The sequence below is a fragment of the Lissotriton vulgaris genome, chromosome 4_1, assembly GCF_964263255.1.
Source record: "Lissotriton vulgaris chromosome 4_1, aLisVul1.2, whole genome shotgun sequence".
Taxonomy (NCBI): domain Eukaryota; kingdom Metazoa; phylum Chordata; class Amphibia; order Caudata; family Salamandridae; genus Lissotriton; species Lissotriton vulgaris.
The window spans coordinates 589,435,902-589,724,259 of record NC_141691.1 but is presented as its reverse complement, the minus strand read 5'-3'; positions in this window follow the sequence as shown (position 1 = coordinate 589,724,259).

Here is a 288,358-nt window from a genome sequence, read left to right as displayed (position 1 = left end):
CATGTTAGCGTGGATAAAATACTGGCAATTTACATTAAATTTAGATTCAGTGAACAATTGCCAAGATCTTTTCAGTGATACTTGTCTGGCTCGAGGAGCAGGATACAGATAAGAGGACGAGGAATGGTAATGCTAGATATCTGGCCTAAGGAGTGGGAGCAGCATGCTGGGTTATGGCCTGTCCTGTGAGTGGGCTCTGTTGCCAATTGAGTAAGATCATCTGGAAACGGATACACTGTCGTATCAGTTGTTGAATCCATGTGCAGGTTGAAATTTCCCAAAATGATATAGGTGGGAAAGTTGATTATGTATATCAAAAGAGCCCTCATAATGCCCTCACAATATATTTTGAGAATCGGGTGGAATAGCCAGTATATCTATAGGTTAGTTATACTGATAAGGAAACGGTAGGACATAGCGTGAGGATGAAAGTTAAAGCCTCTGATTTGGTAATATTATTTCAAGTCTTATTCAAGTGTGAAAACTATGGCGAAATTACTCTATTTTTTTCGATTATGGTTAGTGATAGAGCAGACAGTGGAGATGGCTGCTTCTATATCTGGCGTAGATGAGTCTTTTAACCATGCTCCCTTCAGGAAAACAGATCTTGTTTATCGCAAATAGTACGTAATTACATAAAGTAACATGATAGCATCATTTTAGGAATGACAAGCTTAAAGCAAAATTTCCAAAATTATGTGACCTGCACCATTATGTGACTTACATTTTCCCTGGCCTGTATGCCGCTTACTGCAGTTGGGGCAAGGTCAAGTGGAAGGGCAGAACCTTTAGCCAACCACTGCTATGCATAATCAAATGTTGTGTGCAGTGAGTGTTGAATGCTCACACTTGATTGGGCACAGGGCCTAACTGAACCCATTCCACTATGAAGAGTGCTTCATGAGGTGGATAATTGCACTGTATGGTCGCATTGAATCAGAAGGATTACTGCAAAAAACTCAGAGCAGGGGGAAATGTAATCTTTAGCCCAGCGGCAATGCACCTTTATCAGATCAGCTTAACAGGCTTGTCCCGGTGCTCTGGAGCTCTTTTGAGCCAAAATGTTTCTAAGCTCCTGGTTTTCAGGAATGATAGGAAGAGTGCACTTTGACACCTTACAATGGGCCAGGGCCTCATTGACAGCATGTAGGGGTCAACAGAAGGGTCCCGGGTAGCTCCAGTTGGCACTGGTCAGAGGGGCAGTTGCAGGAATGGACTTTTGAAGCATATTTTGTCCCTGTATCTTGAACAGGAGGTAATCTTTATGCTGTATGAAAGAGACATCGTAATCCCTATGGTGGTGTCTGAACAGATACCGCCTTACTATAGGGGATTATATTCTGATCGACGGTTGGACAGGCTCCTTGAGACCATAAGAAGCGTTGGTCTGTCCCTCTGCCTGCTGCTTCTAACCGCTGCTCATCAAAATGCAGCAGACGGACTGCGGCCCCAGATGTCGGCCGGACTGCAACTAATGGCCTGTTGTATGTAATCCGACCAACATCATAATGAGGCCTTACATTTCTATATGTCCTTCTTTAAAACACCTTGCACACTGCTGTGTTCACCTATTAATATTTGATAGATTTGTTTGGATTCTTCAAAAGGGGTTATATGTGAAAGTTGAATCGCAGTATTTAAACTGGGCCTTGTCAAATTTTAAGTATGCGTTAGTAGTCAGAGAAATGTATTTCTTTAATTTTGCCTTACTGTTGTGATATGCAATTGCCAAAACTTACACAATTATGCTTGTTCACGTAATTAGGGATGATTTGGGGAAAAATGCCTACCCAAGAGCACAGGAACAGAGCATGAGTGGCAGCTGGTTGCTGCTGTTTCTATTCTGGTGCGTTTCACACTATTTTATCAGGGCAAAATGCATTCTTGAATGACTTCTGGATGCAAGGGTTCATTTTGTGCTATGAAAATAGTACTTAGTGCAGTTTGTTCCTTAATCTTGCATGATTTTGCTTAAATGTTGGATAATTACACTACATTGAATTACACAAATTATACTCTCTCTTAATTTCAACTACCACATTCAGGCTCCTATGGTAAGTCTGAAGCTATGTTTTATGCCCCATGGCATACATTTCTTTGTCCTGTGTACAAGAGATAGCAGGTCCAGTCTTTCTGAACTTGTTTGAGGTCACAGAAAACAGGTTCAGACCTCTTCTGATTCATCCACAGGTCCAGTAGTGTTCCAAGAAAGGCAATAGGGATGTCACATTTATACCTGGCGCCAGCTTGTGGTGGGTGTGACTCCTGGCCCCACTCTAACCAATAGGGTAAAAGTGCCCATGTGATACCTTACCTACATTTTCAGCATTCCATGTGTACCCTACAGAAAAGATATCCAAAAATGCACCTCTCTGCAGAGCATGTGTGCCCATCCCAGAGGTGTGGACAGAGATTTGAGCAATACTTTCTCTGTGGTCCCTTCAAACCAGTTCTGGGAGAAGCTCCTTCCTCACTGTCATTGGAGCCTAACACACTGGTGTATCCAAGAAAAAGCCTGTGAAGGTGGCATCTGCTATCTGCCTGTGATGCTCCTAGATGTTCATTAAATTCCTGGCCACTGTCCCAGTGGTCTTCTTATCAGAGGAACAGAAACACCACCCCATAGCATTTCACCTCCTGATTGGGAGCAGGTTTCGTTTCACACTTTCTTCATGGTTCCACACTCTGCGGTCTGTAGCTGAAGGCTAATGCAAATTAGCATCCAGAGGCTTTTGGTAGGGAAAACGTAGCTTTCTAAAAATACCTTTTTGTTGCTATTTATTGAAAATGTGGCTTCACCAGTGAATTGTACTTTTAATTAATGATACAAAGATTCCAGGAGTGACACTTCTAGGTGTTTCCTAGTAACAGATAACTGTATTGAATTTAGTAATGCACCCCAATGTTTTTTATGGGACAGACTGCAGTGTTACAGTTGAGATTCCGTTTAGGGCCTTTTCACTGTAAGGACATGTGTAACTTTAAGGCCCCAATTATGATGCCAGTTGGACTCTTGTCCGACCGACATTGTTTCGAAATGGAAACTGCACGACTAGTAGTTGTCGGTTCCATCCAACAAATTAGGATGGGATTGCCCATGAGGCGGTTGTGAACAACCGTTTTCCATTGCAGCTTGACTGTGGATGTGAACCAGGCACCATATGGATGTTTGTGGGCACCACAAGTGCCCCCCAGGCCTGATAGCGGAGGCCGCAGAGGGATGGGGCCCTGCTCGGGCCCCCGAAGTCCATGAACGACAGCCTTTCGATGTCAGTCGGACTGCCATTGAAAGGCTGTATGAAAGAGACATCGTAATCCCTATGGTGGTGTCTGAACAGACACCGCCTTATTATAGGGGATTATATTCTGATCGACGGTTGGACAGGCTCCTTGAGACCATAAGAAGAGTTGGTCTGTCCCTCTGCCTGCTGCTTCTGACCGCTGCTCATCAAAATGCAGCAGACGGACTGCGGCCCCAGATGTCGGCCGGACTGCAACTAATGGCCTGTTGTATGTAATCCGACCAACATCATAATGAGGCCTTAAATTTCTATATGTCCTTCTTTAAAACACCTTGCACACTGCCTTCATTGGTTCACCTATTAATATTTGATAGATTTGTTTGGATTCTTCAAAAGGGGTTATTTGGGCAGGTTGAATCGCAGTATTTAAACTGGGCCTCGTCAAATTTTAAGTATGCGTTAGTAATCAGAGAAATGTATTTCTTTAATTTTGCCTTACTGTTGTGATATGCAATTGCCAAAACTTACACAATTATGCTTGTTCACATAATTAGGGATGATTTGGGGAAAAATGCCTACCCAAGAGCACAGGAACAGAGCATGAGTGGCAGCTGGTTGCTGCTGTTTCTATTCTGGTGCATTTCACACTATTTTATCAGGGCAAAATGCATTCTTGAATGACTTCTGGGTGCAAGGGTTCATTTTGTGCTATGAAAATAGTACTAAGTGCAGTTTGTTCCTTAATCTTGCATGATTTTGCTTAAATGTTGGATAATTACACTACATTGAATTACACAAATTATACTCTCTCTTAATTTCAACTACCACATTCAGGCTCCTATGGTAAGTCTGAAGCTATGTTTTACTTGTAACTGTAGCAGATAGCACAATAAGTGCTGCAGTATATGCACTAGGGACATTTAAGTTACAGACTCTGGGTAAACTTTGCTCCATATACTAGGGAATTATAAGTAAGAAGAAGATGCCAATTGGGTGTATAGCTATTCCATCATGATGTAAGAGGAAGAACAGGCAATCTACCTCTGTTTAGCAGGTGTAAAGTGCACATTGTTCTACTGCCAGCAAAAACCACTATGTAAAAAATATGTTCCCTCTCATACCAACTCATAAGAATTGTGGCATACGAGGAAGCAAACAGGGTCCTATAATTGCTCCAAACATTTGATGATTCATCTGTTTTTTAATAAAAAAATTGTTCTGGAGCAATTCCAATATCATCCTCACTTGATTTATTGATTAGCAGATTTAAATCATAAAAGATATTTCAAAACAACTAATCCCTCCTTATGTTTAATTATAGTGTATAAACTTTTGACACCCAACCAAATGCTATCCAGGGATTATCATATGCCTTCTTTAAATTGTTCTTGGAGTCTTTTATGTAGGAAGGAAGATTACTAACCTTGGATGCTAAAATGATGTTTGTGTACTTGCATACTCTCTCAGTACTCAACCTGGCAATCAATGACTTAATTTGAGATGGCCTTAGTGTATGATGGGGCATAAGGTATAGTTTGTCCACTGAACTAGAAGTGGAGAATTTCAGTGTTTTTTAATCATATTCGAAATGTAGCAGGTGTAATACCTTCTTCAGTTAATGAACCTCACTGCACATGGCATATAGCTATGCATAGCTGGGGTTGAGCACAATGCCTGGCCTCTGCCCCAAAGTTGTGACACACACTTTTCAGGCATCCAACATCGGTCCTTCTGCACTCAACCTTTGGTTGTGTGCAGGAATATTAAATGCAGAGCTTTAACTTTGTGTTTGTTGTTTTTAAAGTTTTTCTTTTGCATTTTTTAGTTTGAATTGTGTGAGCTTTAAAAAGAAATTCAGTGTTCATGCTAAAGTACTTTTTAACCTTGTATTTTAATATTTTTATATAACTTGCTTGTTTCTAAAGTGTTTTGCATAAATCTCTGTGCTCTTTCTTTAAATAGCCTTTCATGGAAAAAAGTCCTTTATTTGTTTCTCCAGAAGCCACAACTTTTAGGCAGTGCTTGCTCAATGTTGCAAAATCCTGCACTTGCTTCCTTCCATTGATACAGTCTTTTCTCTTTCTGCTCCTTGTAGCCTCAACAAATGATATATGGCTGGGATGCATTGCCCGCAGGTGTATCCACAACCAAACTAATCTCATGCAGTTGTGGCCAGCTTCTCCCTAATAGAGCACCTACCGGCATAATGTGCATGCAACTTCTTGTGCATTCATTTATTTTTGGTTAGCTGGCAATGTGAAGAACTGCCACACCACTGATTCTTTATCAGGCGCATGTGACAAGGACTTCAGCTGAGGAATAGGAAAGAAGTACTCCTTCAGTACCTTACGCATGCACAAACACCTGAGTGCATGGCCTTCCAAGCAGCTGAAAGCTGTGAGAGAAGGCAGAAGGAGCAGGGGGTGTTTACGTCTGGCACTACCCTACACCAAACATATACTGGTAGTAGTACGTGAGAGCATATTTCCTTAATCCAAAAAAAGGAACTGCCATTCAAATGAGATTAAGGTGGAATTGTAGTTCCTCCATAAATCCTGAAAATCGGTGTACGGAAATTAACATTTATGTCATCAACCATCTGTACCCAGCATTACAAATTGACTGATGTTTTCGATCTCACTCTCTTAACCTCACAACCTTTTGATTATGTTTAATTTCTTATTTTCTAAATTGAAAATGCACTACTTTTAAGGCAGAGGCCCTCTCCTCTGGCATCGTATTCCTCCACAATCCTATTAGGTGACCTTAACAATTAACTCCTTTAGACAGCCAAGTCTAATTTGTTCCCCTATTAGTTATGTCCTTTCCCCATCACTTCTACCACATGGATTTTTTTTCCTTTCTTGGGATCTGGTGCTTTTAACCCCTTCCCTGCGGAGCTAATCCCCCCGCGGTGCGGGGGGGGGAAAGGGGGAGCGGGCAGCGCCGCAGTGCTGGTGACGAGCTCATCTCATCATGCTGCACAGCGGACATGACGAGTAGAGATCTTCACGACGCCGCCAACTCAATGGAACGCCCAGCACAGGAGGGGGATTATGCCGGCGTGGGCGTTCCGCGGCGGTTATGATGAGCTCAGCTCGTCATAAGCACAGCTCCACTGTGCCTCATGACGAGCTGAGCTCGTCATGAGGTTTGAACGAGTTAAGTGTAGTTCATCTGAATACATCTCTACTAGAACACTTCAATTCCTAAAATACGAACCTTTCATCATAATAAATGTGCATTTGAGGAGAAGAATATATCACACAAATAACCTGCAATACTCTCCAAAGGAAGATAGTGTACATGGAACATGAGAATGCAGAGTGATTTTCAGGGACATGTTAAGAATGTTGGGGTTGATAGAGCGCTTATAGCACTCTAAGTTGCATGGGCGCACTATACTTATGGATTAAACGCACTCACATGTATCTTAATCGTTTGCAGTGTTTCATGATAATGAAATTGCATTTATTCAAGTTATATTAGCATTGACATGTGTGAACATTTAAGTAGCCCTCTGTATGTATTAAAGAAACTTATAATTCCTGTATGTGTAATGTGCAGGATGAAATTATTCTTGTGTAATGTAATTTGTATTTAGTTTAAGTTGACTGAATTTTAGGCCTAACCTGTAGGTTGTTTCTCCTTGGTTGCTCAAGAATTATAATTAAATGAATCTTTTTGTGCTCGAAGACAGTATGTTCTCATCCTACTGCAGGTGCCAGAATTCGACCTCATTATTCTTGGATTTAAGGAGATACTCGGAATGTCTTTGAAGAAGTCTGGAAGGCGAAAAGGGGGGACGCCTTTCGTGTCTGGCCTATCTGGGAACCAAGCCCACCGGAAAAGAATCAATTTAATTAAAGGCTTCTGTGGAATCTTACTGAAGAATGGTGTCAATGAATATGACGTATTGTGGGTTGAGCATTGTATTTTTGTATGATGCGCAGGGACAGATTATGGGAGACTTCTGCTTATTTCGGAGGAGAAGGAACATCTTAGAGCAAGCTCTATAGCTTTTAGCTATCAGACCCATTTGACGTGAGTACTTCTTAGGAAGTCAACACGTGCTGACCCCTTTGGGGATAGGATAATGGGGAAATATGTAGGACTCTCATTTAGAGCAGAGTAGGGAAAGATACTTTTGTTTTTCTCTCAAACGAAAAGATTATTGGACTCAGCTTATATCCTTTGTTGCATTTTGATTTTGGAGTTCATCATAATATGCCTCTTATGCTGAATGAATTATATACGTAGACTCAGCTATGTTTTGATTTTTATGTACCTATATACTCTGATATTGAGGTATGTTTATATTCAACTATTTTGGCCTCATAATAAATCCACAAAATTGGAATTCGGAGTCTGTGGTCCTTTAAAGCATGTCTAATTGAAAGTATATTCTTGAATTGTTTAACTCCCCTCCACACTTTTTAGCAGGCAATGAAATCCATCTACCTCAAACTTAGTTGGGAAGGTAAGGGGCAAATGTAGCATTACCAAATGGTAGCAGAAACAGATGGTTGCCTCTAGAAGTGAGTGGAGAAGAAGGGAAATTAGGAATAGGACTGGAAGAACAATAGAGCTTTGGATATCAAGTAGATGACGACGAAGACTGATGGAAATCAGCAGTTGATGCTGCGGCAGAAGTAGTGGTAGCGTGAGTATGAAATTGTGGTGTGTTAGATTGCAGTGATTAACTAATTGTGTGATGCCTTGAGAAGTTGGGATGCAAGTTGAGTGAGTGTGGTTTTATCGGTTTACTGGTCCGGACACGTGCGGATCTGGAAGTTTGGTCAGCGGACTCAAGAGAAGTTCAAGATCCCGGGATAGTTTTGTATTTGTAATTGCCTGATTAATACCGTGTGTGTCGTGAAGCTCTATTGATGATTCACTTGGGATAGGGAACTTTGTGTGAATGCAGGAGTACGTTGTCGCTGCAAAGAGGGAACAATGACGTCAGTGTGCGCCGTGCTGTGATAGGTCGGTTGGTGTAACGCCGCTCTGATTGGTGGAAGTTCGTCCGAAGTTGAATAGTGAAACTTATGTTGAAAAAAAATTGATTTAACAATGAGATGTTTTAAGGTATTGCGAGATTTGTGTAGAGGCGACACAGGGGTGGTGACTCGGGAAGGAGAAGAAGCTCCGCCAGAGGATATGCCGTCACATTATATGGCAACAAATGTAGGAGTCCACACTATAGTGTAGCTTCAAAATTGCCATATAATTACAGAGAAAGAGGTAGAATTGGCTTTCCCTCCTTATGGGTCATTTTGTATGGAGGTGCTGTACCAGCTGAGGGGAGTGATTGTAGTGTAGTTCCTATATTCCCAATAGGCTCTGAGCATTGGAATAACATACCCTATAGATTTGACGTAGGACTTAGGTCGACCAGGTCTCTATCGAATATATTAGACTTAATTGTGAGTGCCAGCTAGCTCAGAGGTCACTAGAAACTTTCTCAAATAAACAAGAAGGGATTCGTTTCTGACAACCGCATAAACATGACAACTTTGTTTCCCCAAGAATAAAACTGATCTTCAGAGTCATGGAAACAATAGATAGATATTTTATTCAGTCAATCGTACATGCTTCGTTTCACCAGAGGTGCAGAGAAATAGAGAGACAGGCGTTTTCAATAAAAGGGTTTTAATGAACAGTCTTCTTTCTCAAGCAAGTAAAGTGAACTGCTACAATCGTAATACTGGTTTCAAAGTATAATGCGTACAGTAAGAAGAGTATTATGAAATAATACTGTAAAAGCATTGTATGGTTCCTAGACCATAGATAAATACATACATAAATAACAAAGGCTAAAAGTACTCAACTGGTGCTTCTAAAATACGCCTACCCCAATGTACCTAACCTAAGTCTAGTATGAGGGAAGAAGTAAGTGAGGTATAGCATAGGTTTAGTGTTTCTTTGCCGAAAATCTATCCAAGATTTCTCTAAGGGTCTAATCAGCTCCTTACCTTGGTTTTAGAATGAAGGAGGTCTGGTATCTCTGTCTCAGGACTCGATTTCCCAACACCCTGCGAGGGGAGCTTGGAAACACTGGCGCTGGATTCTCAGCGAGAGAAAGGACAGCTTCTCTGTCAGTGCGTCAGCTGGAGGGTCTGCTTCCTTCGGCACTTGCTGTAGCGAGCTGCGTCGGGTGAGTAGATATTTGAGTTGCTCCGAAACACTGTGTGTTTGCTAGGGCAAGTGTAGGCATATTTATACCTTGAAGGTGCCTAGTTTGATGTAAAGTTTGACATAATAACGTCATCAAAGAACCCCAAGGGAATGGTAGTTCTTTGAAAACTCCATGATTTCTAGGACAAATCAATATTTAAGTAAGGATCCCTGACTGCTGAAGCCGAGTTTTCCAAGAAACCGTTGTGGATTTTTGGAACTAGTTGAAGTAGCAATGCCTGTATTTGCACTGGATGGGTTAAGTCTAAATATGGGTATGATTTCTATGCCTATATAAGGGCAATGTGAATTATAGCTATATAAGGACATGAATCGGTAAATTACACTTGGATTCTAAAATGCTACACGACATGATGTCTTCTCTGAAACCTCCGCCCAGACCAACACAATTTGAGGCATTAGATGCATAGATGAGAGCAGCAATAGCGAAGAGAAGAGAAGCTTCACAGGGAAGAATGAAGAAAGCACTGAAGGCATATCAAGATGCCAGGTGGGATGCACAGTTGAAGAGATGGAGAGTAGACACTATAGAGGGAGAACAATTGTATCCATCTTAGTTGCTAGTAGGAGGATCTGGAGGAAAGAGTATGACTGAAGAGGAAAGTGATACAGATAACAGTTTCCTTGATAGATTGTTAGCAGAACGTCCTCCACCTTGTGACTCTAGGTTGGAGACGAAGAGGACGCAGCAAACAGAGGAAACTTTAGGGGTGGGACAAATGGTTCAGAGGATCTGACAGCAGGAGTAAGAGGGAAGATTTCAGTGGGATTGAGAACTGCAGGAGGGGCTGAAGGGACACAATACGCGGACCCTGAGTCAGGAGAAATTGCATGTAACATGCGGTTACCAGAAGCTCTTACGGTTCCAGTTACTATTGGACCTGTGGTTTCGATATATAACCCCAGAGAGAGAACAGGTGGAAGTCAACATCAAACAGCAGAAGGGGAAAAGACTATATCTAGAGGAAGTCTTACAATGGGTGGAATGGGTATGGCTCAGATACCAGTGGAAGCTATCAATACACTGCAAGCTACTGCTGATCCATCAAGAATGGACAGTGGGTCGGAACCAAGAGAAACAGGAGCTCTGGAATGTTGTAGGTCAGACATCAGAATGTGGGTTCCAATGGTGAGGGAGTCAATAATATGCTCAGAGGAGATAGGGATGAGACAAGAAGCACCTAGGGTACTGTTCGAACCACAGAATTTGGGTGAGGGTAACCATTGGTGAAGTTGTGAGACAGAAAGTGGCCAGTTTTGAGAATGGAGGAGAGTGGGGGTCAAAGGAGAACACAACGTTTTGACAGGGAGGTGAAAGAGGTCAGAAGATTTTACTAGTTGCAATGAAGGCCCCATTGTTAGAGAAGCGAACGCTTGGATTAAAGGCACAAATTAGAGAATTGGTGACAGGGATGCGAGCATGGAGGGAATTAGACAAATGGGAAGAGAGGTGGTCTAAAAATAAAAGTGACAAGAAAGTGATAGGAGATACTCCACCTCTGAGTGGAGGGACGGGACAAGTAGGAATTTTTCCTCAGACAGAAGTACACAATGGGGGGTATGTACATGTGCCATGTAGCAAGGGTGATTTGGCAGCATTCACTAATGATTTTTCTCTGTTGAGGGAGAAACCTGCTGAGTGGTATAAACAAAGGAACAGATTTGTCAAGATTTTGAACGTGTTATGGATTGATTTAAATACTTTGTTTGATATAGTGGTCCCAGGTGATTTGTCAATCAATCAGGAGTTTGTTAAAGCTCAACTACTCACCCGTAAGGGTCTCAAGGCGCTAGGGGTGGGGGGGTGCAGGTTCCATTCCATCAAGGAGGGGTTTCTGTCGAAGAGCCAGGTTTTGAGGTTTCTTGCGAAGATGGGGATCGATGTTGTCTGTCTGAGGTGGAGCGGAAGGGCATTCCATGCTTTGGCCGCGTAAAGGAGAAGGAGCGTCCTCCCAATCTGGTCTTTCTGGTGCGGGGGACCTCGGTGTAGGAGAGTTGGGCTGATAGTAGGGTCCTTTGGGGTGCATGGAATTTGAGCCGGCTGTTCAGGTATGCTGGTCCAGTGCCGTGGAGGGCCTTGTGTGCGTGGGTGAGCATCCTAAAGGTGATTCTCGCCTTGAAGGGTGCCAGTGGAGTGTGCGCAGGTGCTTGGAGATGTGGCAGTGTTTTGGCAGGTTGAGGACCAGTCTTGCGGCGGTGTTCTGGATGTTCTGTAGCTTGCGGAGGAGGTTTTTGTTTATTCCGGCGTAGAGTGCGTTGCCGTAGTCGAGTCTGCTGGTGACCAAGGCGTGAGTGACTGTCTTTCGGTGTTCGAGGGGGATCCATTTGAAGGTCTTACGAAGGAGGCGGAGGGTGTGGAAGCAGGAAGATGAGACAGAGTTGATCTGGTGGCCCATTTTGAGCTCGGAGTCCAGGATGATTCCCAGGTTGCGTGCGTGGTCTGTGGGGGTTGGCGGGTTTCCGAGGGCGGTGGCCCACCAGGTGTCGCTCCAGGCGTCGGGGTTTGGGCCCATGATGAGTACTTCTGTTTTGTGTGTGTTTTTATTTGTAGGCAGCTGTTTTTCATCCATTTGGGGACGGCTTCTATGCCTTCTCGAAAGTTGTGTCTGGCGGTGTTGGGCTTGTTGGATAGGGAGAGGATGAGCTGGGTGTCGTCTGCGCATGACACGATGTTGAGTCCGTAGGTTCTGACGATGGGGGCAAGTGGAGCCATGTAGATGTTGAAGAGCGTCGGGCTGAGGGAGGAGCCCTAGGGGACTCCGCAGGTGGAAGGTGTGGGGTCTGAGAGGAAAGGGGGGAGTCTGACCCGTTGCGTCCTGCTGGAGAGGAAGGAGCAGATCCAGTCGAGGGTCTTGTCCTGGATTCCTGCGTCGTAGAGTCTGCGTATTAGAGTGCGGTGGGAGACTGTGTCGAACGCCGCTGATAGGTCTAGGAGGATGAGGGCTACTGTTTCTCCTTTGTCCAGTAGGGTGTGGATGTCGTCTGTTGTGGCGAGGAGGGTGGTTTCCGTACTGTGGTTTTTTCTGAAGCCGGATTGGGAGGAGTCAAGAATGTTGTGTTCTTCAATGAATGTGGCGAGTTGGCTGTTGATGGCTTACTCGATGACTTTCGCTGGGAAAGGGAGCAGGGAAATGGGTCTGTAGTTTATGAGGTCGGTGGGGTCCGCTGAGGGTTTCTTCAGGAGGGGGTTGACCTTGGCGTGTTTCCAGTCGTCGGGGAATGAGGCAGTCGCCAAGGAGCGGTTGATGGTGTGGCAGAGCATGGGTGCGATGGTGTCAGCGGCTCTGTTGAAGATGTGGTGGGGGCAGAGGTCCGTGGGGGCCCCTGAGTGGATTGACTTCATTGTCTTCAGTGTGTCTTTGGTGGTGAGGGCTGTCCAGTCATCAATCGCTGGTTTCCGGGTGTCGGGGGTGGTTGGTGAGGGTTCAGTGTGTTGGTTGTCTTCATCGAAGTTGTTGCGGTATGTAAAGTTGCAATTGATTGGCCCATTGCAGAACCAGCTATGGATCCTGTGAATCATGGTCCTTCACCTGAGGTGATGAAGAAATATGAGCAAGTGATTGCATGGCTACAATCCAAAGTTGCTCCTCAGACTGTTGATTGGCTTAAAATCGATTGTACTTCTCAAGAGTCTAAGGAGTTGGTACATATGAGACACTTTTTTTGGCTTCTAAACAGCATAGTGGATTCGACACTATTGAGCAGAAAGATACAGGACAGTTTGTTTCGAAGTTTGCGTTGGGATTAAAATCTGATTTTAGTTTGATGATACAGCAACACTTGATATGTTGGCAGAATAAGTTGGTGCATGAAATTCTGCGTTATGCATAGTACTGCAGTGATCAGGTGGAGTCAGCACAAAAGAAAATGAAAGACAAGTTGATGTTGGTACAGTTGAGGAATGCCAAAAGGCCTGATCTGATGCAAGGGGTTGGAGGAGCGATGGGTCTGGGAAGAGGAAGTGGCAGGGGAATGGGTCAAAATATGGTAGCTCAACCTGGATAGGGAAGAGGAAGGAGAATGGATATAGGTACAGGAGATGAATGGGTGGTGAATCAAAAGGTCACTGCTTGTCATTATTGTCACAAAATCGGGCATTGGAAGCGTGAGTGTCGATTAAATCAGGCAAATCAAATGCAGAATGAGCGAGAGGGACAGATGTCCGAGGGTTTGAACATCATGACTAGACCTAGGTCCATGTATGGGCGAGGTTATGAGCCACAGATGCAGATACCTCAGCCTCTGAGAATACCAATAAATAATCAGATGTACCAACAGATACCCTATTTTGAAATAAAAGACAGGTTTGACCAAACTCAAGAGAGTCAGAGGGGGGTGCAGGAGGAATGCACTTTGGGCGAGGCCCTGGAAGTTGATCAGAATGTACCGTTTGTAGATGCAAAGGTTAATGGCCATCCTATTAGCTTCTTGTTAGACATTGGGGCTGCTCACTCCACAGTAAGGACAGAAGTGGTTTCAGGACAATCGATTTAATTGGTGGGAGTTACCAATCAGAGAATGACTATCCCATTGACAGGCGAGTTACCAGTGAGAATAGGAACGTTCTGAGACAGACATCAATTTGTTGTGTGCAATTCGAGCCCAGTCTATCTGTTTGGATGAGACCTTTTGTGCAAGCTAAATTGTACCATATCTTGCACTCCGAGGGGTGTGAAGCTGCAAACCTGTAATGACGATACAGATTTTAAAATGGCAAATATGAACTTTTTTGCAGAAATGTTTGTGGTTCTCACGACAGATGAGTTACCACATGATTTGAGGGACTCAGTTTCTCCGATTGTGTGGAACTTCACGGGAGAGGAGATAGGGTTGATTCGAGGGGCTGAACCTGTTAAGGTTCAGGTCAAACCAAATGCTGAATTTTCACATACTCCGCAGTATAAGGGGGGCGCTAGAGGGCGCCGAGCAAGATGGCCGCACGTATGTGAGGCTCTGCCGGGACCGTCCATAATTTGCAATAAAATCCTGCATTTCCCGTTGCCTTCTTCCCCCAACTCGACGGCAAAGCACATCTACGGCCCCGGGGGCACGATTGGTGAATTTTCACTCGCCTGGACGACTGTGCGGAGGAGATATTGGTCTAATCGTCGGCTGGCGGTTGGACGTCCGGAGCTGCGCGGGCTGGTGGCGCTGCCTACACACCGGCTGGAGCTTTCCGGTCCGCTTCTAACTTCCTGCCTCTGCATCTGCTCCTGTGCTGCCTGGAGTCCGGGTGCGGCATCGACAGCGAATTGACGGCCCCCGGGTGCTGGGGACTGGAGAGGTGGAGCCCCTATCCGGCGGGCGGCGGAGAGTGGGGAGTCGACCGACGCGAGGTCGGGGCTGCGGAAGTGGTGCTGGGCCTCGCGGGGTTTTTCCTGCAAGCTGCGCTCGGCTGGGAGGCGAACAGGAGGCGAGAGGGAGGCGAGCTGCAATGACTGTTGGCTGGACGTGCACACGGCATTAACGTACCTTGCAGACTTCACCCACGGCAGCCCTATCGCGCTTGGTACCTTGCTTGTTCATCGACGGCTGCCGGCGCGCAGTTCGAAGGGGCCCGTGACCACGTGGATGGTGGTTCCTACAACCGGAGGGCCGCTATAGCCGCAACATGGGTAGACAGGATCGTACCCAACCCAAGATCAACTTTGAGGCGAAGAAAACGGCGACCTCTTTATCGCAATTGCCACCCGACGCTGGGACCTCGGGGGCCGTTGGCGGGGCCCCGAGCCTGGAAAATACTTTGGTTGCCATGCAGAAAACATTGCAATCCATAGAATGCACCATGGAGGCGGTCAACCACAGACTCGACCATCTGGCCTCGCAGTTCGATCGCCAGAATGAGCGGATGGGAGAGGTGGAGCAGAGGGTGTCGGCGACGGAGGATGGACTGGCCACTATGTCCACCAAGGTATTTAACATGGAGAGGGTGCTGGCGGTCATCCAGGCTAAGAACGAGGACTTGGAAGGGAGGTCCAGGCGCAATAACATCCGCGTCACGGGCCTTCCGGAGACCACAAACGTGGGCCGCATGGAAGACTTTATGGAGAGGATGCTGGTGGACATTTTTGGCGCTGAGAAGTTCTCGAAAGTTTTCATAGTGGAGCGCGCGCACAGATCGCTGGCTAAGCGGCCGGCAACAGGCGCTGCCCCGCGCCCAATTATCGCCCGGCTCCTCAACTACAGAGACCGGGACCTTGTGCTGCGTCTCGCCAGGGAGAAGGGCACCATTGACTACCAAGGCAACCGACTGGAGTTCTTCCCGGACTTTACTATGGCGGTCCAAACCGCGCGCAAGGAATTCGCTCAGGTGAAACAACTGCTGCGGGACGAGAACATTCCATACGCCATGTTGTACCCAGCGCGCCTGCGGATAGGGCCACCCACGGACAACAGAATTTTTGCTACTCCCAAGGCGGCCATGGACTACGCGAAGAAACAAAAGAAACGCAAGAGGGACGCTAATGTGCAACAAGATGCAGAGGAGGACGTCATGGAAGATGTCGAATAGCTGTGTGTAGCCCGAGGAGGTTTGCTGTGCCGATTGGAGGCGTTATGGTGCATAGGTTCCTGAGATCTTAGCGGTTACTGCATTTCTCCCTGTTTTAGATGGGCGGGGGGGCCACCTGTGTTATGTCGACACGTACTGTTGCTGCGATGGTGGACTCGGCCCTTCTAGGTAACTGTTCGAACCCGTTTTTGTCATATTGGTACTGCACTGTGCGGAGGCTTTGCGTGGGACCCTGCAGACCTCTTGCTGAGAGGGACAGTTGCTTGACCGGAACCACTGGGTGGTCATATTTGGCAAGAATGATGATTGCGTTGCTGTTTGGGGGAGGGGGGGGAGGACGGGGATGACGCCTATCACTTGCACGGTCCGCTCTCTCGTCAGGTTTCTGGCGGGAGAAGTGCGCCGCTACGTCCCCGAGTATGGGAGATCCCCACACAGTTTTGAACTCACAGTTGGGTTTGTTGGGGGACGGGGGAGGGGGTCGGCTTTGGCAGGTTGGGGATGCTGAAGTGGGTGGTGGGAGAATGGAAGGGGAGTTTTTGTCTTGGGTTCGATCATGGTATTACATTCAATGTGCTGGGAGGTATGTGTGGAATAGGCCTTGGCGGGGGGTGGGTAAGGCCTGGTATTTTTCCGAGGGGTATGCTGTTTTGATTGCACTGTTGGGTTCTGTACGAGGTGCATGCTCTGCATTTGGAGGGTGGACTGATCTCCTTCAGCTTAGGTTCCTGGGATGGTTAAATGACGGGGGGGGTAAACTCGTTTGTGTTACGTGGAATGTCAGGGGGTTGAATCGCCCGCAAAAATCTCGACAGGTATTGGCCTTTCTTAACAGACATGGCGCGCACGTTGCCTTTTTGCAGGAAACGCACTTGTGGGGTACAGCAGCAGACACTGTGGGTAAGAAATGGGCGGGAGTTCGACTTGCATCCAGTTATTCCTCATATGCACGCGGGGTAATGATTCTGGTTAAAAAATCTGTGCCTTTTCTAGTTCAACATGCAGAAGTGGATGTGGGGGGACGATATATTGTTGTGCATGGTACTTTATGTGGCTCACCGATTACGCTCGTAAATGTGTATGGACCTAATATTGATGACCCAGATTTCTATGTTACGCTCTGGAATAAGGTGCATAGTTTACCTCAGTCGGCTGTGATTTGCGGGGGTGATTACAATGTGGTCCTGGATGGGGAGCTGGACAGGAAGCAGGACAGACCATGTGTGCGAAAGAGGGCGGCTGCTGAGATTGTAGGGGGTATGCATGAATTGGGACTGGTTGACGTGTGGCGTATGAAACACCCCGGGAGGAAAGAGGGTACTTGCTATACTTCGGCCCATGACACTTGGTCGCGTCTAGACTATTGGCTGGTGACTCGAGATGTGAGTGGATGGGTGTTGGATGTTGCGCATCTGCCACGTACACTGTCTGATCATGCGCCGGTCCGCCTGCTATTGCAGATGCCATTGTGCACGCCTGCTCCGTTCACTTGGCGATTGTCGCCGGGTACCCTGACTGATCCAGTGCTCTGTGAAAGGCTCAGGACGATTATCGAGGAGTTTTTTGAAAAAAATGTCGGCTCGGTTGATGACGCATGTACAGTATGGGAGGCCTTCAAGGTGACTACTCGAGGGGCATGTATAGGCCTGCGCTCTGGGGTGCTCACGTCTTTGCGTGACTCCATGTCCCGGTTGGAGAGGGAGTTGAACGGGTTGGAAAGGCGCTTGGAGGAATGTCCTGGGGACGCACTTCTGGCTGATATACGGTCAAAAGTGACTGAATATAATGAATTGGCTGATCAAGAGGTTAAATTCTTGTCTAAGCATACCAGGGCACGCTACTATGGCGAGGGGGGAAGACCGGGCAAGGGGCTTGCGGACCGCATACGACAGCCGTGGGCCAAGCACTGTTCTGTTCAGGAGATTGTGGAGGACGGAGAGGTCGTCACAGACACTCCTGGCATCTTGCAATGCTTTACCAGGTACTATGAAGACATGTACGGATATACTGAGATGGCGTCGGAGGCTGAAATTGCTGACTACTTTGCTGACATAGCTTTAGTGTGGCTCTCGCGGGGGCAGCAGGAATTCTTGATGCATCACGTCACCGAGGGAGAATTGCGGGAGGCGATAGCAGCTCTACCTAACGGGAAGGCTGCCGGCACTGACGGTTTACCGGCTGAATTCTATAAAGAATATGTTGATATTCTGCTCCCGCAATTGGCGATGGTATTGGAGGAATCCGTGGAACGGGGCCGGTTCCCGTCCACAATGAGGGAAGCCTTGTTGGTTGCGTTACCGAAACCTGGGAAACCTCCGGATCGCTGTGAGTCCTATCGCCCCCTTTCGCTCATGAATACTGACGTTAAAATTATAGCTAAGGTACTGGCCACCCGGCTACGGCTGCTGCTCCCGGTAATGGTCTTGCCGGACCAGTCGGGGTTTATACCGCTTCGCTCGACCACACACAATCTCAGGGCCCTTTTCGCTGTGTTGCATCTCCTCAAACCGGACCTGGCTGCAGTAGCGGTGTTGTTAGATGCTGCAAAAGCGTTTGACTCGGTGGCATGGCGATACATGATAGCTATCTTGCATCGTATGGGTGTTCCCTTTTTTTTCACTTCGCTGGTGACTCTTCTATACACTGACCCTATGGCGCGGGTCCGAGTTAATGGCCATGTTTCTGCCGCGTTCCCGGTGAGGAGGGGCACCCGACAGGGCTGCCCCCTCTCCCCTCTACTATTTGCACTTATTATGGAGCCATTGGCTTGCGTCTTGAGGCAGAGGTATGCAGCGGCGGCCCTGAAATTCCCCCTCCGCTCGTTGGCTGTTTCTATGTACGCTGACGATATGGTGCTGTATGTGCGTGAGCCTGCTTTACATCTAGAACCTATCCTACGGGAATTTATTCGGTTTGGGCACCATTCCGGCTTAACTATTAACTGGGATAAATCTATCCTACTGCCCCTCACGGATATAACTGTGCCGTTCCCCCTGGAGTTCCCTCTGGAGTGGGCTGAGGACTCGGTACGGTATCTTGGGATCCAGGTCCACCGGAATAGTCAGGAAGTTATCAGGGCCAACTACGGGGTGGCTGTATCCAAGCTGGAGGACCAAGTGGCCCGATGGGTCAAGCTCCCTCTCACACTAGCGGATCGTGTGTCTTTAATCAAAATGGTTGTGCTACCGAATTTTTTGTATCTTTTCGTTAACATTCCCCTTTGGCTGACTTCTCACTTCTTTGCACAACTGCGCTCACTGCTGATCTCCCTGGTCTGGGCGGGTAAGAAGCCTAGGGTGACGTGGGAGGTGCTAACTAAGCCTTATGCTCTTGGCGGTTATGCTGTACCAGATATGAAACTGTACTACCTCTGTGCACAGGCGCATTTCGCCGCCTATTGGATATCTGCCCCCCCGTACACCCCCCATGTAGCGCTTGAAGCCAGTGCCGTTCTGCCTTTTCCTTTAAGAGCCATGATGGGCAATACCTACTCGGTGTTTGAGAAAGGGGAGGTGGACACAGTCCGCTCTACGGCGGCGGCATGGCATGAACTTGGCAGGAGAGCCGATAGACTGCCGCTCTATGCCCCCGACATGCCGCTGCTGTATCATTCCGATATTTCGGTGACGAGTGAAATTGGTGGCCTACAAGTTCTCCAGGGAGCCGGACTCCACACTATGGGGACTCTCTTCCCGGGGGCTAAATTCCTGCCGCTACGAGCACTGGCGGACCAGTCCACCAATGAGGTCATGGCTACCTTCCTTTATGTTCGGCTCCGTGCGGCCGTGCGCTCCTTATACCCTACATTCCCGGACGAACCCCCAACATTGAGCGCATTGCAGCTGCTCTACACCACGACGGACAGGGTAAAGTTGCTCTCCAGACTGTACAGAGCTGCCCAGGAAGATGAAGGGGGAGGGGCGTCGCTGGCCAAGGCCAGGTGGGACAGGGACTTACCTGAACCTCTGACAGACGAGGAGTGGTCTGAATCTTGCTCCATGACCGGCGGTTATGTGGCCAACAGCAATTTTCGCCTGCTTCATTATAAATTTCTCCATCAGTGGTATTACACTCCCAAACAGTTGGTTCGGTACGGCCTTAGAGATACTGCGACATGTGTTCGGTGCGGAGCGAATGATGCGGACTTTGTGCACTTAGCGTGGGGATGTCCTAAGGTGTATGATTTTTGGCTGGCTGTGACGGACGCCCTCACTAAGATGGCGGCCACGGAGGTGCCGATGGATATACGCCTGTGTTTACTAGGGATTGCCTCGGGAGTGCCGAGTAAGGAGCGGAAACTGATTGTGCTGGCTTTACAACTTGCTAAGCGGAGAGTGGCTGTGGGTTGGGGAGGTAGGAGGGCGCCTGATGTACAGTTGTGGTTGAAAGATATGGCATATTGCAGGGACCAGTTGACATGTTATGCAGAAACGCTACCGGAGAAGTCCCGGCCCCGGGATATTTGGGCCTCGTACTCTGCCTATATGCTTGGATTGGAAGACACCGACAGCTCTGACGATGAGGATGGGGGATGCTTGTTTGTGGACGAAATACCTGAGGGTTAGCCTGTATGCTTGATTGTTTGATGAATGTTGCAATGGGATGTCTGGTTTTGATATGAATGTGCTCCTGGGGGGCGGTTTGGGTTTAGAGTCTTCCCTGTCCTGCACACCGACTGGTGGCATGAGATTCCTCGTGCCTCTGAGATGACACCACCTATCTGCTTATAAGCAGTCACATGCGTACCTTTTGCACTATTTAATACTTCTGCACTACTACTGAGCACTTTACATGATCTGAGACCGGGATAGTTTGTTTGGGGGTGGGGGATTTGTTACTGTTCTTTGAAAATAATGCAAAATAAGACCTACAGGGCTTAAGTGGGGAACGCTTGTGGAGGCTCATCTCTATCTGGACTAAGGACATTTGTTGCTCTCTACAGACTTGACTTGTCCCTACCTGTTATCCTCGATATATGCTTTCAGATCCACACTGTTGTCATATTAGCAGCCGGCCCTATATGGGTTGTAGGCACATTGCTGTGTATGTGAGCGTATTAAAAAAAACTCCGCAGTATAAATTGACTCCAGAAACTGTGGCTGGAATAACACCTGTAAACGAGTCTATGATTGCACAAGGCATTCTCAAGGAGATAAGAGGAAGTCCCTGCAACCCACCTATTAAGGGACTGCAGAAGCCTAGTGGCAAGTACAGAATAGTGCAGGATTTGCGCAGGGTTAATGAAATCTTGATTTCATGTTGTCCTGTGCTACCGAATCCAGCTGTTTTATTATTTCAGATACCATATGAGACAGAATGGTTTACAGTCAATGATTTATGTCAGGCATTTGTTTCCATACCGTTGCATGAATACAGTCAATTTTTGTTTGCATCTAGGATGCAAGACAGTGTGTTAACATGGTGTTGTATCCCTCAAGCGTATAACGAAAGCCCCTCTATCTTTAATCAGATTTTAAAAAAGAGCTTAGTACTGGTTCAGTATATAGACAATCTTTTGGTCGCTTCAGAGACTGAGGATGCTTGCAGGATCAATACTGTAGCTTTGCTAAATCATTTGGCAGAGAATGGACACAAAGTGTCCCCAAACAAACTTTAGTATTTTTAAACTGAAGTTCAGTATCTAGGTCATCGGATCGAAAAGGGAAAACAAAGAGTGACACCAGATCGCATAGAGGCGATTCTGCAAATGGGAAAACACAAAAAGAAGTCTGCATGTTTTTGGGAATGGTTGGCTATTGTCGACAGTGAATCCCCAATTTTTCCTTGCAAGCAAAACCATCATTGAAGTTGACTCGAAAGGACATCAGTGATCCGGTACTATGGGATGAAGCTTGCTTGAGAGCCTTCCACGAGCTGAGAGAGAGCCTATGTCATGCTCCAGCTCTGGGAATGCCAGACTATAACAAAGCGTTTTCGCTTTTCTGCTGTGAATAGGAGGGGTGTGCGTCAGCGGTTCTTGTGCAGACACATGGGGGTGCCTGTAGACGAGTAGCTTACTTTTCAGCTACATTAGATCCGGTAGCTTCTGCGTTGCCCGGATGTCTTAAATCCATTGCGGCAACAGGTGTCAGCATTGAGAGATGTGAGTGCATAGTGATGGGTCATCCACTTACCATTTATGTGCCACATTGAGTAGAGCTGTTAATGACAAGAACCAAGACGCAGCATTTAACAAATATCAGACTTACAAACTATGAGCAAGTTATATTGGCTTCTGAAAATGTCACTTTGAAGCGCTTTACCACCTTGAATCCTGCCACATTGTTGCCACTTCTGCAAGAGGAAGGAGAAGATTGTAAAGAGCATGACTGCCTAGGGGCGTGGCTTGGGCGCCGATGGCGATGGTCGCCTGAGAGCTCGGCTCCGGGACTGAGCCCGTGATTATCCTGTAAATCGGAGGCTGCGGGGAACCCCAACCCCCGCATTCTGTTGATCGGCCCGACGGAGACCCGCCGGGGCCCCTGGCGCAGTCCGAACGAGTGGTGACCCGGCGGAAAATCGAAGTTTGTGGAACTGCGGAGTGCGACCCAACATGGCGCCCGGACTTCATTGTCCCCTTGGCCGGATCCATTAGACTGGAGGAGCATCACTAGCAGCGGCGCGCCCCCTGCTCTTCCGTCTCCCAGTGATGTGAGGATCTGGACATCGGTCTGATCGGACTCTTTCAACGGGGATCGCATTTGGATGGGCAGATGCCCTCACTATAGTGGATCCCGCACGCGGACGCCTAGAGGTCCCGACAGTAGCCCCACTCCCTACACCGCACTTGGCTACTTTTTCCTGGCGACCCACTTCTATGGGTGGCGCAACCCTTTGGCGCCGCAAATCATCCGGTGGAGTTGGTGACCCTCACTCCGGGACTTTATCAGCCGTACGGGCCTGCCCGGCCTGGTGACGATTGTCTCCGCCTCCTCCTCGGTGCCCTCAGACGACGTGGTGGTGGCGCGAGCCGAAGCTGAGAAGGTCCAACAGGCCCTGGAGATGGGGATCTCCGGCACTCGACCTGAGGCCCAGCAACCGGGAGAGTCATAGCCGGCGCCTGCGCTCGGGGGCGCCTGCTCCTGGATCCGCACTGTGTGCTCCCGGCGACATGGGGAAACCTAGGGGAGCCAAGGGGACTACCCCAGCCGCCTCAGATTCGGAGACCCAGGACAAAGAGGAACGTGTGGACCCGGAGAGTTCTGGTGGTGCACCAATGCAGCAGCAATTTGACCGCGTCTTGGAGGCGATTGCGACCACGCGCTCGGCCCTCCAGCAGGACATTGCCCAGGTAGCAACGAGCCTAGGCCTCCTTAGAGCGGATCACGGCAAACTCTCGGACAGGGTCAAGGAAGTGGAGAGCTCAGTGAAAACCTTGGAGCCGGCGCAGCGAACCTTGGCCGCGACTATGAAGGATGCCCTGTCCCGGATTACGGCCCTGGAGCAGAGAGCGGAGGATGCGGAAGGCCGTAACAGGCGGAACAACATTAGTGTGGTGGGCCTGCCGGAAAAGATTGAGGATGGCGACATGGTGGCATACTTGGAAGCCTGGCTCCGAGACACGGTGGCCCCGGAGGGTCTATCCTCCTTCTACACCCTGGAGCGTGCCCATAGAGTCCCAGCGAGGCCACCGCAACAGGGACGTGCCCCGCGACCGGTGGTGGCACGGTTGTTGCACTTTCGAGACAGAGACCTCATCCTTAATGCCGCCAGACATAATGGTCCATTCAAAGTGGCGAACAGCCAGGTGAACATCTTCCCGGATTACACCTATGAAACTCAACGCAGACGGTTTTCCTTCCTGGCGGTCAAGCGCGAGCTCCGGAGCGAGGGCATCCAGTACTCGCTCCTATTTCCTGCGAGGCTCTGCATAATTGTCGATGACAAGACTCAATTCTTTGATACCCCGGAGGATGTCTGTAACTGGCTTGAACTCTATAGAGCAGGGAAAGATGGCTTCGGCTCCTCATCTCAGCAGGCGGCGGAGCCGGAGCAGAGACGGCGGTCCAAAAGGATTCGGAGTCACCGCGGCCGCTCAGGCGGACCCTCAACTGCGGAGACATCGACGGAGCGGAAGGGAGTGCTGGAGGTGTTATCTGCGCTGTCTGGCTCACGGGACGATGCCATTGAAGAGGAAGCGGACCCTGGTGACGAGGGGGTACCAACGGACTCCGAGGAATCGGTGACTGATAGCGTCCATACGCCGGTGATCACACCGAAATTGGTGGAGGACCTTCTGGATGGACAGGGTTAACGGGGTGAGCTACTTCCTTTTGGGTGGGGGCCCGGCACGGGGGTGGCGGGTGCCGACAGTTGATGCTGACTCCCGGGGAAGGGGGGTCGGGTGCCTTGTTTTGCCCCGAGGGTTTTTGGCACTGTTTCGGGCTTGCCTCAGTCCTGGTGGCCTGAGCATCGAGGGCCCACTGCCACCGCCCGGCCCGCACCTGGCCCTTAAGGCCTTCCTACGGTGGCGACCGCAGGATTAGTAGGGGACAGTGGGTTTTTGGAGGGTATGGTTTGGATGGGAACTAGATGGTGCTATTTGGGTCCTGTTCTGGGGAGGGTGGATGGGGGTTTGGTTCATACTTGGGTTGTTAAGTTTTGGTTGGGGAAAATGGCCGCCATCAGTGCTGGGTTGATTGATGTCTTTTCTTTGTTGGGACCCAGATGGGGAGACTTTGCGAGAACGATATGGGACAATGGCTGATGTTGCTAATCTGAAATGTATTACTTGGAACGTGCGGGGGCTTCATACCATGTCTAGGCGTCACAAAGTCCATGCTTATTTAGTGCGTAGGGGGGTACAAATGGCGCTGCTACAGGAGACCCATCTGAACAAGGCGGAAGGGGCGGCGCTACAGCGTAGATGGAGGGGGCAGGTCTTTTGCACTTCGTACTCCGCGTATGCCAGAGGGGCGCTGATTTGGGTTAGAGCTGGGAATCCCTTCCAGGTCACGAAAACAGTGATAGATCCAGAGGGGCGATATGTGGCCATTTCGGGCACTTTGGGAGGGAGGGACCTAAACGTTTGCTGCGTGTACGCTCCCAATATAGACCAGACTGCCTTCCTTTCCAGGTTATCGGGCTCGTTGGCCCACTTCTTCTCCGGGCCCCTCCTGCTCGGTGGAGATTTCAACTCAGTAGTAGATGTGGACACTGACCGCTCGCATCCACCCCTCCCTTATTCTCCGGTTCGCCGCATGGCTAAGGGTCGTAGGGACTGGCAGACTCACTGGGGTCTAACGGATATCTGGAGGGCGCAACACCCCACAACTAGGGACTATTCCTACTTCTCGAGCCTCTATGAGTTGCACGTTAGACTGGACGGATTTCTTGGCTCGCCTGAACTGGTTTCGGCAGCGGTCCGATCTGAATATTTGACCAGGACCATATCAGATCATAACCCCCTCCTGCTGGACCTTCGTTTGTTTCCCGGGGTGCCTGCGGTGCCCACCTGGAAGTTACGGCCCGAGATCCTTGAGGACAGTGTTTTCAGAGCGGACCTAGGCGATAAGATCTCGGAGTACTTTGCGTCCAACGGAGGCACCGCGAGCTCGAGAGCGCTAGAGTGGGACGCTTTTAAGGTGGTGGTGAGGGGATACTGTATTTCTAAAAAGGTCGGCATGAGGCGAATTATCCTCGCCGACCTAGATACAGCGGACCGGAAGCTCCGCGAGTTGGAATTCCGCCGCCCCGGGCGCCCTGAATTCCAGGGACGCACAGCAGAGGCGAAGGAGGCGGTAGCGGCGGAGGTCGAACGGCTGCGCTGTTTCGACTACAAGGCCTATACGGTTCGGTCCCTAGCAGAGGGGGATAGGTCGAGCGCGTTGCTGGCATGGCTAGCCAACCCTACGCGCCAGTCCTCATTGACGACGTCCATGCGCATGGCAGACGAGACTGTAGTAGAGATTCTGAGCTGCTACCTGCAATACTACGAACGTTTGTACCGCAGTCGCTCTGTCCGAGACCCTGACCTGCTTGATAATTATCTACGGCCTCTGGAGCTCCGAACAGTGGAGCAGGACGTGGCGAAAGCCCTGGGGTCCGACATAGAACTGGGAGAGATCCGTAGCGCCATTAAAAAGATGGCGAGGAATAAGACCCCGGGCCTGGACGGCCTTCCTGTGGAGTTCTATGCAGCTTATGCTGATCTCCTAGCCCCTAGGTTATTAATAGTATACAGAGAGGCTAAGAGGCTTGGGCGACTCCCAGGCTCGATGTGCGAGGCCTTGGTGGTTCCCCTCCTCAAGCCCGGAAGGGACTCATCCGATCCGGGGTCTTACCGTCCCTTATCAATGTTGACGGTTGACTATAAAATACTGAGCAGCATCTTGGCTTCGAGGCTGCTGGGGCACATGAGCTCCCTGGTACATGAGGACCAAGCTGGATTTATCCCCAGGCGTAACACGACCATGAACATTCGCAGGTTGTTCCGCTTGCTAGGAGAACCGCTCGTGGACGCCCCGTGCCCGGTTGTCTTATCGGTAGACTTAGAGAAGGCTTTTGACAGCCTGGAATGGGACTACCTTTGCACTGTGCTACGGAGGTTCGGCCTCGGTGAGGGTTTCATCAGGTGGACCACGGTCCTGTATGCCTCTGCATCGGCCAGGGTTCGGGCGGGACCGCTAATTTCCTCACAATATCCGGTGGAGAGGGGCACGAGGCAGGGATGTTCGTTATCCCCGCTTCTCTTTGCGCTGGCGGTGGAGCCACTCGCGCTGCATCTCCGGTCGGGAGCCCATTATACTGGCCTGTGGACTCCTTCGGGCCCGCACTACATTTCGCTGTATGCAGACGACCTGCTGCTCTTCCTCGAGGACCCGTTCGCTGCCTTGCATGGAGCTGCGACGGCGCTCACGGAGTTTGGGGAGGTCTCGGGCCTCCGGGTAAATTGGACTAAGACCTGTCTTTTCCCGGTTCGCAAGGGCACCCCTAGCCCTGCTCTCAGTAGGGAGATTAGATGGGAACCCGACTGCTTTAAGTACCTGGGGGTGTACGTCTATCATGAACCATCTGACCTCCTGGATGGGAACATTGCCCGCGGCACTCGAGCACTTCGGGGCAGTATGGACTTCTGGGCCACGCTACCGCTCTCGGTGGCAGGGCGGATCGCTTTGCTCAAAATGGTGGCGCTTCCCCGGTTGCTGTATTATTTCCGGACGCTACCGATCTGGGTCCCACCGGCCACGTTTCGCCTATTACGGTCGATGATAGTCGGATTCCTCTGGGGCTCGGGCCGCCGACGGGTGGCCCTCAAGACCCTGATGAGGCCGAAGGCTGAGGGTGGGCTCGCGGTGCCGGACTTTGAAAAGTATTATTTAGCGGCGCAGCTCCAGACCTTCACCCAGGAGATCGCCCGGGAATTCCGGGGCCCAGAAGACAGAAGGGGTACGGGTATGGCCAGGCATGTTCTCTCCTTCATAGCGCTGCGACAACGTTTGGCCTTACAGGACTTGTCGCTTGAGGAGCGGACCGTTCGCCTGTGTTGGAACCGAGCTCACGCCCGGGGCCACCTGAGGATACCGTATGCGACCGAAATACCTTTGGGGATGCTGACGGCTTTGCCCCATGGCGGCGATTGGTCACGGTTGGCGAGCTGGGAGGACGCAGGCTTACAGCTGATAGGTGACCTCTACGAGGACGGGGCGCTCTTGCCCTTTCAGGAGCTCATTGATCGCTTTGAGATTTCTCGCGGCGACTTTCTGTTGCACTCGGCCCTTGTCCGAGCGATCCAGGCACACTGGAAACGCGGGCAGGAGGAACCCCCTTTATCTCCGGTGTGCCAATACGTGATGATGTCTGCGGGAACGGTGAAGGCGGTCACTTGCCTCTACGGCAGACTGATCAATGAGGGGCTGGCTCCCCTCACTACTCTGAGAGCCCGTTGGGAGGAGGATATTGGCAAGGAGATCCCGGAGACGACCTGGTCCCAACTGGTGCGGCGCGCCTGGAAGGGCACACGCCACGCCCGCTTTCAATTGGTCCACTACTACGTGCTCCATAGAGCATATCTGACCCCGGTGAAAATCAGGCGATATTTTGCTACGAGTTCGGCGGACTGCCCCAGATGCCCGGCCCAGGAGGCGGACCTTCTCCACATGTTGTGGGCCTGCCCGGGATTGTCCTCCTATTGGGTAGAAGTGGGGAAGACCCTGGAGGAGGTGACGGGAAGATCCTTATCGTTTGACGCGGCGGTGGGACTCCTGCACTGGTTCCCTCATACCCCCAAGAACAAAATATCTAGCAAGTTCATCGATTTGGGGCTGCTCCTTGCTAAACGAGAGGTGACCAGGAACTGGAAGGCACGAGCTGGTCCGACAGGAGGCCGGTGGCACAGCGAACTTTTGAAGTGGGCAGCGGGGGAGAGCACACTGAGATACCAGCTAGCTTGGAGGCAGCGTAATGAGAAGGCACAGGAGGCAGCGCTAGAGTGGGAGACGTTAGTGCAGGCCCTTAGGGATTATTGCGCCCCCAGCGACTCTGAAAGTGAGGAAGCGGCTCGCCCCAGGTCCCGATAGACGATTGCACTTTTCAGTTCTGTTGCTTTCCCCATGGGTCCTTTCGCAGATCCTGCTGCGGTTGTTACCGTGCACTGATGGCGGGGTTGGGTAGGGTTTACTTTGGTTCATAGCGTTTTGAGGGTGGGGTTTTCTTTCTGGGTTTTGTAGGCTTGTTTGGAAAAGCAGATGACGGACAGTGGATCATCCGGACCAGCTTCGCCTTCCTGCTGAGCCCCCATTGAATTTCGCCGCCCGACCCCAGGGTTGTGGGCTGAATGGCTGTGTACGAGAACTACTGCTGGGGGACGGAGGGTTGTGTTTCATTGATTTTGCTTGTTCTATAATGCTGGTCGATTATGTAACGATTTACTGATTCCTGCAATAAAAATATATTTAAAAAAAAAAAAAAGAGCATGACTGCCTAAATATTACTGAGCTATCTACCAAACCCAGACCTGAAATTGTTGATGAACCACTGCCTGAATCTGATTTGGACCATTTTGTTGATGGTTCATGCTTAACCCCTTCGATGCTCATGACGGAACGGTTCCGTCATGAGCATCGGTCGCGCTGTGCTCACGACGGAACCGTTCCGTCATGACCACACCCATTAACATTGACCCTCAGCACAGGAGGGGAAGATCTCAAGCAGTGATGATGTTAAGAGACAATCAAGGGTGTTTGAGAGCAGCTTTTGCTGTGTGCACCATCTTGGGGGTGGTGGAAGCTGCCTGTTTGAGAAGAGTATACTCTTCCCAGGTGGCCAAGATAATTGCTCTAATATGTGCCTGTACCATCTCGAATGGAGTCCAAGTGACTATCTTTATGGACAGCCAATATGGGTTTGGAGTGGTTCATGATTTTGGGCAGTTATGGTCACTGAGGGGATTTTTGACGTTCTCAGGATAACCGATCCGAAATGGAAAGTATGTGTGCCAATTGTTGGAAGCTTTGCAGAAAACTAAGGAGGTTGCAATAGTAAAATGTGCAGCCCATGGGGGGAGGACTTTGTTACAAAAGGAAATCACTACACTGATGAAGTAGCTCGTTTTAGTGCTATACATGCTTGTGTTTTCAATGGAGAATATGTAGGAGATAGCACAGAAGTGACAGAGCTCAGCACAATGTTAGCTGTAGCCGATACTTGGGATGAGGCAAAGTGGCTGCAGGATGAGGTCTCAGAGGAGGAAGCGGCTTCATAGGTTAGAACAGGCTGTGAAAAGAGAGAAGATGGCATTTGGGTGTCAACAGATGAAAGGGCAGTGTTACCTAACTGTTTACTGAGCCCAATGGCAAGGCAGATTCACTGAGCAGTTCATCTTGGGAGAGATGCCATAGTAAGAGTGTTTAGGGAAATGTGGTTTAACCCACGATTTTGTGTGTGTGCTGAAGCAGTGTGTCAAAGGTGTGTTACGTAATAAACAATATTCCCATTAAAACATTTAAATAACAATTTCATTATGTTTTAATAAAACCAATAAAATTCATATGTTTATCGTTCCTGCGAGTCTTTGTTTCCTACTTCGAACAGCCCCTACACAAAAGTTTGCAATATAAAAAATATTCATTGGGTTTTCCAGTAATTGTAAACAGAGTAATGCTGGTTTAACCTGCAGAAAACATTTATCTCTTAACAATGGTAATATATATTTTTTCCTAATTTCAGTATAGAAGGTGCAAAAAAATGTAAAATGCACAGTATCCTGGATTGAATGACCATCACAGTTACAAAGAGCTGCATCCTCCGATTTACACCACCCCGTAACATCACTCAAAATAAAATGAATCTGATTAAATCGAAATCTGGTTAATAACCAATGATGATATGGTTTCGCTACAATTTTCAGGTAGGGTTGCATAGTTAAACATGTGATTGACTTGGAGGATCGGCACATAGATCTAATTCAGCTCCCACCTTCCTACTTAGATTGACATGGAAATGCTCAGGCATAACTTTGGTCCATTTTAACCTTCTTCCTTGGTCTTTTTCTTTTACATCAATATTAATTACTACATTTTTGGCCATATTAAAAAGAGAAAGACCCTTATCCAGTTCTACTACAACTGGATTATGATCACTAAAAATCGAGCTTACCGCGTTATAAAAATTAACATAACCTAAAAGTACCGGAGACATAAATACATAATCAAATATTGTCTTGCTATCCCTTGCCTTATATGTTGCAACTCGGTCTCTGGTATCAAAGAAACCAGGTTCATAAAGATCTATATTTAAGATAAGATCTTCCAGTGCGTCCCCCTTAAGGCTATGTCCAAAATGTGGGGGAGACATGTGGGCGGGACCATAAATTTCATCAATATGACAATTGGATTTACATAAATGTATATTAAAATCACCCATCAGGATGATATATACATAAGTGGTTTTCCTTTCCTTATATAGATTTAAAAATTGCGACATATTATAAAGGTGCTCATTTGTAAACTCACTTTCCTTAGAGTTATAAAAATTGATCAACAGGGTTTTGGGGTTATTCACTGTAGAAAATTCAACTATTAAAAAATTGGGGGTTGAAGATTCTAACATTTTAACTGAGCCTATAATTTTTACTGAGAAAAGGAGCATAAGGCCTCCTCTATCTCTACCTTCCAAAGAGCTACGGGCTGGGACAGAAAAAGATGTTTAGCCATCAACCCAGAAATTACATTTCCTATCCCAGGTCTCTTGCAGTGAGATAATATCGTATTCTTTTATAGATTCTAATCAGATTTTATCATCCTTTTTTGTACGCAGTCCTGCAATATTCCAGCTCAGTATCCTAACATTCTCTTTCCTACCCTCATTAATTAGGTGTGTTTTTTGTACTTCATTCAAAGGGAAACTAGGAGAGTAATCCAGTCAATCAATCCCACCCAATTTGGACAAAGGTGTAAATCGGTTCGACAATACTGGTGTCTCCCTTTCCTCATTTGTTTTTCTACTATTTGCCTTTGGTACTGACCCCCCTTTCGGAATAACCCAACCATACTGATGCTCTCAATCAAATAAACCAGGAAAGCCTTGGGTGGATCGAGATGAACCTCCACCCCTCTGTGACGAGGGGGTTCTCACAACTATACTATGAGATCGAGTAGAAGGGTAAAAAAAAACAACGGGATAGCCCTGATTTCTCTTTCCTCATTACTTACATTTGAAGCATCCCAGAACGGGCGAGTCGCCTCATCAGGTTTGTTAAAATTAATTATAACACAGTCCCTTTCCAAGGATTTATGTGAATAACCTAGCCAACCCACCCGTCTGGCCATAATTATGTTAGGGGAAATCTCCTTATCACCAGAACAGTTTGCATCGCACCATTCCTTTGTAACTTTTAGCAGGGTTTCTGTGGATTCTACCTCTCCCACTAGCAGAGGAGGGACATTCACCAGTATCGCCCCCCAAGGGGGCTGCCTCAGGGGGAGATGAATTATGGGTTGAGATAATAATTTTCTACCTGTCCGATGTTCCCTCAGGTTCTTAGGCCCCTTCAGGGCAGTAGCCGGTTTTAAATGCAGGCTATTTTTTCCTTTACCCTGCTGCAGTTCCCTTTCCCTGCTACATTTCTGGGATTTTTTTGGATCAGTGGGTAACAGTACTAAATTCAATTCTATTGGGGAAACTGGTGACAGGTTATCGGGTCCTTCCCTAGATAAGATGACATTTAGAATACTATGCTTCCCCGAGTTTAAGGCATTTTTTAAACCCGAAACATGTTCCGGGGATGTCAGGATAAAATTCAGTCGCTCAATTTTTCTAGTAATCCTGCCACACACTCATTCAGAGTATCAATAATGTATTTTGCGATAGTAGTCAGAGCAGTCTCTAATCGCTCAGTAAATATATCTTCCACCATATCCCGTACAGTTTCCTCCATTCGTTTTTATTGTTATCGGGCCCTTATTTTCCAAAGTATCCTTTGTGGGCTTATCCTTGTTATACGACCTTTGGCAGCTTTCTTCGAATTTTTCAGTTGCCTGCTTGTAACTGGAGTCTGATTTGGGGCTTTTTTTGGCTGTTCTAGATCATCCCCAATGATATTGCTGGAATTTAATGTTAGGGGATCCGGAATTGACTTAATTATGATCAAAGGCTCCAGAGGGACTTGACTGGTTAAGGTCATGTTACTGGGGGAAATCTTTGTCAATTGTGCATTATTTGTGTCCAGCCCTAATTCTCGTTCTGCATTTGAAATTTCTGTACTCAACACTCCTACAGCAGACGTAAAGTATGAAATTATGCTGGTTGATTTTCTAGGAACCTTCGCCTTTATACCCCCTCTACCGATGGTAGCCTGTAATTTCCGCTTACCCATGATGTAGTAAGGTTGAAAGGGGGGTAGCCCAGCCCGGCCTCCTCTGGCCCCGGACGGCCACAGACGGCCCGCTCTTTGCCTGGGCTTACCCCGGCACGGACCTGCGCGCGATCCAGAGACGCAGGGGCTGTGCTCCTTTTTGTGCGCCTCCTGGCGCGAGAAATGCGGGTTGCTGCGGTTTCCGCGGCTGGGACGTCTAGGAAGTGTAGTTCCGGTGTGGTTTTGGTGCCCCTGAGCTCCCCTCTTCTCTGCGGCCACTGTTGGATGTAGGCTGCGGGAGGGAGACAGGAAGGGGCTGCAGCGGTCAAAGAATGCGGCAGGTAAGGCTCCAAGTATGCCCCCAAAAGCAAAAGTCCCCCGCTCCACCGGGGCTGTGCTCCTTTTTGTGCGCCTCCTGGCGCAAGAAATGCGGGTTGCTGTGGTTTCCGCATCTGGGGCGTCTGGGAAGTGTAGTTCCGGTGTGGTTTCGGTGCCCCTGAGCCCCCCTCCTCTCTGCGGCCGCTGTTGATGTAGGCTGCGGCGGCGGGAGGGAGACAGGAAGAGGCTGCGGCGGTCAAAGAATGCGACAGATAAGGCTCTAAGTATGCCCCCAAAAGAAAAAGTCAATGAATGTAGGAAATAGAACCGTGGTTGAGATGAGTCACATTGGAAGATCAGGAGGTCCTTTCAATAGGATACAGTTGGACTTTATTGGAGATGCGGAGGTGCAATAGTTTTTTTTTAGTTTTTTTTTATAACTCTTTTTATTAAACAGTTCTGACATAAATCACATCACATAATTACAAGCAAGTGACTTCACCGTTCCATGGTATCGTCAACAACATCAAAGTACAGGTCCCATTTACCATATTGACAAAATCAGGGGGTATCGAGAGTCTCTGTAGTAGTCTGTCAAGGGGGCGGGACACGGATATCTCCCCTGTAGTGATTCCAAGCTCCCCACACCTTATTCCACGTCCCCAGGCACCCTCTGGCCACATAAACAGTTCAAGTCCTCTTTCCACCATCTCAGTTGAGGCGGCTGGCCTCCTCCCCACAGCTGTGCTAAGTTTCTTTTTGCTATCATGTATGCTAGGGTTGCCCACTGCGTAGTGTACATGTTGAGATCTGTAGGGTCCCAAACATTTAGTATACACCTTCGAGCCTAAGGCTGAATGTCTACACTTAGGACTTCTCGCAGTGTGCGATGTATGTCTTGCCAGTATGATTGTATGTGTGGGCAATTTCACAGGATGTGAATGAACATCCCTATGTCTCCACTCCCTCTTCTACACTCTCTACTCTCTACTTTCCCCGTCCATACCAAGCAGGGCCCTGTGATGTAGATCCTGTGTAATATTTTGAGTTGCACTAATCTCAATCTGGCCTGGATGGCAAAATCCCGTGGGGAGGAAACCGTTCCCTGCCAGTCCTCGTCATCGAGTTCCAAGCCGCCACTGACCCATTTCTCCTTAAGAGCTTGTTGTTAATCTATTTTCTATAAATAAGAAAAATAGTATTTTCTGGGAGGTGTCCGACTAGCAATCTATCCTCCAGAGGGGAGGCTTCTGGTAGTAAAGTGTTTTTGGGCTCCTGGGTGAGTAACGCTTGCTGCATTTTGAGCTACTGATAGTGCCCGGTGTCCACCAAGCTGTATTGCGGTTTTAGTGAGCTGAAAGGGAGAACCGTCCCCTCACCCTAGACATCTTTTATCTGTGAAATTTCGATGAGGTCCCATTTGTCAAAGCCCTTGCATTTACAAAGGCTCCCCAGCCTCTCGGAATTCCATAATGGGGTAGCCAAAGTAAGTCTATTGTTCCAGTTTAGGTGTTTATTGGCCGAATGCCATACATGGATCGAATGTGCCGTAGGTCCCGTGAAAGGAAATCTACGGGGTTTGGCGTGCAGTGCTCTGTTGTAGTCTCCCCCCGGGAACAGCCACCTATCCTATCCATAGCGTACCCAGGATCATCTGGGCAGCCATAAATTCTATGGTTGATGGCTGCTTGCTGGGATACCCAGTAATACTTCTGTATATCGGGAAGACTAATGCCCCCATCGTACCAAATGAGAGTTAGATTGGACAGTGCAATTTGGGGCCTGCCATCCCAAAGGAGCTCTCTTTGAAGTATTTCCACTTCTTTAGAATAAGACGCTGGGACTGGGTCCATTGCATTGCTGGAGCGCATACAAAAATCGAGGCAGGGCTATCAATTTGAGAAGGACAGCCCTGCCTAACAAGGAGAGGGGGAGGGATTTCCAACGTTTGACATCATTTTTCAACTTCCGTATGGGAGATTCTGGCAAAAACAAAGCTTCGAGCTCAGCGTCACGAGGATGCCGAGGTATTGGAAGCCATCAGTCGCTATCTGAATTGGGCAGTTCTGCAGTTTGGTGGGCGGATCACCTCGAAGGACGTAGAGTACAGACTTGGACCTGTTTGTGGTGAATCTGGAATATCTCCCAAATATTGCAAGGATATCGAGGAGACTGATCAGTGAGGTCCTGGGGGAGGTCATATAAAGAATAATGTAATCGGCGTACAATGATATCTTGTCTACCCAGTCTGAGGTCCTCCGCATTCTGCAGATTACTCTGTCTTGCCTGATCCAAGCTGCCAGGGGTTCCAGCGCCAACGCAAAGAGAAGCGGTGACAAGGGGCAACCCTGGCATGTGCCCCAGCTCAGCTGAAAATCTGGGGATGTGTGGTTGTTCACCACTGCTCGGACCATAGGGCCGAAATATAGGAGACAGATCCAGCTTAGAAATTCTGGGCTAAACCCTAGCTTGTTTAACCCAGCGAATAAGTAGGGCCACTCGACCATGTCAAACGCCATGGTGAGGTCCAGTGATACCAACACAGCAGGTTCCAGTATGGTTGATACTCTGCCGAGAACCCCATGCAGACGGCGCAAATTGAGGGCAGTGTTATGGTGGGGCATAAATCCCGATTGGACAGGGTGAACCAAGGTGGTGATAACTTTAATCAGGCGAGTAGCAAGCAACTTAGTGATGACTTTAGCCTCCGCATTTAATAACAATATTGGCCTGTAGGATGCACAGTTGGTTCTGGGTTTACCCTCTTTGTGTATGACTACTATGTTGGCGACTTGCTGATCATATGGTAGTACTCCTTTGTCTCTACTCTCCACCCACATAGAGCGGATATATGGGGCGATTTTGTCCAGCCTTAGCTTATATAATTCAATGGGGAAGACGTTGGGAGCCCTGAGTGTACTCCCCATATTGCCAGCGCCACTTCATCGTCTGTTATCAGGGATTCAAGATATGCCCTATGTTCGTCTGAGAGTGAGGGTAGCCTAATGTCCCGAAGCAGTTCACAATTCTCCTCCTCCGAGATTCCACCGGCGGTGCTATACACCGTACGGCAGTACTCTGCAAATGTATCTTCTATTGCCTGCGGGTCTGTTATGGGGCTGGAGTCATCTCCCAGTAGCTCAGGTACCAGGCGAGCCGCTTACTCCCTTCTGTCCAACCATGCTATCAGCCTTCCTGCCTTATCCCCCTGCTCGTAAATTCTGTTCTGGACCTCTCTGCCCTGTGCCCGAGCTCTGTCTTCTGCTATGCTTTTAAACTCATCCTGTTTCAACTTCAGGAGGTGAAGGTTTTCGGGGTTCACTGCTTGGGTTAAAACCTCTTCTGCCTTCAACACTTCATCTTCTGCCTGTATGAGTTCTGCCTGCCTCTCCTTCTTCTTTCCGGGTATTAGGGAGATAACTTCTCCCCTGATGGTGGTTTTTTAAGCTTCCCAGCGAGTTTGTGCGGAAGCAACCGAACCCTCATTTTCCTGGAAGTAATTGTCCGTGACACTGGCAATATTCTTCCGGATGGCCGGGTCTTTCAGGTACCATGAGTTAATGTCGGCCACCCTCCCAACGTTCAATTGACTTACTCCTACCTTCATCCAGATTGGGGAGTGGTCTAAAATGTCCCATCCCAGGTGACGAACCTCTCGTATATTGTGTGCCTGCGCCGCGTGGACCAAGATATGGTCAATACGCGTCAGGCTACGGTGAGCTCCCGATACATGGGTGAATTGGACTCTTTCAGGATTGTGCGTCCTCCAACCGTCCACCAGCCCCATGGACTTAAGAAAGTCCAGCAGCCACTTCTGAGCTGGTCTAATGTCTCTTGGCGGATGTCGGTCCAGTGCACTGGACATCACCGCATAAAAGTCTCCCCCCAATATTAGCAGGCCCATAGGGAATCATAGAAGAATTGTACCCAAATCCTTGAACATGTCTGTCTGAAGACCAGGTGGAACGTATGTTCAAACATATGTGGCCGTCCTCCATTCCCACAGTCCCGAGACCCCGATGTATCTACCCCGTGTGTCTGACCAAGTGTCCCTCACTATGAAGGGGAATGTATTCTTAACCAATATGCCTACTCCTCGCGACCCCAAAGTGAAACCTGCGCGTGCCACCAACTTATACCCTCCCTTGTGTAAGGCCATACATTTGTTTCTGATCAAATGCGCTTCCTGCAGAAGGATTACATCTGGGCCCTGTCTCCTAATAAACTGACTAACCATAACACATTTGATCTTGTCCCCCAGGCCATTAACATTCCGACTGAGGACTTTAGCCCCTGATTCTCGTTGTGTACTCATTTGCGATATCTCTTGGTAGTCTCTCATGCAATGTAGCTCTCATTGGTGATATCGAAAGAACAAGTTCCAAGAACAATTCAAAGTTAAGGAATAGTAACTTCCTCTGAACCGATAACTCCCACTCCCTCAAAAAACCCCTCCCTGCACCCTTGCCCTCTTGGCTCCAAACTGCCCATTCTACAACTTGCATAGTGCCTGTCACCCAAACTGGTACTAAATGAAAAAAAAAATTGGGAACAATCGTCTCCCCTGGTCCCCCCCAAGTATGTAGACTGTGCCTTGCTATTTTAGATAGTTTGCTGGAACGGTCCACAATGCGCGGACAATCAAGAATCTTCTCTCCCCCCCACACCACCACCCACGCCCCAAAAGCCACACAAACAGTCTATGAGTCCATCGATCGATTGAATCCAGCACATCCCGACGCCACTCCGCCCGTCCCCCATCCCCAGTGGAACCATCTCACCATTGTATCATATTTGCCAAGGGTCAACAATTCTCCAGCCAGTCTGCCGCCACCTCAGGATTGTCGAAAAACCAGGCCTTTCCCTCCGCTTACACACAAAGCCTGAATGGGAACAGCATGGCATACTTCTATCCCTTGTCTCTTAACGTCTTCTTGATCCCATTGAAGAAACGTCTTTGTCGCTGCACCATCTGGGTTAAGTCAGGGAAAAAGGAGATGTCCGAGTTTTCATATTTCACTGGCGGCCCCGTTCGGCATGTTGAAGTATCACATCTCAGTCTCAAAAGTTAAGGACTCTCGCTAGAATTGGTCAGGGGGGCGCTCCCGGTTTTGGCAGCCCTCCAGTAACTCTATGAGCCCTTTCAATAACGAAGAACTTTTTGATACCCCTAGGCTGTAGGCGATTTAAAATCAAGTCTGTGGCTTGCCCCTCTGATCGTTCCGGAACTCCCAAAATTTGCACATTGTTATGCCTTAGTCTCCCTTCATAATTGTCCAATTTGGATTCTGCGACTTTGTGAAATTTCTGTAGGTCTTCAACTTCCATCTGGAGCTGAGAGGCGTCCTCCAACCAAGCTTTTCGTGGTGAGCTCCATCTGCTTGACCCATTCATTATTTTTGTTCATGTCTGCTCGTAGCAGATTGACCTCTACTGTGATGGAGTCCATTTTGTGTTCCAGGGAGGTCTTGATGTCAACTATGGCCGCCATAACGTCTTTAAGTTTGGGCTCGGGAACAGCCCCACTCGCCTCACTTCTGCCACGGTTCTTGAGGGAGGAATCAGACGCATTCGCCTTGGGGAGTGCGTATTTGTCCAATTTGGTCTGTTGCCCTGGTTTGCTGCCTCTGGCCACCATTGTAGCTTGAGTGGTCGATGAGAGGGTCTCTCCCCGCGCAATAGCCCCCGTCTGGCGGGTAGAGCCATCCAACTGGTGGGAGCGCCTCCCCCGCGTCCAACATCCACTAATGAGAAGCTCCGCTGCATATCTGGTGCGCACCACTGATCACGACAAATACTCCAAGCATTGGTAACCACAAGGTAGCTCACAACTGCCGCGGATCAAGCATGATGTCTGCAGCGCTAGGACGCCTGAGGGTAGCTACCACGCTATATATAAAAAGTCTTTTCATTTTATTTCATTTACAGGCAGACCGCCCCAGGCCCCCTTCTGCAGCAGAGTCTGCGTCCCCAAAGTACTGTTATGCAGTACTAGATCCTCCCCACCTCTGTGGGGATGTTGTGGTATGAGGAAATGCCTGAGGGAGCACCTGTGTGTAACCCACCAGCACCCCCACTTTACTTTCACCAATGTGCCAGGACCAATGGGGGCAGCGCTGCGTAATCTCCTGTCGAGGCCTCTTTATGGATGTCTTCCCCTATATTGATATCTTCCCACCGTTGAGATTACTCACAGATCTCTGCCGAGCGCTCATATGGCACCACAACCACTGCCACACGGTGCCCGTTCTCGTGGAAGTACTGCCCTTGGCACCATCTGTCCGGGCTTCCGGATCTGCACCGGCTCCTGCCAAGTAGCTCCACTCGGGCGCTGACCAGACTGGAGCAATCAGTGAGGGGGGAACCCCAAACAAGGAGAGGGAAGAGGCACCCGCCAGGGGGCCCCAGGTGACACGTGCCCCAGGAGGTATCAGGTCGGCAGCTCCATCCGCTGCATTATGCGCTCAGGGCAGCTCCCTCTCCTCGCCGCCCGCCTCCCGTCACTATATTCACAAGCTAGGGTTTGGCCCCCTTTCAAGTGGCGCCGCCTCAGGGGAATGTCGGCAGTCACAGGAGATGAACCACCAGCCTGGCTACTTGGTCTACACGGCTCGCCCCAGTGCCACTTCCAGCGGGGCTCCCCCTCTACGGCCTCAACTGACACGCAAGGTCCCGGTCTCTGGACCTGAAGTAGGCTGCTCCTCAGGAGTGTTGGCGTCCCCTTCCCCGTGCGCCGCCAGGGGGTCCAATGCTGTGGTAATCTGTGTGCCGATCCCTCCGGTCAGCGGGACAATCGCAAGGGTCGGATTATGTACCGGATTTTTAGGGAGAGGAGAATAGGGTCAGAGGAGCTCCGCTATGCCGCTGCCATTTCCTTTTGTGGCTCAGCCACGCCCCCGAGGTGCAATAGGTTGAGATATTTGTTGGTGGTGGTATGTATCTTTTCACATTGGGTTGAGACATATCCAACTAGACGATGTGACAGTCTTACCGTGGCAAAACTGCTATTAAGGGAACTGTTTCCCCAGTTCGGATTTCCGACCTTAGTGAAAACAGATATCATGAAGTTGTTGTGTTCAGCTATAAAAATTGATCAGAAATTGAACTGTAGCTATAGACCCGAGGCATCTGGTCTTGTGGAGCAGATAAATGGCACGATCAAGACGAGGGTATCAAAGGTTTCTTCGTCAACTTCTTTGAACTGGCCAGATGCACTACCATTGGTATTGATGAATCTGCGCAGTACTCCTGATAGGAAGACAGGGCTCTTTCCCCATGAGATATTGATGGGAAGAGCTATGCGATTGCCGAGAGTGCCAGCTACAACATTGACATTGATTTTTTTGTCTTTGTATGTTTTTGAGCAGCCAAGCACAGCTAACACCCTTAACAACTGAAATTAGCTTCGTTATATAAGTGGGACTTACACCATGAACTTTGAAGATAATAGGGAGTAACTACTAGATGATCTTTTTAGCAAATACGATGGCAGTAATGCCCACGCACCAATGCCCAAAGTAAAGAAAGATGGCTTAAAGGACAAATTCATAAGATTGGAAAAACTAAAAAAACAAGAACTCACCAAATGGTGGGATGGCGCAACTTTAAAGAAATATCTAGAGAATAGGCGCATCCCCAGAGGTCTTCGAATTTTGATATTTCCGAAGTTTGAGGACCTTGAGCCAGAGTTATTGGGAGAATGGGAAGACGGTTTATATATCCGAAACACATACTAATTCGAAACTCTGAGTGCAAAGTAAAAAAGATTAGAGAAGAGATCCTAATCTTAGAGAAAGAAATACTTGATATGAACTTACCAGATGCCACACAAAAAAATTATGTGATTCTTAAAAAAGAGTTGGGTACATATCAACTTTATCTAAAGGGCAAAAAACAACTAAAAATAGACAGGGACCAGAGAGATTATGAACGTGGTCGTGTTTTCACCTTTGCACGCAAGTACAATGACATAACAACTAAAAACACGGAAGCCCAACCTGTACAGAAGAAAGCCGCTAGTATGTCATCTAGTAGCACATCTTTTTGCTCTGTGTCCTCTATAGACAGCAATCCAAAACAAGTACAGCCAGCCCTAGCTTAAATCAAGGGTCTGATTTTTTAAGGGAAGTTCAAAGGTATCGCCTTGGAAACAAAAGGAAAAATACAGGAGATGAACTAGACGGGGTGGCAAAAAACACCAGGTCCGTCACAAAGGCCAAGTTAGGAAACAAGCAATAGAATTTGACTCTGAGATTGTGCACCACAATGTGGACAGTGATGTGGAAGTTGTAGAGACAAATACAGTAAATGTTGTTAATTTGTCATCAAAAGAATTTGATATTGAGCAGTTGAAAATTTTGAGTAAAGGTGTAAATTATTGTTTAACTGGTACTCAATCTCTGGAAAATGTACATGTTGACCTCTTTCGTTTTGTACGAAAACTGAAATTAAAACAATTTTTTGCCGATCATCCAAATGTTTGTGCTCCTAATGTGAATATTTCATGTGCGTCTGAATTCAAAATATCAGAAATTGCAACTTCACATATCATTGCGACTCTAGAGGAAGACAATACATGTGATTTATTTGAACATGCTAGAAATCGTAACATTATTGAAGACACTAGTATCAACAGTGGTAAAAAAAAATCTTCCAAATTTATGCCACCTGTTCAGAACAAGTCAGCGATAGACAAATTCTCTATGTTAGTCACACAGGAACTCTATAAATTAGAGGATAAGCATAACATCAATTCTAAATGTTTCCACCAGCAGAATGTAACAAAAAAAGAAAGAGCTTTTCTTCAGTCGTTACGTGATGACACCGATCTTGTCATCCGTGAGGCTGACAAAGGTGGTAATATTGTGATCATGAACTTCACAGATTACATGATGGAAATTGATAGACAACTGAAAAATGATGAATGTTATACTAAGTTGCAATCAAATCCCACTAAGATAATTGAGAGACACATCAATGGGAGATTGACAGAATGGCACGAATCTGGTCTTCTATCAGATTCAGAGTATAAATATCTCCTTGCTGACAACTCAAGACACCCTTGTATCTACCTATTGCCTAAGATTCATAAGGGGGGTGTATTTCCCCCGGGCCGACCAATAATATCTGGTAATGGTGGCCCCACTGAACACCTTGCAGAATATGTAGATACCTTTCTACAACCAATTGTCTATAATCTTCCATCCTACTTGAAAGATAGTAGAGACTTACTCTGTAAATTGGAGGATGTTATCTGGGAAGATGACTTATTTACGTTCGTTACAATGGACGTTGAAAGTCTGTATACGTGTATTGGTTTAGAGGATGGCCTAAGAGCATTAAAACACTTTCTTTTCAAACGCAATGCGTGTCACTTAGAACACACGCATATGCTATTGAGCATGGCAGAGATGATTCTCACCCAGAATGCTTTTCTGCACGGTGAGGACTGGTATGTACAGAGACAGGGCACGGCGATGGGTTCCAGGTTTGCTCCATCATATGCAAACCTCTTCATGGGGATGTATGAGGTGGAGCATGCCTGGGGCCCAGGAGCCAGGGACTGGATGGAGAACATTATGTTCTATACAAAATACATCGATGATATCTTTCTAATATGGAAGGGTACCTTGGAAGAATTAAATGCCTATTTCCACTATCTGAACAACAATAGAAGGAATGTCAAGTTGACGATGAACAGCTCAAGTCGAGAGATTATGTATTTGGATTTGAAGCTGTACATCAATAATCAAAAAATCCATAGTGATCTTTTCAAAAAGCCAACTGCATGTAACAGTGTTCTACATGCCTCTAGCTGTCATCCTAAATCTACACTCACTGCAATACCATATGGCGAAATGGTTAGAACTCGCCGTAATTGCAGTGAGGAACATAATTTTGAGTTAAACATCGACAAACTCAGAAACGATTTCAAGGACAGAGGATATGATGAGGTGTGTTTAAATAGGGCAGAAAATAAGATCAGGAAACGTAAAAGAAAAGATACCTTAGAACACCAAAATAAAAAATCTACTAGAGATAAAAACCATCAAGAGCAGTGTGCTTTCATTACTGAATATGGAATCTACAGTAATCACATCTACAACATTCTAAGAAAGAATTGGCACTTACTTAGATCTGAAACTCTCTCATCTGATCTAGTATTGTCTAAACCCAAGGTTGTGTATCGAAAGGGATGTACCATAAAAAATCTATTATGTCCTAGTTATGTTACTAAACCTAAATCTAAGTCAGCTACCTGGTTCCCCGAAAAGCCATGTGGTTTTTATACCTGTGGGACATGCTCAGTCTGTCAATTTGGTCAGAACAAAAAGAAAACCTTTAAGTACAATGGTCCAAAGGAATACCACGTAAAAACGTTCATCAACTGCAATACCACATACACGGTATACGTTATTCTGTGTGCATGCAACAAAATTTATGTGGGCAGTAGTACCAGATGTCTTAAAATACGGATACAGGAACATCTAAGAAATATCAGACATAGTGACACGTCTAACCCAATAGTACAACATATATTGGAGACTCATCCGGAAAATCAGAATATCACCTTTCATGCGATTGACCATATAAAGAACAATGCGAGGGGTGGTGATAGGACTGTACATCTGAGGAAGATGGAATCTTTATGGATTTGTAAACTCAGATGTGTGATCTCTGGCCTAAATATTAATAATGAATTTCATCATTTTCTTTAGAGATCAAAGGCCTTCCTGTCACTACCAAAACAGTTTGAGACTATGTTCATTTATGTCTATATCCTGTTTGCTCAATAACTTGATTCCCTGCAATTAATCCTGAATCATAGCAATAGCATAAAACTAACACGGGTAATTACCCATTTATCTGAGCAGACTTGCCTCTGTCCCTTATCCTTTACTTCCTTCCTCCCCTTGTTCTCTTTTCTATTAATTACCATCATAACGAAAAAATTGACCAATACGGGAGTGTGCAAGCTAACATTTGTCTGACTGACTATCAATAAATTGGAGCGTTTGAGCTATTTACCGTCATAGGAATGTCAACATTCAAAATTTTAATCTAATATTTTGAATAGAGAGACGTATTTATTTCCTTGCTATACTACATCGCAGTTTTGATTGATTGCCCATACCAAAGGACGGAGAGTTTAAGATGAACAATCTGCTATATACAATAAAGTAAATAACCCTTGGTATGACTACCTGCTCCAAGATGCCGTGACCTAAATAATAACTATCCGGCTTTTTCAAACTAAACTCATGATAGGAACTATTGATCCAAATACTTCATATTAACCAGCGATACCAGCAGCTCGTTGTTCTCTTTGATATATACATTTGGAGAGATGTATTGCCATCATAATGATTTTAGAAAATACGTTGGCCCAAACTAACATATGTCGGGAATAAACATGAATCTTGGAGTGTTTACCTGTACCAAGATGGCGGGATCAGAACAAGATTTTCGACGCTTTTCTACATATTATTTTACAATGGATATGACTAAATTTAAGACCTCATATCACTTTGTTATACTAGTAGCATGTCGCTCCTTCAGCGAGATATAATTAGATATATGTTATACACATGTGTTTAATTTAGAACGAACGTGGTATAAATTAACATTTTACAATATGGGTCTTCGAAATATCAAAATAATTAGATTCAATTATAAATTTAATATACTGCCTTGATTTTAAAAGTGATAGCGTTTATCCGATTAACGCTGTGAGTCTTAAACAAGCGCATATTATACTAAATCACGACATTCCAAGATGGCGCTTTCTCCTGCATATAAGCTTTAAGAAATTGCTCACTAATCCAAAGAGCTCGCCAATTTGCGCCAATTATTGATTGATTAATGAGGATTAATTCCAATTAATCGCAGTATATAAGGAGCAGGGTTGAGCCTCCTCTGTATCGTGGTGATTCCTGTTGGAGCAGAGACGATCGAGGACCCTCCGTACGGACCCGAACTACCATATCCGGGTGAGTTAGATTTGAAAAAAAACGCCCACTTTTTGTAAATGCAATAAGGGAAACTTTCTCGGATTACAAACTGATGTTATTATATCGATGCTGTTAGAAGTACATATTAATGTGGTTTGAGGACACAGCTCTGCTAATTCTTATACGAACGAGAATTCCCCGGTTCCTAAACTTGATGCCAACGCTGTGTGAGTTAAAATAACAGAACTCTGCACCAACAATATTGACTTTGGCATTTAACAATTGCTTCTATGCTTTTAAGCTGTACTGTTTAAATAATTGCCATTTGCTTCCTAGTTTGTAACCTAAATAATAAAACTTTGCATCGAAATCGTCGACTTAAGCTCTGAATAATAATTTTTTGTCAACTCGAGTGCAACATAGCCATTCTACCTAGCTTAAAGCGCTCTGCTCAACCATACATTCGCACTCTCTTAGAAAAGAACCAATGGTTTAATAATTGATATCCTTGTATTAATGGACTGTTATTGATCCAAAATATTTGGCCATATATACAAACTCCTTTTTTCACTTTGCTAAAATAGGGTTCGGGTCTATGTAAATATAGGTTTAACTATTTTTAAGAATGCTGAATATGACTGTTAGGGAATCATATATATGAGAACTATAAACTAATATGATCATGTCTTGGATAACAATCTATAATAAACATTATTTACTTTAGGTCATTACCTTGTTAATATCGAACTTTCAACTATCAAATATGATGCCTTAACTACATGAAGAAAAGATCTAAAGTGAAACTCAATGTAAGTAGTAGATGATTCAGCATGGTAAACTAATACAGCTATAATATAATAGATTTTACAAAATATTCTTGTAACTGCTCCTTTCAGAACCACCAATTGTGAATAAACAAAGGGTCACCAATTGTGAATAAACAAAGGGTCACCAAATAGAATACTCCTTTCTCTCTAATATATGTAAGTATAAAAAATCTTAATACTAATGTTGGATGCCCCCGTAGTGCAATTGCACTGATTACCCCTTTTCTTTAATATTTTCAGTATCACCAGTAAGAACTCACAAGACACTGTCAATCAGAACGTATAGGAAATTGTCAACCAGAGTAGACTATATTCACTGTTTAAGGTATGTCCATTTACTGTATGTGCTGGTATTTTCAGTTATGTAACACTAGAAAGCCGTTCCTCCCTTTCATTCTCTCTTTCGTTCCTCTAGTGGAAAACGTACTGTATAAAGAATGATATTATGTAGTGACAGGAGATTTGTCTTACAAATTGTATAAAAGTCTATGTAGATGTTTTTATCTTGTTTAATACTGTCTTGTACAAAATTGTAAATAGTTCCCTTTTTTATATGTACTTTTGTAGCCCTGAAGAAGTCCCTGGATGGGATGAAACGCGTTGGCGGTTCCAAAAGTGATGCTGTCAAAAGCTTTTAAAGATTGAATAATAAAGAATAATTGAAATTGAAAACATCGACTTGTTCGTGAAACCAAATCTTCTTTGACTCATTCGCTGTAAAAATCTATGTCTAAAGTGTGCTGGGCTATTATGTGCCAGCTACAACATTGATAAACATCACAGATGATTTGGTTTTGGATTATTTTAGGGTACTGGCTGAGGTGGTTAATTCTGTGTCCCACCAGGTCGACGCTGTGACTGCACCTACTCGAGAGACCTGCTGCATGACCTTAACCCTGGTGACTGGGTGCTTGTCCAAAAGCACGTGAGGGAGAACTGCCTTGATGCTCGCTGGCGAGGACCATACCAGGTGATTTTTGTCACAAATACAGCTGTGAAGTGCGGAGGTTTGCCAAACTGGATCCACATTTTGCATACCCACCGAGTTCTGGAACCTGTGGAGGAAACGACTCCCCTTGTCCCGAAAAGTGCAAATGAAAATGCAACAGTAAGGGAAGGAACAGGTCAGGTTGTAAGAACTCTTGGTGAGGCTGGTCAATCAACAGAGCAATGAAGAAGAGATTAAGCGGCTCCAGAGTTAACCCTTTCGATGCTCATGACGAGCTCAGCTCGTCATGAGGCACAGTTGAGCTGTGCTTATGACGAGCTGAGCTCGTCATGTAACACGGTATTTATCAAATCTCAGTGCACAGCGGGAAAAGCCGCGTCAGCCATGAGGTTAAGTTCAGATTCTGAGATAGATGAGATTGCAGAAGTGAACTTTGAACCAGATCAGAGTGAACAGCCTAGTGAAGAAGGATCAGATCGAGAGGAAGAGAGGAGAGCAGGTGCTGAAGCAGTGTCATGGCCAGCAAGAAAAGAGAGGCTAAATATAAGGCTTGCATCTGAGAAGATTCTCGCTCCTATTCCGGAAACATCTGAATCAGATCAAAGTGAAACCGAAGAGTGACCGGATGATCTAAGACGATCCAGAAGAGAGAGAGTACCGTCTCAAAAATACGCATCTCCTGAGTGGACGTACCTGGTTGCAGATGCAGAGACCGGGGAGATCCGGGAGGTTGGGGACCGGTACAGTGAGTCACAGAGAGAAGACCCTGACAATTGATATTCAGTTGCTGGTCCCTGGAGTTGATGCTTTCGGAATTCTGACTATGACAGTCCCCGATCCACCCAGGCCGAGTGGTTTGCGTTTTTTGATCCTTAACCAGGTTGCTTTCCCACCGCACAGGAAATGGGGGAGATTTGTTCAGAAATTCTGCAGCTTGTTCTTACCATGCTTGGATATAATAGTATTAATGATGATGCTTGAAATGCAAAAGAAGAACTTATTAGCCTTTAGAAAGAAGATCACCTAGGCTCAAGTGGCAAAGATTTAAATGTAGGGACTTTCAATAGAAGAAGAACTGAGGGCTAGGGCTGACTACATCTCTACTATAGGTAAATACTATTGAACTGAATACTGCAATAATTGAATGGGAAAAGGAAAATAAAAGGACATTGTAAATCAGCATACACTTTGGAATCAGCACCCATCAACAAAGTTGTTGTTGTTAAATACAAGTAATGTCCTCTAAGACAATAGGAAACATCCGTATCAAATGAACAGGACCGAGCTGGATAAACGTGTATTTTCAATCCTTTATTTTTTGTAGACAAATGATCCAAATCACAATGAATTTTTTCTTTTTCTCTTTTCTAGCCAACGCGTTTCGTCTCTTTTGCTGAGACTTCTTCAGGGCTCAAAACACCTGTCTTTACACTAAGTGGTATGGGCTGGAGAATTCTTGGTATTCACGAGAAACTTGTAGAATCTGTCATGTCCTATGGGTATTCAGGAATGACTCGAGACCGGCATGGTGACCTCCTCAACAAAACAGCGTGGATTCGAAGTAGTGAACGCGTTGGCTAGAAAAGAGAAAAAGAAAAAATTCATTGTGATTTGGATCATTTGTCTACAAAAAATAAAGGATTGAAAATACACGTTTATCCAGCTCAGTCCTGTTCATTTGATACGGATGTTTCCTATTGTCTTAGAGGACATTACTTGTATTTAACAACAACAACTTTGTTGATGGGTGCTGATTCCAAAGTGTATGCTGTTTTGTTTAGGACTTCTGTCCTTGAGAGGAACATATAGGGTTGTGTTCCTAGGTCTCTCAAGCACCATCATATTACTCAGAGTCACGGACTACGACAGGTGCAGGTACTTTGCTACAACCCTTCCTCTGTTAGCTTGACATTGTAAATCACAGGACAAGGCAAAGAAAAGAAGAAAAAGAGACTTTGTTGAATTTGTTGTGTACCTCAAAAACCAATAGTGGTTCAAAATGGAGCCTGGAAATTCAGGTTGCAGTAGTGCATAACCGATACCCTTATAGTTGTGTTGCTCATTGTCATAACTGTGGTGATTGTTACATCTTTGGTTGGGTCTCACGATGCTGAAAAGAATGGGGAACAGGTGACACTTACCCCACCTGTCTCAGATTTAGGAGAGGGTGCATCCGAAAAAGAGAGAGGCATTATCAGGGAAACTAGTCGGATGTTGCATATAGATTTTTCAAAGGGTGACTTCACGTTGAATTTATATGCTCGTTTGTTGTATGCGTATGTTAATACAATGGTAGCGAAAGACTGCTATGTGTGCATGCAACTGCCAGCATCAGTAGAAGAAGGCATTCAATACCACCATTTACCTTTGACGTATGGTAGTGTGTTGTTGAGCATGTTCTATAGTAAGGCACATTTTTAGTACTACTTCTCTAATTATGATGTGGTACTCTCAGAAGTACCAGTTCTAAAGTACATGAATAAATATGATGACTATAAGGAGGTAGAAAAGATGTCAATGTACTTTGTGCCTACTATTACTTTAGATACATCTTATGCCCTTAGACACAATTTGACATGCATGTTATCTGACATTGAAAAGAAGTTTCTAGATCAGATAGAAGATCGGCAAAAGCAGACCATATTTAGACCAGATCCGAAGCATAACATTATTCCATGGACCCAAGAAGAATTAGATCATAAGGCAAAGGGAAGTTCTGGTCCAATATCTTTAGATTTCCAGCAAAAAGGGAAACTGTGTATTATGCAGCCGTCAACATATTATGACAAGATATTTGTGGTTGAGAGTGATTGTGAACACATTTTCTTTACTGAGGACTCAATAAAGAAGGCACTGTTGGATAAATTACCATAGTGCCAAATGTGTATTTTGTGTGTGGAAAAATTGCTTATGTGAAATTGCCTAAGAATTGGTTTGGTACGTGTTATTTGGCTGTGGTATTCCCTAAAATCTTCCATGTAGATGATTTATGGCCTTTGGAAGGAAAAAGATCTCACAGAGGAAAAGGTGGTGCAAATGCAGGAGAAATTGTTAGGGATGTGTTTGGCGCTATGATACCTAGCCTGGGTGTGGTTTTGAATAATGTGAAAATTAGAAAGTTGTCAACGCTGGTGGATAAGCTCTCTGTGAATACTGCTCCAATCGTATTACTTGTTGACGGGGAGATGGTTTTGATAAGAGCTATGGTACTTCAAAATAGTCTTGCATTAGATGTGCTATTGGCAAAAACCGGTCAGGTCTGTAAATTATTGAAAATTCAATAGTGCAGTACTTATATTCCTGACAGTAGTTGGGATATAAAGAAGTACATTAGTAACATTACGGAGATTCATCAAGATTTACGTGATCTGGCTGCTGATGGACTTTGGGAGGAAATTGGTAAGGGATTTGGAAAGGTTGGGAGCTGGTTTGGTAGTCTGGGACAAGGAATAATGGGATACATCTTGAGACCTATCATAAAAGCTGCCATTTATATAATTGTACTAATGGGAGCCATCAAGGCTTACAAGTGGCAAAAGGCCCGACATAATGAAAATTCTTTGAAAAAGCGAGAGCAGCCGATGGACCGACTGTAGGACAGTCATTATCTGCACCTACAAGGAGAGAACTGTGAGAGGGTAAAGTATTGGGGTTATGACACTAGTCATAAGAGGGGAAACTGATAGAGCGCTTATAACACTCAAAATTGTATGGGTGCACTATACTCATGGTTTAAACGCACTCATGTATTTTTATCGTTTGCAGTGTTTCTTGGTTCTTAAGATGCATTTATTTGAGTATTAATAGCATTGAAATGTAGTGTTCACATTTAAGTAGGCCTCTGTATGTATTAAGAAAACTTATAATTCCTGTATGTGTTATGTGCAGGATGAAATTTTAATCGTGTAATGTAATTTGTATTTAGTTTAAGTTGACTGAATTGGAGGCCCAAACTGTAGGTTGTTTTGAGTTGTATTTCTCCTTGATTGCTCAAGAATTATAATTAAATGAATCCTTTTTGTGCTCTACGACAGTATGTTCTCATCCTACTGCAGTTGCCGGAATTCGACCCCGTTATTCTTGGATTTAAGGAGATACTCGGAATGTCTTTGAAGAAGTCTGGAAGTTGGAAAGGGAGGACGCCTTTTGTGCCTGGCCTATCTGGGAACCAAGGCCACTGGAAAAGAATCATTTAATTAAAGGCTTCTGTTGAATCTTATGAAGGATGGTGTCAATGAATATGGCGTATTGTGGGTTGAACATTGTCTTTTTGTATGATGTGCAGGGACAGATTAGGGGAGACTTTTGCCTTTTTCGGAGGAGAAGGAGCATCTTAGAGCAAGCTATATAGCTTTAGGCTAGCAGACCCATTTGATTTGAGTACTTCCTAGGAAGTCAACACGTGCTGACATCTTTGGGGATAAGATAATGGGGAAATTGGTAGGACTCATTTACAGCAGAGTAGGGAAAGATACTTTCGTTTTTCTCTCAAATGAAAAGAGAATTGGACTCAGCTTCTATCCTTTGTTGTATTTTGATTTTTGGAGTTCATCATATTATGCCTCTTATGCTGAATGAATTATATACGTAGATTCGGCTCTGTACTGATTTTTATGTACATATATACTCTGATATTGAGGTATGTTTATATTGAATTATTTTTGGCCCTATAATAAATCCACAAAACTGGAATTCGAAGTCTGTGGTCCTTTAAAGCATGTCTAATTGAAAGTATAATCTTGAATTGTTTTACTCCCCTTCACACTTTTTAGCAGGCAATGAAAGACCATCTGTTTCAAACTTAGAGGGGAAGGTATGGAGCAAATTTAGTGTCACCAGAAGCCCTGGGCCAATCATATTTTGCTTTCCCCTGATCAGAATAGTTCTAATTTATGATCCAATTTCAACTTTTTCATACCCTCGTTGACCAGGTCACTGGCACAGTAGAGGCACTCCTGTCCAAATTCTAAATGTATTTCCTTTGAATATTCAGGGGCAGAGATTTGTCTTTTAAATATTGTTGTATAGTAGCGGCTCACGAATATTATTGGACAAAACTCTGCGATCCACTGCCATTTTTAAAATGTGAGGTCCTGTTTTTATCTAAAAGCAACTTTTTTGTATATATGTGCCATGCTACTGAGGACCATAAACTCAACATTTTGCTACAAAATGTCGGTCACAAACTCCCATACGGTACCTATATTCAAAAATAAATTAAATGAAAATGGAACTTAAAACAATCTGTGTTTAAAAATACATTAAGGTCATCGGGCAGGACTGTGTGGATAATAGAGGCAGATCTATCAGGGGCCCTCCTGAAAGCTGAGGCCCTGGGCCAGAGCCCTCTTTGCCCACGCCTTAAAAGGTATCTTCTTTTTATTCTGTGCATCTAATGCTTGGCAAATCATGTGAGCCAGTGAAAACCAAAATGAACCTTTCGCTGTGTGAATGCTCAAAAAAATATACAGAGCGAGTATGGTACTGTATCGTTTGAAACTTTCAAGATTTAGAATTATTTTCCTGTTTTTTATTGACTCATGTCACATTTTACTTCATTTTGTGGGTGCATTATCCTGAGCTCAATAGTCCGTGTGATGCCTCTATTTTCAATTCCAATTTCAGTTTCTATTTTGGAAACAGGTACTATTCTTTCAGTGATTGACGATGATTATATGTAGCTCGCGTAGGCATGTGGAGTTCAAACGATTTGAGGAATCTGAAGAAATTCCTTCAGTTCTCCCACACTTCGCTAGAGTTTCAACTAATGAAGCACATCATACAACTGTGCTTTTTCTGTAAAAATGTCGGATTAGTCACTGACAAACAAAACTATTTTCACATTACACTGTCTTGAAACCAAAGTGAAGAACAATGATGCAAATGGCTGTATGTTAGTTAGAATCTAACAAAGAACGCTCAAAAGGTGATGTGTGGAATGCTTGCAATTTGTCTAGCCATCGACAGTCACTCAGCGTTGCATCCAAATAACTATTTTGCTTCTCCACATGACATTTAATTTTGGACCCAGCCATATGCAAATCAGTCACTTCCCTGCCCCAATAGGAACAGTGCAGACCTAACCACTAGGCCAAGTCCTCCATGAGCCAGAACACAAGTGATCTAAGAATGCCTTTGCCCTGATTAAGGCTCATCAGTCAGGTATAGCTTGTTTCCAGTGACTGAGTGGGGACCGACACGCGTCTGGGCATACCATTGTCACTCTGGATGTACAATAGACACACAAAAGATGATGGGAGGAATGCTTGCAAATTGTCTAACCACTGCCAAATGCATGGGGTAGCACCCCAATCCATGGGTAATTTGCTCATGTATAACGGAATTCTAGAGTCTTTAAGTTGTGCTGGACAACAATATTCACGTTACCATGGATGGTGAAAGAACTTTCATTATCATTTCTAAAGTGAGCCATGGGTTTTGTACTGTTAGCAAAGTGATAAGGAGATCAATATTTTTCATGATTTTAGGGTGATTAGCATATTACTTTTGGTTTGATTTATTATCTCTGAATTTGATATTGTTTCACTTCTTGCCTCTCTTCTGCAAATGAGTAGTGTGCTTCTATGTTACATGTGCAGAACAGTTGCAAATGTACTATTGGTAACAGATGCGCACCACATTTACCTGACAATATATATGTGAAGCAGTGTCAGGTCATGGACTTTATACACACCTATTTACCTTCAGCTACTTCAAAGGTATCTGATTCCAGTATATTCACCACTTCTACTGCCATACAGTGAATTTAGAAACATGGAGATATTTTTATATTTAGTATGTTGGAAAAATATAGCTCTCATCGTGGTGGAATTTAGATTCAGAGGTTTAGAGAGTATTTGAGGAGAGGATGCAGGGTTTGGGTTTGATTGTGTTTGAGATCGGCCTTAGCATTTTGTGAACAACGACAGAGGCAAGTATTTGCATTGTCTATGTTTTGCACATTTGATTGTGCGGTACATACACATAAAAGAATTCGAGATTGGCTGAATAATGGTAATTCGCAGAGTTCGTGGGCAATTCAGGAATTCTTTTAAAGCTTGAGAGCTCTAATGGAAACTACAAAAAGTTAAGGGCGTCCCCAAAGATACCTACTTTGAGGATTTGTGACCTCCTTTGAACTGACTGTATATGCTCCACAGTCTGTTTAAAGAATAAGCTTCAATGACTTTGTGGAGCAGCACAAAGTGTTGAGCTTTGACTGTTCTAACTCGCAGGGAGCATATGAACATTCACATCTGCAATGCCAAGTGATCGAGGTCGATCTCACTAAGACATTCCCAGCTCAAGTGAGAGAGCTGATGAAGAAAGAACCAAACTGTGACTTGTAAAACAACATAAAAGTACAATTATTAAACTGAACCTAATGCACACACTTTGTTTTCCCTGAAGTCACATAGAAGATAATCTAAATATGTTCACAGCATGGCATAACCCGACTCACCTGAACCTAGAACCCATAGTGGGGTAGGCAGTGCTTTAAGTGGTATGAATAAACTGGGGCTCTCTCATGGGGGCGTCGCCAACCTTAATAAGGGCGTGGCTTAAAATCTATTCCTAGCATAGTGTGCTATTTTCGGTGCTCCTGTCCATTTATCCAGATATATAACACAAGTAACATTACACCTACAACAAGCCAGGACTATTGGCGGTGTCAATGGCTGTAAACTGCATAAGATAAATCATCAACAACGATGACTTTGTTGTATATAATATTGAAAATGCTTCCGATCTTGTGCTCAAGGTTGTGGCTAAGGCTAGAGCTGGCGACTTTCGAGCTGAGAAAGCAGGGTCGAGCCTGAAGTCAGCTCTACTTTCTTTCATTCAGAACATGGAAATGTCCTAGTATAATGCAACTGTTGCTTATGTGAAGCTTTCAAAGTCTGTGCTATATAAAACTGAAAAATGTGTCTCTTTGAAGTTATATCAAAAGCAGTGATGGCTGGTGTCGTATCTTCCTTGTAATAACGACAGACTACTTCTTTACTCATCTACGAGCTTTATTCAACAGGTGCTCTCAGGTCCCCGTCCCTACTCTAACTGACTTGCCCATCCCCTGGATCCTCCTCTTCCCCCAGCACACTAACTCCGCCCACCCAACTACTAGACCGCTCACAATCCCACAGCTGGTACTATTACAATGTTCAGTTATATTTTTTTTCACCACGAGGGTAAAAAAGGAGAGCTCGATAGGTCCTATCTCGGCACCTGCTTTTAAGAACTGCAGGACCCAGCCCACTTAAAGCCCTAGGGACAGGAGGTGAACGTATGTGATGTATGTGACAAGCAAATGCTGGTACACAGAAATCTGACATGGTTGCTAAAAAAGTAAGACATCACTTGAATGAAGACCAGCCGGCAAGCAGAAGGCAGCAATGTTTCCACGAGCTAGATAAACTGAATTTTGTACTGGGTCTTTCTGTCATTGACCATACTTGAAAAATTCCACCACGCTCTTCATTTGGTTTTGTTCACAGGCTGATGATGTAGGCATTTTAAACCATTACAATCCAACAGGTGTCTTCTATGCATAGCTGAATCTGAATGGCTCTATTTGTCTTCACTTCTCACATATCCTTCTGGCTAAATACCAACCCTCCTGTTATACTCAGTATAATCAAAGTGACTTGTAGTGTTTGTTTTTTCTATTGAGATACTTGGCTTTTGAAGGTTTATGGTGGCACCTAAATGTGAGGCAATGCCATATGTGTCTTAGACTCCTTGATAAAGAAGATATATCATGCAGCCCATAAGCCTTCTGCTACTACGTAAATATTCTTTAGAGGCAACCAGAATTAGAATCGCGCGAGAAAGACCCATTATGTGGTTATGCATGGCCAGATGAGAAATTAGGGAAAATAATTCAAAAAGCCAGAATTATGATGCTTTAAGTGTGATCTCCGTGCTGGATATCTTGGCCTTAAATGTGCACATCTCTGTCACCATTTAGGTTTCCAGCTACAGATCCAGTTTGCCTTCTATTGTAGCCAATACTGATGGGGATGTCACAAAATATAAGTACTTTATCAAGAGCAAAACGGTGGTGCTGAGGCAAAGAAGTTGCAAATAAATGACTAGGAACCTCACCTTGTACCTACACACAGAATACTGCCAGTAAATACACCACTACCACACTCCCAGCACAGCATGTATAACTAGTCTGTACAACTGTATCCAGTTCTCACATGTATGATCAATTCCATGTGAATTTTGATTCACGGATGGAGGCTTAACACAAACAATGCAACCCTATTTCCAAGTCAACTCTCCGAAGTTTAGCTGAAATTCATTGCCCAAATCTCAAATGATCTTCTGAAAAACGTAGCCAGATCTAGTGGCTCTGTGGGTGTTTGCATCCACTGTAGAAATGTGTTTGATGCCCTGCTCACTGGTTTGATTCCCATTGAGCATGTACATCCTTGCTTTCTGAGCTTCTTAACAGTAAACGTCTCGTTTTCAGCGCCAAGATGCGCAGGGACTGAAAGGAAGGAAACATGAAAATGCACTTTACACATGCACATGTTATGCTAATGTGTCACTATATTTATTTTACTCTAGGATCAACATTTTCTTTATAAAAGGTTAATGTTGCACTAAATGCAAGCTGTGAAATAAATTACAAAAACCTAAATAAGTCAGCCACCACCTACAAATGATGGAATGCTCTTTAGTTTTAATCAGGCTGGTGCGTCCAGCTCCGTGCTGATGGCTAAACCTCAGCTTAGTTCAGGTTATTAGATGGCTGCAGGGCCGAACTGGCCTTAGCAGGCACTGGGCATTTCCCCGGTGGGCCACCAAGATGGGGACTGGTTTTGGGGCCCTGGGGAGGTGTTTTTGTTACCTACTGGGGACCAGCAATATCGGCCACTGCAACAAAATCGGCCAAAACCGGCCATAGCAAACAGCTCAGCCACACCCCCCTCCTCCCAACTAAGGGGGCGGGCTAAGCAGTTTGCCAGGGCTGGTTTCAGTTCCCAGTCCGGCCCTGGATGGCTGCCATTTAACTATAAGGTTCCTTGCAAACAAAACATTGCAATTTTTTCTTTTGAGGACTAAATGCTGGTGGATTTCATTCTACAAGATGACTTCATTGAAAATAGAGTCAAAATGGATAGATTATTTGAAAAGGTGAACCTTTAAAATGATGTGTTTTTTCAAACCTACCAGAAATATTCATCACTCCAGGTCCCTCCTGTCCTCGACCCATTCATTACAAAGTGGAGATAGTCATCTTAAGACAGAAAAAAGAAAAGAGAAATGCTGGGACCCTAACCCCAGCCCCTCCCGCTGGGAGTACATGAGCAGAACTTACCCAGCATTCAGCCTGTTCTTTTTTTCTGTCTGTCGAAAGAATTGGGATGAGGTGCTGGTGCTGCTCCTGCTGGGCTTGAGTGGCTTTCTTCATTGAAATTCCCCATCCGGCTGCCTGGCTGTGCGGTCAGGGTGTCTGATGGTCTGCCTCCCGGCCTGCTGGGTTTGCTGGGTTTACTGGGAGGCTTGGTTTTCCTGGCCGGCTCTTGCATGCCGGTCGGCCCTTTGCAGCTGGTACGCCTGCCTCCGGCTCCTTCCGGGTTACTGGGCTTGTCTTCTTGTGGCCTGGCCGGGTAAAAGAAGATCTGTGTTGCCTGGTTCCCCTGCCTTTCTGCTTACTCCTGCCCTGGCGTGGATGTGGCTGGGTGCCTTGGGATGGCTGATAGTGCAGGGAGGGCCTTGTTCCTGTCTCCTTGACCCGCGTAGCAGTTTCTGTTTCCTTCCTTTCAGTCCCTGCGCTCCTTTTGCTTGCTGAGGACACGGACCAATGGTTTCCTATGTTGATCCCTGCAGTGCGCAGTGGGTTCTCACTGAAGTCCTTGCCACACGTCCTCGCTGCTGCCATGCTTGGAGGCGTGAAGTGCTGTTTTTCCCCTTTTTGTTTGCAGATTTGCTCCAGATGGCAGCTGTTCTGTCTGTCACGCCCCTCTGGCGCTTTTGGCATTGGTGCGGGCTGTGCTCCTGCTCTTCAATGGAGGAGTAACTGTGGCCTAGTGTTTGCAGTTGCAGACTCTTACTCCACAGGTTGTGTTCACATCCTGCAGTTTCTGAAGTGCCGTAATAGGCAATGGCTCTTTCTTTACAATACAGAATGAATCTGGTTGTGCAGCATGACTGGGGGTCTACCTTAGATTGTCTGTTGTGTGCCTTGGTGCTCCGGGCCCCCTCGCAACCTGGCCGGTGGCTGTGGGTTGCTGCCTCTGGGATGCCTGATTGTTCCTCCTGCCTGGGCATGGTTGCTGGTGGTGTGCTTTGGGCTGGCTTGAGAGGGTCCTTGCTCGTTTCACCTGGCCCCGACCCTGGGTGGTGTCGCTTTGCGTTGGTCTGTTTTTTTCCTCTTTGCTTCACTGGTGTTGTGGTTCCTTTTCCTTTCCTGGCTCCTCCTTGGATGGGGTCCTCCTGGGATGGCCAGGTGCAGTAGCGGTTGGCATCTTCTTTCTTGCCCTTGGTTCTGGTGATTTGGGTTCCTGGCTCATCCTCCGGTGTGTTCTGGTTCCTCACCTTGTGCTTCCCTTGCCACTCCTGTGCCACACTTGGGGTGGTCCATTGTCCCTCTAGTGTTTTCTTTTGGCTCTCTTCCCCCTGGCTTCAGTCTTCCTCCTGGGGTGTGTCTGCCCTCTGCTTGTTCTGGCCCAGTGGTTCCCTGGCTGGGTGCCTGCCTAGGTTTGCGGGGGCTGTGGGGTTGTGCCTCTTCCACCTGTTGAACAATGCTCTTGCCTATCGCTTTTGGTGTCCATGTTGGCTGTCTCAGGGGCTGTTGCTCTGTTCTTGGGATCTCTGGCCCCTCTTGACTGGTTTTGGGCAGTGTCCTTGCTGCCTTGTCCACCCCCATTTCTTGCCTCATTTCTGGGTGTTGTGCTGGGCTAGGTCTGGTCCTTCCCTGTTTGCATGTCTGCCTGGGGTTGCCACGGGCCGTGGTGTTTGTTCCTGCTGCGGTGGGGTCTCTGGGTGCCTTTTTCTTCATTGGGCCCTCCCTGCCTCTGGCTGGGTTTGCCTAATGGGCCCTTGGCTGCTCTGCTCTCTGCCCTTTTTGGTGGGTGAGACTGTTTGGTGACCTGCTTGTGCCGGCCTGGGTGGTCGGGTGCTTTCAGCCTCTGCTGCTGGCTGTTCTCGTCTGCCCCCAACTCTCCTCTGCTCTGTTGGGTTTGGACTTTTGGCCCGGTCCTGTGGTCTCTGGCTGTGTGGTCTCCGCCTGTGAGTGGTTGTTCCCTCAGCTGTCTTTTCTTGGTCCTGCAGGGGGGATGGTCTTTACCCTGGTAACCTTGGCTCCCCCTTTCCAGCTGTGCCAGTCTTCGACATGGTTGGCCGCTCTTGTATTCCCTGCGTACCCCTCCCCTTTTTTGGGCCTGCTCTTATTGGCGGTGTCTGTCATTCTGTGCCCCCTCCCTCTGTCTGGGGGCGGTCACGGGGTGTTTGTCTTGTCCCTAGGCGTGCCTGCCTGCCTGGTTGCCGGATTGCTTGGGCTTGTTTCTGTGGTTTGGGGGGTTGGGGACTTGTGCCTCTGGCTCCTCTGGCCCTCCCTGGCCTTTGCTTTTTCCGCTGCCATGCTGGAGCCTTCCCTGTTTCAGACCTTCAACAGTTGTTGGCTGGGCAGCCGGGTCTTTCTGGTCAGGCAGGTTGCTTGACTTTGGCCCTGGCTTCCCATCTGCTTGGCGCTCTGTTGTCTTGGTTCTCCCTAAGGGGTTTTCCTCCTGCTCCTGCACTCCCTTGGTGGGTGCTGGGCTGGCGAGTTTGTGGGTTTTAGCGATCTGCTTGGCTTCTGCCCTGGCTTCTGTTGCCTCTCTGGCTTGGCTGGTTTTGTGGGTTTGTTTCACTCCCCTCGGGGGTTCGTGGGTTTCGAGGTTGTGGCCGTTGGCCCTATCCTGCCCCTTCTTGGCCTTTGCGGGTTCTGGGATATTGGTCCTCGGTCTTTGGTGGCTTGTCTGTTGTTTGGTCGGCTGTCTGCCTGTTCACTTTGGGGGCGTCTCTGGCTGGCTTGTTCTTCTGCCCTGGTCTTTGTGGCCTTGGGGGTTGGCCTTGCCTGCCCATGCTGCTCTGGTGTTTTATGTCAGACCCTGGTTTGGTTGGGGCCTTGATCCGTGTGTGGCATTTGGCCTCCGGAGGTACTGGTCTCCGTCTCTTCTTCTGTCCTTTTCGGTTTAGTTGGGGTTGGGGTCTGGCGGTATGGTCCTCCTGGTGAGTCTTTCATTCTTTTGGAGGCTGATTTTATGTTGGGGGCTCTGCCCGGCTCCCTTTGGCTCTGTGGGCCTTGTGGAGCGGCGTTCCAGGGGTGGTGTTCCTGTTTCCCCGGATTTCTTGTGTGTGCCTTGGCAATGCTGGCTCTTGGCCTGTTCCTAGGCTCTCGCTGTGTCTCCCCCTCCTGTGCTGGGTGCTTGGTGGTTGTTGTGTGGCGGCTCTGGTGGTTGGTGCTGGCCATTCTTTCCTGGGGCCTAGTCCTCATCTGTGGGGTTTTGGAGGCTTTGTCCTCTGGGCTCTCTGGGGGCCGGGTCATTCTGGTTGGGGGGCTGGTGTCTGGTGGCTGCTTCCCTCCTTCCTAATTTGGTCTGGGTGGGCCTACCCTTGGGTGGTCCTTTGGGTTTGTGTCTTTGCCCTGTTGCTTGGCCCTGGCCTCCTACCTTTTTGCTTTCTCTGGTGTGGCGGTCTGGTGCTTTTGGGTTTGTCCTCTGGGTGGCCTTTTCGACCTTCGTGCCCGGTTGCGTCGGGGGCTGTGGGGCCTTCCTTTCTTCCCCTCGTCTTTTCGGGGTGGCTTGTGTGTCAGTTTGTCTGTCGGGCTTTCTTTCTGTTCTTGGTGGGACATGCTCTGTGTCCATGCCGCCACCTGGCCTGTGTACCTACCTGGTGGTGCTGGGTTTGTCGGCCTTTCGTCTGATAGGCACCCTTGGTCATGTCCTGTGGTCCAATGCGTTCCTGGGTGTTGGTTACTTTGGCACCTGTTTCCCTTCTGCGGTTTTGCCTTTGTCTCTTTGGGGTGCCTCCTTTTCGGCTTCCTTTTTGTCCTGGTCACCTTTTTGGCATGCTCCCCTCCACTTGGCGGGTTGGGGTTTTCGTTTGGTTGGCCTAGGTGCTCTCTTTCCCATTTCTCTGATTGTCTACCTCCTTGCTGTCGCTGTTGTCTTTTTCTTGGCTCCGGTTTTTGGTCCATGGCTGTGTCCCTGCTGGCCTGTTCTGGCTTGTTGGCCGGTTGGGCCGCTGGTGGTCTTCTTCTTTGTAGGGATTCCTTACTTTCTGTTTGTTGTGGGCGGCCTCTGTTGATTTTTTTTTTAGAATGTTCACCCCCTTACTTCTTCTCTCAGGGGGGATTCTGAAGTGTGCTGGATATCCTCTTTGGGTTGTCCACTTCCTTATGTGGTGTGCTTGTGGGTTTTGGAAGGACTGGTTTCTGCTTTGTTATTCTCCACTTTGTGATGAACAGGACGCAGACAAGAGGGACCTGGGGGTAATGCTATATTACTTACCTGTAATCTTCATTACTCAGGGCCCTGTTGTCCTCCTCCCATTCACTATGCCCCTCGCTCCCTCCCAGACAGCTGGCCTTCCTCTTGGGGGCTAGGTAGTGCAGGCAGAATAATGGGTAAGTACTGCTTATGTACTCCCAGTGGGAGGGGCTGGGGTTAGGGTCCCAGCATTCCTCTTTTCTTTTTTTCTGTCAGGAGATGATTATATCCAGTTTGTGATGGATTGAACGAGGACAACAGGACACGGAGTAATGAAGATTACCAGTAAGCAATAGAGCATTCGTTATTAGCACCAAGCCCTGGCGACCTAATTTCAGAAAAAGCAAGATAATATAATGAAGACAGTTAGTTAATTTAAAATTATTTTGTACTATTTACTGTTTTACTATTGTATAACATTGTGGATATTTATAATGGGAAACACAAACAGAACCACCCTTCACCAAATATGGTCAAAGCTCAAAATATTAACATCGTTTTTGAAAATCTAGAAAATAATTGAGGAGAACATAACTGTATAAAATATTTGTTTCCTCCAAATTGATCCATTCTTACACTGGCATAGAATTTTGCCTCTTTACATGTATGTTGCTGCCTTGCTTTTCAAGCAGAGGGTTTGAAGGAAATTGCTGCATGGGGATTTTGCTTTGGCTCTTAGGACCACACGTACAACCACTTTTTGCGGTCGCAAACGAGAAATTGGCACAATAGGGGTTGCGACTTGCTATTAGGAAGGCACGTGCCAAGGGTGCCCATTCCTAATAGCGAGTCCCAGTGGTATGTTCCATTGTTTTGCGACTGCAAATGCGGTTGCAAAACACTCACAGTTCACTACCTACTTTAGGTAGGTTGTAAGCTACTCGCAAATAGGAAGGAGTTCCCAGAGGACGCCATCCCCTTTGTGACTGTCATTCAAAATATTTTTTAAGAGTAGGCAGCGGTCCCACAGACCTCTGCTTACTCCTAAAAAATGTAACAGTAACATTCAATTTTTCCTCTTTTCAAATGCATCCCATTTTCCTTTAAGGAAAACGGACTGCATCTTTTTAAAAAAAACTGCTTCATTTAAAAAGCAAAAAACACAGTTGATAGACAGAATGCAGAACAATGTCTTACATTCACCCCAGTACTGGGTGTGAGTGTTTGATTGACTCAGATGCTCCGTCCATCACCACCCCCTTTTGTACCGATTTTGGCCGCCATAAGTGTGGCAGGGTATGCTTAGACGTGAGTCCCTTGCTCACTTTGCCACGGGATTCAAGCAAGCCGGGCTGAAGACGGCTGGAATGCCAGAAACCGGTCCTCAGCAGCTTGTTTCCGGTCCAGGGAAGACATGGCTTGGCAGTTCGGGCTGGACTCTTCCCATGAGGCACAGGGTCAGACTGATTTGCATATAGCCATGTCTGAACTAGGGTGGCAGAGTGGGCTAAAGAACGGTGATGAATTAAACCCAGATCTTTTGACTGGGTGTGAGTGTTTGATGGACTATCACTGGGAGTGCTCGCAGTTCTTAATGGGGTCACAATTTGCACCTGCCTTATGACTATTAACAAAGCAGGCAATTTGCGCCCCCATTAGGAATTGCAAACAGTCTCTGAAACACTGTGGTACATTCCCATTTGCGAGTTTCAAATTGCAAGTCACAAAACAACGCAGTTTGTGACTCGCAAATTGGTAGGCATGTTTGGTTAGGAAATCCAACCATCGAGGTGTCTTTTCAGTGCTTTACAGTGCACGATTACATGCAACAAAGGTTACATTAGCAGTAAAAAACAGATATACCGTCTTAGTAGTTTAAACTGAAAAAGTAGGAGGGTGGTCACTAAGAGCATGGCTGTTAGGCAATCCAGACTTGGCGCATTTTTTATGCAAAATAGATCAGTAGGTGGTGTGATATATTTCTTCTAAGATATACTATATGGATACTATACTATCCTTGGCAATACTACAGGTTCTAACCATTTCTTGGTGTGCATTAACAGCTTTATTTTGAAAGATGAGTAATATCCTGAAGGTGGTTTCCCTAAATTTTAATGGTCTAAATAATTTAAAAAAAATTATGAGCAATAGAAGCCTGAATCACAAATGAGAACCCTTTTATTGTATTGGTCCAAGAAACACATATCCCAGAACGAAAATTGTTGGAATTTTCAATGTTTAAATCCTGTGCAGGATTCAGGGTTTTTACCTCCACCCAGGCAGCACATCAGGGCATTGCAGGTTTTTTGGCCAAGAGGCTTGATGTCAAAGTGGTTAATTATGCTGATGACAAATGTGGTCGATGGTGTTGGCTGAGCTGTCAGATTTGGTCCACGAGGTTAACAGTAGTTAGCTTATATGCCCCAGACGAAGACAACGCTATGCCCTATGAAGAGCTCTTTCAATCATTATTACAAATCCCAGGTGAACTGGTGATTGGAGGTGATTTTAATTTCCTTCAGAATCCAAAGAGTGACTCTTCCGTAAATCTTAAGTGGCAGCTAAAACCTAAAATACTGAAGGTCTTACTAAAATATAAAAAAACACACCAGCTGATCAATCCATGGAGGGAGGCTTTCCCTACAAACTTTGCACTGACATGTCTCTCTGGACGATTTCATGGTTCCTCCTTCATGGATTTCTTTTTTATTTCAAAGGCTGTGGCCATCAAAAAATCTACGGATTTTACATAACCGCTTCTCTGACCATGCAATGGGGGTCTTAGAAGCTGTAGTGGGGAGAACCATGAAACACCAGAGGGGCTGTCTTTTTTTATATACAATAATTCCAGGAGTAGGAGTGAGTTCTGACATATAAAGCGGCGATAAAGGAATTCTTGACAATAAATCATGGATCTGCTTCTCCAAGTATAGTATGGAACACCCTAAAAGCGTTTATTAGAGGATTGGTGATAAGCAAGGATGCGGACAATACCAAAAAGGCCAAGCTACATAAGCAAATCTTAGAAAGAAATGTTCAATGTTGCTATGAACATATTTAAAGCAATTCATCAAAGCCCAATAAAAGGGAACTCAATAGGCCTAAACAGGCCTTACCTCAGGCATATTGTACAAAGTGCCGGGGTTTAAAGGCAAAAAGTTTATGAAGAGAGTAATTTTGCTGGGAGGTTTTTAGCTTTTCAGGCATGTGAACAAGCTGCCAATAATAAGATAGATGCATTAAAATGTATTCGCTTTTTTATTGAGCCCCTGGCAATAGCAATTAGGGAGAATAGTTATATCTGTGCGCCGTTGTCACAAATGGGGAAGATAAGGTTATATGCAGATGATATTATGCTAATTCTTGATACTAGTAAACACACACAAGCAAAGGCTTTTGAGATCTTTGTGCACTATGAGAAATTGGGACCCTATAAAATTAATGGGGAGACAACTGAAATAATATTATGCGGGTGCAACTCTGATATATTACACCGAGATATAGCCTTGTGTGTTCACTCGCAGCCAAAAAGATATTTGGGTATTCGATATTCATCACAGATTGAAGATGTATTTGATCTTAACTTTTCCCCGTTGCTTTTAAAAATATGAGGTAAATTAGCACATTAAAATTCTCTTCCTCTGGCAATCCTGGGGAAAGATTCCCTGATAAAAATGTCGGTCCTCTCGATGTTTAATTTTCTAATCTCTGCTATTCCATGTGTTTTAACCACTGCCTTTTTTAGTAAGGTTGAGTCTATGTTTACCTCATTTTTGAGGCAACAAAAACAGCCAGGATAGTACTGCACACTTTGCATGAAGGGATGCAAAATGGTGGGTTGGCCCTTCCCAATCATAGGGATTATCATTTTGCCTATTTTGCATTGTATATGTCCAGATTTAATGCAAAGCTCTGCAATGTTATTTTTCATAACTACTTTATGCTGCAAATTCTCAAAGAATATAATTTAAGTGTAGTGTTAAAAATTGCAAAGTCACCAAAAAAAGTATGTTATAAGAGTCTGAAGATTTCATTAAAAAAAGAAGGGATCTTTACAGGAGATATACCATTCACAATTTTAATGCACTAGCATCCTTTTCAAAATTAATCGCGGAAACTGGCGGTAATCTGGCACCCGATATACTAAAAAAATGGCCAAAAGCAGGGATTCATGAAACTAGCGGATTTTATATCTGTGGAGAGATGGTTCAACATGTTAGGGATGGACACTACATCATATCCCAGAAAAGTTTGCTCCTTTGCATCATGGTACATGCAGTCCACAGTTTTCGCCCCCCTCACTGTTGACTGTACTGTTAACACTACAGTCTACACAGGGGAGTATTGCGTTCCCCTTAGTTTTGACTGTAACATTGCACTCCTCTTGGTGTTGACCGTAATGTTGACCACACTGTTTACACTAAGGGGAGTGCAAATTGTGTACTGCATGTACCATGATGCAAAGGAGCAAACATTTATGTGATATGATGTAGTGTCCAGCCACATGCTTTTCGCTGCCCAAACAGATTTTCTTGACCTCCTATACCATTCATCACACTTTCCTAATGTTCCTTTTTGTAAAAATTTCATTCAGGCCCATTGATTACACTTCATTCGGCCCAAGCCGGAGAGTACGTCCCAAGCCAGGGAATAAAGCCCGGGTGCAGAGAGTGCGGCCAAGGCCAGAAATCCCGGCCTGACTGCATACGTAAAGATACAACTCATTAATGACCTCTGCGAACACCAAAAGATGTAAAGTTAGACTTTTGTCTCAAACTGCCTTTGTTAATTGGGTCCAATGTGTTTTACTGGTAAATTTATTTCTGGTGCTTGAATATCCTGAATTGATGTATTTGTATTTGAGTTACAAATTCTTAGATCTCAATAAAACATTTTTTTTAAACTAACGTTTTGGAAAAAGGTAGAAATCTGTGAGCTACTCTAAGCCACATGACACATTTAAGTGTACAAGTGGCTTTCTGAAAGCTCTTCAAGTAGATTAGCCCATGTGACCTATCATTTAAAAAAGTTAATGTATCCTTACATTACATTTGGTCATTTAAGATTACCATGAACATTAGGGAACATCTCATGAAAAGCATGACATTTCAGGAAATTTGCTAACTCAAAATAATCTGTTATAACAGCTTTTTTTTATTTCTTTACAATCAAATTAAATGACATACTTTTAGATTGTTTCAACTATTTTGCTGGAAAGCTTATTGACTTTTGTAGGTTGACTTTGACACAAGGCGTATTTGGACAAAAACCTAATTTTCATAAGGAGCAATTACAATAATATTTCCCAATGTTGATGGTGGAGTTGTATCATACACTTATTGGTAACACTAAAAGAAATATATTTTGAGTAGAAGGAAGTAAATAATAAAAATAGACAGCTGACAAGGATGCATTCAAATATTCCACAGCCCCTCTGGTATTTTCTGACATACCAATGCCACTCTATAATTCAGGAAACCATAAAAAAGCAAGATGTGGGATTATAAAAACAGCATACAAATTAGTCAATGCCATGTTACAAATAAAAGATATGTTCTATTCTATCCACTGCAGATTTGTCTAGTGGCATTACATTCTCAATCAGGCATACTTTCCGGTCAGTAGTGGCAAAGCAGGTATTTCAACCCCACCTTTATAGTGTTCTCTTATCTGACGACAGTTGTGGTTGTGGCTTATTACTTTTCATTACAGTTCACACTCAGCTTGTTTTGTTTCTTCACTTTTGCTGTTTTCTCCCTTGTTCAGTTCCTTTCGGTCCTTTAGTTTCCTTACACTATGGACCTGATTCAGGAAAGGTCTCTGCACTTGTGGTGGAGGCCCCACAGTTGTAGGGGAGTCTCCTCACTCGAACCAGCAGAATCTTCACAAATGGAATTTACATTGCGGGGATTCCGCCCCGAGTGCGGAGACTCCCCCATGACTGCAGGGCCTCCGACTCGATTGCTGAGGCCCTTTGTGAAACAGGACATTTGCGTTTGATTCCTGCCTCATTAGATTCTGCAGTCAGAGCATTCCATCTGTGAGCTCTGTGTATGGTCTGTGGAAAATGGATGGTTGGTTACAGCATCCCTTCTGCTTGCACTGGTTGGAGACCTTGATGTTCCTAAAGCGGCCCTAAGAATACTGAGCCTCTGAAATCAAAACCGGGTTTCACAAACACCAGTCTGCTGGAGTGTATCACTCACTCCCTCCTTTTCCTCTTAGCCTGGGTCTTTGCCTGCATTGCATTGTTTTCCCAGTACAAGAGGTTAAGTCGACGTCTAGACAGAAACACAACATCCACATTCTTGAAACAATGTGTTCATCACACTTAGTTTACAACATGTTTAACTATAAATTCTTTCATAAAAAACAATGATTTTGAAACTAAATCTTTGGCGGACTTATAAAAATTATTTACCTCTAAATCCTTTGCAAATTAAAACGTGTAAAACATATCAAAGAATATCTAAGAGATATAGACGAGACAACCATATCGAATCATGTCAAAAATGAAGAATATTTCATTTTAAATAAAACAAGGAAAACTGGTACAGCCAAACAAAATGAAAATAAAAAATAAAGCAGTACAAAAATAATTTCAACAAACAAAACAGAACCTGAACTATAAATCAAAAGTAGGAAAAATGGCAAATAAAAGAGGGGAGTGAATTTAAAAATAGAGACACACACGTTATTTTCCTTGAAAACAGCAACGAGTTGTCCAGCTGCTCCATTTATTTCATTTTTCAATTCATCTAGCAATTAATGCAACTAGACCCTAACACCATTACAATTATTTTAGGGTGCGTCATTAGAATTGGCAGACTTGGTGTTTTTCATCATCAAAACCTGCTTATAGAGTTTTGTGTGGCAGACATCTTAAAAATTGTCTACTGCCTCTTTTGTTTATGGTACGCTTGTAACTGCATAAGACACACCTGCAGAGGGACATGAGCCAGGGGCGGCTCCTGTGTTTGAGTGGAGGAGCATCACTCAACAAAGAAAAGTCCTATGCCAGAGGTGAAAAATAAAATGGTAATAAAGTTATTTATTACCATTTTTAGGTCTCGCGCCTGCGATGCATATGGCGAAGCCATATGCCATCGCGCAGGCGCGATACTATTGCTGGCGGGTCTGCTTCCCAGGAGACAGGAGATGTCACACGCACGCTCTGGAAAGCGATCGGCGCCGGCCGCGCGCGCGCGTTTCCCAATCTCCTGTCTCTCTGGAAAGCACACAAGCAAGCCCAGCAAGCTCCGCCAAGGTAACTTTGAAATAATCTTTATTTCTTGTTTTCTATTCTAACTGGTCAGCATGTTCTTTCACAACCGTATCCTTCTCTGCATATTTCTGTCCGTGGGGCTACAGAATGCCAAACATCGGAGGTTTATAGCCTTTCCTAGTTTCTCTTAACTTCTTCCCACACACTTCAGCCTTTCGTCCTGCCTAAGCCGCTCACACTTTTACCCTGCCTCCCCCTCCGCCCATCACAACATTCTTGTCTCCCCCTTTCACCACTGTCAGCCATGCCCTACGGCTCCACCCGGGCTCCCTCTACTCAACCACACATCCTTCGACCATTGGACCGTTCCACTCCTCCCCCCACCCCTTAACACTTTCCAAACGCTCATTCCTCCCCAAGTAGTCACTCCTCCGCTTTTCATCCCTCAATTTGTGCACTCACCCATCAGCCCTCCGCTCCCTCCTGCAGTCCCCCATCCACTTATCGCTCTCACCTCTGCACCCACCTCTCTCACTTTTCTTAACTGCTTCTCCTAATCATCTCGCCTCCTCTCTCTCCATTCTACCCGTCAATCACCCGACCAGGACTCTCGCCGGTCTATCCGTCAGTCCCTCACCTATCCACCGATCCCTCACCCATCTACCCTTACCCTTCCCTTACGGTGTCTATTACTACCCCAAACATCTCTTCCCCACCCGCTTGTTTCTTTCTCAACTCATCCACCTCTACCTCCGCACTGTCCCAATCTGAACTCCTCGCCCACAGTTCTTTATTTCTCTCACTCATCCGTCCGGTTCCTTTCCCTCTCCTGGTACCTCACACTATTGTTACTTTCTTAACTCTGCGCACTGTACCCCATCCCCAGCCTCTGCACCCCGCTCCTATATGTCACATCCACCTCACTATTGTCTTTCTCTCATCTTTGCACCCTCTTCTCATCACTCACCCTCCACCCATCGCTCACTTTCACCCTCTCCCGTTTCTCATCACCTCCAACCTCTTCTCACCCCTCCGCCCTGTTCCCACCTCACACCCTCCACTTTGTTTCGATCACTCACCCCTGCCCCCCTCCCCCTGTTCCTATCTCTCACCCACCATGACTATGCTTGTTTTTCTTTCTGCTGCATGGTGGTGGGCACGCCCAAGGGGTTACGTTAGAAAAGACCATGCCCTTCCAGAACCCTCACCATTGGAGCTGTCTTATAAGTAACAGAGACAAGGTTTCACGTTTTATCTGTAATGTCTCCTTAGAAAAAAAAACACATCTGTAGTGGACCAGAGGCGTGATACGCCCACTGCGGAGATCTTTGTGGTCACGCCTCCAGACTCAAAACCTTTAAAACATGTGTGGGGGACTTTCAGCCACAGGTTCCAACGCAGGTAAAACATCTGAGCCGGTAGCCCCATCTACAGTGTGCAAGTAGCATGTTACAATGCGAGTCACTGCTCAAAGTTTCATCTTACCTCAGTTGATAAAATAAGCACTACTGCGTTGATTGGTAGAACCGGTGGCTATACACTATTTACGAAGGTTAGGTAGGAAACTGCAAAATCGGCGGCAGTGGCTCGCGCAGAATCAGTTTTTTAGGTGTATCTATATTACTTTGATATATTATGTTGAGTCAAAAAATCGAAAATAAACACTTTTTCCTATAAATGCATTTCTCTACCTACCAGCAAGCAAGCAGTTGTTTTCCAGTCTCTGTCACCGTGTTCATATAGGACAGTCGTAACCTATGCAAAACCATTGATTTTATTTTTGTTTAAATGTAAATCATTCCATGTCAAGCCGTGTGCTTCCAGCCTGCAGGCGGCTGCACCGCTCTGCGACCAGACGTTTGAAGCCCATGTTTTGGGCCAAGCAGGACCCCGTCACATTTAAACACAGCCACGTGTATTGGAAATAGATAAAACAACAGAATGCGTCTTGTGACCCTAGAACTGGATGTACAGACGATTCAAGGGCTTCCAAGGGGTTTATAATCCTGCAGTGCCGGTCTAAAGCTGGCTGCTATGAAGTGCAAATGCGTCATTCATGCTGAAGTAACCAGGGCCTTCCACACATTGGACACTGCGCTGCCTCACACACACTGCGCTGCCTCACACACACACACTGCGCTGCCTCACACACACACACTGCGCTGCCTCACACACACACACTGCGCTGCCTCACACACACTGCGCTGCCTCACACACACTGCACTGCCTCACACACACTGCGCTGCCTCACACACACACACACACTGCGCTGCCTCACACACACACTGCGCTGCCTCACACACACACACTGCGCTGACTCACACACACTGCGCTGCCTCACACACACACACTGCGCTGCCTCACACACACACACACTGCGCTGCCTCACATACACACTGCGCTGCCTCACATACACACTGCCCTCTCTCACACACACTGCGCTGCCTCACACACACTGCGCTGCCTCACACACACCCTGCGCTGCCTCACACACACCCTGCGCTGCTTCACACACACACTGCGCTGCCTCACATACACACTGCGCTGCCTCACACACACACTGCACTGCCTCACACACACACTGTGCTGCCTCACACACACTGTGCTGCCTCACACACACTGCGCTGCCTCACACACATACTGCGCTGCCCTCCCTCACACACACTGCGCTGCCCTCCCTCACACACACCGCGCTGCCTCTCACACACCGCGCTGCCTCTCATACACACACACTGCGCTGCCTCACACACACACACACGGCGCTGCCTCACACACACACACACACTGCGCTGCCTCACACACACTGCGCTGCCTCACACACATACACACTGCGCTGCCTCACACACACACACTGCACTGCCTCACACACACACACTGCACTGCCTCACACACACACACACTGCGCTGCCTCACACACACACACTGCCTCGCACACACACACTGCGCTGCCTCACACACACACACTGCGCTGCCTCACACACACACTGCGCTGCCTCACACACAGTCACACTGTGCTGCCTCACAAACACAGTATGGAGCCACACACTGCTGTGTGTCACTCACACTGTCCTATCACACACACTGCGCTGTTACACACACACTGCCCTGTAGCACACATTCTGCACTGCCTCGCACACACACTGCGCTGCATCACGCACACACTGCCCTGCTACACATTGCACTGCCTCACACACACTGCGCTGCCTCACACACACTGCGCTGCCTCACACACACTGCGCTGTCTCAACACACTGCGCTGCCTCAACACACTGCGCTGCCTCAACACACTGCGCTGCCTCACACACACTGCGCTGCCTCACACACACTGCGCTGCCTCACACACACTGGGCTGCCTCACACACACTGTGCTGCCTCACACACACTGCGCTGCCTCACGCACACACACACTGCGCAGCCTCACACACACTGCACTACCTCACACACTGCGCTGCCTCACACACACTGCACTGCCTCACACACACACTGCGCTGCCACACACACACACACACTGCGCTGCCTCACACACACACACACACACACACATTGCACTTCCTCAAACACACACACGCTGCCTCACACATACACACTGCGCTGCCTCACACACACGCTGCCTCACACACAAACACTGCCTCACACACACACAATGCGCTGCCTCACACACACACACTGCACTGCCTCACACACACACACACTGCGCTGCCTCACACACACACACACACACACACTGCGTTGCCTCACACACTGCGCTGCCACATAATTACCCAGCTCTCAATGCAACATACACTCCAAATACCACTCAGTGCCACATAATTATATGCTACATAATTACACTGCACTCAATGCAACATACACTCCAAACAATACGACTCAGTGCCACAAAATTACATATTACATATTTACACTGCACTCCATGCAACATACACTCCAAATACTACTGAGTGCCACATAATTACACACCACATAATTACACTGCACTCAATGCAACATTCACTCCAAATCCCACTCAGTGCCACATAAGTACACTCTACTGAATGCAACACACACTCCACACAATACCACTCAGTGCCACATAATAAGCTACATAATTACACTGCACTCAATGCAACATACACTCCAAATACCACTCAGTGCCACATAATTACTCTACTGAATACAACATACACTCCCCATATTACCACTCAGTGCCACGTAATTACACCCCATATAATTACTCTTCTCAATGCAACGTAAATACACTTCACATAATACCACTCAGTGCCGTATAATTACACACCTCATACTTACACTACTCAATGCAACATAAATACACTCTATCTATCTATCGCACTTACTCTATCTATCGCCATCACTCTATCTATCTATCGCCTTCACTCTATCTATCACTTCGCCACAGCATCACTCAGCACCACCACAGCATCACTCATGGGAAATACAACATCACTAGGCGCTACCACAGCATCAATGAACGCCACAGCATCACTCGTTGCCACCACAATATCACTCAGCGCCACCACAGCATCAATCTGTGCATCCATTCAATAACTGGTTCAAATATGTTCTCTCAATGTTTCAAGCTTTATTACAAATTTCATAAAAAGATGTTAATATTTCACTTCTGTTCTTGGATTTTCGTCAAAATAAAATACAATTAACATAATCTTCACAATTTTATTTTACAAAAGTTTAAGCTATTGCTATTATAAATTACAATAACTTTTATTTAAGTATTAATTATTAAAAAATGTAAAAGCCATTGTTATTTGAAATATCAATACATCTAAGTCACGTAAATACAACACATATTGCATTACAAATGCTATAGGTGTCACATTTGCAAACGTTAGAACTATTGGCATTGTAAATGACAAAGCTATTAAGTTTGCTATTTTCAAAACCAACACATAAATAAAAAATGTGTCATTTACAATACCAATAGCTCAAACTTTCCTAATGCGAGACCTATTGCATTGCAAATGCTTGTATTTTTCAGCAACTGACCTGTCCCAAACTGAGTGTCAGGACGGGGCAGGGACATTCCTGCTGAGTGGGAGCAGGGAGCTTTTTTTCCCCGAGTTTAAAATGTGCATATCTGTTTGGCTGGCCGTCTTGCGACGACCAGCCAGGAATGCTTATTATAAACCTCTCACAGCTGGGTTAGAGAAAGCAAAGGCCTCCAGTGCTCTGATAGAGGCTGCTCCCACCAATCCTAGTACAGCTCTCAAACGTCATGACTCTCATGCAGCATGAGAGCAGTGCCAGGATTGGCTTGGGAGTCAGACCCTGCCTGCTGCCTGCCTCGAGTAGAGAAGGATCAAGGAGGAGAAAAGGAACGTTTTGTTTTTGATATTTTATGTGCCCGCCCCACCAACCTCTGTAGATGTCAGCCACCCTGGACATGACTAATGTTCCTGATAACTTTCATGTGAGAAGAGAAAAGCTATGCTTTTACAGGAGCCTGCCGAAAAGCCTGATGGGAGAAACAAATTACATTAGTGCTCTTTGTCTCTGCTCATGGTCTACAGATGCCCCCCTCACATTTTCTTAATCGTGTATGCAATCTTGCACTCCAGCATCATATACTTCTTGAATTCTCATAGCTTTTTTCCATCCTCTTTGCTAAAGACATGTTGGAAATGCTCAAACCTTTTGCTACTTTCTCCCTTGTTTTTCCTGACCTGTGGTTGTTGGCAATAGGACTCTGGGCACTTGACCACTGCTGATGAGTGCTAAAGTGCATATGCTCTCTAGGTAAATTGGTATTGTGATTGGTTATCCATGATTGGATTATTTGTTTTACCAGTAGGTCCCTAGTAAAGTGCACTTCATGTGTCAGGGCTGGTCATTCAAATGCTACTAATGAGCTTCCAGTACTTGTTGTGCCACCCACGTGAGTAGCGGTGAAAAGAGGTCTCAGGCCGTGAGAGTGTAGATAGAGAGATCCAACTGGGTTCAGGACGGCATAGAACAGGTATAGTCCCCTGCTGTTCGGGCCAGTGTCCGTGTTCTATTGCCCCAAGCAGGGAAGCACATCAATGATTCGACTGGTCTACCCTAGCCTTAGGCTGGAAGGGGGTTGCGTTGGAAATGGCCCTTTTTGCAGGGTTAACCCCAACCCATTTGCTTCTTCCTCCCTTGTTTTTCCTGACCTGTGGTTGTTGGCAATAGGACTCTGGGCACTTTACCACTGCTGATCAGTGCTAAAGTACATATGCTCTCTGTGAAAATTGTTATTGTGATTTGTTATCCATGATTGGCTTATGCGTTTTACCAGTAAGTCCCTAGTAAATTGCACTGCATGTGCCAGGGCTTGTCATTCAAATGTTGCTAGTATACTTGCTGCACTGGTTGTGCCACCCACATGAGTAGCGGTGAAAAGTGGTCTCATGTCTGCCACCGTAGTGCCTGTGCGCAGTTTGCTAACTGCCATGTCGACCTGGCCAGTGCACCCACTTGCCAGGCCTTACCCTTCCCTTTTCTTACTCCCAGAACACCCCTATGGTAGACCCAAGGTGCCCCCCTGGGCAGGGTGCTGTGTATGTAAAAGGTAGGACATGTAGTGGTGTGTGTAACATGTCCTGAGAGTGAAATTCTACCAATTTCATTTTTCACTATTGAAAGGCTATCTTGCCTATAGGACAGAATGGGAAACGTTGTGTAACATGTTTACCTGCATATCTTCCCATAGAAGCAAGATAGAAAATTGAAATCTGGCACCCCTACACTCAGAATTTAATAACACATCTTTTAGGGAGGATGTTTTTTAAATCCTGTTTGAAAATAGCTCTTTTAGAAAGTGGCTATTTTCTTGTTCAACCTTTCTGTGTGCCTCTGCCTGTTTGTGGATTGACTGTCTGGTTTGAGAGTGACAGGGGCTGGGGTGGCTCCAGGAGTCTGGGTGAGTCAGCACTAGGCTGAATAGACCTATCTGCATTTGGAGTGGTGGGAGGAGTAGCACCTGGGCCTGAATAGGGCTGTGCCTGCCTTCCACAATGCTGGCGCCATCTCCTGTGGAGAGTCTGATGACCCTGTCCCACACTAACAAAGGAAGAAGTTGTGCACTGGCAGAGTGCACCCAGAACTGGGTTGGACAGGGTCCAGGACCCCTCGCACTTAGAGAACAAATACATTTGGGTGTAAATATGAGAGCTGAAACCCCTGAAAGTTAGACTACTTTTGGAATCAAGGAGGAACCTTTGCTGAGGAGAAAAGCTGAAAAGCTGAAGAAGTACTGCCCTTGCTGTGTGTCTGGGTTTGGCCTGCAGTTGCTACTTCTGCCATGGGGAGAAGTACTTTGCTGTATGCTGTGTTCCCTGCTTGAAGAAAGGACTGTGCTTTGTGCTTTGTCCTGAAAGGAAAGTGTCCAAGGGCCTGAGAAGAGTTGGCCTCCTGTTGTGGAAACACAAGGATATAAAAGTTTCCGAGACTACTTCGTGATCAAGAGGAATCCCTGCCAAAGAAGATCAGCTGAAGAGACTGAGGAGAAGTACAGCCCTTGCTGTGTGTCTGGGGTTGGCCTGGAGTTTGCTGTTTTTACTGAGGAGAGAATTAAAGGACTTTGCTGTTTGCTGTGTCCCTTGCTTGAAGAAGGACTTTGCTGTGTGTTGTGACACTCTGAAGAAAAGTCTCCAAGGGCCTGAGAAGAACTGGCCTCCTGTTTCTGAAGTCCCAGGCACATAAGGACTTCACCCCAGCTTCCCTGAACTTCCTTGCTGGGAGTTCCAGTCTGCCAGGAGGGCTTGTAACTGCGCATGAGGCCTGTTTGCTGAATGGAGCTGGAAGCGCTATGCAACTAGAAAAACGTGACACCACCGCAGCAGCCGCTGTGGCATCATCGAGGAAGCGTGTTGTCGCTGCCGCTGTTCGCCATCTCATCACCGGAGAAACTTGTCACCGCACAGAGGGTGCCGTTGCATCACCGGGCGAGCAGTTCGCAGGGTCGTCGCATCACGGAGGAAGGGCGCTGCTGCTGATCACGTCTCATCACCGGAGAAGCATGTCGCAATCACTGATTGAGTCATCGCATCACTGGGTAAGCGTGTCGCAGGGCATGTAGCGGCTCAGAAAACCACTGAGTTCGCCGCTCGGCCGTCTTGTTTGCATGCAACGCCTCCATGTTGTCGCATCGCAGTCAAGACGGCATATTCTCGCATTACACCAGATCATCGCAACACATCGAGGCGTCATCTTGTTGCATCGACACCATAGCGCAGGAAGAATCGACGCATCGCCTTCTCTGCGACCCTATTGTTTGTTTCGCGTTACGCATCCTAGGTACTGTGAGACTAAAGTGTCCCATTTATCATCTACACGTTTATTTTTGCAACAACCTTTCTAAAGACACTCTACTGAGATTTTGTATGTTGGATTTTTGTTGTTTTGGTCTTGTTTCGTTTAGATAAAGATACTTTATTTTTCTAAACTGGTTTGGTGTCCATTTGTAGTATTTTCACTGTGTCACTATAAGTGTTGCTACAAATACTTTACACATTGCCTTGGGGATACGCCTGTCTGCTCAGGACAAGCTACCTAGGGGGTGATCAGGGGTTCTCTTAAGTGTGTATCCCCCTCACCCTGAGTAGAAGCAAAGGTCCCTATTTGGACAAGGGTACCTAACTCTGCCAACTAGAGACCCCCATTTCTAGCAAGACAAATATCCTAATTTTCTTACCACCTCCTCACATTAAAGAGCCTCATTATTATTACCCTTGGTGGGGGCTAATGCTCTGTGGTAAGCCCATGCATGCGTTCTTCAACATTGAGGCTGCTCAGAGCCTGGCACTGCTGAAGGCTACTACTGAGCAGTGAGAGCAAGAGGCTTGATCAATTGATTGGTTATCAGCTGGCAGTGCCTATTTGTGAGTTGCAGCGTTCAAGCAGTTTGTCAAGCATTACGAAGGATCCTTTCTGAAAAGTTATAAGAAAAGCATATTTTTGTGACTGTGCAAAGATTCTATAGTGCTCTTGAACTGGGACAACACTTTTAATGGAGCCTAAAGAAGAAGAATAATATAAAATGAAAGTGCCTGTTTCACATGGTATAAAAAACGGAAAACTAAAAGGAATGAATTGAGCATATTTTTTACCACTCCATTTTTAAGTTCCAAGAACTGTTGTTGAGAATGATTCAAATTTCTTTTGACCATGTGCAGGCAAATAATGGATACAAAGAAATAGCCACTTTATTCAAAACGGAAAGTATTTCCTTTATGTTAACTTACCTGCACACGTGAAAATATTTGGTCTTTGGAGAAGATGAGGCTCTTTAAGGTTAACTGAGTGAACAGCGGAAACGCTTCTTGTAGCAAGCACGATCTCCAAATAAATGAAAGATGCTGTTTCTGAATCACCCTTTCTCTTTACTGGGGAGAAAATTGCAATGAAGTTTTAAAAAGGGTGCAGTGGTATCGCCCTACAGCTTGCACCACCGGCGGTCTGAATGCACACCAGCAAACCACAAACCCAGGAATATACATTTGAATATTTATAAGGTTTTATATAGCACAAACTTAATCCCGAAGGATATCATAGCGCTTACAATTTGAGGGTAACAGATCAGTACATGAGTCAAATAGGAATATACATAGGCAATGAATCAAATAGTGCACACATAAAAGACCAAATATAAACCTGGGGTAGGAGTAGAATAGCCTAGTCGCTGAAACATAATGACAAAGTGGAGCAAATACAATAATACAATACAAGATTGACAACCATTTGTATAGTATGACCGATGAGCTTAGAGCTGACAATTGCTCCTCTTGTTAAGGTAAGAACTTGTTCATGAGGAATCTTTTTGCTTCCAGTTTGAAAGCAACCTTGGAAGAGATTCTACGATTTCCGATGGAAGAGCGTTCCAAATTTTTGGTGCAGAGCCCGAGAAGGCTCGTTGACATGTTCTCTTTTTGTGGAAGATCTGGGGGTTCAAGAGGAGGGAATTAGCACTCCTCGATGGCCTACCCCCTCTGGATAGTTCTAACTTTTGTGCCAGGTAGTTGGGAGTTTTGAAGTGGAGAGCTTTGTGCGATAAGCAAGAAATCTTTAGTTGAATTCTAGCTTCGTAGGGCAGCCAATTTAGAGATTATAGGACGGGGAAGATGTGGGCATTTTGCTTGAAGCCCGTAATCAGTCTGGCCGCAGCGTTCAATGATGCCTTTAGAGGGGCCAAAGTGTATTTGGAGAGGCCACATAGCGTGGCAGTGCCATAGAAAAGCCTCAGTAAAACAAGTGCTTGGACCATCTGCTTGAAATCTGCTTGAGGTAGGAAAGGTTTGAGATTCCTGAGTGATCTCAGAAAGTGGCTAGCTCCCTTGCATACATTGCTAATATGGGTCTTCATATTCAGATGTTTGCCCAGGGTGATTCCTAGAGATTTAGCTGAGCCAATATTGTGGGGTGAGCAGTTGAAGGCTGTGAGTTGGTTCATCAGAGGTCAATATTAGGAGTGTGTTTCGGGGGAGAAAGGAGGAGGAATTCTGTTTTGAAGGTGTTTAGTAGGAGGTGTTTCTCAGTTAGCCAATTTTGAGTAGTCAGTAGGGTGGAGTTGAGTGAAGTGATGTTATCCGTGGAAGAGATTTTCAGGTAGAGTTGGGTGTCGTCTGCATACATATGGTAGCGAATGCCCATGGATTTTAGTACATTAGCTAATGGTTCCAGGAACAAATTGAAGAGAATGGGAGATAAGAAGGACCATTGGGGAACCCCCATGGTGACTCGGGATGGCTGGGAGAGAGAGTGGTTCGCCTTAACTCTTTGGGACCTGTGCTGGAGGAAGGACGAGAACCATTGCAGCACCTGACCAGAGAGGCCCATCGTTTGCTCCAGAATAGCTAGGAGGTTGTCGTGATTGACAGTGTCAAAAGCAGAGGAAAGGTCAAGTAGGATAAGGAGGCAGGTTTCATTTTGATCAAGCATTGTTAGGATGTCATCCACCACGCGAGTGAGAGCTGATTCAGTGCTGTGCCCACTACGAAAGCCAGATTGGTGTTGGTCCAGGAGATTGAAATTTTCGATGTAGCACATAGTTGTGACAGGAAGCATTTTTACAGGAGTTTCGCTAGTGTGGGGATGCTGGTGATGGGCGGAAGTTGTTAAGATCTGTACTGTCTGCTGGGGATTTTTTTTAAATATTTGTATTACCTGGGCCTCTTTTAGGCATTCTGGAATCGTACCCTTGGACAGAAATGCATTGACGATCTTTGTCCAAATGGGGGAGTTTGAATCCTTAATTGCTTTGAAGATGGTGGGTTGTAAAGGGTCACTGAAGTGATTAGATGGGTTGATACTCCAAAGAAACTTTTTGATATCATTTTCATTTAGGGTGGTAAAGGTGTCCCAGGAAGCGGTGTGCTTGATACCCCAGCTACATGTAGCAGCCTCATCTGGTAAGGCCAGGGGGTGCCAGACCATTGGATATTAATAGAGCCCTCCTGGTTTCTAGATCAATGGTATTAAGTATAGTTTTCTCAGTAAAAAAGTCCACCAGGTCATTACATAAGGGAGGGCTGACGTCCAAAGCTGATCGGTTAGGGGCTACCACAGATTGTTTAACAAGTTCAAACAGTTTCTTGGGTCGATTAGCCGCTTGGTTAAGTTGGGATCTGAAATATTCCTCCTTGGCTGTCTTGATTTGTTTGTTATAGGAGCTTCTAGCTGGTCTAAGGGCTTTTAGATGGTCCTCTGATGGAGTGGATCTCCAGGAACGTTCGATGGCCCTTAGATTGCGACGTTCCGAGTTTAGTTTGCTATTGAACCAGTGTTTTGATATTTTTGAGGTTGCATTTTTTTGTTGGAGTGCAGCCATATCGTCCATGATGCTAGAAATAGAAGAGGTATAGAAGTCTGTGAGTGCATGGACTTCGGATAAGTCCACTTGAGGAGAGAGGGCACGTTTACAGCGGGTTGCTAGGTCAACGGTATAGATTTCTCCGAGGTCTTTTGTTTAGTTGTTTGAGCCTTACTCTGAGATACCTCCAAGTTGATATGGAAGGAAATGATGTGATGGTCTGACTAATCGCAGGGTATGATGGAGTCCAATGTGATGGTGTGTCCTTTGGAGATGATGAGGTCAAGAGTTTCCCCTTTACTGTGGGTAGGCTGGTCACAATGTTTTTTTTCTTTTTTTAAAACATTTTTATTTGCATTTTAGTGTAACTCCACGATACAATCATGTCATCTTCAGTGCACATTTCCTATTCTCCCATCCACCACCCCCTCCCCACAATTCTCTAACTGGTTCCATGTCCTTGCTATCCGGCGTCCAGTGCGCCAAAATACTGTAGTCTCTCCTGGTCGGCCTGTGGCATTTCCTTAGTTGGTTTAGACACCTTTCTGTTTCCCCTCTAAGTATAAGGCCTTCAGAGTCCCGCATCCAACCCATGATAAGTTCTCCATTTACCCCAGACTTTACGGAACTTCTTCGGGCATCCCCTCGCCTTGTAAGGGACCCTTTCTGCAGCCATGTACAGGTCCATCCCTCTCCTCCATTCCTCTAATTCTGGTGATTCAGTCTCATCCCAGTGTTTAGCTATATCTCGTTTGGCCACTACCAATGCTAGGGTCAAAAAGGTCAGGAGGGGATGCGCCAGATCTATGTCATTTGTCATCCCTAGAAGGGCTAATTTAGGTCTGGGGCAATAGGGGTCTCCAGCACCTCACTCAATTCCGTAAGTATAGTAACCCAATATGCCTGGATAATAGTACATGTCCATATGGTGTGCTAGAAGTCGCCTCCCATTGCCCTGCACCTAAGCCATCTAGTGTCTTCCATTTGTCCCATTTTATGAAGCCTCACTCTGTTGTGATATGTTCTGTGTAGCACATTAAAGTGGATGAGTCGCAGCCTAGACTTAATGGCAACTTCCCTGGGGTGCATTAGTACATGTCCCAATCAATGTCCTCCATATCTCCCACCTCGCTCTCCTATGTTCTCCTTAGTTTCTCCATGTCTCCTAGCATATTATTTGTCAGTGTTCTATATGTGAGGGACACCATTTTTCCTGCACTTGTTCCTGTAACAGTCTACCCTCTAGAGGTGCGTACTCCGTCTAGTGATATTTTTTCCGCTCACCAGGCGTGTCGCAACTGGGCGTATTTGAAGAACTGCGTGTGATGCAGTCCGAACTCGGACCGCAGTGCTTTGAATGACTTCAAGTCTCCTCCTGCCACTATGTCGCCCAAGGTGGAGATCCCGATATCGTCCCATTTCCGAAAGCCTTTTACCTTATTCAATTCCGTGAGCCACACACAGTGCCAGATCGGCGTCTGGCGGGTGGGTTTCTTCCCCCAGCCCGTGCGGCTCATCGCCTTTTTCCACAGCTGTAGGGTGGTACACGTAGCGGGGAGAAGCTGTCTTTGTCGAGCTCCCCCATACAGGTAATACAACAAGGGACAGGCTGATAGCTTATGTCTCTCAAGGGGATAGGTGGGGTGATCTGCTGGCGCATGCATCCTCTCGTTGATCGGGGCAATATGTTCCTCCCAATATTATGCTTCCAAATTCGGGAGCGATATCCCTCCGCTATACTGATGACGTTGAAGCGTTCGGAGTGCCACTCTGGATTGTTTACCTAACCACAGGAAGGACCTAAGTTCCGCATGTATCCTCCTGAATACTTTGGACGGGATAGGGTAGTACTCATTCTGTAAAGCATATAAGAATATGGGGAGTGTAACCATCTTAAATATGGCCGCCCGGCCCAGTATGGTGAGAGGGAGCTGCCTCCATCTGGACCCGTCTTCTACAAAATTCGATATTATTTGTTCTACGATCCGTTGGTAGAACTGAGTGCGATCTAGGGTGAAATATACTCCAAGGTATTTAAACCCCTCTTCTGTTGTCAACAACCTTCCCGGAAGGTCCGGCAAGTTTCCCTGACCCTTAGGATCATAGAGGACCGACTTGTGCCAGTTTACCTGGTACCCCGCATATCTACCATACCGCTCCAGTTTCAGAAATATTTCTGGAATTGTGGATTCCGGTTGAGTAACGTATAAGAAGATATCATCCGCATAGAGCGATATTATTTCATCTGCCGAATCTAGCTCACTCCGCGTGAATCCTCTAATGGTTTCATTCTGGCGCACCCTAGCAGCCAGCACCTCTATCATGAGCGCGAACAGGAGGGGGGACAACAGGCAGCCCTGTCTGGTCCCCCTTTGGACCGGGAATTCCCTTGAAATAGCCCCGTTCACTCTCACTTTAGCTCTAGGTTCTGTATAGAGGAATTGAACCCACTTCCGAAATATGGGGCCGAAGCCGAACTTTTGTAGGATGCCCTCCAGGAATGGCCAATGGACCGCGTCAAAAGCTTTCTCCGCGTCAAGGGAGAGGAACCAGTGTGGATCTTCCCTTTCCCTTACTTCCTACAGCCAATTGTGGGTACATCAGAGATTTAGCCTAGTAGCCCTGTTTGGGAGGAACCCTGTTTGATCGAGATGTACTAGGTCCGATACCACCCAGCGAAGGCGCATAGCCAGGATAGTTGCCAGTAGTTTCGCCTCTATATTCAAGAGGGAAATAGGGTGGTACGACGTGCAATCGTCATGAGGCTTACCTTCCTTGTGGATCGGGACTATTATTGCCAGCCTCAGATCTGGGGGGAGCCTCCCCTCCTCCATCGCCCCTTCGAAAAGGCCCTTTAGATGACGTGTCAAGAGGTCCGCCATACGTTTAAAGAACTCGGCTGGGAACCCGTTAGGGCCCGGGGATTTACCCGGCCTTAGCCTGGCCAAGGCCTCAGTGATTTCCTCAAGAGTTATGTCAGCCTCTAGGCTTTGCTGGGCCTCAGCTGATAGTGTCGGTAATTCAACTGATTCCATGTACTGTAGTGCCTCATCACAATTCCCTAAATCCCTAGCTTGGTAGAAGCTTTCATAATGGTCTGCAAACGTCTCAGCGATAATAGAATCCGACCGTATCGGTATATCCTTAGTGTCTCTGATTTGCTCCACCCATCTCGCTGCGCGCTCTTTTTTACTGAGCCACGCCAGCAGTTTGCCTGACTTATCTCCTACATCATATAGGCGATGCAACGTGGCGAGCGCCTGGGTTTTGGCCTCGCCCGTGACCAACTCTCGGTACTGTCTCTGCGTGTCCGTCAGTCGCCTGAGAATCCCTGTTTCTTTCGAGACCAGGAATTCGCTCTCCAGATCCAGAATGCTCGTCTCTAGTGCCACTGTGTCAGCCTGGATCTTCCTCCGCTCCGCCGCTAATCTATTCTGTGCCCTGTCTCGCATGACCGTTTTAAGAGCCTCCCAGAATATAACTTTGGATTGGACCGTCTCTTCCTTGTCCGCCACATAAACCTTCACGTCTGCCCTCATGCCTTTCAATATGCTCACATTTTGTAGGTCCCATGCCGTCATGCGCCATGAGCCTCCACTCCTATCTCTCCCCAATCCCACTCTAGCTAAGAGTGATGAGTGATCCGAGATCCCTCTTGCCTTATATTCCGCTGTGTCGTCTATTGCCAGGTTTTGCCTAGACATAAATATGTAATCTAGCCTCAAGAGCACTTTATGCGATCCCTAGAAGAAGGAGTAGGTCCTCTGGTCCGAGTGTAACCATCTCCATACATCAGTGAGTCCCATGTTTGTAATCATTCGGTATGGGGGTCCGGGTCTGGTCTCTGGTCGTCAGTCCCGTCCGATCCATCCCCGGGTCCATCACATCGTTAAAGTCCCCACCAAGGATTTTTATAGTGTCAGCCGTGTCTAGGAGTATGCCTACTACCTTCTTAAACGTGTTGGCCTGCAGTTTCGGGGGAGCGTATACCGAGATTATCGTGTACTCATGTCTATTCCAAGTTCCCTTCACCCCCACGTACTTCCCCTGTGTATCTATCCATGTTTGGGCTATGTGGAACGGTGTAGTCTTCTTCAGAAGTATGGCCACTCCTCTCAAACCCGTGGTGTAACCTGCATGTGCTAGAACCTTGTAGTGTCCCCTAGCTAGGAATGCACAGTTCGTCCCTTTGAGGTGTTTTTCCTGCAATAGTGTTATGTCAGGGCCTATCCGTTTAATGTATGAGTTCACCAGCCCTCTCTTCACTTTACTGCCTAGCCCGTTCACGTTCCATGTTAGAACACTGAATCCCCTTTGGTCTATGGGGTTTCTCCCGTTGTCACCTGGGAATCTGGTGTGTGTGCGGCGTAATGCAGTTAGACTCTTGTGAGGAGGTGCCGTCCGAAAGACTTGAGTGTGCTAGTAGTGTGACATGATCATTCCCCTCCCTTCCCGTACCCCCACCTCCCCTCCCCCCAACTCCCCAACTACCCCCACCCCCAAGTACCTAGGACCCCATCAATATGAAACTTTGAACATCCCCAACTGTCCCCCGCTACCCCCTCCCTACCTTCCTCCCCCCTCAGTCCCACCATCCACCTCCCTCCTTGATAGGACATATTGGCGGGAAAAGGTCTGTCGCCCTCCCTGGTGTCTCTCTCCTCTTCTGACCTACCCCAACTTGGCACCCTACCAAACTCGGAAGGATACTTTCTTACAGTGTCCACAGTTCTATGAGGTAGTTCGTAATCAGAAAAGGAAAGATACAATAATGATAACCAAATAGTACTTAAAGAAAATTAACAATTGAGAGGCGTGGGAGCCACTTGTGTGCAGTCCGCCGGTCCAGCCGATATCTCGTCCATCCAGCATGCTTCCTGTTCAAGTATTGCGTTCCTTGTCCTCGCCCTGCACTGGGGCATTGCCTGTAGGCGGGTCCTTTTCCATCTCGTTGATAGCAACCACTATCGGATGAAGTGACTGATCTTCCTCCTCGTCACTCGCTGTTGTAGCCCCACCCGTGTCATCCTCTTCCTCAGGACAATCCTTGGCGGCTAGGGCGCGAAATCTAGATCCCGCTTGGCTGTCCCGACCCGGGGAGGCGGCGTCCCGGTGTCTTCTAGGAGACTTATTCTGCGAAGGGTACGGCGTTGTTTGAGTCTTCCTCGTCCCCCCGAGTCTGCGCCAGCGCTGTGGTTTCACCAGCTCCAAGAGATTGCCCATGGAGGGGCCCTCCACCCCCCTGTTCAGCTCGCTCCCTCCATCTCTCCGTGTTGGTGGGCTTTCTTCTAGCCATTGCCATGCGTCATCCGGATGAGTGATGAAGTGGTGCACTCTTCTACACCCTCCGATGTCTCGATCAGTCCAGCCCGCTGCTCCGGACTAGTCTGTGATGGGCGCCGCCATTTTGGATCCGGGATCGGGCCGGCGCGCTGAGGGTATCCTGGCGTGTTTCTTCCTCCGATCGGCGCCCCGGTGTCACCAAGGGCCACCTCTGGGGTCCCTGGATTGCCTGCTTTCTTGTGCGAGGCTTGAATGTTCGCTGGATGGGGTAAGGATAGTCAGATTAAATACGGCTTAGCGGAGCTCCGGCAAAGTGCGGCTCACTCGGCCATGTTGCTGGCCACGCCCCCAGGCTGGTCACAATGTTGACCCAAATCGGGATCCTTCAAGAAGGAATTGAGGCATGTTACGGCTTGGTCACTAGGGTTTGACCAATGAAGGTTAAAGTCCCCAAGGTAGATGTGGGACTGCACTGAATCCGCTTTGTCAGTGATGATTTCCATTATTAGTTCAATGAATAAGAGGTTGTTGCCCCAAGGGTGATAGAATGTATATAGTTTGCAAACCAGCTGATTGTTACTGGAGATGTTGAGGCAAAGGTATTCCCAGGATAATAGCGAAGAGGACTCTGAGAGAGAGACCGCACGCGTACTTCGATGTATACGGGCTAGGCCACCTCCCAGCTTCTTAACTGTCCAGGCGAATGATGTCATGAGTTGGGGGTACCAGGAGGTCTAAAATATATTTATGCATACATATTTACATACAACAAGCTGTCTGTATTTGAACCATAAAAACAAAGGCACAAAAAACTTAAGAGACTCAATAAGTCACAGCCCAAGAAAGCAGCACAAATATAGTTGCAATTTCTAACTACAGAAATACACAAAATGAGTGCTCAAATATTTGCCAGGAATCAAAGGATTCCAGCAGTTATTGCACCCACAGTAATGCCAGCAAATTCTTATTGGGTAGGGCTGGAGTGCATGGTGAGTGAATTCACGTTTTTTCTGATTAATTTCATTATCATACACAATTATAATAACACATTTGAGTACTCTGTCATATTACCATAAAAAACATGATATAGCTCAAGCTACCTGACACAAACCTATCAGCAATTCTAGTAACCATTCACAACAGAATACAACTTTTTAAAAAGTACAAAACTAAGAAGAAAAATATTCCAGTAGACTTGTCGGTCACCATTGACATGGTAAACCATTCCATCTTAGTTAAGTGAATTGAAGAGGTTTAGCTTTAGGGGACTGCCAAATCTTATTTGCCTTGCTCCATTTAAGAGGAAACCAGTCCCTTATACTTCCTCCTTTTCGTTCCATATCAATGCCTATCAACTGTGGTGTCTCTCAGGGTTCCTCTCTCTTGCATTTTAATTAAGATTTCTCGCTTCCCTCTTGCCATCAAAAACAGCTATGATTTCATACTTACCTCTTATGCTGATAATACTCAGCTGAGGTTTAGACTCTCCAAACCATTTAAGAAGGCATCACAAGCTACATTATTTTCTTGAGACTCCACAGGACTTAAACTGAGGCAAAGGTGTTAGTCCATAAATCTCCTTTCTCTTGAGCAATTTGGCCCTCATCTGTTCTAAATGCTCCTTACCAGTGGAGGGAATCTAAAGTTTTGGATTCTGGGCGGACAAGTATCTCAATATATTGTCACAGATCAGTACAATATTGTACGCCTCTTGCCATCAAATGATATTTCTGAAGAAAATATTTTGTTTATTCCTTTACACCTAAAATCACCTGTAGTCAATACTTCCATACTCTCTAAACTGGATTATGTGAATGCCTGTGGATGGGCTTGGTTCCCAGACCTTGCGCATCTGCAGATTGCAAATCATTCCAAATATGGTTACATGCCTTGTCTACAATCTCTGAAAACTTGATAGGATCTCTGAAGCTCGGTGTCCATTCGATTTGCTTCCACTATCAAAATATATTCACTTCAATGTGTTGTGCCTCTGTAACATGGTGCCCTAGAAGCCAGACCCTATCTATTTCCAAAATATATTGCCCAAACACCTTGCTCCCTCACATCCCTCTCATTGCTTGCCTGGCTGCCTCTTGCTTCTCTACAGTGAAGTTGAGAGTTTGAGCCTTCTCAATAGTTGGCACTTCCCTCTAGACTGCTCTACCTCTTCATCTCAGTCAGATAGAAAACAATCTTTTTTTGGAAGAGCTCCTGAAACTTATTTCCTATGTTGAGTTCCTGAAGTTGGTTGTTGGTTTTTGCTCCATGGTGCTTGCCAGCGCACTTAGTTTTCCGGTCTGTTCCATTTCTATTGTAAAAACATTACCTCCCAGGTTGCATTACGGAACATAGTGTTTCCTCGTCATAACCCAGACTGTTATGGCTGTTGTTCAAGAGAAACTTTGAGAAAATGTTTATTTTTTTTGGGGGGGGGAGTGTTCACCTCTATGCCCGCCTGCTATATCTAAAGGCCTAGGGACAGAACAGATCAGTTTTCACATCAAAGATGCAAGGATTCTGCTATTTACGCATACAAACATGGCCCTTCTTATCGAACGCAAAAACAGTCTAGATCCTGCCATTGGTGTAATGAATGGACCACGGATACTAGTTGTTAGTAGCAAGCCAGACATTCACCTGTTCCCACACTGAACCCTAAATTGCTTATTCTGCTTACTTCCGTAATGCAACCCTGCTGTAGAGGAGAGTTCACGTCTAACCACGTTTTACAGATGGTATGCCTTGCTCTCAGTATTTGATACAATATTAAATGGCTCTCTCTTCAAGGCAGGCTTTTGTACTCATTCAGTTGTGTACCAAACAATATTAAAGGTGGGCTTACCTTAAAATCTTGTCTCTGAACCTCCTAAATTACCATACTTTAATCCTCCCCAAAGTGCTTCAGAGTATGTCACTGTGTGAACATACACACATCATTTGAATCTGGGCAGCACACTTTTTGAACACTGCTCCTCTCGCTCCTGCCATTTTTTAGATGTTATGCGGAGTCCAGTATGTCCGTTGATAAGCAGAAAAACAATGCCTCTTAAGTGCGGCAGGATTTACGACTACATATAAAAATTTAGAAGATATTTGCCAGACCTGTTCCAACTGCCGGTCAGGCACGTTTTCTTCCCAAACTGAGAGGGAAAGTGGTCTTGTTGAGTCTTCAGCCTCAAAAGAAAATCGCACCACACGGAATCCTCTTTGTTAACCGAACCAACACGGAGACTTCTTTTCCCAAATACGAAGATCTAGAGTATTGTTATCTTGTTCTGTCATTCTACTCTAGGAGAGGAATTGGATGAACTTGAACCTGGAAAGCCTGAAGCTGGTCTATAAATAAAAATAATGCCATGATCTCAAACCCTCCTTCCCCTGAAAGTCCCCCTAGGCTGTTAGCCCAGCTTCTTTAAGTGGTCACTCAGGTGACTTCAAGCATTCAGGGGCACCTAGGGAGTCCAAATGGGAACAAAATTGCTGCAGTATGAAATCACCAATCTAGACCTTGTGCAATACCATACATAAGTTTATTATAATAATTTGAAGAACCAAATTTGTATAAAAAAACACTCCCTCAAATATGGATTTTTAACATTGTCTGCCTCAATTGCCCCCGGCAAGACTGATCAGGAGAACCTAAGAGCATTCTGAATGATTGAGACTGCATGGCCCAACAATACAATTGAATGCCTGGCAATTGTAGGCCACCCCTCTTCAATTCCGCCTTTAAGTTTTGCATGTCATTCGAGCACCTTTCAAGGACGAGATACAACTTTGGATCAAATAGCATGCTTGGCTCTCAAACTCGAGAGCTAAGCAGTTGAAAAGAAAGGTGAGGTTAGGAAGTACACACATTTTGAACATTTTAAATTGTCCATAAATTGATAGTGGATGGTTCTGCCACTTCTCTAGTAGTTTTTTTATTTCTCATGAAATCCTGTCTAGGATATCCTTGGGGATCATGAGAAAATATGTCTTGAATGTATTTGGATGCATTCTTCTAAATGGTTTATTAAAAATTGACTATATATTTGGAAAGTTTAATTTAAATACAAAGTTCATTGTCATGTTAAAGCACTGTCTTCAAAAAACAGTTGCTGCAGTAAACCCGTGTTTATTAAAAATGGTGCTAAAACGTATACTGTTCAAGTGTATTATATGATACTTCTCATGAGTTCATGTCCGACCTGTACCTCTGAAAGGCATAGCTGGCCAGTTCCTCAGATAATGCCTGCCACTCAGTCTTTCACAGCTTTTTATCCAACTGTGCTGTGTATATTTATTTATTTATTTATTTATTTATTTACTGACACTTATAAAGCGCGAACAATTACCCTTGGGTGTCTCGGCGCTAGACTGCAGTAATGTTATTCCCTAGAGGTGTGGTATACAGTGGGTGTACTGTGTTATTGGTTGAATAACCATGTCTTCAAATTTTTTCTAAACTGTAAGAGTGATGGACTGGCTTTGAGGTAGGATGGTAGGGTATTCCAAATTTTGGGGGCCGCAACTAGGAAGCGGCGGTCGCCCCATGTGACTGTTCTGCTTAATCTTTTTTCATTGTAAATGTGAAACCATATGAACTTTTGAATTAAGAGATGGGACAAGCTAAAGGTTTCGCAAGTGACCTGGAGACACGTGGCAGCGTCAGAACGCCTGTGCAAGCACATCTCTGGATCACCCACCTTGTTTTTTGCCAGATAAATATAAAATGCTTAAATGTGCTTATTAATGCGGTATATCTACAACATTTTCCAGTAATATTAAAAGTGCATTTTTTTCCGAGCAATATTGGAGGATAGAATTTGTGACCTATTCACCTAGACACTTCATCAAACCGCTGATGTCACAAGCATGTGGATCCAAATCACTCAGAAATGTCAGCAATGCTTACAAACACAAAACACATGAAAAGTTCATTAGACATTCATGATAGTTGGCATTGAGGCACAACTAAAATCGCTCGTCTTCTAAAGTGTTAACTCATTGCTCACTCACCTGAAACACACCTGGAGTTCCAGCCAAAGGATTAACTCCCCCAAAGAGGGCCTTAAAGAACCAATTCAAACCCAATACATCTCAGTAGAAACAACCAATTGGGAAGCTATGGGAATAAAGAGTACATTTCAAGCAAGTACAGCGTTATGACGACATATAACATTTTTACATTCACAATTGAATAAAAGCATCTGTTTAGGATCTGCCTGTTCATATCCTTTATGAGTAGGAAACCTCATGTTCCTGTTGTGGCTATTGCATGCAATAGTAATGAACAATTGGTTAAATCTGCAGTGTTCACCTCTGCCTGAAAATCTATGTTCGATTTAATTTCGTGAGAAAGATGCGTGTTCACAGTTGCAACCTCTTATCTGACTGCTGTAAGCATAAACGTTTTCATGAAATCACATTGCTCAAAGCAATATATGTGTTCTGCTCCTATCTGAGAAAATGTTGGAAGCATTTTGAACCCCCTCCCCGGCTTTTACTGATTTCCTGTGTAATATTTTCTATTAATTTCGCTCCACTGAGCGAGTAATTACTAAATGGGATGAATTTATCATTGCGTGCATTTCTATATGTGATTTTGTGAACAATTAAATCTGCACATTATGGCTGCCCGCAGCCCATGCAGAGATCCACCCCAAAAGGGCAGCCCCCTTGGTGCCAATTAGGCACAACCCTCACCCCTCTAGTTGTGGTACTCAGTGAGGAGTCCCTCTGTATGGCGCACTAGATGCGTCACTTCCGGTACTTAGAGGGTCGGGGGAGGGTACTTATACCTTCCCTACCGTTCTGACAACCTCTTTGCGCTGGACACGCAGTCTCCCGCTCTACCGCTTACCTGGCGTGTGGCTAGTGAGCTGAATAGGTGGAACTTTGTAATGTTTTCTTTTGTGTTGCAGGCGGAGTTACAGGGTGATCTGGAGACTGAAGGGTACAGAAGGGTACCTCTTCGAGATAGGGGTGCCAGTGTCAAATCCCGGGAGTCCTCATGGAAATCGTCAGCCCCCCACTAGTCCTGAGGGTGGTTGTAAGCCTCAGCAACCGGGGGCTGGCTGGGCAATGCTCCGCCCTAAAAGGGGCATGAGTAAGATGGTCCAATGAGTCACGTTATCCGGGGATGGTGATAGAGCGCGAGTTCACCTGCCCAGAATTTTACCATACTCACCTCGGCCCATAATACATACACACTTTGAACAGGTAAACCTACACTTAACCAGTGATTTAATTTAACCTTTTTAGGACCAATACCTTGACTTACCAATCCTTTTCACCGCTACCTAGAGTCCTAAGGGATCAAGGGAGTTAGCCAGAAAATTGGTAGTAAATAAACATTTGCACTCATAAATAATCACAGACTCAGGAAAGATATAAACGCTTTTTCTAAATATTTTCTTAAATGTTAGAGTCCATACTAAATCAATCAGAACTTGATCAATTTGAAAGAATAGAATCAAAGTAAAATGATGCAGAAATGTAATGAGACTTTCTTTAAGCATTGAAACATAGGAAGGGTAAGAAGAGGGAAACAGCACAATGACATACCCATGCATCTTTATATTTACCTAGAATGTTGTGAAGACCATCCCTGGCCATGGGCTGGGATAAAGGATCGGACCACCGATTGTGCAGGTGCCAACAGGATAGAACAGATGCAGACCAGAATCAGGATAAGTACGGACCAAATTTGATCTGGACAGGACCACCGCAGGTCAGGACCGGCACCCACAGCTAAAGTGCAACGCTAGCGTCACACCCCTCTCTGCAGCTAACAGTCGGACCCCGATTGGGTTAGCGAATCTTCTCCCTCAGGGACCCCGTATGGGTTATTGAACTCCTTCCGAGAACCCCAATTGGGTTATCAATTCTTCTGACAGAGTGCTCCGCAAGCACCTCTGCTCTCGATCGCCTATTGAGTGCGTCGGGTCAGTGACAGGTCAGCTATTCGGACAAGTCAGACAAACTAACTAGCTAAGCCTAACTTAGTTATACCATTTTCCCGGGCAGTGTACCACCCCCCAATGTTGCAAATATGTGTATTCTCTCAATTTGATTGGTCAAAAGACGAGGAGAGGTCATCACACCATACCAGTTATGAGGTCATGCTCTTCAATATTTAGATTAATGTTCCCGCCCAATATTTTATTTTCCCATGCACTTTTATTCCACCCGGCAATGAATTTTCCAATAGTAAATACAATGTATCATTTGACATCCTCTTGGAGGTTCAGGAGGTCGAGTTCCCAGGAACATCTTCTAGCAAGTTGAGAGTTGGCAGGAATTCAATGCCATGGCTTGTAGACTCGGGTGTATACGGCGCATGCCCAGTTTCAGGACCCAAGATGGAACATCAATACACTCAATTGATCAGAACACGAGCTAATAGCAAAGTCAAAGAGAAACAATTATAGAAACTTATCTAAGTAAATGCACTGTATACCACTAATCTCTACTCTATTCCCATTACTTTATTTTAACTACTGCATTAGAGATTATGCAGAACGAACAACTTAGTAAAAGCAGCAATGCAAGCATTTAGCACATAAGAACATATAGCAGCCATCTTTAGTTCTAGTGCGCAGAAGCAAAGTTTTCCCACCAAGCAGTAAGTACATCATGTCACGTGAATGTGACAGACGTATGCGCAGATAAGTTCCCTTGTTGCGGCGGCCATTTTGGGTTAATCGAGTTACGGTTAGTAAAAGCACATTGAAAAGCTTCCCCTAGATACTAGAAATATCATGTGGTGCATTGTTAGCAAGACAAAACATGTTTATTAGGGCATTACAGTTTATTTCGAGAGGGCTGAGTCCAAGCAAGTCGCTTTAAGTGCAGATCCTTGCTCCATCAAAGGGATCACTCTATAATGCATAGCACTGAATAGGTTTGCCACAGTGTAAGTTCGATTATCAGGCGGGCAGGGCAGCATAGGTTAGTTACCTCTGCCTGCCCTTGGATCGCCCGTAAGATAGCCCACCATATTGCATACTTTTGTATGGAATAAACCTGCAGAAATATTTTCCCAAACAAAAGTTGTATTGTGCTTTTATTTATTCGTCACGCATGCTTTGGCAGTGGGTGGAGAGTGTTGCCTATAATGGCACTATGTGCTGCTTGCGGCCCACGCAGTGGGCCACCCTAAAAGGGCGGCCCCCTTAGTGCCAATTAGGCACAACCATCACCCCTCTAGTTACGGGACTCAGGGAGACCCCTGCCTTTCTGGTACCCTCTTTGTGCCGGACACGCCTTCTCCCGCCCTACCGCTGGGTGGGGAGTGTAGCCTATAATGGCCCTAATTCACGTTACTGACTCTAAAGTGATGTATCATCAAACCACTAGTCCCACTTTTGTTTACATCAAACTATTTCCTCAGAACTCTGTGAATCCTGGTGAAGCTTGCTTAAAACAAAGACATCATTGTGAAGTAAAATGTAAAGTTGCTTACTGGGCTCATATGGAAACCTTGTCTAATTTATCGTGTGTGTTGCACTGCCTTCAGCTTGTGCCTGCAAAAAAATGATATGTGTGTTTGGAAAACATATGCTTCCATACACTGCCCTCTTGGAATCTGGGAATTTATATGCACACAGATTATCAATATCTCGTTGAAAACTTTAATAACTACTATGACTGAAATAGTTATAAGCTAAACTCACTGAGTAATTTCCAATGTTAACACACGGTGCCTGCTGCACTCCGCTTCCTCATAGTCTGCCATATTTGTGTATCGAACTATTTGTGCGATCTACGTAAATGTGGATCTGAATGCAAGATCACTTGTGTTTACTAGGTTCAATAGTCCACGTCAGGTGGCCATGTTGGTCTTCAAAAGTCAATACCATCGAATGAGTCACGTTGTTCTGTACTCAATTTTAAAGTGTGCGTATTATATATTGATATCACGTCTATGTAATCTTAATTTATAAGGGTTTGAGTTCCATGTTGTTGATGAAGTAATCATAAACATAGTCATGTTCATGAAAGAGCCCTATAAAATACACCTTTAGCCCTTGTTCAATGAAATGCTAATTTACTGGTACTCAGCAAGGTTGGACTATGTGTGCCTCTCCGGGCGGTTTCCCATGTTGTTCCCATCTGCGTCTAATAGATTCACTGAACTTAACGCAATGTATGAAATCTTGTGATTACATGAGTGTTTGTTCAGACATATGTATTTTCATCAATGTGCTTGATATGGGATAGAAGTGGCATCATCATTACTATTCTAACTACAGTACAGCTAACATGGGGGAAAGTGCACATAATATGGAGGGTCAGATTTAACTTCAGTTTCATGAACACTAGGGAAAGGCCAGATAATCGGTGGTGATGGGTCCTATTTGCTATTCTTATTCCTGTTGTACTAACATTAGGGAAAGTTCATTTGGTGGGGTGTGGATTAGAATCACTATTCTAACTCCAATAAAACTAATATTGAGGAGAGTGCACCTATCCATGTGAGATTACCCATTTAAACTAAGTCCTACTTGCATGAGGAAAAGTGAATACATTTAAAGGGGGCATGCAGGTTTACTACTTTACCTTCAGTTCTACAAACATTGAGGATAGTGCAAATAAATGGGAGTTGAAGTTATGGTCAGATACACTATTATAGCTATTGTCCTAATATTGTTGGGGAATTACCCTCAATATTTAAAATCTGAATATTTTTGTAATCCAAATATTTTGCCCTCGATATTGTGGTCATATACATTTTGGAGTCGATATTCAGGAGTCATACCTCAATTCTCCCCAACCTCCCTCACACTTTACAAACCCATTTGTAACTTGCATCTCATTTTTGCACAGCTACCATACCCACTTGTAATTTACTCCTACTTCAGTCACACAAAATTCAAGCATAACCAACTGGGTCTTATTTCAGATTAGAATGTCTGATTGTGGTGGAAGATATACCTTTGTCACACCTTCAAGGCTTTAAATATAGTGCTGAAACAGAGTCTAGAGTTCTAAGATTGAATGACTTTGATTTTGAATTGGTAGAATGCTGATGGACTAAATTTACTATATGATTGGCCGGATGACAAAACATTTTTAATTGGCACCGTTACATCTTTTCAAAGGTAAGATAGTGCTTAGTGCAAATGCTTTTTACCACCATATTTTATAAAGTTATTTCTGCAGATGTAAAGAGTGACAATTATGTCTGTACATATTTGTTAAGTAGCACTTTGCTATGCCTGTGATTTGTTATCATGTTGATTGTGCTGATATCTGCTGCACTAGTACATTGCTAGTACATTGTGTTGTTGTAGTGTTGTACTGTGTTTCTTATGTTGCTTCTTTTTTGAACATTTTGTTGTTTCCTGTATGTCTTAGTGGTGTTATGTTGCGTTGTGTTATGTTATTGTTTAATGTTATGTTGTGTGCTTTCAAGATGTCAACAATTTCTTTTGCACCTCTAACTAAATGCAGCACATTCCTTTACTTTTCTAGTAACTACTACTGATTTAGGAGCCCAAAACTATGGTAGAGACCTGTCTTAGAATGGCACTTCTACTGCTCATTTTATGCAACGGAATCCATAGTCTACAATACTTTAAGCCAGTGGAGGAAATGCAAACCTTTAATAGGGAAGTGAGAACACTAATTCTACATAAATGTACTCTCTTTCTATCTTCTTGAAAAGAGAATTACATTTTTACAAACCATTGCATTACTACCATAAAAAATAATGACATATAGTATCCTGGTTCATATTGCCTTTGATTCTGATGGGTATTGGGTGTATATATATATATATAAGAGGTAACTAACCTCGAAACGCGTTATGCCATCCTGCTTGTTGAAATACTGCCTTGCCTGGAAATAAAGACGCGTGAAACATGTTGGTGTGGCCAGTTTTTGCGCTGCAGGAGGTTGCACGTAAAACTTGTTGGATGTTTTGGAATGTCTGACACATTCCGTAAACCGGCTCCGACTCACAAGGCCGAAGCACTTCATTTGTCAGACTTTTGGGACTGTTGTGAGAAACATAGGAAGAAGTGCCCGCCGGCTGAAACGTTGCTCATTGAAGGGGCTGAATGGAAGGGCCACGTTGAGAGGCCCGCCTCACCACAGACGTGAACTTGGGAGACAGCTAGAGTCTGCTGAAAGGATTTTCCCTAAGCACAAGATGTATACGCATTTTATTCCGTGATGGCAAGCAAGGAATAGTTGTGACTCGGGGTGGTTGTGGAATCTTCCTCTGACGCTTGGGTCATCAGATAAAGAAAAGAAGAAATTCGACCGATTTAAAGCTTGATGCACACGGCTACAAGTGACAGAGTAAAAGGTTTGCCAAAATCCACATTGGAAACTACAATAAAGTTGAGTTGACAACAAGAGGCATTGTGGACCTTGCAGTCCGAAAAAGAACGCATTTGAAAATATACAAGTTAAGGTAAACCAAAAAGACATTCACAGTGACTATTTGTATTGACATGATAAAAGAATGAAAATCGGTACTTTTACCTTAACTTTCAAAGAAACATCAGATAAATGTGCAAAAAAAGACTGCCTCTTTAAATGGAGGGACTGTAGTCCTTTTCCAATGTCACAGCTACGTTTTAAATGCCTAACGATCCCACCTCAGCAACTGTGCATATGATTAAGAGGTAACTAACCTCGAAACGCGTTATGCCATCCTGCTTGTTGAAATACTGCCTTGCCTGGAAATAAAGACGCGTGAAACATGTTGGTGTGGCTGGTTTTTGCGCTGCAGGAGGTTGCACGTAAAACTTGTTGGATATATATATATATCCGATAACCACTCTCTACTTGCTATGAAACCACGCCAAAGAAAACGAGAGAGACGGACTCTTGGATCTCACAGCAGCCGCTGTAATTTATTTATTTTTTCATTCTTTTTAGGTGCATTGCTGTGCCCACCACCAAACGCGTTTCAGCGATCCTAGTCGCCTTGCTCGCTGGTCAGTTTGTGCTCATTTCCCCTCAATAATTTAAACTTAGTTTCACCAATCCCTGTCAGCCTACCAATTAATAAACATAGTAAACAGACTACTGCATGTATAAGCACTAGGAGTTGATGATGTAGAAGACAGACTCCCTTATATACAAATCGACATAAAGGAAATCACAAATTATGTTGTCATTATTGTAAAAACACATCTTATAAAATATGTATATACATAAAAATATGAATACATATATATTAACAGTTTAAACAACATAATTAAATGCAATAATTTTTTTTAATTTTTTTGACATTCAAAATATTCCGTTCTTCATTCAACTCCATCATATAAAAATACCACTGGCAATGACAGTGAAATATTTTTTAAAACGATTGCTCGCTGTTTTTAAGCTGTGAAAAGTAGGATGCCATATTTATGTGCAAAAAACAAATAATTGTGTCTTAATAAAGTGCAAGTGCGAGTAAAAATTCCCAGACGGGAATTTTCAAAAAATACATTTTATTGTATAGTTTGAAAACCACACTATTACCCTGGGGAACAGGGGTACTTGGGCAGAAGAATAAGGATATTAGACATATTAATACCTGTACAAATACATAGATGTTAACAAGTAATCCACCAACAAATCAAATTTTATCAACTGCACAATTCCTATAGCCACCAATAATTTAAATCATTTGGAATACTTCCTTCTGTATAGTCAAACAAATATATTTTCTTCATAATGACCAAATAGAAAATGTCACCAGCCATCCTAGGCTTACATCAATGCTGGTAATAATCCCCTACATTTTCACCTAACTTTGAACCACACTGACTGACCTGCATTTTAAGATCAATATAAACAATTACACCTCAGCTGTAGTTAAAAGAATAAATAACATGAAAATTAAAATCAATCAATTTTTCAAATTCATATATCTACACCTTTCAACTCAATCAGATATGCCAATAATTCATAAATAGTGGTACAGATTTTCGCAAATATTGAGACCATGTGGACTTTTCGTATCCAGCTCTACAATGTATTTGGTCTCCAAACGGCGCAGCTGTTCTTCACAATCACCACCCCTCTTACTCATGGGAACGCTGTCAATAACATAATAATGCAACACATTCAAGTTGTTACCATGTTCAGTTTTTACATGCCTGGCCACTGGGTATGTGGGGTCAGAATTGACCGTGGCCCGCAAGTGTTGCAATATTCTTGCTTGAACTGGTAATTTTGTGCTTCCAACGTATTTGAGCCACCAACTGCATTGAAGCACATATACGGCAAACTCAGTCTTGCACGTATAGTGTCCCCTGATTTTCATAGGGATATCTGAAAATGCCGTTGTATATGACGAGATGTTAGTGCCAAATTTACAGGCTCGACAGGAGCTGCACTTAAAAAACCCGTTTCTAGGGGATGGCCATCTGCCCTTAGCATACATTTCTGGACTCGTCTTTGCCAGATCTTACCTCATTGAGTAGGCTTTACGAAATGTAAAATTGGGATTATGAGGATACACTGTGTTTAAAACATTATCAGTCATAACTATGGGCCATTCCTTATTTAAAATCTTTTTGATGACCTGAGATTGCCTACTATATGTAGAAATGAACCTGCATGTTTTCCCCATACTGTCTCTCTGGCCAGGAATGCTTTGGAGTTGTCCCACTCCATGAACTTCAATGTGTTTCTTTTGAAGGAGGGTGCCTCTCTCAATTCGATTGGCTTTGGCTAAGGCAATATTTAGATTTTTCTCTTTGTAACCCCTCTCCAACAGTCTTTTCTTGGTTCTTTCCTGAGCTTCTGTGTGTGCCGTTTCTGTACTGCACGCCCTATTCACCCTAAGAAACTCACCGTATGGTAGACTGGCTATAGTGTGATGGAGGTGAAAGCTACTCGCATGGAGCAGAGTATTGCCAGCCATAGGTTTCTGGAAGAAGCTTGTTTCTATTCTACCTTCCTTTATGATGTCCAAAAAACTAATGGAGGATGAATCGATGTGGTGTGTGAAAATTAGATTTAGGGAATTGATGTTAATAGTGTCCACAAAATTCATGGCTTCACTTACTGTTCCCTTCCACACGATAAAAATATCGTCAATATACCTCCATAGTTGTATTATATGTTTATCACACAAGTCACCATGTTCCCCCTTGAGGACATGCTCCTCCCACCAGCCCACATGTAAGCATGCGTAGCTGGGGGAGAAGCATGCCCCCATAGCCACACCCTGTATTTGTCTGTACACCTTGCCATCAAATAAAAAGCGGTTATTATTAAGACATTCATGAATCATTTTCAACAGCATTTTGTTATGGTTATAACATTCAATACTTCGCTTTTAAAGAAAATGTTCTACTGCCTTTAAACCGTCAGTATGTTTTATGCAGGTGTACAGTGATGTGATATCAAGGGTAACTAACAGGCAGTCCTTCTCCCACTGAATTTCATTTAATTTTGCAAGAAAGCCACAAGAGTCCTGAATGTATGTGGGCAATTTCATAACAAACTCCTGCAGGTAAAAGTCAACGTATTTCGACGTATTTTCGAAGGCACTATTAATGGCCGAGATGATAGGCCGTCCTTGTAAGGGACAAGGTCCTTTATGTACTTTCGGGATGAGGTAGAATGTTGGGAGTGTTGGATGTACTTTGAGGAGGAATTTCAGTTCATCTTTTGTAATTAGACCCTCTCTCATCCATTTGTTTAACTGTCTAGTGTATTCTTCATTAATTTTATGGACAGCAACTCCATTTGACACTTCATAACATTCCACCTCATTCAAATGTCTAAACGCCTCATCTCTTTACGCTTTTTTGTCCCAAAGGACAATGTTGCCTCCTTTGTCGGCCTTGTTTATTATCACAGTATCATTGTTTTTCAACTTGGTCATCAGTTGGAAGTATTGTTTGTCTTTTTGATTTCTTTTGTTATTGAATCTGCATGTTTTACTATATAGTGTCTTCAGTTCCTCAGTCACTCTTTCGTGGAAGACGTCAATAGCGTCCCTTGGCATCACAGGGACAAAAGATGATGCTGCTTTGAAAGGACTCAATCCTCCCTTTGATGTTACACACTCCTGTATTAGTAGTGCTTGGGTATTGGGGACATTTGTTTCTGTTTCATCTCTCTCAAGTTGTGAAGTGTTCTCAATAACGGAATTTCATTAACCGTAAGCCCCCCTTCGTTCCTTGATGTTGAAATATATATATATTTCAAACAGTAACTCCGGCTACTTCCACCACAGCGCGGCGCCGAAGACAGAGAAATGGACCACTTCTGTAGGCAAGAGGTTTATTTAACCCTTTTCTATCCAAACAGCAATGACAGATGACGTGTTTCGGGCCCAAGAGCCCTTGATCAGATAAAAGACAGTATGGAGAATAGACATTTTTAAATGCTGCTTAACATCATGCCCTCATCACATGATCTGTTCTGTGGTGATAGAACTAGAAAACATACTGACAATGATTCTCTATAAAACCATAGAGTTACCTCAGCAATCATAATTATAATTACACCATGTAGCTGTCTTAAAATTATTACAATTCCAATTTCATATAATGTTGCATATGGTAGGAAATGAAACAGTTAGTGTTCTTTAAAAATACCAAATCACACAAATTATCTAACCGCATAAAGTGTTTTGAATTACAGTGGTAGATCTAAAAAAGAATAATTCCATTGAATTGGATTTATATAACAATGATCTGTCTATAACATCAAACCTTGAAAAGATGTCACTGATGAAATAGTGTTTGGATAAATCCAAAGACAAGGTAACATATGTTTTCAGCTAATCACCAAATACATGATATTCAAGTTTAGTAGGAGATGCAAAGCAATGCATAGCAGCAATAAGAATGTGTGCAAAGAAGTGCTAATTAAGATCTCTAAAAGAGAATTTAAAAAAAATGCCAGAAAGTTGATTTCAAATGTGTGATATATTAAATCATAATCACATCCAGTTGATTCGATATCGATATTTAAAAGATACTCTTAAAAACGTTACGTTACGTTAAAAATATTTGTACCGCGCACGTTCACCAACGGTTTCATGGCGCTCTTGACATAACGGCAGCTGGAATGGAGGCATTACTCGGGTATTGACTGAAACAAGAGGGTCTTCAGCAGTTTACGGAAGTGATCGGAATTAGGGCAGAGGCGAAGTGCAGTGGGAAGGGAATTCCAGGTGGAGGTTGCCATGGCAGAGAAGCTGAGGCCACCGTGCTTTTTCCGCCTGGTTTTGGGGATAACCAGGAGGTTGTGAGTAGCAGAACGGAGGTCTCTGTGGGGGACGTACTGTGTCAGGCAGGAAGAAATGAATGCTGGGGCTGAATCAGATAGGGCTTTGAAGATGACACAGCCAAGTTTAAAGATGCAGCGTTTAGTGATGGGGAGCCAGTGAAGGCTACACAGAAGGGGAGTGACATGCTGGTATTTTGGCTGGCGAAAGATCAGGCGGGCTGCCTGATTCTGGACAAGTTGCAGCCGGTGGAGGTGGATTGATGGGATTCCGGCATACAACGTATTGGCATAGTCGAGTCTGGAAGTGATCAATGCTAGGATGACTAAAATCAGAGCATCTCTTGTGAGGAACCTACTGATCTTGCGGATCCGCCTAAGATGGAAAAAGCAGGACGAGGTAACTGCGTTGATTTGAGGCCTCATGGAGAGGTCCTCAGAGATGATCACCCCCAGACTCTTCACCGTGCCAACTGGGCTAGGTGGAGTCCCCAGAGAGGAGGGCCAAAAGGTGGAATTCCACGGATTAGTGGAGCCCCCAACTAATACCAGCTCAGTTTTTGTAGGGTTCAGTTTTAATTGACTATGGAGCATCCACTCAGCGATGTTGAGCATGGTGGATTGAAAGTTGGAACGAGAGGAAGGAAGCGGGTCAATGGGAATAATTAACTGAAGATCATCTGCGTAGTTGAAAATGGTGACCTGGGTATTACGGAGGGAAACAAGAAGGGGCTGAAGGTACAAATTAAACAATAAGGGTGAGAGCGCGGAGCCCTGTGGGACCCCGCAAGTAAGGAGTGAATAGGGCGCAGAAAAGGTAGATAGATGGACTGCTTGAGTACGATGGCTCAGAAAGGATCTGAGCCAAGCGAGGGCCACCCCCTGGATGCCGGCATTGTTGACACGGTCGATCAGGATAGTATGATCGACCGTGTCAAATGCAGCCGACAGGTCCAAGAGGACAAGGGCCTGGGAGATGTTGTTGTCGGCACCTTTCCTCAAGGCATCCATGACGGCTACTATGACCGCCTCGGTGGAGTGGAGGGGTCTAAAGCCAGCTTGTTGGTCATCCAGGAAGGAGGAATTCTCTATAAAGGTACTCAGGCAGCGAGTGACATAGGTCTCAAGAATTTTTCCCAAGTAGGGAAGGAGGGAAATAGGGCGGTAATTGCTTAGAATGGTGGCGTCAGCATTAGTTTTTTTAAGAATGGGAATAACAGCTGCCTGTTTGAAGGAACGGGGGACCTCCCCAGTAGCGAGAGAGTTGTTGAGCAAAGCTAGTGGAGGGCCAGGGCATGCCAGAAAGGCTTCTCTAAGGATCTGAGGGGGGCAGCAGTCATTGGGTGAGCCTGAGCTGACTTAGCAAAGAAGTGCGGAGAATTCATTTTGAGAAATTGGTGGGAGCTGAGTCAGGCGGCTAGAAAAACCCATCTAAACTTACTGGCCCCGAAAAAAGTGCAAAAAAGTGTTTCTTTTTATTTTTTCAGTTTAAAATTTAGATCAAAAATAGCATGATTTTACGCTCTAAATGACAAAAAATTGTTCTGCAGCTTGCAGCGAACGCCAACACAACTGTATTATCTTATCAATACGGTAAAAACCCACATCAAGAGGTATGCTAAGATGTAAACAGTGATGAAATCAGATCAATCCGTAGTATATTAAATTCTTTTGGAATAGAATTTGCCATATGTTTTATGGATCATCAGAGGAAGGTGTACATATCCTCTGAATTGTTCAGTCCATTTGGACATTTACTGTCGAATTCAAGGATGAATTTAGTTTCCAGTCTCCTTAACACCAGATCTCTGTTGCCTCCTCTGCGTTGTTTAGGCAAAGAAGCAACTACGTAATACTGTAGACAGTTTAAGTTATTGTCGTGCATCTGCTTAAAATGTCGCGCCACTGGATAAGTGGAGTCGCTATGTAAAATTGCACGCAAGTGTTGCAGGATCCTCACGTGCACCTGTAGCTTGGAATTTCCAATGTAATTTAACCCACAGGAGCACGTGAGGACATATACTGCAAACTCGGTCTTAAACCAGCTATTTTATTTGCTACAGAGCTGAAGGGTGTATGGTATTCTTTCTTATTGACACCAAACTTACAAGCTCTGCAGGTGGAGCATTTGTGAAACCCAGGAGTTGGTTTCAACCAATTGGATTTTGTTCTGACCTCCGGACTAGATTGATCCAGAATGGAACCCATGTTTTTGCCCCTGCTGAAAGTTATAGTAGGAGATGGTGGTAAACTAATCCTTAGGACTGGATCTGTTAATACAATGACCCTGTTTTTGTTTACTATGGATCTTATCTTCCGTTCATTTTCACTGTAGGTGGTAATTAGCCTGGGGCATTGATCAGTTAAAGAGACAATGTCAGTCAACGAAGACTCATTCGGCATGCCATCATCTCCTACTGCAGTAGGTAGTAGACTTTCCCTAGATCTCAATGTAGCTTTGGACATGGCAAGTTTCATTATTTTGTCAGAATAGCCGCGAACCTGGAGTCTCTGCAACAATTCAGAAGCACATACATCGAAGTCGCTATCTATACTGCAAATTCTTTTCAGGCGCAAGAGCTCCCCGTAGGGAATGCTTGCAATTAGGTGCTTAGGGTGTGAACTAGAGGCATGGAGCGTGACATTACCAGCTGTGGGTTTCCTAAACAAAGTGGTTTCCATTTTATTGTTCTTGACGTATAATTTGACATCTAGAAATTTGATGCTTACTTCATCTATGTGAGATGTGAAGTAAAGATTTAAATTGTTCTTATTGATCTTAGTGATAAAATCTAACGCTTCATTTCTACTTCCATCCCATATATATATATGTATATTACCTACTGGCGGTTGCCAGTAGGTTTTTATAGTTAGGACCTATTACCCATAGGAAATCCGGAACATTCTATTTGGAATAACTTTGGTGCCGATTGACGAATCTGTGCAAATGTTTCCAAACTTTTGGCCAGCTCCGGTCCACTTCTATCCTGAAAGTTTCACGATGATTCATCAATAGGGGTCCGAGAAAAAAGGGTGGTCCCAAAACGCGTTTTCCACATGCAATTTCCCAAAGGACCTTTAGTCGCAGCTACAGCCCAAACTGCTGAACAGAATTACACCAAATTTGGCAAAGAGGTAGTTCTTGGTTCAGACTCATGTCTTTTGCTTATTTGGTGTAAATCCGTTCAGTAGTTCCTGGGAAAATGACATTTAAAGTCATTTATATATATCTATGGGCGTGGTGGATCCGCGGACCTATCCGCGTACGCTAAGCACAGCCTATGCGCACCCTGTTGTGCACGAGCTGTATTTTATTTAGCTGTCAACACTCCAAATCAGGAAGTGTTGGCAGCCATCTTGTGCCTCGGTAGAACCGAGGCACAAGATACCAAAGAAAAAACATTGCAAAATGCGAAAAGGTAGAAACACCCTGACCCCCTAGGCCTGTTCAGGGGGTCTGGGTACCTCCAGTAAGCGCCACGGAGCTGTGCTCCAGAGTGTTGTAAAAAGAGGCGTGGCCTCTGAATGCCTCTCTGCAACGCAGCTCCCTGGCGCATACTGGAGGTACCTGGTGGGCTAGTTGGCCCCCAGGGGACCGCAGGATTGAAGAGGAATTAATTCCCCAACTTAAACACGCGCCACAGGATGTGTTTGCATACATGTCACCGCAGGCCCCGCCCCCTTCCTTCAGCATTGTACAAATATTCCTCTAAAATCAGCCGAACTATGAATTCCGATGTACTCACCTGTTATCAGGAGAGAACCTTAGTGTGACATCTTTTAACCCAGCACTGACCCTGAAAAGTAATTGTAAGCGTACTTACCAGTAACTTGTATTTCCTTCCATAGGAATCCATTGTGTGGTTTTCACCAGAAAAGTTTCTGTCTAATTTCACAAACTAAAAATATTCCTTAAAATTTGCCTGTATGACTTAAACGCATTCTTTCGACTGTTTACTGGAGATGCACCCGTGCTGGATCCAGGATCCATCACTGAGTAAGAAAAAGTAATGTCAACACTACTTACCCGATAAGTGAATTTCCTCCCATAGGATAACATTGGTGATTCTATATGAAAAAGTTTCTGTCAACTTTTAAAATACAATAATATTCCTTAAAAATCACCACTGTAACCAAAACGATTTTACTCAACTGTTTACAGGAGATGTGCCAGGGCTGAATCTAGGATCTAGTGCTGTGGTTAGAAAAGCAATCCAAAAAGTAACTAATTGCATTAACTAGAAATTCCCATTGAGCTCAATGTTGCATTGTGTCTGAAATTGTGTTGCGCATTACAACAACTGTAACTACTGTACTTAAAGTTCTACTGCCTATTTGCAAAGTATTTAAACTAAAGTAATTCATTATTAGAAAGAATATTTTGTAATGTAATGTATAATGTAATTATAATTCATTATAATGTAGTTTAAAAAATAAAATATCTAAAAAAAAATAGTTTAAACAAATTTAGTAAATCAGTATCAAAAAATAAATATAAGAATTAATACATTTAATAATTGTCATTTACAAAACCTTTGAAATTCACAGAAAAAAACAAAGGTTTCAGACATGTTATAGTTAGGAATTAGCATTTGAAAAATCTTTCAAATTCACTGAAAAAAACCCATAGGTTTCAGACATGTTATAGTTAGGAATTAGCATTTAAAAACCTTAAAAATTCCCTGAAAAAAACATAGGTTTTAGGGGTGTTATAGTTAGTTGGACATTTCACTTGTACAAAACCATTGAAATTCCACTAATTATAACTTGCGCACCCGCAATCCACTGCTGATGATGTCACATATTACATCATTCATGACATGGTCAGTGACATCACTGATGACATCACTGATGACATCTCAAATGACATCACTGATGACATCATCCACGTGACAATCTGATACGTCTTATCATACACTAGTATAACCTTTCAACACTCATTATAAAATATGGAGTACCATATTTAAAACCATTCACACACCAATACAAGTTTCTAAAAACCCACTCATCGATTGCTACATCTACACACACATCTAAACACTTACCTATAGATTCACTCATACATGCTAACAAAGATCAATAGAACACTATTAAATATACTTATACACCTACATCAACATTACACACCAGCACACATCCTATTTACTTATGCAGTCATCCTACTAACTTATGCAAACAATTGATCATACTTATATTTACTAAGCTACACACTTACACGAACACAATTTTATTTATTGATATAGATAGTAACTCATACTTAATACAAGTATACAATTATCCATACGTCACTCATACAATCACTGAGTCTTATGTATACTTATTTATATACAACAACTGTCACATACACTGCCTTTTATATTTCTAGTTTCTTGGACATGTATCATTGAGAAATATTTACACTTCACCACACCCATAAAGAGATTCACTCACCCAAACAACTGTTTCCACATACAGTCTTAACCTCATATACCTACTAAATCAACTATTTACACATCTTTGGACAGTCACACACCTCCCACCCAACCTCACACACATTCATTCACTATCCCATACAAATACTCACTTAACTAATTAATAACTATTGACTTTCACATAGCTAGTAACACATTATGTAGTAGTTTACACAACAAGAGATAGAGTTATACAGGTATTCACACATTTTGATCACTATCCCATATATTTAGTGAGACACTTTAAATTCGTCACTTAGACAGTCAATCACATTGCTACTAAATCCTCCATTCAGACACTTAAACATCCGCTCAGTCTTCAAGGCAAATTGCTATATATATATATATATAATACTTATTTAAAAATCTAACAAAACCACATTCACTGGATGATGTCATCAGTGATGTCATTTGAGATGTCATCAGTGATGTCATCAGTGATGTCACTGACCATGTCATGAATGATGTAATATGGGACATCATCAGCAGTGGATTGCGGGCGCGCAAGTTATAGTTAGTACAACTAACTATAAGGGGGGAATTTCAATGGTTTTGTACGAGTGAAATATCCAACTAACTATAGCACCCCTAAAACCTATGTTTTTTCAGTGAATTTATAAGGTTTTTTAAATGCTAATTCCTAACTATAACATGTCTGAAACCTATGTTTTTTCAGTGAATATATATATATATATATATATATATATATATATATATATATATATATATATATATATATATATATATATATATATATATATATATAAATATATATATATATATTCCTCCATTATAGTTAGGTTTGCTAACTATAACTCACACACCTGCACTGCACTGCTGATGATGTCACATATATCATTCATGACATGGTTAGTGACATCACTGATGACATCTCAAATGACATTACTGATGACATCATTGATGACATCATCCAGTGAATGTGTTTTGGTTTGAAATGTAAATATGTATTATATATCTATACCAATCTATATTGAAGATGGATTGGATATATAGCTGTCTGGATGGAGGATTTAGTAACTGGCTGACTGTCTGTTTAAGTGAGTAGTTAAACGTGTGTCACTTAATACATGGTTTAGCAACTAAACTATGTGAATGTGTGCATCACTGTCTCTGTTGTTGTATAACATGCTGCATCAGTTGGTCACTAACTACATGAGTGTGTATATTAGTTATTGATTAGTTGGGTGAGTATTTGTATGGGACACTGAGTTTTTGTGTGGTTGGATGGGGTGTGTGTAACTCTATGCGTAGATGTGTGAATGGTTGATTGATTAGGTGTATAGGCTTAAGAGTGATTGGCGAAAAAGTTGTTTGGGTGACTGAGTGTATTTATTTGTGTCTTGTTGAGCGAATATATGTTTTAGTTGTGCATCTTCAACAAAGTAAAAAAACTAAAAGGCATTGTATGTGAGAGTTGGTGTATATAAATAAGTATAAATAAGAGTCAGTGATTGTGAGAGTAACTATATGAATGAGTGGATAGTTGTAATGGATATTTTTTAACATATTAACTATGAGTTACTAAGGGGCCCATTATGATGTCGGGCGGATTGCCCCCGCCAGGCTGGCGGTAGCCACCGCCGGCCTGGCTGGGGCAATCCACCCGACATCATCACCAGAATTCCCCCGCGGGGGGGACCGCGGCGGACGGAAAGACCATCTGCCGCTTTTCCGCCCGGGTCGCCTTGCGGCCGGGGCGGAAAATGTTTAATATGGTGGCGGTGTCTTTGAGACACCGGCAGCCATATTAGGATGCCCTTCCTGACATTCTTTTCGGTGGCGGCAATGCCGCCACGGAAAGGCATGCAGAGATTCCCTGCTGGGGTCCGTTGTGGGCCCCCTGGGAGTCCGGGGGTGCACATGGGGGGTACCTATGGTACCCCTGGCATTTCAAAGTGCAACATGGCAGGCACCGCGCGGTGCCTGTCATGTTGTGCTTTGAAATGCACAACGTGCGTTTTTACCGTTGCGGCGGTTGGCGTTTTCTGCACCGCCCGGCGCAATGGTAAAAATACAGGATGCGCCCGCCTGTGTGGCGGGCGCATCCTAATGCTCAAGGCGGGACCGCCGCTCCTATGACGGGCGGTCCCGTTTTGCACGAGGATGGCGGGCGGGCAAAGTCTGCCCGCCATCCTAATGGTGCTCTATGTGTTTGAATAAATGAGGTGTTGTGTGTATAATTGTGTAAGTGAGTAAATGTAAGTGTGATCCATTTTTTTCATGATTGAGCAGAATGACTGCATAACCGAATAAGATGAATGCTGATGTGTCAATGTCTATATGTGTGTATAAGTGCATTTGATAGTGTTCTGTTAATTAGTGACTGCATGTATAAGTGATTCTGTTGTTGAATGGGTAGTTGTGTGTGTAGACTTAGGAATCAGTGAGTAGGTATGTATTAACTGGTATTGGTGTGTCAATGGTTTCAAATATGGTACTCTGTATTTTACAGTGAGTGATGAAAGGTTATACTATTGTATGATGAGGTGTATCAGATTGTCACTTGGATGATGTTATCAGTGATGTCATCAGTGATGTCATTTGAGATGTCATCAATCATGTCATCAGTGATGTCACTGACCATGTCCATGATTCTGTTGATACTGTGTTTTTAACTCACACCTACCTTTAAGAAACTGCAAAAAGCGGGGTAACGCCAGTTGCTTTCTCGCTATCAGCTCCTGATCGGCGCCGCGCTCGGCCCGCAGGCCACGCCCCCTTGGAGGCCACGCCCCCGCCCTGACTACTTAAGAGACGCTGATCCACGAGCGCCACCTTTCTGATGCACCACTCCTGAGGCGGAAGCCGGGAGTTAGGCTATCTTTTTAAATATTGTTGATTCTGTTGATACTGTGTTTTTAACTCACACCTACCTTTAAGAAACTGCAAAAAGCGGGGTAACGCCAGTTGCTTTCTCGCTATCAGCTCCTGATCGGCGCCGCGCTCGGCCCGCAGGCCACGCCCCCTTGGAGGCCACGCCCCCCGCCCTGACTACTTAAGAGACGCTGATCCACGAGCGCCACCTTTCTGATGCACCACTCCTGAGGCGGAAGCGGGGAGTTAGGCTATCTTTTTAAATATTGTTGATTCTGTTGATACTGTGTTTTTAACTCACACCTACCTTTAAGAAACTGCAAAAAGCGGGGTAACGCCAGTTGCTTTCTCGCTATCAGCTCCTGATCGGCGCCGTGCTCGGCCCGCAGGCCACGCCCCCTTGGAGGCCACGCCCCCCGCCCTGACTTACACGTGTATAAATCATGTGCTTCCCCAGGAAGCGCAGCGGACGAGCGCAGCGGGCGCGACGATTGCGCGCCGAAGGCGCGCATAAGGCAAGCTCGTCTGCGCTCGTCCGCGCCGAGACCGGGCACAGGGCCACCCCCCCTGATCCATCACTCTCCCATCCCGGCAACAGTTCTTCACCAATAACGTATACTTCGGACCAACTGCTCAGCATCAAGCAAACAAGTAGGTTGTCCCACTCCATACCTAAATTCTACTACAACAATCCCAGGATCGGACCTCTTAAGTGTCCTACCTGTACTGAGACGCCATCTACCCCTCACCCTACACCTCCGCCACTAGTGTCAGCAGCTCTTATAAATGTAAGATCACTGCCGAAACACAAATTTGAAATCGCAGATTTCATAGAATCGCAACATTTAGATATTTTATTCATCACCGAGACGTGGGGAGACGAAGCCTCTGGCCCGGACTTCAGAGACGCCACGCCTAACAATTACTGCGTGTGTAAGTTAGACAGACCGATAAGGAAGGGTGGAGGAGTCGCGATCATTTACAAAAATCACCTTACGATAACTACAGCAGACACAACATACCCTGAATGCGAGGCCCTTCTCTTCTCAATAGGCTTATCCAGTAAAGCCACTTTCAAAGGTATGTTGATCTACCGCCCCCCAGGATCCAGAGCCAAATTCCTAGCACGCTTGGATCATATAATCGAGACATCAATTGGATCACCGCAGTTTACCATCCTAGGAGATCTAAACTTTCATCTCGAAGTTTTAGATGACCCAGACACCATAACGCTCCTGGGAGATTTAGAGACAGCCGGACTCACACAAATTGTTAAAAAACCCACGCACAAAGCAGGACATACGTTGGATGGATTATTCACCAACCACCCTGAAATCTCCATCACCGAAGTCTTCCCTTTAATCTGGACAGACCACTCAGCAATAGGCTTCTCTATTCCCACTAAACCCACTTCCCCGTGCTTGCCTCTTCCCCTTCCCACCAAATTCAGAGACTGGAAAAACTTAAATCTTGAACGTCTCACTCAGATGATACAGGACAGCCCACTACCTAATGAGCATGATCCCATAGCAGCATCAGATACTTACATGGACAATCTGATCGAAGCCTGCGATAAATTAGCACCTTTCAAATCATCCCATCGGAGTAGAAAACTTCCTTCAGCCCCTTGGTTCTCTGAATCACTCAGACTCCAGCGCCAGCACTGCAGAAACCTCGAACGGCAGTGGCGCCGTAACTTTAATACGGCTGATAAGATCACTTACAAAAGCGCTCTCTCTAACTATAAAAAAATCATTAAAACAGAGAAAACCACGTATTACACAAACCAAATCAATCAGGCTAAAAACTCCTCAGGGAAACTATTCCAAGTAGTAACTTACCTGTCTAGCCCACCTGCCCCCCAGTCAGAGGGATCCCAAGCCCTCTCTGATTCATTGGCAAAATTCTTTGAGGACAAGGTCAGAGCCATTTTTAATACGTTTACACCTGACGTAGTGCACTCTCCCCCTCAATCGATCGCCGATACTGGCCCCATATTCGCAGCTTTTGAACCTACCACCTGCGAAATCACTCTTCCCCTGATCGCTCGAACCAAATCTGGTTCACCTTTGGACCCTTGCCCTCCAAGTATCCTTAACCTCATCCCGGAAGTCATTGCCCCACCACTAACCATCATATGCAATGCAATGTTTGCATCAGGTGTCTACCCCTCAGTATGGAAAAAAGCAATAATCAAACCCCTACTCAAAAAGCCCAGCCTAGACCCTCTCCTGCCTGCCAGCTACAGGCCCATTGCCTGCCTCCCATTCCCTGCAAAAATCTTTGAAAAGATTATGAATACCCAGCTGTCACACTATATTCACCATAACAATCTACTAGATGACACCCAATTTGGGTTTCGACAAGGCCACGGAACGGAGACGGCTTTACTAAAAGCTGCAGATGAGATTAGGGCTACGATGGATAACGTAGGAGCCGCAGTACTGATACTCCTCGATCTATCCACGGCCTTTGACACGGTCGACCATGCCACCTTGATCGACCGTGTCGAGGCCATAGGAATCACAGACAAAGCCAAAAACCTCCTGGCTTCATTTCTGGCAAACCGTCCGCAAACTGTAAGGCTAGGCAATTTTACATCCCAGACCTTCTCCCTGCCATGTGGAGTACCGCAGGGATCCTCGCTAAGTCCGACACTATTCAACATCTATGTGTCAGACCTGGCGAGGGTCATAAAATCCTGCGGAATCTCCCTGACTACTTATGCCGACGACACCCAATTGGTGCTGTCAATACACAATGATGGAATCTCGGTGGCAGCCAACTTCCAAATGGGAATGATGGCAATAAGCTCCTGGATGTCATCCAACTGTCTTAAACTCAATTCTGATAAGACAGAAGTGATGACATTCGGGAGGCTTCAACCTACCTGGTCCCCACAATGGTGGCCCCACCAGATGGGACAACCCCCAGAACCTGTAACGAAGGTACGCAACCTGGGTGTTATCTTCGATAACAAGCTGTCATTTCAGCAACATGCTAATGCAGTGGTTTCCTCTTCCTTCCACACACTAAAAAGGATAAAAAAATTAATCCCATACCTTCCTCCTCATGCAGGCAAAACCCTGGTCAGTACTTTGGTATTCTCCAAAACTGACTACTGCAACGCACTGTTTCTCAATGCACAACAAAAGGTCCTCAATAAACTGCAAACAGTGCAGAATGCAGCAGCCAGGACACTGCTATCCATCCCTAAGTTTGCATCGGTCTCCCCATACATCCGACAGCTGCACTGGCTACCGGTGAGGAGCCGTATCAAATTTAAAGCACTATGCATAGCATACAAGGCGATCCATGATCACGGACCCCTATTTTTAAGAAGAGCCTTCCGACCGCTTGAACACACAAGAACCTTGCGGTCATCCTCAGCACATTTACTCATGGTCCCCCGTACAAGAAGGGCCAACTGGGGCGACAAACGCTTCTCAGTGGCAACAGCCATTTTGTGGAACACACTCCCTCTACACATCAAGTGTGCTCCGACCCTTCTGAATTTCAGAAGGAAACTGAAGACCTGGTTGTTCCCTGCCTAAACCTCCCTACCCCTCCCCCCCATGAGAGTTCTGCATCTACAGCGCCGAGACACCCAAGGGTATTTGCGCGCTTTAAAAATTGCCAAATAAATAAAATAAATAAATAAATGTCATGAATGATGTAATATGTGATATCATCAGCAGTGCATTGCGGGCGCGATAGTTATAGTTAGCAGAACTAATTATAACAGAGTAATTTCTATGGTTTTGTACGAGTGAAATGTCCAACTAATTATAACAGCCTTGAAACTTATGTTTTTTTCTGTTAATTGCTAAGGTTTTTTAAATGCTAATTTTTAACTATAACGCCTCTGAAACCTATGGTTTTTCCAGTGAATTTCAAAGGTTTTTTATTGCTAATTTTTAAGTGTAATAGTAGTTATACCTATTTTTTATACTGATTTTCTACATTTTTCTAACTGTTTATTTATAAATATTTTATTCATTAAATAACATTATATACTTTTCTGAAAATTGCAAAAAAAATTACAAAAATTCAATCTGAAATAGTGTTTACTTGTTTATTTTCTTTTTTCTTTTAATATATTTATATTATTTTCTTTTTTTTTATTCTGTCTCGGCTGAGGGAGTGACAGCGGGTGGCTGAAGCTGTTTGCTACCGGTTTCTCTTTTGGATTCTCGGGCTCTGGATTTCTTCGAGTTGGTGCCCTGTATCATGAGTAGCCTGGGATTTTGTTACAGCCATGTCAGTGTTATTGTGTTGGTGGATGGCCATAACAGAATACTGCGAGCGGCTGCCGCGTATTATCGTGTGTGGTAGTTTGGTGCAATGTGACCTTGCTAAGACTCAGCAAACGCATAGCGGAGTACGGCAGAGAAGGAACCGCATACTTCTGTGTATGCTTTGTGGCTCTTGTTTTCCCTGGCTTTGGAGGTGAAATACCAAGGCCGCAGTTATCATTGCTCTGAAGGAAACTGTGTGTGTTAATTTCACTTGTGTTCAGACTCACATAGCGGGATATCGCGGTGAGTTAACCGCATATTGCTGTGTATGTGCTGGGACTAATTTTACACCTTATTTTGGAGGAAACACTTTTCTTTCTCTTATGTTCTGGATGAAATCTATTCAGGAGAACTGGTCTTCATTTAGTATCGATTCCTGCTTTTCTGCTGCTGTGTTAGAACCTGGGGTATGTAGGAGTGTGAACCTGTTAATATGGTTGGTGGGCATATGTGATGTAACCTGTGAATGACTCTTAGCTTTTGTTTCAGATAAGCTTTTCATCTAAAGACGGTGGGAATACTCTATAGGATTGGAGACTGCTATATCCCATACCAGGTATATATATATATATATATATTATTTAGCAAGACCTAATGAGAGTAGATGTTCCTTGAACTCTGTTTACATCTGTGTCTTTTGTTTTACAGGTTCTATTTCCCCTGCTGTCCCTTCCTCATCCTTTCCAACGCCTGCTCCCTCGAGAAGTGTGGCTCAGGGGTTAGAGGCGGCAGACCTGGAAGATGAGATCGGTCCTGGACCAGGGTTCAATTCCCCGCCTCGGCGGGTCTTGGGCTAAAAATTCCACGGACTTGATAATTCTCGCTCCGGTGCCTTCTCGACTCATGGGTTCACACTCTGCGACTCTGGGCAATAGCTTGCTTAATCTCCACAACGGCCCCTCGCGGCGGGATGCCTGACTTTCACCTTGTGGATACCCGCTGGGGCTATCACACAGGGGAATATCAGGATGGGTTCCCTAAGCAAGCGCCGGGACACCCACTGCGGGTAGCTGTGCGCTATATAAGCTAAACTACATTTACATTTACATTACATTTACACCCTGTATACTTATATGGGTGTTGGTAATATCAGGAGGTGGACCTTTTTCTGCTACAACTGAAACCTGTGGAGCGTAGCCTGACAGAATTATGCACCCACGAATTTAGCTCTACCCAATTCAGGGGTGGTAGAAAGCATGGCTACCACGGATGATGTTCTTCAGGTGTTGGTCCAACAGGAATTAACTTCCCTTAAGGCGGAAACAGCCGCCATGAGAGACAAAGTAGAGAAATTGTCCAGAAACCCCTTTGACGCCTCCTCTGCGGCTTCTCAGATATAGGCTACTGTGCCTCCCCCATTCCTTTGGCCAGTCCAGAGAGACATGCAGGAGACCCTTTGAAAATACAAGTGACACAGATAATGTTGCATTTTTCTTGCAAGCCGGCCTCGTTTTCCAATAACCATTCTAGGGTCGCTTTAGCAATTTTCCCTCTTATAGGGGATGCAGCTTATTGGGCTGTTCCATTGGTCAGGAATAACGAGGCAGTCTTCTCAGACTGGTCGGCATTCAGGGCGGGATTTGAAAGGGTTTTTGACCGGAGGGACACTACTTTTAGCGCAGATAAAGAACTGTTAGATCTTAAACAGGGGAAAAAAAATTGGTAACATACCTGACTACGTTCAATCGGTTAGTGGCAGAAACAGCTTGGCTGGAGGAAAAGAGGATGTCTTTATTTTATCAGGGGTTGAGTGATGAAATGAAGGATGTTTTGGCTCAAATAGATCCTCAACCCACTACATGTACTGAGATGATAAACTTAACCTTAAGATTGGATGGCAGAATGTCCGAGAGAGGGGGTGAAAAGAAGCGGTGGGGCAGAGGATATTTTCGGTCTGATAGACCCCCCCGTCGACCGATAGATGACCAGGTACCAGTGTCTGAGCCAATGGAAATCGGGGCGGTCCGAGCCCCATTATCCAGAGAAGAATGAGAGAGTAGACGGGTGCAGGGTTTATGCATGTATTGTGTTAAAGGCGGACATTACGTTAATGAATGTCCCTCCAAACTAAAAACATCGGGAGCATGGCTGCGGAATAAAAGGGTGGCAGTTTCTACCTCGCTTTCTGCAGTACAGTCAGGAGATTCCCATTGAGAAGTGGAGGTAGGGAAAGATTGGAAAACCCCTTCTCTGGCTACCACAGACTTGCAGGACACAGAGTCAGTCAGTCAGTCATTAAAACTTTATTTGGGTTATTACAACCATAAAAGTATACACTATACATTTATAGAACGTTATAAAAACACGAAGTCTAAAAATGTATAAAATTGTAATTCAGTCTTTCCCGGAGGATAACTCCAACAAATTTGTTTCTAACAGTATCCTCCTGGGATGTTAAAATCACATGGGTAAACATGAGAAAACATATCTGACTAGGCCTTCCAAACACAATACATACATTAAAGTACAATCTCGGTAACATACGCCTATACCTCTGCATTCTGGAGAAACCCCCTAACTCGGATCATTTATTTCCCCAAAGCGCAGGCTATATCCAGGTTTCCCATCCCCACCAGGAGCTCTGCAGCTTGCTTCCTATTCTTAATCCTGTACTTTTTGAATAACGGGCCTAAAATCTCCTTGCGTATATCAAGGGTCCTCCTACAGTCTAATAAAACATGGGTAATATCACAGGTGGAACCTAACGTACATTTACAATTGCCATTACTATTAATCATGAGGTTTTTAACGCTGGTATTTACATAACAGGGGTTTACACCCATTCTCAGTTTTAAAACCTCTCTTCTTAATTGTTGGTTTGGCAAGCTATCGAAGTACGGGTAGGGATGATCTTCTGAAATCCATACTTGGATCATATGGGACACTGATATTTTTTGCCGAAGATACTCATGATCACATATACGGGACACATCTGCACCCAATGACCGTAGTTCTTTTTTGCCTACATTGGTGTGTCCTAGCTGGGTATCTAGTTCTATTCCTAACTTCCCATAAGCTTCCTTTAATGAGAGTCTAACTTCTTTAGCCCAGGATAACTCACTGGAGGCAATTTCCTCTCTACACCACTGTGATATTTTTCTGGGCGGCTCCCCTGTCTCCAGACGTTGCCAAAACCGTATTAGTGCCATCCTGGTTGTAATTGCCCAGGAAGTGACTCCCATCTCCATTCTTGCTGCCTGTACCATGGCTGATTTAGGCAACGAGAATAAGCTTTTCAGGATCATACCCTCCTCTTTATCCCAACCTTTTTTCCCGCTGAGGAGGAGAACCTCTGATCCATATAGGAATTGCGCGGGGACCATTGCCAGGTAGGCCTTTATAACCGGCCCGTCTGACAAGTCTCCGTAAAAGCTATTAAACCTTTTTAAACCCTTTATAGAAGCTGTTGCCCTAATTTTTAAAGCTTCCAGATGAGTGGCCCAATTCAAGTTACTTGTGAACCATACTCCCAAATATCTATATTCTAATACCTTCTCAAGAAGTTCCGTACCCAAATACCAAGGGAACCTGGTTTTACTTTTGCCCAATCATAGGATTTTGGTCTTTTCCATATTTACTACCAGTTTCCTCTGCAGGCCTATCTCCGTCTGGTCCATGATCACCAGATCGTCTGCATAAAGCAGACAGGATATATGGTTACCCTCTAGCTTTGGGCTCGCCCCTCTAACCTCTTTTAAATTTCGAGGTAAGTCCGCTATTAACAGAGAAAAAAGCAACGGGGCTAATACGCACCCCTGCCTCAGGCCATTTCCAATCTGAATCCTACCAGATAATCCACCCTCCTCATCCAGGACTACCTGGGCCCAGTTGTCTGTATGTAAGGCCTGGATAAGGGCTAACAGGTTTGCATGTAACTTATAGCCTTTCAAGGTAGACCATAGTTGCTCCCTGCTTACAAGATCGAATGCCGCGCGGAAGTCCACAAAGCAGCAAAACAGGTTACCCCTTTGCTCTATAGACTTCCGCGCTACCGCCCAAAGGGCAAAGCAATGATCCACAGTTGAATGACCTTCTTTAAAGCCCCCCTGTTCAGGAGGTAATATACCATTATCTTCAGCCCAATCTTTTAGCAACCCCAAAATATTTTAGAGAAAACTTTTTCCCCAATATCCAAGAGATTTATCAGGCGATAATTTTTGGCGGAGTTTACATCACCTTTTTTGTGTATGGGTCTAATGATGGCCCCTTTCCAGCAATCTGGTAACGTTCCTGTTTTTAGTATACTTAAGAACGTCTTTGCAAAAAAATCTGCCCACCAATCTATATTAGTTTTTATAATAATGGCGGGTAGATTGTCTGGACCAGCAGCTCGTGTTAAGTTTAAGGTGGCTATCACAATTTTAATGTGACCTAGGGAGAACTGCTCCATTACTTCTTCCCTCACTCCTGGCCAACTAGATGGTAGTATTGCCCCCCTCATTGGCCAATTGCTGTAGATCTCCTCAAGGTATATTACCCACTTATCCTCTGGAACAGAACATTGCATGGACCCTGCTATTTTCCCTGTACATTCCTGTATCAGACATATAGTGCTCCCTATGATCCTAGAATGTGACCACCAGATTCATCAAGTCCAGGTCATGATTGATTCAGGGGCTACCGGAAACTTTATAGACAATGGTTTGGTTACAACTCTTGAGTACAAAGAGTACAGAGGGAGACACCAGAAGTGGTATTGGCGGTAGATGGCAAACCTTTGAAATCTGGTCTAATTGTGGAACAAACGGAGTCAGTCCTTTTGACTCTACCTTTGGATAATGAAAGACATGTTGAAGAGTTGTCATTAAACATCATTGAGACCCCTCAATACAAGGTTATTTTAGGGATGCCTTGGCTGTGCCACCATAGCCCCATCATAAACTGGAGAAAAAAAACTATACGGTTCCTCTCAGAGGAATGTAAAAGTCATCTAGTGCCCCTAAGGCTCTCACAGGCGGTGGCCTTGATACATCCCTTTGTGGTAGCCACAGCTGCTGAGAAGGAGACCATATTTCCCTTAGAATACTCCCAGTTTAAGGATGTGTTTTGTGAGATTCAGGCTGAACAACTGCCCCCGCACAGGGAGTACGACTGCCAAATAGATTTGGTGGAGGGAGCTAAGACTCCGGCAAGTAGGGTGTACGCATTGTCTGTGCCAGAGACCCCACATTTAAGAGAATACCTGGATCATTATCTGGAGATAGGCTTTATCAGACCTTCGAGGTCCCCAGCTGCCTCTCCATTATTTTTTATATCTAACGCCAATGGTGATTTGAGAGCTTGCCTGGACTATCGCCAATTGAACAAGAATACTGTGAGGAATAGATATCCTTTGCCCCTCATTTCTGTATTGCTTGACCAGGTGAGGGAAGCGAAAATCTACACTAGGTTGGATTTGAGAGGCGCGTACCATTTGGTACGAGTTAGAAAAGGCGATGAGTGGAAGACAGCTTTCAAGACTCGTTATGGATTATTTGAATATACTGTCATGCCATTCGGCCTTTGCAACGCCCCGGTGGCATTCCAGTATTTTCTAAACGACGTCTTGAAAGAGTTTAAGGACTTTTTCATTGTTTTTTACATTGACAACATCCTCTACTATTCCAACACGGTAGAAAGACATATAAGTCATGTTTGTAAAGTTCTGTCCCAACTGCGTGCACATAGATTGTTCTATAAGTTGAATAAATGCGAGTTTGGTGTGGAATGAGTGGAATTTCTGGAGGTTATGCTATGCCCTGAAGGTTTGCACATGGCAGAGAGAAAGATTAAGGCAGTGCAAGAATGGTCCACTCCCAAGAACACATGCGATGTGCAATGTTTCTTGGGTTTTGCAAACTATTACCGAAGGTTCATCCTTCATTTCTCTCAAGTCGCAGTCCCCATGTCTAGACTTCTCAGGAAGGGAGTGTCTTTTCACTGGTCAAGCGAAGCCGAAGAATCCTTCACTTTTCTGAAGAGAGCTTTCACCACGGCTCCGGTACTAGCACACCCGAGACCGGAGCATCCTTTCATCGTAGAGGCAGATGCCTCAGACGAAGCAATTGGAGCTATTTTGTCTCAAAGGAATCAGAATACAGGACAATTACACCATGTGGCCTATTTGTCTAGGAAATTGAACTCGGCTAAGAGAAATTATTATATAGCCGAAAAGGAATTACTGGCTATAAAAAAGGCCTTTCAAGAATGGAGGCAGTATCTGTGGGGGGCTAGCCAACCTACCACGGTATACTCAGACCACAGAAACCTGCAATACATGAAGTCTGCATGTCATTTGTCTCAGCGACAGGTGAGATGGATGGTGTTTTTTGCAGAATACAACTTTGTTATTACTTTTAGACCTGGGGTGGAGAAACGTAAGGCAGACTCTTGTCTCGGCAGGAAACAATGTTTAATCTCGACCAGCCCAAGAATGTAGAATCTATCACCGAACAGTCCAAGGTACTTTGTGCTATCCGGGTGGAAAACATCCTGGAGAAAGTACGTAGTCATGCATCCAGTGCATTATGGGAAGCATGGGCACAGAAGGAGGTGGAGCATACTGGATAAATGGATTACCTTTTAACGTGAATAGGCTATATCTATCCACTGTTGAACTCAGAAAGAAGGCTTTCATGTGGTGCCATGTGTCTCCGTTGGCAGGTCATCCCAGAACCCGAAAGACCATACAGCTGACACAAAAGCATATTTGGTGAAACTCTTTATGTAGGGATATCATCTACTGGGTGGCAAGCTGTGATGACTGTGCCAGAGCAAAAATGGAGAATACCAGGAGGAAGGGGAAGCTCATAACCATGCCCACCCAAGATCTACCATGGCAAAGTATCAGCTTCGATTTTGTCACAGTTTTGCCTTTAGAGAAAGGGAACTCAGCTATATTGGTCATTGTGGATGGACTCACGAAGATGGGACATTTTGTTCCTTGTGCAAACCTCCCTACGGCCGGCCAAACAGCACAGTTGCTGCTGAGTAACATCATCCGATTACATGGAATACCTGAAGTCATTGTGTCAGATAGGGGCCCCCAATTCATTGCCAGGTTTTGGAAGATGTGGTGCAAGACGTTGCACATAGACTCTTCATTATCCACGAGTTTTCAACTGCAGACAGACGGAGAAACAGAGTGGCAAAACCAAACCCTGAAGAAATACCTCAGATGCCATGCGAAGGAAGCACAAGACTCTTGGGTTGAGCTGCTATGGATGGCCAAACTGGCATGCAACAATGCATGGCACTGTTCTATTGGTGTTACTCCTTTCTGGGCTAATTTTGGTTTTGATGCTCGTATTTTGCCAGTCACATTTCCTGAAGAAGTAGCTCATCAGCCTTCTGTCTTGTCCCAAGTGAAGAAACTACATGCAGTGTAGTTAAATCATCTGGTACAGGCTAAACTGACCTATAAGAAATGGGAAGACCGTCATCGGAGTGATGGCCCTCAGTATCAGGTGGGGGACAAGGTGTGGTTGTCCAACAAGAACGTTAGATTAAAGTTACGTAGTGTATTCCATCCTAGATTCATCGGACCATACGTCATTGTTAGGCAAATCAACCCGGTTGCCTACAAATTGAAACTACCTGGTTAATTACGTATACGCCCTATGTTCCACTGCAATCTCCTAAAACCGGCTAAGGGTGCGCGGCGAGTGGCTCCCCCGCCTGTGATGTGCAATGGGGGATTTGGAGTACGAGTTCAAGAGTATTAAGGATTCCAGGATGAGACGAGGTGTACTGTGGTATCTGGTATCCTGGAAGGGATATTCAACGGAGGATGACTCCTGAGAACCCTGCCATAATGTGCATGCTCCAGCTGCTGTTCGCACCTTCCACAGAAGATTACCTATGAAGCCTGGCCCTGGGAGGTGCTAGGAGTGGGGGACCTACTGTCAGGGATCGGGTGTAGCGGCGCCTACACTTGTGATTCCCTAGAGGAACTACAACTCCCATGATGCTAAATGAGAGGGGATAAAGTAGCTGTGTGCGTGCAGGCCAACGCGCGTAATTCTGATTTGATTCCCATCTCTGTCTCTGCTGAGGGAGTAACGGCGGGTGGCTGAAGCCATTTGCTACCGGCTTCTCTTTTGGATTCTCTGGATTTCTTCTGGATTTCTTTCCACGATACAGGTGCCCTGTATCGTGAGTAGCCTGGGATTTGGTTACGGCCAAGTCAGTGTTATTGTGTTGGTGGATGGCCATAGCGAAATACTGTGAGTGGCTGCCGCGTATTACCGTGTGTGGTAGTTTGGTGCAATGTGACCTTGCTAAGACTCAGCGAACGCATAGTGGAGTACAGCGGTGAAGGAACCGCGTACTTCCGTGTGTATGCTTTGTGGCTCTTGTTTTCCCTGGATTTGGAGGTGAAATACCAAGGCCGCAGTTGTCATTGCTCTGGAGGAAACTGTGTGTGTTAATTTCACTTGTGTTCAGACTCACATAGCGGGATATCGCGGTGAGTTAACCGCATGTTCCCCTGTATGTGCTGGGACTAATTTTACACCTTATCTTGGAGGAAACACTTTTCTTTCTCTTATGTTCTGGATGAAATCTATTCAGGAGAACAGGTCTTCATTTAGTATCGATTCCTGCTTTTCTGCTGCTGTGTTAGAACCTGAGGTATGTAGGAGTGTGAACCTGTTAATATTTTTGGAGTGGAATATGTGATGGCACCTGTGAATGACTCTTAGCTTTTGTTTTAGATAAGCTTTTCATCTAAGTTCGTTGGGAATACTCTATAGGATTATAGACTGCTATATCCCATACCAGGTATATATATATTACTTAGCGAGATCTAATGAGAGTAGATGTTCCTTGAACTCTGTTTACATCTGTGTCTTTTGTTTTACAGGTTCTATTTCCCCTGCTGTCCCTTCCACATCCTCTCCCTCGCCTGATCCCTCGAACACCCTGTATACTTAAATGGGTGTTGGTGATATCAGGAGGTGGACCTTGTTCCGCTACAAGTGAATCCTGTGGAGCGTAGCCTGACACCTCTGATGTCTGTGTGCATGCCCCTGCTCCATCCTTTTTGCCCACCATGTTCCATGGACCTGCCAATCCTACCTACTCTGAGTTTTCTGTTGAACTGCCACTGCCCTCCCACCTACCTAGCATTGTCATATGACTGTAACCTGTCCCTGCCACCTCCACCCTGCCTGTCCACATTCCATGCCCCTATCCCCTTCCTCCTGCCCTCCATGGTCCATTTCACTGCCACACCCTTCTGCCCTCCCTTGTCTGTTGTGCTGCAACTGCTCCTCCTGCCTGCCCTGCGTGGTCTGTTGTGAGACCTCTTCCCCTGAACTCTTTTGTCATGCCCAGGTCATGACCCTCCCTTCTATCCTCCATGGTCCTTAGTGTATGCCCCTGCACCCTCCTTCTTGCCCATCATAACCATTGTTCTGCCACTGACCCTCTTGCTTGCCATGCATGGTCTTCTGTGCTGCCACATCCCCTCCCACCTTCCCTATTTGGTCAGCTAGCTGCCCATGACCCCCTCCCACCTTCCCTCCATGGTCTGTGTGTATGCCGTTGCTCTCCATGGTGTGTCTTGCTTCTAGTGCCCATCCTGCCTGACCTCCATGGTCATCTTGCTGCTCCTGCCCTGCCCCCTTGCCCCCAGCCCTCTGTTTCCATTTACAGACCCCTATTTCCTCCCTCCTGGCTTGTCAGTTCCATTGTAATGCCTCTGATCCATCCCTCCTGCCCTTTATGGTCTGTTATACTGCAGCTTTCTCTCCTGTCTGTCCATTATGGTTAGCTAGCTACCATTGCTTCTTTCCCCTCTGTTTTCTGTTGCCCATGTGCATGGTCCTGTCCCCTCCCTGTTGCTTTCTATGGATTGGTGTGCTGCATTCCCGTCCCGCATGCCCTGTGTGGTGTATTGTGTTGCTGCAAACACTGATGCCTGCCCTGTAGGGTCAGTTTAGTGCAACTCTCCATGTCCCTCCCATCCTCTGTGATCTGAGTCCATGTCCCTACCCCAATTCCTCCTGCCTTCCATGATCCAATGTACCATACTTGCTAACATTTTGAACTCGGTAAGTGGGAGATTTTGAAAAAAAATGGGGTATTGATTTTGCCCTTTGACTTACATTGAAAAAAAGGAGTTTGTAGACAGGAGACAGTAGAGCCCATTTGGGCTTAAAAACATTGGACGTTTCCTGGCTGAATCTTGTCTGTTGGCATGTATGGTTGTAATACCACTGCCTCTTCCTTCTGCCCACAATGGTCTATTATATTGCCACAGCCTCTCCTGCCAGTCCTGTATTGTTGGTTTGTTGCCCCTGCCCCCTTTCCACTGCCCTCCATAGTCTGTTGTGCTGCCACTGCCCTTCATGCCCGCTCAGTGTGGTCAAATTGTTGCCTCTGCACCCTCCTACCTGCCTTCAATTTTCAGAGTCCGTGTCCCTGACCTCTGCCTCTCAACAGTATCCTAATGAACAACTAGATTGCTAACATTCTATATTTATTACAAAAGTGTGGAACGTCTGACGTCATCTTGATGTAATCAAAACTGTAAGACCGTGAGCATTTCCTTTAGAAATTACATATATGAGATGTTCTTATTTGCATCAAAATGATGGTTAATGCTCTAAAAACTAAAATGAGGACATATTTTCTGAGTTTTAAAATAGCGACAAAGCACTTTTAAAGTATTTTTTATCTTTATGGTTTTTTATACAGTTGACCACTTGATTAAATGTTGCACTTATGGGAGAGGATGTGGTGTTACTTCCAGAAGTGCAGACTTTCCAACTGGGGAACCAGGTTGGAGTTTCTGCTTCAGCTCGACATTCTGTGATTCTGGTCAAAACATTTAATCTCTCCATGTCTACAACCAAAATGAATTTGTTCTTGTGTGAAGTAACCAATGCTCATGTAAAGCACTCCAATACCTGACAAGTCTGCACTACATAAAACTGCAAAAACACAAAAATAAGTGTTTTGCACACTTCTGTCATTGGGCTACATGTGGGCTACCCCTGGGTGATATTTGTGCTACATTTGGGCTCTTTTGTCTCTGGTGGCCATCTCGGAAAATTTATTTGTTATGAAGTTTCCTAATTTCCTCATTTACTGCAGTCTCCGCAGTAGGAAATGCTTTCAGTATTTTACTTTGATTCCATCATGAAGGTATTCAGATATGTCACACGTTTGCCATGAATTCAGAATGTTAGCACTCTAGTTGCTCATTAGATCACTGTAGTAAAGCTACTGCTCACCAAAGAAGTCTGCTGCTGGTATTAAAAGTGCCTGTTTCAGTCTGCATGTCAGAATTTGTTAATGAAATAGAAGAGGATTTGAGAAGTCACTCAAAATGTGCCCTAATCATTCTGCAGCACTAAACATAATTTCTATGGCAAAATGACCCCCCTCATTTTGTTCCTTTGCAAATTAAATGTTTTAAGTGTTACCACTTTATTCCAATCAAGATGGCTTCAGGTGTGCCATACTTTTGTCATAAGTAAGACTGTTAGCGCTCTAGTTGTTCTTTAGAACACTCTGAGATATTCTGCCGTTGGTCTATACTTGGGCTACATCTGGGTGATATTTGTGCTAAATTTGGGCTCTATTATCTCTGGCGGCAAATCTTGGTAGACTTATTTGTCATGAAGTTTCATAATTTCCTCATTTACAACAGTCTCCTCAGTAGGAAATACTTTCAGTTATTTACTTTGATTCCAACAAGAAGGCATTCAGATGTGTCACACATTTGCCATAAATTCAGAATGTTACCAGTCTACTTGCTTATTAGATCACTGTAATAAAGCTACTGCTCACCAGGGAAGTCTGCTGCTGATATTGAAAGTGCATGTTTCAGTCTACATGTCAGAATGTTTTAATGAAATAGAAGAGGATTTGAAAAGTAACTCAAAATGTGCCCTAATTTTTCTTTCTGCAGCACTAATCATACTTTCTATGGCAAAATGAACCCCCTCATTTTGTTCCTTTTTAAATTAAATGTTTTAAGAGTTACCACTGTATTCCAATCAAGATGACTTCAGGTTTGCAATACGTTTGTCATGAGTAAGACTGTTAGCGCTCTTGTTGTTCTTTAGAACACTCTGGGAAGCTGCAGTAGAACACAAAGGAATCAACTGACAGTCTCTGCCCTTGTTGGATGTACATGTTTTACTGAGAATGTCAGACTTCATTCTCACATGACTGAGAAAGATAATGTGAATGTACAGAAAATATGCTCTTAGTTTAGCGTAGTTTACCTTCCAAACCTATGTGGGAAAAGCATGAGGAAATAGTTTTCTCTCAAACATGGTTCATGATATCCCAGCAGAAGGCTTTTTCACATGGTAAAATCACCTTAGAACACATCACAATTTCTAAAATGAGTATGGTACCATCAACAAATGATTTATAATGTAACAAAAGTCTTAAAATCTTCTATTAATTGCAATGCTTTTTAATGAGGTGCTATTGGTCCCAAGATGGCTGCCAACACTTCTTGGATGAAGTGCTGACAGCTAATCAGATCTCACGATGGGATGTGTGGTTAGGCTCCGCCCAGATATATATATTTATTTTCCATTAATATTTAAAAAACTATTGAACGGATATACACCATTTAACAAAAAGGGCTCTTTCTGAACCAAGGACTACCTTTTTGCCAAATTTGGTGTAATTCCGTTCAACTGTAGCCATGTCTAACGTTTACTATGAAAAATTTCATGGGGAAAACATGTTTTGGGACCCCCCTTTTTTCTCGGTCCCCCTTTGATGACTCACCCCGTAAGTCTCAAGATAGGAGCTGACCCGAGCGGGCCATAAGTTTTGAAAATTGGCGCCAAAGTTATTGGGAATAGAATGTTGCGATTTTCCTACGGTAACTATGTCCTAACTATAACTACCTACTGGCAAGCGCCAGTAGGTAATATATATATATATATATATATATATATATATATATATATATATATATATTACCTACTGGCGGTCGCCAGTAGGTATAAATAGTTAGGATTTTTTCTCTATGGAACTTTTGAAAATTCTATGTCTAATAACTTTGGCGTTTGTGGACGGAATCGGCTGAAATTTTCAGGAAAATGGCACATTTTGTTTCTGAGCAGCCCCTGAAAATTTGGGGGGGTTCCGTCAAGGGGGGGGGGCGAGAAAAAAGGGGGGTCCCAAAACGCATTTTTCCATAGGGCCTTTGGCCTCACTTTTAGCTCGAACGGCTGAATGGATTTACACGAAACTTGGCAAAATTATAGGGACTGTTAGCCCGATGTGCCTTTGCTGGGTCTCAATATATGTGTTCCAGTGGATTTTGAGAAATTAACGTTTAAAAAAACAGATATATCTGTGACAGCGTCCCAGATAGCGCTCCAGATCGCGTACTTTTCGCGTAACGGAGCTTTGCGTAGCGAAGCTGATTGGCTCTCCGGTGTCTGTCAACATTCTAAACAGTCCGGTGCGGCCGCCATCTTGTCTCTCGGTAGGATCGAGAGACAAGAGGAGGAGAAAAACGAAGGGGGAATTTAATGAAAGGGGGCAAGGTAGACCCCTCTTGACCCCCTAGGAATGATGTTGGGGTTATTAAAGGGTCCCGTGGGGCAAATAATAAAAATTTGATTTTTCGCGGTAGAAGCACTTCTCGGTTCGCGAACCGGGTCGCAAACTGGTAGCGAAACGTGAATTCGCCATTTTGTGTTTCGATTTAATTAAATTACTAGATGGAGGAAAAGCAATGTGAGTATTGGGTACAAGGGGGTATGGGAGACGTATCCTGACCCCCTATGTTTTCTGAGGGTGGTTGAGGAGGCTCATATATGTTGTCTTCCAGCGGTTGCGCGTGAGCGTTTTTTTTTTTTTTTTTTGCCGCTTGACTTCTGTTAACGTTCGATTCGAAGGAAATTAGGAAGTGTTGATCGCCATTTTGACACTGCGAGTAAATATATTGTTAAAAATAATTGTTCTAAATTAATCTGTATTGATAAACATTGTGTGCGCCATCTTGCTTTTTTTCCAATGCCACACTTTTGTCGTGCATGGCAGCCATTTTAGATGCCTTGACCAGACCCACTCTCTGCACGCCGCCGATCCTCAGCATGGCTCCCCACCCTCTCAAGCATCTCCCCCACGCACTGGTCACCCCTGCTCTCTGTCTCATGCATGGGCCATAAACCTCCCCCCATCTGTGCTGCTCTTCCCTGAGAATAACACCCTGTGCCCGCCCGACACCACCCTTTCACCCTATTCACTACTGCACCCTCTGACATTCCTCTTCCTTTGTGTCTGATTGTCCAGGCCGGTCCCAGGCTATCACGCAGCCCTGCGGATGCAGTTTATGGCCTCAACTGTAAAGAATCACCCCTGTTCAAAGGAGTTACAGTAGATCAAGGTCGCCATCTCATGAGATCCGTCACACCACACGCGTTCCTACTATCTGATAACGATCCTGTATTGTGATTGGGGAGGGGATTCTCACTGTAAGGGTGTGTGGGACCTAGCCTGAAGCGGAAGATTCCAGGGATGCCTTTTTGTACATGAAAGTCTTCACAATTATGTGTCACATTAAAAATATATAGCACTCCAACAAGTAGTAGGATTATAACACTTTAATAACTTATAAATATATACAACGCTCCAACAAAGTAAACACGTTTAAAAAAAACTTTTTAAACAACTATTTATATGACATTGCTTTAACCAGGATAGACAAAGAAATGACACAGTGATGTAAAAGTTTTTGAAAGAAATGCCAAGAACGTCCTATGTGAAAGTGAATTTTATCTTGCAATTTTTTTCTTTTCCTTCTCATGAAAAGAAAGTTAATGCCAGGTTCGTTACCCGCCTCATCTGCAAAAAAAAAACTCTTGAGAGGGACCGAAAAAAAATATAGCTATGGTAATCATACCATGCATCGGCACATGGAGAGGTGGCACCCTCTTAATTATTCTAAAGCACAATTTCGAGATTTGGTGGATAATCCCCTTTCGGCAAAAACATCCATCAATGACTTAGCAATAAGTGAGTCAGAGGCAAGGGAAACGGTCCCAAATCTGCAAAAGAACTTTGGGAAGATGAGATTGACTTGTGTAGCATGTTGAAAATTAATTTCATGCGGAGAGATGAGTATTACTTTAATAAATAGATCATATGAAAATCATCAATGTCCAAAACGTCCTAGAAAGTAATTTTTGTCATTTTTGAGGAAGAGAGATAACCTTTAGTGGTACGGGGTCATTTTCGTTCGAACTAGGGGGGCCAGGTGACATTCCTTCGGGGGGGCTTAGGGGCATTTAAAACAACTTCCCTGATACAGGTAGCATATAAAGTAGAGGGTAAATACCAGGATCTTTACATACAACAAACCTGGACCATTCATATTTTCAATGTTTCTGCGTACTATACTTTTTAACCCTTAACTAATTGAGCTGCTTGATTTCACCTGCTTTTTTTTAAATCGGAAACAGTGGCCATTTCTTCGAAACTTACCAATCTACGCGTTACAACTACGTTTGCTTTTTAAAAAACCTTTAATAAAAATGTTGGTGCCCAAATACGGGCCTACAACCCCGTGGGCCGGCCACGGAGCAGGCTGGAACTGTAAATGGGCGGGGGGGTATTTATTTGTGGAAAACATAACAGAGTCAGTGGTCGTTGATTTCATAGTAAAAAGTGCGACAAGTGCAACAAAATCATATCGATAATTCATTGTGAGCAAGTACCATTAGTGTCGACAATTCCAACCTTCAATAATAAATACAGTAATCCATGATGTATTAGAACTTAATATCAATTCATTGTTCGAACGTGTAATCAGTCTTATCCCATATCAATTCATGTGCTAAAAACTGCATACATATCTCATGATATTGAGGCTGAGCAATCGGGGCACAACAAGGAGTTGAGAGTTTCATTTGTACCGGCGCCATTTTGGGTGAGGTCAGGAAGGTCCAAGTATAGTCAAAATGTCTCCACCAACTCGTGGTTGGACCGGGACCTCTTTCGGCAGTCCAAAAGTTTTCATTGAAGGGTAGCAGAGGGGACTGCCGACATGAACCATCAGTCAAAGTGGGGTGGGAGGCAACAATCTCTCCTACCGGGTCATACTGGTGTCCCACCGGAACTGATCAAGTTGGTAGTCTTGCTGGATTTTGGTCATTTCAAGACTGAGGCCGGCGCCGGCATGTGCAAGACATCCCCCCCCCCCAGTGTTGTCGCAGCCATTAAAGAAAGAAGAGGGATCCCGTCGGCGTCGGCTCCTCTCCTGGCCCGGGGGGGGTCGGTGGCATGTGCAAGACATCCCCCCCCCAGTGTTGTCCCAGCCATTATTGAAAAAAGAAGAAGATACCGTCGGCCTCGGCTCCTCTCCTGGTGCACCTTACGCGACGACCCTTTTGATGGGTGAGTGGAGCGTTGGGGGTGCAGCTGAGGGGCCCCCACCTGGGGGGGTGGGAGAGGCTCGTTCGCGCCGCCTCTCCCTCCCAGCGCACCCCATGCCGACACCTGGCGTTGATATCCGTGATGTCCAGGCGATAAGAAAGGGGGGGGTCGGAGGCAGAGGCAAGACATCCCCCCCCGTGGCCTGCAAGGCGGAAGAAGAAGGGAATCGGGAGACCAGTACATTTCGGCCCATCCACGCCACGGCTGATGGCGGTTAGCTGGGCCCCGCCCTGCACGTGTCGAGGCCTCATCTTCCGGATGGGCGTAACCGTGGCCCTGTTGCACTTCGGGAGTTTCCGGAATGGGGGTAGGTATCTGCTGATTTATATCTATTTCATGTTACCGTTAATGGGCGTGGCGGGCGGTGGGACAGACATGCTTGGAGCAGTGGGGGGGTGGCGGAGCCTAACTACCTCGTGGCTGCCGTAACGTCAAGCTTGGCTTTTTTCACTACTTTCATGTTTCTTATTTCTAGCGAAGTCAAAAACTCATCAGTGGCCTACTGATTTTGTTTGATTTCTTTCCCTTTCTTTTCAAGTGTATTTCATGCTAAAGTTTCTGTTTAACAGGATTCAGTGATTACTTCGTTTTTTACATATGTCTTCTTTATTAGGGGTACTCTCCGGTTGAGCCAGATGATGTACCTCTAATAAATGGTCCGGGTGGAACTAGTTTCTCAATCAGTGGGGAGTAGATGGGTATGACAGATTACAACGGGGGACAAAGGTCCGCATTACCCACCCTTCACTACTTGCAAAGACTAGACAGAATATTTCTATTCCACGTTATTTACAAACAAAGAATACCTCTAGAGAAGTATTCCATGAAGAATAAATGTCCAGCCAATCAATCAATCAGTGGGGAGAAAAACAGGTACATACACTTGTACATATGAGTCTGATACAGGGCGGATCTCTGTATAACTATGGATAATTAGATATTAGGATGGCATACAAATCTCCCAACCTTCTTACTTTTTCTCTTAAAGGGTTTCGAATTGGGGACAAATATTAGGCTGTGCTCTAGAGGTTGACGGTGTTGCTCCACTGGTACTCGGGCCTTCTCATGAAGCAGAAGGAGCCGCTCTCAATCTCCTTAACTCTTCCCTTGCAAAGTTGATCGGATTCTTAGTCTGCAACTGCTTCAGCATACTTGCAGTTCCACACAAGTCCTTTTTATTGGGGTCTCCTCTTGAAAGCAGTCTTGCATATGCGGCAAGTAACTTTTCTTGCATTCACCTTTTTTAAGACTTGTGAAAATTATTTTCAAAACATTCAATAAATACGGTGTTACTATGCATTGTGTCATATGCTTTATTAAAAATATGCAGAAAATGTTCCCTTTATTTGTTGTTAAGGTCTTTACAAGAGAATTTGAAAGGAGAAAGTAGGAGATGAATAACACATGTAGGACGTTATATTTTAAACTGCAAAAATTGATAAAGAGGGTGGACCAAAGTCTGCATGTACAATGCCAGTGGAAGCGTTTCAGGCACACTGCGAAGATTTAAAAAAATATAAATATTGTCAAGTTTTACTTTGACTTGTGAAATTTGATCTCATTTAGTCACTTCAATCTAAATTTAAACACTAATTTTCTTTTTGTTTTGCAGATTAACTAAAATACTTATTTTGGACTCCATATCATATGTTGTTTATTATATTGTTTTGTTACTTATAGTTCTAGTTATTTATTGTAGTGTTATATTTTAGTTATAGTTCCAGTTATTGTTTTAATAAAAGTTAATTAAAAAAGTACATACGTCTGTTTTTTTGTGGGGGTAGCAGTCATCAATAGAAATTATATTTATAATTTGAAGTATAATGCTGAATGTCACTCATTAGCAACACATTGTGGTGAAATTTTTAACCTATGTGCTGACGTAAGTGTTCCAAAAACTACTACTATGGTAACAGGCAAAATACTGTTTGGGGGTAGGGTATAATACGCAGGAATGCTGTAAAAATAAATGGGCAAGGGCTGTTTTGTTTTCCACTGTTGCAACATAAAGTGATCAATAAAAATCCGATAATCAGGCCTATCAGCGACTAAGACAGCAGGTTGAGTCTCTTTTGCTCAATGGCTCCCTCATGGGACGAAGAAACGCCCTTTTTCACCAAATAGGAATATTATACTTGCAGGACAGTTGTTAATTTCTCGTGAAAATACATTAGCCTGGAACATTGTTAGTGATAAACTGTAAACATATCTGGGTCCTTTGCTTAAAAAAAAAATATATAAAATATATTTGTGAATTAGAATAAGAATATATGTTACAGCTATAGATATTTGCTATTAAAAAACCATTGAAATTCACTGAAAAAACCATAGGTTTTAGGCCATATATAGTTAGGGATTAGCATTTACAAAACCTTAATTTACTCGCACAAAACCATAGAAATTCGCATATATAGTTAGATGCAATAACTATATATATCGCGCACCCGCAACCCACTGCTGATGATGTCACATATTACATCATTCATGACATGGTCAGTGACATCACTGATGACATCACTGATGACATCTCAAATGTCATCACTGATGACATCTCAAATGACATCACTGATGACATCACTGATGACATCTCAAATGACATCACTGATAAAATCACTGATAACATCTCATTTGTCATTACTGATCACATCACTGATGATATCATTCATGTGATAATACGATCAACCTCTTCAGACTCTAATATAACCTTAGAAACAATCAGTGTAAACAGACTCTAACAGACTGTCACTCATCCATGGAGTTACTCACACACCTAGTCAGTCATGCAAAGAATCAATCACACCTCCATTTCCTCAACTATACAGTTATACACACCTTACTTAATCAAACATATACTAACACATATTTACTCTCTTATACAAGCACTGATACAAGTTCACAATGATCCATACAGCCACTCACACATTCACTGGCTCTTATCAATCAATCAATCAGTGACACTTATAAAGCGCGCTACATACCCGTAGGGTCTCAAGGCGCTGGGGAGGGGGGGTGCCGCTACTGCTCGAACAGCCAGGTCTTCAGCTTCTTCCTGAAGGAGAGGTGGTCTTGGGTCAGGCGCAGGTCGGACGGGAGGGAGTTCCAGGTCTTGGCGGCCAGGTAGGAGAAGGACCTTCCTCCTGTAGTCGCTCTTCGGATGCGGGGGACGGCGGCGAGGGCGTGGTTGGCTGATCGGAGGTGGCGTTTGGGAGCGTAGAAGTTGACTCGGCTGTTGAGGTAGCTCGGGCCTTGGTCGTGTAGGGCTTTGTGTGCGTGGGTGAGGAGGCGGAAGGTGATTCTCTTGTTGATGGGAAGCCAGTGAAGGTCTCTCAGATGTCCGGAGATGTGGCTGGATCGTGGGATGTCGAGGATGAGTCTGGCTGAGGCGTTTTGGATCCGCTGGAGTCTCTTCTGGAGCTTGGCGGTGGTCCCGGCGTAGAGGGCGTTGCCGTAGTCCAGTCGGCTGGTGACGAGGGCCTGGGTGACGGTCTTCCTGGTCTCTGAGGGGATCCACCAGAAGATCTTCCGTAGCATGCGTAGGATGTTGAAGCACGCCGAGGAGACGCTGTTGACTTGCCTGGTCATGGAGAGGGAGGAGTCCAGGATGAAGCCCAGGTTTCGTGCATGGTCTGTCGGTTTGGGTGCGGTGCCCAGGGCGGGAGGCCACCAGGAGTCGTCCCAGGCGGAGGGTGAAGAGCCCAGGATGAGGACCTCCGTCTTGTCCGAGTTCAGTTTCAGGCGGCTGGTCGTCATCCACTCGGCTACCTCTTTCATCCCTTCGTGCAGGTTGGCTCTGGCGGCGGCAGGGTTGTTGGTCAGGGAGAGGATCAGCTGGGTGTCGTCGGCGTATGAGATGATGCTGAGGTGGTGTTTGCGTACGATGGCCGCGAGGGGGCTCATGTAGACGTTGAAGAGGGTGGGGCTCAGTGATGATCCTTGGGGGACGCCGCAGATGACTTCGGCGGCCTCTGACTTGTACGGTGGTAGGCGGACTCGCTGTGTTCTTCCGTCGAGGAAGGAGATGATCCATTCCAGCGCCTTGTCCTGGATTCCGATGTTGCTGAGGCGCCGTATTAGGGTGCGGTGGCAGACCGTGTCGAATGCTGCGGAGAGGTCTAGGAGGATGAGGGCCGCTGTTTCTCCTTTGTCCATCAGGGCTCGGATGTCATCGGTGGCGGCGATGAGGGCGGTCTCGGTGCTGTGGTTGGCTCGGAAGCCGGACTGTGAGGGGTCGAGGGATCCGTTCGTCTCGAGGAAGGCGGCCATCTGCTTGTTGACGGTCTTCTCGATGACTTTGGCTGGGAACGGGAGAAGCGAGATGGGGCGGTAGTTCTTGAGGTCGGTGGGGTCCGCTGTTGGTTTCTTGAGTAGAGCGCTGAGTTCGGCGTGTTTCCAGCTTTCGGGGAAGATGGCGGTGTCGAAGGATGTGTTGATGATGTCTCGCAGGTGGGGTGCGATGACAGCGTCGGCCTTGTTGAAGACGTGGTGAGGGCAGGGGTCGGTTGGTGATCCGGAGTGGATGGAGTTCATCGTGCGGATGGTGTCTTCTGTGCTGATCGGGGTCCAGACGTGGAGGGTGGTGGTGGGGGGGGGTGGCAGGTCGGCCGTGGTGTGCGTTGGTTGGTTGTTGAAGCTGCTGTGTATGTCCGTGATCTTGTTGTGGAAGTATGAGGCGAGGGAGTTGCAGAGGTCTTGCGATGGGGTGATGTCGTTATTTCCTGCGCTGGGGTTGGAAAGCTCTTTCACGATGCTGAAGAGTTCCTTGCTGTTGTGTGCGTTGTTGTCCAACCGGTCCTTGAATGCTGTTCTCTTGGCGGCGCGGATCAGCTGGTGGTGTTTCCGGGTGGCCAGTTTGTAGGAGGTCCTGTTGTCCGGTGTTGGGTCCCTTTTCCAGACTTTCTCGAGGGCTCGGCAGTTCTTCTTGGAGCTCTTGAGTTCGTCGGTGAACCATGGGGCCTTCTTGCTGCCGGGTCTGCTGGGCGGGGTCCTCAGCGGGGCGAGTTCGTCCGCGCAGTTGCAGATCCACTTCGTGATGTTATCGGCGGCCTGGCTGGGGTTCGCTGAGCTGGCAGGAGGGTGTTGGCTCAGGGAGGTGGCGAGCTGGTCTGCTGTGATCTTGTTCCAGCTTCTGCGGGCGGTGTGTTGCTGGTGTTGGTGGGTCGTCGTTCTCTTGAAGGTGAAGTGGACGCAGCTGTGGTCCGTCCATTGAAGCTCTGTGGCGTGGCTGAAGTTGATGTCTGTGCTGGATGAGAAGATGGCGTCGAGTGTGTGTCCGGCGAGGTGGGTGGGGGTGGACACCAGTTGCTTGAGTCCCAGGTTGGCGAGGTTGTCGAGCAGGGTGCTGGTGTTGTGGTCGTTGTTGTTCTCCAGGTGGAAGTTCAGGTCCCCCAGGAGGATGTAGTCAGCGGAGGGGAGGGCATGCGGGCTGACGAAGTCGGCGATGTCCTCGCTGAATTGCGTGCGTGGTCCAGGGGGTCGGTAGATCAGGGTGCCTCTGAGGGTGGTGTTCGGGTTGGTGTGGATCTGGAAATGCAGGTGTTCGGCGCTGGTCAGGGTGTTGTCGGTGCTGGTCGTGAGACGGATGGTGTTCCTGTGGATGATGGCGATGCCTCCTCCCATCTGGTTGGCGTTTCGGTCCCTCCGGACGATCTTGTAGCCCTCCGGGATAGCGATGGCGATGTCGGGAGCTGAAGAGGCGTTCATCCAGGTCTCCGTGAGGAAGGCAACGTCAGGGGCTGTGGTGTCGAGGAGGTTCCAGAGTTCGATGGCGTGTCTGTGGACGGAGCGGGTGTTGAGCAGGATGCACTTGAGGTGGGTGCTGCTGGAGTTCGACTTTGCGGGTGCTGGTGCGAGGCAGGTTCGGATGCAGGAGAACTTGCAGGCGTGGCAGCTGAAAGGTCCGTTGGTGTGTCGTGGTGTGGCTTGATGGCATTCAGGGAGTCGGCCGGGGTTGAGAGCGATGAGGGTGGCGGCGGAGTACGTCAGGCGGGTCGGTCGGGGTCTTCGTGGGCCAGGGGTCCTGGCGCTGGTCGCGATCCGGTCGCGGACGGGCGCAGACGGGCTTACCTTTGGCGCGCCTTCGGCGCACAATCGGCGCTCCCACTGCGCGTGGCCGCTGCGCGTTCGCACGGTCGCCATTTGAGGCGAAGTGCGCGGGTGGGCGGAGCAGCTGGGAGGCGGGAGCGGGGAGGGAACAGAAGGCAAAAAGGGGCGGGGTCTGCGGAGGTGGCGGGAAGCGGGGAGCGGGGAGGGAGGACGGAGGGCGGCGCGGTAGGCGGGCAACCAGGAAGGAAACACTGAAACGGCAACGCAAAATACAATCCCAAACCAATGGGGATAAAGAGTTAACACGGACACCGAATGTAGACAGCAAGCACCAATTACGGTCAAAACAAGGGGAAAAACACAGAATTTAGACAGCAAGCACCAATTACGGTCAAAACAAGGGGAAAAACACAGAATTCAGACAGCAAGCACCAATTACGGTCAAAACAAGGGGAAAAACAAAACAATCGGCAGCGGAGTCAGCCGGCAGCCGGCAGCGAGGCCGGCAGTGAGCGAGGCAGGGTGCACACGCAGCAGCTGGTGGCCGTGCGGCGCGGGGGTGTCCCACAAGTGGGTGCACAGTTATTTATATATGTCAACTCTTACATGTACTGTGTTTTTCATATGTACTTACTTTGACATGTAGCACTGAGAAATCCAATCACTCACCAATACAGTCATGCAGACAGTCAACCGCCCATACAGCTGTTTTAACATGCACTTTTGAACCCATACATCTAGTGAATCAACTGCTCACACATCTATGCACAGAGTCACACACCTTCCAGCCACCCCCACACACACACTCACTCTCCCATACAAATATTTGGGCAACCAATCAATAACCCATATAGTTACTCATATAGCTACTGATCAACACATGCAGCAGTTTACAGAACTACAGAAATAATGATGCACAAATTAAGACAGTTTAGTCACTAACCCATGCACTCAGTGAGACACATTTAATCATTCCCTCATACAGTCAGTCATGCACCTACTAAATCCTTCATCCGAACACTTATACATCCACTCATTCTTCAATATGTAAGACATATTTTAACTTTACAGAAACATACAGTCACTGGATGTTGTCATTTGAGATGTCATCAGTGATGTCATTTGAGATGTCATCAGTGATGTCATCAGTGATGTCATTTGAGATGTCATCAGTGATGTCATTTGAGATGTCATCAGTGATGTCATCAGTGATGTCACTGACCATGTCATGAATGATGTAATATGTGACATCATCAGCAGTGGGTTGCGGGTGCGCAATATATAGTTATTGCATCTAACTATATATGCGATTTTCTATGGTTTTGTGCGAGTAAATTAAGGTTTTGTAAATGCTAATCCCTAACTATATATGGCCTAAAACCTATGTTTTTTTCAGTGAATATATATATATATATATATATATATATATATATATATAATGACGCACTGAATGCTACTTGTCAAGTGGTTGTTAACATTCGAAACCAGGAATTGTTGGCAATGAGTTTGTGCCTCAGTAGAAGCGAGGATCTAGAAAATAGAAGGACAAGTGTTTAAAAGGTATAAAGGGGGCATGTAAGAAATATTTTGATCCTCTAGACCTGCTTATGGGATGTACCTGGGAGGGCCAAATCCCGGCGTCTAAAATATTACATTTGATGGGGGTCCAGAGGGGCCCTGTAGCCTGGGACCACCATTCCTCGGTGCTACAAAATAAATGGGTGAGGGAGCTCAAAGGTCCGTCTAAGCCCCGGGGATTACCACCTCCTGGGGTTTTTTATATTTTGGGAGGGGGCCGCGTGGTCTGCATTCTGGAGCAGTCGAAAGCCTTGGGGAACACCACCCCCCAGGAGCGGCTCCTGCTGTGTCTCGGGGTGTCTACCCCCTAGACACTACAGGTTGCTATGGCAGTGCAGGAGTTGAGGTTCCGGTTGTGTCATAGCAAACTTGAGGGTACATTTACAAGTCCTATTTTGCCGCAATTTTTGTAAAAAAGCCAAAAATGCGTTGAATATTATATCGCCCTATTTACTAGGTGACGCTAAGATGCATAAATGCATGTTAGCAACCGGTTTGCTAAGGGCAGAGTGGACAGCAGCGTCCATTACTTTAAAAGAGAAAGAGAAACAATGTGAGAGAGAGTGAGAGAGGGAAAGAGAGAAAAAACAACATTAAAACTGTGAGAGAGAGAAAGTTATAGATGGAGCAGTTAATACTGTAAAAAATCTTCGTAGCTCACCTTTTTGCCTCCGTGCCGGTTCATAGTGCACCCTCTAGTTTAGTGATCTGAAAGATAGTATAGAGTTAGTAATAGCAGAGTACATACAACTGTACAAGTATATTTTTGCTGTATGTATTTGTACACTCAGGATACTGTATTTCATCAACTCCCACTGCAAGGAGGTGTCTGTGCGCTCTTATCCTCCCAGAGTACTATACCCCATGCACTCCCACTGCATAGCGGTGAGTTCTCATTACTGTGTACCAAGACTGTTGCACCCCATTGAGTCCCAGAGTCCGGATGTGAGTGCTTTTTCTTGCACACTCAGGGGCAGATTTACAAGCTCCTTGCGCCACTTTTGCGTCACTTTTCCCATGTTAAAAGTGACACAAAAGTGGTGCAAGGGGCTTGTAAATCTGCCCCTCAGATTGATGCAACCTATCTATTCTCACTGCCCGGAGGTAATTGTACATTCCTACGCAGTCAAGCTGCTGCACACTACCCACTCTCTCCGCCCACAGGTGACTTGTCATTGTTTCTGAAACAAGCTTCTTTGCTCACCTTGTGCCATTGTTTTGATTCAAAGAGGGTGTAACATGTGTCGAAGCAGCCTTCTCAGATGTAGTTAGGATGGCCACGCATCCTCGCAGAATCCTCGAACGTTGAGCTTTGGAGGTGTTGGGGGGACACCAATTTGTGAAACACAACCTGTAAGATAAAAAGGAAGTTAACATTGTGCGTCATTTCTTTATCAAAGGAGAGAGGAAGTGAGAGAGTGACTGAAAAGAATATTCACAGCTCACCTTTCTGTCACTGGTGTGTCTTTCACCACGTGCCGGGACATAATGCACCCTGAAGTTCTACATCTAAAAGATATTAAAAGAAAGATGTTATGATTGGTAATTGTTACTATCTTAATGTGGAGTAGAATTACATCGCCCTTTCACACCTCTTCCCTTCCGCATTTCAAAAACAACTATTTGTACAGTTCCAACTTGTTTAATAGGCTTCGATTTTTTAAAAATTACTATAGTAGTAATGTTTTTATCCAGTTGTGAAAGCAAGTGGTGCGCAGTGATACACGTGGTTTCGATCAACACGAGCGTCGGACATTTGACCGATTATAAAAACGTTCCTGCTATTGGAAAAAAAAATACAAATGCAATAAGATTCGGTACATAGGACTGCGTACGCCTAAATCGCTGTGTCGTCTTTTTGTATCCAGTCTGCTGCACCCCATGTACTCCCTCCGCTGCGCACCCAGTCCTCACTGCTCACCTTTTCGTGGACAGGGCACCTTCTACATCAGGCAGTCCCGCTCTACCACCAAGAAGTCTCACATATGGTGCCGAATCTTGATTTCGCTATGGCTAAGGACATACTTGTGCACCTATCTTCATAGCAGGTTCCTCACCAGGTCAGTCTTTGCGGTACCATTAACTCAGTGACCAAGGAGGCCACGCACTTGGTGGTGGGCCCATTGTTTAGTAATTCGAACTTACATAAGGCATCCGAACCACTAGGACGGGCCATCATAGCGCTTGCGATGGGAGCAACTCTAAAATGACGTAGAGCATGTGCTCCCCGTCTTTTTTTATTGGTAGGGTCACCTGTGTAGTGACGTATGTGCTGGATGGGTGTGGTGTGGGTGTATACCAGCCAAGAGGGAGTGTGTGTGTGCCATTGTAACAATTAGACCTGGAAGTAAGAAATCACTACAATGGAAATCTGGGACATGTACGTACCGTTGTTGTGTTTTCCTGGTAGCTTTTTTTTTATTATTATTTTTTTTTCAAATCGATTGGTTCAATCTCCTGCCCTGCTCCCCCTTTTAATCACTCCCGAACCACCTCCCTCACTTTCCAGGTAACATAGGCGGAGTGGGCTGGCTTGACAAATGCCAGTGCTCCACAAAGCTGTGAACAATGACTCCGGAGCTATGGGCGTGGTTCAGTCGTGAGCTATATGAGAAATCAACTGATTCGGGTGTCCATGTTGTAGTGCTGCCATCACCTGGGTCTTACACACAAATATGTCAAGTCTGTAAAGTCCCACAATATGGCTAACATGGAAGGTACAGGGTATCACTTACCTATTATTCATTCATAGTTGCACACATAAAAGATGGTGGACATGACGTATTTCTGCGAATATGAATGTTGTCATCAGTGATGTCATCAGAGATGTCACTGACCATGGTGCGAATGATTGAATATGTGACATCATCACCAGTGGATTGCGGGCGCGAGAGTTACAGTTAGTACAACTAATTATAACGTAGGAATTTCAAGGGTTTTGTATGAGTGAAAATGTTCAGCTAACTATAACACCCCTGAAACCTATGTTTTTTTCAATTATATATATAGAAGCCTTAAACTCATTACGGAACAATGACACCTTTGAGATCAAAGCGGCCGACAAAGGCGGGAACATAGTGTTATGGGACCGAAAACTTTATATTGCTGAGGCGATGGAACAACTGAACAATTTGCACTATTATGAAAAAATAGACAAAAATCCAATGGATCAGATCAAGAGAGAATTGGACGGAAAGATATTACAATGGGAAAAAGAAGAACTCCTAGACTTTGATGAGAAAAAGTATTTGACAGTGGATTTCCCGAAGATGGCTACTATATACTTTCTGCCCAAGATCCACAAAAATGCCACGAAACCACCAGGGAGACCAATTGTGTCGGCCAACGGTTCCTTACTGGAGCCTTTATCTAACTTTATAGACTTCTATCTGAGCCCACATGTGAAGCTTCTAAAGTCTTACATAAAAGACACCACAGACTTTCTTTGTAATTTGAAACAAATACCATGGCAACCACATTACATCCTGATCACCATGGATGTAATTGCATTATACACAAACATAGACAACAACATGGGCCTTGAGGCATGCCAATGTGCCTTCCAGGAACGGAATATCCATTACCAACATCACAACATCATGCTGCTCGACATGATTAAATATCTGCTTAAAAACAATGTATTCGTGTTTGGGGAAACTATGTACAAACAAAAGAATGGAGCGGCCATGGGCTTTTCCTTTAGCCCCAATTATGCCTGCACCGCCATGGGTTGGTGGGAGGAAACAGTGGCATGGAACATAAACCTACAAACGTTCACACAACATATCAAAGTATGAAAAAGATTTATAGATGACCTGTTTATTGTGTGGGACGGAGGAAAAGACAAATTTTTGCAATATTTTCAAATATTAAACAATAGCACACCTGGCATCAAATTCACCTACAACATCAGTCAAGATACAGCAGTTTTTCTAGACACGGAAGTGTACATACGAAACAATCTAATGGAAACCACTCTTCATCGCAAAAGTACTGCGACAAACTCAACATTAGAAGCTACCAGCTTCCACCAGCAGTCGCTCATAACAAGCATCCCCTATGGGGAATTCTTACGTCTAAGGAGAATTTGCAGTGAGGAGCAAGAATGGCAAAAACAAAGTAACATCGCCAAGCAGCGCTTTGATAAGAGACAATATAATCAACGAGCAACTCAACTATGTTGGGAAAAGGCTAATTCAAAAGCAAGGGAAGATTGCCTAAAACCAAAAGAAATCTCAGGACCAATACAAAAAGAGCCAATCAGATTCATAACGGATTACAGTCAAGAGACCAAACAACTGAATCAAATACTAAGAAGAAATTGGAAGCTTTTACAATTGGACCCAGTAATAGGAGAAAAAATGGGTAACCACCCCATCCTAACATACAGGAGAGCTAAAAATCTGCAGGACCAACTGGTTCATAGTCACTTCCAAACCTCCAACAAGAAATCATGGCTGCAAACCAAAGGCTTTGTAAAATGTTACAATTGTAAGATCTGCGAAATAGCCAAGCCAACTACTGAAATACCAATGCCTAACAATAAAACCTGGAAAATCAAAGAATGCATCACGTGCAACAGCAAAAATACAGTGTACATGATTGAATGCCCATGCAAGCTCAAATATATAGGCAGCACAATCTGCGAGTTAAAAAAACGTATATTAGAGCACGTTAGAGCCACTGTACATAAGGACAGAAGCAACGCTGTTGCAAAACACATGGAGCTGAATCATGAAGGAGATTGGAAGAAACTACGTTTCTGGGGCATTGAAACCATGAGTCTCTCAATAAGGGGTGGACACAATGAGAAGGAACTCCGACGAAAAGAATCGAAACACATTCTGAGCTTCAGGACCATGACCCCTTTTGGGCTCAATCAGTCGGAAGAACTATATATACATCTTTAATCAAACCGACTCTTCTTTGACTTCCCGTTAACCATGAACAATTTTAACCCAATTAATTTTTAAATTTTCACTACTTCACTCATTTTTTCACATGAATTATGCTCACATATGAAACAAACTGCTGTTCTAATGGACTAATCAGCCCACCAGAGGGCAGTATTAAGCCAATGAGAACCCGAACACAAGGACTAAAGGACTGTGCTCACATACCCTATTGTATAAATGAATTGAACCATATGAAATGTCATGCCTAATTACTGATGCATAAAATGCAGGTCATAGGTTGAGTAACATGATAAAATGTTTAGCAATGGTGGGCGTAAAATTTCACCAATACTAGTCAGCAGAGGCACAGCCCAAGCCCACTGGAGGGCGGGACTAAAAATCCACGGGTTTCTGATGATACTCACAATACCAAATTGTATCGCCACTGTTAATTTAAATGTGGACAAGACTAAATTGAACAGCAATTCAAATGTAAAAATGGTATGCATCCCTAAAATATTCACGGGAAAAAGTAATATGAATTGAATTAGGACTACATATCCCACAACACCCAGATGTATGGGCGGTACCTAGTGACCAAAGGGGTGTAACCCAAATGTTTTGTTTGTTTTACAAAACTGTGAGCCTCACTTCCCAAACTGACCGTGATCAAGACAGCGGACGCTGTCGAAACGCGTTGGTTGCTTTTTGTTGTTAAATCCCCCACATGGATTGATGAAATAAATCACCTTTATTGAAAGAAGCGTGTCAGTGCCATCTTTCAGCGACTCCATTCCTCCCCGGGACCGGGGAGATCCTGTGATAATATATATATATATATATTTATATATATATATATATATATATATATATATATATATATATATATATATAGAAGGAGAACTCGTCAAGAAAGCTCCAGCACTGCCACGATAGTTTACAGGCTGGAAAAGACGAAGAGAGGAACCCAGAAATGGTGCCAAACAAAGTGCGTTTTATTCTTGCTCAATTTTGCTCAGCATGCCCGCCATTACGCGTTTCGACAGTATCCACTGTCTTGATCACATGATGTGATCGCAAAGCCACAAGGGAAATATATACAACATTAATGACACAAAAGGTGGACTAAACGTAACCACCCACATATGTAAACCAGTCTTCAAAAGTTAAGGAAACAAACAGGGGACTATACAAATAATTCATAGTCTTCCTGGTCATGGATACAACCCACAGTGGGTGTAAGAATAATGTAGTATCATAGTATATGTACAAATGTGCAACATAGAGCAAATAAATAAATATATATATAAATAAATTCATAGATATATACATATAAATATATGAGACATAAAAACACAGTGTTGATTTCATTATTACAAGAACCACGTTTCCCGATTTTTGAAAAGACATGTATATAATTTATCCCAAGTGGGAATCTCTATTAAAGTGTCTAGTGCAACATGTAAACAATAAACGTTGTAAACATGGACAAATCTACTTGTTATTCCCATTATGTGGCATAGAGCAGACATTATAGCAAAGTGCAAAATAGATTTATAAAAGTGCTAAGTGCAAGTGAATCATTTTTCCGAAGTTGTGAAAGGAGGAGCCCCTCCCTATAAAATAAAATACCTGACTGATGTTACTAAACAGCTACATACCCTAGTACAAGATGGTATAAATAGAAACCCAATAAACATGCAGATAGTGGCTACCATTTAGTATGAGATATATATGTTGTCTTCAATGTTATAAATGGGTGAATGCCCATGTTTGTAAAGACAATTGTTAATGAATCATAAACAGGTATAAAGGTCCTCACTGGCGTTTAACCCTCCAGGGGTACGACTGTTTAGTTCCAAGATGTAACGAGTTTCTAAGACCCTCAAAAGTGCATCCCTATTGCCTCCTCTCTTGAGGGGCAAGATACAATCGATGACATAGTAAGTGAGATGTCTTGGGTCACTCTCATGGATATTTTGAAAATGGCGCGCCACCGGATAGGATTGATCTTTGTTGGAAATTGCTCTTATGTGCTGCAGTATTCTCCTGTGAGCTGGAAGCCGGGTGCTCCCTACATACCGGAGATCACAGGGGCACTGCAGCACATACACAGCAAACTCAGTTTTGCAGGATAACTGTTTGGTGATGAGCACAGGATCATCTTTGAATGGTGTATAGTATTGTGATTTGTTGCACCCATTCTTACATGCCTTACAACTGGAGCATTTTAGAAAACCTTTTCTTAGATTCATGAAAGTCTTCGATATAGGTTGTTCCAGATGATTTTTGACAAGCCTGTCTGACATAGAGGTTGATTTCCTGAAGGAAAATTCTGGTCTTCTACCAACTAAACCTCCGATGACAGGATCCCACGTCACCAGGTTCCAATTGCGACTGAAGATCCTCCGGATCTCCTTGTGTTGCTGGTTATATGTGACCACCAACCTTGAGGATTCTAATAGAGTGTCTGGATGGATAGAGCCCGGCTTGGGTTTAGGTGCCAGTATTTGGGCTCTTGATATAATATTAGAGCGCTCCATTGCCCTGGCAATTGTTTTTTCAGAATACCCCTGCGCCAGGAAGCGTAATTTACTCGCTTCCATAGCTTTGGCACACTCCCTTTCATCACTGCATATTCTTTTGATGCGAAGCATCTCCCCAAAGGGGATGCTTTGTATCAAGTGGTGGGGATGTTGACTAGCCGCGTGCAGGACAGTGTTGCCTGCAGTCGGCTTTCTGTACAGCCTAGTTGCTAATTTTCCTGCATCAATGTAAACCTCTATGTCCAAGAAACATAATTGAGATGTACTTATGGTGGATGTAAATTCAAGATTCAGGTCATTACTATTTAGTTGTTCTACAAATTCATGTGCTTCCTGCATGGTACCTTGCCATATAAAGAAAAGGTCATCTATATACCTCAAAAAGAGAGAACATGATTCGTCATGCTGGCCTGATATTGTACCATGAGGACCTGTTCCTCCCACCAGCCCATGTGCAAGCACGCTAGGCTGGGAGAAAAACAGGCCCCATAGCTACCCCTCTAGTCTGTTGATAGACCTGATTGTTGAACAGAAAATAATTCTGTTCTAAGCAGATCTTGATCATGGCAATTAACATAGAGTTATGGGCAGAAAAATTGATCGCCCTTCTGTTCAAATAATAATTAACAGCTCTGATACCATCCATGTGTCGTATAGACGTATACAATGACGTAACATCCAAACTCATAAGTACACAATTATCATTCCAAGCAAAGTCATTCAATTTTCTGACAAAGTCAGATGAGTCCTGCACATAAGAATCAAGATTCTTTACACTGTCCTGCAAAAAATAATCAATGTATGTTGACATGTGTTCGGTGGAACTGTTAATTGCTGAAATTATTGGTCTCCCGGGAGGAATCTCTGTATGCTTATGAACTTTAGGAAGCAAATAAAATGAGGGTATAACTGGAAATTCTTTCTTTAGAAACCCAAATTCTTCCTTTGTAATCAAATTCCCACTCTTCCATGCAATAAGCTTGGCATTTTGATCTTCCAATGCCAGTCTTATTGCTCCCAAATTGCTCTTTTTGTAACAGGAATGGTCTTGTAACTGCTTCTCCGCTTCTTGTATATACATCTGTCGCGGCCACAAAACTACATTTCCGCCCTTGTCCGCTTGGCGGATCACAATATTGCTACCGGATTCGAGCTTCTTTATAAGGGTATTGTAGCCTTGGTTAAGATTGCTTATCACCCGATGTCTCTTATTGGTAGTGATGTATAATTGTTTTAGATCTTTAGTGACCAAATCTTGGTAAGCGTCAATGTTATCATGAGGCATTATGGGAAGGAACACAGATTTTGGTTTGAAAGGAGTGACACAAACCGCTTGATCGATTTTTGATCTGACTAAGGGGACCATTACCGATGGATTTGTCTCTTCTTGTAATGCCCATATATCATCAAAGTCAGATCGGTCTCCAGCTTCCAAAGAGAGTGGGTTGATTTCAGTTGCTCCCAGTTTTTTCTTTTTTGTAGGTTGTGTCTTGAAATATTTTTTGAGCTTGAGTTTCCTCACAAAACGGAAGGCATCCATTCTTGTATCTGCATAATTAAAATTGCAGGGAGGGCAGTAAGATAGACCCAAATTTAAGATTTTTGATTCTTTGTCCGTTAGCGTTGTTGTGGTGAGATTCATTATTGAGCAGGGGCTGCCGCCTGTGTTTTTGTTGCTTTTTTGTTCCATCGATTTTTCTTTTGGCTGTTGTTTGTTTTAGCTTTCATTGCACTTTCTCCTTTCGCCTCGTTTCCTATTGGCCCTTTGGCGTTTTGACCGCCAGTCTGTCCTCTGGACCTCAATGTGTCTCGACGGTCCTGACACATACAACTCATTTCTTGGGCCTTGGAGAGTGCGGTAAACCCCAACGGCATATTTCTTGCCCCCTCATTCTCAGATTCACTCCCTATTGAACTTGCATCAGATGAGGATGGGATGATAGGAGTGCTGTTTGGTGCATTAGTGCGTGTTTTTCTGGCTCTTGCTTTTATATTTTCGTAACGCTTTGCATAGGGGAAGATTTGGCCATGCAGATAGTCCAAGCGATCCCGCTCAAATTTAAAGGCCTTACGTTTTTTGATTATCTCTTCCTCCTTATTTAACCTGAAATTCATTTCAGCCCGCATTTTATCTGTGGCCTCACTTACACCCATGCCCTTTATCTCCTCTTCCAATTCCTCAATTTGAGCTTGAAGTTTACAACGGTCAGATTCGGCATATTTTACCAAAATTTTCATAAGTTTGGCTGATGACTCCAAGTTAGCCTCAGCCCACTCAGTGAGCATATCTGGGTCCGGTGTTTCGTAGCTAGGGGCAAGGCTAATACGTAACCCTCTAGGTACCCGTCCCTCCTGTAAATACATATTCAGCGATTTGTTTTCCCACCATTTGGATTGTTCTTTGATTTTTAGTTTTTCCAACTTTCTATATAGATCCCTGATTGTCGGGTTTGCATTGCCAGTGGTTGTTGGCCGTGTCGAGTCAGTTCCCCCAGCCGGGGGTTGTACAAATACGATGCCTGCAGCCTCTTCTCTGCTCCGCAATACATCCGCGGACATGCTTGTGCTGTAACTTTTGAATTCGAGCTTCACTTTGTTTGTCGGAACTAGCGATCACTAAATGCACAGTACGTTCTTGCTAATTCGCGAACACAGTTCCCGGCACACTCCCCACCAGACAGTCTCGTTCTCCCTACCTCGTAGGATTGCCGCTGTGCCGTCAGCTCTTTCGAAACCGAAGGCTGCGATTCCAACAACGAGGCAAGATTCTCCAGTGTCCGGGGGTTCCAGGCAGCTAACTCCCAGCCGAAGTTTTGTAATGGCAGCTCCGTAAACAGAACTCTCCGCTTCCTGCCGCCGAACCTCACGAGGAGGAGGGGTTCCTCTCGCACCAACGAAAGCCTTCAGGTGCAACAAATAGAAGGAGAACTCGTCAAGAAAGCTCCAGCACTGCCACAATAGTTTACAGGCTGGAAAAGACGAAGAGAGGAACCCAGAAATGGTGCCAAACAAAGTGCGTTTTATTCTTGCTCAATTTTGCTCAGCATGCCCGCCATTACGCGTTTCGACAGTATCCACTGTCTTGATCACATGATGTGATCGCAAAGCCACAAGGGAAATATATACAACATTAATGACACAAAAGGTGGACTAAACGTAACCACCCACATATGTAAACCAGTCTTCAAAAGTTAAGGAAACAAACAGGGGACTATACAAATAATTAATAGTCTTCCTGGTCATGGATACAACCCACAGTGGGTGTAAGAATAATGTAGTATCATAGTATATGTACAAATGTGCAACATAGAGCAAATAAATAAATATATATATAAATAAATTCCTAGATATATACATATAAATATATGAGACATAAAAACACAGTGTTGATTTCATTATTCCAAGAACCACGTTTCCCGATTTTTGAAAAGACATGTATATAAATCTTCGTAGCTCACCTTTTTGCCTCCGTGAATATATATTCCAATGTAAAAGGGTAGCCCCAAGGAGAGATGCCACAGGCATATGATATTATTCGTTTTATTACCATTCAGCAGCTTGCAAACAAAGTTTCAGCATGACTGGCAGCACTTGATTACTTGGCCAAACGCGTTTCAGGAACAACACTTCTTTTCTTCAGTGGCGCTAATGCGATGAACAGCTAATCAGCATTACTTGCGCACGTGATATTTAAATTACCGGCCCCAGTGGAGGTGGCCATCTTCATGGCCTTCCTGTCCTCGTAGTACGTCAAGGTATTACCTAGTGGGTATGATTAGTGTTCATTCAAATGTGCAATATTGATACCCCAGTGGGTCGGTGACAGTCTCTGCTGTAAAGTTCTGTCCTGCTTTACAGCTGCCAAATTACGAGCATCTTGCCTCCCAAATGCCGATTCCTCGTAGGCTTCAGCGAGACCCGCAGACCAGCAGTGGGCGTCTCTCCGTGGCTGGCAAGGCGGCTAATTATTCCAACGTAAAAGGGTGCCCCAAGGAGAGATGCCACAGGCAGATGATATTATTCGTTTTATTACCATTCAGCAGCTTGCAAACAAAGTTTCAGCATGACAGGCAGCACTTGATTACTTGGCCAAACGCGTTTCAGGAACAACAATTCCTTTCTTCAGTGGCGCTAATGTGATGAACAGCTAAGCAGCATTACTTGTGCACGTGATATTTAAAGAACCGGCCTCAGTGGGTGTGGCCATCGTCACGGCCTTCTGGTCCTCGTAGTCCGCCAAGGTATTCCCTAGTGGGTATGTTTAGTGTTCATTCAAATGTGCAATATTGATACCCCAGTGGGTCGGTGACAGTCTCTGCTGTAAAGTTCTGTCCTGCTTTACAGCTGCCAAATTACGAGCATCTTGCCTCGCAAATGCCGATTCCTCGTAGGCTTCAGCGGGACCCGCAGACCAGCAGTGGGCATCTCTCCGCGGCTGGCAAGGCCGTTAATTATTCCAACGTAAAAGTGTAGCCCCAAGGAGAGACGCCACAGGCAGATGATATTATTCATTTTATTACCATTCAGCAGCTTGCAAACAAAGGGTCAGCATGACTAGCAGCACTTGATTACTTGGCCAAACGCGTTTCAGGAACACTTCCTTTCTTCAGTGGCGCTAATGCGATGAACACCTAAGCAGCATTAATTGCGCACGTGATATTTAAAGAACCGGCCCCGGTGGGCGTGGCCATCTTCACGGCCCTCTGGTCCTCGTAGTCCGTCAAGGTATTCCCTAGTGGGAATGCTTAGTTTTCATTCAAATGTGCAATATTGATACCCCAGTGGGTCGGTGACAGTCTCTGCTGTAAAGTTCTGTCCTGCTTTACAGCTTCCAAATTACGAGCATCTTGCCTCCCAAATGTCGATTCCTTGTAGGCTTCAGCGGGACCCGCAGACCAGCAGTGGGCGTCTCTCCGCAGCTGGCAAGGCTGCTAATTATTCCAACCTAAAAGGATAGCCCCAAGGAGAGATGCCACAGGCAGATGATATTATTCGTTTTATTACCATTCAGCAGCTTGCAAACAAAGTTTCAGCATGACTGGCAGCACTTGATTACTTGGCCAAACGCGTTACAGGAACAACACTTCCTTTCTTCAGTGGCGCTAATGCGATGAACAGCTAAGCAGCATTACTTGCGCAAGTGATATTTAAAGAACCTGCCCCAGTGGGCGTGGCCATCTTCACGGCCTTCTGGTCCTCGTAGTCCGTCAAGATATTCCCTAGTGGGTATGCTTATTGTTCATTCAAATGTGCAATATTGATAGCCCCGTGGGTCGGTGACAGTCTCTGCTGTAAAGTTCTGTCCTGCTTTACAGCTGCCAAATTACGAGCATCTTGCCTCCCAAATGCCGATTCCTCGTAGGCTTCAGCGGGACCCACAGACCAGCAGTGGGCATCTCTCCGCGGCAGGCAAGGCCGCTAATTATTCCAACGTAAAAGGGTAGCCCCAAGGAGAGATGCCACAGGCAGATGATATTATTCGTTTTATTACCATTCAGCAGCTTGCAAATAAAGTTTCAGCATGACTAGCAGCACTTGATTACTTGGCCAAACGCGTTTCAGGAACAACACTTTCTTTCTTCAGTGGCGCTAGTGTGATGAACAGCTAAGCAGCATTAGTTGCGCACATGATATTTAAAGAACCGGCCCCAGTTGGCCTGGTCATCTTCACGGCCTTCTGGTTCTCGTAGTTTGTCAAGTTATTCCCCAGTGGGTATGCTTAGTGTTCATTCAAATGTGCAATATTGATACCCCAGTGGGTCGGAGACAGTCTCTGCTGTAAAGTTCTGTCCTGCTTTACAGCTGCCAAATTACGAGCATCTTGCCTCCCAAATGCCGATTCCTCTTAGGCTTCAGCGGGACCCGCAGACCAGCAGTGGGCGTCTCTCCGCAGCTGGCAAGGCCGCTAATTATTCCAACGTAAAAGGGTAGCCCAGCTGAGAGATACCACAGGCAGATGATATTATTAATTTTATTACCATTCAGCAGCTTGCAAACAAAGTTGCAGCATGACTGGCAGCACTTGATTACTTGGCCAAACGCGTTTCAGGAACAACACTTCCTTTCTTCAGTGACGCTAGTGCGATGAACAGCTAAGCAGCATTACTTGCGCATGTGATATTTAAAGAACCGGCCCCAGTGGGCGTGGCCATCTTCACGGCCTTCTGGTCCTCGTAGTCCGTCAAGGTATTCCCTAGTGGGGATGCTTAGTGTTCATTCAAATGTGAAATATTGGGCGTCTCTCCGCGGCTGGCTGCGTTGGAAATTGCAAATTGCTATATATATAATGCATATTTAAATAACGAAGCAAACCACATTCACTTGATGATGTCATCAGTGATGACATCAGCGATGTCATGTCATGAATGATCTAATATGTGACATCATCAGCAGTGCATTGCGGATGCGCAAAATATAGTTAGTACAACTATCCATATAGGAGCAATTTCAATGGTTTTGAATGAGTCAAATGTCCAGCTAACTATAACACCCCTAAAACTTATAGTTTTTTGAGTAAATTTCAAAGATTTTTTAAAAGCTAATTCCTAACAATATAAGGCCTGAAACCTATGGTTTTTTCAGTGAATATATATATATATATATATATATATAATATATATATATACTAGCAGCTCGTTCTGACCTTGTCCGGGAGCAATCAGGCTTCAGGGCCCCCACCCGCCACGGCCGCCGCCCGCCCCGACATTGTCCGTGGGTCCCCCGGAGCTTTACCTCATCTGCCGCACCTCCCCGTGCTCCTGAGTTCACCGGTCCGCCGCTCCACGCCGCTCCTCCCCGTCTGTCCGCCGCTCCTTTCCGCTCCTCTCCGCTCCTCCCAGCCTGTCCACCGCATTTTGAAAGCAGCAAGAGGGAGTACTACAGAAAGAAAAACAGGCAAAACAGACATATTTCTTAAAGGGTTCTTAGAAATTGTAACTCAATTGTGCTATGTTTCTATATATATTTAGTTTACATATGAGTGACAGTGCTCTTGTGTATAAAAGCAGTACTTAGAGTTTTGTAATGTCGATAGTTTGTTATCACAGATAAGAATGTTCTACACAGGTAAGCATGCTGCGGTCACTTACTGCACCTCCCTGAAAGGCAGTCATCATAGGCCAGCTAAGGAAGGGTATTCTGGAACAAACATACGTATCTGCACCCCTGGCTGTGCAATATGCATGCGCATCTGCACACGTTGACCTGGGACTTTGCGCACTACCCTGTCATTGTACATGAGTTAAGGGAGTCCCTGTCTACAACTTCTCCTGAGAAACATTAGTCCCCCGAAGACAAATAGAGAAGAATCAGTGGCGCTCACAAAGAGAGTGTTCGGAGTACACTCTTCTCTGCTCCTGCTGTCCCCAAGAGGCCAGTTTAAAGAATGAGACAGAATTTGGATTCTGTAGGTGCAATTAATTCTGTCCTATACCTGGTGTGACTGAGGAGTCAGTCTACTGTGCGTATGTGAAGAAAGTACCACATAAAGATTGCAATTGCAATTGTATTTATATAGCGCTTACTAACCCTGCGTCAAAGCACTTATCCGCGAGGAGCACGCTAGTCCGGAATACAAAAAGGATTAGTGGTGAATTAGTATAGGGAAATATGAATTAATTTGAGTGGTGGATATGTCAGGGTCACTATTTTCTTGAGAGGCTCTTTTATCAACTTGTTGGTAGCAGGGTCTCAAAATTTCCCATAAGCCAGTCTGGCTATGGGTGATGCAGATGCTGCTAGACAGAAAAATGATTTAACAAGTTTTCATGTGACCAAATATTTGAGTAATTCATATTCACAAAGAGATCGCTGCCCGAGTGGCCGTGGCAATATGGTTGGTGAAAGAGAGGTGGCTACTGCTGATTTGAATCCATGAGACCTGCCAGAACTCAATACATTCAGAAATCACCTGTTTAATTAGATATTAAACAAGCTGTCACATGTCATGTGGTGTCAATGAAACGATTTTGAAGGAGAAAGTGTGTGAGATATTTGTAAGCTTCGTGTATAGTGTGAATACCTTACTGCATCATGTAAGGTTGAAAGGCCAAGTCTGACAGACTTATAATAAGTGTTTCTAAGTGAGTTGAGCAGCTTTGCAAAGGTAGATATCGAAGGAGCTATTTGCCTCACCATTGGTCTCTACTCTGCTCTGTTGCTCAGCCAGCATGGACCTAGCGGGCAATGAGCACCATAGCAGGGCTTTTACTGTCCTAGATTGTGTTTTTTTAATCATCCCGTTATCACCAATGAAGAAACTTTGCAGAATTTACCGGCAGTTGGTAAGGATTTTTATCTAAATCCCCCCTTTCCTTTTCCTTTTTTTGCTATCTCAGCCCATAGTAGGGGCTCATTTATCATTAAAGGATTCTTTGGTGAACATGAGATGGCGGATGATGAAGTCTGACACCTGGGAGGTGTGTGAGGCCATCCTGAACCTTTTTATAGCACATCACTGTGCTGGTCCAAAAATAGATTTGGAGTCCAGTACTAGCCAGAGCATTCCCTCAGCGGGAGTACACCTATCTAGTAAGGTGAAATGGGACTAGAAAGTGTGGACCTGATGACTTAAGGGCCTATTCATGTTTTCGTGGAAATGCTATTGTAAAGGGAGAGTAGAAACACAGTTCCCTCACCCCACAGAGGGCATAAAGTTGCCCCCACCCCCTCTGACCCACTTAGAATTGGGTCATGTGTGATATAAAGTATTTGTGCAACTCTTCAAACTGTAATAAAGTGAAAAATACCACACAAAAAGGGTCTCACTCTAAGTTCGAAGAATTAGAGCTTTCTATAACAAATTACACAATATTCAAAATGACAAAAAAACATCAGTAGACCCGGGGATATGCAGATACAAAAAAAGATTCCACACCAAGTTAGAGAAAAGTAAAGCTTTCTACAATAAATAAAACAGACCAAAATGACAAAAAATCCAATCAGTAGACCTGCTCTGGTTCTGCGGATGTGTTTGGTCTCTGCCAGGCTGAGGTCGGCGGATTGGAGGTTTCTTTTGGGTACGTGGAAGGAGACTCTTTCATTGAGATATTTGGGTCCGATGTTGTGGAGGGATTTGTAGGTGTGGGTGAATAGTCTGAAGTTTACTCACTTCTTGATGGGGAGCCAGTGAACATCTCGTAGGTGCTGGGTCATGTGCTTGTGTTGTGGGGCTACGAGAACGAGTCTAGCTCCCTATGATCCCCTTCAGAACGAGAGGAGGCTGCACAACCATGTGAGAGAACGGCCTTTGCAGGATCTTGTTTGCTTCCTCCTCTGTGGATTTGGAGGGGAGCAGAAGGAGCTCTATGTTGTACTGGCTTTGGCCTCAACCTCTGACCTCCTTGTCTGAGAACTGCTCTCTCCCCAGTAGCTCCGCTGTCTGTGCCTTCACCCCTGATCCGGTTTCACCTCCTCCTGGTAGGTGATTGAGCTGGTCCAGTTTGGGTATTGTGGCCGCTTCTTTCTGCGACCGCTTCTCCTACTGTTTCTGACCCTACTTCTTGTGTTTATTTTCTTGTTTATTTTCTGGTGTCTATTTCATTGTTTATTTTCTAGTGTTAATTCCTTTTTGGTTTTTGGCCCGTATTTAACTTGTTTCCATCCCGCCGCTGCTTCCGCTGTGGCACTTCCCACTGCCAGTTCCCGCCCGCCTCCCAGCTGCACATCCCTCCCCCTTCCCTATTTCATGGGAGGCACACCCCTGGTGCACCGAAGGCATGGCAAAAGCAAGCCCGTCTGTGCCCGTCCCCAACCAGCGCCAGAACCCCTGGATCTCTGACCGTGCACCACTATGACCATGCTGCCCTCCTGGTACTCATCCCAGGGAGGAACAACAACTGCCAGCTGTCCGCGTCAGACACCACCCACAGCCAGTTCTCCTGCCGCCAGACTTTCACCTCTGACCATGCCCCCGCAAATGCCACCCACACGATAAACGGCAACACCTTCGGAGCCCTTCACTGCATCCTCCTCAACGTGCGCTCCCTGCACAGACACACTGTAGAGATCTAGGACCTCCTCATCACCCTCTCACCAGACATCACCTTGTTTTACAGAAACCTGGACCAATGCCTCCTCCACCCCATTCATTGCCACCGCCATCTCTGATGAATACAAGATCCAGAGGAAAGACTGCCCAAACTTCCTCCAACTCTCCACCTCCAACACAAGCAACTCCTTCTCCACCACAGAACACCTCCACTTCCAGGTCCAGACGAGCCCTAGAACCACACTTCGCAGCACCCTCGTCTATAGACCCCCGAATTCCATGCTCCGTTTGCCACTACCATTGCCTACCTCATCCCACCCCACACCTTCACCTCCATGGACTACATACTCATCAGAGACTTGAACTTCCACCATGACAATCCCAACTACCTCAACTCCACCACCTTCCTGGAAAATCTTGCTAACAGCAGACTGAAACAACTCATCACATGCCTACCCACAAGGCAGTAGTACACTCTGACCCTATCTTTGCAGGAGGCAACAACATCCACTTCAGCCATACCACCCAATCCCCATGGATGGCCCACCACTGCATACACTTCCTCATTGACAACCCCATGCTACCCTTGCAGAAACTGGAACAAAGTCAATAAGGAGCATCTTAACTCCACCCTCCACAACGACCCCCCCACCACCCCGACCGACACCAACCTCACAGCCAAAGAACTCCACAGATGGATCTCCAACTGCGCAGACAAGCTCGCACCCCTATGTTGACCTGACAGACATGCGTCAGGAAGGCCACCTGGTTCAGCACCGACCTCCAAGAATCCAGACGCACCTGCAGACGCCTCAGGAAGAACTGGAGAAACAGCAAAACGCCTTAAGACCTCACCACCTACAAGAACACCATGACGGAATACCACCAATGCATCAGATCAACCAAAGCAGCCTTCATGCAAAACAAAGAACCTCACCAACTCCAGCAACTCCAAGGAACTCTTCAGCGTCATCCAGGAATTTACCAAGCTCAACAGCGAAAACAAGGACATCACCCCTTCCCAGGACCTCTGCAACAAGCTCAGATCCTACTGCCATCTGAAAATCAAGAGCCTCTACGACAAATTCAACAACCAGGCACCTGACTCGGAAACCACTTCCCTCTCCAGCAATGCCAGCCAGCCTACCATCTCCTCCTGGACCCCGGTCACAGCTAAAGACACTGGTTCGACCATAAAAGGCATCCACTCAGGGGCCCCCACGGACCCCTTCCCACCGCACATCTTCCACAGAGCCACCATCGCCATCTCCCCAGAACTATGACGCACCATCAACAGCACCTTCAAGACCGGCATCTTTCCAGAAAACTGGAAATGCGCAGAAGCCAGACCACTGCTCAAGAAGCCCTCAGCTGATCCCACAGACCTACAAAATTACCAGCCCATCTAGTTCCTCCAATCCTCTGCCAAAGTCAAAGAGAAGACCATCAATGCATTACTAACAAATTTAACTGAAGAAAACTCCATCTTTGACTCCTCCCAATTAGCTTCCGCAGCAACCACAGCATCGAAACCGCTCTAATCGCCACCACAGACGACATCCCCACCCTCCTCAACCAATGACACACTGTGGCCCTAATCCGACTCGACCTCTCTACTGCGTTTGACACCGTTTTCCACCGCACACTCACAGCCAGACCCCACGACTCTGGCATAAAAGGAACGGCCCTCGACTGGATATGCTCATTCCTCACTCTTAGAACCCAAAGAATCAGACTACCTCCCTTACTCTCCGAACCCACGGAAATCAACAGCGAAGTACCCCAGGATCATCTCTCGGCCCCGCACTCTTCAATATCTATATGGCCCCACCTCGCTGCCATCGTCCTCCCAGGATAGAAAAAGTAGTAGCACCCCTCTGCATTCCATAAGGTACAACACCTTTGCTTAGGTTGATGAGTATACCTGATACCTTTAATAATTTAAAGTGAGTGCTCCACAAATGGTTAATCTTTAACTGTCTTTTGTCTTGGTCTTGTAGCTGATCTACATCCATTAGAAGTTCTATAGGTTTTCTGTTCTACTGAGAATTCGAGAAAATTTAGAACACTTTAGATATTAGAGAAAACAGTATTGATACTTCTTCCAACACACCAGCTAATCACTCAGGACGCTCTGATATAAGTAGAAGCTGATTCTGAAAGGCCTTGCATGCTAGAAACTGGGTCTCTACATTGCAGAGGTTTGCACCCTGTCGAAGCAGAGACCATTATCCTAGTTAAGGGTAAGTTAGATACACATTTTAAATGAACCTGTGCTCACCCTCTGGTAGTTTGGCACAGAGCATATATGCTTAACTTAAGAGGCAATGTGCAAAGTATTTGTACAACAAACACACATACACACACAGTAACACAATAAAAACACCACAAAAAGACTTCACACAGGTTTAGAAAAATAGTGTTATGAGTAAATCAAGACCAAAATGACGAAAATTCATTAAGTTGAACAGGAGGTATGCATTTTTAATTAATAAACCAAAAATAATGTTTAGAAGTCAACAGTGCTAAGGTTACTTAGCTTGGGCTAGACCAAGGTAAATCCAAAGTTTAGACCAACTGCGATGAAGGGCAGGCAGACTACGAGACTCAGACAGGTCCTGCTGACAACGTACCTTGGAGGGAGCAAAGCATCAATGTTGAGGACTTGAGGCAAGGAGTTGAGGAGGCACCACATTGTTGTTGATCCCGTGAGGCTGTAGAGTTGTGGTTGTTGAGCAGCCACTGCATCGGCATAGAGGGAAATGTGTCAATTTAGGAAAAGCTACCAAACCCACTTCTGAGGTATAGGACTAGAGGGGAAACATCAGGCAAGCGTAGGATTTGCAGATGGCAGAGTCCAGCACCACTGGAAGAATTGGAAGAAGTATTTTATGGCCTTAAGACTACAGAAAACAGGAGGTATGTGAGCAAGCCCTCTGAGTCACTCTGCGTTCAACTGAGATGGGTCCATTCTTGCCCTCAGCAGGGCAGAGATCAGCAGCCAGCAGGGCAGCACAGCAGTGAAGCAGTTCCTTAGAACAATCAGTCAAGCAGAGAGGCAATTCTTGTAACACAGCAGTCCTTACTCCTGACAGACGTCACATGCCCAGTAGTGTACTGATTTAGTAGTGTCAGAGCCCCAGTACTTATACCCAAATGTGCCCTCAAAATGGGGGGTGACTTCAAAGTAGCTCCTTGAAGTGCGCAGGTCCCCTTTTATTCCAGCCCTGCCTGCCAGGCTATGTATGGGAGGTAATCAGTCCTTTTTCTGGGGAAAGGACACAGCCTAATTAGATGTAAGTGTCAGCTTCCTCCTCACCCTTTCTGCCCAGGAAGGCTATCAGAATGCAGATTAATTTAGAGGAGTCCTCTGTCACACCCACCCTTCCTGTGTTTGTGGCTGCCTAAAAGTAATGCACAAAGTGTAGCTGTCGCCCATGTGTATTGAAGACAGCCTGCAGACAACAGAGCGAAGTTAAAAGAGGAAATGTTTCAACTTTTTAAACATGGCATTTGTAAAATAGTATTGTCACATCCAACTTTACCACTAAAGAGGATTTATCATTACCATTCCAAAGATATGAAACATGATTTAGCTACTCCTTTCTAATCAGGAATAACAGCTTAAAAATGTTTTAGGAATTCTGGGGCATATTACCAACAACTAGCGATAATTATCGCTATGTTGGTTTAGCGGCGATATTTTTATCTCCGAGCTGCGGCGATTTTTATCCCATTGGAACCTTGCTATTATCAAGGTATATCTCCTAAGCGATAAAAATCGGCCGAAATGCATGAATATCGCTGAAAAGTCAGCGATATTCATGCATTACAGAGCTAATGCTCTTAGCCATGTTATTCATCTACCATTGGATAACATGGCTAAGAACTTCTCAGGGGCAGGTGCTAGCTTTTGGAGATATTCGGGCTTAGCGCGAATATCTCCAAAAGTTGGTAATAGGAGATAGCGATGTTAGCAACTGTTTCCAGTCGCTAACATCTTGGCACGGCCACTTTGCATGTCATTAGTGATAAATATCACTGACATGCAAAGCAGGGCCCAAGATGGTCGCTATGTCCTACTAGTGGTCGCTAACTGGTGTTAGCGACAGCTAGGTAATAGGGAGATAATTTTATCTCCGCTTTCTTGGCTTTTAGAGCCAAAAAAGCGGAGATAAACCTCCTTGATAATATGTCCTTCTGAATGCTAGCTTATGACAGGAGTAGGCCTCACAGTAGTGAAAAACGAATGTGACTGTTTGCCACTGCTAGGACATGTAAAACTTGATAGTACTTGTCCTACCTTTTACTTACACAGAACCCTGCCCTTCGGGCTACCTAGGGCCTACCTTAGTGGTGACTTATGTCTAATGAAAGGGGAGATTTAGGCTTGGCAAGTGGCATTATATCCTGAGTCGAAGTGGAAGTAAAGTGCACAAACAGGCATTGCAATGGGAGGCCTGAGACAGGTTACAAGGCTACCTGTGTGGTTGACACAATCAGTGCTGCAGGCCCACTAGCAGCATTTAGATAACAGGCCCTGGGTATATGGTATACCACTTTACAGGGTACTTACAAGTAAACCAAATATGCCATTCAGGTATATGCCAATGTCACAATTTTTAGGGGAGAAGCACATGCACTTTAGCATAGGTTAAGCAGTGATAAAGTGCTTGGAGTCCTAAGGCGGAAAACAATATATACAGTAAATATGGTTGGTAAGCAGGCAGAAAGATGAGGGAAACACCAACCTAAGGATGACAGGTCTAACACTGTGAACCCCCCAAAAGGATTCATTCACCCAGAGTGAGCCTGCCTTCTAATACCAGGTTGAGAATCTCCCTCAGAGGGTTCCTCAAGCTGCTGAAGAAAACTTTAAATAAAAATTAGGCTATCACATTATAATTCTAAGAGTGAAGGGAGCCATGGCTGTTCCTTTCACAATGGGGATAATGTGACTCTTGCCAATTATCAGCTGATCTGGGAAGCGCATCTTTCAATCATTATAAACAGTGGAAAAAAATAGAGAATCCCACAGAACCAGTCCTGAAGAAAGGCATTCCATGCTAGAGCTTTGGAATATAATCTACAATCTTTCTAAATGAGCTGTCAAGCAGGACACAAAGAGGTTTATGGTAGAAGCACCCTATGACTTGTTCAGAGTCAGACATACTTGAAGATCCAGACACTACTCGCTGCTGTCATATATGATCCTTGAATGCCAATCCGCTACTTGTTCCGCCAGCAAATATCTTTTCCTCTGCAGACAAAATTCCCACAAAAACCTGGCCTGACTCTCCCACATTATTGATTGTGGTTTTCCTAGTCTGTTTATATTTTAGAAATATTGTCCATGCAAAGGAGGAATGCATATTTGGCCCAGATGTTTTGCAAAGCTCTGAATTACAAAGGAATCCACAAGAAGCTCTAAGCAATTTATGTGCATTAATGACTCTTTTCTGGACCATCCTCCTCCAGTTGAGTAACTGCCATATGTTGCACCCCAGCCTCATAGGCCTACATCTAATTTTAAGATAAGATCTGGAGATGAAGGGAATCATGGAAACCCATTCCATGTGTATGCATGACACCTACCTAGCCCCTCTGATTGCTTCTGATCAAAGGGTTTGTCAGTATTCTAGTCCTCTCTGAAGGTGTATTTTCTTCAGGCACTGGAGAGCTCTGTAATAAAGGGGTCCTTACAAACATTGCCTGAGTTGAGAAGAAGAACAGGCCCACCAGCCACACTAACAATTGGAGAGAAAGATGTTGTGATAATGTTACAATCTTCTCCATTTTTATCACCTTTATCTTTGCTTTTGGCAACAGAAAAATGATTTTTTCAAAATCCAACAGAAACCCCAAGACTTCCATCTTTCATAAGGGCATCAACTCAAACTTTTCCACATTGATAATGAACCCCATGAATGAATACATTATATGGCCCTTGAACTTGCTTGACCAACCTTTCTGGCACTTGTCCCAGGCATATGATATCATTAAGGAACACCACCATCCTCAGCCCCTGTGCTCCGTGGGCCTCTACCAGAGGTGTCATCAACTAGGTAAAGCAACAAAGAGGAGAGAGTAGATCAAATAGAAGGCACTTTTCACTGCCACAGAAAACACAGGTAGTTCTGGTGGTCTTGACATATCAGCACTGTCAAATAGGAATCTTTTAAATGCAGACACACCATCCAGTCCCCTGGAAGAAAGGTGTCGCTCCAGCATATAATAGTCTGTTTTGTAATGGCAGTATGTAAAACTTGTTTGAGGTCTCTCAAATGTATTACTGGCTGATACTTTTGTTCATTTTCTTCCTTAGGAAGATGTTGCAGGCATAATTAAATCCTTGGGGTGTGAGCAACATGGTTCGATAGACCTCTTCTGCAGCAACTCCTGTACCTCTGCAGTAATCAGATCCCACCTTCCTAAGAACATGCCACTTGGTCCATATTGGGTTGCATAGAATTCTTTTTGATACCTTCTCACCATCTGTAATATGCATGATACTTTTTATAATAAACCCAACTGCTAGATAAGGACCCAGCCTGCCTCGCCTATCACAAGAGAACACTACACTTAGCTTGAGGTCCTCCTCCCCTTGCTTGGGCCATGCTAATGACAAATATTCCTCCCCTTCTTCTTTGTGGGAAGATTATTGGCTTTTGAACAACCATATTGCTGGTGGTAGAAGGTTCTGCAGAAAGTCCCACAGGCGGTGACACAATCCCAATATCCACCGCCCCTGGATGAGACCTGTCCAAAATATGAGCCATGGATGATTGTGCCTCATCCAGAATGTCAAATGTCAAAATGTAAAGTCAATATTAAACTCCTCCCCAAATATAGACCATTGTGAATATATCTGAGTCTCCTAGATCCCTAAGTTTGGGATCAATCTGCAACAACAGTCCCTTCTATCTCTCAAAATCAAGTCCCTCCTTTGCAACCCCAACAAAGCAGATTGCCCTTTGGGCTCAACCAGAAATTGTTTCTGGGTCCAATTGACCCCTGAGTTCTTGGCCTCTTCAACAGCATACAAAATATAGGAAACAGGCCACACTGTATCCAATAATTTATCTTGGCACAAGGACCATGCCTACCCACTCCTTTTCTAGGCTCGTCCTCACATTTGCTTAAAAATGTTTCTACTTTAGCATCCAGTTCTGAAGGTATGGCCACTTTCTCAGATATTGTAGGCTTCAGGCACTCTTCCCTCATTGTAGATATAAAACTCCTGCCAACTACGCTTATTACCTTGGACTTAATGTATTCATCAATAAACAGTGGACTATGCCAAATTAGGATGCCGGATGAGTCCAGGCTCAAATATGGAAGTACCTCTCACATCAGAAACAACAATCTGAGGCTAATCTTGAGTTTTAATCTTTTTCAGGACAATAGTACGATCATTAACATCAATGTACATAAAGTATCATAGGACCAACATCAGTGGCCATGCTTCTAAGTGATGAAGAGAGCACTTTAAAAAGTTTTTGTATATCCTCATCCTCTTCATTATTACCACTGAGATCAACATTTTTAATCAACAAGGAACAGTGGATTTATCCCCCACAAAATAACTTCTTTGAAATATATTCAAACAAGCAGACAGAAAACAATGTTGTACAATACAGAGCCTCCTGTCTTGTAATAAAATAACACAGAGGAGGTCTCAATTATCAAGTGCAGATTGTGAGATAAACATTTAATGCAGGAATGTTCCATGCATCCCATGCAGCACCTAACTCTTTAGCTTTACAACACACTGCTTGAGTGTGAACCTGTGACTTGCCAATGCCAGTAAGTGGTGTTGCCCACTGTAAGGAATAAGGCCTTAGCTGTGTGTCCTTCACAAGAAATGAGTCACATTTGCCCTCCACTGGGAATCAAATACCCCATTGTAGCACTTGACTCTCCCAGGGTAGCGAGCAAAGCAGTTCAAGGCCTAATCAAGGGAGGTGCTGTAGACTAGTAATTACAATTTGCTGGAACATAATAATAACCTCAATAAATGATTGTCCAGTCTGTGCTTTTTTTCTTGTATAAAAGGAAAAATGCATTTATTACACACACTACTCAGTACTATGCAGCAATTTACAAATATAAATAAGGCTGATGGAAATACATTTTGATGACATCACATAATCACCTTGGAAATTATCATTGGGAATTCCTTAATACTCATTTAAGTTTTAAGCTTTGATTCCTTATCATTGAAGAGTAGCTGTGTCATGTTTTATGTAATTGTAATTGTAATGATATATCCTCTTTACTAATAAAGTTAGTTTAACAACACCATTTTAGAAATGCCACTTTTATAAAGTGGACATTTCTCTGCTCTTACTGCTCTGTGTGCCTACAACCTGTCTTCAATACATTTCTGGGGCAGGTGACACTTAACTTTGTGCATTCACTCTATACAGCAACAAACACAAGAAGGATAGATATGTCTGAGCACTCATCTGCATTCTGATGGCCCTTCCTGACCAGGAAGTAGGAGCTGATACTTGCAACTAAATGGCTAGTGTTCTGTCCCCCCACAAAGGGCTGATGACCCCTTACTGATAGGCTGGAGCCAGAGCTGGGAAGAAAGGCTTACTGTCCACCTCAAAGAGCCTGCTTTGAAGTCACCCCCCTCTTCTAGGGCCCAGTATAAGTGCTGGGCCTCAGACCCCACCAAGATAGTACACTACAGGACCTGTGAAGAACTCTGCCAGGAAGAAAGACTGCCGTCCTGCCTGTTGACAGATACTTGCTGCACTTTGTCCTGGGAAGAAAAGGACTGGACCCATTACACTTGAACCCAGAGTGACTCCAAGGGCTTGCTGGCATGGCCCTCTTCTGAAGTCTCAGGACCATCAAAGACTGCCTACAACTATGCACAGCACCTGGACTCTGCCATCTGTGAGTCCTGCCCAGGCAAATGGTGCCAATCCTTTCCTGGATCTTTGAAAGTGAGATTTTCTGTGCTGACCCAGCGTAATCCATGCATCAATGACTTTCTGGCAATCATATCTCCAACGACACAGTTGCTGCTCGATGCTGCGCGGCTTGATGGAGAAGCATCGTCTTCATCGCAAAGGGGTTAATCGATAAAGTCTTGCTGACTGTGCGGATTGGAACCGACGCATCATCTCCATCCACGTTATTGATAATGATGCATTGCCTTCTCTGCTCCACGCATCAAGTCTTAGATGTTGATGCTTCCTACATCCAAGCAATTATTTTTAGAGGGACCTGGGTGAGTCCTTTAGCCGGCCTGTGCTCCATCGCAGTCAGCCTGAACTTTGGATTTTCCTTTATCTAGATATCCCGGGTTGGTGCTTATGAGTCTAAGCACTATATTGTCATGTAATTTCACAGCACCTGCACCTGAATTCAACACTCGGAGGTAGCTGATTCATTCTCCAGCCTCTACGAGAAGTCTCAGGCCAAGGCGCTCCCCCGCCGCCCCAGCGCTCCTTACTGGTGCTCTGCCCCTAGGCTGCTGTCGCCCGTGAGTTTGAGGCCCTACTCCACCCGCAGGCTGCCGCCTGCGCCTCATCCCTGGGGGCCCAGTGGTGGGCAGTAAGTATTGGTATGTTAGTGTGTGCCTTGTAACCTTTTTTCTTCCCCCTGTGCCTGTATTTTTGTTGCCTTTCTCTCCGTGTTTTTTCCTCTCCTCTGTTCCCTCTGTTTTTCTCCAGTTTTTCACTACTGTATATCGCTGCCTGCTTTTTTCGTTCCTCTGCCTCTGTTTCCTCTGTCTTTGCGCCTCTTTCCTTTTCGCCTCCGTTTCCCCGCTTTTTTTCCCCGCCTCGCCCCCTCCCTCTCCCCGCTCGCCGCTTCTGTGCCCGTTTCCCGCTGCTGCGTCCCCGCAGCCCCGCCCCCCTCCCTCCCATTCGCTCACTGCCACCCGCCTCCCAGCTGCTCCTCCCTCCCTCCACCCCTTCCTATGCAGGTCGCTGAGGCAAGCCCGTCTGCGCCCGTCCGTGCCTGGACCGTGCCCAGCGCCAGAACCCCTGGACCCCGTGCACCCGACCGCAACAAACCCAGCCTCAGCTACGACGCTGACTCCCTCCACGCACTCAACACCGGCCGAACCCAACACTGCAATCAAGCCGCCCTAAAGCACTCCCAGGGACTCTTCTCCTGCCGCAACTGCCACTTCACCTGCGACCGAACCACCAAACCTACAAAGGCCAGACCCAACCATCTCCGCTGCATACTCCTCAACGCCCGCTCCGCACGCAAACACGCCATCAAGCTCTGGGACCTGCTCGTCACCATCGCCCCGACGTAGCCTTCCTGACCGAGACATGGTGGAATGACTCCTCCACGTCAGACATCGCCATCGCCATCCCAGACGGCTGCAAGATCTCCCGCAGGGACCGCACCAACGGCATCGGAGGAGGAATCGCCATCATCCACAAGTCCACCCTCAAGGTCACCACCCACGCAGACGACCACTACAGCGCCGCCGAGCACCTGCACTTCCGGATCCACACCGACCCCAACACCACCCTCAGAGGAACGCTCGTCTACAGACCCCCCGGAACACGGGCCCAGTTCAGCGACGCCATCGCCGACCTCGCCAGCACCCACGCACTCGCATCCACGGACTACATCCTTCTAGGGGACCTGAACTTTCACCTCGAGAACAACAGCAATGCTAACTCCACCACGCTGATTGGCAACCTCGTGAACCTTGGCCTCAGACAACTCGTCACCACACCGACCCACGCCGCCGGCCAACATGCTGGACGCCATTTTCTCCACAAGCAACCACGTCACCTTCAACTACACCACCGAACCCTACTGGACCGTCCACCGCTGCATCCACTTCACCTATAGAAAAAACACCTTACACCAACCCCCACCGACCACGCTCGCAACCTGGGATTCATCCTCGACTCTTCCCTCTCCAAACAAGTCAACGCCGTCTCCTCTCCGCAGGATCTACAAGTGAATCTCGAACTAAACCAGACAAACTGTGACACAGGCCCTCGTCAGCAGTAGACTGGACTACGGCAACGCACTTTACGCAGGAATCCCAGCCAAACACCTACGACGACTACAACGTGTGGAAAATTAGAAAAATTGATGTACATAAACAGCGTTCATTTCCCTTTTCCCACTCCTCTCCCTGTAAGCACCATGAATACCATAAAATATTGACCGCATCACTCCGCCAGTAAAAGCCCGTACCCATACGTACGTGACAGCCATTCTAGGCACCATGGCCTTTTGCTCATTGGAATCCCCGGCTTCCCTCCTGCGCGTATCTTAAACCCCCTCTCACATGCATAGACTATGAAACCCTCTCCCTCTGCGCGACCCTGCCCTGCAAGGCAACCCTTCTGCTTGACCCGCGCAAACCCCCCATCTCCTCTTGAAGAGGCATCCTTCGCCTCAGCTGACATAGCCCTCCCCAGCTGCACCTGACTGCCCCCGCTCTCTCATGTACAGGTCACAAGACCTTTTCTCTCTGTGCGACTCTGTCCCTGTGCGCACCCTGGCTCCCCCCTCCTCCCTCACATGGACAAGTCATAAACCTTCCTCTTCTGCAAGACCCTGTCCTTGGGAGTCCCGGCCGCGCCTGACCAACACCTCCTTTCCTTTTATGAATAACCCCTCTGTTAGTAAACCCTCCCTCCGCGATGGACTGTCCACACATGTCCGAGGCCATCGCCTAAGCCGGAAGATACTGTTTATTGCCCCTTATGGTATGGAGTCACTCCTCTTCAAAGAACCTACTATTGATCCTGGCTTCCCCACCCCTTGGGATACGATCAGGCGCACATCTCCTAATAATCAGCGGAACACTCAGCTGCGTCATTGCCCCCTCCCTTATCTACAGTTCAAGGGTCTCTATTGATAACATATGTGGGGTAGGATTGACACGAGGATTATAGGGATGTCTTTTCTTTGTGTCACAATGTCCTGATTGTAATGCCAAGTGTTTTGTAAGGTATAAAAGAAGATGTCTCAGCTCACTTGTTAGAGCACCTCCCGAAAGACACTGTGTTTCGTGTCCGAAATGACAGGCTCTCCTCATGAGTAATAAACTCTGTTCTTGATTCCTGCTTCCAGCGCCCGTCTCTTTATTTGGTAACTATTCAGAATGGGAACTAAGAGGCGGCCTGCGCCAGCAGCCCGGGCATCGATAGTAATGCGGGCTCACCTTTGACAAATCCATCCAAAACGCCTCCGCCGGACTCATCGCAAACATCCCCCGCCGCAGCCACATCATCCCCCATCTGAGAGAGCTCCACTGGCTCCCCGTCAACAAGAGGATAACCTTCAAACTCCGCACCCACGCACACAAAGCACTCCACAACGCAGGACCAGCCCACCTAAACAGCAGACTCAACTTCTACACTCCCACCCGCCAGCTCCGCTCCACCAGCCTCGCTCTTGCCACCGTTCCCCGCATCCAACGAACCACCTCCAGCGGCAGATCCTTCTCCTACCTCGCTGCCAAGACCTGGAACACCCTACCCACCTACCTGCGACCGACCCAAGACCTACTCGCCTTCAGAATACTCCTTAAGACCTGGCTCTTTGAGCAGTAGCAGATCCCCCCCCCCCCCCCCCCACAGCGCCTTGAAACCCTTACGGGTAAGTAGCGCGCGTTACAAATTTGGTTGATTGATTGAGTGCCAACATCAACGACATCCCGCCCTCACAGGAACTATGCGACTCACTAGCCACCTTTTTCCACCGCAAGATCGCTGACATTCATGACAGCTTCGACACCACGACCACGCCAGTCCCCACCGCCCCAGCGAACACAAGCAACATCAACCACCTCACCTCCTGGTCCAACGTCAACAACAACGAGACGCGCAAGGTCATGAACTCCATCCGCCCAGGATCTCCGTCAGACCCCTGCCCCCACCACATTTTCAACAAAGCAGACACACTCATCGCTCCCCAAATACGCAAGATCATCAACGTCTCCTTCAAAACAGCTACATTCCCAGGAAGCTGGAAACACGCAGAAATCAACGCCCTTCTCAAGAAACCCAAGGCCGACCCCAAGGACCTCAAAAACTTCCGTCCAATCTCCCTCCTCCCGTTCCCGGCAAAAGTCGCAGAGAAAATCGTCAACATGCAACTGGCACGCCACCTCGAAGACAACAACATCCTGGATTCATCCCAATCCGGATTCAGACGAAACCACAGCACCTAGACCGCCCTCATCGCTGCCACAGACGACATCAGGCGCCAACTCGACAATGGCGAAACTTCTGCGCTCATCCTCCTGGACCTCTCAGCAGCCTTCGAAACGGTATGCCACCGCACCCTAATGACACGCCTCCAAGAAGCCGGAATTCAAGATAAAGCCCTAGACTGGACCGCATCCTTCCTCTCCGGCAGAACCCAGAGCGTCCGCCTCCCTCCATTCCGCTCAGAAGCCACCGACATCATCTGCGGCGTCCCCCAGGGCTCCTCGCTGACCCCAGCGCTATTCAACATCTACATGGCCCCCCTCGCACAAGTGGCCCGCCGTCACGACCTCAACATCATCTCCTACGCCGACGACACCCAGCTCATCCTCTCCCTCACCAAGGACCCCATCACCGCCAAATCCAATCTCCATGGGGGAATGAAGGCCGTCGCGGACAGGATGAGGAACAGCTGCCTGAAATTGAACTCCGACAAGACGGAAGTCCTCATCCTCGGACTTGCTCCCTCAGCCTGGGACGACTCCTGGTGGCCTACCACCATAGGAACGGCACCAACCCCCACCGACCACGCTCGCAACCTGGGATTCATCCTCGACTCTTCCATCTCCATGGCCAAACAAGTCAACGCCGTCTCCTCCTCCTGCTACAACACCCTCCGCACTCTCCGCAGGATCTACAAGTGGATCCTGAACTAAACCAGAAAAACTGTGACACAGGCCCTCGTCAGCAGTAGACTGGACTACGGCAACGCACTTTAGGCAGGAATCCCAGCCAAACACCTATGACGACTACAACACATCCAAAACGCCTGCGCCCGACTCATCGCAAACATCCCCCACCGCAGCCATATCACCCACCATCTGAGACAGCTCCAATGGCTCCCCGTCAACAAGAGGATAACCTTCAAACTCCTCACCCACGCACACAAAGCAGTCCACAACGCCGGACCAGCCTACCTAAACAGCAGACTCAACTTCTACACTTCCACCCGCCAGCTTCGCTCCGCCAGCCTCGCTCTCGCCACCGTTCCCCGCATCCAACGAACCACCTCCGGCGGCAGATCCTTCTCCTACCTCGCTGCCAAGACCTGGAACACCCTACCCACCTACCTGCGACCGACCCAAGACCTACTTGCCTTCAGAATACTCCTCAAGACCTGGCTCTTCAAGCAGTAGCAGCCTCCCCCCCCCCCCCCCCCCCCCCCCCCCAGCGCCTTGAAACCCTTACGGGTAAGTAGCGCGCTTTACAAATTTGGTTGATTGATTGATTGATTGTTCCGCATACATAGGACTAACACTCAGAATCACCCAATGTGAACATCATGGAGATACTTCACTACGGACGTAGCAGGGCATCACGAGAGCCCGTTTAAAATATTTAAAATATCGAAAAGAGCCAGCTTAATTCTTTTCCCTCACGGTGAGAACCCGGATGGGTCCTCACGTGAGTCTTTTATTGTATTCCTTCACCACTTGGGTCGCACCACTCATATTAAGCTGCTCCACACAACATCAGATGTCCCCAACAATACAGTCCTGAGGAGACCCCCCCATACCTAGTGGGTTGAAACGTCGTTGACACCCTTACAGAACAGACCAGCATACAGCCAGTGTCACCATACACCCAGGCTCTTGAGAAATTGCACTAAATGATTGGTCGATTCTTGTCCATGGAAACCTCATTGTAAATTGTACACTGTATATAAGTCACACTTGTTTTTGGTTCCATGCTTCACTTTGGGACACAACGGACAAAGTGTTGTGCTTTTTGAATTTAATAAAGTGTCTTATACTATTTAACTGTATATTCATTAAACATCAAAGATCAAACTGTGTAGAGTGTCCATTCCGCCCTCTGATGTTAATAGGGCCTTTACAATATTCATTGCCCTTGTGCATACCGTTTACCATAATTGCTTGTCTATTAGCCACCAGAACCATTGTTTTCCTGAATAAACCTAATACCCTGGTTCCTAGTGAGTAGGGTTCGCCTGTCCTAAGCTGTCCAAGGGCTTGCTTGCATGGCCCTCTTCTGAAGTCTCAGGGCCATCAAAGACTGCCTACAACTGTGCACATCACCTGGACTCTGCCATCTGTGAGTCCTGCCCAGGCAAGTGGTGTAAATCCTTTCCTGGATCTTTGAAAGTGAGATGTTGTGTGCTGACCCAGCGTAATCCATGCATCAATGACTTTGTGGCATTCATATCTCCAATGAAACAGTTACTGCTCGATGCTGCACGACTTGATGGAGAAGCATTGTCTTTATCACAAAGGGGTTAATCGATAAAGTCTTGCTGACTGTGCGTATTGGAACCGACACATCATCTCTATCCACGTAATTGATAATGATGCATTGCCTTTTCTGATCCACGCATCAGGTCTTCGATGTTGATGCTTCCTACATCAAAGCAATTTTTTTAGAGGGACCTGGGTGAGTCCTTTAGCCGGCCTGTGCTCCATCGCAGTCACCCTGAACTTTGGATGTTCCCTTATCTAGATATCCCAGGTTGGTGCTTTATAATTCGAAACACTATATTTTCATTAAATTTTAAAAATACAAAACTCCTGTTATAGTTATTGAGTTTTTGATGTTTTGGTCTTGATTTAATAAAAGTATTGTCCATTTTTCTAAACCTGTGTCAACTCTTTTTGTGGTGTTTTTGTTGTGTTACTGTGTGTGTGGGTGGGTGTGTGTTGCACAAATACATCACACATTGCCTCTTTAAATAAGCCTGATTACTAGGTGCCAAGCTACCAGAGGGTAGGAATAGGTTATCTCTAAATGTGCAACTAGCTTACCCTGATTAAAGTGGTGGTCCTTAATTGGACAGGGTGATTATCTTTGCCAACTAAAGACCCCATTTCTAACACCCCATTTGAAGCCACTTATTAATGATAATATAGTGATGTACTTTGATCACAAATTGTTGTCAGCATTATTATTTCAATAAAACATTTACAGAAATTAAATATGCATCATTATTTCAATAAAGCATTTACAGATTTAAATAGGCCTCTCTCATAGATCTGTGTGCTTTTGATCACAAACCATATGCAACCATAAATGTCACCCATAGAAGGCTCTGTACACCATGTACTCTCTTTAACCACATTAAGGCCACAGTATTTGCATCTATAAACTTCATCCCTTGAGGGCTCTGCACTCGCAGCTGAAGAGCGCATGCACTAATCTTGGGAATGCTTCAAAATGTTGGGAAAATCATGGGTTGATTATCCTTTTTCAGTCCCACCAAACTTAGGGGCCGATTATGATTGCGAATAATCCGCATCCTCCGGGCCGGCGGAAGCCACCGCCGGCCCAGAGGATGCGGATTATCCGCTGCGGACTGGAAAAAGACTCCCCGCCAGATTAGGATGGCTGGGGAATCTATTTTCCAACCGCCGCTTTTCCGCCACGGTCGCCTTCCGACCACGGCGGAAAATCTCTAACTTTGCTGGTGGTGTCTATCCGACACCGCCAGCCATATTAGGATAGCGGCGGTCCTGTGCCTTTCCACGGCGGCATTTTTCCCGTGGAAAAGCATACAGTGTTGTCTTCGGGGGCCCGTTGCGGGCCCCCAGGGGTGAAGGGGGGGGGGGGGGGGTTGGGGGCTGCACATGGGAGGTACCTAAGGTACCCCCATGCCTTTGCGTGCATGAAGCGGCAAGCACCACGAGGTGCCTGCAGCTTCTTGCATGCAAAGGTAAACATGCATTTTTTAAACATTGCGGCGTGTGCTGCTTCAAGCAGCTCCCGCCGCAATGTTAAAAATACAGGATGTGAGCGCCAGGGTGGCGGTCACATCCTAATTAGCACTCAGGGACCGCCGCTGCCCCTGCGGACAGTCCCTCCTCCTCTGGGGTGGCGGACGGACGCAGGTCCGTCCGCCATCCTAATAGGCCCCTTAGTGTTAGTACTTCTTAAATCCTCTGAGGGAAGACTGCATCCCTCCACCACTCTTTTGAGCCTTGTTGGTGATGGCTCTGCCGTCCTCAGGCCACCACAAGGTGAGAAAATGTGTTGAATTGCTAAGCCACGGAGGGCATTGTGGGGTGCTCCTCCTGCAGCAATGAATAATCCATCAGTACCCTGGTGAGCAGCTGTCTTTTTTTCTTCTGTTTTTCCCCATGTGGCTTTGTTCATTCTTTTAATTTTATTTGGGGGGCCCACACGGGCACCCCACACACTAGCGATGATTGGGCAGAGCAAGGAGCCCACCCATGGCTTCTCCCACCATCTCCCCACATGCCCAGCACTCTTCTGTGCTGCTGTAGGAGCCAGCAGGTCTCTTCTGCCCTGCCAGCTCTTATGGACAAGGCACTGATGGTGGTGGCGGCCTCCCGCTCCCCACAGACATGAGGGGCATGCCAGCTACTACTCAGTGGAGTGAGGCAGGGCTCCGCCAGCCCCTCCTTCCTCCAGAAGTCCCAGTGATGGGGTCCTTGGACCCTCCTTCCCTCTCCTAACTGGGAGAAGTGCAATGCCACTTCCTCCCTCGCGACTACCATGGGGTGCCCGAAATTGTAGGGGTCAAAGTTCAAATTCTTCTCTTGCCCATACATTGGGCACCATTGGACAGTTTTGCATGCTTTTGTGTTCATTGTGCTCCTGGTGGTGAGTCAAAGCCATCCAGAGAACTTTCCTGATGCCTCCTGGCCTCTAAGGCAGTGATCTTTGTAGGGAGCTGTGTCCACTGGCTCACTGCGCCAGCACCAGCACCAGCTTTTGTCCTTGGTATCCTGTGGATCATCTCTTCTACTTGGCACGGAAGCCCAGTCTTTCTCCCAACTAGTCCTCAGGGGGTGCAAGGGGACCAACTTCCCTGGTCTTGGGGTGAGCCTCACTGTCCCTGTGGTCAACTGAATTTAGAGTCCTTAGTCAAGTTGGCATCTGGGTGTTCTTCCTCCCAATTGTCCATTGTGGCTGCCTCCAGAAAATCACAACCAAGAGAGAGAGAGCTCTCCCTCTTGCGCAGGATATTTTAAATGTATTGATAGCTTTCAAAAGGGAGGCACATCAAGCCTATCCTGGGGGTGCCTCATCACATCTCTGTCCCTTTTGCAACCCTACTGCACAGCCTGCGGGTCATTTCTAAATGGTGTCACCCAGGAGTCTATTGTCACATCTGCTCTAGGGCCTCAACTCTGCCTCTTGCTGACATCACTGTCAGGGCCTTTGCCAACAAATCCTCAAAGGAAGCCCCATCCTGTGTTGGTTCCAGAGACCTGAGCTCCCACCTTTGCTTAGTGGTCTTGGGCAGGCCCATCCCTGGCACAGTGTGACAGCTGATTGATTGATGCAGAACCTTCATCCCCAAACCTTCCCTCCTCAAGAGCTGAGTCAAGTACTGTTAATTTCTTCATTTGCGTGGGAGGCCTTTGTTCCTGCCACTGGAGGGGAATGTAATTACCTTAGCACGGCAGGTTGACAAAAGTCCTGGGCTGTGATCCTGAGCAGAGTTGGAGAAATATGACATTCCTGGGTGACCCATTAGCTGTTTCAAATATCTTTTTGGAACTTGCAGAATTGATTTTCCCATACAGGTTACACCCTAATTTGACATTTTTCTGGTCTCTGCAGGCTAGAGGGAAGCAAAGCTGCACTCTAAGGAAGCTCACCCCGTAATGGAGTGTCACTGCAGACAAGACAGTATACCACACTGACTTTCCCTATGAGTGTACACTATCATTATGAGGCCTGCTCCAGGTCAATACCCAATCATGCAGAGTCCCATCTGCATCAGGCTACCTGTGCACAGTACAGGGCTAAACACCACAGGAGTCTCCCATGAACAGCTCTCACATGTGTGCACACACATGTGCACATATTTTCACGTGTAACCAGTCAAGTGCCTCTTACCCTTGCTGCATAGTAGAGGCCCTATCTTAAAATATGATACTGGTGGTAACAGGTGTAGTCCATTTAGCATGAGTTTACTGTGGATGACTTGCAGGTTAGTAGGCTCTTCCACAGAAAAAGGTCAACCACCAAGTGCTTAGAGTGTATTAGATGGGAAGAGCAGATCATCTAACACCCGCCCCCTTTACCTACTGTTGATATCTGAGGCTGCACACAAGGGTTTATGCAATCCACACTGGCAGTGCCCCTCGGACTCTCATCAAAATTAAGATGAAGTTTGGTTGGCACATATCCTGACAGTGTGGCACTGGTTCTGTGCCTGTAGCCTGTCTTTGTCAAAGGATATTGGCACTCTTTCCTTCCATGGGTTGAAGCTACCCCTATTAGAGCATACATAGCCTCTCTTTGACTGTCCCATAGATTCCAATTGTGCAACAAATATTGCAAACTACCCTTAGTATGATCTCTAAGCGTCCCTTGAGAGGACTGGTCTATGTAGGTTTTTATAATGAGACAAGTGAAGTGAGTTGTTCCTTCTTTTATGAGTAATTATTTTATGCAAAGAAGGGTTCACCTTTGGGTGGGTGCATCATATGTCGCTTCTGTAAAGTCAAAGCACAGGGTCCATATCATGTACAGTTGCCCTTATTCGGAGAAGAGTTGAGCGGCTGGTACTGTCTAAATCATTCATTTTTATCTGATATTGTTCCAAGTTAGTGCATGATTTTGTACAGCTCAGCTCAGAAACAACACTTAGTAAACAGAAATATCTCACCTGAAAATAAAGTTCTTACTCGAGAAATATCAGATAAATTAATGCACTTTAGTGCAATTTTATATAAACTGGTCAGTATGGTGATAAGCGGTACCAGCTCAGGGCAGATCAGAGCTCGTGTGTTTTAGGTCTGAGGCCTCTATCGCTCACACATTCAAGATAATACAAGACCTTTTTACAGAACAAAGAATAATTGTTGCTTATCATTCCCAGTTTGATCTGTCTAAAGTTCATGCATTAACTCAGATAAATTCTGAGTTGCATTTATGATCTTTGAGCCAGCGCACTCAATAATGATACGGCCCCAGGAGCTCGACTCATGAAATGAGCCAGCGCAGCTGTTTAGCGGATGGCCCAAGCGGTTCAAACTGTGCTGAGCACCCAGCAAATTGTATGTAAAGGAATAGAATGAGTTTCTTTAAAGTGACCTATGAAACAATTGTCAAAGCTCTGGCCTACTTAATTTCTTGTTTTCATGTCCATTTATTAATTACCCTCTCTCCTCTTTTGCTCCCCTTCCCAAAATCATATGCACTGTTATAATAATCAAACCGTATCGACTCTGCTAAAAACAATGTTAAGAATTTTTTTGTGATTGTTCAGAGCTTTACAGCTCCTTTGGCCCAAGTTAGCGTGTCTTTTTCCTCAGTCACCTGGTGCGATACTCTCTCGAATTTCTTCCTGGAAAAGATCCACACTATTCAGGTGGCTTTTTTGCCCAGTGACAATGGGACTGTAGCAAATGTTTTACCTTCACCTACTAGCGTTGAACTTTGCTTGGATGCTTTCAAGCCGGTGCACTTGGCTGACCCTCTTAAAGTTTTTAAGAGTTTAAAATATGGCTCACCCTCAGTTCCTTGTCCTGCTAGATTGCTAGCAGCAGCAGCAGAGACGATTAATGTAGAGGAGAACAGCATCATTAATTTGTCTCTCCAGACTGCCAGTGCCCCAGTGGCCTGGAAGCTGGCCAGGATTCTGCCTGTTTTAAAAAGCTGTCACTAGACCCTCTCATTCCAGGGAACTACCGGCCCATTTCTCTCCTGCCTGGCCTGGCCAAAGTGTGCGAGAAGGTTGTCAACAAACAACTCAACGCGTTTGTTGAGAGGGAGGGTATTCTGCATCCAGCACAGTCTGGGTTTCGGGCTTCCCACAGCACCGAATCGGTCCTGGTGGAGGTCATGGATGCCATTCGGGAGTTTCTGGATGCTGGCGGGAGGACAGCATTAACTTTGATTGACCTCTCAGCGGCATTCGGCACGGTCCCACACTCTCTTTTCCTGTAGCAACTTACCAAGATCGGTATGTTGGGTACTGCCTGGAACTGGCTTAGATACTTCTTGGAAGGTCGGGCTCAGCAGATTTGGATTTTTCCATCCACTTCCTCTCTACAGTCTGTGACCATGGGAGTTCGCCAGGGGTCTCCCCTTAGCCCCATTCTCTTTAACATTTATCTGACAGACACCTTTAGTCTATCCGGCCGAGAGCCTGTGGGTCAAGGTGATGACCTATGCTGATGACACCCAGCTGCTATTTACTTGGGACGATAACCATGAATCAGTCTCCTCGGTCCACCACTGTCTTTCATCCATTTTTAAATGGTTAGTGGCTGCGCAATTAAAGTATAATGAGGAGAAGTCAGAGATTCTCCTCCTTAGAAAATTCCCACCTAACTTCCGGGAATCTCTTTTCCCTCCTGAGTTCCCCTTGCCCACCTCTGTAGGAAAGCCTGCCAAGAATTTGGGGGGGTGGTTTGACGAGAGCCTCTCTTTCTCAACCATATCAAGAAGCTGTCCGGCAATTGTTTTGGTCTCCTCAAGACTCTGAGGTGGTTCTTCCCTCTCCTTCCCGAGGCTGCGAGAGAAACGTTCACCTGTGCACTCATTCTGTCCCGGCTAGAATATGCCAATGCTCTACAATGGCATTCCAGGCTACTTGCTGAAAAAGCTCCAGGTGGTTCAAAATGTAGCAGCCAGACTTCTTTTGTGCATCTCCACCAGGAACAGTGTGCAACATCATCTGCACTCATTGCATTGGCTCCCCATGGCGGATCGGGTGAAGTGCAAATCGTTGGTTTCAGCCCACCGAGCCCTGCATGGCCTTGGTCCGTTCTATCTACAAAAATGGTTCTCTTTCTATGTTCCATCTAGACAGTTGAGCTCTACGTCCCTTCGCCTTACTCAGGTTCCTCGATTCAAATACCAAAGGCTAGGAGGCAGCTCGTTGGCAAGGAAGGCCACTGTTGCTTGGAACGCACTGCCCCTTGCCCTTCGCAAAATTCAGGACCCAGTGGTATTTAAGAAAAACTTGAAAAATCATCTTTTTGCTTAAACAGATACCCTCACCCTTTTTCTTTTTTTGCTTCGCGCTGGGACACTCGTGAATATCCGTGCGCACTACAAATTAAAATAACATTACAGAGTACCATTATGATGAGAAGTTCTATAGCAGATCAGTATTGAATTTTTCTACATCTTGTATTGATATTTTAAATATCATTTTGATTGCATGAATAATTCTCTCTCAACATATTATCACAGTTACATTTCATCATATTTTTCGTTTTTGATACTAGCTTCACAATGTCAACTAATCCGACATCTTCAAGTTATTATTATAAACCTTCTAAAAACTTTTAAAATGCATTTAATCTAAAACACACTTTTTATGTCCTGCTTGTACACAGATAAAAGCTTCTGTCTTAAATCACCATCAAAAAATATTTTCTATACGATATTCTAGTGCTGCTGGAAAAATACAATAACATGCAGTGAGATATGACAATGCCATATCTCCACTGAGAAATGTGTTTTTCTAACAGCAGGTTATGCAATTTTCATATTAGCTCACCTTTGATGACATTAAATGCGTGCAGCAGAGTATATTTTGTAGGTAGTGTCAAAAGGAAGCATTTAGCATGGGTCCTAGAATGTGGATATTTACAGCTCTGACATCATAGCAGGTAAATCCAAAAGTTGATTTTTAGGTCGTGCCTATAGCGGCAGTGCGCATGCGCTGCTCGCTTTGCGAGGTATGCAGTATTCAGTATGGAGTGGAAGCTCCGTTGAAGATCCGCCCACTCTTGGCCCATCTTTTTCATTGGCTTAGTTCCTAATTGCTGCCTTCTGATTGGTTTTAGGCTTGTTAGTCGCTCCTTATGATGGGCATGTTGTCATGGCTACTGGCCCCTTTACTTCGAGTGTTGCACAGTATGTTTTATTTATATGGTGAGCACTATTTTCTTCCTGTGCCTCCCCCTCCTGCAGTACCTGCCTTCTCGGCTCCCCCCGCTCCCGTTGTTTGTACCTTCTCACCCGCCCAATCTCCTGTTTGCAATGCAATAGGTCTCGCGTTAATGAGAGTCCTATTGCATTGCAAATGCTTCTTTCTCATTCTATATCCCTTTCATTATATTTTGTTGAGATGTAAATTAATTTCTAATTATATTTAAAATATGTATATGTGCCGATGTCCGCGACAGCTCTACATAACTAGATGTGACCCTGGGCAGGTAGCGGCACGCTCACCTGGCTCAGACGTTTCGGGTAAGCCAATGAGGCCATAAAATCCTGGGAGGCACTGTTGTGTTAGAAGAAGAGCACTTCACACATTACATAACGTCTATAAGTGTGCCTGAAGCCTGCATTTCCTCCTGGAGTCGAGTGTAAGTAGGGGCAATACCAGTCCATAATATCCTTATATAAGAGAACGCCTCCCGCAGTGCCAATTTCTTAAACTTAATCCCGGCCCATGCATTTTTTATTGGCATCACACCCCCTTTTGGTGTTTACTGCTGAATTATATGGTTAGACACTAGTATAGCTTAAACACCACCTTGACCTGGTCTTCTCTTTTGTGTTTCATTATTGAATTATATGGTTAACCTCACTCAGGGGTCGTGCAGGGTCTCCACACAATAGAGTGCACTGCTCAGGTGTTTTATATTAGCTTCTAGTAAACTGTGTTTTCACAGTATGAAGCGTTGTTATCTTCCCTCCACTTTAGGGCCTGACATCGTCTGTACAAGCCGGCACTTGGCTCGATAAGTAAACGTGAATAAATTAAAGTAAGATAAAGAGATGTTGTGGCAGAAATGTTCCATTTTTACATTGTTTTATTTTGTTAACACATAATCATCATATATTTTTTTTTTTTTTACCCAGTTCAGGACGCTGAGACTCGAATCCGGTTCCCCAGCTACAAAGTCGGCAGCTTTGAATGTTACGCCACATTCTCTCTCCAAACGTTGATAGTTTTTAATGGCAGTAATCGGCGCTAGGTGGGGGTAATACCAGGGTAATATTGTGTAAAATGGCAGCTCATTCCCATTTGGTGATTATTACTGAATTATACTATTAGTCTGCAGCGGTGAAATGTGGCACCATGCAATCAAGTCACATGGAGTGAGATAGCTGTCTAGCTCAATTCCTGCCCTACCGCGTCTATTTTGCTGGTAGTGCACTGTGACGTCACCAGGGCACGAGTCTGGGGGTACACGCAGGTACACGGCGTCCACCAAATATTTTCATAGGGTGGACGACGTTCCCCCTGCCAAGAATTTGGGCCCCACAGAAATATGCGGAACTTGTCCTGGTGTAAGACACCGGGAACTGTTCAGCAGCTCCTACACATTGTCTGCTTTCCATTTCCAGCAGCAAAGTCCAGGCAGCTAGGGTTTTTTTTTTACCTCCAGCCACCCTGAAGTTAAGGGACCACCAGGCCTCCTTTTGTTTGAACATCTTGACTGGAGGCGGCCTAGAACCTCACCCAAATGTAAATGCCACAGAAGGAAACAAAGGCACAAAGTTTACGATCGCTTCACAGTTAATTAAGAGATGCATGCTTTTGCCTTTGTTCTGTTCCTGTATATAAGTGCAGACACTGTAAGACTCAGATGGGATGGTCTGTCCCAGTTTTTACACAAATAATTTAAATACCACTTTTATTTCTTTTAAAGCACTATGTTGTAAAGTCATGTGCTGTGATGGCACGCATCATGAGGTCACTTGCATAGGGTCTAACTTGGTCAGTCCCCTCACTTCTTTTTATAGGACTTGTGCCCTGGACGTTACACTCTATAATGGTGTGGTGTTCTATTACTCTCACTCTGGGGTCGTGCAGGGTGTCCATGCGAGAGTGTGCACTGCTTGTGTGTTTGCTTTTAGCTTATAATGAACCGTGCTTTCACCAAATGGAACGTGGTTTTCTTCCCTGCACTTCAGGGCCTGGCATCGTCTGTAGGAGATGGCGCATGGCTCTGTTCTCAGATTTGGGGTGTAGATCGAGGATTACCACTGTTTAGTTTAGTGTGTACCAAGCAAAACATCAATCACAGTTACAGTCGAAAACATTATGGGGCAGATTTACAAGCCCCTTGTGCCTCATTTACGCTGACATTGAGTCACTTTTGTGACGCAGCGGCGGCGCAAATCCTGCGCCATGGTGCGGGGTACTTACAACATGACGCATCTGGGAGATGCGGCACGTTGGAAAGCCTTGCACCACATGTAGGCGTTCCTGCGCAGGGGGGGGGCGTCCCGGCGCAGGAACGCCTCCTAAAAGTGGCTGAGTGAAATCTACAAGATTTCACTCAGTCACTTTTAGGCCCATGCTGCGTCAAAACCCTGCGCCTGCCTGAAGCAAGCGTAAGGATTGACGCAGCATTAACTAGATAGGGCCACCAGACATTGGTGGAGCTGCGTCGCGTTTGCGATGCAACTCCTACAATGCGCCATTTTACGACATATCTGTGCCGTGTTTGCCCCATGGTGAGCAGCACTGTGAATGCGACGCATTTATGATGGCAGAGCTGTGGCGCACAATAACTGGTGCAATCCTGCTGATTTGCAGGGATGCGCCAGTTATTGTAAATATGCCTCACTGTCTTTTATTTACTGTGTTGTTGTGAGCCTAAGACAGCCATCTCTCAAAGACGTTTAACAATCACAAACAACTTCCACTCGCTTTGATGGATTTCCTCTGCTGGTCAGTGGACAAAAAAGAATTGTAAAATGCCAAAGGATTGTGTTCCGCACCCAATATGAAAAAATTAATAAATTAAAGGAAGACAAAAAGAGATAGTGGACAAAAATTTGTATATTATAATTTTTTGCAGTTTTGTTTAAATATAGCTCAAATTTGCCTCAAGGTTTTTGGAGCGCTATATAAGCACACAAGTTGCACTACACAAGGTCACCTTTATTTTGCTTTTGTAGGCACGGGCAGATTACATGATTTATCCAGAATCACGGGATGGGAGCCTGTAGTACTGCACCCTTTCCCTGCTTCATGCACATTAAAACAGTAAATGTTGCCTTACCCACAATAACGTGCTGCATAGGTAAATACATAGAAAGTCCCATAGGCGAAACCAATTGCATTGCAAATGCTTGTTTATACTGTGATCCCACTGGACAATCAGTTGCTTTCATGTTCTTCCCTGGGTGTACAGAGAGCCAAGTGAAGAGGTGGAATAGGTGGCATGTCTCTATTGCACCCTCTTGAGATGATTCATGGGGAAATGGAGAACATAAAATTGTAGATGGGTAACTGTCAATAATCTGTGATTTTCTAACTCTAGGTGCCTCTTCACGTATATGTATGTATTTGAGTAGTAGTTGTATAGGGTAACAAGACATAATATCGAAGTAAAAATATAGAATGGACATAATATCAAATTAAAAATATAGAATGGACAAAATATTGAATGGACACAATTTAGTTGTTAAAAATATCGAATTGAAGGTAAGGAAAATCGATTGTCAAAATATCGAAGTCAAAATATCAAAGTATATAATATAGGTATTAAATATATTGAATTTTTAATAATATCGATTTTTTTAAGTGTTTTGTATGTTAGTGTATGTGTGAAAAGTGTATATTATTTTTGTAATGTATGTTTAATTTTTTTTAAGTAATGAATTTTATGTTATTTAATTTTAGCGTAATTTAGTTCTGTAGCGGGTTGTGGGTTTATAGGGGAATAGGGTGGGAAGTAATTTATTTGTAATTAATTAAAAAATAAATATATATCATTTATTGGTATTCATTTTGAATTATTGTTAAATAATTTTTAATTGGTAATTAAGTTGTATTAATTGGAAATTAATTTTTATTAATTGATTAATTGATAATTATGTTAATTGTATTAATTTATTTTCTGTAGCGGGTTGTGGGTTTATAGGGGAATAGGGTGGGAAGTAATTTAATTGTAATCAAATAAATATTTTTTATTTATGTATTAGTATTGATGTTTAATTTACTGTTAATAGATTTTTAATTGGTAATTAATTTTTATTAATTGGTAATTAATTTTTAGTAATTGATTAATTGATAATTATGTTAATTGAATTAATTTATTTTCTGTAGCGGGTTGTGGGTTTATAGGGGAATAGGGTGGGAAGTAATTTAATTGTGATTAAGTAAATATTTTTTATATATTTATTGGTATTGATTTTTAATTTATTGTTAATACATTTTTAATTGGCAATTAATTTGTATTAATTGGTAATTCATTTGCATTAATTAATTATTTGATAATTATGATAACTGTATTAATTTATTTTCCGTAGCAGGTTCTGGGTTTATAGGGGAATACGCTGGGAAGTAATGTAATTGTAATTAATTACATATTAAAAATACTTTTTTTGTATTGATCATTAATTTACTGTTAATTAATTATTAATTGGTATTCATTTTTATTAATAATTCGTTTTTGTTATTGAAAATAATTAGTCGTTAATTAATTATGAATAGGTAATTGATTTTTAATACCTAATATTTATTTGTATTTCTAATTAACTAATTATTATAATATATTAAATTGGAAATTATTTGTAATTAATGTTTTATTGGTATTGATATTTAATTTATTTTTAGTAATATATTAAGTCATTACTTTCCCTACTGTTAAACTCACTGGAGTGGGAATAGTAATTTATACTCCTATGCTATCCAACACTTTCCCTACTGTTGCACTCTCTGGAGTGGTAATGGGAATAGTATTTTTTACTCCTACGCTATCCAACTCTTCCCCTACTGTTGCACTCCCTGAAGTGGGAATAGTAATTTTTACCCTCCCGCTATCCAACGCTTTCCCTACTGTTGCACTCACTGGAGTGGGAATAGTAATTTTTACCCCTACGCTAACCAACGCTTTCCCTACTGTTGCACTCACTGGAGTGGGAATAGTAATTTTTACCCCTACGCTATCCAACGCTTTCCCTCATGTTGCACTCACTGGAGTGGGAATAGTAATTTTTACCCCTATACTATCCAACGCTTTCCCTACTGTTGCTCTCACTGGAGTGGGAATAGTAATGTTTACCCCTACGCTATCCAACGCTTTCCCTACTGTTGCAATCACTGAAGTGGGAATAGTAATTTTTACCCTTTACGCTATCTAACGCTTTCCCTACTGTTGCACTCTCTGCAGTGGGAATAGTAATTTTTACCCTCCCGCTTTCCAATGCTTTCCATACTGTTGCATTCACTGGAGTGGGAATAGTAATTTTCACCCGTACGCTATCCAATGCTCTCCCTACTGTTGTGCTCCTTGGAGTGGGAATAGTAATTCTTACCCTCCCCCTATCTAACGCTTTCCATACTGTTGCATTCACTGGAGTGGGAATAGTAATTTTCACCCGTACGCTATCCAATGCTCTCCCTACTGTTGCACTCCTTGGAGTGGGAATAGTAATTCTTACCCTCCCCCTATCTAACGCTTTCCCTACTGTTGCACTCACTGGAGTGGGAATAGTAATTTTTACCCTCCCACTATCCAACGCTTTCCCTACTGTTGCACTCTCTGGAGTGGGAATAGTAATTTTTACCCCTACGTTATCCAATGCTTTCCCTACTGTTGCACTCAGTGGAGTGGGAATAGTAATTTTTACCCCTATGCTATCCAACGCTTTCCCTACTGTTGCAATCTCCGGAGTGGGTATAGTAATTTTTACCCCTATGCTATCCAACGCTTTCCCTACTGTTGCACTCACTGGAGTGGGAATAGTAATTTTTACCATCTTAATATTCAACACTTTCCCTACTGTTGCACTCTCTGGAGTGGGAATAGTAATTTCTACCCCTACGCTACCCAACGCTTTCCCTACTGTTGCACTCCTTGGAGTGGGAATAGTAATTCTTACCCTTCCCCTATCCAACGCTTTCCCTACTGTTGCACTATCTGGAGTGGGAATAGTAATTTTTACCTCTACGCTATCCAACGCTTTCTCTATTGTTGCACTCTTTGGAGTGGGAATAGTAATTTTTACCCTCCCGCTATCCAACGCTTTCCCTACTGTTGCACTCTCTGGAGTGGGAATAGTATTTTTTACCCCTACGCTATCCAACGCTTTCCCTACTGTTGCACTCTCTGGAGTGGGAATAGTAATTTTTACCCCTACGCTATCCAACGCTTTCCCTACTGTTGCACTCTCTGGAGTGGGAATAGTAATCTTTACCCTACCGCTATCCAACACTTTCCCTACTGTTGCAATCACTGGAGTGGAAATAGTAATTTTTACCCCTACGCTATCCAACGCTTTCTCTACTGTTGCACTCACTGGAGTGGTAATAGTACATTTTACCCTCCCGCTATCCTACGGTAAAAATATTGTATATTTTTTATTAATACTACGTTCATTTATATATATATATATGTATTAAAAAATCAAATTGTATGTTTATTTTTTTTACTTACATTATTTTATTTATTAATGTTAAGGTTCTTTAAGTATTTTAAGTATGTTTAAGTTAACTATAGTCTTATTTCATTCATTTTCAATTACTTTTAGGACATTAAAAAAATCGATATTTTGACTAACTATATTTTTTACAACGATATTTTTGTACTTACCTGTTTGGAGATAGGAATTCGATATTTTTGCATTCTATATTTTTTCCTCGATATTGTGGTTATTCTATATTTGTGCAATAGATATTATGTCAGTGATCCGTTGTATAGTTCAAGCCTAGACAAAAGGCAGTGGAGCACTATATGGGGGCAAATCAAGTATACTGTCAAGAGCTCATTGGAAAGGTAGTAGGTAAGTGGATAGTAACTGCATCTTGATGTTGTGTCCTATAAAGAACAAAACCTCATGACTTCTTTACTGACATCATAATGCTTTTTTGTCTTAGAAATCAACCGTTCCCTATGGCTATGCTTCTCCATTTATAATTTGATTGACAGTTCATCTTGGAATCATATTGGATTCTGCATCTGATTCCAGGTTGTCCACAGTTCCAGAAGGCATGATCTGCACAAAGGTATTAGTAACAAATTTGTCCACATGACATCCCCATTACTAAATTTTTTGCCTGTGCAATGTTTTTGACTGATCGACAATTCTGCGCCTTATAACCAGTTATAATAAAACTATCCCAATACTCAGAATGAGACAATTTATCTCTTGTTTATATACTGATAGCTCTTCATCAGTTCGTCGGCTATGTTGGCAGGAGTAAATATTAAAGGTCACATTTCAATAATAACTAGTTGGAGTGCTCAGTAGTCCAACAAGAGTAAGCAAGAGTTAAGTGACCTCAAATGGAAAACTTTGGCTTGCTGAGATGAATTTGTCCTGTAGTTATCATTCAGCTTCTTCATAATGTTTCACCTTTTACAAAATAGAGACATTTCAGTCTATGCTAAAAGGTGTCAGGAGTATTTGACCCGAGAATTTCATATTGGGCTGGCACTTGGCTCTTACCGGTATTAACAAGGAAGAGCTTGAGGCTGTTCTTGGGCACTTCAGGTTCCATAACCTGTCGACTATCATAAGCAAACCAACCATGCAGACATTAAAAACAAAAAAACTCCTGGATACCAACATCATCAAAGAATTTGTATTTGGTCAAAAGGACCATAAAAACCCAAAGTAAAAAACAAATTACAAACAGATCATACACAATAAAACAAAAAGATAAAATGCTAAGGTGGAGATTTACAAAAGAGTCACGCAAGGCAGCACAGCTGCAGCATGGCTGCGTTCCCTTGCACGACGGGGAGGGAGCCGTATCTTCAGACATATAGCGTTTTTTTCCCCTTTCCCTTTCGCCGGCGCTGATTCAGTGTTTGTGCACCATGCACACACCTTAGCCACATAGTGCTAGGGTATAAGCATGAGTCTGGCATAGGTTTTGTACAGAAAGAGTACCCTTTTTGTACAAAATACTATGCCTAGACACAATAGAAAGCTTTTCCCACTTTGTATGTATGTTGCACAGTGCAGCACGCATGTAAAGTTGGAAAAAGCATTTCTCCTGTTAGTGCCTCCTTTGAAGGGGCGTTAACTTTTGGCGGAAAACCGTGTCTACAAATCTTTGTAAATAGGGTTATACGTCAAAAGGCATGGATGGCTGCATGGGAACACCCATGTTCCATCCATGTAACACCCCCTTGGTGCTAAGTAATAGAAAGCAGTGGCTCACACGGCTTTGCACTACTTTGAGGGTACTATCCAGTGGAAAACAAGTTTTGCGCTGGAAAGTAAATAGCAGAAAACATTTTGTCCTGGTTAGCATAACTTTTGTGATGCAAACCCACCGAAAAATGCTTGTAAATCTCCCCCTAAGTTGAGGCTTGGCTATGGCGTGTTACGGAATGGCTGCCTGGTGAAGGATCTCCGCAGGCCAGGCTCCACAATCCGGCTAATACTATCCGAAAAACACGACTGAGATAGCTGCCATTCATCGTACCGAAAGCTGGTCCTGTCTGGGGCACCCAGCTGAAATTTGCCTACCCGATAACAGCGGGAACCTGCAGTATCAGAAGGCAGCGAAGTGCGGTGAGGCATGAGAAAATGGCCGCTGGACTGTGAGACACTTCCGACTGCTGCTCGCTCCTGAAAGGAGGGGGAGGTGACAAACCGGCCGCCTCATATGAGTATGGCTCCACATCGAGCTGAGGAAGGCTGCGAGGGCTGGTGACGTGCCCGTAACTACCAGAGAAGAGAAAGGCGGAGAGGGCGGTGGATCGCCCAGTCGGGCCCTGGCGGTCGGAGAGTGTATACTACTGCACGTCATCGGAGCAACAAGGTGCATTGAGACTCCGCGGAGTGCAGTGTCCAGGCGGATTAAGGCAGTAGAGGATAGCTGGAGAGTGAGGCGGCTGCCCCAGAGCCTGCGGAGACAAGGTGAGTGCAGTGGGGACTGCTTGCTGGGTCGGGGCTGAGCGGACCAGCGTAGCGCTGCCTTGGCCTCATCGGGCAGTATTGCTTGTGGGGCCAGAGTTTAGTGGCGCGGGCCGGTTGTCTCTGAGCCCCAGGGCCACGTCTGCTCTCCTCCCACAGGGGTGATACTGTCGGTACTGTATGGTGTGGGGGGCTGAAAGCAAGAGGGCTGTGGGCGATGTCTGGCTCCCACAGTGAAATATCACAGGGGATAGTTAGGCTGCGTGCGGGCCTGCTGGGTCTCCTGTCCTTGTCTGGAGGGTCGGACTGGACCCCTAATGTTACAGCTCTGAGAGGCGTGTGGCTGGGGTGAAACCGGACTGTGCCTCTATCTGTTAGCTCAGTAAAAAGCACAAATATACGCTGCTTGCCTGACAAAGTCTATGAAACCGGTTTGGGCACTGAAGGCCCCCCTCATAAAGGTGATTAAAAGTCAAGAGAGACTAGGGGAGCGAGTTGGTGAAGCTGCCGCTTCTGGTTGTGGTGTCACAATCTTGTTGACCCAATGCCGCAGCAGGTCATAGGAGAAAACGCTGGGGTCACATATAAAGACTCAATTCCTGCTGCTGAACTAAAATCTACTGGTACACGAGAAGAAGAGGAGTCAAACTGTTTGGGGTGAAGCTGCATAGCCCTGCCTGTGAAAGTTTGCAGACAGGGGTCAGATTTGGGATTGTGCTTGGTGACAAGGTCTGGCGCAGCGTGAGCACAGTATAGGAAGTAACACGGCTGTTGGCGCCAGTTCTACCATTGTATCATGGGAAAGACGGACCCCAAGCAACCCAAGATCCCATTCGAAAGTAAACAAAACAAGCAACAATGGATTCCACATCGGAGCAGGCTGTTACTCAGGGGCCACTTGCAGACAATCCAGAGGAAGACATGCGATCTATACTATTAGTGGTGCGGTTTCGGACTTAAAACTATTGATTATAAGATTGATGCGCTTACATCCGGACTGGACACAGTAAAAAAAAAAGTAGACACCCATGAGACCCAACTGGATGTACTTGAGAACAGGTTGTCTGACACCCAGGACTCTCAGGCTGAATCCAGGACACAGATCCTAAACATGGAAAAAGTGCTGGAGGTAATAAAAGCGAAAAATTAAGATTTAGAACAACCTTCGCATAATCAGCGTTCCAGAATCTACAGCCATGTCAAAGATGGAGCCCTTCATCGACAACCTGTTGCGTGAATTGTTTGGCTCCATGCTCTCACCGGTCATGATAGTTGAAAGAGCTCATCGATTGCTTGGCCCCCGTTTAAAACTGGGCGCGCCGCCGAACCCGATCATTGCACGCCTCCTAAATTATGTGAACAGGGATGCTATTCTTCGAGAAGCAAGAGCCAAGAGTCTCATTACTCATAAGGGTAACAATCTGTCCTTCTTCCCGGACTACACCCCAGTGGTGCAGGCCGCCCGCAGGGACGTTGTGCCAGCCTCAATATCTTATGATAAACTAAAAGATGTGTTATTAAATTCTGAGTTCAGGGATACCAGACTTTTATGTCCTATCTTGCTCCTATGGGAAAATATTCTGGTAGCCACTGTAGCCAGCATTCCCCATGATAGCCTATGGGGCAAGATAGCCTTACAATAGTGAAAAACTAAAATGCTGTAATTCACTACCAGAGCCTGTCACCTGCACAAGTACATGCTCTACTGCACCCTGCCCAAGGGGGCACCTTAGGCCTTCCATAGGGGTGACCAATGTGTACAGAAAGGGAAGGGTTAAGACTAGCCAGAGGGGACACTGACCAGGAGGATATGGCAGTTCACAGACAGCACACAGGCACTGCGGTGACAGGCCTGAGACAACATTTTAGGGCTACTCATGTGGGTGGCACAATCATTGCTGCAGGCCCACTAGTAGCATTTGTTATCACCAGCCCTGGCACACTCAGTGCACTTTAATAGGGACTTCTTGGTGACCCAAATATGCCAATCAAGGATAACCAATCATAATAACAATTTACACAGGGAGCACTTGCACTTTGACACTGAACAGCTGTGGCAAAGTACCCAAAGCATCTAAACCAGCAAAAATGAAATCCAGCACATCATCAAAAATACAGGAGGTAGAGGCAAAAAGATGGGGGGAAACCACGCCAAAGATGCCAGGTCTAACATGTGTCCCCTCCAGCTGAAAGTGTGGAGAACTATCCACCCTCTTGGGAGTTCTCTTCCCTAAGGCAGAATAACCTGGACAGACCATCAGCATTGGCTTGTTTGGTGCCAGGGCGGTGTTCTACCGTGAAGTCCATTCCCTGTAGGGAGATGGACCACCTCAACAGTTTTGGGTTCTCACCCCTCATCTGCATTAACCATCTGAGGGGCCTGTGGTCTGTCTGAACATGAAAGTGAGTTCGAAACAGGTAGGGCCTCAGCTTCTCCAGAGCAAAGACCACAGCAAAAGCTTCCCTTTTAATTGCACTCCACCTCTGTTCCTTCTTGTTTCCCGGATGATCTAATTTTTTGTAGTCAGAGGTCCTGTACTTATAACCCTAAAATTATTTGATCCCTTTGTACAGGAGGGCTCTGAGCCCGGTCTCAACCAGTTCTGGATGTTCCTTGAGCACTTTGTTTTCCTGGCCTCTCCTTTGCTTTCAGGGAGAGGGGCAGGGTCATCCTCCACCCAGCAGGAGGTGGAGCTAGCATTGTCGAAGGCAGTCAAGCCCTATTGAGGCCCAGGTGCTATCCCCTCCCACCACTCATGATGTAGATGCAGTCATTCAGCCTAGGGCTGACTCAGCCAACCTCCTGGGTACTCCCAGCCTCTGTCACTCTCAAACCAGACCGTCAATTCACAAACAGGCCAAGGCACACAGAAAGGTCAGACAAGAGAACAGCAACTTTCTAAAAGTGCTGTTCTCAAACACAGGATTTAAAAACAACCTTTCCTAAAATATGTGTTATTAAATTCTGAGTTCAGGGATACCAGACTTTTATGTCCTATCTTGCTCCTATGGGAAGATATGCTGGTAGCCACTGTAGCCAGCTTTCCCCATGATAGCCTATGGGGCAAGATAGCCTTACAATAGTGAAAACCAAAAATGGCTGTAATTCACTACCAGGGCATATCACCTGCACAAGTACATGCTCTACCTTTCACATACACTGCACCCTGCCCAAGAGGGTACCTTGGGCCTTCCATAGGGGTGACCAATGTGTACAGAAAGGGAAGGGTTAGGCCTGGCCGGTGGGGACACTGACAAAGAGGACATGGCAGTTCACAGACTACACACAGGCATTGCGGTGGCAGGCCTGAGACACCATTTTAGGGTTACTCATGTGGGTGGCACAATCAGTGCTGCAGGCCCACTAGTAGCATTTGTTATCAAATCACCAGCCCTGGATCGCTGGTGATAGCTCAGTGGTAAAGCTCAGTGCACTTTACTAGGGACTTCTTGGTGACACAAATATGCCAATCATGGATAACCAATCAAAATAACAATTTACACAGGGAGCACTTGCACTTTGACACTGAACAGCAGTGGCAAAGTGCCCAGAGCATCTAAACCACCAAAAACTAAATCCAGCACAGCATCAAAAATACAGGAGGTTGAGGCAAAAAGATAGGGGGAAACCACGGCAAAGATTCCAGGTTTAACACGTGTCCCCTCCAGCTGAAAGTGGGGAGAACTACCCACCCTCTTGGGCGTTCTCTTCACTAAGGCGGAAAAACCTAGACAGACCATCAGCATTGGCTTGTTCGGTGCCAGGACGGTGTTCCACCGTGAAGTTCATTCCTTGTAGGGAGATGGACCACCTCAACAGTTTTGGGTTCTCACCCCTCATCTGCATTAACCATCTGAGGAGCCTGTGGTCTGTCTTAACCCGGAAGTGAGTCCCAAACAGGTAGGGCCTCAGCTTCTTCAGAGCCCAGACCATAGCAAAAGCTTCCCATTCAATTGCACTCCACCTCTGTTCCCTGGGGAGTAGCCTCTGGCTAATGAAAGCTACAGGTTGGTCCCAGCCCTTGTCAGTGATCTGTGAGAGTACTGCTCCCACACCATGCTCTGAAGCGTCTGTCTGCACTATGAACTAACTGGAGAAGTCAGGTGCCTTGAGCACCGGTGCTGTGCTAATGGCGGTCTTCAGGGCATCAAAAGCAGTTTGGCAGGCTTCGGTCCAATTCACTTTCTTGGGCTGCTTCTTGGAAGTCAGCTTAGTCAAGGGGGCAATGATGGTGTCATATCCCTTGACAAACCGTCAGTAATACCCGGGGAGACCTAAAAAGGCTCTCACCTCTGTCTGGGTCTTGGGGGGCTCCCAAGCCAGAATGGTATCAATCTTCGCCTGTAACCAATCATAATAACAATTTACACGGGGAAAACTTGCACTTTGACACTGAACAGCAGTGGCAAAGTGCCCAGAGCATCTAAACCAGCAAAAACTAAATCCAGCACAGCATCAAAAATACAGGAAATAGAGGCAAAAAGATAGGGGGAAACCACGCCAAAGATGCCAGGTCTAACACGCACTACCAAGGAGGGAACACATGCCACACCAGCACATAATAGCTGGTCTTTGTTGGATTACTGGCTTCTTAGTGAGGGCGTAGCTGAGTGGGTTACTGCTGTTGCTAATTATCCACATACCTTGTCCGATCACAACCCATTGCAACTGGTTCTTCAGATTCCAAAATCAGTGCATAGACCCTTTACATGGAGTTTTTGTCTGCAGGCATTGCTGAAACCCCTTTATAATGATACTATTCGTACAGCAATAGAACACTACCTTGAGGTTAACATGGGTACGGTGGACAGTGCCGCTACACTGTGGGAAGCCTTTTACGGTGATGATCCGGGTAGTTTGTATCAGTACAACTGCTGGAATATTGAAAGATCTTAGAGCCCACCTCGCCAAAATAGAGGCCACACTCAAGACCCTAGAACGTAACTACATAGAAACCTCATCCCCGGACATACTCTCACGCGTTAATGAATTTGCTCTAGAATATGACACAGTAGCAGAGTCAGAAATGTGTTATGTTATGTTTCACGCAGGCATGTTGCCCGTAGGTATGGAGAGGTGGGGTAGACTGGGTCGTAACCTCGCTGTAAAAATTAAAGCGAGAACAGAGCTTCAGCACATAGATAAGATAACCGACTCTCAGGGAAAGTAACATTATAATCCATTGGATATAGTGGACCAGTTTAGAGATTATTATGTCAAAATGTAAACCTCTAAGGGAGGTTCCAGACACCTCTGGGGAGGAATATTGAAATGACATCACCTGTGCGTGGTTGGCGGATGGTCACCGGGTGTACCTGAGTCAGCCAATAGATGAGGTGGATATAAAAGCAGCACTAAGCGCCCTTCCAAATGCAAAGGGACCTGGGCCAGATGGTCTCACCATAGAGTTTTATAAAACTTTTGTAGATCTTCTCACGCTATACCTTTGGAGATGTATGCTGAAGCGCATGAAGCTTGTGTTCTGCCCTCTTCGCCAGGCATTGATTATCACGCTGCTAAAAAAAAAAAACCCTCTGACGTATGTGACTCCAATTGCCACTTTCCTTGATCAACATTGTTGCGAAAATTCTCGCCAAAATCCTTGCCACCAAACTCCAGCATTTTATTCCATGCCTGGTCCTACAGCACCAATCGAGCTTTATACCAGAGCAGTCCACATCGCACAACATAAGGACCATATTTGCAATGATGCATGTTCTGGACCCAAGTTTATATGCGGCAGCGGTTATGCTGGATGTGGCTAAAGCTTTAATTCCATCGAATGGAATTACATGTTTTACATCCTGCAGCGCATGGGGCTGCCACTAGTCTTTATAAAATGGGTGAAGATACTTTATGCTGATTCGTCGGTCAGAGTCTGAGTGGGAGGTTTAATGTCTGAGCCATTCTCTATTAAACACGGCACCCGGCAGGGTTGCCCTCTGTCACCATTGTTGTTTGCCCTTGCAATTGAGTCATTGGCATGTGTGATACGGCAGACAGAGAAACCGCTCTAAACTTTAATCACCGCCCAGTCGGCATATCTCTTTATGCCGATGACATGGTGCTGTTTACTAGGCAACCCGCTTGCATCTGACTCAGCTGTTACGAGAATACATTAGGTTTGGATTGATATCTTGCCTAGTTATTAATTGGGATAAGTCCATTATTATTCCTCTGACGGTGGCCACGACTCCACCAATTATGGAATATCTGATGGTTTGGACCACAGATCTGGTCAAATACCTTGGGATCTGGATTCATCGGGACCCAGAGGTTGGTATAAAGGAAAACTACTGGCGTGCCGTGGCTCATTAGACCAACACGTTGATAAATGGATAGCTGTGCAACTGCCCCTGGCGGACCGCATTGCACTCACAAAAATGGTGGTATTGTCATGCTTTTTGCATCTGTTTTCTAACATTCCGATACAATTGACAAGAGGGTTTTTCAATACTTTTTGAACATCATTGCTTCAATTGATCTGGGGAGGTAGACAGGCTCGGGTGAGTTGGGCGACCCTTACACTGGACTATGCCAAAGGGGGATTCAGTGCTCTGGATCTATATGTTTATTATCTAAGTGCTCAAGCACAATATGCAGACTTCTGGTTTAATCCACATGCGTACACCTCTCATAATGCAGTGGAAGATGGAGATGCCTCCCCTACCTCTTTGCACAGTTTAATCACGCACACGAGGCGAGGTATCCCAAAAAAGGATATAAACACAATAGATAGTAACGTAGCAGCCTGGCAGGCAATAGGGCAGCTATCCACCAAATTACCTATATACACTCCAGCAATGTCCCTGGAGCACCATGCAGCGCTATTCATGACACAGGAGGCAGGCACAATGTGCCCGCTTAGGGTGGCAGGTTTGCAGACCATGCAAGACATATATCAGGGAGGTACTTTTCTCACCCCTGAGACTCTGCAGTACATTACGAACCCTACTTGCTGTTTCAGTTTGCAGTCCACAGACTGAGGCTCGCTATTATATCACACTATGACACCTACCCAGTTGAACCTCTAACGCTTCATTCCTTACAATTAGTATTGCCCACCCCCACATGGAAAAAGTTAATCACTATACTATATATGGCAATCCGCACTGAGAAAATTAGTGGCCCAGACAGGAGCCATGAGTGGTGGAATGATAAATTGACCCCCCCTGTGTCCTTGGCAGACTGGGAGCATGTGTGCAGTCTAACTTGTAAGTTTACACCAAATGGAAATCTATGCATCATACATTTCAAATATCTAGATCAGATATATTACAGGCCCCTTCGATTGCACCGCTATGGATTGCGAGACTCTAGCAGGTGTAGGCAATGCGGTCAATTTGACGCTGAATTTTTGCCTCCTGCGAGGGACTGCAGGGGAGTGGCAAGCTACTGGAGACATGTAGTGCGAGATATAAAAGAAATGTCTGGGTCGGAGATACAATGTACACCTCTGGTGTGTCTGCTGTGTTGTGTTCCTCATGTGAAAGGGTTCAAAGGCAAATTTACACATATAGCCTTGTTGATGGCTAAACTCAGGTTCGCAATAACATGGGATGGGAAGCAATTACCGAAAGTTGAACACTGGATTAAAGATCTGGTGCATTGTAAAGAAAATTTGGAACTATATGCAGAGGAGCTACCAAAGTCATCTAGGCCCAAAGATATATGGGAGCCATTGTGGCTGTTTCTTCAGCAGAAGGCCATAGCGGACTTGCAGAATGACATGGGTTAGATGTGATATAGAAAAGAAATCTGGCATCTAGCACTCTAGATGTACACTGGGAACATTATGATGCTATGTAATAATTTCCCCCTAGGATGTTGAACAATCACAAAATGTCTATGTTTTTGTTTTGTTTTCTTTTTTATTGTTATGATTTGCTTTTGGTGGGTTGATATGAAAACTGCCTTGTACGGTAGTGCTGTTGATTATATTTTGAAGCACAATAAAAAGAGTTTAAAAAAAAATCTCCCCATAAGTTGCACATCGTCCTTGCCCTTCCATAATGTGATAACAGGGTCACACAGCATACTTCTTCCTTAGCCTCTTAGACACATGTCTTCATTAAGGTTATTTCAGGTTGGAGGAGTCTTAATGAACATTTGATAATATCTGGAATCTGATCTGGGTGGGATAAAAAAAGCAGGTTCACCTGCAAACATTAATATCAGCGGTCGCCCGCACAGATTGGAGGTAGGAAGTTGGTGGCAGGGGCTGGGGAGGACGGAGAGGAAGCGGGAATTAAAAAAAAATGTACCTTCTCGCTGCCCCTTCACAGCGTCTCTCCTCCATAGTCCTCCCTTGCTGGCCTAAACCAGAAGCACAACCAGGCAGGCTCCCACTCAGTCAACCACAACACTGCCTTAGCACCATTGTGATTAGTCTGAGCTCCGTGTTTCGGCACTCATGTGAAGTGTGCACTGCTGGAAAAGTAGTCATTGCATACGTAGGAGGGTACTGCCACTCCTCCCCTGCCCCTTCATGCAAAGCTGCGGAAGTGGGAGAAAATAAAATGATAATAATGTAAAATATTATCATGTAATTTTCCCTTTCTTTCACTGCTAAAAGCAGGGTGGCGATGCTCCCCTGCCTTTGCGGAGGAGCCTGCAAACACAACAGGTGATGGACCGAATGTGGATCAATGTCACACACTCAACCCAGTCCAAAGATCTGGGCCCAAATCCATCGTTTTTTGCACTCCTTACCACCCTGGGTTAGACAATGGCGATATGCAAATCAGCTCTGACCCTGTGCTCCATGGGAACAGTCCAGTCCAAACTACAAAAGCCATGTCCTTCCCAGAACGGAATCAAGCATCCGAGGACTGGACCGGTTTCGAGGTAACACCTCTCATCAGCCCGGCTAGCTTGACTCCAGTGGTGTGGAGTGCCTGGGACCCACGTCTGGGCATCCCCAGCGCACTTAGGGCGGAATATGCAAACACAACAGGTGATGGACCGAATGTGGATCAATGTCACACACTCAACACAGTCCAAAGATCTGGGCCCAAATCCATCGTTTTTTTGCACTCCACACCACCCTGGGTTAGACAATGGCGATATGCAAATCAGCTCTGACCCTGTGCCCCATGGGAACAGTCCAGTCCGAACTACAAAAGCCATGTCCTTCCCAGAACGGAATCAAGCATCCGAGGACCGGACCGGTTTCGAGGTAACACCTCTCATCAGCCCGGCTAGCTCGACTCCAGTGGTGTGGAGTGCCTGGGACCCACGTCTGGGCATCCCCAGCGCACTTAGGGCGGAGCCGGCACTGATTAATATACATCCCAGTGTCTGAAAATCAGAGAACGAGATCAGGTGAAGCCAGCCCTGAAAGCTTTCCACTAGATCCAAGTGAAATATTGAATGAATTTCAATGTTCCATGCAATGGTGCAAGGCGTATTGGGTAAATATCTAGGATAAGTACAAAAACTTCCGCCTCCTAACATACCATTAAGAGGCCTTCATTTGTCAGCTTGTAATCGGTTTCTATTAAGAATATTTTCATACTCAGGAAAAAGATGAGCCCCAGTCTCAGTTTCCGAGCCCATCACTCTTAATAAAAATCCTAAAATCGAATTTGTCTTACAGATATTAAACTAGGCAAAGTAAAAAGTAGCACAGCAATATTTTATCGAGTCAACTTCGCATTCAGATATCACAATAACTTCACTTATTCGTTTGTTGAAAATAGTGATCATTGTAATCTAAACGCTACCACGTAACCTCTAGGTGGTAAGGTTAGCACTCTTTAGACCTTTATAAAGAATGTACTAATTTAAATGGCGAAAGCTACGTGGTGCATGAATTGAAAAGACAAATCTAAGTACAACTCGAGTTCATTATCCACATCCAGAGCATGTCTTATAAAGAGGCTAAACAATATACATTTTAATTTATTGTTAGAAATTAAATATTTTTTCACGCACCTTTAGATGTATAAGCTTTTAAAAGAGAACCAGCTAGATATAGTTTACGAAATGGCGCAAAATTTCCCAAAATCTCCAAATTAAATGAGTCTTGGAGACAGTATTTGTTGGTTTCAGTAGATATTGGGCTAGACCTATTTTCCAAAGCTAGCAACTTAAGTGCTGATTTCTATATAAAAGCCAACAGTACAGAAAAGGACTGCGAGGGATCCTTAGATGCAGACTAATCAGAAATCGACATCCTTGCAGGACTGGAACACAGTTTGAAGTTAAGCTAATAACTCGCTGCCAAGGAAGCACATTTTAGACCCCAGGCTGTGCAGCTGACATACATTTCAAATGATGAATGTCCCATGCTGCAGCAGGACTTGTGTTTTGCTGTTGTGGCATGTTTACACTGAACGTGGACAACGATTGTGAAAGCATGGATACTACTGCAAAGGCAATTATTAAGGTAATAAGAAATACTATATATATTTTTATATATATATATATATATATATATATATATATATATATATATATATATATATATATATATATAGAGAGAGAGAGAGAGAGAGAGAGAGAGAGAGAGAGAGTTTCGCACATAATGCAGTAATAATGCACTAAATATGAATGAAATGTTTGACCCATTGCAGGTAGATGACTCTTGACGTAACAAAATATCATAATTTTTTTACAGTAAAATACCAAGGCAAAGAGCACACTGCCTTCTTTGTGTGCTATATTTTATACTGCTTAAAGACAGAAATGTAGGGGCATATTATCAAGGAACGGCGTTAGGATTATCGCCGCTTTCGTGGCAGGAAACTGCAGCTAAAACGGTGATAATGGGCTTCATAATATGCCGTAAAGAATTCCAATAGAAGCCCATGTTAACACCAGAACATGGGCTTCTATTGGAATTCTCAAGGGCATATTATCAAGCCCAGTATCGCCGCTTTAGCGGCAGTTTCCTGCCGCTAATGCGGCGATAATTTTAACGCTGTTCCTTGGTAATTTGGCCCTCTGTTATTTGTGTAAGTGCACCTTGAGCTAAGTTCTCATTGTAACTGGAACTTGAGGGGTTTGATTCGTCCTGGTAGTATTGACACATGGCTTGATTTACGAGGTAGACTCCTAAATTGATTCATGGATATGTAATATTACCCACGAATGTGTAACATTTGACAAGAGTAAATCCAAGTCCAGGGCAGAGAGAGGGCGTTTCATTGCTGGAATGCCCTTGGAAGGTTGAGCACATTAGCACACTCCAATTTGTGGGTGTTTAAAAACGTTTGGGTCATATTCATGACCATAGTTGAGTCGAGGTTGCACCACACAACGGGGGACATGCGCAAAACAACTTAAAAGTGAGATTTATTAAGCTATGCAAAGCCACTTTATGTGGCCATGAGTGGCTTCATAAATCCCAAGTAAAGCAACGCACTCGATGTGTTGCCTTAGTCTACGGTAGGGAGGCATTCCATGGGCATTGTGTTGATGTTCGGTCACAACTCATATGGCTTTAGACGCATTCCCAGATTTACCAGATCTGGTAAAGTTCGGAATGTGTAAAAAAGATACACCTTCCCAGGAGAGGCTTAATGAGGCAAAACATCTTTATTTCTCCTTGTTGCTTCTTTCTATCGCTGCTGCATTCTGCAGGACACATAGGTAGAGGAATATGTCTCTCAGGATTGTTTTGGGTGCCTCTTCCTGCACAAATATAATCCTGCATGCAACACATGCACCCTTGCACCATGGTGCAAGAGTGCCTGTGTTGGTGCTTGGGAGCCAAAACAGCCCCAGCATAGAGGAAAAGGCAGGAATGCGCTATATTCTTTTGAAAACGTCACATTCCTGCCCTTTCCCTGTCATGCAGGGCAGCGCAGCCTGGTGACTCATAGCACCTCAAACACTGGTGTTGAAGAGTGATATGAGCTGGTGTTTCTTTACAGTGAGATTTACGTTCTATAGAAAAAAACTGGATTGCACCAATGCAAAGATTTTATAGCACACACAATTCTACAGTACATACAATTCATTTGTGAAAAACCATTCAGATAGTGGCGAGAGCCAGTTAACAAAAGATTTCCAGAAGTACGCATGAAATAGTAGAGATGGGCAAGCCAACAAAATTACAAGGAGAACCGAGACAGTGGAGAGCCAAGGATCTGGCTTGGCTCTTGGAGCACATGTATGAGCCCTGAAAATATTTGCTATGTAAATCATATAACAAACATTACGTAAAGTATCACTGTCTCTTCAAATAAAAAAAAAAGTGTATTTCTTTAACATGTGGGAGCTTTCCCATTAATAGTGATATTATAGAACTGCACTTTGTACTTATTAAAAGTGATAGTTTTCAAACATGAACTTTTAAACATGTACTTATAACCATTCCCGTCCCTGTCCCCTCACTGGTGAATGTGCCATCAGTGAACTATGAGGCAAGATTGTTGAAATATGAACCTTGTATGTAGCCCTGGCATGGCTGGCCTGGGAAAAAAATAGACCTGGGCATTGAAGTAAAAGTGGCCCACATGTGTGAATCTTATAGCTAAAAACGTTGCCTGCATTTGCAAATCAGGACAATTTTTAATTTGTAAAGACAGGCTGTGGAAGCAATTTGCAGCGTATGAGAGACTGTGTGCACTTTTGTTTGCTGCAGGCAATGTGTGTTTTAATATCTGAGAATTCATCAGTAAAAACACACTCACTTCGGGACAGATTTAGATCTTGATGATAGCCTCGCTGTCCCATGGCGGCGGCTGCAGTCCTGAGTCGCCATCAAGCTTACGGCGGACCATTAGTGGGATTTAGATGTATGCAGGCTGAATCGCAGCCACCTCTGACAGAGTGGCTTCCATTACTGCTGCGGCTCACTGCTGCTGATGCAGAAGGCTCCATTGTTGGCGAATAGTAGGGTCTCATAGCGGTGGTCTGCCCACAGAGTGCGACCGTTGCAGGGCGCTGTGAGCATTGCAATGCTTCTGTGGCTGTAGTGATGATGCTAGCATCACACACCTGATGTCAATTGTATAATTGTGAACACCTGGCTACTACATTATCAAACACACTCGATTTCAGACAGCACCATGACACTGATGCTGATTACCAGAAGTCAAGCAAGTTTCTTTGCTGTTCTCCCTGTTTCTTTTCCCTCTTTTTCAAATGCAATTTGTTTGCTTGTTTTCATTTAATTTCATGTAAGTATATAATTTTCTCCTTAATGCCTGGCCCCAAAAATCCCCATTTCACAGAGGGAGAATTGTGAGCTATGGCAGATGAAATCATAAGAGTAGAGCCACGATTGTTTGGAGCACAAGTCCAAAATACAACCCTGTCTCAAAAAAGGATAATGTAGACCAGAATAGTTGACAGAGTGAATGCTGTAGCTAACAATCTGAGAACACAGGATGAAATTAGGAAGGGGTGGGGTGCTGCAGGACATTTATACTCATCTGTGCAGGGCTTTTCCTGCACCATCTTCCCCTTTCTGCGGGCCAACTCCATCTGGTCCTACTCCATCAGCCTCAGCCACAGACAGCGAGGTCCTGCCACCAGTGGCAACACCTGCGGCCACCTCACTTCCTGCAACTGTTGATCCGCTAACCATTTACAGGGGCACCGGTTCATCCAGACCACCAGGAGAGGATGGTAAGACCCCCATCATCAGCAAAAAGACACACTCCTAATTTCATTTAGCGCTTGGCTACCATTCACTCTGTGGACTATTTGTGGTCACATTTATCTTTCTGTGGACAGGTGTATTTTGGACATTGAACCTCAAATAATTTTGGCTCAACAATTATGGTTTCATTCACCATGACTGATGTTTTATTATTTTGTTTGCTTCACTCCCATTTTTGATTATGTTCCGTTTTATGCATTGAAAGACACAATAACTAAAGAAAAGGCTGGTGTTGAAATTATAGTTGTGTATTCAATTGTTATAAATTCCCTCATTCTTAAAAAAAAATTACAACAAAAGGTTTGTAGTGAATTTCAGGTAGGCAAGTCACTAATTTCTACCATGACCACAAAATACAAATACCAAATTTGAAATAGATTGTTCTGTCAAATCCTTATTAAACAGAGCAAACCATACATAACTCAAATATTCAGTCCCATTGTTAAATTTCCAGTTCCACACCTTGCCACCATGGAAGAAGGGGATATAATCGAACAAATCAGATTCAATAGGTAAGCTAGTGTTGGATTAAGTCATCAGCTGGAGCCTGACCTTCTGCTTCACAATTGGATTTGGACAACAATAACAACAATAGTCCTAAATCCTGGCAGTACTCAATTTTGTGACCAGAGGATTAGTCCAATACACTGTTGCTGTATCTGGGTAAATGCCACAACAAACTTTAAGTGGTGTGCTACTAGTTCTTAATGTGTCAGTTGTAATGATCATTTCCTATTATGAATCACTTATGATTATCCCTAATACAGGTGACATAGCATGCAATGCAATAATGATACAGTGGATGGTGTAGATGTCACCTTGGTAAGTTTCATACACACACAAGAGTGAGCAAGTGAGCCAGATTTCCAATACTATCAGATTCAATGGCATTATTTTAGGTACTATACACATCCAAAATGTGCTGGGAATCATAAATACATGATAAATTCTAGTACAAGTGACAGTTTTGCATGATGTCCTATTCCTTCACAAGTGTGGATGTAAGCCAGCCTGGTTTCTCATAAACATCTGTGAGAGGCATGCATATTTAAAAACAACACATACATCAATGTGTACACATTGGTGACACAGTAACAGATGAACAAAGCCATTGATTGTTGTTCTTTCTTGTGTTCAGAAGCTAAATCTATGATGGAGTCAAAGGAAATACTTACAAAGACTTTTGGTGATAGAATGTTCCATCACATGTATATATCGTGATTTCCAATCTTGGAAACAGATTCAGGTCAAGTTCCGACTCATTAGTCAAAAGTAGAAATCTATCAAGATGTCGCATATTGTGAGCAACCTTTGTCTCTTAGAAGTGTTCATGGTATATTTATCAGTGTATGTAGTATTTACTGTGACGTTGGACCAATTTCCACTTAAAGTGAAAGCCACCATATTTTGGGACATCAGTTTGAACACTAGTACATGGGTTACCATTCATGACTAGAGAGATTCAAGAGTAAAACGGTTTATGTTACTTACGAGGTTGAGGGTATAACGGGGCAAGTAAATTTCTATGACTAGCACATATATGTTCATGCTAATCTGCTGCTAATGGGAGAGTTTGATATTTGCATATAACTGTAAATCATATATCTAATGTGTATGTCAATTTGATTTCAATGCATGTGTAATACAAAGATCAGATTTTTATGCATAGGGTGTGGAATATTTTTGTAATGTACTCAGTGTGACGCGAGGAGGGTGTTGTGCCAATACTTTACACTTTGACCCTGAAAGTAAGCTACCCAAGGGTGAGCATGGGTTATTGGACAAGTGTGTCATGCACATCCTATCAACAATAGTGGATTGTGTCTGCCTTTGATGCATCCCAGCCAGGCAGAGACTGCTGGGTCTAACAGTGGGTATGCCTGTGTCCAAGCACATCTGTGTTAATCTCTGTGCTGATGGTTGTATCTGCAAGTGTATACTTCATTGCATGTCTGACAGTAATTATAGGTATCTTTCTGTGCATTTAGTTCTGTATTCCAGTCTATAGGCGAGGCTGCATTTATATATGCCTTTGTCTAGTCATGCATGCATCTGTGAATGCATATGTCTTATCATACATGTATTTGATTGAGCATATCAAGTGCATGCCTGTATTTGCTTAGAACCTAACTGTGTGCGTACATGGAAAATTGTGTGGGATGAGCAAGAACATCATACTAAGTCAAACGTTAATATAGCCTTATAGCCCGCCGTAGCGGGCTATACTGGCTATTAAAGGCCCGCTGAATCGTTAAAGGCCCAGCCGAAGGCGAGGGACTTTAATGAGACAGCGGGACTTTAATTGCCGGTATAGCCCTGCTACGAAGGGCTATAAGGCTATTAGAACATTCGGCCACTAGAGGGCAGAATGTTCTAACAAATTAAACAAAGGGTTCTCGAAGCTCGAGGGGATATAAATCCCCTCCAGCTTCGAGAAGCCTTTGTAGAACATTGGAATGTTGCTCTGCGGGCCTTTACCGGCCCGTAGAAGCATGGAGCACTCCATTGTCTGCAATGGAGCTCCCAACATTCCAATGTTCTAATTACTGTTAAAGATAGCAGGGTAATATGGATGAAATTGCTGAGTAAAAAGTGCCTGCTGTGAACACTAGGCCAGATGTTCATGGTTTTCACCAGGACTCACAAGGATGACATGCCCAACTCTTCATTCCAACTGAGGGTGTGAGATGTATTGTGGGAGGAGTTTAGAAAAGATGCACTGTAAAGTTGACATGCATTCTTCTCAACTCAAAATCAGGGCCTTTACGTGGGCCTGGGAACTAAAATAGTGAAAACAGAGATGCTGAAATTACTCCATGATAAATCTTGCATTGGGAAAATACAACGTCATAAACCTCCACAAAAACTAGATACAGGGAAGTGCAGAGCCTGCAGAATACATCTGGTATGCGTAGAGACACTACTCCTTTGAGGAGACCTCAGATTAAAAATATATCAGATCCCAACAAAGTATGAAATGAGAGGAGTAAAGAAAGGAGAAGAGCCATAGAAATATGATCAATAAGGACCTTTCACTGACCACTCAACAGACACAGAAAGCATACAGAGAGACACTTTTAACATATTTTCCACCCTATGAACAATGGCCATTTAAGCACTGTGTAGAGTAATGCCTGGACCAGAACTTGTGCATCATCCCTTCTTCATGCCACCTGAGAAACAACCATATGCCCTCCTACCTCCTCTCTTGCTGCCCAATGCACTTCTCATCTGCTCTTCCTCTTGCTTACAGGGACACATTTGTTAGACCCTCACCCTCCTGGAAGTACATATCAGGCACCATGCCACAGCAACGGGAGCTCAGTCACATAGCAGCTGCTCTTTTCTGAGATGGAGAAGAGAGTCACCCTGAAATATAAGTGGAAGTCAGGTTGGTAGCTGAAAGTAAGTACAAAAATGTCTTGAATTATATGTGTACCTGTGGGTGCATATTAGTGGTTGTGAGTGTGTTTTTCAGCGTGCACACATACATGTCTATTTGTATTTGTGACTATCTGCATATGTCTGAGTTCATGAGTGCGTATAAGAGTTGTCTGCTGCACAGCCTGGAAAAATCACGATAATTCTCACAAACATATAGGGATCTGCTGGACTTGACCCTCTCTGCAGGGTCACCCTCACACTTTTTGCATTTTCCTCTCCTATTTAACCTGCTTAAACCCAATTGTTACATTTAGTTTACTTGAAAGTCCATAGTAAAGTGGTACCCCATGTATCCAGGTCCTGTAAATGAAATGCTACTAGGGGTTCCCTGCTTCCGTGTCACATACTACTATTAAATGATTCTGTGAACGTCTCCCCACTGATGCATTAGTAATGCCACTTCCCTGTTATGGCGTTGACCTTATCTAAGATGTGTACTTTCTGGCCTTGGTGCTCCCCACACACACACACGTGCTGAGTGGATACCTGAGAAGTTCCAGATGGCCTCCTACAAGATGCTTCTTAATGCGCTAGCAAACAAACTGGACATTTATTAATAGGTGTGGACCCCATTTCTGAATGATGACCAGTGATAGATCCCTTTTGCTCTCTCTCTAATCAATAACCGGAGTGACAACTGGACTTTTCTCAGGGAAATTGTAGCTGTACACTGTCATACATTTTCACCCTTACTATCCCATCCACCTTTTGGCCCCATGCATCTGTCTTGGGGGACAGGTCCATGGTCCTACGAGCGTGGATATATTTCTTTAGTGCTCCTTGTAAGCGAAGAATCATCCCTTACCTACCTCTGGAATATCAGAGAACCGTAGTGCAGGCGATGATAGGAAGTAGGCTGGATTATGGCAATGCCCTACTGGCAGAGGTTGGAACTACGGCCCTATCCAAACTACAGGTAATACAGAACACGGCCGCTAGAATGGTCCTGGACTGTCCTCCTGGAACTCCATCTCACCCGCTTCTAAAACAGCTACACTGGTTGCCAATTCAAAAGCGCTCTTTGTTTTAGATCTGCTGTTTGTCCTTCAAAGCTCTTAGAGGCGAAGGTCCAATCTACCTCAGAAATAAGCTCTTTAAGCATTCGAGTGAATGCAATCTGCGATCCAACTCCCTAGCCCTTTTGAACATTCCCCGGATTTGACTCACTCGCACAGGCGGCAGAGCGTTCTCGTTCTTAGCACCTAAATATTGGAATTCGCTTCCTTTAATACTGCGGGAATCCACAAATTACTTATCCTTCAGGAAACAACTAAAAGCTTGGTTGTTTTGATCTTCCTCTCCCTGCTTTTTTCCCTCTGTCGGTTTTCCTTTCAGGTAAAGCGCTGAGATGCCCCTGGGTGATTCACGCGCGATACAAGAACAACTAACATAACATAACATAATGCATCTATTCTCTGAGTGCATGTATCCAATGTTCACTCTACATTCCATATCCAACCTAGCACATTCATTTCTTACAGGTCCTGCAGTCATTCATCTGTACCTGCCTTCCTTCCCCTCCCCTCTCCATTCTATTGTGATGAGTAGGAGGCCTAATCTACCTCTTTTATTTTTCTTTCTTTCTACTTGAAGGTCGAAATTAGAATGGGGTGCTGGTGGAATTGTCACTCGATTTGATTATTATAACTGTTATTGCTCTTGTTATATTTCATTGCATGGTTCTACTTTGACTGTGTTTTGTAGTTCTATTTGTCCTATAAATGACTAAAAAAAGAAAAGAAAAAAAAAGAAATGCAGCAAGTGGGCCTGCAGCTTCTGTTGTGACACCCACTTAAGTAGCCCTTTGCACAAGGCCTGTCATTTAAGCCAATGCGTGCCGTCTTAAACTAAGATGTTAATCTGGCAAAAAAACATTTAGTCAAGCCTAAACCTTTCTTTTTAATATGTTTAATCCACCCCTAGGGTAGACCCTAAACAACCCATAGGACGAGGTGCAGTGTATGTGCAAAGTGGCATATGTATTTTCTGCTTTTGCTTGACCAGGTGGTTAAAACTCTTACATTCGTTTTGCACTACTGCAAGTTCTGGCTCTCCCATAGGATAACTTTGGGTTACCCTGTTACATTTAAGAAGTGATAACCTTCAATTCGAAGCTAGTGTTATAGTTGCATTTTGTGTCCAAATAATTGTAATTTAAAACCCTCTTTAATTGTAAAGTGGGATTTTAAGTCCCAATTCTGAAATTGCCACTTTTAGAAGTTTGGCATGTTTTTGTCCTAACCATTTGGTGCTTGCAGTCTGTGTTTTGAGTCATATAACTAGGTGTCAGTAGCGGTGGGAGGGCTGCCAGGCGGAGACGTGAAGTGGGGGAGGGGCAGGATGGGGCTAGTAAACTACGGAATACGTCTAAATACAGGTAAGTAAACATATAAATAAATAAAACAAATTTCGTTGCGCGCACTGCATCGCCAAATTCGATGCAATGCGCGCAACAAAATTTGTTTTATTTATTTATATATTTTACTTACCTGCATTTGGCCGTATTCTGTAGTTTACTACCCTCCACCCTGCCCTTCCCCACCCCACATCACTGCCCGGCAGCACTTCCACCACTGACCACTACTGCTAGGTGTAGCTGGCAGATGGTCCCTGTGTATTACTCCCAGTCATTGCGACAAAGAGAAAATAGAAGTTGGCAGGATGGGCCAACTTTGATTTGATAGGGGGCGGAGTTGTTACCTACCACAATTTAATATTACAAAGACTCTGACTTAGCACATTCACAAAGTGTTTCACACTAGTCCTTTGTGCACCCAGACAAGCTGTGGACTGGGCAAGAAGCCAGGAAATTCCAGACACCTCTTTAGGGGGAGGACTGTAAAAGCTTCTCACACTTCAAAGTGGGCACCAGATATATGAAGTGGACCCTCAGTCCCCACTTTTTAGATCATTTCTGGGCCCGTGGACTTTGCCAAGAGGAAGGACTGCCCAGCTATGATGTCTGCCCTGCTGACCAAATCTGCCCTGCTAACCAAGCACAGCTTTGCTGCCCACGGACTCCTGTTGATTCACCACGACTCTTTTGCTTCTGTGAGCTGTCCTGCTGAATACAGCTTGCCTGTGCAGATCAGGTACTCAGGATACTGTAGTAATGAAGGTCCACACGTAGATGGGTTCAAGAACGTTTATTCAGTTCTAGTAAACACAGGCGCTCCCAGCTTGAACGGATAAGTCTCACATAACCCCAACATTCTATCGCTGCCTTCAGGTGACAGCACAGGCTATACCAAGAGGGGAGGTGGCGTAGGGGGGAACAGTAAGGGGTTGAAAAAACCATGGGATAAGTTACAACACATCATCCTCCCTAGGGAGACCAAAGTGGGTTGGGGAGCGGGGCCAAGAACCAACGGGTGAGTAGGGGCGAGCAGGGAGAAGAGACAGATAGAGAGAGAGAGAGAGAGAGAGAGAGAGAGAGAGAGAGAGAGAGTATGGATAAGGGAAAAGCAGGTGAGAACAGAGGCGGATGAGAACAACATAAACTGTCAATCGCCGATCAGGGAGCTTGCTGCTTAATCCCTGCCACGTACCTGCTGTGCAATCACCTCTGTCACTTCTGGACCTCGCGGTACCCACTGCGCGGGTCCCGCATCGGCCGCCTTGCTGGGCGCTTTGCTTTGCTTTGCTGAGGAGCAGGATTTTCGCTGGGACTTTGGCCGCATTACAGGGCGGGAAGAGAACATTCCTGCAGGGCTGCGAGCGCCAGGTGAGGGACAGGGACTCCATTTCCCAGGAGTCCCTGTGTTGCCATCACCTGCACCTGGACGCTCTCCCTGGTTGCCCCGCCCCCAACCACCTCACCTGCTTATTAGGAGCAGCTGACACCCGCTAAGCGGGACGCGCGCGGGACGCCCGGGGCTAAGCCCGGGCAAAGGGCGGGCCCTCTACGGCCCTCAGCGGCCAGAAGAGGCCGGGCCGGGCCACATCTCTGTCCTGTGGAACATCGTGAGACAAAGGTGAGGATTCTAAGTCTGTCTATTTTGCTTACAACCGGACACTATCCTATTGCCCTGTTATAAACATGAGGAAGGGTTTGAAAACCGGCAGAGTGCCTGTCCTTCGCTCCAAAACGAGACAAAAGGAATCTGTGCCGCCACCGGTCGCTACCCTCACAGCAATTGACATTATGCTACAACAAACTATTGGGGCAGTATCTTCTGCCATTGCTAGTACCGAAAGGAGGTTATCTTTGCCGCCAACAATATTTCTGGCTGACACCCAAGTGGCGGCTGTTGATTTTGATCCTGTAGGTTTCCCACATGATGTTACTGACGACCTAGATATAAGCCTTGGAGTTACCGCCTCATTTGCTGATCTTCCATGTGGTCAGCCTCTAAATGAATCTCAGGGAAACCCTCAAAACATGTCATCTGACCCAGTTCCCCTGAGGATAGATGGAATGGAAGTTAGTGTAACGCCAGAACTAGGGAATACAGGTCCTTCTAAGAACGAACCCAAGACTAAGAAAAAGCCTAAAAACAACATAAGGAATCATAACTTAGTGTCACCCGCCCCAAATTTTGCATCAGGCATACCATGTTGGGTCGAAAATATGGTAGCAGATTTAAAATCTGACCTGGAAGCAAATGGCTCACATCAAGCCCTTAATGTCCAAAATTGAGAGATTAACATCATTAATCAACACAAAATGAACTAATAAGGCAAGTGGAAATGTGCCCTTTCAGACGCAAGGGAAAACAAAAGAAGCGCCTCTGGGAAATACCACTAGCACCAAATCTCCAAAAGATGTTATCACAAAGGCTAAAACCGTACCAGACAATTCAGGAGCAGCATCACAACAACTGCCCCAAAAGGGGGAAAAAGCCACTGCACCTCCCCCAACTCCTAGTGTTACTGGCCCTATCCCGGAGTTGCAAACAACCTCTGGACCCAAAAAAGGGCCCAACCAACCTGCAAAGGGCTTTAAAAGTCTGGATACTAATTTGACATCAACTACCTCCCTAAACAAGATCCAAGAACCAAAAACAAGGCCGGCTCGTTTTAAGTCAATTAACTTGTCGCCGGAAGTCTCACCCTTTGTGGTCGTACTGACGGGTGTACCACCACTGAAGGAGGGTAGAAGAGAAACTTTTGTCGAATTGAAAAACAAGTGTGCTCAGTGGCTCCAGCTGCATAAACCACTACCCATTCATATGTGTGGAGAAATACTTGCAGTTAGAAGAGGAGAGTGGGTGGGCAGAAATATTAAGACCATAGCAGGAGATGTTGTAACTGTCAACTTCAGGGACACAGGGGTAGTGAATTATATATGTAATGCACCTAGCAGTGGACCAGCTACCCAAATCCATCCACTTCCTCTGTCCTATTTTCTACCCATGCCACCAAGACAACATCCCCCTAGTTTCAGTCTTCCAATTAATAGAGGGTATACACATGCTCCACATCATACTATCCATCAATGGCAGCAACCATGGCTAGGACCACCTCCTCCATTTGACCCCTTCGTATCTCAGTTTGCCCACTGGAATAGATTCTGTGCCCTTGACGAGGTTGACTGACTTACCCTTGACAAAACTTCCTCCTCACATCTGGACATCAATAGGGGTGAGGATGAGGGTTCTCAAGTTACATCATATTCGATATGCCCCAATCTTCCAACTATGAAGGCTACTAGTCAGATCCAGGTAACATCCTTTGCTCCAGAGAGGGAATGTGCAGAACTTCATAGTCGAAGTAACATTACTGGCACTAGAGGAGAAATCACCAAGGAGAAAATAAAAATCCTTAGTTGGAACCTCGCTGGGATCCATAGGAAATTGGGTCTGCCCGAGTGGAGCGCCTTGGTTGAAGCACATAAGATCTGCATGTTCCAGGAGACCTGGAGCACTGAACCACTCCACGGGTTGGGTTTGTAACCTACTTTGTTCCAGCTGAGAAACCCAGGCATGGGAAGGGGCGCCCATCAGGGGGGCTTATTATCTGGGTAAGCATTTCCCTCAACTGCCGAATAACATCAAAGCAGATAAATAACCCAGATATTCTATGTATCTTACTGGCCAACCCCTGTAGAGGTCTGTCTCTAGTTCTGTATAATGTCTATGCTAGAGGCACAAAAAATGGGTGCACCTCATCTGTAATATCTGATCTTGAGGGGCAACTTAGGGACCATAAGGAAGCTGATCACACCCTAGTAGCAGGCGATTTTAATTGCACCTACGAACCACTTCCCTTGGACGGTATCCCTGACCTGGGTGAAGAAGATAGTAGATGGGGCATTCCCTTGCTCTCCATCCCTTCGATTAAGCGCTGGACTCATAGTGCAGTGCAGTTAAATGCACTGACTTTAGAGTTTGGACTAAGAGCCACTAATGGCCGTACATCTTCCGACCGGATGGGAGCTCCTACGTTCAACAGAGTTGGTCATACCTCGAGGATTGACTATATTCTGTTGGACTTAAAACTTTGGAGTCTGGTTGAGGATATGGTAGTTATACCAACTGTGGAGAGCGACCATAATTCGCTCTCCCTAATTATCTCGAACCCCTGGTCAATTGGCGCATCGTTAGCACCATCTAAATGCATACATAAGGTTACTGTCTCCTCTTGTGGCAGACGCCTAAAGTGGAATAAAGTTGCCAGTAATCCTGACAAACTTTCTAGTATAGATGAGGTTCTTATGGCCTCACAAATAGAGCTCGACAATATTAACTTAGCCATGTCAGCGGATAAGGCAACACCCATTTTTGAAGCAGCTGTCAAGGATATAGGTGAAGCTTTCTGGGTAAAGGGCTCCGCAGGGAGGAATGTGTCCCAGCATAAAACTAAGGGGATGCATGACTGGTACACCACAGCATGTAGGAAAGCTAAGACCCGCCTAATCAAGGCCATTAAAGGTAAATCCCAACCCCAGATACAGACAGCCAGGAAAGAGCACAAGAAAACACTGGCTCAAGCAAAAAAGGAGTGGGAAGAGGCCTATTGGTCTACCCTTAAAGAAGCTAGCTCCAAGAAAGACTCAAAATGCTTTTGGGACACCATAAGAGCTAGAAATAGGCCAGATAGTGACTTGATTACATGTAATATTCCAAGTCAGGCGTGGGTAAATCATTTTTCAAAGCTCTATACCCGCCAAGATGATCATCTTACTCCCATTGCTCCCAGTGTTTTGGAAGGGGGGGTCGTGGCTCCACTATCGTTCCCTCCAATCTGGGACACCCATCTTAAAGACTTTGACTTCACAATTAAAGAAGTGCAATATGCAATAGGCACTATCATCCCTCAAAAGGCTGCTGGTCCGGACGGTATCCCCGGTGACCTTTTGAGATCTGATATCCCGAAGTGGGGAAAATTGATCCACTCCCTACTTGTTGCCATCTGCAGGGGCGCCCCTATCCCCTCTTCGTGGAAAGGGGCGGAGGTGGTCCCTATTTATAAAAAAGGCCCCAGAGAAGATCCATCAAACTATAGGCCCATTAGCCTGTTAGACATTAGTCAAAAAGTAGTTGGCAAGGTCTTACTGGTCAGAATACTCGACTGGGTTGAAGAAAACAAAATCCTTTCTGACTACCAGGCGGGCTTTAGAGTGGGCACCGGGACAATAGAACAAGCTTTTCGATTAATGATGGTGTATTGGAAAGTCGTGGTTATAGGCAAGGGCAGTCTTTATCTCGCGTTCATCGACTTAAAGACTGCCTTTGACCTTGTACCTAGGGAGACCCTCTGGAGTGTATTAGCTGATATGGGGCTGCCACACTACTTACTATCACTACTCGTTAGGTTACACGAAAATAGCTTTGCCCAGATCAGGTGGGGCCCAGGGGGGGAAAAAACAAACAGTATTCCGGTTGAGAGAGGTGTCCGCCAGGGATGTGTGTTAGCTCCCACCCTTTTTTCCCTTTACATCAATGGGGTGGTTGAGCATCTCCGGGAACATCCTTCAGATGAACCATCCCTGGCTGGCGAACGCATACCTACCCTCCTCTTCGCGGATGATACGCTTTTAATATCAAAAACCCCAATGGGCCTCCAAAGGCTCTTAAATAACTTTCAATCCTTCTGCTCCAAACAAGGTCTGGTAATCAACACAAGCAAGACAAAATATCTTGTGCTGAATCCTCCCAAAAAACCAGTCCGCCCTCCTACCCTGAACGCTGAACCTCTGGAGAGGGTAGAAGTCTTTGACTATCTAGGTATTCGCCTTTCTCACAAAATGGAATGGACCCCACACTTGGACAAAATGCTGCTAACTCACAAGAGAATAACAGGAGCTCTCCTGAAAGAACAACGCTCCTGTACAATAAGACCAATAGCTGCAGTCCTTGAGATCTATTCGGCCAAAGGGGTCAGTTCTGCTCTCTACAGGGTAGAACTTTGGGGCTCATCCATCACAGACGATTTACCAAGATCAGAGAAGAAATTTTGCAGAGCGATTATGTCTCTCCCTCAGGGCACTCCCACGGTCCAGCTAATGCTAGACCTAGGTTGTCGCCCAATTGATGACCTTGCTAGATTCCGCCCACTTTTGCTATGGGCGCGCCTGTGGCGTGTGGAGGAACTTGGCAAATATGCGCAAGGTCTAGCAGAAATTATGTCATCACCAAGGTGGCATAAAATCAAATGGTTGAGAGATATGAAGTCATTGTTATTAAATCTGGGCTTAAACGAAGCGTGGGTAAATAGATCTTCACCCCCGAAGTTAATTCTCAAGAAACTTTATTGGGACTGGATTTTGTTACAAAGTAACACTAGCACCACTATGGGCAGACTCACGGAGGACTTCTTGAAGTTTAAGGACCAACCAAAACGGGAAGTGTACCTTGATACCATCGAGAAACCCTTTGATAGGGCTTTGTACTTCAAATTTAGAGCAGGAACTCTTCCTTTGTACTCCTTTACTTCACGTTGGAAATCCTCTGCACAGACTACAGAGTTCTGCCCAGTATGCTTAAATAAACCAGAGACAGTGGCACATTTTATGTTTGAATGTGGAGAGTATGCCCTTCCCAGGAGGATTTGGCTTAAAAACTTATGCCGGCAGCTGAGCACTAGGAGCCATATGGCCGCAATTCGGATCTTAATGTCTGACAGTCGTGCCATTTATGCTTGCGCCCTAGCCAAATTCTTATCATGGGCCTGGTCCATTCGAACTAAAAGGTTAAAAGGCTAAAATCAACTGTTTAATTCTCTTTTTAAACCGACTGCCAATGAATTGCTTCTCAAATCTGTAAAAAAATTTCTCTTAACTAACTTTTTCTTATTGGGTTATACTTTTACTGTATGTCCATGATTGCTTGTTTTTAAACTTGATGTGTTTGTGATTGAGGTGCAGCTTTTATGATAACTTTTTATCGAAATAAACCCTTTTTGACTTGACTTGAGAACAACATATGCATCATGTAACACAACACCAAAACATTGAGTCTTACGCAGAAGACTCTTTCCCAGGTTCCCTACCTAGGTTAGTCTGACAGGAGATGCCATGAGCCCCTTCCATAGAAGGCAGAGCTACCCCTTACTTCATGTTATACTGTCTGTGCCAGGACGGGGTGGTTCTTTTCCTGTGACTCTCTCTTCTCTGCCCCATTTCCTGCCTTCTGTCCCCTGACTCTGAAACCTCCTCACCTATCTGGTTTCTTCTAATGGTAACGGGGACTACCTGGTCTTGACTCCACATTTTCCCGTCCTTCATGACCACCACATTGCTCCTAAGTTCCTTTATTTTCCCTCGGGCGTAGAATCTGTCCTCTCTTTTCCCAACCCTGTCCGGCTTTCTGATATACACCATCTGTCCTTCTTTGAGGTTCTTCTCTTTTACACGCCACTTCCTGTTGTACCAATCTTTGTATTTGCTTTGCTTGTCTTCAATTTTCTTTCTCATTTCCTCCTGATCGACTTCCACATGACCATTTTTCCCCATCCAATTCGGGGATAGCTTTGAACCGGCTTTTCTTTTTCTCAACAGCTCGAAAGGTGAGTGTCCTGAAATTGAGTTGGGGGTGGTATGATAGGCCCACAGAGTTTCCATGATGGCGTCCTCCACATTTTTCCCCGACTTGCTGGCTAGATTGATACACTCCTTCAGCAAGCGGTTGGCCCTTTCCACCTTGCCGTTCGCTTTTGGACAATACAACGGTGTACAGATATGGGTTATCGAGCAGTCTTTAAGAAACTTTTTCATCTCCTCCGAGATGAGTTGCACTCCGTTATCTGTTATCAACGTTGAGGGAATTCCCTCTTTTGTAAACACCTATTTTAAGAATCGTATCAAAGACTTTGTATTGATATTAACTACCACCTTACGAGTTATCCAGTTTGAGTAATAGTCAATCATTACCAACAGGTACCCGTCTTGCAAGCCCCTTCCCTGAATGAGTCCCGTAATGTTGAAGCCTAGTTTTTGCCAAGGTGCCATAGGTACTTCCACCGGAATCAAGGGAGAATGTTTAGATACTTTAGATTTGTCGCTTTAGCTACACGCATAGCAATCTCGTACTTTTTCCTCCATCTCTCGATCCATTTCTGGGAACCAGTAGTCTGCTCTTACCCTTGACTTACATAGACTTCTGCCCAAAGGACCTTCATGGGCCAAGGCGATCACTTGATACCTCATTCCCTTGGGAGGAACTAGTTTTCCAGACTTCAGGACGAAGTTTGCTTTCACAGAAAGATCTTCTCTTACATTCCAGTACGATTGAATATCGGTATCCAGTTCCTTGCACCTCTTGGGCCATCCTGACACTATATACTTCTTTACCCTCTTCAAGGTATCGTCCTTTTCCATTTGTTTTTCCCATTCTTCTTTTGCCACTGCTGCTACTCCTATTTCCAAAATAGTGTCATCTTCCTTTTCTTCCTCAGCATCACCACGGATAGGCGCCCTTGAAAGGAAATCCGCCACTCTGTTTTGTTGGCCTGGTATGTATACTGCTCTGAAATTAAATCCGTGCAGGCCCAACACCCACTTCGCTATGCGCGGGGTCATTTCCTCCATGTTTTTCTTTGTGAACAAAGGTACCAAGGGCTTGTGGTCCGTATGAACCTCAAATTGTTCTCCCCACACGTAGTACTTGAAATGTTTGATTGCCCAATATACCGCTAGGGCCTCCTTTTCCACCGTGGAATAGTTGGCTTCCGGTGAGGTGAGGGTTCTGGAAGCGAAAGCTACCACTTTTAGCTCCTTCTCCACTCGTTGAGCTAAGTTTGCCCCTATTCCGCGGTTGCTTGCATCGGTAGAAATTATTATGTCTCTTTCAGGATCAAATTTTCCTATAAAGGGTGCCTGTATGATTGCATTTTTTATATCTCTGAACGCCGTTTCTTGGTTTTCTCCCCAGTTGAAGATGCTGTCTTTCTTTACCAACTCTCTCAAAGGATAAGATCTGGTGGCAAAATCTTTGATGAATTTCGCCATGTATTCCGCCAGTCCAAGAAAAGACACCACCTCCTCTCTGTTCCTTGGCGTTGGAGCATCTCTTACTGCGCTGACCAGATCACATTTTGGTTTAATGCCTTCTTCCGAAATAGTGTGGCCCAAGTAGTCCACCGAGCTCACCCCCAACTTACACTTGCTCACTCTGGTAGTGAACCCTACCTCCTTCAATATCCTTAGCACTCCTTGGATGTTCTCACTGTGTTCTTTTCCATTTGAACCATAAATCAGGATGTCATCCTGAAAGCACATTGTTTTTTCGCAGTCTTTGAGAATGTGCTGCATCACACCTTGGAAGGCTGCAGCCGCAGACGCCAGCCCAAAAGGCATCCGTAGAAATTTAAAGTTTCCAAAAGGAGTTATGAAAGCTGTCAGAGACAGTGACTCAGGATGTAGCTCTATCTGATAATAGGCCGAGGACAGGTCCAAAACGCTAAAGAATTTTGCCCCTTGAATGGTGCTCAACATCTCTCCTATTCTCGGGAGGGGATATCGGACTACTTGAATGTTTGCATTCAGATCTCTTAGGTCTACACACAGCCTAATGTTCTTTCCTCCGTCCTCGGTCGTGATAACGACCGGAGCCAACCATGCTGAACTTTCTATCTCCTTGATCACACCTTGGCTGACCAGTTTGTCCAACTCATTTTTCAATGGCTCCTTCATTCGCAGGGGAATGGATCGTGCTTTATGTACCACCGGTACAGCTCCTTCCTTGAGCGTAATTCTGTGCATATAGTTCCTTAACACACCCAGATTTTCATTAAACACCTCCTTAAATTCCATGGTCAGGTTTTCAGCGATACTGGGAGGTTCCACTAACAGCACTTGCTCTCTATTGTTAGGATCTAACTTAATCCCTAATTCCTTCTGGTACTTCCAACCCAGGAGGCTAGAACCCCTTGTGGTGACATACACTTTCCCCACCGTGTGCCTATCCTTAAATGTTATCCTCATTTTCGCCATTCCCTCTAATGGTATACGTTCCTTGTAGTAACCTACTGGACATATGTCAGCTTTCTCTAGTACCATACCATTTTTTGCAAACTTTTCTTCAAACACACTTTTGTCTATCAACGTATAAGGGGAGCACGAATCAGCAAAAACTTCAACTCTCTCTCCATCAAGGGTAATTTCACATTTAGGATACTCATTACATTCATTTTCTTCTCCTTCCCCCACCTGAAATATGAAGGTTTTCTCTCCCCCTTCACCAATTTCTACATTTTCCACCGTGTGTACTTTAGGATTGATATTCTTACACACTTTTGAAAAATGCCCTCTCCTGTTGCATTTCCTACATAACACATCCCTTGCAGGACACTTCCAGTTGTTAGCCAGGTGATTGGGACTACCACATTTGTAGCATAGTAACCCTTGTGTGTTGCTGCGTTGATTGCTCCTTGACTTTTCCCCCACTTTACAAACTGTCTCCCCCTCCTGTTCCCCTTTGCTCTCATTTTTCTCTCTTGTTGCCCCTTCATGTATTTTCATCTCCTTAATGCACAACGCAGTGTGCTCTAAACCTTTTGCAATACTCAGAGCTTCCTCTAGGTCAGGGTTCCTTGTAAGGAGTTCCTCCTGGATCCTAGGGTCATTAGTACATCTAACAATCTGGTCTCTTATCATAGAGTCCGTTAATGCCCCAAAATCACACGTGGCAGATAGGCCCCTCAGGACCGCAAAATAGTTAGTGACCTTTTCATCTTTCTTTTGCGCCCTTTTGTAAAAGTTGTGCCTTTCAAGTACCACATTCAATTTAATTTTAAAATGTTCCTCCAATTTCATTAGCGTATATTCGTACACATTACACCCTTCTACCTCTTCTTGTTCATCATCTACCTGCCTGCCCGTTATGTCCTCAAACACTTTCCTGCCATGAATTCCCAAATTATGCAGTAATATGTGTTGCTTTCTCACATTGTTGTAATTACCTCCCCCTATGGCTATGAGGTATGACTTGAATATGCCTTCCCATCTTTTCCAAGGAATGTCCGGCTCACCCAGATCATTTAAGAAAGGTGAAGGCTGGCTCATTCCTGCCCCTGCCATGGCCATAAAACAGGATTCCCTCCTGATAACACAAGTAACTTCCCTTAAAAGTTTCCCCAAAGGCAGAGCTCAAATGCCCTCACTATTTAATTTTTCTTTATTTTTTTAATTTTCCTTCTTCTGCAGGGTAAATTCAATGTACCTGTATTCCCCACCCAATGAGGTGAAATGTACTTCCTTTTATTCACTTCCTTACAGTACATTTAAATTATACACCAAAAGCTAGAGATACAATATAAGTCCTCTTTCTTTCTCCCTCGACACTCCTCACCGAACCAATAGCAAACAATGAGAAAAGTCCAGGGCGGGAACTTCCTGTGAGGAACGTCGACGCCTCGTCAGAGTCAGTCAGACCAGTCAGCAGACCGCCTTCGTTTTTCTCCCTCACGCGAGTCTGAAACTACAAGCGCTGTACATCCACTCCTCACGATCGGCGGAAGAAAGGAAGCGGTTACCTCAGGGAGTTCACACTCGACAACAGGAGCGATGCAACGCCTCACGAAGCCGTTCGCCGCACTGTTCTCTCCGGACAAGCTTCAAGAACGCGCCTCCGCTCCCCTTCAGCCCCTGATTTTGCTCTTTTGCTCCCCGAAATCCTGCTGCTCTCTCTCTCTCCGTCCGCATGGCACACCTCAGGGAATGCGGATTAGCCACTTATTCTGCGCCGGTCACCCGATGTCGGAAAACACATCGGCAAGCCTTCAACCTTCACCCCCACGCAGCACCGGCTCACCTTCCAACCGGGGCGCTTCTCACACTTTTTGCTGCGACCAGCCCTGCTTCGAAGGGGGGTAACACCAATGGACTTCAGCTTCTATCTCCGCCTCTTCTAGCTCTCCTTACACTGTTCTCATGCCGAACTGCAGGGGAGACGCTCTCAAAAAGGGTAAGTCATCATTTCACTTTTCCTTCTCCGTCCAGGCTCACACCACTCCAGGGGAGAGACACCTCGCTGACCCTGGCTCAGCTCCGTTTCCAACGTCGCCAAAAATGTAGTAATGAAGGTCCACACATAGTTTCAGTTCTAGTAAACACAGGCGCTCCCAGCTTGAACGGATAAGTCTCACATAACCCCAACATTCTATCGCTGCATTCAGGTGACATCACGGGCTATACCAAGAGGGGAGGTGGCGTAGGGGGGAACAGTAAGGGGTGGAAGAAACCATAGGATAAGTTACAACAGATACCTACAAGGGTCAATTAGCTGGCTCCCTGTTCAAGTCAGAGGGATATGACAGGCTTCTTCGACATTGATGCACCTCCACACATTTAGGCTTATTTGGGAGACCAGGCAAGAGTTAGACAATGAAAAGATACATCTGAGTGTTTTTCCCTTATAAAATCCAAACTTGTATACATCTTCATCTTATAGAGACATGTAATAGCACAATAGATTATTGATGAAATGAAAATGATTGTATTGTAAGGATTGTTAGAACTGAAATCTCCATGGGGGTCTCGTTCATAAAGGTAATTTACAGATTTGAGTAAGCTTACACTTTGTGTAATTGTACTGCTTTTTGGTATTCAAAAACGTTAAGTGTAAGTTACTACTTTAAAAAACAGTCAAAAATCAAGCACTAAACATGGCCAACCACTGGTATTGCACCCCTCAATTAATGGAGGAAGGGACTTAAAATGCAAACCTATTGGAAATAATATTAAATTAAATGAAATTTTTTAAAGTGGTTAAAATATAAATTTATGTAAAACACATTTGCAAAAACAGTGCATATTTGTAATTTAACTATTTAGAATATAAACTGTAACAATGCATTTCAATAAAAACGTTACATTAATTTTAAATATTTATATACATCACTTTTAATTAAAAAAACAGAGTTATCATCAATATAAAAGCATGGCACTCGAGCATAAGGACTGTGGAAAAGTAGACTATTGTTTGACAGCTTATGTAACTAAGTGATTAGTGATCATGGCCTTTCAAAAGGGCTAATGTTGAAATTGAGCATCCAAAGATCTTCAATTTTTTAAATGTTAACTTCTGTTTTTCTTTGAAGATGCTCGTTTTCAAACAGCTTTATAACCATTGGGTTGAATTTTCCCTGTCAAATTTTGTTTGCAAAGCTTAGCATTGAGAATAAAATATCTAACCATTACAATAAACTAAAAGTTTGAAAGATAAAAAGAGAAAAGTCCTATAAAACATATCTCAAACAGCAAGAAAGGCAACCATGTCCATAGAGATTGACCAAATTTCCAACATTCATTTTTCTTATATCTCTACGGGAAGTGAAATGTAATGTAGGGATACATGCATGTAAACTGTCTCATTCCATGGGCCGGTGCAATGTTTCTAATTCTAAATGTACTCTTTCTGATAAGTGCAACTGTTTTAGCGTTCCTTTCAATTATGACCTTTCACAAATTTCCTTGCACAGCTGTTTAGTGTGTTGACACTTCTGCAAGCCAAGTTACAGTCAACATTTTTCATGTCATGTCATGTCACCAGTTTTTGTATAGTGCAGCTTTTTACCGTAAGGTCTCAAGGCGCTTGCAGCAAAAACGGTAGACCACGTTAGAAGCTATTGTGGGAAGTGTCGAAGGTTATTTAGAAAACAGCCAAGTTTTGACAGTTTTACGGAATTGTTTGTGTTCAGTGATGGATAAAAGATGGGGGGGCAATTTGTTCCAAAGCAAAGGAGCAAGATAGGAAAATTAACGATGGCCATTATGGGAGGTACAGGCACTTGGTTGAATCAGTTATGATGTGTTACTGGACCTTAGGGGTCTTTTGTTTTCTCTCCCCCTTCACCAATTTCTACATTTTCCACCGTGTGTACTTTAGGATTGATATTCTTACACACTTTTGAAAAATGCCCTCTCCTGTTGCATTTCCTACATAACACATCCCTTGCAGGACACTTCCAGTTGTTAGCCAGGTGATTGGGACTACCACATTTGTAGCATAGTAACCCTTGTGTGTTGCTGCGTTGATTGCTCCTTGACTTTTCCCCCACTTTACAAACTGTCTCCCCCTCCTGTTCGCCTTTGCTCTCATTTTTCTCTCTTGTTGCCCCTTCATGTATTTTCATCTCCTTAATGCACAACGCAGTGTGCTCTAAACCTTTTGCAATACTCAGAGCTTCCTCTAGGTCAGGGTTCCTTGTAAGGAGTTCCTCCTGGATCCTAGGGTCATTAGTACATCTAACAATCTGGTCTCTTATCATAGAGTCCGTTAATGCCCCAAAATCACACGTGGCAGATAGGCCCCTCAGGACCGCAACATAGTTAGTGACCTTTTCATCTTTCTTTTGCGCCCTTTTGTAAAAGTTGTGCCTTTCAAGTACCACATTCAATTTAATTTTAAAATGTTCCTCCAATTTCATTAGCGTATATTCGTACACATTACACCCTTCTACCTCTTCTTGTTCATCATCTACCTGCCTGCCCGTTATGTCCTCAAACACTTTCCTGCCATGAATTCCCAAATTATGCAGTAATATGTGTTGCTTTCTCACATTGTTGTAATTACCTCCCCCTATGGCTATGAGGTATGACTTGAATATGCCTTCCTATCTTTTCCAAGGAATGTCCGGCTCACCCAGATCATTTAAGAAAGGTGAAGGCTGGCTCATTCCTGCCCCTGCCATGGCCATAAAACAGGATTCCCTCCTGATAACACAAGTAACTTCCCTTAAAAGTTTCCCCAAAGGCAGAGCTAAAATGCCCTCACTATTTAATTTTTCTTTATTTTTTTAATTTTCCTTCTTCTGCAGGGTAAATTCAATGTACCTGTATTCCCCACCCAATGAGGTGAAATGTACTTCCTTTTATTCACTTCCTTACAGTACATTTAAATTATACACCAAAAGCTAGAGATACAATATAAGTCCTCTTTCTTTCTCCCTCGACACTCCTCACCGAACCAATAGCAAACAATGAGAAAAGTCCAGGGCGGGAACTTCCTGTGAGGAACGTCGACGCCTCGTCAGAGTCAGTCAGACCAGTCAGCAGACCGCCTTCGTTTTTCTCCCTCACGCGAGTCTGAAACTACAAGCGCCGTACATCCACTCCTCACGATCGACGGAAGAAAGGAAGCGGTTACCTCAGGGAGTTCACACTCGACAACAGGAGCGATGCAACGCCTCACGAAGCCGTTCGCCGCACTGTTCTCTCTGGACAAGCTTCAAGAACGCGCCTCCGCTCCCCTTCAGCCCCTGATTTTGCTCTTTTGCTCCCCGAAATCCTGCTGCTCTCTCTCTCTCCGTCCGCATGGCACACCTCAGGGAATGCGGATTAGCCACTTATTCTGCGCCGGTCACCCGATGTCGGAAAACACATCGGCAAGCCTTCAACCTTCACCCCCACGCAGCACCGGCTCACCTTCCAACCGGGGCGCTTCTCACACTTTTTGCTGCGACCAGCCCTGCTTCGAAGGGGGGTAACACCAATGGACTTCAGCTTCTATCTCCGCCTCTTCTAGCTCTCCTTACACTGTTCTCATGCCGAACTGCAGGGGAGACGCTCTCAAAAAGGGTAAGTCATCATTTCACTTTTCCTTCTCCGTCCAGGCTCACACCACTCCAGGGGAGAGACACCTCGCTGACCCTGGCTCAGCTCTGTTTCCAACAACGCCAAAAATGTAGTAATGAAGGTCCACACATAGTTTCAGTTCTAGTAAACACAGGCGCTCCCAGCTTGAACGGATAAGTCTCACATAACCCCAACATTCTATCGCTGCATTCAGGTGACATCACGGGCTATACCAAGAGGGGAGGTGGCGTAGGGGGGAACAGTAAGGGGTGGAAGAAACCATAGGATAAGTTACAACATATACCTACAAGGGTCAATTAGCTGGCTCCCTGTTCAAGTCAGAGGGATATGACAGGCTTCTTCGACATCGATGCACCTCCACACATTTAGGCTTATTTGGAGACCAGGCAAGAGTTAGACAATGAAAAGATACATCTGAGTGTTTTTCCCTTATAAAATCCAAACTTGTATACATCTTCATCTTATAGAGACATGTAATAGCACAATAGATTATTGATGAAATGAAAATGATTGTATTGTAAGGATTGTTAGAACTGAAATCTCCATGGGGGTCTCGTTCATAAAGGTAATTTACAGATTTGAGTAAGCTTACACTTTGTGTAATTGTACTGCTTTTTGGTATTCAAAAACGTTAAGTGTAAGTTACTACTTTAAAAAACAGTCAAAAATCAAGCACTAAACATGGCCAACCACTGGTATTGCACCCCTCAATTAATGGAGGAAGGGACTTAAAATGCAAACCTATTGGAAATAATATTAAATTAAATGAAATTTTTTAAAGTGGTTAAAATATAAATTTATGTAAAACACATTTGCAAAAACAGTGCATATTTGTAATTTAACTATTTAGAATATAAACTGTAACAATGCATTTCAATAAAAACGTTACATTAATTTTAAATATTTATATACATCACTTTTAATTAAAAAAACAGAGTTATCATCAACATAAAAGCATGGCACTCGAGCATAAGGACTGTGGAAAAGTAGACTATTGTTTGACAGCTTATGTAACTAAGTGATTAGTGATCATGGCCTTTCAAAAGGGCTAATGTTGAAATTGAGCATCCAAAGATCTTCAATTTTTTAAATGTTAACTTCTGTTTTTCTTTGAAGATGCTCGTTTTCGAACAGCTTTATAACCATTGGGTTGAATTTTCCCTGTCAAATTTTGTTTGCAAAGCTTAGCATTGAGAATAAAATATCTAACCATTACAATAAACTAAAAGTTTGAAAGATAAAAAGAGAAAAGTCCTATAAAACATATCTCAAACAGCAAGAAAGGCAACCATGTCCATAGAGATTGACCAAATTTCCAACATTCATTTGTCTTATATCTCTACGGGAAGTGAAATGTAATGTAGGGATACATGCATGTAAACTGTCTCATTCCATGGGCCGGTGCAATGTTTCTAATTCTAAATGTACTCTTTCTGATAAGTGCAACTGTTTTAGCGTTCCTTTCAATTATGACCTTTCACAAATTTCCTTGCACAGCTGTTTAGTGTGTTGACACTTCTGCAAGCCAAGTTACAGTCAACATTTTTCATGTCATGTCATGTCACCAGTTTTTGTATAGTGCAGCTTTTTACCGTAAGGTCTCAAGGCGCTTGCAGCAAAAACGGTAGACCACGTTAGAAGCTATTGTGGGAAGTGTCAAAGGTTATTTAGAAAACAGCCAAGTTTTGACAGTTTTACGGAATTGTTTGTGTTCAGTGATGGATAAAAGATGGGGGGGCAATTTGTTCCAAAGCAAAGGAGCAAGATAGGAAAAGGAACGATGGCCATTATGGGAGGTACAGACACTTGGTTGAATCAGTTATGATGTGTTACTGGACCTTAGGGGTCTTTTGGGTACATACCAGTTGAGTTTATTTCGAAGATATTCAGGACCGGTATTGTACAAAGTCTTATGTGTCATATTCAAGATCTTAAAATGGCTTCTCAGACGAACAGGGAGCCAGAGGCTGCTCTGGGAGGAAGATTCAGAAGCAATCTGGCTGTAGCATTCTGGAGGGTCTGCAGCTTTGAAAGCAGGTCCTCGTTGAGTGCGGCGTACAGGGCATTGCCATAGTCCAAGTGGCTGATGATCAGGCCCTGTACCAGAGGTTTCCTGGCTTCAATAGGAAGCCATTTGAAGATCTTCCGAAGATTACGCATGATACCATAACAGATTCCTGTGACCTGATTGACATGGTTTTTCATGGATAAGGCACAGTCTAACTTTATTCCCAGATTACGTACTGCTGGTTTTGGGGAGGGACATGCTCCCAATTCAGGAGGCCACCAGTCTTGCGACCAGAATTTTTCAGCATTGCCAAACAGAAGGACTTCGGTTTTACTGGCATTCAATTGGAGTTTGTTGTTACTCATCCAGTTGCTAATATCAATCATGCAGTTTATAAAACCAGAACGGGTACCAGAGTAATCTGTACCGCATGTGATAAGCAATTGGGTATCGTCAGCGTACGATACGGTTACAAAACTGTATGAGTTGATGATCTTCGCCAACGGCGTAAGATATACATTGAATAGCAAAGGGCTAAGAATCGATCCTTGGGGTACCCCCACGGTTACAGGGCGGCTACTTGAGACCAGAGTGTCGACTCACACAGTGGTGAGGCGGTCAGTAAGATAGTTTTCAATCCAACCAAGGGCCCTTCCTCTGATACCTATCTCCCACAGTCGATGTTCCAAAATGCTGTGGGGGATGGTATCAAATGCAGCGGATAGGTCCAAAAGGATGAGAATAGCTGATTCACCTCTATTCACCGCGAGCCTGATGTTTTCCACTATCTCAATGACCGCTGTCTCCATGCCGTGGGCGGCACGGAAACCAGATAGAGAAGGGCCCAGAACCCCGTGGGATTCTATGAACGCCGTAAGCCGTCTGTTGACTAGATGTTCTAACACTTTCCCAAAGTAGGGTAGCAGAGAAATGGGCCGGTAGTGAACTGGTAATGTGGGATCAGTAGAAGGTTTTTTTAAGCTAGGTTTGACTTGTGCATGTATCCATTTTGTAGACACAATGGCTTGCTCTATTGAGGTGTTAAAAATTTCCATGAGAGAGTCAGCCAGTAGTGGGGTAATTTTAGTGCAGCAGCGGGGAGGGAAAGGGTCCAAAGCGAAACCAGATTTTACCTTGTTTAGGCCCTCAAGTATTTCAGTGATAGTAATAAGGTCAAATTCAGTCAGACAAGGAATATCATTGGAATTGGCCAAATGAGATCTTATTAGTGGGTAGTTATTTTGCTGGAGTAGGCTTGAGTCAGGGTTCGAGACGGAGGAATAGATTGATTTCATTTTATTATCAAAGAAAATGGACATGGACTCAACCCATTCTTGGGTGGGTGCAAAAGGAGGCTGTTTGGCCCGGGGTGAGGTGAATTCTTTTAATATTTTATATAATTCTTTACTTGAATTAGCCATGTTGTTTATGCGCGTGGTTAAGTACGTCTTTTTGTCCATTTTGATTTTTTTTACATAGAGTGAATGCAGCAATCTTCACCCATGTTCGCTTTTGCAGCAAATATTTTCAAACTAATATTTCAGGCAAGGCATGGCATCTGAAAAGTGCAAAGTGTGCTGGCTGTAGGTGAGACCGTGTTTGGCAGAACCTCGGACAATAATCTAGGTTAAGGACTTCTTCTGAAAAGTGGTCACATGGTAGTCCTTATATACTAAATCTTATCAGAAATTGGGATTTCTGAAATAAGTACAAGAATGTCTGACAGAGAGATTATGTGCATCTAGGTATGTGTCCTTGATGTTTCCATCAGAGCATATAAAGTAAAACTACCACAATTCAGAAAATACTATTTTGGTTATATGTCTGCATGAGTTCTTAATTAACCTTGACATGGAGGAAAGTAGACATTTGACCTAGACATATGTCACATTGATGTTTGTATCTTTGTCATCAATCAAATGGCTTGATGCTTTCATAATTCTTAGAAAGATAAAGTGAGGTAAAAGCTGTATCTAATAGCAGACATGCCAATTAATCTGCATATATGGAAAAAAATGGTGACTTCCATTGTTTGAGAGGGAAGATGGTGATTTCCATTAGTGAAGATGGAGTCGAAGTCTATATAAGATGAAGTCAGACACTAGGAACTTTACGTCTCTGTACTTGCATAGCAGAACCTCCTAAAGGGCAAATGCCTCCCCACCATTATAAAAATATATACAAAATAAAACATTACCTGTCTTGATAGTAAAAAGGAAAGCTGATAATGCAGAACGAAGGATGTTTACTAGTTGAGTTCACAATCAACAGTAAATGAATAAAAACTATTATCAGACATAAGATAGAATCTTAACTGGAAGAGGAATACACTCTGTACATAGTGCTTACTCGCCTCTATGATATTTGGCTGGCATTATACAAGGATATACTTTTCAGAATATAATCTGATCTAAAATACGCTCATATTAACCTGCTGGTAACACTAAACGGCGTAGGAATTTAGTTACTATCCGTTCCTACATAACTGGCGGAGTCACGGAGAGTCGCCTACAAGTGCAAAGTGCGAAGAGTTCAGCTCAGGTGTTAGGCCAAGCACAGGGCTGCTCAAATGTGATCGGGGACAATCCGCCAAGCAGCAACAGGCAGAAAAACAAACAAAAAATCAAAACTCAAAAAATCTAACGAAGAGGATTCACTCTTCAACCAATCAGCAAAGGTAAAAGGCTCAAGGGAGAGGCTGGTTTCAGCACCAACGCCAACAATAATAATGCCAAGCCCGAAAAACAAAACAGGGATCCACAAATTCTTTTTTCTAAAGGATCCTATGGTGGCATTATACGCTCGAACAGTTGAAGCCGCCCAGTTGCCAAGCCCAATTCTCCCCAACAAACCAAGAGCCAACCCCTTTCGGACTCCAGCAGACTCGATCAACGCACCACAAAGGGATTTATTTCCACAAAAAAACATGGTATGCTTAGACGCGGAAAGCTTGTAACCACAACAGCTCAGGTACATCAGACAACGCCCATAATTTCAGCTACTACACTCACAAATAAATTCGGAGTGATTGCTAAATCCTTTAATTCGAACGCATTCGAGCAAGCAGACAACGCTGTACTAGAGGGGGGAACTGAGATCCCCATGGAAAGGAGAGCTCGGATTAACCCCATCAGCAGTTCTACAGCTTACAATACAGCATTGGAAGGCCACATAACTGCAACCAGACCGAAGGTGCAAAAATATTTAGCATGCCTCAACGAAGAAGGTCTCTCCAACTCAAAAGGGATATATGACATAAAAGAAAAACCTCCAGCACAGGCAGGCCCCACGAAAGAAGGTCCCGCCAAATCATTTTCTATGTTAAATGACTCTAATTTGGTGGAAATCCTGGAAATATTGGAATCTAAGAGTCAGAAAAAAGAACCTCAAGGAAACGAGTCACAACCAGACTTAAGTAACAAAACCACACAGGGCAGATTCAAAATAGCCGCATCTACACCCTTAAGTCCATCAGGCAAGTCAGTTTACCAGCACCCTGTAATAGTGAAGGACCTCCAAAGCTCCACAAGAGCAAACCAACAAAATCTCGCACCACCAATAACCATTTCTTCAGTTAGCAGGATTGAGCTTGGGTCAGAGGCCTTGGTGAAGCATAATGAATATCATTCTAACACACATTAGACTCAAACCCTGATTCATTCCCTGGAACAAGCCATAAGGGTTTTGAACTTCCAATCAGATAAAATGGACGTTCAAATTGACCTCGTAAACCTCATCGCCAGCCATATTTCGGGTATAAACACCAAAATGGATCTAATAACATCTCTATTAACATGTAGGGGAAAGATGGACCAGTCAATAGATAACAACAGACAACCTTCCAACTGTGGCTGCGGCTCAATCATAGAGAAGCTGGCAACCCTCCCTGAAATCCTAAAGGACATCTTAGGGGTAGTAAAACAATCCTGCAATAGCAAGCAGCTTAAACAACCCCAAAAAACCGCCGACCAAGTTGAGAAAACAAATTATACCAAACTAACAATAGCAGAAACTAGTAATGCTAACGACACAGAGAGAGTGGAGCCGCAGGTCCAACTAGATTTAACAGGCCCCCAAACAGACTCCCCATAAACACTTTTGAAGCCAGCGGTGGTAGAAAATCCCACAAAACGGGAAAGAAAGCACGCAAGGAAGGCCCGGCTTAATCATAATAAACAGTTAAGCCCAGTTTTGGAGAAAATGTTCCCGCTATTCACAATAAAAGCATCCCAAGGGGAAAAGAACCACTCCTCCCCTTGCGGGGCAACACAACTGGAAATAGAACACACTAAAATCCCTCAGGCATCCAGTGAAATACAACAAAGCATTACCTCCTCTCCCATACTTCAAAAGAAAGACCAACTCTTTCAAAAGGGCGGAGGATCTTCTCCAGAGGGCAAAGCAGGCCAGAAACCCAAGCAGGAAGTTCAGCAACAAGAAAGCAATGAAGCAATAGAAAAAGGAGAGGGGAGAGGAAAAATAATTCAATTGTCAGGCAAAAGTGAATCCAGGCGTAAAAGTGGACCAAGCATAGATACACAGGTCAAGTCTAATGAGGAAACGAAAAAAGGACCAGAAGCGGAAAAGCTGAAACCTTCACCAGCTAAGATGTCCCAGGTATCCACATCCCCCATGGCCCAAAATGTTATCCCCCCAATAGAGGTCAAAATAAGCGGAACAGCCCGATATTGCAAGCTCCACCATCCGGATTCCGGGCCGGTGCAAACAGGGAACGACACAATTAGCAAACCCAGCCAGATGGAACGGACAACGGAGGAGGCAAACGCCGACCTGAGGGAGCGCGAACCACGACCCGCAAAGGGCTCTCCACAAATTACCCCTGAGACCGGAAGCAAGGAAAACTTATATTCCCGCTTCAGCGTCCAAAACCAATCAGAGGGATCTGAATTGAAACTGTCATTTGTTCCAGAATATAAGACCAAAGGAATACAAGATACATTAAATAGAGGGAACATGTTGAGGCTATTTAAAGAAATCCCAGAATTAAAAGGAATTCATTCTTGAGATCTAGTAGCTGTAGAATTTAAACAAAGCCTAAGGACGGGAGCCGAAGAGACCCTGACAACCTGGTCCTCAAAGGACCTGGTGGATAGAATATACTCAATGAGTACGAGGTTCGGAGCCTGGGGAATTATGCTGAAGACTCATAAATGTCCAAGATACCCGCATCCCCTCCTTAAAAATCTAAAAGATGGGGACGCACCGGTGAAAAATAATAACACATGTGTGCGAGGTGCACGTTCGAATTCCCCTGCCATGCCGTCTATTGAGTACAGGTCGAACATAACAGGAATCATTAGAAACCCGGAGGTAACATCTCAGGAGATCAGGGATTGGTCCTGGGTGTCAAAAACATTAAACAATAAGTATACCTAATGAAGAAAAGAAAAGTGTAACTGGAGAAAGGAGGCCGGTCTCCAGTTCGTCCAGTTAACATTGTGTTCTGTTCATGGAACGTCCATGGTTTTAAAGACATGGGGCAGGACCACAAAACATTAACTTTCCTCACTCATCAAAATATTATCCTGCTCCAGGAAACCTGGAACCTATCTCCAATTTCCATTCCAGGATTTATAGAATTCCACATCCTGGCTGAAAGATTCTCAAGCTTTGGGCACCCAAGAGGGGGCCTTTCAACTTTCGTAACACAAAAACTGGACAAGTCAACTGAAGAATTGGATACGGGGGGCGCGTGGGTCCAAATGACCAAACTAAGTGGTAGACATTCGCCCGAAGAATGTAAGTGGCAACTTTTAGTAATTAACGTCTACATCCATCCCGAAAGGAAAAAGCAGAATGAAAAATACACAATACTAACGAATCTAATAAAAGCAATGCAGAAAAGCCATCAGCACTGCCAAATGGTTATCTCTGGTGACTTCAATTGCAATCTAATAGCCAGTACCCAGCATGAAAGAAAAAGGCAGGATAATCAGGGAGCTAGAATGCTAATGAAAGAACTGGAATCTCTCGGCCTGACAATCCTGAAAGGGAAAATGCCGGGCGACATCCCCGCGGCAGTCACATTTCTGAGTGAAAAGTTTCTTCAACTATTGATTTTGTTATCATTAGCAACAACTTGCTCTCACAAGTCGACACCTTCAAAGTTACATCACAAGTTGAAAGTGATCATCTTCCTCTTACCGTAAGAATGAACATCAAAGTAAAGCTCAACCAAAAAATCAAGTCCACAGCGCAATCCTCTGAAAAGTTCAATCTTCAAAACCTTAAATGGCTGGGAGTGGCCCCACAAATTATACAGGAAACAGCTAGGGAATTTCTGGACACTCAGGTCACGCAAACAGAAGCCGACTGCGTCAAAACCTGGGAATAGCTGGTCGAGTTATTAGTCCAAAGATTCCCAGCCATGAGGGGCTGCACCTCAAGGACAGTTACCAAAAGAGATCCCTGGTTCATCCACGAGCTAAGAGAACAAAAAAGAGGTCTTGCAAGAGAGGTGCGATCACAATTACGAGCAGTAAAAGCGGGTAGGAAAATAGAAAAACGGAAGATGTGCCAATAGAGGAGCACTTACAGGAGGAACCTGAGGAGCTCAAAATTAGCGCATAAGAGGGGCATCTGGACACAATTATTGACCGCAAGCAAAAAGTCCAATAGCAGCGACTTCTGGGCCATTATAAATAAATTGTCATCTGGTCCAATACTACAGCAAGAAGCGGGAATCGGTCAAGAAACATGGGTTCACCACGTGAAAACCTTGTACAGCAACACAGTAACAGGCGCTGCAGACGGGTCTAGTGGGCAGCATCTTGAACAAGAGGTAAAACAATCGGCTCCCAACCCGGATCACGCGGAAGGCAGCGCAGTAAGTTCAGAGGTATTTAGCCATGACCTAACCAACACAAAGGAATTAAGAGGTTTTATATCAAAACTCAAGACTGAGGGAGCGGCAGGTCCTAATGGCCTTTCAAATGCTATCTTTAAGAGCGATCCAGACTTTTGGTCCTCCCACCTTACCCCGTCTTCAATGAGATCTACATACTATCCAATGTCCCAGTTTCTTGGAAAGGGAACATTATCCACCCCATATTTAAAAAGGGCGACCATCCCAAACCGGGAAACTACAGATTGATCTCATTGATAGACGTGGAGGCCAAGATTTATGCTTCTTGCCTGTTAGTCCAGCTCCAAGATTGGATGGAGGAGAAGAACAAAATCCCCAAGTTCCAGACGGGCTTCAGGCAAGGGATGGGCACCATAACCAACCTGGCCATTCCAGAACTTTTAATTGAAAAGGCGCAAAAAAAGAAATTACTATTGTTCGCATGCTTTGTGGACATCAAATCCGCTTTCGATCGAGTAAACAGGGGTCATCTTTAGAAGAAAATCAAGGCCTGGGGTTTGCAAAGTGCAATGCTTAATGCCATAACCACCTTATACTTGGATACCTGGGCCAGAGTCAAGCTGGGCGACGGATATAGCACAACCCCAAGTATCCACACGCAGTGAGGCCTGAAACAAGCTCCTAGCCTTTTTAATTTGTTTCTTTCAGACATCGCATCGCACCTTGAAAAAGCCGATTGCCATCCACCGAACATGGCCAATGAGTCAGTCGCCATTTTACAGTACGCAGACGATATTGTTTTGCTGAGCCAAACCCCAATCGGCTTACAGAGATCCATAAACAACCTAGAAACCTACTTGGATCAGGAAAAACTTGAGTTAAATAAAGAAAAAACAAAAATCATTCATTTAGTGGATCATAAAAAAACAAAATTCAAATGGCCGGCAAAAGGGGCAATAGTGGAAGAGCAGCGCTCATATAAATATCTGGGTGTTATAATTGGGCAAAGTGCCTCTTATAAGGACCATAAACTGGCACTAAAAGCTAAAGCCCAATCATTAATTTACGCGTACAGACTTCTACGTAAAGAAATTGACTGCCCGAACTATATTCATCTGCTAAAAATTATGGCCGCACAAATCCAGCCTAGCTTATCGTATGGTTTAGCCACTTGGTGCGGTAAGGAAGCGAACATACTAAACGAGCTCCAGACAAGGATTTACAAGGTCGTCTTCGAGCTGCCAAAATCAGCCTCTCCCTCTCAGGTCCGTCTAGAATTCGGTCTTCAACACCAAAAATTCCGGGGAATGAGCGGCTTTGTCAAACTCTGTCATAAATTTCGTTCCTCTAACCCAGACACCATGAACAGATTATGCTGGGACGAAATCAGGGACCAGATGAACTCTGAAACACCGATCTCATGGTGCAGCTTCCTGAAAACATCTTTGGACGTGCTGGAACTACAAACTGCATGGGAAAACGGGGATGACAAAGAAAGTTTCAGCAAAGCAGCAAATGCTGCAGCAAAAAGGAAATCTTTGCTGGCTGACAAAAAAGAATTCAGCAAGCGCCAGCATGGGAGGACTGTCATCAACTCGTATAAAACCGTAAGGCCTCAAGCTTATTTATCTGCTCATTTCAGCTTGCAGCTGAAAAAGAGTTTTACAAACTTCAGAATGGGTGTGCACGACTCAAAGGACCTGTATCCAACCTGGAAAAAGCCTTTTCTATCTGAGAACTGTCGAATATGTGGTTATATATCAGAATCCTTAATCCACTTACTATGTGCCTGCCCAGCAGTTTTGGTCCAGAGAAGACAGTATTTAAAATGTCTTTTTAATGCCCTGAACATTCGCTCAAGCAGGCAAGCGGTGATATGCTGGCTGGAGGGCGTGTCCATCATCTTGGCCTGCGGGGGGTCAAATATACGACAATGGTTAGAAGACTCTTACACCAAGCTGACGGAGAGCAACTAAATTAAGTTGGAACAAAGTCACCTCCTTACAGTCAATCCATCACAATAATTAAGCGGACAGCATGCTAATCTACGTCCAGTTGCCGGCCGCAAATAGACAGCAAAGACCACCATAGCCTTGAACAATGGGGTAGCCTCAATATATTTGTCTCTTTTGAGGGGTCCCTATACTTTTATTCATGCCATTTAATTTTAAGCTGTACCCCCCATCGGTGTGTAATGCGCCGCTCATATAGGCAGCCCGTCTTTCGTGCTTTCTATCCAGAATTTTGGGAGCGTTTATACTAAATAAGTTAAAGAATCAACAGGGTTTTAAGCTAGGAGATTGTCTCTGGAAGTAGGAATTTCTGGAAATGAATTTTTAATGAAAAGCAACTGCATCTTTCTTATAATATCGGTATTGAGCGAAAACCAGGTGTATTTTATACATGTAATGTAATTTCTATTATGATTTGTATGTGTATTGGGGGGGAATTGTAATGATTTTAACTAATCAAACAATAAAAAATATTGTACATTGTACATTGTAGTAATGGTCAAAGATAAACTTGGTAAGTATTCATGCACTTTTAAATAATAGATCATAGATGAAAATTTTTACAAGTACTCTTCTTTACTCCTACTTCTGAATTTTCTTGTACAATTCATTACAATCCACTTCAATAGTAATGAATGGAACCAGGGGACATGTGGGTAAGAGGTGGTTTCTCATCTCCACAGGTGGCTCAACAGTCTGACCGATATGGGAGGTAACACTAGCACGTGCTTCCCACCAACGTCCATGAGGCGTATACTCACTTGGGAAATATTGCCATACTGGTGGGAGTTGAAATCTGTGTGAATCCATGTATAAGTGCAAATTCACATATGTGAATTACTAGCATGAATTTGCATTCATAAATTTTTAGACATACTAATAGTGTCACTCAGTTGTGCAAACAAATTCGAGGACTGGCTCACAGTGATGAATATTGTTGCATGCAGGAGAGAATGTAGCAGTGTTCGGCAGAAAGCAGTCAAGAAGACAGGACTGTTGGGTTGAAATAAAAATATGACCTAGAATTGGAGGGCCCATAGAGGCAGCGAAAGAAGTGAAGTGATTTATATGCAAAATAGGATTGTGCCACTTAACCTAATAATTATGTTGTGTGAGAGGTACGACACATCGTCCTGTTTCTCACAAAAGAAATCTAATGTTTAAGACAGAGATGGAACTATTGTGAAGTTTATGTGTCAACATGTTCATGGTTAGTTTACTGACATTAACATTTCTGCCAATCCCTCGGCAGACATCTTCGTTATTAGGACAGTTTTAAATTCAGTTTATGTTTTATTTGACATTTTTAACACTCATCTGTTAATTTTTAATGTTGCAGCCTGTGGCACCTCTTCAATAAAAGGTACATTGAGGCATTAAACAATCAAGATATTGATGTTTTTTTCATATTAGCTTCCAGCTAGTACTGCACTGTGTGAACCATTCTATCAGATTTCAACTCCCACCAGTATGGCAATATTTCCCAAGTGAGTATACGCCTCATGGACGTTGGTGGGAAGCACGTGCTAGTGTTACCTCCCATATCGGTCAGACTGTTGAGCCACCTGTGGAGATGAGAAACCACCTCTTACCCACATGTCCCCTGGTTCCATTCATTACTATTGAAGTGGATTGTAATGAATTGGACAAGAAAATTCAGAAGTAGGAGTAAAGAAGAGTACTTGTAAATAATTGGACATATTTTCAGTATTCACATTTCAAATGTTTCTGATGTCTGGCAAATTTCAAGGACTTTATGTGCTATACCTACTTGGTTTATATATTGATAATGAGCTGAGAAAGCCATTGCTAATGTGAACAGATAGCTCTACGCCTTGTCTGACAGCATCCCAATTGTCCAACGCTGTTTGGGAAGGCATTTCTGGTTCCTGCTCCACCACCAGGAACATGCCTTCACTTACACTCTAAATGGGATGGAAATTTAGAGGTGAAATGAAAAGATCCACAAAGTTAAACATAGACTAAACGTCTAAGTTTATGACTTTTGGTATTATGAGTAGTATCTTTACGTCTCCACTTGGGGCGGAGTTTCTGCACTTGGGCAGAATGTCTGCACAGAGTGCGGAGATTCCACTCTGTATTCAGAGTGGAACTCTGCATTCAGTGCGTAATCTCCGCACTCAGGGTATGTCTCTGTCCCAAGGGTGGAGATTCCTCTCCGAATACAGATGTAAATATGCTACTCATAACTTACTTTTGTGAATACTGCAAAGTAGTAAAGTTAGACGTTTGGTCGAAACTTACACCAAAAGTCTAAATTTACCTTTGTGAATCAGGCCAAATGTTTCTTTTTGTACAGAAGCATTGTTGCTGCACACCAGGACAGAATAGGAACATGTGAAACCCCTGTAAGATGTAACATCACAGGAAGTGACAACACAGGAAGTAGATGCTTTGCCTTTCCTATCTGAATGTAACCTCCTTCCCTGGCCCTCACAGCATTTGAGTCTTAGGGTTTCCTACTGTCTGTTATCACTTTACAGGACACTTTACAAAAACAGTGACACTGTTTGTTGAGTATTGGGAGTCTATTAGTCACAGAACACATGTTTAAGTATTGCATTCTATATCCACTGTTTCTAATTTAGTTCCTTTAAAAGGCCTAGCTAGGATGGCTAGATACGTTTCGGTAAATGATTAATGTGGCATACTGTACTTAGGTTCTAATACCTTTATCACTTCCTGAGGGACGCTTTTTATTGCTCAGTATTACTGCCTTCGGTGAGACAAGTTTCCAAAAGGAATTACAAATAATAACATTAAATGAAATAGTGTTAAGTTCTGAAACATTGAAATAACAGTATCCACCCAGATGTTGTTAATCAATCACCTATTGCCCACAACCCAAAGTAAAGATTTCACAATATACTTCTTCCTTTTGCCAATTACATAAAATTATTTCTGGACTTTAGAAAAAGGCAGCAAAGAGATGTTGGAAGATGCCTAGGAGTTTTGAGCCTACTAATGGTTTTAGAGCAGAGTAACAGCCAATGGTAGAAAGCGAGGCAAGCAAGATACTGCAGAGGGATGTTAGTTCAGGAGCTATGATCTCTAAATCTCAGGTCAGGACGTGGACATGAAAAGGTCCCACAGGCAGTGAAATTTAATAATGGGGAGAAAATGTGGCCAAACGGCTAGGGCGGTTGAACTCTGGGCTTGGGAACCTGGTTCAAGTCTCGGCAGGGACACTCAGCATTCTGTGATTCTGGGCAAATCAGTTAATCTCCCCGTGCCTAACAAAAGGGAATGTGTGTCCGTATGTACCATAACTGGTGCTCATATGAAGCGCTCTGATACCTCTGGGTCTAGTTAGCGCTATATAAAACTCCCCTAAAAATAAACAAATAAGTCAAAAGGAGTTATATAGTACACAGAAAACAGGCTGACATTTCACAGACATATCATGGATGACTCAAGATCATGGATCGTGTCCCTCTTAGCACTGATGGACGGAACACTGGACAATGTAAAAATTCCCATCCATTCACAAGGATCTAGGTTAAATCCATTTTTCTTTTGCTCACCACACCACGCCAGTTTTGACCATGCCATATGCAAATTGGTATTGACTCTGTTCCTTGTGGGAACCACCAGCCTGAACTGCCAAGCCAGGTCCTCCCTGGACCGGAAACAGTCATCCTGGGACCAGTTTCACAGCATCACCCTTCATCAGCCAGGCTAGCTTGAATCGAGTGGTGTAGTAAGCACGGGACCCACGTCTGGGCATACCCTTCCCACTTAGGGCGACATATGCAAAAGAAACAATTGATGGACGGAACGCTGGACAATGCAAACATTCACCCCCAGTCACAAGGATCTGGGTTAAATCCATTGTTCTTTGGCTCACCCCACAACCCCAGTTTGGACCCAGCCATAAGCAAATCAGTCTTGACCCTGTTCATTGTGGTAACAGTCCAGCCAGACATGCCAAGCCAGGTCCTCCCAGGACCGGAAACAAGCATTCTGGGACCGGTTTCAGGGCATAACCCTGAATGTTTTAGGCAGGTTCAGCCAGCAGCATGTCTCTGCTCAAGCTCCTCCTGGTACCTTGAGCCCATAACAAGCCGACATTTTACAGGAGGCCTATTGGCTATAACCATGCATCATGGGAAGCCAGAATTGGATCCCGGCCAGAAAAAAACAGATGTTGGAAATATTCTTCTGTCATGGTGTTGTATTGTATATGTTCAACATGAACTATTGCTAATTCTGTTTACTCTCATGAGTGGGTAACATTCTGAAATGATACAGTTGTTAGTGCGCAGTTGTAAAGTTGTCAGTTGCAGCGGGTGTGCCTGGTGATTATTTTGTCTCTGGTCATGGCCAATTTTCCCTGGAATAAATTACTTTAAAAATCCACCTTGCTTGGCTTGTTACCATGTATAGGCGACAAAGATACCACGCCGTGATTTCACCCACCAACCAAGCTGTGGCAGCAAGTGAGTCAAGATATATGACTTAGAACAGTATCCAGTGCATTGCTCAATTAAGAATAAAGCTGCTGTACTGTCTGGCGCTCTTCAAGGACAAGGTACTGCACTGTAGGATTGGTGTCAGTACTCACGGTTTTTGGGTAAGTACCCATTTCAAGCCAGGCATGAGCACATTCACATGCTAGGTTAACAGGCTTCCATGCACACAGTGTAAGCCAGCGTGCACTGTTCTGTTCAATCTTTCTTCTACATTCCATCGCGAGACGCCCTCTGCCTATCACATATGCTGCAGTACGATTGGTGAACACATTGGTCACAAATTAGGGCCTACAATATAAGGACGTGAACACAACAGTTTTTGGGAAAGCTCCTGGATACAAAAGTCTAATTTATTAGTACACCACATAACAATGTAGATTGGAGTAATATTTGGGTCATTTTGCAATATTTACAATGTGATTTGTTCAACACTTGGTTTGTCATCAATGGTTACTTGTAAATTGAGCAGTCTTCGGCGTGGAACCAGAAACTTGTTTAAGCATGGATGTCAGACTTTTAGTGCAGCATATGCAGGTATTTCTCAATTTAAAGAACAAAAAAAAACGTAATTGTACTATTAGTCTTTGTAGGCACCTGCACCTTCAGTAAGTCATGGCTTCAGTGCAATTCAAATGAAAACAATAGTTATGAATGTCTGAGAATTATGTGGTAGCCATTGATACAATAGACTATTCGCCAGCATGCAATTTTGCATTATTTTTTGAGAGTCTAGGTCAGGCAGCACAACAAGTTTTCAACAACTTACCAGAAGTACAAGCTCCACAGAGCAGCTCAGGAGACAATAATTCGGATATACACACCAAAGCAATTGAGAGACTATGTAATCAATATTCTGAGTGGTCTAACAATATGTTGGAGCAACACAATGTATTCAAGAGAAAAAACATGTGTAAGAAAGTATTGAGGAGTATGTCTTGGCGTTGCAACTTGTGAATTTGGTGCCAATGTGAACATATATTTGTGGCCAGTTTGTGTTTAATTGCTGTGACAGGAAGATACAAGAAAGGCTTTTCAATTGTGGCAATCCATAATTGTAGGAATTTTATAGACTTTACAGAAGGAACTGAGCAATCAATGGTATCTTCCAAAGTGTTGCATGCTGATGTTCCTACTAATCCAGTCACAGCTACTGATTCTAATGATTTTGGCAACTCCATATGCATAGTGAATACTAGGACTAAGTATAATAAGTCTGTGGGGAAAAAGACAGGTTATGCAAGTTACAGGTGTGGGTCAAATATGCATGCCAGCATTAGTCCAAATTGCCCTGCTATTGGAAAACGCTGCCTAACTTGCAAGAAAGTAGGGCACTTTCAGGCCACGTGCAAAAATGGGAGACGTGTTGTAAAATTAAATAAGGTGGTTGTTGTTTACGAGACGTGTGCAGAAAAAGTGGGTAACATTGTGTTAAGAATTGAGTTTGACTCTGTATCATTGTCAGACAACATAAAAGGTCCCTTCTGTGCAGCAAGTGTTGGTCATGTGAACCTCCAAGTTATGACAAACTCTGGTTCTCAAACTACAATTTTGAGTAATACCACTTTTTGCAAGAATTAAGGAACTTTTTCACCTTAATGCCTCCAGATGTTAATCCAAAGGCATTCAGGGAGAAAGATATTGCTATGTTGGTATACTTCATATCTTGAAATTGAGTGGAGAATTACTTCTATAAAGGTGTACGGAGCAATCCAGGGTAAGGGCATTGTGGGATGGAGAGACTTAGCCGAAATGGGTCTTTATCTCAAACTGGGTGTGGAGAATCCTGTGGTGTTCAAATTTTTACCTATGGCTTAACTGGAGTGTGAGTCTGGTGATGCAAGCATGGGAGTCATATTGGAACAATTTGATGAAGTATTTTCTGACAAAGGAGGTTTCTGCTTAAAGGTTTTGAGCATTAATTTCAATTGGAGCCAAATGTTAAACTGTTTGTCTATAAAGTGTGACCACTACCAGTACATATTAAAAGTGAACTCAAACAAACATTCAAGAGATTATGTGAAGAAGGCATAATTGTACCTTGTGAGTCTTGACAGTGGATTTCCTCTGTAGTCGTGACACGTAAGAAGTCAGGAGGAGTTAGACTTTGTGCAGACTTATGCTTTAAATAAGAACATCATCATTGATTGTCACCCCATTCCAAAAATATACAACCTATTAGCCAATTGGAGGGTGATGCCTTTTTTTTTATTGCTCTATGCTCAGCATATCATCAAGTGCCCTTAGTAAAAGAATCACAAGAACGTACCGCATTCATAATGCTGTTTACAAATACGTAAGACACCCGTTTGGATTCATGTCAGCGGTTAGTGTTGTTCAAAGGCTGATGGAAAATCTTTTTGGGGACATCCAATGGGTCCAGGCATACCAAGTTGACATCTTGGGTTTTTCTGAGATTATGGAAAAGCACAATGCTATTTTAAGAATGGATCTGGCAATAATGACTGTGAGGCGTGACAAATGTAAGCTGGGCACTAATCAGTTGGAATATCTAGGACACACTATTTCAGTTGAAGACTCAAACCAAAGTTTTCCCTCATTAAAGTCGTTAAAGATGCTGAGCTTCCAAAAAAAAAGATGGCCTTCGATCCTTTTTAGAGTTGGCGGAATATTAGTCCATGTTTGTGTGTTGGTTTTGCCCAAACTGTGGAACCCTTAAGAGCCTTACTCATAAAGGGATCTATGTTTGAGTGGTCTTCCTCATTAGGTAAAGCATTCAATAAAATGTAAAAATAATAGTGAGGAAGCTCCAACACTGAGTACTTTTTGAGCAGGGTGCAATTTGTTCTATCACAGTGGATGCCAGTCTTACAGAACTCGGGACAGTTTTGAGTCAAAGTATTGTTGGTAGAGAACAGACCATGGCATTTGCACTCAGATTGTTGAAAAAAGCGGAGACACATTATATCATTATCAAATGTGAGGCACTAGCTTGTATGTGGTCTGTATAGAAGTTAAAGTCATATATTTGGGGTTCAATATTGGAGATCATAACTGATCAAAATCCCTTAGTCCATTTGCTTTAATGTAGTCATCTGTGCATGGCATCTGTAAGACTAAACTGATTGATTACTTTTTAAAGCTTCAAGAGTATACTTTTGACATAAAATATTTTTCTGGAGGGAAAAACTCCCAAGCAGATTGCTTGTCAAGGGAGAGGTGTGGCTAAGCGGCCAGAGTGGCTGTCTTCATAGCTCAGGGCTGAAATATGTCACTTAATCTCCCCAAAGGCCCCTGTGTCTTGATACCCTTAGGGGTGATATGTTCGCACTTTACAAATGCAGAATTTTAAATGTGGAATTTATTTTATTTTAATTTATTTACAAATGTGGAATTTATTTGTCATGTACGGTGTTGAATGATTTGGAGGAAAGTGATTAACTGGATATTGGTACAGAGAGTGTGGTGGTAGTGATTGATGCTGCAGATGTGTCTGATTTACAAATTACAGAGACAGACTGGAGTAAAGCATGGTTGAGTGATGAGAAGCAGTTCCAGGTCAACAAGTTTATCATTGATGGGTGGCCACAGAGCAGAAATCTAACTGGTGATCTGAAAGTGTTTTCAAAAATGTCTGAAGAACTCTCCATTGTAAATGATATGGTCATGCATCATGAGTTGCCTGTGCCCTCCAGAAGAGTTGAGAAGGACTCTTGTCCTTTAACTCACGAGGGACAATTAGGAATTTGCAAAACAATTAAATGCCCAAAACACCATTAGTGGTGGCCATCTTTTGATGTCTAGGTCAGATCTGTCATAGATAATTGTGGAGAATGTCTTCTTTCGGACAAACATTGGAAGATGACAAGTGCGCATTACAACCTATTCCCTTCCCAGATTAACCTTGGGATAAGGTTGCACTGGAATGTTCTTGTCCCTTTTCAGCTTTACCAACAGATATGAGGTATCTCATCATATTACTCAATTACCATTTCAAATCGATTTAACATTTTTTTAGCATGCCCTGTACTGAGTCAACCATGACGTTTTTTAAATATGTTTTCTCTTCAGAAGGGTCACCAAGAGAGATCATTACAGATAATGATACTCACTTTGTATCTAATGATATGTGCAAGTTTTTGATATTGCATGATCTTAAGTACTGTAGTGAGGGCTGGGCCTTGTTGTGCACATTGTTTTGTTAGCATAGGCTTACTAGAAGTTTAAACACCATTTTACCTTTTGCTGCTTTTTGCATACTACACTGCATATAAAGGTTGTTGTAAGTTAGGCTGCGTGAAGTGCTTTACATGAGAATGGCTTGTTTTCGGCATCCCTTGACTTACATTGTGAACCTAGTCTGCACAGTGAGTGCTAAAACCTCCAAGGTTATCATAACAAGGTAGCTGTTGTTCGGGCTGATCGACTCCCGTTTTAGACATAACATACATGCAGCTGCAGCCAACAAAGATTCTGGCGCCTTTAATATTGCAATGTAGGCATGATTTCAAACACTTGGCCGAATTCCGTTTTCCAGAGAGATGGAGAGCTTTTGTGGTTCCTGATGTGATTCACTCCTGCTTAGAGGTATGGGGTCCCCCACACAAGCCTAAGAGGCCTTCTATATTTTATAAAACATGGTTCCTAACTAGGGAGGGTGTTACAGTAGGCCCTAAAAAGACCTATTTTCACCATCATTGTAACATGATTTCTCCTTCTGTGTTTTATGGAATTTTAACAATGCTGATCATATTATTTCTAATCATATTTCTGCTTATGCTAGCAAAGATACTGCACCTGAGAGCGCGTCGTTGAAATAAATAATTTAACCTTTCCCGTGTCTCTTTTTACTCCTGTTGTGGACTGGTATGAGAATAACAAACAAAAGAGTGTTCTTGCTTCCCACCATTCCTGAGGATAACCTAAGTCGCATGTTCTGGGTTGTCTAATCATTGGTTCCTTTGCTATAGGACGAAGAGCTAATGTGACATTGATGCTAGTCGGTTAGAGTTTCTAGGTACTGAGGTGAGTTTTTTGGTCCACCTCAATTCACTGAGGTCGTGGGTGTCTGTGCACAGTTCTCTGTCTGAGCAGAATCCCTGCAACAGTTCATGAAAGTCGCCCTGTATTCTACAAACTCTAATGGCCTTGTTGAGAGGGCAAACAAATGTGTGAAGGAAGGCATTCAAACACCATTTTTCTCGATGCAGAATGTTAAAAAGTTCTTTAAATGAAATTGGAGTTATAACATGTGCCCCCATGCTACTACAAGCAAATTGTTTGTAAATGCCTTTATAGGTTTGATGATTAAATTATGAATTGATATTATTTTAACTGGTGACATTTTCATTACAATTGTTGTCATTTTACTTTTCAATGTTTTATTTTGCATAGGATGTTATTATGTATTGCGTTGGTTTTGTTTAATTGTAAGGAGGAAGGTGGTGTATTGTGTATGTGTAACATGAATTATTGTATTGTTAATGTTTTTTACTTTTATGAGCGGTTCACATTCTGGAATGGAATACCTGCTAAATCTCAGTTGCAAGGATGGAAGTTGCAGTCAGTGTACTCGGTAATCGGTTTGTCTCTGGTCATGGGTGAGTTACCCTTGAATGAACTATTTTGAAAATCCACCTTGCTTAGCATGTTGCCACACATGGGCAAGGCACGAGATTCGAAAAACTGACAAAAAGACAATGTGCACGCTGCCTGTTACCCATGCTCCAGGAATTAAAGATGAAGCATTCATCTTTAATGTGAAAGAGATACACATAGTGGGATTCACAGAACTAACTTGAGACAAAATCCTAAACTTACCACTTTGGTATTCACAGAAGGTAACTACTCATTTTGGTATTCACCGAAAGTCTTAAAGTTAGAATTTTTCTCAGTTAAGGAGTAGTAAAGTTAGGACTCCTAACTTTAGGTCTCTTAAATGCCTTCTGTGAATACCAAAAGTCTTATAGTTAGGATTTTACTGCTCCTAAACTGCGAAAAATCCTAATTCTAAGACTTGGTATTCTCAGAAGGCATTTAAGAGTCCAAAGTTAGGAGTCCTAACTTTACTACTCCTAAACTGAGAAAAATCCTAACTTTAAGACTTTTCGTATTCACTGAAGTCATTTAGGAGTCCTAAAGTTAGGATTCCTAACTTCTGTGAATATCGAAATGAGTAAGTGCTTTCTGTGAATACCAAAATGAGTAAGTGCCTCTGTGAAAACCAAAATGGTAGTAAGTGTAGGATTTTGTCTCAAGTTAGTTCTGTGAATCGGGCCCCTAGTGATTGATTTTCACAATGAGAAACTGGAAAATATAGGATCATTCCTGGCCTGACCACATTTTGTGATTCTAGGCAAATGTTTTAATTCACAAGACTCCATCTTGTTCATTATCACACATCAGAGAAATGTTGACTAAGTGCATTCAAAATGTGCATTGTATGCGTGTATGATGAAATAGACTATGAGTTTTCTCCTTGTATATTAAGAATCTAGCCCACACACAGGGTTAACATGAACCTTGATGTGCTTGTTAGTTCAATAATACCATTGAAAAAGTCCACTTCTAAATCAGGCCAGCATTTAAAAAATGTTAATGAAAGCAGGATTTGAATGTTATCCACATCTCTCAATATGTACCCCATTTGCTTGAAGTTGCTATATCAGAGGCCTTTTCAAAAATTCCCCAGACTGTAATTTGGAAAATGTTTTAACAACAGTGCTGAATGAATCACCAACTATTGTTCTGGATGTTGCACATTCTCCTGTTTCCATATTTGACTCAAGTTGCCATGCCACAAGCGAATGTCTGAGTAAGCGTAATGTTTTAACAAGTATTTGCAATGCAATAGGTTTCACATTAGTGAAAGTTAGAGCTATTGGCATTGCTATTATTAATGCAATGCCAATAGCTCAAACTTTCAGTAATGCCAGAGCTTCAAAAGTATAGCAAAAGATAAAAGAATGTTTTTTTCTCCATCTTTACTTTTAAAGCAATTGCGCACCCGTGCTTTAGCTGAAGATGTTTAAAGCTAAATTGCGGGTGCCGCGATTGTAGAAAAAGTAAACAAACAGAAAAAAATGAGTGTAGACATTTAAGAAAATAGTGCTCCGAGGATATAATTAAGAGGTATCAAGTGACAACACATGTAACAGAGGGTGTCCTCATTGGAGGTTACAAAAAGACAAAAAATGCGGTAATAAGGAGGGACTACTAAGCCTATTGACTAATGAAAAGTCGCCATTTACAAAGGACTATGACTGGAGTGAATTAAAAAGGTGGGCGTAAAGTGGGTTGAGCTTTATACCTAGATCCAGAATATGTAGAAGAGACAGTGCAGGGGCTGCCTAGGTGAGACGTAAAAAGAACATACTGGGACTGCCAGAATGAGAAAATGAAGAGCAAGCTGTCACAGAAAAAAACTCTAGGGCTTTTTAACCACAGAGGGGGCAGTTGTGATTTGATGGCTAGATAATGGTCGTCAGCCCTAAAATCAGCTCCCTAGTTTGTAGCTCAGTAGAAAATGCCTAAATGCCCATAGAAGCCCTGAAGGGTAAATTGGAAAGGGTTGAAATGAAAGTCCAACCTATCCTGTTGTCACGTTTTAGTAGTATTAGAAGCCAGTCATTGCCTATGCATTCGCAGAATGAGTCAGGCATTCACACTAGAGTGCAGTAGTGAAATATGTAGAATGTGTGCAGTCACCTTACCCCTTCCAGACTAGTGAGTCTGTATTGCTAAAGTCCAAGGAATAGTGCTGATTGTCTAGAATCACACTGTGAGTCTGTGTGCATTTGAGCTACCATTGTGAGAGAGGCATTTGGGGCCCGATGTAGGTAAAAGTCATTTACCGATTTCAAATTACCGATTTTTATCGAATCGGTATTCTGAAATCGGAAAATGAGATGTAGAGTAAAAAAATCGGTAAAATACCGAACCGGAAACATTCGGTATCGTGTTTCGATACTTACCGAATCGGTATGTACCGAATCGGTAATGGCAATACAACCCTATGGGCCAAAAGGCCCATAGGAATGCATTGTAAATACCGAATCGGTATTTACCGAATCGGCAAATACCGATTCGGTAAATACGGAATCGGTAAATACGGAATCGGCAAGCAAGTAAAAGTGAAACTAATGAAAACAGCCAATGAGGTGGAACCACCCTCCCCCACCCTAGCAGGGAGTGGCTACCCAGGCAGGTGCAACTCATTAGAACTTTCTGGAGAGGCAGCCAGAGCTGAGCATTCAGAGTGAGCAGCAGAGAGAGTGGTAGCAGAATTGTGAACACAGTGGAAATGGCAAGCAGCTCTGAGAGCCAGAAGGCTGAGCGAAAGCGCAAGGTCAAGTTCAGCAGCATGGAGATGCAAGTATTGGTGGAGGAGGTGGTGAGGGTCCACAGGCAGCTGTTTGGGAGGCTGTCCCTCACAGTCCCTGATTCCACCAAGAGGAAACTGTGGAGTGCCATCAGCGAGAGGGTAAATGCAGTTGGTGTGACCCCCAGGAGCCTGGAGGACCTCAAGAAGAGGTTTTATGATATCCGGAGCCTCACCAAGAGGAAATTGGCGGAGCTCCACAAGCAGGCAGGTCTAACCGGTGGAGGCAGCAACCCCGCGCCCCCCCTCACTGAACTGGAGGAACTGGTGTCCACAACGATCGAGACCAAGAGTGTGGTGGGAGTTGGGGACATGGACAGCTCAGCCAGAGCTACAGCAAAAGGTAAGAAGCATGCGCAGCATGACACACCCTACCAGACACCTCCCCTTTAGCCTCAATGTACAGCCAAACCCCAGTCCAGTACTGCTAGCAACATACATGAGCAATGCATCATGGGAATTTTATTCAGCTAATGTAGTAACAAATGTCAGTGCACATTAAACTGCAATGCACTAAAAAAAAAATCAGAGTAATGAAAATGACATGTGCAATGCTTTTATTGTAGTGACTGTAAGACACTTGCACTCAGTTCACAAATGCTTCTTTATACCTAGGGGCACCATCAGGCAGTGGAGCAGCAGCTCCACAAGCGACAGCTCCAGCAACAGCGGACAGTGCGGTGGCAGGGCCAAGCAGCATTGTTCCTTTGCAGGAGGAGGAGGAGGACAGCAGTGCCATGCCCAATGAGGATGACCCAGGACATGCCCTCTCATTTCCCCACTCCCCCCTACTGTCACAATCTCCCCCATTGCTGTTCTCACCGGAGTACTCACCCACACGGTCCCAGCCAGCACCTGCCACATCTCCTGCCAGGAGAATTATTGTGGCCCCATTGACCATCATGGAGGGAGCTGCGGGACAGGCACCAGCACCCACACCTGCGACACCTGTGGCACAGCAGGCCACCCAGCAGGGCAGCACCAATCGCCGCCGCCCACGCACTTCCAGCAGTGCTATTCCAGCACGGGAGGGCACCGTCTTCCAAGGGCTTGAGGGGAGCATGGTGCGGATCCAGCGGATGCAGGCCAAGTCCATCCTGGCTTGCCAGCGCCAATTGCGGGAACACAACCTGCAGATGGTGGAAATGTCAAAGGGATTTGTTGATTTCGTGGCAAGTAACAGGGAAATTGCAACAGGACTGGGTCGCATGACAACTGCCATAACACAGCTGTGTGCGAAGATGGAAGAGAATGAGCACACTAGGCGCAGGGATGCCCGTGTACAAAACCAGGCAATCAACCGGCTTGCCGCAGCAACCGCCCTGCTATGCCGCCGAGGGGCAAATATGAAAGACTGCCTCACTAAAAACACAGCAGAGGTGACCAGGGGCATGGCCCGCATCACCACTGCCATGGAGGCCCTCATCATCTCCAACACGGTGGTGAATCCTGCCCTGGATGTGGCCGAGGCTGGGGACAGCAGCAGCCGCAGCAGCCCGGCCAGCGCTGTGTCTGAGCCGCGCCGGAGCACCAGGCTCTCCGCTGAGGCAGCCGGCCATGCAGAAGGGGGGGAGCCACATCCCAGTGGTTCAGCAAAGCGCAGCAGGAAGTGACACTGCCAGTGTGGGTGAGGCAACCCGGCCCATTTCCATTCCCCACCTTTTCTGTAATTATTTCATTTGTTGCACATCAGTGCTGTAACGTTGTGCCAACCTTATAAAAAGATTTTTTTTCACATCCATAACCTGTCTGTGCATCTGTACTCACTCAGAAATAGTTTTCTGTTATCTCCTCACGTCTGTATCTGCCATCACTTGGTGTAGACACCCCAGCAGGTTGTGTTTGTGGCACAGCAACGTCGTCGTCATGGTCCTCGTAGTCTGACAACTCCACCTCAGTGCCCTTCTTCACCGCAAGGTTGTGCAACATTGCACAGACAGCTATGATCTTGCAGCAGGTGATGGGGGTATACTGCCTTGCACCTCCACTCTTGTGCAAGCATCTGAACCTGCTTTCCAGATGCCAAAGTTCTGTTCTACTACATTCCTTGTGCTTTTGTGGGCCCGGTTATACCTCCTTTGGCTGGGTGTAGAGGGGTTGAGGTAGGGGGTGAGTATGAATGAGCGGAGGGCATATGCACTGTCGCCTAGAAGGAAAAGGGGTAACATTACTCACATGCATACATGTACTTCACTGTGCTACATTTTGTTATGGGGGTCTGATGATGTGTCTCACGTAGGAGGTATCCTTCACCAAATTCCCCAGCCATCAGCCGTGCATAGATGCAGCTGTTTTGGAAAATGTAGGAGTCGTGGCTACTCCCTGGGAATTTTGCAACCAGGTCTGTGATGGTGCACTTAGCATTGCAGATCACCTGCACATTGATGGTGTGCGTAGACTTCCTATTGCGGTATATGTATTCTGTGTCAGCAGGGGGGCAAATCGGAATGTGCGTGCCATCAATGCAGCCGATGATGTGGGGAAATCGTGCCATCTGGTAAAAGTCTGCTTTTGTTTGTACCAGTTCCGCATGGGTTGCCGGGAAAGAAATGTATTGCTCCATCCTCTTTATCATGGCGTCAAGGAATTTGTTGAAAAACCTTGACAGGCTGCTCTGGGTCACCCCTCCTACCGCAGCAACTGCACTTTGATAGCTGCCAGACGCAAGCAGGTGTAGGCTGCATAGCACCTGCACGTGCGTTGGGATGGCGTGTGCCCTTGGGGTGGGGTGGTCCAACAGTGGTTTTAGGTCCCTGATGAGCTCCAGAATGGTGTCTGAGTCAAGCCTGTACCTCTGTAGGATCTCTGCCTCTGTGAGCATGAACAGGGTGATCCTCTGTCTGTAGACCTGTTCCTCTCTTTGCCATTCCCTCTCTCCTTCCTGCTGTAGCCGTAGCCGCCTTGCAATGACATAAAATGCCGCCATCCTGCAAGTTGCATTGCATTTTGGGTCTCATTTTATAGGTTGCAGTTGGTTACCACCTGATTCAAATCCATGGTAAATACCGATTTTGAAATACCGATTTTGATGCAAAATCGGTATTTCTGTGCTTCCCTACATCTCTATCAGAGTTTTGGCATGTCCGATTCGGTAATTTACCAATTCGGTAACTCTACCGATTCGGTAGATGGTCCGATTCGGACTATTTACCGATTCGGTAACTCTACCGATTCGGTAAATGGTCCGATTCGGTATATTTACCGATTCGGTATGCTAGCGATTCGTTCTTTTACCGAATCAGTGTATTTCCGAATCGGTTTTTTACCAATTCGGTATAAATACCGATTCGGACGGATTTCAGGCTCCTACATCCCAATGGCTGGCTACCGCTCGGTAAGGGCCGAAAATCGGTATTTTCGGCTGTTACCGATCGTTATTGGGCCACCTACATCGGGCCCAAATTACTTCATATCTTTGCTGACACATAACTGTTTAAAAACCTATCCTGTTTTCAAGTTTTAGTAGTATTAGAAGCCAGTCATTGCCTATGCATTTGCAGAATGAGTCAGGCATTCACACTAGAGTGCAGTAGTAAAATATATGTAGAATGTGTGCAGTCACCTTACTCCTTACAGACTATTGAGTCTGTTTTGCTAAAGTCCAAGGAATAGTGTTGCTTGTCTAGAATCACACTTTGAGTCTGTGTGCATTTGGGCAACCATTGTGAGAGAAGAATTTGATTACTTCATGTCTTTGCTGACACATAACTGCTTAAAAACCTATCACTCCCCTTGCATTTCTCTCGTGACCCATTTAGCACCATGTACTAATCCATTCACTGCGTCAAAACCCAACCACTTATACATTCATCCAGGCATTCTCCTTGCAGTACTCTAATCGTTCAGTCAGTACCCAAATATTCATGCAGTAATCCAGGCCTTACAACATGGAGTGCTACAAACCTCTGTCCAATATGCATGCAGTCCTTTAATCACCTATACACTTATCTTACACACCGTAGTTTCCCCAGGTAGTATCCATACACTCCAGCAAACACTTTGTCACAATCCTTGCACTCCTCTAGTGACCGATGCAGCACCATGTACTAATCCATTCCCTGTGCCTAAACCCAATCGCTTATTAATTTATGTTAGACTCTCTTTCCAGTACTGTAATTACTCTAGTTAAAAGACATATACTTAAGGATTGGACTAGCCACAAACCTAGTACAAGTCAATTTCTTTATATCACCTTGGGTGCTTTGACTTTTCCCCTTCCTGTGCTGAGGGATCTGTAAATCCCATTGTTCATGACGAGCTCAGCTCGTCATGAGCACACGAGCAGTGTACTGCATGACGAGCTGAGCTCGTCATGAGCATGGAAGGGGTTAAACTATGCATGCAAACTTGCACGAAGCTACAAAGTACTAATACACTCTTCAAAATACCCAGTTAATATCTATGTAATGTTGGAATCCCTCTGTTATAGGATCCCATGTGACCTGAAAAAAAGATTTGATTGGTTCACAACATTTCCCATTGTACCAATTGAAGGACTGCAAGCATTTCAATTGTTCTTCTTTGAGCATCTTTGGAGAGATATCTCTGTGCTTACCTCCTGTCACTCTCATGCAATTTTTCAATCAATTAACAAGCAATATGTTCTTATTGTAACAGTCTGCCAATAGCTAAGCACTTATGGGGCAGATTTACAAGCATCCTGTACCAACAATATGTCACTTCTTGTAACATAGTGATGGTGCAAGACAGTATTTCATATTTACAAGGAGAGGAAAAGGCACTCTGTGTAGCTTTTCTTCTCCATGTAAATACGACCTCATCATACACACCACTTTGCGTTGAAGGGGCATTCCATAGGTGTTGCAGTGGGTGTTTGCACACAACACTCATAGAACAAGACACATCTCCAGATTTATCAGAAATCATGAATCTGGAGATGTGTGTGAATGCTGCACCATCCTCCAGTTGATGTAGCAAGTCACAACAAGGAGAATTGTTTTCATTTCTCGTCATTTTTTGTCTTTCAATATATGTTGCATTGCACAGCATACATTGAAGGAGAAAAATGCCTTCACTGATTGTTTTTATGCAGGAAGGTGTGTCTTCCTGCACAAAAACAAACTCTGCATGATACAGATATCCTTGCACCATGGTGCAAGGGTGCCTGTGTCACCTCATGACTGCAGTTTAAGCAGCAGTGCAGAGGGAAGCATAGACTTGCAACATATTTATGTACATATGTTGCATCCTTGTGCTTCGGAAATGTCATGCTGTAGCACATCCTTATAGTTCTGCACTTATACATTCACCATACACTACTAAAGCATTCTTTCAGTCAATTATGCACTACGCATACATTCAACCAAATTTGCACACACTATCATACAAATATAGCTCTTTCTTTAACCAGAGAAGTTAGTTCTGAAAATAACTTTTTTTTTGTTTTATATATTTTTTTGTTTTCTAAATGATTTTGCTATGTTTTTGGTGTTTTTTTGAAAAGAAAAAAGAAAAAAGGACGAAAAAAACAGGCAACTTCAGGAATTAACTTGCTACCCCAAAACAGACCATGTCATGAATGATGTAATAAGTGACATCATCAGCAGTGGATTGTGGTCGCATGAGTTATAGTTAGTAGAACTAACTATAACGGAGGAATTTACCACAGGAAATCCAGACTCATGCACAGCTACCTACTCCGACATAACATAGATATTTGTTTCCTACAAGAAACGCACATCAACTCCTCATGCTCTCCCAGGCTTAAACACTCAAGGTGGGGCTCTGTGTATTCGGCCATTTATTCCAACTATGCCAGAGGTGTAGCCATTCTTCTGTGCCGCGGCGTGGATTGGAGGGAGGAATCTGCACGAGGCGGGCAGGTATGTCGTTCTGCACGGGGTTCTGATGGGCAAAGAGGTGGTGATGGTTGCTATATACGGTCCAAATGTTGACGACCCGGAGTTTTTCAGAGAAATCTGGGCGAAGATTGATGTTGCTGGCTGTTCCACTGTCATATGGGGTGGAGTCTTTAACGTAGTGCTTGAGGACACACTTGATAGAAAAGGCGCATCTAGACAACTGCACCCAGGGGCGCGCCGGGAACTGACTGATGTCATATGTGAGGGTTCCCTTAATGATGTATGGAGGGCCCGCTACGCGGATACGAGAGTGGGTACATGTATATCCGCTCACCATGCTGCCTGGTCCAGATTGGACTATTGGTTGGTCTCAGCGGACGTAGCCACTTGGACCACACGAGTAGATGTACTGGCCCGGTCCCTGTCTGACCATGCCCCCTGTTTACTAGAGCTAGACATTCCAGGCACCCCGAGCAGTGCCTTCTCTTGGCGCCTTCCACCAGATGCCTTCCAGGAGGCCGCTTGCACTGAGGAGATCAGACAAGACATTATTGACTATTTTTCTACTAACACTGGCTCAGTCAAAACTGATGCTGTCCTCTGGGACGCATTTAAGGTGGTGATACGGGGTCAATGTATTGCGCGCAGGGCTGGGGTCCCGAAGTCTATCAGGAAAACACTGGCAGCGATGGAGGGTGAACTGAAGGTTCTTGAGCGGTCATTTTGTGAGACTCCGACACCTGCACTGGCGGTGCGGATTAAGGCCAAGTTACTAGATTTTGCTGAAGAGGCGCAGCGCGAACTGAAATTTCTGGGGAAACAAGCTGAGGCCCGCAGACATGGCGAAGGAGATAGACCGAGACGCACACTAGCCAGGATGATTAAATCCACTCCCCCTCCCACACGAGTGCACACTGTAGTTGACAGCACAGGAAAGACACTGACGGACCAGTGGGAGATACTACAATCCTTCGCCACTTACTATGCTACACTGTACAAATCCACACATAGCTCATCAGAGGAGGCCCTGGAGGCCTTTTTGGAATTTATAGCGCTTGTGTGGTTTAACAACGCACACAGGCAATACATGGACCGCCCCGTAACAGTGCAAGAGATCGCAACCACCATCAAAGCTCTACCACTAAACAAGGCGCCGGGACCGGATGGACTAACGGCAGCCTTTTATAAAAACGTATGCAGAGGAGCTAGCTCCTCGCCTACACGGTGTTTGTTGAAGCGCAAGAAGTAGGGATACTGCCAGACTCGATGAGGGAGGCCCTTATTGTCACACTGCTTAAACCTGACAAAGATGAAAAATGCATGGACTCCTATCGCCCCCTATCTTTAATTAATGTGGATGTCAAGATCTACGCTAAGATTATAGCTGATCGCCTCCAGCCTTTGCTCCCACATGTGGCCCTGCCAGATCAGTCGGGGTTCATACCGGACCGCTCCACTACACATAATTTCCGTACGTTTTTTACTGCACTAGACTACCTCCACCCAGACACTCAGGCGGCTCTGGTGTTTCTCGATGCAACAAAAGCCTTTGATTCCATTGAGTGGTCGTTCTTGTTCACCGTACTGACGCCCATGGGATTCAGTCCACTATTCATAAATCTGATTCGCTTACTATATACCGCCCCTAGAGCCAGGATAAGACTAAATGGCATGATTTCTGACCCATTTCCAATCTTCAGAGGGACTAGACAGGGCTGCCCATTGTCTCCCCTCCTATTCGCCATTGCTATGGAGCCACTTGCTGCTAGGATTAGACAGCACCACACAGCAAGGGGCATTGCATTCAGCTCCCATAGCCTACTCATCTCCCTATATGCCGATGATGTGACCTTGTATGTAAAAAAACGAAATGAGAACCTCAATCCACTACTGCAGGAGTTTGTCAAATTTGGTGGTCTATCCGGCGTCTCCATAAACTTGTCTAAGTCGGTTATATTTCCTCTCACTGATAGCACCACAGAGGTACACTCAGACTATCCCCTCCGATGGGAGGCAGTCGAAGTGAAATACTTGGGGGTTTGGATCAGCAGAAAGATACAGGAGATCTGGAACCTTAACTTTGGCAAAGCGTTTGCCTGGCTGGAAGGCAAAGTAGCGATTTGGTCCAAGCTTCCTCTCTCTTTAGTGGGTAGAATTGCACTTGCAAAAATGATTGTGTTGCCAACGTTCCTCTACTTATTTGCCAATGTGCCAATTCCACTGACGCAACACTTTTTTGCGCGCTTACGCTCCAATTTGTTAGCACTTGTTTGGGCAGGGGGTCAGGCCAGAGTATCATGGGCACTGCTAACACTTCCACAGCTACAGGGAGGTTTGGGAGCACCAGACATGCATTTATACGCACTCTGCGCACAGGCCCAACACTTAAATTTTTGGGCCTACCCGACGCCTTACCAGCCGCACGTGGCGGTGGAGATTGACATGGTCTCTCCGCTTCCGCTCAATGTGGCCCTATACCACAAAGCTCCTAGGCCATCACAGGATATCAACACAGCGGATATGCTCCGCTGGTCCTGGAGAGAGCTATTGAAACGGTCCTCCATTCCCCTGCTGTATGCGCCCGCGGTGCCCCTAAAACAGAACCCCATGTTTCCATGCTTAGAGGTCAGCGGCGGCGATATCTCCATTGCTGGCACCACCTTGCGCACGTTTGCAGACATATACCCGGAAGGTACATTCTTGGAGCTGCCCACAGAGACAGGAGAAAACCCGGTGTCTTTTGCTGACAAGTTTATACACCACAAGCTCAAAGCTGCATGCAGGGCACTCTGGGATCACTTCCCTGAGGAGCCACCACAGTTGCTGGCGCTGCAAAACATACTAGCTAGAGCTTCCCGCAAAAAGCTTGTGTCCAGGCTATACAACTCCATGCAGGAGCAGTCCCCCTTGGTGGTGCCCAGGTCGCAGCAATTATGGAGTGGCGAGCTAGAAGAGCCTCTGACTGACGAGCAGTGGTCTTTCTGCTGTGGGCAGCTGCTGGCGCTATCCCCAAACTATAAACTTAGACTTGTGCACTTCAAGTTCCTACATAGATTCTACCGCACCCCGACCTCTCTACACCGCATGGGACTCAGAGAAGATGACAAGTGTTGGAAGTGTGGTGCTGAGGGAGCTTCATTTTTACACGTGGCCTGGCACTGCCCGGCGCTCTTTGAGTACTGGATTGAAATATTTGATGCTATTAATCAAATCCTTATTCAAACAACAATGGTCCCATGCACATTTGAATTTAAAACCAATAAATATAGACAAAATCAAATCTATATTTAGAATGACATGTCCAGCCAGACAGAGGTCCTTCCAGTTTTACTTTATAAACAATGATTCAGAAATTGAATAACACAAAGATACCTTCCACAAGAGCCCTGTGTGGTACACAAGCCTGTGCCCAACACTTGCGTGGTGTTTACAGTTGGTGGAAAGTTAGATGGTTTTTAAGGCAAACAAACGTTGTTCTGTTCAAATGTTAATTATACAGAAAATGTCAAACAGCACCAATACATCAATTTAGCAATCAAATATGCGTATAAGGTGCTAAAGCAAGTCGACGGCGTTTCGGTCCCCCTAAACAGTTATGGGGACCATCATCAGGACAAAACAATAATTGCCTTTATCGCTAAACCTCAAAAAATGCCGAGGCAACATGAGAATGGTATCCGGTCGTACGGAATTGCGATAAGGCCCGGACCAGCAGCCCCAAGTAGGATGTGGGTTGCTGCGTTACTCAATCGTAACCGGGCGACGCCAGGGAAAGCCGATATGGACGGTCTTGGAGATCTTCCCTTCACGCCAGGGCAGATCTCCAAGACCGTCCATATCGGCTTTGAACAGAACATCATTTGTTTGCCTTAAAAACCATCTAACTTTCCACCAACTGTAAACACCCCGCAAGTGTTGGGCACAGGCTTGTGTACCACACAGGGCTCTTGTGGAAGGTATCTTTGTGTTATTCTGAATCATTGTTTATCAAGTAAAACTTGAAGGACCTCTGTCCGGCTGGACATGTCATTCTAAATATAGATTTGATTTCGTCTATATTTATTGGTTTTAAATTCAAATGTGCATGGGACCATTGTTGTTTGAATAAGTATGTTCCCCGAGGTCCCCTGCTGACTGAATTGGGGCCCCTTGTTGTTTTCAATATATTAATCAAATCCTTGGCAGGGCTGATGCCCCATCGCCGCTACTGGGAGTTCTAGGCTGGGTCGCGGACACTTCGCCTGGGAGCCGAAAGCTCCATGCACTGCTGCTGCTCTATGCCAAGAGGCGGGTTGCCATTACCTGGGGGCGTAAAACTAAACCGAAGTTCAACGACTGGCTGTCTGATGTGACATACGGACATGCACAGCTGGGCTCCTACTGGGAATTGATGCCGTCCAATGCACGCCCGAGTGACATTTGGGAACCCTTCCTGCAATGGTGACGCGACAGACCGTCTCCACCAGTGACTGCTCCTGGGAGCCCGGCTGTGCAGTCCTAACCTGATGTTATGCTTCTGTCAAGGCTTTGGTGTGTCTGCCAGTCAATGTCGCGGCTTGAATAGATGCAGGGGCAATCGAGATTTCTAGTGCGTAACCCTGTGGCACCAGTGGTCACTTCACGAATTGAGTTGCAGTCCTCCCTCAGGCTGGTGTCATCGTACTACAGCCCTGCCTGATTGCCATTCTGGACCTGACAGAGCGCAATGTTGTATTTACGTTTTTCTCAAACTACTGCTGCTAAGATTGATTACATTGATGATCACACTGACGAACACCTATGTTATTGTTAGCAATGTTAAAAAAGAAAATTGCATCCTTTCTGTATTATTAAGCAACATCGCCGCATTACACGTGCCTATTGTACATTTCACTTGATCTCGTGATGTAATTGTTGCCTTCAAGATTTGCAAATGCTCAATAAAAATAATAATAAAAAAAAGAATTTCAATGGTTTTGTACGAGTGAAATGTCCAGCTAACTATAATCACCCTAAAACCTATGTTTTTTTCAGTGAATATCGTATATAAGCAATACCTTTTGCAAGCCAGGAAATATATTCTTTATTGTGAGGCTTGTTGTTTTGCCCCTACCACGTGTAAGAGCCTATACATGACAGCTGGCGACCACTGTGACCTCAAAAGCTTGAATTGTTTGAAGATGCCCCACATTCTATGATTCGTCATGTGTGCACCTTTCAGTTTAAGGGCACATGCTTCGGTTCTTCTGGACCCTGTATTTAAACATGTCTACAATGTTTTCTCATAATAAGTGTACACAACCTGAATAGGATTTACCAAATTTAATTATTGTTCTTTTACTTGTGTGTTCTAAAGTTTGCATCAAAGGTTACTCTAAGAAAGGTCTGTAAACGTCTGTGATAGCAATGTAAAGGTATGGAAAAAATACAGTTCCTTATGATAAGGAAAAAAAAAAAAAAAAGAAAGAAAAGTAATACTGAAGAATCGCACAAGCTATTTTTTATGTATCTTTTCCTGGTTCTACCAGAAATGCGGGTATGCTTATTTTTCTGAGAAAAGGGCCACCCCAAAATCGGTCTCTAACCTGTGGTCTCTCACCCGGTGTTGTGATATGTGAGATTGTGCTGGTACGTCACCTGCCTACAGCTTCCTTTGAACTGTCTTGACACGACACAGGCAGAACTCCACTCAATATACCACTGACTGTAGGGATGGCAGAGTTCACGTTTAGAAGCCATTTGTGAGCACTGCCATCTCAATAAAAGTAGATGTTTAGAAAACATTTATGTCCTACTGACGATGAGTGAGAGTGGCTGACACAGATCTAATACAAACATCAGGCTCTTAACTAAGTGGTACTGCTGGCCATGCTGAAAGTTGGACTGCACAAGTGTGCTCATTGACGATAGCGCTATGATTAAAAAAAAAGTTTTACTTGAACCAGAGCACTCACTTAAATGCATTTACGCAATGACCAGAGCACTCACTTAAATGCCTTTACGCAATGACTGCTTTAATGGAACACCGGCCCGGGCATGCTTTTTTTCTGCGTATAACATTTTTGCTTACCTTTCACATTATGCAGCGCTAGCACGATTATTTATAGCACAGAATTAGTGAGGCTTTTATGTTGTTGACTTTAACATTATGCAGTACAACCTCGTTTATATATTTATAGCACCACATTTGGGAGGCTCGCATGCTTCTGTATCATGTAACACCCCAGCCTATGTGATGAGCTAAGGTGGGGAGACAAGAAAAGTGCGGCCCTTCAAGTCAATCGGGCTTCCTCTTAGTAGCATTCCTGGCCCTTACCCTCACCAGCATGATAATTCTTGCGAGGTGGAACATTGGGGCCTTATTATGAAGGCCAGCGATAAAATTATCGCCGCTTTGGCGGCAGGAAACTGCCGCTAAAGCAACGATAATAGGATTGATAATATGCCCTTGTGAATTCCCGTAGAAACCCTTGTTCTGGTGTGAACCTGTGCTTCTATGGGAATTCCCAAGGGCATATTATCAAGCCCATTATCGCTGCTTTAGCGGCAGTTTCCTTCCGCTAAAGCAGCGATCATTTTAACACCGTTCTTGATAATACGCCCAGTAGTTGTCAGGAAACATTAAAAACTGATATTAACGCTGCTGTAGCGTGTCTCCAATCAAATAGATTCAAGAACCATATAACCGAGTAGTGAGGCGCTTCAACAAACTCTGCTAAATTAAACAACTATTGTTAGCACCATGCTGTCCACAATATTTAGCGCGGCATCGGAGAACCAGATGCCGTGCTGATATATGAAGTGGGGGAAAACAAAAAATGAATGCGCAGGAAGGAACATATAATAAACACATGTAAGTACACTGTACTTTACTGGTGCTCCTCAGCTGTTAGAGGAAGTGAGGTATTGGCTGCGGGAATGAGAAAGGAGGCACCAAAGAAGAGCGACACTAGAGTGGACCAATGGTAAGTAGGAGGCAGGAATACAGTAATTTTATTGATGACAGCAGGTCTTGCAACAGGCAAGCGCGCCGTAGGCTCGATCTAAAAACAAGACCATAAAGTGGGGGAGTGGAGATATTTATGGAAACTGTGAAAATATGAATGCCTCTGACATGCTTTGAGTTTTTTCGAGCACACAAGGATGTATTTTTCAACTGAGACTTACTGTCATTCTAGGTATTACAGTCCCGAATCAAAAATAAAAGGGCTCATGTGGGTCCAAAAATCCATGCTAATTAGGATTAATCTGTTGAAGCTATATCTGATGGTGGTTGATTGGCCAATAGGTCATTTCCTAGGGAGGACGTGGTCTGGTAGTTCGGGCTGGACTGTTCCCATAGGGAGCAGGGTCAAGATTAGTTTGCATATGGCTGGGTCAAAATTAGGGTGGCATGGTGAGCAAAATATGGATGGATTTAACCGAGATCTTTTGACTGGGGTGAGTGTTTGAAACGTTTCAACACTTCATCCATCATCTTATTGTTTGCTATGTTTGCCCTAAGTGACCAAGGGTATGCCCAGCCATGAGTCCCTTGCTCGCTGTGCCAATCAATACAAGCTGGCCAAGCTGATCAGGGGTGAAACCCCAAAACCGGTCCCAGGATGCTTGCTGCCGGCCCAGAGAGGGTTTGGCTTGGTGGTATGTGCAGGACTGTTCCCATGGGGATCAGAGTCAAGACTGATTTGCATATGGCTGGGTCCAAAATGGGGTGACATAGTGTGCAAACAAACAATGGATTTAACTTAAATGTCTTGACTGGGTAGTGTGTGCTTAAAAAGTTTCAACACTCCTTTCCATCATTTTGTTGTATTTGCTATGTTTGCCCTAAGTGGCCAATGGGATCTTCAGACGTGGGTCCCTTGCTCACTGTGCCACTGGATTCAAGTTACCCTGGTTGATAAGGGGTGATACCCGAAACCGTTCCTTGGATGCTTGTTTCCAGTCCAGGGAGGACCTGGCCTGACGGTTCAGGCTGGACTGTTCTTATGGGGAGAAGGGTGGAAGACTGCTTGAGATGTGTCTGGGTCCAAATGCGGGTAACATGGTGAGCAAAAGAACAATGGATTTAACCCAGATCTCTTGACTGGGCGTGAGTGTTTGAAAAGTTTCATCATTCCATCCATCATCTTGTTACGTTTGCAGAGTTGGCTCCATCTTACTCTTTGAAAAAATAGCAATTACTCTACTTTCACATGAGTAAAGAGGATGCAACAAGCTTGCAAATGTTCAACCAATTTTGTCAGATGACCAATTACTGTCAGAATGGTAGTTGTTTATATTGGTGAATAGGTGAATGGACTCTGAATGAATGCCTAGGAGGCCACATATACTTTAATCTCTGACTTTGGCTATCTAGTGGATATCTGGTGATATGAATGGCATACTTTAGAAATCGCCTCTTAATCTGAAGGGGTAATTATTATGTCCATATTCATTGATGTAAAGTGCATGAATATCTAGATACCACAGCTCATCCTGCTTCTTATTCAATTGTTTTACAAGGCCAGGCCCAGGCTACCTTCAAAATAGCTATACCATCAGATTATTGGTGCATGAATGAAATAATGTTGCTAACATCTTTAAGTAACTGCACCTCCTTATCTGATATGTCTTTGGCTTTGATTGACAGGATTATGAGAGCAGCACTTTCAAAATGACCACAACATCTAATGAAGTGATATTTTTGCGAAAGCAACACAAATTGATGCATGTATATCTGAAAGGCACAACACCTGCTGTCTGTGACTCCGGGTTTAAGCCACTTTGCCTTAACACCATTTCTAGGAGTAATTATTTTGCTGAGGGTTGACATACAAAATAAAGATGTTGAAATGCTTGGAAGACTGTGACGCCTTCTGAATTTGGCCCTTAATTCAATGTGCTATGCATCAGTCACTTTTGAATTGACTACGCATTCTCATTTGGGTTATTAGTTTTTGGAATAGGGGTTCTAATAGTGTTGTAACCAGCCCTCCCAATTTTTTCCCAGAACTCTCTACTTACTGTGCCCTGTATGGAAGTTATAGGACTTGTGGGGCGTGCTAAATTGGCGGGAATGGGGACGGCCCCTCGGCCACCTCCTCCATCTCCTACCTCATAGTTCTATTTTTGCGCCCTCTCCTCGGTGCTGGAAGAGTAAGCTTGTTTTGGCCCTGCCCCTTTCTTTTCATAGTTTGAATAGAGGAATATGACCCCTGATTAGACTTGCTCTTCTGTCCCCTAGTATTTATTTTGATTTTAGCAATTGAATCCCTCAATGCGACACTGTCCCTTTCTTTAGTAGTGTTGCTAGTCGTTACCCCGTGGGGGAAATACTCTCATGACTATCAGTGCTGTTAGTAGCCTCTTGAGGAACGAGCTGTTCCTGGGGTAGTTTTGGTTCCAAGGACTAGAGCAATTGTATGCGCCTCCTAATCGCTTGCAGGCGTCAGCGTGCCCAAGGAATGCCGGGAACTGTAGTTCTGCACCGCAAGGCGCAACCCCCTCGTCCAGGAAAGCGGCACAATGTCCCTGCCAGTGGCAACAGTAGCAACAGCGGGAGTGCGGTCATCGCCCCCCAGCAGCCCAGCAAGGATGAGAGGTCCAGTCAAAGTGAAGTCCAGCAAGGTAAAAGTGTGCCTTTTACTTTGCACTAATTGGATTGAAAGGCGGGCTGCAATTTGATTGTTTGGGTGAACAGATTCCCTCCTACCTTGATCCTTCATGTCAATGCCTCCAATGTTTCTGTGTGCTGAATAAGCACACTATATTTCTCATTAGGAGCTTGTCAGAAAATCTCATCTGTCTTAAATCATCTGGCCAGTTCTTGAAGAGGTTTTACCACCTTGAAAGAATTATATTTGCTACCTCATCAAGCCTGAATCATATAAAAAGCCACCAGAAATTACTCTCTTTAATACTTCACCTCATGCAGACAGCACTTTATAAGTGAGGCCATCCACAAAATAAAAACTTCAGTAATGAGAAAGCCAAAAGGCAAGCCTCCTCCATCAACATGTGCAGTTTTTCGAACATCATTATCAAGGTTAGAACTGCGTAGCACTGGACGTCAATTAACCAAACTTCCAGGGGTAACAGAAGTGGCATTACAAACTAATCATCCCAGGAAGTGATGTCACAAACTTAATCCAGATGACTTCATAATAACCCTCATCATTGAAGTTCCACAATAGCTACATGACTAATTTAACATCACAACAGAGTTGTCTACTTTAGATACACCTACATTAGGGTGCTGGAAGGAGCTTTGAATGTGGTGTGGTGAAATAAAATACTGGCCATATATTTTGGCGAGTGAAGCAAGTGAGCCAGACCTCTTCCGGGGAGACGTGTTCAAGGGGTTCTCCCTTGAGAAAAGTTTGTAAAAAATAGGTAAAATAGGGCATTTCAAAGTATATGTTTTGCATAAATTTGCCAAACAGCCATGGGCTCTTGAAGAGCTCTCATTAAATAATCCTTTCATTGTGTGCCTAGCAGAGGAAAGCTGATGCGCCCAGGTGTTGACAACCTTTTTTTCAAAATGTGCTGCCAGTGCTACTATATGCCAATAATTGGCTCAATTTTTCCACAGCTAGCATTTTAGCATGGGTGCCTTAACATACCATTGGTGTCCTCTACTGCCAAAACATACATACAACCTGAGAGCCTCAGAATAGTTCTTTTAATTTCATCCATATTTGATATGTTACCTTTATGTCAAAGTTGATCTCTAATATGCTAGGGCAAGCATTTTGTAACAGACACCCCATCCTATATTTCACAACTCGTGTCCTTTAACTAAGAATCCCCTTCAATGTGCTAGCACCATCATTTTCCCATGACTGCCCCTTATGCCAAGAATTACCTCTAGTATGTCAGTGACAGTATTTTACTATGGGAGCTCAATATATCAAAAATGACCACGTTTTGTGTTTGATGGATGCCCTCTATTTCATGAATTTCCTCATGTATGCCAGCACCACCCTTTAGCCATGGATGTCGCATATGTCAAGTATCACGTCTAGTATAGAGGTTCCAGTATTTTGCCATAGGTACCTGCCATGTTAAGAATTTACTTCACTATGCCAGTACCAGTATTTTGCTCTGGGTACCTGAATAAGCCAAGAATTACTTTCAATATGCCAGGATCACTCACAAGCAAAACATTTGTTCTCCTTTTCATCCATTCAATCGTTCACCCTAACTCTCATTCAGTCACTGTCACTCACTTGCACTCACTCACTCTCTTGCACTCACTTATACTTTCTTACTGACTTGCACTCACTCCTACTCACTCCCTCATTCCCACTCACACTTAGGGGTTGATTACGATGTAGTTCAGAAAGGCTCTGAATGGCATTCGGCTTGCCCGAATCCGATTCGGAATCCGCCTTCCGAAGCAACACTTTTCCAGACAACCAGTTACGATGTTGGGAAGCCATTCGGACTTTCCGACTTGGTTCTGAAAGGCATTCGGAGTAACAGAGTTGGTCGGAGCCGAATCGTAGCTGTCTATGGACCACGTCTCTGACCGAGCGATTAGGATGTCCGATTCGGATAGCCTTTCCGAATCAGTTGTTCCGACACATTTATGCTGTCAGAATCTGAATTCTACCAGGGGTCTCCAAATGGGGCCTGTGGGGGTACCCATGTGTCCCCCCTTTCCATGCATGCACAGTGTGGCAGGCACCATGGGGTGCCAACACAGGGTGCACAATTTTCTGCAAGAACCCCTTTCTTTAATGGGAGCCTGTGTAGTCAGTCAGAATATAGGCTCCTATTGAAGTCAATGGGAGTCCGACCAAACGGTGTTTGGAACCATCGTAATCAGTCAGTGGGACTCCCAGAATCCGATTCGGTCAGAAACATTCCCAAAACTGATTTGGGCAGAATGCTTTCCAAACGACATCAGAATTGACACCTCAATCTCACTTATTCTCATTCACTCTGACTTGCGCATTCTCACTCCCAGTTGCTCTCACTCACTGTCCATCATGCTCACTCATTCTCTCCCATGCTCAAACACTCCCTCACATAGGTTCTAATTGATTCTCATTTACCCACTCCCTCTCACTTGTAGTTGCTCTTACTATCAATCACTCAATTTTACTCACTCTAATTCTTTCAAACACCCTTTCTGGCATTCAGACTAACTTTATGTTACTCACCACCTATCGCTCACTCAGTTTCATACACACAAGATCACACATACATACATATGCTCACATAATAAAATTATGGGTGAGTAATACATTTCGCTCAGGAGCAGAGTTCTGGTCACTCCGCTTTGCATTTGTAATGCAGAGCTCAGGCCAGATTCCACTAATTGCTGTGTGACAGAGTTATTCTCACGCGTGGCTCGCCAACAGTAAGTTGAGGAGCATGAGTGAGAATTGCCATCCCCTAGCATGATTTTTGGGAGATAGTAGAGTACCTAGCAAGATTTTCCCAACACAGGCGGTCGTGACCGTTCGTAGTGTGAAAGCTGCCACTTAAGTAGAAAATCTACTCGTTCAGAAAAAGAAACAACTAGAGAAGCATGGTGCCCTTTGCTAAAAATCAGCGTAAGCAGCCGATTTCTGTCCATTCTCTGAACTCCGGAATCTCGCAGAGTTTTCATGTAACTCTGCAGACTTTTGAGGAGTGAAACACCGCAAGTTCTACCGACCCATAATAAAAAACACTCTTTTTCACACACACATTCACGCTCATAAGCATAAACACTCCATACTTTTACAATCATTTATTTGGCCTACCTCACCTACTAGCAAAGGTCTCATTCCAGTCCCTGAATTATTCGCTATTAGCATTATCAAAAAATAGACATTAAACAAGTTGGGTGGAGCTTCCCCTGTGCTGTTGGCTCTGATTTTGCCACCTCTGAGGCCAGGGTCTCAGGTTGTGGCTGAGACCCCTGGTGAGAAAAAATTCTCACATTCTATGACTATTCACTCTCTTTTAAACAATCTTGGATAATGTTCCATGGTTCAGTGTAAATTTTACTGCTTTGTTGCTCTCTAACTATGCTTATGCTCTACAAATACCCACACATATGCATCCTGGGGCGATTATTTTCTTTTTGGTTGATTGATTTATGGGTTTATCATGCAGGGTTGGGACATATTAGCTTCGCCTGAGTCTGACCTATGGTTCAAGGCACTATGCATGGACTCTGCCTGGACACAAAATGGGCGACGCCTAGGACTCCACCGGCCGAAGGTTCTGCAAATTTCATGAAGCTTTCGAGCCCCTGCCCACTGGGCCACTCACATGGATGAAGGCCCCCCCCCCCAGTCCTGACCAAAATTAGGCCCAAAAAGGAAGCCAAAAAATCCAGAAAAACTTAAAGTCTATGGCTAAAGGTCTGCAGCAATAATTACCAAATCGACGGCACGCCACATCCCGGTACCGCCACAGAATCCACCTCCACTACGGGCGTTTTTTCGCTATCAGCTTCCCGGTCTGGTAATCCAGCCACCGCTCCATTCATTTTAAATTCAAGTCCACGCATGCAGTGAAACGTCAACTATTATTACAGATATTTATCTGTTTGTGCAGCTTCCCGGTCTGGTAATCCAGCCACCGCTCCATTCATCTTAAATTCAAGTCCACGCATGCAGTGAAACGTCAACTATTATTACAGATATTTATCTGTTTGTGCAGAATTGCCATATATATGCGGGCAAATTCATTGCTGACCTGTTGCATCTACACATCAATCTTATGCACATCCGCACCCGCATACTCTCTAAAAGAGATCTTTTGCTGATATTATCCAAGTCCGTTAGCGTCTATTGGCCTGATCCATATATTCTTCATCAAGTGTCAGTATCCATTCCAACTATACAGGGACTCTATTACAGTATCTTTTACCTGAGAACGACACCTCTCGGTTGATCCTTGACTAATTGTAACTTGCAGCTCCTGAAGAAGGCGGCCTCGCCGAAACGCGCGTCGAGTAATTTTGTGTTCATTAGTTTTATTTTAGGCACTATTTAATTTAAGCTGGTGTCCTTTTTAATCATATTGAGTATATACTGTATTTTACTGTAACTGTGTCATATAAAGTGAATTTTCTGTTCTTTATATGATTTTTAACTTGTCGATTAAAACTTTGATCTCTTTCTACTAAGGTTTATTGTATTGTTTGACCCTTTCCCTAGCTCTTATTGGTCCAATCACCTGTTTTCTGGTTATAGACTGCCTAGGAAGTTTCTGTACACATACCTGAATTACCCTGCCCTAGGAGTTCTTTGTGATCACTGCCCAGGGGGTCCTTGTTCTCTGCATCTTTTTTTTTTTTTTTTTTTTTTTTTAAAGGTCTGCAGCATCCACTAAGCATTCTGTGCCTCCACCCACGTGGTCACTCACTTGGATGAAGGCTCCCCCCTCCTCAGACCTGCCCAAAGAAAGCCGAAAAAGGAGTTGGACCACGCTCCGGACTGGCACGGAGTCGATGCCTGACCTTAAGATGGCTGACGCTATCCCACCCCGGCAAAAGAGAATGTGGCATTTACCTCTCTGTTAGGTTCCCCATGCAGTTTAAGGTCATACTCAGGATGCTAAAGACAACCCTCCGCCTGCTCCAGCAACGCCGATGACTCCTGGTCCACTCCAAGGTACAAGTCCTGTTTCAAGACGCTCTCCCCCCTCTGTAACAATCAAGCTAATTTTCCTGCTGAATCTATGCCCCTGAAACTTTACCTCTCACTCGTGTCGACTTGGCCCTCCATTCACCCCCATTTGGGACAAATAGATCACACTGACCCTCACTCTCCCCCTCATTAAGCAGCAACTACTCCCCAGCCTAACTGATAGGCTCCCTCTCTTATATGGTCCACTGCCATATCACCCAAGAACAGGTTCATCGGAACCACACGAGTCCTTTCGCGACAACTAGTTCCCATAGCCATCTATTTCTCCCACCGCTACGCATTGGCTTGGCGCCCAAGTGAGCCCCACTGCTCATATAGCAGAGAGGTCCCCCGCGTGCCAGCCAAACACTAGACATCTTCAGTTGCCCATTGTCGTCACTTCCAGACTAAGGGAGTCTCGCCTCTCTAACAGCAGCTCTCAACCCCAGTCTATTTGGTAGGCAACAATGGCACCAAGCACTCCCACCTTCGTCGACCCACTCATGCCGGTCCATATGAAACCGCACTGTGTGAATGCCTTCACTATTAACTTCCCCCCTAGCCTTTCTCCAAAAGCTAGAAAAAACTTCAAATATAATCTAATCAGACAACTCTCAGAAATGCTATTTGTGGACACTTACCACTGCACCTCCAAATTGATGTTTCTCTAAATTCTCAGGATATTACCACAGGTATTAGATGATGTTTTTAGACAATTGCATGAACTAAACAGTTATTACTGTGATTATGGAATACCTATACATGTTTGCTATAAGCAGACATCTTCACGAAGTATGAATATTGTAAATATGATATTTTTATCATAGAAATGAAGGTTGAATAATATGCCATCCTCTTATGTAAAGAATTGTTTTTTGTTTTTTGTCACTAGTGCTGTTTTGTTTTGTCACAAAGGTGTTATATATAAAATTTAAAATAGTAGATATGGATGTGTAACTGTAAATATTTCTGTTTCAGATTACACTTGGTTTTATACAGTATACAATTGACACCAGTCCTGAAGATGGTCTCAGAAAGTGTTATCTAGGAGACAGAAACGTCGACCTCCGCCTCATCCTTGCTTTGTGTTACTTATTTAGATTTTGGATAGGGATTTTTAGGTTCTGTTGAGTCATTCATTAACATATTTTTTGTGTACCTGCAGACCTAATCAATTTTGAATCATTTATATCTGTATAGGAAATCAATCTTTTTACCACTTGATAAATTCTATTTTCCTATACACCTTTGTGTTTGTTGTTTATGTACTGTTTATGTGTTTTGATCAATTGTGGCTATATATAATCAATAATCCATTTTGATGAATTAATTTCCTATAAAGATCATTACCTTATCCTACCTAGTTAGTTTGAATTACTAATTGTCGTCTAAACAAACTCCCTTGAAGGCACCTATACCTCTCTATTTACTCAAATGGCACCGTTTTGATACAGGTTCACAATGAGCAATTAGAGGCCTTCGACTCCTTTCCTGCTCTTCATTCTGCCCTGCTTCACTCTTTGCGACCTGCTCATCCCCAACCTCCTTCCCCGGCCAACATGCCCCATTAGGCAAAGCAAAGGCCTACTCCTGCTCCCCTGATGAGATCCTTCAGCTGCCCCCCTTGAAGCTCCTCCCACTCTTCCGCCCCCTTGAATCGTGACCTTCATTCTTCCGGGGTAGATCAGGTCTCTCCACCCCCTCAAACTCATCCTCATCATCACCACTCCTCCATCCCACAGGCTAGACCTATTGACCTCTCTACCACGCCCGCAGATTCACCGAGGTAGAGCCCTAGATTAGACCCCCCCCCACCGAATGTTGCTAACAGAGACAGCTGGGAAGACCAACCTACCATTAGGCCTCACATCTCGACCATGCTCCCCCGTGAGTTGTCCCGACCCAAAACCGCTCGCCCCCAGCCCTGGAGAATTTGGCACTATGGCTGACCCTACTAGAAAGCCAGCTAGAAATAATATTCAGAGACCTTGAGGAAATCTTAACCAACCTAGATGAAGTTCGAAAGCCCCAGCAATCCCAACCCACGTCCTCTTCTAAAACTGACCCTATCCTTCTAAAGCCGCATCTCGGGCCATCATCCGCCCCCAAGATCCAGCAGCAGAGTCCTACCAGGAGAGACGCTGTTATCTCGTTTCAGCCTCCCATACGAATCAAAGCCCCCGCATCTGGGGTACAGATTCCTCCTAGTAAGGAGGCCGAGATCCAGTCACAAAGACCTTACAGAACTAAAGCAGCAATGTCAGATGAAGAAGTTTTGGACCTAGCCTCCACCTATATCTCTCCTCTCTCAGCTTCCCTGAATTCTAACATTCAAGTGATCACAGACTTCAGAAGAGACTACCACCCTGCAAAAAGCACAAGACCTCCACCCTCCTTCTCCTCAATACCAAGGGCCCCATCAGGAGAGTACCTGAGCAATAAGAAATTATCCACTAACTGCATGCTTATAAACTGTAGATCAGCCCCCAAGCACGCAACAGAATTAGCAGAAGCCATCCTCTCTCTGGATTTAGAAATTGCGTTTATCACGGAGACGTGGCTAAACAAGATCTCCCCTCTGTGTTTTGATATGCTGGTACCCCAAGGTTTCTCCATTATCAACAAAGATAGAAAAGACCAACGAGGTGGAGGTGTTGCCATCATCCATAAGGAGAACATAGACATCACTGTAATGGACCCCTGCAAGTATAGCTCCTTTGAATGTCTCACTGTCAACATCAAAACAAGGGAGAACAGCCCATTAGTTGGTCACCTGCTCTATCACCAACTAGGTAGCACCCCCACATTTAGGGAACATTTATCCAACTTGATTGCCCACTGCACTCTCAAAGACACTAAGGGCCAGATGTAGGTGGCCGTTTCAGGCCATTTACCGATCGGTAACGGCCGATTTTGGCCGTTACCGATCGGTAAATGGGTGACAGGTATGTAGGGGGCATTTTTTTACCGATTCGGTAAAATTACCGAATCGATAATTTTACCGAATCGGTAAAATCAAAAATCGGTAAATTTACCGAATCTGAGGCTCCCAGATGTAGGTGGGACTCTTCTGAGTCCCAGAGGCCTTACAGAATCTGTATTTTACCATCAAATCCAATTTGATGGTAAAATACCGATTCCGGTGTGCATGCACATGTGTGCATGCACACCTATGCCATGTGACAGGCAGACCTGCCCTTAGGGCATGTATGCCTGCCACATGGCACCCGATGTCAGGACTGTGCCGACCCCCAGCAAGAGACCCCTGTCAGTCCCGGCAGCTAGGGGAAGATTTCCTGTTGGGAGGCTGTTCCCGCTTTGGGGTTCCTTGCAGAAATTGGCTCATGATCACGGCTGGTCGGAGGAGTAGCTCGCCTCCGGCTTGTGCCGCCATTTCAATGCAGTTAGCGTTCTAGTCTTTTTCTGCAGTCGGCCATTTCCTAACGCCGCACGTTCTATGTGGCGCACTTCAACTGTCCCTTTCCAGCAGTTAGACGCCCTGAGTTAGACTCCAGTCAATTCACCGCGTTCTGTCATAGTTTTCCCGCCATTCCAGTCAGCTTTCACAGAGACTCTGTTCCGATACCCCTGTAAGCGTTTCTCGCTTCGTTCCTGAGGATTCCTGCTTTTCCGGTTGTGTGCCTCTGACTTGACGCGGCCAGAGTCTGGCTGTGCGGACTCTGTCAGTCAAGCATTCCTTGTCGGAGTTTCGTTCCAGTGGGCAAGTACCTTCCGCATTGTCTCAGAACCCCGGTAAGAACTTTCATTCTTCAGCCTTGCCGGTTCTGGCGTAGCCCAGTGCTTGCCCGTCATCTACTCAGAGCCTTCAGTGAATGTTTCCAGAACTGTTCTAAACATCCAGTTGTGACCAGACTTTGAGTGTCTCTTCTTGACTTTGAAATTCGTCAAGTAAATGAGAGTATCTATTATATGCATATGGTAATACTGTTGTCTACCACCTCTAACCTTCACATCATCTTTGCTACATCTCTACACAAGCAACAAGAGTACCAACCCTCACCTCACCTTTGGGACTCAATAAGAGAGAAGCTAACTCCACACAACAACCAGGTATGATTGAGGAGAGTCGAGAGTGAGTGAGTGTGTCGTCCATGATTTATTAGAACGTTAGTAATGTTCTGCTCCCTGTTGCAGGTGTTCCCCAGCCACTCCTTCCAGAGGTAGTACGAGGCACCAGTGTGGAAGACTCTCTTTGTAGTTTGTTATCCACTTCCCCTTTCCCTTCCATTCCTGGGCTTGGAGCAATCCGGGTGCAGGGGTGTTTGGGAATTCGGAAATTAGCATCACTGAAGATAGCCGCTCGCTCCCACGGAGATCTGGATATTTCAGGTACTGCTTCTGACAGATTGAAGTGCCTCAATTATCTTCCGTCTGAGCGAGATGGCCGAGGGTTTGGATGTCAAGGCTTTGGCTTCTGTGTTAGAGGGACTTCAGAAACAGTTGAGTGAGACGAGGGAGGAAGTTAGGAAATCCAACCAGGAGGCTAGTTATTTTAGACAGAGATTAGATGAACTAGCTGAAAGCCCGCGCCCCAACTTCGGTGGTATAAAATCATCTACCTTTGGTTCCGCTCCCTCCTCATCCTCTTCTACGGAGTTTACCACACAGGTGGTGCACGCAATGTCCCCTACCATTCCGTTGGCCCCGCCTGAGAGATTTCAGGGAGATCCCCACAAGGCCCAAATTTTTCTGACCCAGTGTTCCCTGCATTTCTTGTGTAAGCCCATTCTGTTTAAAGAGGATCAGTCGAAAGTGGCTTTTGTCCTGTCTTACCTGAGCGGAGATGCCGCCGCGTGGTCTTTGCCTTTGGTGGCAAGCAACGATCCAGTGTTGTATAAATTCGAAGAATTCAAAGCTGAGTTTTTGCGTATTTTTGACCGAAGAAATGTGTCACAGACCACCGACAATGAACTATTGGAATTGAAACAAGGGAATCGTGATTTGGTGGCTTACCTGGCACAATTCAATAAATTGATCGTCGAAACGAGTTGGCCAGCGGCTAAGCGGGCGGCCATTTTCTACCGAGGCCTCAAGGATGAGCTGAAGGACGGTTTGGCGCAGATTCCCAAACGACCCACAGATGTGTCAGAGCTCATCGACCTAGTATTACAGATTGATCAGAGACTTGCAGAAAGGCGAAGTGAACGACGAAAGGATATCCGTACTCTCCCGCCACGATTCGACCGGTCTCGACCGGAGGTTGTGAAAAACCCAGAAGGCCAAAGCCAGGAAGAGCCGATGCAGGTGGGAACCATTCGAGGCCCTCTTACGCAGGAGGAACGAGAAAAGAGGCGCCAAGGTCGATTATGTATGTATTGTGGGCAATCGGGCCATTTTGTCAAGGAATGTCCGAAGAGATCCAAGGCTAGCTCGTGGGTAAAAGATCGGCTCCACCAGTAGACGGAGTTGCACTGGTGGGAGCGAGTGACGAGCCAACTCCCAAGCCACAACTGTTAGTCAACACCCTGCAATCCGCAGCCCCGCATCTGAATTTACTGTGTAGGATCGAGTTTGGAAAAGCTCAGAAGGAGGAGGTTTCGGTGATGGTAGATTCGGGGGCTACAGGGAACTTCTGCGACATCCAGTTTGCCAAGACCTGGGGAATACAGTTTGAGAAGAAACCTAGACCGGAACCAGTGCGAGCAGTGGATGGCACCCAGTTGTCGTCAGGACCCATCGCTTATGATACTGAGTTGATGACAGTGGTGGGCCCCGGAGAGCACCGAAGCTTCATTCGATTTAGTCTCATAGACGCCCCCCAGTTCCAACTCATACTGGGGCTACCCTGGCTCACCGAGCATAACCCGCAGATTGATTGGTCACAGCGCTCTGTAAAGATGAGTTCCGAGTTTTGCTCTGAGCATTGTTTCCAGTTGGCTCCGGAGAGCCCAAGTTCCACGTTGTCCCAAAACCTGGCCAATCAGGTTCAAATGGTGTGTGCTCTGGAGGCCCCAGAGATCCCCGAGGAATACCAGGATCTGAAAGAGGTGTTCAATGAGAAGGAGGCTAAGAAGTTGCCACCCCACCGAGAATATGATTGTCGAATCGAGTTGGAACCAGGGGTGTCCTTGCCATGCAGTAGAATCTATGCGTTGTCGGAACCGGAGAATCTCCATTTGAAGGACTATATTGAACAAAATCTAGCCAATGGATTCATCCGCCCCTCTCAGTCTCCGGTGTCTTCGCCCCTCTTCTTCATTCCGAAGAAGGATGGGACCTTGAGGACTTGCATTGATTATCGGGCATTGAACCTGGCCACCAAGAAGAACCGTTATCCTCTGCCCCTGATTTCAGAACTCTTGGATCAAGTCAAAGAGGCCAATGTGTATACAAAATTGGATTTACGGGGGCCTATCATTTGGTGCGCATGGCCGAAGGAGAGGAGTGGAAAACTGCCTTTCGAACCAGGTTTGGTTTGTATGAATATCAAGTGATGCCCTTCGGGCTCTGCAATGCCCCCGCAGCGTTCCAGCATTTTGTCAACGATGTGCTTCGGGAGTGTCTGGACCGTTTCGCAGTGGTCTACATCGATGACATCCTTATTTACTCCAACAGCTTAGAGGAACACGTTCATCATGTGCGAGCCATCCTGAAACGCCTACTGGAAAACCATCTATTTGTCAAATTGGAGAAGTGTGTCTTTCACTCTTCCCGAGTGGAGTTTTTGGGCTTTGTTTTGTCTCCGGAAGGAGTTGCCATGGACGACTCTAAGTTGCAAGCGATCAAGTCTTGGCCGGTGCCCAGATCTGTGAAGGAGATCCAAAGTTTCCTGGGATTCGCCAATTTCTATAGACGCTTCATCTTGAACTTCTCCGAGAAGGTGAGCCCCATCACTAGGCTGCTAAAGAAAAATGTACGATTCGTCTGGGAACGAGAATCGGAGGAGGCGTTTCAGCAATTAAAAGAAGCGTTTGTGACAGCCCCAGTACTGCAACACCCCTGTTCGAGTGAGCCCTTTTTCATTGAGGCTGATGCATCCAATTTGGCCATAGGAGGAATCCTGTCGCAGCGCCAGAAGAACACCGGGCAGCTTCATCCAGTGGCGTACCATTCCCGCAAGCTTACCCCAGCGGAGATAAACTACTCCATTGCTGACAAGGAGCTTTTGGCCGTCAAAGAAGCATTCAAAGTGTGGAGACATTATTTGTTGGGAGCGAAACATGTAGTCACGGTTTTCACAGATCATAGGAATCTACAGTTCCTCAAGTCAGCGCGCACGCTCACCCCCAGGCAATTGCGTTGGTCGCTCTTCTTTGCAGATTATGATTTTGTCCTCACGTACAAGCCTGGCTCCTCCAATGGGAAGGCGGATGCCCTGTCCCGTCTGAGTATGGGAGAGGAAATCAAAACCAAGATGGAAGGATTCATTATTCCGGAGGAGAAGATAGTGGCCATAGCTGTCGAGGACGATTTGGAGGCCCGAATAAAGGAAGAGTTTTCCAAGACCGAATATTCAGATTGGGAATCAGGTGGTCCAGACCGCAGTGTGAGAAACCAAAGTCCCTTCTGGCAAGAAAAGATGTTTGTCCCCAGTGAGAAATTGCAAGGTGAAGTCATTCAACACTTTCACGACCACCTGTTAGCAGGCCATAGAGGAGCGAAGAAGACCCTGGAATTAATCAAGAGAACCTTCAGTTGGCCCGGCATGGATGCTCAGGTGAGACAGTACATCGCCACTTGTGAGCCCTGTGTTAAGGGTAAAAGTATGAGACAGTCCCCGCAGGGCCTGTTAATGCCGTTGCCCATTGCCCCGTCTCCTTGGCATTCAGTCTCCATGGACTTCATAGTAGACCTGCCATCTAGCCAAGGGTATTCCGTCATTTGGGTGGTGGTGGATATGTTTTCCAAGATGAGCCATTTTGTCCCTTTGAGGTCCCTCCCCACAGCCTCTCAGTTAGCCACTCTGTTTGTGGACCACATTGTGAAATTACATGGGGTTCCCAAGGTGGTTATCTCCGATCGAGGCCCACAGTTTGTCTCTCGATTTTGGAAGGCCTTCCTCAAGGGTCTAGGAGTGGACTCCCGTTTGTCCACCAGTTTTCACCCGGAAACGGATGGACAGACGGAGCGAGTGAATCAGGATTTGGAACAATATCTCCGCTTGTATTTGATGGATCAGGAGGGGGAATGGCCCTCATTGTTGAGTACGGCAGAGTTCGCGTACAACAATGCCGTCCATTCGTCTACAGGATTTTCCCCATTTTATCTGAACTCGGGTCGGCATCCTAACATGCTGGTGGGTCGGGTAGACGTGGAGGTCCCAGCAGCCGAAGAGGTTATACACGAGCTACAGAAATCCTATCAGTTAGCCTCTTCCAATCTCCAGAAAGCCAAAGATGCTTACAAGGTACAGGCAGACAAGAAGAGAAAAGAGAGTCCAGTGTATGAATCAGGAGAAAAGGTGTGGATTTCCACTAGGCACATGAGGTTGAGAGGAAATCGAAAGTTCCAACCTAGATTTGTGGGCCCCTACCCTGTGGTGCGAATGATAAACCCAGTGAGTGTGAGAGTGGCTCTCCCCAAGTCATTGAAGATCCATCCTACGTTTCACGTGTCATTGATTAAAAGAAGCCCACCTAACTTCAGACGTGTCCAGCCCCCAGCTCCAGTTCAAATTCAGAGTTCCGAGGAATTCGAGGTTAAGAGGATCCTAGACTCCAAACTCAAGAAAGGGAAAATCTTTTACCTCGTGGACTGGAAGGGTTATGGTCCCGAGGAAAGGTCGTGGGAGCCCAGCAGCAACGTTCATGCCCCAAGATTGGTCAGCGAATTCCACAAGGTTCACCCCCAAAAACCCAGGGAGGGGGCTTTGGTGGGGGGTACTGTCAGGACTGTGCTGACCCCCAGCAAGAGACCCCTGTCAGTCCCGGCAGCTAGGGGAAGATTTCCTGTTGGGAGGCTGTTCCCGCTTTGGGGTTCCTTGCAGAAATTGGCTCATGATCACGGCTGGTCGGAGGAGTAGCTCGCCTCCGGCTTGTGCCGCCATTTCAATGCAGTTAGCGTTCTAGTCTTTTTCTGCAGTCGGCCATTTCCTAACGCCGCACGTTCTATGTGGCGCACTTCAACTGTCCCTTTCCAGCAGTTAGACGCCCTGAGTTAGACTCCAGTCAATTCACCGCGTTCTGTCATAGTTTTCCCGCCATTCCAGTCAGCTTTCACAGAGACTCTGTTCCGATACCCCTGTAAGCGTTTCTCGCTTCGTTCCTGAGGATTCCTGCTTTTCCGGTTGTGTGCCTCTGACTTGACGCGGCCAGAGTCTGGCTGTGCGGACTCTGTCAGTCAAGCATTCCTTGTCGGAGTTTCGTTCCAGTGGGCAAGTACCTTCCGCATTGTCTCAGAACCCCGGTAAGAACTTTCATTCTTCAGCCTTGCCGGTTCTGGCGTAGCCCAGTGCTTGCCCGTCATCTACTCAGAGCCTTCAGTGAATGTTTCCAGAACTGTTCTAAACATCCAGTTGTGACCAGACTTTGAGTGTCTCTTCTTGACTTTGAAATTCGTCAAGTAAATGAGAGTATCTATTATATGCATATGGTAATACTGTTGTCTACCACCTCTAACCTTCACATCATCTTTGCTACATCTCTACACAAGCAACAAGAGTACCAACCCTCACCTCACCTTTGGGACTCATTAAGAGAGAAGCTAACTCCACACAACAACCAGGTATGATTGAGGAGAGTCGAGAGTGAGTGAGTGTGTCGTCCATGATTTATTAGAACGTTAGTAATGTTCTGCTCCCTGTTGCAGGTGTTCCCCAGCCACTCCTTCCAGAGGTAGTACGAGGCACCAGTGTGGAAGACTCTCTTTGTTGTTTGTTATCCACTTCCCCTTTCCCTTCCATTCCTGGGCTTGGAGCAATCCGGGTGCAGGGGTGTTTGGGAATTCGGAAATTAGCATCACTGAAGATAGCCGCTCGCTCCCACGGAGATCTGGATATTTCAGGTACTGCTTCTGACACCCGAGCCTCTTTTGGGGGTGCCAGAGGGTGTCAAAGTGACACCCCCTGCACCCTTATGGAAATCGGTATTTACCGATTCGGTAAATACCGAATCGGTATTGCCCATTCATTCCTATGGGCTTCAAAGCCCATAGGAATGAATGGGCATTACCGATTCGGTATTTACCGAATCGGTAAATACCGAATACTTCCGATTCGGTATTCCAGCACATCTGGAATACCTACATGTCCACAGCTTAGATTTACCGATTTTTAATTACTGATTCGGTAAAATTCGGTAATTAAAAATCGGTAAATCTATTTTACCTACATCTAGCCCTAACTGCCTAATCCTGGGTGATCTCAACCTTCGCTGGAATGAAGCCAACAACACACTAATTCAATCTCTCAATAATCTCCTCTGCGGCAATAACCTGTCCCAACACTGTTCGGAAGAAACTCACAACAAAGGAGCGACCTTCGATGCCATTATTGCCCATCGAGACGTAATCATGATTGACAACATTTTTCCAGTGGTCTGGTCGGCTCACCATATGATCTTATTACGCATCAACAAAAAAGTTCTATCCCTGCCTCCTGTTCAAGACCTCTCGAAATGGTACAGAAACCTCACCCAGATCCCCCTGGACATCATGGAAGAAAGGCTAAAGTTGCTCCTACCCAGTGGCAAGGATCTCTCCACCAATGATCTCACCTCACTATTCAACATGAATATGGTATCCCTGCTGGACCAACCAGCACCCCTGAAACTTAAAAAAAAAATGAGCCATTCCATCCCGATCTTGGTTCCACTCTGACATCAATGACGAAAGGAGACAACTAAGAGCCTCAGAAAGACGCTGGAGGAGCATGCCCACTACCTCAGAACAATCAGGAAAAAATACAACAGTCATATCAAGAACAAAAAAATCTGTATATTTCCGCTCTGCACTGGATTGCTCAAAAAACTAACCCTGGGCGTAGTTCGCGTAGCCGCACTCCGCTGAGCTACGCGAAGATGCACTTGCACTCCGCGAACTACGCATAACTCCGCGAACATGCGTAGTAGCTTGCTTGACCCGTTCGCGAGCCGTTTTTTGTCTTCGGGAGCGCCGTGGAACTCTGGAACCTGCTCGACACCACATCTCCAGACGTCGCCTTCCTCACGGAAACATGGATGAACGCCTCCTCAGTCCCGACGTCGCCATCCTGGACGGATACAAGATCACCCCGAGAGACCGCGTCAAAGAGACAGGAGGAGGCATCGCCATCGTCCACAAGAACACCATCCGCATCACGACCAACTCAGACGACACCCTCACAGCCGCTTAACATCTTCACTTCCAGATACACACCGACCCCAAGACCACACTCAGAGGCACCCTCATCTACAGACCCCAGGACCTCGTACACAATTCAGCGAAGACATCGCAGACTTCATCAGCCCGCACGCCCTCGCCTCCGCTGACTACATCCTCCTAGGGGACCTCAACTTCCACCTGAAGAACAACAACGACAACACCACCACCACCCTGCTGGACAACCTCGCCAACCTCGGACTCATGCAACTGGTGAACACCCCCACCCACTACGCCGGACACACGCTTGACCCAGTCTTCTCCTCCAGCAAGTACATCTCCTTCAGCCACTCCACCGGACTCCACTGGACAGACCACAGCTGCGTCCACTTCAGCTTCAGAAAGACCACGACTCACCACCACCCGCAACAGGTTCTCCGCAGGAACTGGAACAAGATCACCACCGACCAGCTCACCACTTCACTGAGCTAAAACCCTCCCGCCAGCTCAACGGACCCCAACCAAGCAGCCAACAACCTCACACAGTGGATCACCAATTGCGCTCGCCCAACCAGCCTCGACCACTCGCAGTCCGGCTTCCGCGCCAACCACAGCACCGAGACCGCCCTCATCGCAGCCACTGACGACATCCGAGCCCTGCTCGACAACTGGGAAACAGCGGCCCTCATCCTCCTGGACCTCTCCGCAGCATTCGATACGGTCTGCCACCGCACCCTCTTCAACATCTACATGAGCCCCCTCGCAGCCATCGTACGCCAACACAACCTCAACATCATCTCCTACGCCGACGACACCCAGCTGATCCTCTCCCTCACCAACGACCCAGGAACCACCAGAACCAACCTACACAAAGGGATGAAAGACGTAGTCGAGTGGATGAGGAACAGCCGCCTGAAACTGAACTCAGACAAGACGGAAGTCCTCATCCTTGGATCATCACCCTCCGCTGGGACGACTCCTGGTGGCCCCCTGCCCTGGGCAGCGCACCCAAACCAACGGACCACGCACGCAACCTGGGCTTCATCCTGGACTCCTCTCTCTCGATGACCAGACAAGTCAACGCCGTCTCATCATCATGCTTCAACATCCTACGCATGCTCCGAAAGATCTTCCGATGGCTCGCCACCGAAACCAGGAAGCCGGTCACACAGGCGTCTCGTCACCAGCCGACTGGACTACGGAAACACCCTCTATACCGGAACCAAAGCCAAACTCCAGAAAAGACTCTAACACATCCAGAACGCCTCCGCACGACTCATCTTGGACATCCCCCGACACAGCCACATCTCCAGACACCTGAGAGACCTTCACTGGCTCCCCGTCAGCAAGAGAATCACGTTCCAACTCCTCACCCACGCACACAAGGCCCTCCACGACCTGGGCCCCAGGTACCTCAACAACCGCCTGACCTTCTACACTCCCACCCGCCAGCTACGATCGACCAGCCACGCCCTCGCCGCCGTGGCACGCATCCGAAGATCCACCATGGGAGGAAGATCCTTCTCCTACCTGGCAGCCAAGACTTGGAACTCCCTCCTCATCCACCTCCGCCTGACCCAAGACCACCTCTGCTTCAGGAAGCAACTCAAGACATGGCTGTTCGAGCAGTAGCGGACCCCCCTCCCCCAAGCGCCTTGAGACCCTCTGGGTGAGTAGCGCGCTATACAAATATCCTGATTGATTGATTGATTGCCTGCATGCTCGGGATGTGTAGCGCGCGAAGTTACCCATGAGGCTTGTCCCGCCCGCTCGCGTCCCCTTGTTTCCAGTCACTACTAACGTGTTCGCGAGTTATTCTGTGCCAGATTGCAGTTTCTGCGTGTTCGGCAACTCGATCTTACCGACAAGCATCCTCGCGCACGCGAAAATGCTATTGAGCGTGCGAGAACTACGCTACGCAGCAGTTTGCGGAGTATTCGACAACTTTGCGTTCTCCCCGGAGCGCGGAGTTGCTGAAACTCCGCAAACTCCGCGAACGGAGCGTAGTTCTTCGCCCAGGGTTACAAAAAACAGACCCAAGGAGCTCTTCAAGATCATCAGACAACAAACCTCCAAATCTGATAAGTCCCTGGGACAGGCTTCCAAAAGAACGGTGCGACAACTTTGCCACCTTCTTCAATGACAAGATCTCAAAGATCGAGCGCTCGCTAGACATCAACTGCTCCTCCCCTCACCTTAGCAGCCCAGGTGGGGTGCTTAGTTGCACTCCCACTCCCTACACTAAATCCTGGTCACTCTTCCAGCCCATTTCAGAGGAAGAGATAGTCAAACTTATCTCCACCTCTAAACCCTCATCTCTCAACCTAGACCCTCTCCCGGCTCAACTCACCAAAACATTGAAACTCTCACTTGCTCCACTCTGGTGCAGGATTATAAACAGCTCCCTAAAAACCGGAATCGTTCCAGATTGTCTGAAAGTGGGGCAAGTCAACCCACTACTGAAAAAAACAGGCCTGGACATAAATGGCCTAAACAACTTCAGACCTGTCTCCAACCTTCCTCATCTTTCCAAAATCCTGGAAAGATGCGTACTCCAACAATAACTCAACACCTGGACAATACCAACCTCCTCGATTCCCATCAGTCGGGTTTCAGGAAAAGATGCAGCACTGAAACCGCAATCCTCAACATAATTGATGATATTCACAAATCACTGGCAATGCTGCCTCCTTATTCTTCTAGACCTATCGGCAGCATTCGATACAGTTGACAACAAACTTCTCCTCAAAGCTCTTGAAGAAAGGGTTGGTTTTAACGAGGTGGTCCTTAAATGGTTCTCCTCATTCCTACTCAACCGCTCCCAAAAAATCAAAATCAGATGCTTCGAATCTGACCTTCAACCAGTCTTGAGGGGAATTCCCCAAGGATCAGTGCTCTCCCCCCTACTCTTTAACATTTACATGCAAGCCCTCGACGCATTACTCAGAAAAGCTAACATCCTTTTTCACCTATATGCTCATGATACCCAAATCTACCTGAAAACCTCCTCTGCCAAAGACATCCAAAGACTCAATGAAACATTAAGAGAAGCGCAACATTGGCTATCAAGCAACCATTTAAAACTGAACCCGGACAAAACCGAACTACTCCTCATCTCGAACAAAGAAGAGAATCCACAAGTGGTTGAGTGGCTAAAAGAGATCGATGCGCTCAATGGGAACACCCACCTTGGCCAATTCTGTTAAATCATTAGGCATCACGCTAGACTCAAAACTGGACATGACCAAACACATTAAGATTTCAGCTAAGAGCTGACCTTAACCTGAAGCTACTAAACAAAATAAAACCTTTCATTCCACCCAAAGATCTCAAACAAGCCACTCTAGCATTGGTGCTGTCAAGACTGGACTATGTAAACGCGGTCCTCTCGGGAATAGTGAAAACACACCTTGCTCAGGTAAAGACAACCCTCAATACAGCTGCCAGAATGGTCACTGGAATAAAGAAATTTGACCACATCTCTCCTTCTCTCAAAGAACTCAAGTGGCTTCCAATAGAAATGCAGGCGAACTTCAGAACGGCCTCCCTCACCCACAAAGCCCTCTACACAGGCAAACTGAATATCTGGCGTCCAAACTCAAAAAAGCAGGTCAGAACAGGAACCTCAGAAGCTCCAATACCTTACTTCTTAATACTCTAAAACCACGAAAACAAAACACCGCGGCCAGATCCTTCGCCGGCAATGTGCCCAAAATAAGAAACTCTATTCCCCCCCCGCCCCCCCCCCCACATCAGAACTATTCCCTCCTTCGCAAAATTCAAAAGTCAGCTCAAAATCCTTTTCCCCGATCGATCTCTACCGATTAGATAGGATCAATGGGAGTGCTGAAAAAGACACTTTACCTCTCCCGGCTGTGGGATAACAAGTCTTTGTAATGGACCTACTCAACATGTTCTTTGCTACGACTCCCATTCGATTGTCTCACTGTTTTTCAATTTGTTCTGCTCTCTTTTGGTCGCTTTATTGTAATATGTTCTGCTCTCGTGTGTTTTGCTATGCAATTGTTGTGAGGCGCTCCGATACCCTCTGGTCAGGCTACCGCTATACAAAACTTCGTAAATAAATTAAATAAATAAACATTCAAAAGAGCCACGCTGACTGCTAAAGTGAACAACGTGAATATTTTGCCTATGTTGCATGTAAGAATGGCTGCTGCATAATTCTCGAAGAAACTTCATTTTCAAATGGCTTTATTTCACAAACTCTCATGAAATTATCATTTACTGAGCAGCGGGCTTTGAAAAATACGAGAGAAAGTGAAAACGTTTATTCAACTTGCAAAATGTTTGCCAAAATATTTTTGTAAATACTAATGTATATTATTTTTATATCTTTTTTTAAATGTAGAACAAAAAAAAATGCTACCCCATTGAAGAACCGGGTTTTAGAACCCAGCGGCGCCAGGGGAAAACGCCCGATGTCTTCAAATTCACCTGTCCTAGAGTACAGAGACACGGGAAACTTCTTAGTGACGTCAAAGACCAAATTTATTGGCTGCAACCAGGAACAGAGGTCTACGAAGCACAACACAGGTGGTTCGCTAGAGACTGCACAAATTCAATGAGCGGAGCATGGTTTTTATGCCAAAAATCACATTCCAAAGTAGCATCAATTACTTACAAACCAACCAATGAAACAGTGACACTTCAAACATATCGCATGACGACAATCCCATTTTCCGTTGTCCAGCCCACCAGAAATGACCAAGCAAATTCCAAATATTCCTGTTCGATCAGGCCGGACAAAAACATCATAAAACCTCAACCCAAGTCAGTGATTATGTCGTAAAGGAAGGAGCAGAAACAGATTGGAAACAAGATAGAAATGTGGGTGCAGTGTACTGTAAACTTCAGCATGTCCTGCTCTTTGATCTTTATCTGACCAGCTGTTCAACAAGGAACTGGCTCAGCGAGGTCAGCCTTGGGCAAGGGAATCAATTCGGCAAGGTCATTCAAAAGTCAGCTAAGGTGTACGTGTCCCGAGGACTCGTTCGGCCGCAGTCATCGGCCTATGTGAGGGCAACCACACAAAATGGCTGCCGTTCACAAAATGGAACCCAAAGGTTCAAACGAAATCCCTGAATACGTAGTGTTCTCATTGATCGATTAAGACGGAAACACTCGTACATACCGCACTCATGATTTGCGGTCCGCTGACACCAAAATCGTCTATTTCCGACTACCTTTATTGAACGGTTCGGAACCATCGAACCTCGGACCCTCAAACCACGGAACTACAGACCTCCTTTTGCCCTTACATAGGCAACAAACCCAAACCCATGTCAATCTGAATCTAGGTCTATCATCATCATATCATCTATATGTTGCTGTAGCATCATCCTAGTACTTAGTACCTCTCTCTGGACAAGTCTCCTTGCACACGAAGTAGGACAAAGGCCACAAATAGCAGGAGCACACTGCACACAGAGACAGAACAAGAAAAGGATAGCTGAAACCATTCCAATGACCATCAGAATCTTCCATCCCCAAGTGGATATCAATCCCCAGAACCATCCCATCAATGACCAATCTCCCTTGTCTATATGGACAGAATCGGAGATCTTATGTAACTTGGAAATGGCCTGGAAGACTGACGGAGCGTTGTCTGGAATGAAAACACAGCAGCTCGATTGAATCAGTTTACATACTCCACCTCGGTCTGCAAGTATGACGTCAAGAGCAACTCTATTCTGAAGTGTCATAAGTCTATCCGACTGGAGCTCAGCAGTCAAATTACTAAGGGCACCAGCAGTTTCAACTATGGTGGATTCAACCACTCTTGTCAACTGATGAATGTTCCTGCTGTTAGCCATCGGTCCCCAAAACGGCAGAAAACACTTAGAAAAATCTCCCAACTCTTTCCCTGCGGTATCTTCCTGACTGAAGAAACCTCTAGCAACTCTTGTCTTATGGTAATCTGCTGCAGCTGTAAAAGTGGGAGGCAACAGGAATGAAACAAAACATGTGCCCGAAAAGTCAGGGGGCAACCATGTATACGCTTTGTCGTAGCAAACAAAGTAAGTACCCTTAGCAGCTAGAAATGCTGGGGAAGTCTGAGACGTGAATACATAAGTCTCAGTGCAGACACTCTTCCCTAACTGAGCTCTCGGATTCTTGCCATTACCCTGCAGACAATAGCGACCCTGATGGGGCACTATCCAAATCGGTGGGGAACTTTTCCCTCGCTGGTTAACACTCAGACTAACTCCATATCCAGTAACGTCCCAACCACTATATGGTTGTCTCTCACCCTTCGGAATAGTCTCTATTGCATTAGTCTCTTTAACCATGTCGACTATGCCTCTAGCTAAAGCACAATTCTTCGGATGGATTGTCCTTCGGTGAACGTAGGGGATAGACACTGTGAGCATAGATGAACATCGTTCTATATGCCCAAATGGAACCATTAAGGCTGAAAGGCAAAACCAAATACGGAATACCTTTACCAGTCGTATGGGGCATTAGACCACAAATCCAACAATTTGTTGTGTTCATAACTAACTGGTGTTGGTGCAAATATGAATAAAGGAATTATTAGCAAATTCCAGTCTTCTGACTATTTCATGTTCTGGCAGAGGGTGAAAAGAATGTGAAGAAATAGTAGGAGGAGGTGTAGGTTGCACAGAGGGAATAAACGTCACTTTAAAAGAGAATGTCACATAACCAATTAAAAATATCATTAAGCTCAGTAGCATAAATAAGCACAATATTAAAAATCTTTTCCGGAAGATCACTTTGTATATCTTGCTTTTAAAACTCATTGTCTCAACAGGTCTCTCCAACTCGAAGAAATCCAACCTCACTAAATATGCTGCTCGCGGTGGTAGGGTGTTCTATGCTAAGGAATGCCTCTGTCAAACCAGGGCAACTCCCTTAGGCCAACCAGAACCTTCGACCTAGTGTCTCGGGCTTGCACTCCAAAGACTTCGGCAACCGCGACCCTACAGCTGAACCCGGATGGCGGTTCGAAAAACAAAAATGAGTAGATCCTCGGAGGAGAGTTAACCTGTAAACAGAAAAATCATAAAAACTTCATTTATTTATTAGTCCCACGACTCTTGGTCGCAAATTATAACGATCTTTCCCAGGCAATGTCTGTTCCTTAAACAGGAGCTCAGGCTCAGTAATGTTTAATCGATTCAAAGGAGGCACAGCTTCTTGCAAAAGATCGTCACTTTCTCTCTCAGAATTTGTTCCAATCAGATGGGCATCGCTGAATGGCAAAAATCGTGGCACAGTTTCTGTTTCAGAGTCTGGGAGTCCCTCCTGGACCCACCGGTCGTACGGTAAGGGCAACGGAGCCTGTTTGCAGTGTACGCCGTGGATCCAGTGTTTCTTGCCTTGCACTCGAACTGCATAACGTGTAGACAGGAGAACTAGGTGTGGTCCTGTCCAGTGGGGCTGCTCGTTCTTGCTCCGCTGAAAGTTCTTGATGAAGACCCATGCGCCGGGTTCAATGGCGTGGCCTGGATCTTCAGCAGCCTGTGGTAGGCTATCATAAACGTGTTGGTGTAAGACACGCAGTTTAGCCGTCAGTTTGTGCAAGTAATCCAACAACACAGGGTATTCGATATCACTGAACATTGTTGGTCTTGGTACGCCCCAAATATTCGCCGGGCGACCAAACACAACCTCATACAGACTCAAACTCATTTGTGAATGCACAGTCATTCTTGTGGACAAAAGGGCTAAAGCAAAGCATCTGGCCATTGTAAACCAGAGCTTGCTTGAATTTTGGCCAATTTCAATTTCAGAGTGCCATTATAGCACTCGACTAAACCAGCTGATTGGGGGTGATTTGCAGCGTGGAACTTCTGCCTTATTCCTAATCCCTCACATACTTTCTTCATCACTTGACCCACAAATTCACTCCCATTGTCACTCCAGATAATTCTCGGCAGACCGAATATAAGGAAAAACTCTTTGATTAGGGCTTTCGCTGTGGACAAGGCAGTATTGTCCTTCAAAGGATAAGCTTCCACCCATCTAGAGAAGGAGCAAACAACCACCAAGACATATTTCAGGTTGTTGGACCTCTCCATGTGGATAAAATCTAGCTGCAAAGCCTCGAACGGATACGTAGGAGGAGCAAAATGACCAGCTGGGGTTGGAGTTCCCTTACCAGGATTGTACATCAAACACACCATACAATTCTTAACCAGATTCTCTGCACATTTGGGAATTCCAGCATTCTGCCAAACCGGAGCCAACAACTTACAAATCCCTTTCACGCTAATATGTGCCATACCATGAGCCATTGTAACGACTGGAAGTACATACGCGTCAGGCAACAACCATCTTTGATGTTCAGACAAATCAGTCCAACAACCATTCGAATCCAATCTACCCTTACTTTCTCTCCATTCATTCAACTCTTTCTCTGTAGCTTCAGGTTGGATGGATTTCACACTCTCAATCGTATCTTCACACATGCTTTTCTCTGGAAGCCATCTCACCGGACCTGCAACATACATTCGGCTCATTACATTTCTCGCAGTTTCTTTCGCAACTTCATCAGCAAACACATTTCCGCGGCCAACATCATCCGTAACTTTCTTATGCGCACTGCATTCCACAATCGCTGCTTGCAATGGCAAAGTAAGTGATTCAAGAAGTTCATTCACCAACTGCCCATGCTGGATCTTTGTTCCATGCGAAGTCATGAACCCACGTTCACGCCACAAACGTCCAAAACTATGAGCCACACCAAACGCATACTGGCTATCAGTATACACATTCACTTGTTTTCCTTTCGCCAACACACATGCTCTCGTTAATGCAATCAACTCTGCTGCCTGCGCTGAATTATGTGGGATACGTGCAGCTTCAACAATCGTATGCAAAGTCGTAACAGCATATGCCGCAGTCGTATCACCATTCGGCAGCTTAAAGCACGAACCATCAACCCACAAAGTACCATCACATTCTGGAAGAGGAGTATCCCTAAGGTCTATCCTCACTATCGTTTCTTCCTCAGTTCTAAGAAAACAATCATGCTGTTCTTCAACATTATCTGTCTCCGCTGAAATCTGCAACAACGTGGCTGGATTCAACGTGTTGCATCTCTTAATGTGCACATGACTCGCTAACAAGGTCAATTCGTAACCCGACAACCGAGCACTAGTTAAGTGCTGTGTCTTGGTAAGATTCAACAAGGTATCCACTGCATGTGGAACCATTACAATTAACGTGTTGTCCATAACCAAACCAGCAGACTGTCGAATCGAAACAGCCGCTGCTGCTGTCGCTCTCAAGCAACTCGGCAACGCTCTTGCTACCGGATCCAAAGTCGACGAAAAGTAAGCACACGGACGTTGCCTATCGCCGAATTGTTGAGGCAACACTGACAATGCACATCCCTCTCTCTCATGGACGTACAATGTGAAAGGCTTACTTTAGTCGGGGGTACCCAACACAGGAGCCGAACACAACGCATCGCGCAACTCCGAAAAGCTCTTCTGACATTCATCAGTCCAAGGAATAGGATTTAGAGTATCCTTAACAGTAAGAGCTATCAAGGGTTTCCCTAACAAAGAGAAATTAGGGATCCACTGTCTACAGTACGACGTAATACCCAAAACGCACGTACTTCTCTCTGTGTCGAGGGATGCTTATTCTCGCAATAGCTTGAATCCTTTCTTGGGTCAATTTCCTTCCCTCCTTCGATAAGAGGTGACCTAAGTAGGTTACTTCTTGTCGACAATATTGCAACTTGGAGAGAGAAACTTTGTGATGAAAATCAGATAAATGGCGTAGCAACGACAATGTAGCTTCTCTACAAATCTCTTCATTGTCGGCAGCAACTAACAAGTCGTCAACATATTGAATTAGAGCAACACCATCAGGTAAAACCAACAAATCAAGTTGAGTTTTCAAAGCTTGACTATAAATCGATGGACTTTCGCAATAGCCTTGAGGAGCGCGCTTAAAGCGGAAACTTCGTCCTCCTAAAGAGAATCCAAAGATATCTCTACTCTCTACTGCAATCAGGATGCTGAAGAAAGCATTCTTCAAGTCAATCACCGAAAACCATGCGGCTGTAGCCGGGATCAAGGTCAACAAAGCGGTGATATCAGGTACAACAGGAAATTGTGGAACCACGATCTTATTCACTTCACGAAGATCAATCACAAACCTATACACAGGAGGTTGTGACAAATCAGTTCTCTTCAGAACAGGCAAAACAGGACTATTGCACACATTTCCTCTCGTTTCCTCAATCCCACCTTTGTCGATCAGATCATAAATGATCGCCAAAAGTGCTCTTTCACCATCACTAGAGATACGATATT